We start from the raw sequence: 285,528 nt of genomic DNA, 5'->3' as shown, positions 1-285,528 counted from the left end.
GAAGGGCCTAAAAGAGTTTTCTTTCCTACCAGCTCATTAACATTCAAGTGACAAGGAACTTCCTTGACACTTGAAAAGTGACAACCTTTCCCTCAGAGAGGTGTCTACCGAAATCATTTTGTAAACGTGCTTGAAAACATCAGAAATCCCAGGTCCCATAATGCACTGCATGTTCACTTGTTTAACATATCTGCTCTCAAGTCATCTCTCATTTCCAGAGTTAAACTTCCCACCCAAGGCCCTTTCCTGAACACTGATCTCTGAAGGCCCAACAGGGACCCTCAGGACATCCAACCTTGTAGCAGTCAGCCTGGGAAATCTCCAGAGAGGAACTGGCCCCTTCCTCTAACCCTTAAAATGTGAAGTCTTGGGTTTATACTCCCAACTGTGCACACCTGCCTAATTCCCTCCCTATGTCAGTCTGGCCCAGGTGAGTGTTGGAGCCTGTGTAAGTCTACAACCTTCAAAAATTAAGAGCAGGGACTTCCCTGGCGGTCCAGTGGTTGGAAATCCACCTACTGGTGTGTGGGGGGAGTCAGGTTTGATCCCTGGTCCCGGAAGATTCCACATGCCACACGGAAGGCTGGGCCCAGGTGCTGCAACCACTGAAACCCGTGTGCCTAAAGCCCGTGCTCCGCAAGGAGAGAAGCCCCTACACTGCAGCTAGAGAAATCCCTCACACAGCAGCCAAGACCCAGTGAAGCCATACATAAATAAACAAAGATTTTTAAAAATGAAGCAAATTTGCACATAAACACAAAAATTCATTTGGAGATGATTCCTTAACCTCTTTGAAAGTGTCCCTATTTTCTTTTCTCTTTAAACATGCATATTTAAATATGAGTCAATGACCTAAAACCCACTGAGAAGTAGTTCTCCAGGATGTGTTTATTATGGGTTGTAGGACCCTGAACCAACTACTTCACCTCCCCTGCCTAGGTTTCCTCGTTTGTAAAAGGAAGCTATAACATCAACGTATACCTTCACTGGGTGGTTAAGAGGATTAAAGGACTGATGTGGAAAGAGCCTGGAACAGTACTTGGCTCTGCAAAGCACTACTTAATGTGTGGGGACTGGGAATGTGAAGGACAGGGATGCCTGGCGTGCTAGAGTCCATAGGATCACAAAGAGTTGGACACAACTGAGTGACTGGACAACAACAACAGATGTGTGTGGGGTAAGTAAAATGAGATCAAGCCTGGTCATAGGTGACACATCCCCCACCCCAGCCCTGTGCTGGAGTCACCCACTTCCCTCCTCTGGCCATGCCCCAGGTGGTACTCAGGTGAACAGAATCCAAGCTTTGCAGTTCTAGCTTTTATCGATGGACCATTATACCTGTGTAAGAGCTGGTTCTCTAACAGTTCCCTGGAGAATTCACTTCCTATAAACTTTCTGTGCAGAAGCAGTGGGTGTAAAATTTTTGGACAGCAGGGAAGTCACAAGGAGAACTAACATCCCAGGACTAAGGCTGGCAGCCTTTCCCATGAAGTACCTGGCCATGGCCAACATCCCAGGGAGCAGAGGGGGAGCTGTCCAGGTTGTCCTGAGGCACCAAAGCTGCTAGTTTCGGGGTCTGTCCACTGAGGTGTCTTGTAGGGCCTCAGTGCCCTCCAGGAGCAGTGCTTCAACCTTCCTGCTGGTCATCTCACCATCCAGACAAGGACAGGTGTATCCTCTGCCAGCTGAGCCAGTGCACAAGACATAATTCATAACACGGCCCTGTTCACAAGGTTGCATCCTCTAGGAATCAAAGGTAATTGAAGCTAAAAACTAATATACAACTTCGAGCTGTTTATTTTTTAATGTCATTAAAATTACATTCCCACAGTAGGACATTATGGAAGTGTCCTAAGCCACCAGGGGCCCTAAATTTAGACCTGCATCCCCTCCTGTACCCATAGGCTAAGCACAGGCCCTGGGAGCACTTTGTTGCTTTAAAAAATATTCAGCTTTCACAGAAGGATTTCTGACCTCGAGGCTCACTCCTGAGGGGAAGTGGCGGTGGGGAGCACTGGAGTGGGGGACCTTTGCTAAGGGGATGTCTAGTTAGGACTATGTCAGTAAGCACATACGCCAAATGAGATAAAGCAAAAGCAAAAAAAAAAAAAGAGGAATGTAGATAGACACAGGTATGGCTCTTGGGTTCCCAGTAGAGCAGGGACTGGAAGAGGCATCTGCTTCTTTGTTCTCTCCCCAACAAGGCAGGAGGACAGAGAACCGGAAGCCACCAGTCTCAAACCCAAGTTCTTAAGGAAGGGATTCTGATGACCCCACTCTGGAGAGGTGCACTGAGCAATCCTCTCAAGACAGGGACTAGGGTTGAGGGAGGCAGGTCAAGTTGTACAAGCCTGCCGGAGCCAGCAGAAGAGTGGAAATTCCAAAACTTACCCCAAAAGCAGGGGCGAGTGGGCAACCCAGGAAGGATGATCAGGGGTCAAATTTAGGCTTTATTCAGGAATGCCCAGAAGGAAGATTTTGACTTTACTTCTGAAATCACTCAAAGTTGCCAATCTGATTCACTGTCATTGTTCTTTGTCCTATTAACCGTGTGTGTGTGTGTGCGTGTATGTAAACATGCCTGTTGACACTATTGAAATGTTTCACTTTGTATATTGTATAATAATAACTGCAGTGAGAGGTAAGATCACTTGCTAATATAAATTCTCACATAAACTGAGCGTCTCAGCCAAACACTGTATGATTTTGTGATAGTGAAAGGGTTCCTGGGACAAGTAAGTGTGACAAGCGTTCATGACCCCATCTCTTGGCAGGGAGGGATCCTGAGATTAGGAGAATCACCCGTTTATTATTATCTTCAAATCACATCATGGCTGTTTGCTTTTATTTTGGTTCTATTGTCTCTACTTCGATCCTATAGCTGATGCTTAGAAATTCTTGGGACTGGTAGTGCGCTGAGCTTTGATGTTTATACATGTACAGTTTTACTGAAAAATATGGAAATAAGCACATAAAGTGAAGAGACCACAAACTTTGGATATATTTCTTAAAGCTTTCAGGAAATATCATAACTACAAATCTTCTGAAATGACATCAAAAATAGACTCCAGCCAGGAATTTTCTGATACTGTGATAGCATGGCAACAGCAAGAAGCATCTTTCTATGTTATGCATGAATCAGTATTTCTAGGACTTCCCTGGTGGTACAGTGGATAAGAATCTGCCTGCCAATGCAAGGGACACATGTTCAATCCCTGGTCTGGGAAGATTCCACATGCCAAGGGGCAACTAAGCCGATGTGCCACAACGACTGAAGCCCACATGTGCCCATGCACTGCAACAAGAGAAGCCACTTCAATGAGAAGCCCGCACACCACTACGAAGAGTAGTCCCTACTTGCCACAACTAGAGAAAGACCACGCTCAGGAGACTGAGCACACCCAAAAATAAAATAAAATAAATGATTTAAAAATTTCATTTCTAACATGAAAAACAATTTGATTATTTCAGCCAAAAATAGAGTAGCTAATTTTCACTATTGCCATAACTGTTCAACCCAAAGAGCACTTAAAACTTGAATCATTAAAAGTTAAAATGCTAAGCATATATTTCACAGGAGTGGCCATAATGTTCTGTTAATGGTAATGGCTGAAATAAAGCGAAGAATATTTTCAGGGAATGCCTTGGCAGTCCAATGGTTAGGACTCAGTGCTTTCACTGCTGAGGGCGCAGGCTCAATCTTTGGTTAGGGAACTAAGATTCTACAAGCCGTGTGGCATGGCCAAAAAAAAAAAAAGGTTTTTTTAAATTAAAAAAATTTTAAAGAATATATTTGTATGTCACAAGGATAAATTTCAGGGGATATCATGACTCCATTGTCAGATAAAGCATCTGAAATATTAAACTCCTAAGGGAAATATTTGATTGATGTGATGACATAGAAAAAGAAAATATTTTAGTTTTAAAACAATTTTATTCAAAAACTTAAACAGAATCTATTGAGTGGTTTTAAAAGAATAGTACATCTTCGACCATGATGGATTTACTAAAACTTTAGACAAGAAGATCAATATCAGTGTGTCATTACAGCCTAGTTTTTTGCTCCCTGTTGTAAACCACATGCCTACTGAAATGAGAAAACAGCTGACTCAGCTGGGTTCTCCAGAAACAGACTCTGATCTGGGGTTGGGATGGAGATGCTCATTAGGGAGGGACACCAGTGACAGGAGGGGCAGGAACAGGTAGGATACCAGTGACCATTGGCACAGGGAGAACTATCATGCTGGCTTGACCACGCCTGGGCCACCCCAGCTGAATGCTCTGGAGTTGAGCCCAAATGCCCAGCTCGCTCTTCACCTTCTGGAGCTGCCCTGGAGGGCATGACCCTGGGTGGCTGGGCTGCTCTGGCTGAGGCCCTGGACTAGCAGGGGAGAGATGGGGACCAACTGTCCTTCCCCAGCAGGGCAGGTCCTTCCTCCCAGAGGAGGCTGGGCATCGTGTCTCAGGTGACCACAGGCTACACTTGTAGTATCAAGTAGTAACTTGGAACACTTGTGAGTCAGGCTGTAAGACCTCCACCATTAACGACTACAAAGTCTATTGTTGCACAGACAAGCATTTTTCTGCTTTTTCTGTTTTTAAAAGTACAGTTTTTCTTGGAAATGTTAAGAGCTCACTGCTGTGCTCCCATTCATCCATCTGCCTGTCCACATGCCCCCAGCTTCTGGGGTGGGCCCTGGGCAGGCTTCCCTACTGATCTTCCAGAGGTTGATTGCAGAGCTACTCCCAGGTCCAGCCACAGATTAAGCAATAAGATACTATTTACTAAGTCCTTCAGCCTCATTCCTGAACTTGGGCGGGATGAAGAGAGGGTTGGAGGGTTGGAGGAGACAGAAAACAAAGCCAGGTCCCCCGAGCCCACCACGTGGCCGAGATCTCCTGAGGGAATCCAGGGCTGGAGGCCAAGCTGCGAGAGGGGGTGCTCCTGGAAGGTTCCCCGTCCTGGGCAGGGTGAAAGCTGTGCTGTGTGTGTATTTACGGGAGCAGGGCTGGGAGCTGGGGGTCCCACTGCTACTTTGGTTCATTCACATCTTCAAGGAGTCTTTCTTCCCTCTGCGGGGTCATCTCGCTGGAGTTTGGTTCCGCAGAGCTGAGTACTGGTCCTCTGCTGGACCACTCCCCTCAGGAACGCCCCTGCACGCAGTCAATCGTGGTTAGCTCCTCCTTCGGCCAAGCCCACGCCATCCGTCCCCCACCGCACAGACTGTACCCAAGGGGCCTCTTCGCTCAGTAACTTAAGGCCCCACCCCAAGGCCAGGCCCTTCCTCCCCTGGAGGGAGCCAGACAGGGATGGGAAAGGTTGGGGGCAGGGTGAACAGGCCAGAGGCCTGCAATCCTCAAAAACACTGACTTCAAAGAAGTCTGAAACAACCAGCCAGCGAGGGCCCAGACCATTCTCAGCCACCTCATTTGTCTCTCTGGACAATGGGCCGGCCATCCTCCACCATCTCCTGTTCCTTAACAGTCCAGGAGTGTGCCTCCGAGGGTGGGCTCAGGCTGGGTACAGCCGGCATCTGAAGCGGTGACTCCATCTCTGCCTTCAACCTCATCAGGCCAAAAAAAAAAAAATTAGAAAAAGAAAAAAGGATGAAGATTGTTCTGAAAGCCAGTTGCTGTCTTGCAAAGTGGAATGACTCCAAACAAGGACCTTTTTTTTTTTTCTTTTAATTGTTGCGGGTTTTGTGGGTCAGCCACAAAACCTGATTGGGGCGGGCCAATCAGGAAAAGCTCACCCTGCCCCTTGTGGTATCAGTATCACCGGGGCTGGAGGACCTGGAACAGCCCAACTGGAAAGGAGGTCTGGTAGGTTTCTTGGATCCCAGCTTGACAGGCAGGGGTGGGCTGGATTCACTCAGAGTCCCCCTCATGCCCCATCCCGTCACTGCTCCCAAAAGAGTGACACTTTCCCAGTTGGGTATTGAGTTCTGTCTGGTTTACATCTAGCTTCTCTCCTTGGCGTTATGTCCATATGTGGGCATTGTTCTGTTTGTCGTCTGCAGTCACCGCTCCTTCTGGCCTCTTCTCAGGGTCTACCACGTGAAGAAACCTTGAGTTACCGACCCATTCCTCTCTCAACAAACATCCAGGGATGTCCAGTGTCCATGAACTTTGGTGACCATGTGTGTTTGTTTCTGTTGGGTTCACACCCAGCAGTGGGGTCGCTGGGCTGCAGGACACATCTCAACACTGACCGATACTATCAAGTGAACTCCAGGCTTGTCACACATTCCCCCGGCGGAGTATGAGTTTGCCACTCTGCATTCTCACCCATACTCAGTGGTGTCAGCCTTCCTATCCGTTTGGCAAGTGTGACAGGCTGGCCTTACCCTCTTCCTCCCAGCAGTTCATTCTCTGGCCCAGGGATACCCCTGGGGCTAGTGTCACTGGTGGCGGACCCGTTGCCTCACCTCTGCAGCTTCGAGGAGCAGTCCTCGGCGACCACAGCTTCCTGGCAGTGGGTTGGACAGCTGGTGATGTGAAAATCAGTGAAAGTCCACTGGGGGATGTGAGTGGTGGCTGTGTCTTCTTCATTCCCTCATCGGCTGCGGTAGCCCCAGGCCCTGAGTCAGGGGACCTGACTCACCATGGTAACCCACCATGAACCAGATGTGCTGAGGACCAGTCGTTTACCCAATCCACTGCCCCTTCACACCACTGCCGTAACTCTTCTTCAGTGTGACTATTCTCCACCAAGAGGCCCAGCTCAGATGCTCCCTCCGGGAAGGCACCCAGGAGTCTCCAGGCCCTCCTGGGCCTCCTCCATGTCTCCCATCCAGGCCTTTGCATCTGTTCGCTCTGCCTGGAGCCCTCTTCCTTCATCATGGCCCCTCACCACCTTCTCGCCATGTGACCCATTTGTCTCCTCCACCTGGAATGTAAAGATGCAATGTTCTAGCCCCCAGGCCTGGAAGACGCCCTGACACACAGATTCTGTTGACTGACTACATCCCGTCTCCCCATGTACCGCCCTGGGCTGGCTGGGCTCCACACAGCTGGGTGACCTGTCCAGAGCAGAACCAGGGAGGAGAGCAGTTCCTCATGTCCGGACGGAGTCAGGTGAGGCCGCGGTGGGGTCTCAAGTGAATTGGAAAGGTGAGTCAGTGCACGTGAGGAAGGAGGGGTTCCCAGGTCCAGCAACCGTGACTAACCTGGAGATGCTGGTCCAGGGAGTGGGCAGAGGATGAAAGAGATGGAGCCAGGAGATGAAAGAGACACCCAGAAGGGCTTCATTCAACAAACCTTTATTTAACACCTGAGTTGGGGGATGGGTATGGGGACTGTGAGGGGACAGGGCAGGAGGTGAAGCAGTGAAAGGGGCTGAGATGGACAGAGGAGGGTGGACTTGGGGCAGCAAAACAGACCAGGAGACGAAGCCAGCGGGTGTTAGGAAACCCCCCAGATTTTCTTGTTTCTAATATTATCTTTACTTACAATAAGCACGAGAGTGAGTTATTGTAGAAAAGACGTTCAGTCTTGGCAGAAATACTTGTAGTCTCTTGCTCGATCTGTTTACGAGTTTTAGAAAGGTGACAGGGATATTGGTAATGTGTATTTTAAGCCATTTTAAAGTTTTTGTGTTTACTTATGTAGTTTTTCTTTTTTTTTCATTTTCAAAAATAGTATAAATGATATTGTACTGTACATGCCCAGGGCCAGCTTTCATACTCTTTTTAAAATTTAAAAAACATTTATTTAGTTGGCAGTGCTGGGTCTTGGAGAAGGCAATGGCACCCCACTCCAGTACTCTTGCCTGGAAAATCCCATGGATGGAGGAGCCTGGTGGGCTGCAGCCCATGGGGTCGATAAGAGTCGGACATGACTGAATGACTTCACTTTCACTTTTTCACTTTCATGCATTGGAGAAGGAAATGGCAACCCACTCCAGTGTTCTTGCCTGGAGAATCCCAGGGGCAGGAGAGCCTGGTGGGCTGACGTCTATGGGGTCACACAGAGTCGGACACGACTGAAGTGACTTAGCAGCAGCAGCAGCAGCAGCTGGGTCTTAGTTGCAGCATGCAGTACCTAGTTCCCCAACCAAGGACTGAATCCAGACCCCCTGCATAGGGAGCACGGAGTCTTGCCCACCGGACCACCGGGGAAGTCCCTGTTTGCTTTCTTTTATTTGTGACCACCCTCCCTTCCCTCCTCTCCCATGAGACTTATGTCAACAGTCTATTACAGATTTTCCCCACACAAAGATGATCATATACAAATATATGTAAACTGCTGCTTATAAACAGGTATGTGGAAAACATCCTTCCTGTATGTCAGTTTGACAAACAGGGGATAATATGATACCCTTTTGGATTTTGCTCTTCTCAGGTATTACCTGATGGGATTCCTTTAAGTTACTTGGTGCAAAACTAATTAACCCTTTTTCAAAGCTGCATAACATTCCATGGTATGGAAGCATCAGAATGTATTCAGGCATTCTCTGTGGTTGGACATTCACTCTTTCCTGCTGTGTGTGTGTGTGTGTGTGTGTGTGTGTGTGTTGGCCAGTATGAACACTGTTGTGTTACATTAATTTTTTATGTATTAGTGCTTCTATTTCTTGAGCTAGATTCTCAGGCGTGGGATTGCTTGGTGTAAGTGTATGGATTTTTAAATGTAGGTGCCTATCTCGAGGAGCTTATTCTCAGTGAGGGAAGCAGACCATGTGAAGAACAAATAACATATCTGGGAGTCTCACTAGCAACAGGTACCAAAGTGAAGTGAAAGTGAAAGTTGCTTAGTCATGTCTGACTCTTTGTGACCCCATGGATTATACAGTCTGTGGAATTCTCCAGGCCAGAATAGTGGAGTGGGTAACCTTTCCCTTCTCCAGGGGATCTTCCCAACCCAGGGATCAAACCCAGGTCTCCTGCATTGCAGGCAGATTCTTTATCAGCTGAGCCACAAGGGAAGCCCAAGAATACTGGAGTGGGTAGCCGTTCCCTTCTCCAGGGGCTCTTTCCAACCCAGGAATCAAACCAGGGTCTCCTGAATTGCAGGCGGATTCTTTACCAACTGAGCTATCAGAGAAGCCCAACAGGTACCAATAAGAAAACTAAACCTGGGAGGGAGAGAGGAAGCATGGGGGAAGGGGCCCAATTTAAGAAAAAGTGACCCAGAATGACCTCACTGAGGTGACATCAGAGTCAAGACTTGAAGGAAGCGAGGCTGTGATCCATGCAGAGGGGAGGAATTCCAGGTGCAGAAGCCCCGAGGCAGAAGCCCCGTAGCCCTGTGTGACTGGGACTAAGTGGATCAGGGGGTGGTGATTGGAGATGATGTCACAGAGAAAACAGGCCAGAGGCTGTAGAGTCTCAGAGGTCATTGGAAGGACTTTGACTTTCCCCTGGGTCAGATGAGAAGCCTTTGTAAGGTTCTTAAGGAAAGAACAACATCATGGCAGTAAAACTGAACAGGAAGTAGTTCTCACAACTGGAAGAAATGTTGATGGGGACTTCCCTGGTGATCCAGTGGCTAAGACTCTGTGCTCTCAATGAGGGGTCCTGAGTTCCATCCCTGGTCAGGGAACTAGACCTCGTATGCCGCAATTAAGAGTCCACATGCCACAACTAAAGATATCAAGTGCTGTAACTAAGACCCAGTGAAGCCACATAAATAAATAAAAATAAATACATTTTTTAAAAGGAAGAAATGATAATGATTATGTGATGCAACGGAGGTGTTAGCCAATGCTATGGTGGCCATCATGTTGCAATATAAATGGATCACATCGACATGGCCGGCCCCTTGAACTCACACAAGGCTCAGTGTCAACTCTATCTCAATGAAAGAAGTGGGCAGAAAGCAGAGTGCTTTCCCAAATGCCCCTGCTCCCACACAATGTCAGCATCCTCTCCCCCAGCAACATCCCCACCGGATGGTACACGTGTTACAACTGGTGAACCTGCATGGAGACATCCTCACCATGCAGAGTCACTGTTTACGTGAGAGTCATTCCTGCTGTGTGCGTTCTGTGGGTCCAGAAAAACATCAAAATGGAGAGAAGTTTCCCTCTCTTCTTACCTTCTGAGAGTTTTTTCTTTTTTTAATTTAAGTATAGTTGATGTACATGCAGAGTACATCATGATAAACATTGGACTGGAAGAAACACAAGCTGGAATCAAGATTGCCGGGAGAAATATCAATAACCTCAGACATGCAGATGACACCACCCTTATGGCAGAAAGTGAAGAGGAACTCAAAAGCCTCTTGATGAAGGTAAAAGAGGAGAGTGAAAAAGTTGGCTTAAAGCTCAACATTCAGAAAACGAAGATCATGGCATCTGGTCCCATCACTTCATGGCAAATTGATGGGGAAACAGTGGAAACAGTGTCAGACTTTATTTTTCTGGGCTCCAAAATCACTACAGATGGTGACTGCAGCCATGAAATTAAAAGACGCTTACTCCTTGGAAGGAAAGTTATGACCAACCTAGATAGCATATTCAAAAGCAGAGACATTACTTTGCCAACAAAGGTCCATCTAGTCAAGGCTATGGTTTTTCCTGTGGTCATGTATGGATGTGAGAGTTGGACTGTGAAGAAGGCTGAGCACCGAAGAATTGATGCTTTTGAACTGTGGTGTTGGAGAAGACTCTTGAGAGTCCCTTGGACTGCAAGGAGATCCAACCAGTCCATTCTGAAGGAGATCAGCCCTGGAATTTCTTTGGAAGGAATGATGCTAAAGCTGAAACTCCAGTACTTTGGCCACCTCATGTGAAGAGTTGACTCACTGGAAAAGACTGATGCTGGGAGGGGTTGGGGGCAGGAGGAGAAGGGGACGACAGAGGATGAGATGGCTGGATGGCATCACTGACTTGATGGACGTGAGTCTGAGTGAACTCTGGGGGTTGGTGATGGACAGGGAGGCCTGGCGTGCTGCGATTCATGGGGTCACAAAGATTTGGACACGACGGAGTGACTGAACTGAACTGAACTGAACTGATGTACAATACTATATAAGTTATAACTGTACCACGTGATGATTCACAACTTTTAAATGATATCCTCCATTTATAGTTACTACAAAATATTGGCTATATTCACTGTGCTGTACAGTGGGCCCTTGTAGCTTATTTTGCTAACAGTTTATCATGAAGTAGAGTTAGGTTGTGTCAAATGCTCTTTCTGCTTTGTTTTTTGACAGTAGAACTTTCCCTCAGAAATCAATAAGTGGGTCTCTCTGGTGTGGATTTGTGTGTCACGGCTGTGGGAACTTGATTAACATGAACTGTTCCTGAATCTGACGCCTTGACCCTGGGGGCTCATGAGACCAAGTTCGGTGACCTCCTGGGCGGGGGGTGCAGCAAGGTCGACAACTCCCCCAGTCCCTGCCTGCTAACACCCCCCACTGCCCACCCACTGCGCTGGGCTGACTTCGCCTGTGTCTTGGGCTTTCCCTCAGGTTTTGCTGACCTCTGCTCTTCTGCTCTGAAAGCCCGTGCACAGTCTTGTTCTTGCAGCCCTTGGTTCTGCTTCTTGCTTCCTTTGAGGAAGGCCCCCAGCCTCCCCAGGCTTCCTTCTCTGAGAGGCTGACCCACCAGCTGTGCTGCTGACCTCAGACAGGCCACAGGCTGGGCCCCCAGAGGCAGAGGAGGTGGCTTGGGGTCCTGCGGTCAGGACAGGACGTTCACTTCCTCTCGTGCTGGTTGAAGACCTCGGCTCAGCAGTTCTCCCCACGGTGGGGAGAGGAGGAGGAAGGCTTGTTTCCCAGGGCTGGCTCCACTATAAACAAACTCTGTGATTAGAGTCGCCTCGAAGGAGGAATCGAGCCTGCACACAAAGCCCTGAGTCTGCACTGTGAGGGCGGCCTTGGGAAGGAGAGTATTAGAGTAGGTCTGTCCTCATAATAAAGCAAAGAAATCCAACTCCACCCTTCTCTTCATCACCCAAACCTTCCGATTGCACTGCCAGACATTTCCCAAACCAGTGAACACTCTCTGCCACCACCTGGTGCTGAAGAACCATTATCTCCATTTCTGCAGAAGACACAGAGGTCCAGGGAGGTGAGGGAAAGGCTGACGACCCACAGCAAGGGTGCAGCACCAAGTGGAATGGAAGCTGTGTGTGTTAAGTCGCTTAGTTGTGTCTGACTCTTTGCAACCCCATGGATTGTAGCCCGCCAGGCTTCTCTGTCCATGGGATTCTCTAGGCAAGTATACCAGAGTGGGTTGCCATCCCCTTCTCTGGGGGATCTTCTCGACCCAGGTTTCCCTTTCATGCAAACAGCACAGTGCAAGTAAGCTCTGATCTCCTGCGTGTGGCTTCCTACACTGGCCTGAGGGTGGACCATTGGGGCAGTTCTCAGACTTTCTCATCTCACAACCCTTCATAGCCTATCCATGGGTCTCACTTTGAACCAGTCTTTCACCTACTCATGGTTTGGTGAATCACATATCGGTCATTTGGACAATATTTGTTCACTGGATTATGCACATCTTCCAAATATGACAAATTTCATCATACAATATTTTTTTGAATCACATTTATAAGTTAGAGCTCATCAGAAATGGCTTTCAGGATAGGAAGCTATCAAGGCCACCATGGTGAATATCAGTTTTCCAAAATTCTAGTTTTTGCTTTAAGTCGAATTTCATCCTGGGCAATAAATACTGACAGTGTTTTCTTCTCAAAGGGAAGACAGGCTCACTTCCTTCATTTTCAAGAAAATGTCTTTGTAAGACCCAGGCCTGAGTAGCCAGTTGGTCAGGTGTGCCCTCGTGGGGGTCCCACATGATAGCCAGGGCCAGAGCCTCTCCTAAGCAAGTTGCCCCTCGATGTACAGAGGGCTCCTTGGGTCCTCCCATGAGGTCCCACATGACATTAAAAATATGCACTTAAGGGTCGAGATTTAATAAAATTAATAATTGTTACTTCTTCAGAACTTTCCTGGGGGTTCAATGGTTAAGACCTTGAGCTTCCAATGCAGGGGGCACAGGTTTGATCCCTAGTCTGGGAACTAAGATCCTGCATGCTGAGTGTTGTGGCCAAAAAATTAAAAAATAATCATTACCGCTTTACTCTTATAGGAAACTGGCTCTTTTTTCTTTTAATGGCAAGTGAATGGCGGGAAAGAATACAAGGACCTCCGGCACAGTGTGTCCAGGTTCCTGCTAAGGGGCCACGATCACTTTTGCATCATCAATACAAATATTCACACAGTGCAAAGACAGTTCACATCTCAGTGTTATTATGAAAATGGTTCTAACCGTGCAGACCTTCTGAAAGGGTCTCGGGACACTGGGCCCCTTGAGAGCTGCTGGACCCGTATGAGTGAAAGCCGCTTGTGTGAACAGGTACGGAGCTTTCTGACTCAAAGGCATGGGAAGCCTTGGTTCTGATCCTGGGCAGACGGTGCCCAGGAAGACCATGAGCTGGGCCTGGTTCATTTAAAGTAAACTTTTTCTTTTTTTCCTCCAGCATCTCCCAGGCCATGATCCTCAATGTCAGAACCAGGCCTTCCCTAGGAACAGCTCACTGACATCAGGTCGGGCAGAAAGGCCCTGACCCACTCGAGTTGGATGCTGTATGAGGATGTGCTCGGTGGGGATAAGGGAGAGGACTCAGGTGGACTGGATATCAGGGAGGGTCTTGGAGGAGGCTGGAGGAGTGAGACTTCAAAGTGGAAGGACTTCCCTGGGGACAGTGGTGGGGAGGTCATCTGCAGAGCAGTGGAGGACGAGCGTGAGATTGAAGGTCAAGGATTGCAAGGTCTCGTAGGCTAGGTCACCCAGGGCATTCAATGCTAAATACGAAATCTGGACTTTCTTCAGTAGACTACAGGGAGTTCATGAATCATATAAGTGATCCTACATTGAAGGCAAATCTTGGATTTTTATAAAGGAAAAAAAAATTTTTTTAAATTAAGGTATCAGAGTGTAAATCTTTTGGAATGTTGATGAGACAGTCAGATGTCTAGTTGTAACATCTAATTTATTTAGTTACATGTGCATATTTAAAATAACAGTATATACAAGAATACATTAGTACAAAATATTGCTTTTTTCCCATCTCACATTTCAAGTAACAACTTTATTCCCACTCTCCATGTGCACCTTGGACACTGAAGTCTTCATCCCGATAGAGCCACGGTTTCTGGAGGCACTCCTCCTAGGTTGTCTGAGATGCAGCATAAGACACGTGCCTGACACTGGCCTTGGGAAGCCTGACCCAAGCGGCAGGACAGTCCTCCGCAGCCTTCCCTTGTCATGTCATGCAGGCTTATCAACCGTAGAACAAAACCACTTGCTTATTGCTTCTGAATTTGCTCTTAGAAGCTGGTTTACAAAACCCACCACTAGTGACAGGGAGGGAACCCCCCTACAATCATTCACACCCTTCCCACGCACTTCCTTTAACCCATTCCCATGGGAGGGCCTGATTTGAGGTTGTTTGGGACTGAAATGTGAGGGGAAACCAGAGGTAGAGCAGTTGTAGGAGATGACAGTCTGATTGTGGGGGTGACTGGGAAGTAGTTCTTGGGGACAGGGCCAAAGAGTCCCAGATGGGGTCAGCATCCCAGGTGCCCTCGGCTTGGACAGCCGTCTAATGCTGATAAGGGATTTATGTGCTTGAGTGAGTAACGGGTCTCAAGTTACACTTCTGAGTAGTGTGGGCACTCTCGATCAGAGGGCATGAAAACATTCATTTCCCAATTTACAGGAAAGCTTCTGAGATTCTCAGCAGCAGCAATTGGGAATTCGCTAAAATGCAAAATCTCAGCACCCTCCCCTTCTGCCCCCCGCCACATGCATTAACCCAGAAATTCTGGGGTGGATCAGGGTAGGGGAAGCAATCCAATTGAACGTGTTCTCTAGGGGGCCCTGACGCACATGAAGTGTAAGATCACGGCTTTTCAGGTAATGGGCGGGATGTCTCGAATGGCTGCCTGGACTTGACTTGCGGCTCTGGAGGGGCCGCTTTCCTCCAAAGCCTGTCTCCCTGTTAATAACAAGAAAAAGGTGCGTGCTTAGAGTATTACATGGATTTCTTGGGAGAGCACCTGGCACGGGGCATTCCCAGTGCTGGTTAGTATGAAACCATCTCTAGAGGGGACCTCACAAGGGGCTGACCACCTCAGTGTCAGCCCAACAGTGAGACTTGCCAAGATCGGGGTTTTCATATCACGTTTGTAGTAACTTTACACTAGGGTCCTCATTTCTAGTTTATAAGGTTCACATCTCCCAGAGTTCTGCAGAGAGCCCCATGGGGCTGAGGATGCTCCTAGGTCTACCCCAACAGGGCCTAACCTGGGGAGCCCCAGGGGTCAAGGTGCCTGACCCCTTGCTGTTAGCCAGGTGCTCAACACTTGAGAAACAATGGTGATGAGGGAACAGAGTTGCACACAGACAGCCCTCTGGGGGCTAGGAAGGGGGTTCAAAGGCGGGGGGGGGGGGGGACACACGTGAGGTCATGAACCCTGGTGACCTCTGCCAGGGCTCTGGGAGGAACCGGGGTTAAATCATCAGCTCAAAGGGCTGTCCTGGCTCTAAAACTCCAGCACCCGCTTCAAATGCACTTCTCACCTGTCTCCTTGTTGGAGTGGAAGCTCCAGTGGCCCAGAGGGTTTCACCCTACTCTGTGTCCCTGCACCGTCAACACTTGGTAGGCATTAAAGTACTTCTGCATGGGTGACCAGCAGCTCTGTCATTAAAAAAAACAAAGGGCTCTTTGCTAAGATGAGGGGCCCATGGGCTCAGGGCAGAGCTACACCTCATCTGGAGGCCTAGCTCCCACTGGCCCACGGGGTGCCAGCATGTGGGTTCTCATTGGGATGGAAGGAGAGGTCAGCTCAGGTCATTTTGGAGTGACCCATTTTGGAGTGAGCTGGAAAGCCACTTATCATGGACCCGGGTGTCAGGAAACACCACTACCACAACCCTCACTAGCTCCTTGGCAAATGCCAGTTCCCTCTGGCTGAATGCAAGCCACTCTTTCCTGGCACCTGCCCACCCACCGCTGAGGCTCAGTTGCTCTGCCTGGGCTCAAGAGCAACCCCCAGGGGCCAGCTGAGGAGGGCCCCGAGGCTGCACTGTCGTGCCCAGGGTGGTTTGCCAGCCACAGACTGGGTGGAGGGAGCTGATGAGGAGACACCTGGTGGCGTCAAGCTGAAGGCAGAAGAGGTCCAACCCTGAGTGACAGGCATCAGGCAGGCTTCCCTCCGTGCACAGGGACATCCTCTAGGCCTTTGCTCTCAAGGGTCCCTCAAGCCATTTCCTTGCCCCCTCACCCAACTCCGTGCAGGACGCAGCTCCCTACTCTGAGCCCAAGCAGAGCCCCCCTCAGCAGATGGCCCCGTAGGGCAACTATTCAGTCGGGCTCCTAAGCTGTAACCCTGAACATGCTGCTGGAATTAACCCCCATGTCCGGCTCCAACCAAAGGCCAGACTCTGTGCCCAGTACCAAGTGGTCAGCACTCACAAATTCTGTGATCAATCACTGCCCTCCCTCATTTGAAGCTTTTATTAGCTACTCACTAAACGGGCACTATTTTATGCCCTCTATTTCTGGGTTTTACTGTTCGTTGGTGCCAAAGAGGAAACGGAGTTTATCTTTCAGAAGGAGGTTTGGAAAGTGTCCAAGGACCCTAGTGTAGGTGACCGTCCCTCAACAGGCAAAGCCCTGCCCTTTTCCAGGCCAGAGTAGCTTCTCCCTGGAAAAATACAGGGAGTGTCTTTTAGTTCTCTGAGTTTAGGATTCCACTTTAAGAGAATATACAAAATGACCAAGAAAGGTTTGCTGAAGAAAAATTCCCCAGAATTTAGTGGTATTTTGCAAACATGCTGATCACACACAATCATTAGTGATTAGAGCTATCTGGTAGTATTTTAGTCAAGGTCCTTTTGGTTGTGCATAAGAAAAACTCACTTCAGATTGATTTTTAAAAAGCCAAAATGCATTCTAAGGATACCTGAGGGATTGACGCAGTCCATGGCAAGGATGCAGGAAACCTTCACTGGCTTGATGGCTACAAGGCAGCAGCTCTCTCCCACGTGCTCTCATGTCTCTGTATTTTCTGCTTGTTCACATGGCGCCGGCTCAGGGTTCCTGACTTGTAAGTGCCCTGTGTGCACTATCACCCAGACAGAGAGACTGGGACTTCTCCTTCCCCTTGCAAAATTTTTAGGATAAAGCATTTTCCTGGGCCTCTGTGGATCAGAAGATCAACCCTAGTCCAATAAACTGGTGTGTGGGGGAGGGGAGGCGAGCGGTCATTGTATATAAACACGGCCCCACAGCAGTGTCCTGAAAAGAGGTGCCCAGGATATCAGCAGGTTGCTTAGCTGTCAGTACTTAAATACAACAACAAAAACAAAGAAGTCTGTACTTGTCTGTGCCAAGTGACTCTCCCCTCCCAATTCTTACTGAACTAGCCAGAGCTTCAGAAATGTAAATACACTTTGTAATGTTCTACTGAATAATGAAACCCAAGCAAAAGAGGTTAAAACAGCTGCTCCCTGTTTTACTGCTCTCACTGGGCTTGGCTCATGCTTTTTATTTTTGTCACATCTTACACGAGTGATGAAAACGCATCCGATCAAAAAGGTACCCTTTCATAACGTCTTTTTTTCTTTTTAACAATGTGTATGGGTGTCAGCATGACATTAAAGCTGGATGTTCAGGGAAGCCTGTTTTGTGGGCACGCTGTACACAGCCTGGCTCTCAAGGCCAGACGACCCCTCCCATTCTGAGGAGTGCAGGAGCCTCAAGAGACAGAGCTTCAGGCCACACTTTCTATGTCCTACAGCAGGCGGGGCAGGAAAAGGCAGCCAGTCTCCAGCCTGCTATCCTTCTCTTTATAAGGGCCTCACAGCTACCGGCATCCCTACCGAGAAAGCACAGCACACACAGGTATAGGACTGGACAGCATCTTAATGGAAAGCACGCATGTCAACAGCCTAAAGCCTGACAGACATTGTTATTCCAAAACATGCAGAGGCGGCATGTCACCCAAAACCACAGTTTATTCTATGAACTTTATATTGCTTTTCTGTTATTTAAAGACTGAAGCAAAGTGACATGGATGGAAATATTCTGTTAAAAGAACAAAGTGAGTCAATCACAGCACAGGCAACTAATAATACTCGGGTCTATGCCACACGCTCCAAACACAGGGCTGAGTCCAGGAGTGGCTCTGTTCTGGGTTCTTGTAAAGCAAATGGAAATACTGGGAAGAATCAACACATTTCAATAGAGGAGCCATAAATGCCCTGAAAGCAGAAAGCTGACACAATTTTAAATATAATTCATATATATATATATTTTAAAATCAAACACAATTAAATAGAATATGGTTTAAGTACATGAACACTTGGCTTTAGAGGAATAACAGAGGTGGTACACAGTACCAAAACCCACACACAGCCTTTCTGCTTCATCTGTTGATGAAATGGCGTGCCTCTTGCACAGTCAGGTATTGCAGTGGAAGGAACTCTATTCATTCAAGACTTTCTCAAGGACAGAGGTGATTAATAATTATATATTTATATGTATTTATATATATATATATATTTTTTTTTTTTTTGCAAAGTCTGAGCAAAAGCAGTTAACACCTAAGAGAACGTTCTTCCCCCAACAGTCCAGGCGGCGAGGCTGTACTGGCAGCGCCCGCCATGGAGTGTGCTTACCACCAGGGTGGCTCCGCTGAAGGCAGTGTGGCCCAGACCCTGAGGCCAATGGAGTGGAACTGCAGCGAGGGGCCTCTCATGACCATGGACGAATGAGAAAGGCCACGAGCTGCACACTGCCGGCGCAGCAAAGATGGGCGGCGGGGGTCAGAGATGAGGGCCTTTCTCCCCCACCCCTGCCCGCCCGCACCCCTGCCCACCACCTGCTTTAAAAAAGTGTACAACTGGGAAAACTGGAGTGACAGTTGTTGCAAATTCCTTTCCTTGTGTGCTGTGAGGGGAGGGATGTCTCCAGAGCACAGAAGTTGGAGGAGTAGGGCCTGATGCTCACAGTGCAGAGGGTGGCCCCTCCGGCAGAGGAGCTGATTTACATGTACTGCATCCCGGGAGCAATTAAAATGTGAAAATGGCAAACTGCCACCAAAGGGAAGGACAATGTCACAACTTGACCCGTGACCTCTCATCTTCCTTCCAGATGAACACCTGTGTGCAGGCCCTATTCCCAGGAAGGAAAGCCATCTGCTGGCACTGCTCTGCCTGGCTGGGGCCAGGCTGACTCACCTGTTTGTGTAGGAGATAGAGCAAAGCACCCCAGGCATCCGCCTCATGCTGCTGCTGGGGTGGGAGATCGCCACAGCGGCGCATCAAACACCAGCTCCACGCCCACCCGCCTCCCATGGCACCTGGCCCTGAAGATCCCCATGGGCTAAATTCTTCTGTGGATGGGTTATTGCCATTGGAAAACGATTAATCTCTAGTAGTGTAAACAGTGCCCTTTGGTCTCTCTGACTGTCACTGTGCGATCATCTGGGTGGCAGGGCGTCTACGAGCCGCTCTCCGTGGTGGAAGTCTGGGATTGTCTGCCCTTCTTTCCTGGGAACGACAGTGAGAAGAAATACAGTGCTGTTTTCATTGGCTGCGGTGAGGAATCCACCAAAGGAAAAAAGTTTTCTTATTTTCCAAAAGCAGATTTCCTTGATCTCAGGTCTTAGTCATATCTGAAAAAAGGAAGGAAAAGACAAAGGTAAGGTACATTTCTACAACCAGGGACACACTACTGTCACAAGGCAGAAGGGGACGCAGCGCTGAGTGAGTGCCTCCCGCATACCAGGTACTGTGCTCCACCTCAGGACCCTACTACAATCACCTCCATTTACAGCAGAGCCAGTGGAAGGCTGAAGATGCCAAGTGGCCCACCCGAAGGTGACGTGATGAGGACTGAGAACCAGACTTGCTTTTTTATCTTTCCTTCTAGATAACTCCGATATTAGAGTGAAATATCTACTTTTTGACAAATAATTCTGTTTCTAGGAACTAACTCCACAGCACACTCTTAAGAGGCGACAAAGACTTTCATACACTATTCATTAAAGCATTGTTTTGTGACAGGGAACAATCCCAGACAACCAAATGACCATCTGCTGGGGATTCACGAGATGGAGACAGAGCCATAACATGGAATTCTCCAGAGCTTCTAGCAAGAAAACAGAGACTTGTGATATTCTGGCTGCCTGAGACCGAGCTTCTGAAGCTGAGTCCACCTTCTCACTGCACTGACAAGGAAACAAACATCACAGAAGACATGGTCCTCACTATCTGTGAGATGGGACACACACACACGAAATAAGTCAGTAATGCTGTGAGTTTAAATGCTCAAGTGCTTTCTACAGACAAATGCAGGGCAGCCGATTCAAAGCAGGGAGATACCCACACGGGTTAAGGAGAAGCTGTGACCTCGTCTGTCAGGGCAGGACTTTCACATTCACATAGTCATGGACTGAGAATTACAGGGGATCTGAGGAGATTTTGTCCAACTTCTCTGATCTGCTGATAAAGAAATGAAGGGACCAGAAAGCAGCAACTCGCACAAGGTCACACATACTGACCGAGAATGGACGGTGCTAGGTCTGCTGGCCCAGTGCTTTGACCACACCAATACGCTGCAGGATTGTCATCTCGGCCAACCAAAAAGAAGGCCAAGTAAGGTTAAAAGCAAAGTATACCTGCAGATTTAGACATGAAAAGCACACATGGTAATACAATCTGAACACACAACAATGAAAAGCCTTAAGTTGAAAATCTGCTTTCCAAAATGGTTTCTAAAGAACAGTTTCATACTGTGGAATATTTGATCATCAACATGGTAATGGGGGATCACAGAAACAATCATCTTGCACTTCTTTCTACACCTTTATCTTGCTCTTTGCTATTTTGGGTTTGACTAAGCCGGTGAGGATAAATATAGGTACAAATTATCACCCTTACACAGAAAAGAGGACAGTCTGCAAAAGTGAGCAGAGCTTTGGTCCGAATCAGCTCAGTGAAAAGTTCAAAATTACAACAAGCTCTGATAACAACAGTTCTTAGAGTAAAAAGCTGCAAGGAACGGGTGATGCTGGATCCACATCTCAATTCCTGCCTCCAAACTATGGAGGGTTACAGGGGACATCACGTGAACAGAGGTAGCTTGGGTTCCTAACTCCTGCTAACGTGGGTGACGCAGAGCAGTTTAATGCCATCATCAGGAGTCTGAGCAGAAGTTCTCCTGTCACGTGAAGTCCTCCTGAGTCAACTCAGGTTACAGAATGCAAAGCTAGAAGAACACTGGGAGTCTTTTCTTGAAGAAAACACCAAGGGGCTAAGCGGCTCTCTCCAACTTGCTGGGTTATCTGTGGGGCTCTTGCAGGGACAGCTGGTGAAGCTATAGAAAGACAGGTTGAGGCAAGTCAGAATCTCCTAAGGATTACTGTTGGTGACATCCAGGTAAAGATGGGCAAAGAGATCACACCCATTCTATTCACACCTTCCTAAAACAGTGCTTGAGAGAACCCAAAGTACAAAACCAAATTCACATGAATGGGGAAAGTGAGAGAAGAGGCAACAGCAGTAAAATGGAAGGAAATGGATGCATGTACATGACTGAGCAGACCCCCTCCCCTCAAAGTAACTGATACTCACTTTTATTTCCTTCTTTCTGCTTTCTCTGGGTTTCATTTACTCATTTTCTAGTTTAAGACAGAAGACTGACTTTTCCTCATCTAGTATCAACATTTAATGCTACAAATCTGCCTGTAAGAATGGCTTCAGCAGTTCCCCACAAGCTTGGCCATCCCCCAAGAATGGTGAGGCACTATTTCCAGGGCCCCTGCAGATACCAGCAAGCTGAGAATGCTCGAGCCCCTGACATAGTGTGGGGTGTAGTATTTCCATATAACCCAAACACCTCATCCTGAGTACCTGAAATCACCTCTCGCTTACTTATAATTACCTAATACAATGTAAATACCACATAAATAGTTGCTGGACACGGCAAATCAAGTTCTGCTTTTTGGAGCTTTCTGGAAAATTTTTTTTTAGAAATATATTTTTGATTCATGATTGGCTGAACCATGGATGTGAACCTTTAGATGTGGAGCCCATGAATAGGGAGGGCAGACTCCACTATGCTGTATTTTCAGCCCAAAGCATTTTCTAATTTCCCTTTGGATTTCTTCATTGGCTACTCCTAGCCCCAGGTTCCAGAACTGTCCAGCCTACTGATTTCTAGCAGTTCTTTCCTACAATGGGCATTTTTACCCTACTGTGTAGAGACCAGTACTTGGCCAAGGCCTTGTAAGGACCTCTCTAAATATCTCTGGAGCCTCTTTTCTGTGCAGGCCTTTCTTTTTCCAATACCTTGTCCTATGAGTTCCAGTCACCTTGGGCTCTCTGAACTTCAATTTCTGACTCTTCAACTCAGTTAAGACTATGAACTCGCTAGGCTTCCTCCTCCCTGCACGTTGAAAACTGCTTTGGGGAAGTGAACCAGGTATTACCTCAGTGTTACCCTTCTTGCAGGGGCTACAGCTGTCTACTGCCCGTTGCCTAGTATCTGGAAATAGTCATTTCATTCAGTTAGCCAGTTTTCCGGTTGTTTATCATGAGAGGGCAATTCCTAAAGGCAGGAGCAGAAGTCCCCCTATGTCCTGCACCCTTGTATCTAGATCTAATTCTCTTTTGTTTCATGCAGGCTGGGTCCTTACCTTTGTGGACTTCTCTAACGGCTGATCACACTGGGCCTGCTGCATCACATCACTGACTATCATTTTAGCAATCTTCCAAGCTAGCTCCTCCTGGGCCTAAAAAAGTAATTAAATTGTTGAAAACAGTTATTTGCTAGAAGAATCAACAAACATTAGTGTTCTAAACACAACTGCATATACATATCATTTCTATGTATTTGGAAAGAAGCACATTCCTATTTATCACAGGACCCAGGCCACCCTCTGGTTTTGGTATATTTACATATGATTCACTGGCCCCTCAGAGTCAGCTACAGGCTAGCCAACAGCATGACTAGTTTCATGTTAGATGGTCAAAATCAAACATTTTTCTTCTTCCACTCTCGTCTTTCAATATACCTAACTATCCAAAAAAGCAAACCTCTATTTCTGAAAGTGTACCTGACAGTGAGGAAGGAAACGTTTGAGTTCTGTTGTGGCACTGATCACTGATGTCTGCTGACTGATAGGAACCTGACTGCTTGACTGTTTTCCGTGGTCAGAGTCTTTGGACAGAGGACCACCGCCCCCAGGCAACTGTGAGATCTTGGAAGGGCCACCCCTTCCTGTCACCTCTGAGACAAGGAAACAATAAGGTGCCGTGCTGCTTAAGCAAGAAATAAGGAGAGAGAAAGCCTGAAACCTTACTTGGAATAAATGCCCCCGATAAGACAGAATCTTTTTACACTAAAAGCAGAATTTACCTCATCAGTATTTCCTTGCACCCATTTCTTCATAGCTTGAGAGAACATGGATCCTAGTAAACAAAGCCAAAGTTGAATGCAGACCTCATGCATAATTTTGCATTAAAAAAGATTATTAAAAGCCATTTCCCAGTTTTTAAAAGATAAACTTTAAAATTTTTAAAAAAAATCATTTATTTTTGGCTGCGCTGGGCCTTCGTTGCTGCATGGGCTTTTCTCTAGTTGCAGCGAGTGGGGGCTACTCGCTAGTTGTAGCGCTTCTCACTGTGGCGGCTTCTCTTGTTGCAGAGCACGGGGTCTAGGGTATGCGTGCTTCAGTAGTTATGGCACATGGGCTCAACAGTTGTGGCTCCTGGGCTCCAGAGCACAGGCTCAGCAGTTGTGGCACACAGGCTCAGTTGCTCCGCAGCATATGGGGTCTTCCCAAACTAGGGATCAAACCCACGTCTCCTACATTGGCAGGCAGATTCTTTACCACGGAGCTACCAGGGAAGCCCCAAAAGATTTTTTTTTAAAAAGAGAGAGAGAGAGAGAGATATATATATATATATATATATATATTTTTTTTTTTTTGTACAACCTCACTCCCAAATTAAGGCATATAACCATTAACAAAAACTGATTATATTGTTCCCATAAGAGAATATTTAACTTGCAAATATTATGGCTTGAAAAAACTTGGAAAAGCTATTTTAGAGCTTGAGGTTTTTCTTCTGTTCTCAACTAAAGAACTAAAGAAACTATCAACCAGTGTTAAAATTTGCAGTAAACATTCAAAGATCAAATAAAACCAGGACCAGGATCTGGCCTTGAGGGCAGAATCTAGCAATACATCAGGAGGTACAATCCACTGACAGGTGGATGGACATAAATCTTTCAAGACCAGCTCCTCTACAAAAGGGTTTCCAGTGCAGATGCCGCTGCTACATGTTGGATCTCTGGTCTGCGAATTCGCTGGTAAGATCAGCGTTTTAAACAGCCAGGCTCTGTCCAGGCTGTAACAACTTCCTAGGAGACACACAGCCTCTTCACACTGCTACTGCTACTGCTAAGTCACTTCAGTTGTGTCCGACTCTGTGCGACCCCATAGACAGCAGCCCACCAGGCTCTGCCGTCCCTGGGATTCTCCAGGCAAGAATAGTGGAGTGGGTTGCCATTTCCTTCTCCAATGCAGGAAAGTGAAAAGTGAAAGTGAAGTCGCTCAGTCGTGTCCGACTCTTAGCGACCCCATGGACTGCAGCCCACCAGGCTCCTCCATCCGTGGAATTTTCCAGGCAAGAGTACTGCAGTGGGGTGCCATTGCCTTCTCCGACATCTGTACTTAATACGCTGAGGCACCACCGAGGAAGGAGGCTAGCTTCTATTTCCATGAGTTAAACACACAGCTTATCCTTTCATGAATACAAACGGGCTCACATTCTAACTCTGCCTTAAACCAAGTGGCTGGCAGACTGTTTCTCAGGCAAGATCCTGATTAGTTCAATGACTGGGTAGTCTATAGTAAACTGTAGCATTCATGAAAAATACAAAACCTGGACCACTTCCCCTTAATACTTTGTATTACTAGCCAGAAGTCGAAATACTGGTCTTGTTAAACTTTATGGCCAGGCACAGTCAATATTACATGGCCACAACATTACATGTTCTGCCTAAAGTCTCAAACGGCTGTTGAACCCACTGAATTTCTTGGCGCTCAGCTCTTTCTCCAGGCTATTGACAGCCTCTACTTGCTAAGGTGTCCCCCTCTTCTAGCAGCACCTCCCCCGCTCCATAGGAGCTTCTTCAGGATCCCGTTGTTTCCTCACCACTTTCTCTGGGGTATCTCATCCCCTCCTTGGCTTCAACTTCCTTCAAAATGCAAATAACTCAAAAATTTGTTCTTGGGTGTCATACCAATACTTAACTTAAAAATTGTCCTAAGACATTTCAAACTTAACCTGCTCCAAGTCGAGCTCTTCTCTCATATACTCTTTTTTTTGTAGCCTTCATCTCAGACATTAATTTAATCTTCCATTGAAAATCAACATCATAATGTTTTATCTAGAGAATCCATGTTAAAACCTCATCTGCCTTCCTCATTTACTCTCCCCGTGAATCTGTAACCAAATTCCACGGTGGATGTAGTCTCCTGAATTTCCTCTGTAAGTGTTATAAATCTGACCTAATTCCTGCTACCACTACCTACCCTGAAATCCTCCTTTCCTTCTACCTATGTTACCAGTGAATCCTACTCCCTGAGTAGCCTCTCTGACACCAGACTCTCCCCAACTGCACTTTATTCCCAGACTATGGCAGAAAGAAGCATCTCACTGCACTCTGCTAGAAATCCCTGCGGCCCAGAAGACAGGACCACAGGCTTCCTAAGAAACACACGAGGGCACTCACAGGGCACACACAGCTCCATCTTCCGCCAGTGCACCGCCACTGCAGGGACCACCCGCTCACAACATCCCTTACAATTCCTTCTTGTTATACTTTCTCCTAGATGGTGTGAAGGTGACTATTAAAATTACCTTGCTTGACCTGAAAGTAAGGTTCCCACATTCTCAGAAGCTTCTGAGATACAGCCACCTTAAAATGTGGCCCTTCCTTCTGTGCTCTATCATCAGGGCTTTAAAATCCAAAATAAAACTATAGGTTGGCAAATGACAAACACTCTCTGCAGCTACCCTCGGCAAGGAGAGGAAGGGAGAGGAAGCAGAGCTGAACTGCAAACAACTGCTGTCAGCACAGTATTCTGAGCCATTGTTTCATGCAGATGTGCCTTCTGTAATGGGAAAGCAAGTTCAGTAACTTCTGATTCAGAGACAGAGACTGTGTGGAGACCTGACTACACCAAGCCCCTGGACTCACTCCTGACTATAAACACAAGGTTAAAGACATGATAGCTATTTTGTAAAATAAACAGTTTAAATCTTCAACAACCCTTCACTTATAGGCAATGACTAACCTGAGTAAAGGCGCGATACAATGTATAAAAACACCACAAACCTTTTGATTTCTTTACATCAGGTTCAGGCTCAGATTCTCGGATGAACTGACCCAAGTCACTAACTCTTCCAAACGTCATCTTCCTAAATAAGTATGAAAAGAACACAATGTCTAACAGTCCATTTGAAATTAAGAAAAAAAATTAAATTTAAACATCTTATCTAGATCTAGAGAACGAGAAATACAATTTATACCTATCCATTTTACTTAGAGTGGGACTTATCTCAAAAAGAATTGTCCCCCACAGAAAGCAAACTTTCTCTAACCTATTAATACCAAAACCCAGTTAATACCAATAACCCCTTAATACCAATAACCATCAATGCCAAATAGTAACATAACACACTATGAAATATTTAGCAACAGTTATGAGCTATAATTAACATTATTTATGGAATAGCACAACACAGTTAAGATGAGGTAAATATGTGTAGACTAACATAGAAAAATCTCCAAACTCACTATTAATGAAAGTACAAGACAGAAATGGAGTGTAATTTCAATCACTTAAACATAAGCCAACAAAAAGATACACTATAACGTAACAGTGATTATCCTGAGAAGGGGAGAAAACAGGCACTGGTTTGTAATCAAAGGGCACAGAAGCCTTATTTGTAAATTTCACTTTTGGAAGAAGAGATCAATATATTTGTATTAGTTAAACTTATTTAAAAGAAGAAAATTTTGTAATGCCTATATATTATTTCATCTCAGGTAAAGCGGATCTTATTCTAGAAACAGCCTTCCTAATAAGTCAGTTAATATATGGGTGCCAATACACCGACTGCTACAGATTTGTTTGCCTTTAGAAAAACTTCAGGAAGATGCTAGAACCATTAAACTAAAACAAACACTAAAATCTATCTCTAAAGATAGAGGAAAAAAATCATTATTTCTCTCACACAAAGAAGACCTTCACAACCCAGATAATCACAATGGTGTGATCACTGACCTAGAGCCAGACATCCTGGAATGTGAAGTCAAGTGGGCCTTAGAAAGCATCACTACAAACAAAGCTAGTGGAGGTGATGGAATTCCAGTTGAGCTATTCCAAATCCTGAAAGATGATGCTGTGTAAGTGCTGCACTCAATATGCCAGCAATTTTGGAAAACTCAGCAGTGGCCACAGGACTAGAAAAGGTCAGTTTTCATTCCAATCCCAAAGAAAGGCAATGCCAAAGAATGCTCAAACTACTGCACAATTGCACTCATCTCACACGACAGTAAAGTAATGCTCAAAATTCTCCAAGCCAGGCTTCAGCAATATGTGAACTGTGAACTTCCTGATGTTCAAGTTGGTTTTAGAAAAGGCAGAGGAACCAGAGATCAAATTGCCAACATCCGCTGGATCATGGAAAAAGCAAGAGAGTTCCAGAAAAGCATCTATTTCTGCTTTATTGACTATGCCAAAGCCTTTGACTGTGTGGATCACAATAAACTGTGGAAAATTCTGAAAGAGATGGGAATACCAGACCACCTGATCTGCCTCTTGAGAAATTTGTATGCAGGTCAGGAAGCAACAGTTAGAACTGGACATGGAACAACAGACTGGTTCCAAATAGGAAAAGGAGTTCGTCAAGGCTGTATACTGTCACCGTGTTTATTTAACTTATATGCAGAGTACATCATGAGAAACGCTGGACTGGAAGAAACACAAGCTGGAATCAAGACTGCCGGGAGAAATATCAATAACCTCAGATATGCAGATGACACCACCCTTATGGCAGAAAGTGAAGAGGAACTCAAAAGCCTCTTGATGAAAGTGAAGTGGAGAGTGAAAAAGTTGGCTTAAAGCTCAACATTCAGAAAATGAAGATCATGGCACCGGTCCCAGCACTTCACGGGAAATCGATGGGGAAACAGTGGAAACAGTGTCAGACTTTATTTTTCTGGGCTACAGAAAATCACTACACTGTAAAAATCACTACAGATGGTGACTGCAGCCATGAAATTAAAAGACGCTTACTCCTTGGAAGGAAAGTTATGACCAACCTAGATAGCATATTCAAAAGCAGAGACATTACTTTGCCAACAAAGGTCCGTCTAGTCAAGGCTATGGTTTTTCCTGTGGTCATGTATGGATGTGAGAGTTGGACTGTGAAGAAGGCTGAGCACCGAAGAATTGATGCTTTTGAACTGTGGTGTTGGAGAAGACTCTTGAGAGTCCCTTGGACTGCAAGGAGATCTACCAGTCCACTCTGAAGGAGATCAGCCCTGGGATTTCTTTGGAAGGAATGATGCTAAAGCTGAAACTCCAGTACTTTGGCCACCTCATGTGAAGAGTTGACTCATTGGAAAAGACTGATGATGGGAGGGATTGGGGGCAGGAGGAGAAGGGGACGACAGAGGATGAGATGGCTGGATGGCATCACTGACTTGATGGACCTGAGTCTGAGTGAACTCCGGGGGTTGGTGATGGGCAGGGAGGCATGGTGTGCTGTGATTCATGGTGTCACAAAGAGTTGGACATGACTGAGCGACTGATTTGATCTGATCTGATACATATATTTATTTTACAAATTTAAATTTTATAAATTAACATATTTATTTTACATACAAGAAACACTATAGAAATAAAACATCTTGCAATTGACAGTCTTTCTTAAGGTCTGAAATAAATGAACCAATCATTCCTTAAGAATAAACAGCATCTTTGGGAATTAACTCATTTAGCATTATTCTCTACCATTTCCTGAAAGAAGAAATAAAGATTGCTACAACACTGACGCAGCTGAAGACTGAGTCGCCAAAATAACCTTCTATTTACTTCAAAGCATTTTCGGGACTCCTTGGTCTCCCAACTATCACTTTACTTTCTGGAAAAAGCAATTAAGCATGTTGAAATCCCCTTTCATGGTACTGCCAGGACTGGGGTGGGGTAATCATCCATGCCTTTACACAGGTTTCTGTGTTTTCAATCCATCTTTAGGGAAGAGGAAGTGATATTATGATTTGATCTGTGGTAAAGATTGAGATCACTGCCTTTCTGTTTTAGGATAAAATAAACAACCAAGTTAACTGCAAAATACAAAGGAATCATTCTATTCCGTTTCCCCAAATACAGCTGGTTCCCCATATCTGCAGGTTCCAGATCTACAGACTCAATCAACGACCGATTGAAAATATTCAGAGAAAAAAAAATCTAGAAAGTTTCAAATAGCAAGACTTGAATTTCCTGTGCACTGGCAACTATTTACACAGCATTTACATTGTATTTACAACTACTTACAAAAAATTGACGTTCTGTTAGATATTATAAGTAATCAAGAGATGATTTATACGGGTTTAAAATATCAGGCCATTTCATACAAGGCACTCGAGCATCCTCAGACTCTGGTGTCTGAGGGGGTCCTGCAATCCCCTTCAGTTACTGACGGCCAATGGTACAGTATGTACCAATGGACAATGGTATAGTCCATGATAAATGCTTCAGCGTCTTTGTAGTTTAAAACAGAGACTTCAAAATAGCTAACATAGGAATCAAATGAAACATGGACAAGACAGCCTAGCACACATTATGTAAACATGACATGCATCAGTGTCATACACAGCGGTGGAATGAGGATGGCAATGGAATCCACTGAGCGCTCACTGCTATCAGGCAATGTTTTCAATGCTTTTCACGTACTATCTCATTTAACCCCCTCACCAACCCAACGAAGCAGGACTCATTCTCGTTTCACGGATGAAAAACTGGAGAGCATTAGGCAGCTTGCCATCAGCAGTTGAGCCAAGATTAAGCCCAGGAAGTCACTCCTGAGCCTTCACCCTCAACTGCACTCTACTGCACTACATGTAAAAGGGGAGGGCATAGATGAGACAGTGGAAACAACTTTACATTTTAAATTAAAAAAAATTTTTTTAAAAGATGCTTACCCTGCATATGTCCGTTGATACAAAGATTCTGGATCCAGACTTGCAGCATCTACAATTATCGCTTCATCAAAATTTTTCAGAATCTTAACACTGGCTTTTTTCACACTGGACTACAACAGAAATTGTGAAATTAGTGTATGTTATTCAGGAGTCCAGTCAGTCCTGGGTTTGGAATGACAGATTTATACAATATCTTCAGTGTTTAAAACACACACACTTTCCACTAAATCCTGTCACGAATGAGATGCTTAAAAGCAATGATCCTAAGACTCAAACATAAGTGCAGGAGCTAAGCACAATACCGATGCATATGACGTGTGCATCCATAGGCCACATGTGTTTTCCCTAAGGAATCGAGTTCCAGCAACTGAGCTTATGTTCTCAACTGTGTAAAGCTCCTTTCTTTCATGCAGATGTATCTTGGCTGATAAATCTAAAGTCCAACTTTCATGGGATCAAAATGAATGCTTTTGATTCTTAGTGTGGCCATGTGACAAAACAGATGGAGGAAACTTGCTAAGATGATAGTATTTTACCTCCCACTCCTCATGCCCACAAAGAAAGCAAGAGAGAACTGGTACTTCTATGAAATAGAGGCATGGGTTGACCCAGTGACTCCACTTCTAAAATTCAATCATAAATAATTTATACAAAATGACTTATACACAAGATTATTTGTTGCAGCATTGTTTAAAGTAACAACAGATTGATCTGTGGAGTTAAAGTCCTCCTTCCCTATCAGAATCCTGACTAGCTTCTTCGTAGACATGGACAAGCTAATCCTAAAATTCATATGGAACTGCAAGAGACCTCAAACCATCAAAACAATCTTGAGAAAGAAGAACTAAGTTGGAGGACTCTGATTTCCCAATTTCACAACTTATTACAAAGGAACAGTAATCAAGACTGAGTTAAACAGTCATCATTTGACCCAGCCATCCTACTCCTAGGTATGTACACCAGAGAAATGAAAACATACATCCACACAAAAGCTGTACAGCAGCGTGATTCCTAACAGCCAAAACAATAACCCCGACGTCCACAAGCTGAGGAGTGAACAAAACGTGGTGTCTCTACGATGGAGCAGCACTTGGCCATAAGAAGAACAAAGTTCTAACACATGCTAAAACCACAGATGAACCTCGAAAAAGAAGCCAGCCACAAAGACAACGTATCACAAGGTTCCACTTACATGAGACATCTGGAACAGGCAAATCTATAGGGACAGAAAGTCAACTAGCAGTCACCTAGGGCTGGAGGAACGAGGACTTGGAGGGCGAGAGTTAAAGGGTACAGGCCTCCTTTCTTGGGTGAAAAAATGTTCTATAACTAATTGTGGTCAGAGTTAAGCAACTCTATAAATATACTACAAAACCACTGAATTATACAGTGTAAATGGATAAACTGTACGGAATGTGAAGTATATCTCAATAAGGTTGTACGAAAAAAGAAAGAAAAGAGGAGGACAGTGGCAGGAAGGGGACAAGAGTGTCTGACAACCTGGTAAGGTGCTCTCTTTCTTGATCTAGATGCTGGTCACATGGGTTAGGTTTGCTTATCTAAATTCTTCGAGCTCTACATGATTATGAAATGTAGACTCTTCTGAAACATATTATTATACTTCAACCAAAAATGTAAAAATACTTTTTATGGTTAGCACCTAGACCTTTGTGTCTAAACAAAAACAGCATTCAAACTATTAGCAAGGTGAAAAGACAGCCTTCAGAATGGGAGAAAATAATAGCAAATGAAGCAACCGACAAACAACTAATCTCAAAAATATACAAGCAACTCCTACAGCTCAACTCCAGAAAAATAAATGACCCAATCAAAAAATGGGCCAAAGATCTAAATAGACATTTCTCCAAAGAAGACATACAGATGGCTAACAAACACATGAAAAGATGCTCAACATCACTCATTATCAGAGAAATGCAAATCAAAACCACTATGAGGTACCATTTCACACCAGTCAGAATGGCTGCAATCTAAAAGTCTACAAATAATAAATGCTGGAGAGGGTGTGGAGAAAAGGGAACCCTCTTACACTGTTGGTGGGAATGCAAACTAGTACAGCCACTATGGAGAACAGTGTGGAGATTCCTTAAAAAACTGGAAATAGAACTGCCTTATGATCCAGCAATCCCACTGCTGGGCATACACACTGAGGAAACCAGAAGGGAAAGAGACACGTGTACCCCAATGTTCATCGCAGCACTGTTTATAATAGCCAGGACATGGAAGCAACCTAGATGTCCATCAGCAGATGAATGGATAAGAAAGCTGTGGTACATATACACAATGGAGTATTACTCAGCCATTAAAAAGAATACATTTGAATCAGTTCTAATGAGGTGGATGAAACTGGAGCCTATTATACAGAGTGAAGTAAGCCAGAAGGAAAAACATAAATACAGTATACTAACGCATATATATGGAATTTAGAAAGATGATAACGATAACCCTGTATACGAGACAGCAGAAGAGACACTGATGTATAGAACAGTCTTATGGACTCTGTGGGAGAGGGAGAGGGTGGGAAGATTTGGGAGAATGGCATTGAAACATGTGAAATGTCATGTATGAAACGAGATGCCAGTCCAGGTTCAGTGCACGATGCTGGATGCTTGGGGCTGGTGCGCTGGGACGGCCCAGGGGGATGGTATGGGGAGGGCAGAGGGAGGAGGGTTCAGAAATTAATAATTAAAAAAAAATAAATAAATAAAAAACAAACAAACAAAAAAAAAAACCAGCATTCTACTGGCTTGGCCAAAAAGTTAATTCGGGTTTGTCAATCGTCAGAAAGATTTTGGTTAGAATATCTAGTAAGTAGGCTAATTTTATCTCTCCTTGTTTCTTCCACAACCTAAAGCATATAAACGGGGTCTATAATGCTAGAATCTGAGTGAAAAGGTCCTAATGGCTGGGCACACGGGTTACTACCTGAGAGGTGGCGCTGTCGGCAGCCCCAGGGTGGGAGTCGTCAGGAGGACCCATAGAGCCTGGAGCCGTCAGCGAGCCACTCCCTCCCAGGAACTCGTCTCCTCGAACCGAGTGGATGAGATCGTTCAAGTATTTATAATACAGATTGCTGGACAAAAAGCCAGGCAAAAAGACCTGAAAGAGAAGACACCTTGTTAATGCTATCAGTTTATAGGCCCCCCCCCCGGAAAACTAGCCGTGAAACTACTGAATCTGGACTTCCTAGTGACCAGGGAGCGAATGTAATTTGAAATTAGATTTTTCTGGTTTGTTACAAATACTGAAGTCTTCGTGTATATGTTGATTTTGACTTCTGGACGTATTTCTTTAAGATAATTTACCAGGAGTGTGACTACTGAGTTCAACTCATGAAAACTTCAGCTTTGATAAATCCTAAGGATAATCACTAGCAGTATTATCAAGGCATCTATTCTGACACAGGCTTTCCAACACTGGCATCTGTTTTTTCATATCACCGTTATATAAACATCTAATGTACACAGATGTTTACATTTGCATTTAAAAATTATTAATGATCCTAAGCTCCCATTATTATTACTGGCATTTCCTATGTTCAACTTTTCCTTTACTGTATTCAGCACAACTATAAATATTGATGTCTGTGTTTCACATATGCCTTCCTCCTAGACAGAGCTGCAGGAGGGCAGAAACCATGTTTTTTCTTCTGTTTACCCCTGTAACAACATCCAGCATAGAAATACTCGAAGTATTAGTGAAGAAGGCACATGTTGTTCTCCCCATTTACCTACTTGATAGTACTGTATGTACTCTGATACTCTATTTTTCTCTTTTATTATCCAGTAAGTTTACATTCTTTGTATGATATAGATCTTGAAGTTTCCCTGTAAGATTAGACAATGTTTATTTTAATCATGAAAAAATGATCAGCCCTGGACAAGAGCTATCCAGTTTCCCAGCAGCGCCCTGCCACACTCCTGACACTCAGGTTTGAGGGGTGGTCATGCAGCAGTGTAATTAATCCCTTTCCACCTGATGCACCAGCCAGACAGGAGAGGAACCACCTCATGGGCTTATCCTGGGCTCTGTGCCATTCCCAGTAAAAACTGCTCTAGTTCATCAGAGAATAACTGAGGCATAAGTTCCAACTCTTTATCAATAATAAGCAGCTATTAGCACTTACCTTGTAAGTGACACCGATACAAAAAACTAACATTCCAACCCTGTTGGAGGGTTTGGTGAAAAATTTGGATCATCCCTAAGCTAACTTTGCTCAGTACTATCAGTTATCTAAAAGCTATAATACAGTAATAACAGCAGTTAACATTCTTTAACGCTTACGATGTGTCAGGGGCTACGTTACTAGTAAGCACTCTACATGTCTTACCTCACTTTCATCCTCAAAACACTTCTGAGGTTAAGTACCTGTATGAGCCCCACCTCAGAGAGGAGGAAAATGGCATTAAAGGACTTCGGGAGCTGCCTGGGTCCCTCGGCCTATAGGGTTGAGATTAATACACACCAAGCCAGACTCAAAGCCTTTGCTCTTAATCATCATCGCACTATTTCAGTTGTCTACTATTGTGTTTCTCCGCATTTCATTTTCTGACTTACACCAGGAAAAACTTACTATAGTTTAACACTTCTGGGGTTTTGGTTACCTTCTCCATGGTCGTCCAGGCCTGACGTAATGGAGTTGTGAAACAGTTAGGGAGTGGCCCACCTTCCCGGCAGATGTTGGATTCAATTTCTAGTCGCACAACATCGTCGAACCCAAGAGGGTGTGTGGCCTGGAGGGAGAAGTACCTATAGCAGAAAGACGGCCAAAGTCAACCCATATCCCAGCAACCACAGTGCCTTCTGGCACCGACTCCAGAGACCCTCCTACGAGGCTCATGCAGACCTAGGCCTACAGAGCTGGGTGGAGGGCAGCCCTGCAGCGACCTTTCCTCCCACCACATCTGAGCATTCTGCGGCTTCCAGCTCCTCTTTACAACAAAAATACAGAAAGGCTAATGAAACAGGATATTAGGAAAAAAAAGAAAAGTGGAAGAGTAGGAACGGGTAAAGTCAACTTTGGCATAATGACCTTGATAAAACAATAGTGCTGGTGGGCGTCTTCATTTGAAGACGGCTCCCGGTTTGGACTCGGGACCCAGGGCAGACGGCGCCCCTGCGAGGGGTGCACTGTGCTCCGCCAGGTCCTCACTGCGGCCACTCTTCTGCTCCAGCACAGAAAACCCCGCTTTCTCGTTATCAGTATTTTCTTAACAAAAAGTGAGCTTCCTCCCACCTTGCAACAAGTAAGTTGGCAAATATTCCTCCATGCTTTTAATTGTGGGACAAGACATAACAAAAATTTCTTTTGGCCACACTATGTGGCTTGCGGGATCTTAGATCTTAGACCTGGGCTTGAACCTAGGCCCCAGATTCAATCCCTGAAATCGCAGAATTCTAACCACTGGATCATGAGGGAACTACCCCGAATTTCTAAACGTACACATCGGCCATGTTAATGTCCATATAACAATGTTTCTTGTACAGTATTTTCCCACAAATATATTATACTAAAATAAACACTGGACAAACATTAGAACCGCATCCAAGTCCTGTCACTAATCTGTCCTGTGACTTTGAGACATTCATCACCCGTGTGGGCCCTGGTGTTCTCATCAGCAAACTGGGAAAATCAGACCAGACTCTCACCGGGCTATTCATCAGGATCACCAGATGTCTTTACAGAGAAAGATTCCTGGGTCATACTTCAAACCCGCCGAGTCAGAATATCTTCCACCAGAGGGCAGGAAATCTATTTTTGGCAAGTTCCTAGGTGACACTTGCACTGACAGGAGCACGAGCATGCCTGGCACGCGGAAACCCCTGACCCAGATGCTCTCAGCTCTCTGCCAACCCTAAGGTCCCAGTGATTTTTTCTTTACCCTCAAGCTGTCTTCTTAGCAAGTGCTTGTGGATACAAACATCACACTGCTTTTCTTCACAGAAGGAGAAAAGTTGGATGAAAATGAGGAGCAGACACAGTTTCCAATTCCATTCCCTGTCAGACTGTGCTGCCATCTCATCTTCAGGGAAAGCTAATGAAAAAGTGCTCTCTGCTAAGCGGTCAGTCTGGCTGAGTAGCCACTGAGCCCTCTACAATATATTCCTGTTGGTTTCATCTTCTTTCATGTCCCAACCCAAGTTTTCAATCACCCAAAGCGCCAATGAGTCTGCTCATGCCAGTGCCTCCTCCAAGAACATTCTTTCCCACCTTCTTTGGCGACAGAATCCAATTCACTCTTCAGGATGCAATCAAATCTTCCTTCTGTGAAGCCCTCAGTGACCTCCACGCTCCCCACACACCCCACTTTCCCACCAGCACCTTGTGTTCTAGGAACCCCCACTTTGCACACACCAGTAAGCAGCTCCTCCGTGGCTCCCTGCGAGCTCCCTGATGGCAGAGACCCAGGTGACCCACCTTTACTACCCAAGAGCACATGAAACGCTCAGTATCTGCTAAGTGCCGAAGTCCTCCACCAACTGACTCACTTGTCGTATAAGATCATGGCGTCATTCTGCGCCTCCTGTCCGTCATACTGCCCTTTTTTGGCAGCGAGCTGAGACTGGAAGTTGTCTGCTGCCAACCAGAATTGTAGGATATTCACTGCATCCTCTTTCTCCATGTACTGGGAAGTAAACATACAAAAGAGGAAAATCAGACTGAAAATCTGTAAACAGATTTCTCTCACCATTTCTCATCTATATATAAACACCAACTATTAAAATACAGGACACCAAGAGAAGAAATCCCCACAAAACCACCCACTCCCCAAAGATCCACTTGCTCAGTTAATGCCAGTCAGCAACTTACAGTCATTTGAGATTGAAAAATATTAAAATGTTGTTTTAGGGGGGAAAAAAACCAAGAAACAAACCCCCCCGCCAATCAAAACAAACAAACAACTCTAAGCAACAACAGAAACTCTACCACCACACAGCTGAAAGCAAATTTCAGTGAACAGGAGTTAAAATTAAAGGTGGATTAGTGGTTCCTTGCTGCCAAGCATACAAAAAATAAACCAATTGGACCCAATCTCGAACACCTGATTGTTTCCACCATTCCACGCAGCCACAGCAACCTGAACAAATGCTCAATTAAACTTAAGGTAAAGAGAGGGGGTGAGAACTTGAATCAGCTAAGTAACTGTACCCTGGTGAGGAGGTAGGATGCAGGTATGGGTCTAAGTGACCACTCTGTGAGACTAGGAACCCTCTACCCCGACTTCAAAGTCACTTGCTTTGCAACAATTTCATTAGCTGAAGCCTAACGCACCCCATCACACTAAACTGCATGCCTCAAGGAGATGAGTTTACTCACTGCTCCTTGCAAATGCTTCGCTGGGTAATCCTATCACATGGCTCAAGTAAAATGATGACACAGCAGAAAAAAATTCACTACTTTCCCTTCTCTCTTCTTAAGTCTGGTCTGCAAACATTTATGCATTGAAATCAAGTATCAAATTCTGTGGTTTTAAAACAGCTCTAAGTAGTTAAAAATCTGCATTCTTTTATAAGCAGTTTAATTAGGTTTTTCAAAATTATAGTTATTTTACACTGAATTTTCAAGTTCTCTTTAATGCCATTCAAGTATTCTTGCCATTAGATACAACACAGTAATTGAGGTATTTAAACCCAACTGATGTGTTTACAAATAACTTGTCTCCTCTATGTTAGTTTCCACAGGCAGGGCCCCAGCATTTACAGCTTAGAGGCTGGAATCTAACAGAGTGTGAAAGGAAATGCAGAATTTACCTCTGAGAAATAAAAGAGGGCTGACTCACAGAAGAGAATGTCAGCCAGGTAAACAGTTCCACTGGTCAGCACTTCAATCTGGTATTTACAGAAATGGTGACTTCGTAGAAACTCACTAAAGTGCCTGCATGTGGACAAAAAGGTAAAATTTGAGGGACCAACCGAGGAAAGAGCTCTGCTGGGAAGCACACACTCTTTCCGCGCTGTGCCCGCTGTGCCTCACAGCCTGGGTCAGCACACCCTCCCTTCCCACGGTGTCTCCCTGACTCCTCTCCCTGCAGCAACCTCTCCCCTCTCTTACTGGCTTGCAGCTCCCCTCTAGCATTGAACACATGCTACCTCCTACTGCAGTAACCAAGCAACATGCCCTGTTACTCTCAGGCTGTAATCTCCTTCAGCAGGTACTACAGCTAACTGTGCGCAGCACCCTTTCCACAAATCTTAAATGAAAGAATGAATACGGAGATTTTTTTGAGGGCATGTGGATTTAGTGCTACGGCATCCATTAAGGTTACAGCATGTACTAACAATCAGGATATCCACCTGAAGACACATGTTGTTTAAGCAGATACACTACAGTCACAATCTCCCCCAGTGACTTCAGAATTAAAAACAAATTCTTTTAACTTAAGAAATATCAAAATTAAAAATACAAATCTGTTTTACTTTTACTAGGACTTACATAATTTGTATTTAAAAGAAACCATTGCCCAAGATAGTTTGAGAGGATGCCTATAAGATCCTGTAAACATTCAAAGTATTTAAACCCTCAAAGATAACTTGGTTTTCTCCTGAGACTGAACCGAAATTCCCAAGACCATAGAATGTGGGTGTGTGAAACCGACGTACTCGTGCTCCATTGCACTGAAGACTATGGACTGTGCAGAAACGAAACAGTTGGGATCCACCTGCCCGTCTTCTCCACAAATCTTTGCTGTAAAAGAAATGGTAAATAACTTTTTCTCTAAATCCAAACTATACACATCTGCAAATCAAAGCAGGCAATAACTGTAAAGGCATCAAGATTAGCAGGTTTTAATGCAATTAAAAGAAAATACAGGTAAACAGCTGATCATGATGTAAGGAATGTCTTTCTAAGCATACATGCAAAAGCAAAAATCAAAAGATTCAATATGAAATTAATTTCTTTAAAACACTCCTAAAACAAAAGGGCAGACTGAGAGAAAAGAGTTGCAGCATATATGACAGTTTAAGAATGATAGATTATTTTCATTCATGTATTAAGAGCTCTTACAAACTTACAAGAAAGTCTCAAAAGAAAAATGAACAAAGGACAGGAAAAGAAAATTCACTGAAGGACAAATATAAAATGGCCAATTAAAAACATATTCATGCTCACTAGTAACCAAGGAAATATAATAATGGATTACAATAATGAAGCACATCACCTTTTGTCTAGTAAACTGGCACAAAATCGTTTTAACAATCCATTTGCTTAACTGTTTAATGATACACACACTTGAGCACGGACATGGGAAAACTGACCCTTGTGTTAGTGGGCATATAAACTGATGTATTTAACTGGGCATATAAACTGGCAGTTTCTAGCACAAGCTTTAAAAATGAACATATCCCCATTCCTCAAAATATGAACATACCCTTTCAATCAGCAATTCTATTTCTAGGATGGTAACCTAAGGAACTATAGATTTATGAAAAATAGTTACCTCTTTATCAAAAGCTCTCTCCTTTTCTCAGCTACCCCAGACAGGTTAGTTATCAATTGGTACAAACACCTAAAGGAATTGCTAGCGAACGATTTCCAACATTCTAATCTGTTCAGACACCTAACAGTTATCATTAGGCACAGGTGGTCTTGGGAAGTCTAGAAGATGGTAGCAACAAATTTTCACATAGAAACAACATAGAAAACCCCAAATTCCATGACGACACTTGGAATGAAACTGGTTGAAAATTCCAAAATACAAGCAGATGGGGACAAGCCACCAACAGCCACAAGGCCCGTGTGTTACAGGCGTCTGTGTGGGAGAGGAAAAGGGAAACACATGGACAGCACCTGTTAGCCTGACACAGACAGAAGGAATGCACTGGGAGTGGGGCGACTGACAGAAGCAGCTTAGCTGAGACCGGGAGGGGATCTGCTATTCCCAAATAATGAGTAAAGACCCAGAGAGCCCCACGCTGGGAAGAACCTGCTTGGAGAGGAATAACAGGCTATACTTCATAAATCAAAACACTTAATTTTTGCAATCAAAAACTCAAAACTGAGTAATGGGACTTAATAGGAATATCAGTTTAGTTCAGTTCAAACGCTCAGTCTTGTCCAACTCTTTGCGACCCTATGTATCGCAGCATGCCAGGCCTCCCTGTCCATCACCAACTCCCTGAGTTCACTCAGACTCACGTCCATTGAGTCAGTGATGCCATCCAGCCATCTTATCCTCTGTCGTCCCCTTCTCCTCCTGCCCCCAATCCCTCCCAACATCAGAGTCTTTTCCAATGAGTCAACTCTTCGCAGGAGGTGGCCAAAGTATTGAAGTTTCAGCTTCATCATCATTCCTTCCAAAGAAATCCCAGGGCTGATCTTCAGAATGGACTGGTTGGATCTCCCTGCAGTCCAAGGGACTCTCAAGAGTCTTCTCCAACACCACAGTTTAAAAGCACTTCGGCGCTCAGCTTTCTTCACAGTCCAACTCTCACATCCATACATGACCACTGGAAAAACCATAGCCTTGACTAGACGGACCTTTGTTGGCAAAGTAATATCTCTGCTTTTGAATATGCTATCTAGGTTGGTCATAACTTTTCTTCCAAGGAGTAAGCAACTTTTAATTTCATGGCTGCAGTCACCATCTGCAGTGATTTTGGAGCCCAAAAATATTATTTGCAACCCCGTGAATCACAGCACGCCAGGCCTGACACTGTTTCCACTCTTTCCCCATCTATTTCCCATGAAGTGATGGGACCACATGCCATGATCTTCGTTTTCTGATAATAAATATCTATTCAATGTATAATGAACCACTTCTATCTGTGACTATAGGCATACGAGGTCTTTCTGATACAACATAGTAAAAGCTTTCAAAACATTTAAAAAATTACGACAGAAAAATTTATATACCTATGCATGATGGAAAAAAGAAACAATTTTCAGAAGTGCTGTTTGTTTGCCCTTACTACTGTGAAGCACTTTGATTTTTCTAGTCTTTTTTTGCAAGGGAGGTGGGGATGGTGGCGAAGACCTAAGAGGAGACTGGTCCTAATCTGCAGCATGAAAAACACTGCCAAATAGCCTACCAGGTAGGGTCTGGTTTCAAAGCCTAACTCTGCCATGTCTGAGCCTTATCGAGGGCAAATGTTATAGACAGCAGGTGTGCACTGGGAGCTGTTACCTTCTCTGTGGTTCCTCACTTATAAAATAATAACTGTATTTATGCTAAAACGTTCTTTAGAAGATTATATGAGTTTGTCCAGGGGAAGTGCTTAGAATATTGTCTGGGACACAGTAAGTACTCAAGTAAACATGTGCTACTATTTTTCAAGTCAAAAACTAATAATAATGAATAAGAGGGAAACTTTTTAAGTGAGCAACAGTCAGATATAATAAAGTACACTGAAAACAAGACACGGAAGGGAGATGCTGAATTTCATATTCATGAAGAATTCTCTTAATAACCAAAAAGAGGCTTTCTTTTTTTTGGCCATAGCTTCAAGCACTGCTTACCTATGATGTCATTTCTCATTGCTTCTGTAATTGGTATCGGTTTAGCAGCATCTGGAGATATGTATTTGGTAAAAGTATTCACTGCATCTTGCTCTATACCTGCAAGGGAAGACAGGGACAATTTCAAAACCAAAAAGCAACTTGCACCAGTAACAGAACATATTCACCAACAGCAGGGCTTTGCTGTGGACCCAAGCACACACACAAATACAGAGATAGTTTATTACAAATAAATATATTTATAAATAAACTTAGGACAAAACAAGCCTCTATCACAAAGTTGCTTTTACACCCTTTGGTTGGTGGAGCAGAGGAGTTATGAGGAAGCCCCCTGCCCTCCCCACAGCTAACAAGCTCACAAGAAACAGCAAATACTTATTCTCCCACACCCTCTTTCCGTATCTCCTCTCCAAAGTTGGAACCTGAAGGATTTACACAGCGAGGGCTCAAGTTATTTACAAATCCATGTTGAAAATATTTTACCAAATTTCACATTCACGAATACATTCATCTGACCTTCAACAACCCTGGAAGGTTAAAATAGTGAATCTCAAACTTTCTGTCTTGGGACTTTGAAATCTTAAAAATTACTGAGCTTCCATTTATCTGAGTTTTACCTATAGATAGTAAGGTATTGAAAATTAAGATGAAAAATTATCCAGTTTAAATGAACAATATTAAATCTGTTAAAAGTTAACATAAACACCATTTTTTAAAAATAACTATTTTCCAAACTGAAAAAATAAGAGGATGCCATTTTACATTTTTGCAACTCTATTTTTCTTGATAGAAAACTGTTAAGATTCTTATATCTGCTTTGGCATTCAATCTGTTGTGCTTTTTTATTTGGGTCAAATATATATAGTGCTATCAGGATATGAGAAGAAATGTATGTATATTATATATATTAGTGTATGTGTGTATGTGTGTATATATATACACAGTGTGTGTGTGTGTGTGTGTGTGTTGTTGTGTTAGTTGTGCAGTTATGACCCTATGGACTGTAGCCTGCCAGGCTCCTCTGTCCACGGGATTCTACAGGCAAGAATAGTGGAGTAGGTTGCTACTTCTTTCTCCAGGGGATCATCCCAATCCAGGTCTCCTGCATTGCAGGCAGATGCTTTACCATCCAAGCCACAAGGGAAGCCTACGTGTATACATGTGTGTATGTACAGTTTCTGTCCTGGTTCCTGGCACAGAGTTCCTAAAACCCTTGCAGCTTCCTGAGTTACAGTAGGGCCAGAGGAGCATCATTTGTTAATCATAATAAAGCTCTTTCAAGCACAGGAAAAGTTTATGGACACCAAGTGACTTGTGCAGAGGGAGCTGGTTGCCAGAGAAGGAACCAGAACTCCAGCCCCACTCTCCAACCTCCAGGGAGGGTGGAGGGGGTTGTGGACCATCAAGCCAATCACCAACAGCTAATGATTTAATCAATCGTGCCTACGTGATGACACCATAAAACCCTAAATGAAGCAGCTCAGAGAGCTTCTGGGTTCATGAATGTGTCCATGTGCCAGAGGGGAGATCGCCCCAACCCCACAGAGACAGAAGCTCCTGCACTTGGGATCCTTCTGGACTTCACCCCGTGGACCTCTTCATCTGGAAGCTCATTTCCCTCCTTTATAATATCCTTTTACATCACTAAACATATATAACGTGTTTCCCTAAGTTCTTTGAGCCTTGACAGCAAATTACCGAAAGAGGAAGAGGTAGTGGGAATCTGACCTGCAACCCATGACCGGCATCTGAAGTGGGGGACACTGCTGTGCAACTGAGCCTTTAACCTGCAGGGTCAGTACTAATTCCAGGTAGTGCGAGAATGAACACTAGGTTACAATCCAATGAGACGGGAGAACTGCTTAATTTTGGACAGACATTGCTTTGCTCTGAACAGATAAATGGTTTTCTTTATATCAAGAATATCTGGCCTCAGAGCTGTGAAAAGGAGTATTTTAATAGCTTTCTGAAATAACTGTGGTTATATTCTTCTTTGATCCTCCTTTTGCATACTCAGTCATAACCCCAAGGACTGTGGCCCACCAGGCTCTTCTGTCCATGGGATTTTCCAGGCAAGAATACTGGGTGGGTTGCCATTTCCTCCTTCAGAGGGATCTTCTGGACTCAGGGATTGAACCCATGTCTCCTGTATTGGCAGGCAGATTCTTTACCACTGCGCCACCTGGGAAGCATTCTTCTTTGATACTATATCCAAAACTTGAAAAGTGGTAGTTTCTTAAAAGTTAATCAGAATGTAGAATCAGAAACCAAATTAATAAACTGGTTATAATCTGTTACATTAGAATCTACTGGTCTATGTACCATGTTTAACGAGTTTTTTTTTTAACTAATGAGTGCTTTTATAGTCTCATATATTTTCAAATATTTAAAAAAATATTGGTTCACTAACTTATGAAGATCTTACAAATGTTGATAAATTGCATCATATAGTATAAAAAAAGAAATCACATCATTAATATCACCAATGATCTTTTCAGAACACTCTTTAAACCTGTCAAAGCATGTGGTAGTGAACGGAAGTTTTCCAAATTCGAAGTTTCACTTGAAAACTTACATTTTATCACTGGGCAACAACACTGCCAGCTGTTTTCCATGAAATGACAACTCATTTTACATGGCCAGAATTACTAATAACAAAACTGGACAAAAGCAGTGTAAGAAGACTATAGACCAATATCCATCATAAACACAGGTGCAGAAATGCTCGACAAAATATTAGAAAATCAAGTCCAGCAGCATAAACAGACTGATACACCACAAGCAAATGAGGCTTACTCTGGGAATGCACGCTTATTCAGTATTTTTTTTTTTTAATCGATATAATCCCTCAGACAAAAGAAGGAAAACCACATGGTCATATTAAATGACAGAAAAAACATTTGAGAAAATTCAACACCATTCATGATTTAAACAATTATCTGTAATCTTTTAAACAACTCTCAGTAAACTTTGAAGAGAAGGGCGCTTTATCAACCTGATAAAGGGCATTTACAAAATCCCATAGCTAACCTCACACTTTATGATGAAAGCCTGAGTGCTTTCTAAGATCAGGGAGAAGACAAGAATCTCAGGCAATCTACACAAAAGCTCTAAAAAATAACGAGTGAGTAAATTAAGGCCACAGAACAGAAGGTCAACATATAAAAGTCAATCATATTTCTATATACTAGCAATAAAAAAACTATAGAAACAAAAACTTTCTAAACATACTATTTGTAATAGTACCAGAAAAGAGGGAGTAACAAAACATTAAGGATCTGTACATTGAAAACCATACAATGCAAAAGAGAGCAATCAAAGAGGTAGGTAAATGGAGCAGATTCAATCTACGGCGTTTAAGACTCAATACAGTTAAAAACGTAAATTCTCTCCAAACGGACTACAATGACTACTACTACTTCAGTCGTGTCCGACTCTGTGCGACCCCATAGATGGCAGCCCACCAGGCTCCCCTGTCCCTGGGATTCTCCAGGCAAGAACACTGGAGTGGGTTGCCATTTCCTTCTCCAATGCATGAAAGTGGAAAGTGAAAGTGAAGTCACTCAGTCATGTCCGACTCTTAGCGACCCCATGGACTGCAGCCTACCAGGCTCCTCCACCCACGGGATTTTCCGGGCAACAGTACTAGAGTGGGGTGCCATTGCCTTCTCCCAACGGACCCATAGGTTGAATGCAATTCCAATAAAAATCTCAGCAGGTGTAAAGTTAAGTAGTTTATTTGATGTTTCTCTTGTTTCTTGAGGTAGGCTTCTATTGCTATGAACCTCCCTCTTAGCACTGCTTTTACTGAATCCCATAGGTTTTGGGTTGTTGTGTTTTCATTTTCATTTGTTTCTATGCATATTTTGATTTCCTGTTTGATTTCTTCTGTGATCTGCTGGTTATTCAGAAGCGTGCTGTTTAGCCTCCATATGTTTGTGTTTTTTATAGTTTTTTCCCTGTAGCTGACATCAAATCTTACCGCATTGTGAGTGAAAGAGAAACACCAATACAGTATATTAATGCATACATATGGAATTTGAAAGATGGTAATGATGATCCTATATGTAAGGCAGCAAAAGAGACACAGATGTAGGAACAGACTTTTGGACTATGTGGGAGAAGGCGAGGGTGGGATGCTATGAGAGAATAGCATTTAAACATGTATATCACCATATGTAAAATAGATGACCATTGCAAGTTTGATACATGAAGCAGAGCACTCAAAGCCGGTGCTCTGGGACAACCCAGAGGGATGGGGTGGGGAGCGGGGTGGGAGGGGGGTTCAGGACAGGGGAACATTATGTGCACCCATGGCTGATTCATGTTGATGTATGGCCAAAACCACAATATTATAATTACCCTCCAATTAATTAATTAAAATCTCAGCAGGGTTTCTTGTAGACATAGACAAGCTTATTCTAAAATTTATATAAAACATACAAGAACCTAGAACAGAAAAAACAAGTTTGAAAAAGAACAAACTTGGAGGACTCAAACTACCCAATTTTAAGACTCACTACAAAGCTACACCACTTTAATTCCCCAGCAGCATGTGAGACAACCATGTTCATGATGCTGTTCATGATGCTATTCATATCAACTATAAGCTATGAAAAGCTTACACCCCTTCAGGTCAACTTCTGTTCATTTAAAAAATAACTTGTGATAGGCAAAGCTTTCTGGATTTCTCGACTGCAGATAAGGAACTGTGGACTGTAGGAGCCAGTCCAAATCAAGATGGGCAAAAGCACAAGAGAGAGAGGACATTTACCCGAGAAAGCCCTCCACCCCCATGAGACACGAGGCTTGCACTTTCAAGGGCAGCTGCCCGGGACCCAAACAGGGTAGAAATTAGACCCAAACCAGGCAGAAGGCCCTAAGAGTGTACAGTCCATGGTGTCTCAAAGAGCTGGACAAGACTGAGCGACACACACAGACACAAGGCCCTAAGAGGGCAGGGCCTGAAACACACACACACACAGACACACACACACGGAAGGCCCTAAGAGGCAGGGCCTGAAGAAACCAAATACACACACAAAAGGCCCTAAGAGGGCGTGCGCGTGTGTGTGCACGCGCACACACACACACACACACACACACGGCCGTTAAGAGGGCAGGAGGCCCTAAGAGGGCAGACACATACACATACACACAGCCCTAAGAAGGAAGAGACACACACACACACACACACACACACACACACACACAGCCCTAAGAGGGCAGACACACACACACACACACACACAGCCCTAAGAGGGAAGACACACACACACACACAGCCCTAAGAGGGCAGACACACACACACACACATACACACACACAGCCTTAAGAGGGCAGACACACACACACACACACAGCCCTAAGAGGGCAGGAACACACCCGACCCCAAGACAGAAACGTAGACACACACCCCCACCCGTCCCCCCGCAAGATAGAAACTTAGTTTTCAGTGGTACCAGGGTAGCAATGAAGCGGGTCCTGGATGCTTGGCAAAAGCAAATGCAAAAACACTCACAAAGAACCCAATCTAATTAGAGTCCCTGAAGAATTACCAAAGATAAAATTCAAAGACATATCTATTCACAGCCAAAACCCACTAAAACCACAGCCTACCAGAAGTGTGAACTTGCAGAAACAAACCCTGAATCAGATATACAAAAGCTGTAGGCACTGGGGTTATGAGATACTGAATACATGTTTAATAAATTTAAATAAATAAAAAATGGGGTCAAAAGTAGGACAGAGGGATAAAGGAACAAGAAACTAAAAAATGACCAGGCAAACCTGAAGAAAAATATTTCTAGAAATGGAAGAATTTGCTAACTTTTAGATTAAAATAACACTTTAAAAGACTGATTCAATAGCAGTTTAGATCCATTTTAAGAATCAATGAACTAAAAGATCTGAAGATGTTACTACCAATCTGAAAAAGCTACATACTACACGATTCTATGTGACATTCCAGAAAATGCAAAACTATGGAAACAGGAAAAAGATTAGTGGTGGCCAGAGTGAAATGAGTGGGTATATAGAGATAAACTGGTAGAGCACACAGGTTTTTAGGGCAGTGAAAATGCTCTGCCTGGTATCACAATGGTGGTTACAAGTGGTTATACACTTTCCCAAATTCACAGAACATGTAACACCAGGCGTGAACCTGAAAGTAAACTTTAGGTAATTATGATGCCCCCAGGTAAGTTCACTGGTTGTAACAAGTGTTTCCCTCTGGTGGGGATGTTGATAGTGGGGAAGGCGATGCATGTTCAGGGGGCAAAGGGTGTACAGGAAACACCTGTAGCTTCCCCTCAATTTTGCTGTGAACCTTAAAAAAAAAAAAAACTGCCTTAATAAAGGCTTAGTAGGAAAAAAAAAAAGAAAAAAGCACACAAGGAAAAATAAAAAAAGGAATGTAGACTTGGACCTTTGAAAAACAAAGAGAAGAGAAAAGAGAAGATCATGAGCATGGGTTGGAAGCTGTCTAATCAGAATTTCAGATAACTGAAAAATGAAGTGTGTAGCTTTCAAGCTAATAGAGAAGAAAAAGGAAAAGAGGAGCCGCAGTCCAGACTCCAAGACTTGAAGCGCAGGTCCTGCCTGATGTATGACCTGGCAGGCTCCTCGACCTTCCCAAGCCATGGCTTCCTCACATGTAAAACGGGGTGACTGCCTACCTCACAGGGCTGCTGTGACTACTCCGTGAAATTGAAGTACAGCCCCTGACACAGAACCCGATTAATGCTGCCTGCTGTCAATTAACAAATAACTTTACCTGAAAAGTTCAGTAAAAGAGCAAGAAAACTAAGACTGAGGCTGACATTAGCCTTTCTGGATAAGGATTTGATTTCAAAATCTGTGATGACCTTGGCCCCTTCTTCATTTGTAATTCTTATTTTTTTTTCTTAGGGGGTCGGCCCTTCTGTTCTTTTTTCATACACAATCCTATTCTAAAACTCCCAAATTTGGGAGAAAGTTACTCTAACCCTTTTAATCCCCATTCAAGTTCCACTTTGTAAGTAGATTTTAAAAAATATATTTATTTTTATCTATTTGGCTGCAACAGATCTTATTGTGGCATGTGAAATCTTTAGCTCCTCAACCAGGGATCGGACCCAGGCCCCCTGCATTTGGTTTCTGCAATCTTAGCCACTGGACCACCAGGGAAGCCCATAAATAGATTGTAAAAACAAACAAAAACAGGATAAAGAGAGACAACACCACACACTTACTTTTCATTAATTTTCCTGATAATTCCTTCAGTGGAGAAGATGGACTACTTCTACTGGCTACCATGAGCCTGGAGGACTCCTGGGTTTCCAGGGAGCCCCAGTGAGTTCCTGTCCTGGCTGTCTCCAGGTGGAGCAAATGGGCACTGTCACTCTCCTGGGAAAGCAAGTGGTTCTGGGAGTTGCTAGTTCTATTATTTAAGTCAATTCCTTCCAGGTGGGCTGAGCCAGAATCCTCCAACCTCCTGTTAAGAGACTCGGTTACAAAAGCTGCTGTGGTTTCGGGCTTTTTAGATGGAGAGACAGGTTCAGCCAATGAGCTCTGCTTCACCGTGTTCAGACTGTGTGCTCTTATTCGGGACCAAGTTGTGGAGTGAAAACTTTCAGCCTCCAACCAAAACTTAACCAAATGCTCCATTCTCCGAAGTTCCATAAATTGAATGAAATAAGGGAGGACCATAGTGTCATGCAAGACTTGCTCAAGGGTCTTTGAAAGACTTGATTTGGCCTCCTGAGTCTGGTAGTCCAGACAAGATCTGCCTAAAAGAAGAAAAGAGTTAGCAGTTCAGTAACAGATAACAACCGCTAAAGCTTATTTAAATTACTAGAAGGGTCTTCGTTACTCGATTAATCCTCTCATCTCTTTTCATGGCAATTCAAATCATGTAAATTCTTAAGGGAAAAAAATCTTATGATACAGGTTCCAAAGGAAAAAAAGACCAATAAAAATATCTTAAAAGTTCAATCTCATTAAAAATCTCAGAAAAGCAAATTAATACATACCATTTGTGGCTATCAAACTGAAAGATGGGTTTAAAAAAAAGAACAAGAACTAACAAAGGCATAGCAAAACAGATGATGAAAAATGTAAAATGACAAAATCTTTTTGGAGGATTCAGTAACAGACAGCAAAGCCTTAGCCATCAGGGTCATTTTCAATCCAGTAACTCTTTCTAGAACCTTATCCTGAGGAAAAATTGTGGATATAGCTAGAAAGTTATTATGAACTCTTAGCCTTATTTATAACAGAATAGTTAGATCTGGGATTTTATCTTGAAAAATAAAACCAAACTTAATAAAACAAAGTTTATTTCACATTTAACTAAATTTAGGTTATGACTATAAACACAAGCTAATTATTAGAAGAAAGAAAAAACTAAGAAAATATTAACTTTCACAGCACAACACAGAGAGACTCATTTTTATAAAATTAACTGAGGGCCTCATCCGCTTTTCAAAAGGGCTTTTCTTCACCGGTTGTTGTTTCTTCTGAAGCACTTCATGTACCACCCCTGCTGACTGTCCTGACTGCAGTGTTAACCAGTCCACTGTTGTCAACACCTCTTTAATGAACTTCAGGGAACCTCGAGCCTCTTGGAGAAGGAAATGGCAACCCACTCCAGTATTCTTGCCTGGAGAATTCCATGGACAGAGAAGCCTGGCGGGCTGCAGTCCGCGGGGTCACAGAGTCGGACACGACTGAGCAACTAACATACACATGCCCAGTCTCCTCTGCGGTATCAAGATCACACTAAGACACTGACACAATTCATCCGTCTTATCCAGACTTCCCCAGTTTCACCAGTACCCACTGTATGTGCATTTAGTTCTCCGTGTTTCTATCATGCGAGTAGACTTGTATAAACATTAAGACAGAGAACAGCTCCAGTGACGCAAGGATCCCTTCGTGAGGCCTTTTATAACCAGCTGCCATCCCTAACCATTGGCCAACACTCATCTACCTGTTCTTCATGTCCATCATTTTGTCATTTCAAGAACTGTCTCAAATATGTTGTCTCTCAATATATATTGTCTCTCAATATAATTCCCTTGAGATTCATCCAAGCTGCTATGTGTAAACAGGAGCGGCTATTTCTCTGCATCTACATTAACATTCCAATTATCAAGCTTTAAATATTTGCTAACGTGTTGGGAGAACATAAACTCATTATTTTAATTCGCACTGCACTCAGTATTAGTGCAGTGAGGCATCCTTTTCACACATTCAGTGGCCAAATGTATTTCTTCTTCTGGAAATGGCCCATTATTCTAATGGGCATGTTTTTTATATTTACAGAAGGACAATATGGAGCCATCCATTACACTAGCTGTTAATCCAGTTTAAACATTTTATTTCAAAGCCCCAGCCAATGATACGGGTCAGTATCCTCTGGCAGGAACTTCACACTTTATACTCAAATCCCTTTTCCTAGAAGTTAACAAAAACTGAGAGTCACTCACCCAGGTCCCCAAAGTGAGCGGCCTCCATGTGGCTGGGCTGTTTCTTAAGTGTTGCGGTCCTGCTACTTGAAAAGGAGTCCATGTTGGCAGAAATGGCATTGATTGCAACGTGACTTGGTCCCGCAGCCTCCAGCAAGGCATGATTTTTAGTGCTTTTTTGTGGGGAATGTACGGATATTGAAGCTATAATTTTTCAAAAAATTGTTAAAAATTAAACACAATTTGATAGTCTAAAACTGTCTCCTAAAAGGGCTTTAAGGAACTTTAAAAATTAGATTTTGTAACACCTCTCTTGAGTAAGCATATACACTCAACAAAAAATTCTTATGGAACAATATTGTAAAGTAATTAACCTCCAATTAAAATAAATTTATATTTTAAAAAATTATTACGGAAAAGGTCAATTAACCAAGCAGCAGAAAACTGGAAAGAAATTCCCTATTACTTATATATAACTCTCAAAATACTGTGCCAAAAGTAGAACTTAGAAGAGAGATCTTTCTTTGAGAAAGTTCTTTTTGAGAACCTCTAGTGTACCAAAGGCAGCAAACATCCCGAAATATGGACCCTTTTCAATTTCTTAATCCTAGCATGCTGGCAAGTGACAAATTCCAAAATAAAATTTTAGATTATCAAAAGAATTAGAACAATACTCTTCAGTATTGCTTATTTTATTTTTTAACTGAGTAACACAATTCTGTTTATTTTACTTTTTACTTTTTAACTGAGTAACAAAATATAGAACAGTCTTTTGGACTCTGGGGGAGGGGGGGATGATTTGGGAGAATGGTATTAAAACATATATAATATCATATAAGAAACAAATCGCCAGTCCAGGTTCGATGCCGGATACAGGATGCTTAGGGCTGGTGCACTGGGATGACCCAGAGGGATGGTATGGGGAGGGAGGTGGGAGGGGTGTTCAGGATGGGGAACACGTGTATACCCGTGGTGGATGCATGTTGATGTATGGCAAAACCAATACAATATTGTAAAGTAAAAAAAAAAAGAAAAGAAACAAAAAAAAGTATGCTTATTTTACTTTTTAACTGAGTAACAAAATTTCACCATCTAATAAAAACTGATCAAAGTTCAAGCTGCTTAAAGATAAAGCACACTTAAAAATTCACAAAATATATTTTCTTTAAAGAAATATTAATATCCTGTTGACTTCAGGATAAAGAGGAACTCATCAAATTCACATGGTCAAAGTAACCCTATGAATTCATTGCTACAGCTGAATTAAATTCCACTCATCCCACTTATTCCACACAAATATCAAAAGACTCTCATGAAAGGTCTTTAAGAGGTTTTGGTTTATTGCACTGAACCAACACGGAATCCACCTGACTTTAAATTATCAGAAACAAGCAGAAAATAAGGGTGTGAGGTACCCTACTTATTCCCTAATCTACAAATCTCTTGTTATAATCAGTGTCCCTCTCACAAATTAAGCTTGTGGAGTTAATACTCAATGCTAGCCACACAACACGCAAACATTTAAAAGAAAAATCTAAAGAATAGCAATCTACAGTATTTGTGTAAATAAATTACATCTATGAAAATTCCATGGACATGGACGTAATTTTCATTACAATTTTCCCATTCCAAAATTTTAGTACATTGACATAATGAAATTCGTCAAAACTACATCTGAGATTACAGTCTAAAAAAAAGCAGGCTCTTACCTACAAATAAGGACAATATATTAATTCCAATAAAGAACTCTGAATAAATTTTAAGTTAGGGCCATTCGTTCAAAGTAATAAAGTGAAAACAGTAAGCATCCAGATCCCAGATAAACCTCAGAAAACCAGGCTTTATAAGTCAGTGGTCAGACTGCTCAGTAAAGAGTATTTTCTGCTTTTAGTTTTTTAAAATAAAGTCAACCAATCGCTTTTAGGGAATCACTGAAATGTGTGATTAGCAGGGAGGACACTGGTTTCCTGGAATCACCAGGAGAGCCAATGAATGCTCAGTAAAAGCCTAGCATATGCTGGGTGTTGAAAGATACATCAATTAACAGGGAAATAAGTCACAATCATGAGTAATTATAAAAGAAGGCAGAGAGGACCAACAAGAAGGGAGAACGAAACAGGATTAAAGAGCTCATAACTGCGAAGCACTGACTCACCTTTGACTGACTTGACATCTGGGGTCTTCTCCTGCTCTTTGCTTTTCACTGGAAGAGAGGAGGGCAGCATGATCAACTTCTTCAGCCAAATGCCCCCTCCACTAAAACTCAGGCCAGCTCTATTCCAATAGGCAAATGTGTTCAAAGTTCTACACAAAAGGACGAGCTGCCCTGCAGCAGGGCGGGACAGCTGTCAGGGGAAGTTTCTCTTAGAAGCGACCTCTGAATGGCACTTGATCAAGAAGGCTGAGTGCTTAAGGAGAGATGAGGTCAGGACACCTAGGTTCAAATTTGGGCTCTCCCATGTGATCCTGGACCAGTTACTTTAATTCTTGGGGTCTCAATTTCCTTGATTTACAAAACCTGGTCATTCTTATGAGCTAGTAAAGAGTTATTTCAACAGGCAGGATTTCAACTTTGGTCTGTGGGACCAGAGAAATCACTCTTCTACCCTTGGTTAGGGCGTCCCTTGTAGCTCAGTCAGTAAAGAATCTGCCTGCAGTGCAGGAGACCTGGGTTAGATCCCTGGGTCGGGAAGATCCCCTGGAGAAGGAAATGGCAACCCACTCCAGCATTCTTGCCCGGAAAATCCCACAGACAGAGGAGCCTGGTGGGCTGCAGTCCATGGAGCTGCAAAGAGTTGGGCACGACTGAGCGACTAACACTTACCCTTGGTTAAAAGCCTGCAGAATGACTGTGTGATTAAGGTAATGTGTGTAAATGAATGTCTCAGAGGCACCTCCCACCCCATACACCAGAACTCAACATGTACATTCCCAGCGACCTCTCTCAGTACCCATCCCCGTGCTGGAGTGACTGGTGTTTGCAGCTGCCTCAGCTGCATCTGCCAACTGACTCCATCTCCCTGTTGAAACATGAAACTTGGCATGGCTTCCGTGAAACCCCACTCCTCGTTTTCCAGGGGCTCCTTCTCAGCTTATCCCTGGCCGACTTCTCCTCCGCTAGCTGGGAGTTTCTCAGGGACAAGATTGGTCCCCCTTCTCTCCACTCTACTTATGTATGTACTTCCTTGCTGATCTCAGCTATTCTTCAGGCTTTCAATACCACAGACATGCTGTAACTCCCAAAGTACTCTCTCTAGTCTGAGTACGTTTTGATCTCAAATTCATAGTTAACTACCTTTCTGCCATCTTCCATAATTCCACTGCCTAAATGGGACATACCATCTTTCCCCAAACCTGCTCCTAAATCAATCTTTTTCTCCTCTCATAAATGATTCCACTGCCCACTAGCTTCTCAGGCCAAAACTCTGGGAGTCATCTTCCACAGTGTCTCTCGATCACCTCTAAACCACTTCTAAGAACAACTGGTTCCACCACCAAGTACCTTAGAGGTATATTTTATTATATGCAAACTTTAAATTTTGATGTAGTCAAACTTATATTATGTGGATTGAATTTTCCTAAGTCTTATTTCTTACCCCTATATTTTCTTCTATATGATTTCAAACTTTGCTTTTTCAAATTCTGGGCTCCAACTCACCCGGCATTTATTTCTGTATTATCAGGGATAGCAAACTACAGCCCAAGGGCCAAGTCCAGCCCACCACCAGTTTTTCATAGTGTTTCTGTATAGTCTATGGCTACAAGGATAGAGGAGAGTGAGGCCAACCAAATAGCCCTCAAAGCCTAAAATATTTACTATGTGTTTTTTTACAGAAAAAGTTTGCTGACCCCCTGATGTACATAATGAGGAAGTCTTAATTTTTCTTTTCTTTTTTTTTTTGGGCCAGCGAGATAATAAACACAATTTATTGATTAGTCCAATCTTTCCCAAATGAATAGGAACTCTTTACATACTACATTCCCATACATATGTGGGTCTGTTTCTGGGCCTACTGCTGTAATTACTAACTATGTAATAGGCTCTGGCAGAGCCAAGCCCTCTATCATATTCTTTTTTCAAAACTATCTTTCATATTAATTGTAGGACCAACTTGTCCTGATCCTAAAACCCTCATGGTAATTTCTTTTTAAACATTAAGCACTGACTTGATCAATCTGGGAGAGGGTTCACATCTTTCTGGTACTGAGTCTTTCTGTTCATGAACATAGTATACCTCTACTTATTTGAGTCTCCTTTTAGGTCCACTTATATTTTGTAAACTCCATAGAGATTTTGGTCTTTTATTTTTACTGGCTACAGGGATACAACTGAGTTTCAAATACTTATTCTAATGATATATGTGTAAATTTTCTTAAACTTTCTCTGTACAGAATCATATTATCTATGAATAATGACTCTTGTTCCCTTTCCCTCACAAAACTTTTCCATTTTTTTCATGTGTGTGCTATTGTGAAGACAATGTTAGTTTTCTTTTTGTTTGTATAACCCTGATCTATATTCTCATCCTTTTAACTTTCCTATGCTCTGTTAACATTTAAACAGTATAGGTTAGGAAACCAATCTGAAGATAACCATCCCTTTATTGTCCAGGTCACTCATTTCTGTTTATTGTGATTACTCTTCTTTATTTCCAAAAAAGAATGTTCTTAAAACTCAATTACAACTACACACCTGTTGACTTCTCCTAGTAATTGTTTATTTTACTTTATGCATTTTGAGACTGATTTTAGGTGCAAACCAGTTCAGAATTTTATCTTCCTAGTATTCTATTCATTTTACCATAGTTTACAGGCTTTTTTTTAGCCCTAATAGTATTTTATGCTTTAAAGTATTTCAACTACTTCACAAGCTTTCTTCTCTTTGAATCCATTTATTTTCAATTTCTCTATGTCTTTATGTTTTTGTTGTGTTTCTGGTAAATAGCTGGATTTTCGATTATTATCCAACCCAAGTCATTACTTTTTAGTCCACCTTTCAATGGACTTTTACTAGATTTTTAGCCATTGAGACTTTATTTACATTTATTGTCGTTTATTTCTACCACCTTATTTTGCACTACTGACTCTTCCTGTATTTTTTTAAATTATTATGAAGCATTTAAAACAGAGGCAAGACAGGTTTAACAAATCTTAACATTACACCATATATGCTTCAGAAAATTTTTTAAAGGAAATAAAACATTGCAGGTACAACTAAAGTCCCTCTGTGACCTCATTCCCTTTCTCCCTAGAGAAACAATTTCAGAAAGTGAGTGTTCAAGGTTTCCATCCACACTTTTACTATTTAACATATTTATGTTAAGCAATATATAGCATTGTTTGAAGGTTTTAAACAAGTGGTTGTACCAATTGCCATTTCCAGCAGCAGCATATCCTAATTAAATTTTGATACAGTCAGGCTTTAATCTCAACTCCTAAATCTTTTCAAGAACTCCACTCCTGCAAGTAACATTTCTTTTCTGTATCATTTTCTCTCTTTCTACTGAGTTCTTTCTATCAGCCGACAAACAAGCTTAGCATCTTTTATTTTAAAAATAACAACAAAAAACACCCCTTACCCTAAAGACCCCTTTCAGTTATTGGCCTTGTTTTTCCCTCTTAACTGCAAATTTCTTGGTTATTCTTTTTACTTTCCCCACTTCACATTCTCCCCAAAACCCGTTCCACTGACACTACATTTATAAAAGTCATCAATTACTTCCATGTTATCAAAATTAACAGCTATTTCTATTTACCTCAACCTTGTAAGTGTCATTAAATACAATACTCCCTACTTTTTGAAATACTATCTTCTCTTAGCTTTCAAGACACTCCAATCCTGTATCACTTGGCATTTTCTTTTGAGTCTCCTTTGCCAACGGCTCATGCTCCTCAACTTAACTTCTAAAAGCTCAATTAACTCCAGTGTTCTCTCCTGGTCTACAGTATGGCAGGAAATGCTACCTCCCACTGAACTCATTCTCCCCTTCTTAGCAAGAGGGCTGTAGCCTGGCACACAGCTGGCTAGCTTCTCTCCATTTCCCAAAGCCCTTAAGTTAGCTGGGACCACATGACTAGGTTCTCAGCAATTAAATGAGAACAGGAGCAGTATGTGCCATTTCTGGCCAAAGCTTCTCTTTTCCCTTATCATGGGTCAGAAAGCTAACAGAAAGGGCTATGACCTGGCTTTATAACATGGAATATACCTTAAGAGAAAGAGGAATAAGACAATAGTAGGAAAATGATCCCTGAATGGTCAGGAAGGAAAGCCACCTGATGACAAGGGAACTGGACTGTTACGCAAGAGAGAAATAAAGGCCTATCTTGTTTGAGCCATTGTACTCTGTGTCTCTGTCATGGAAGCTTAGCCTTTCAATGTAACTAATTCATATACTGTATGTCTTCCCTAGATAATCTCACCCAGTCCTATGTCTTTAATCATTATTTATGCCAAATACTTTTAAATTCAGATAGAGAACTCAAGTTCTGAGCCTTTCCAGAACTACAGACTAGTACATCCAACTGCCTCCTTGACAGATCCACATGGACTCACAACAACTGAAGGAGAACTCTGGATTCTTCCTATCCCAAACTCTGAGTTTTCCACAGCTTTCCCAGTTTTCCCTCACTCCAGTCACTTACTCAAGCCATGCTTTCTCTATCTCCAAGACAACCCCATTGCCCTCTTCTCTCGGTCCTTAAACTGCAGCCTTCTGTCTGTCCTTGAACAAAGCCAGCTCATTCCTACCTCAGGACATTTGTACTACCAGTTCCCTCCAGCAAGAATACAGTTCCTTTCACCTTTGCAAGGCTGGCTCTTTCCTCATTGAGACTCAGTTTAAATACCATCTTCCCAGACAAGCCTTCCCTCTCTATCCAAATACAAACTGCCATCTGGTAAGCTGCCCTATATCATTGTTTAAATTCCCTGCACAGCATTTATTACCTTCTGGAATTTTTCTTATTTTCATTCACTTACTCAACAGATATTTACTAAATTCCTAACTTTATCCCAAGCACTGGTCTAGACTTGAGGGTACAGCCATGAACAAAAGTAAGCTTCCTTCCTAATAAAACACATGAGTCAGCAGATGGTGATAAACGCTACAGAAAAAAAAAAGCAGGGCCACAGGAAGGGACTGTAGGGGCTGGGGGCTGCAATCTTCAGCAGGCTGGTCAGAGAACCCTTCACTAAGATGTCAATTAATCAAAACCCTGCAGGAAAAGGGGGAAGAAAATAGGCTTGCATCTGTAGGAAGAGGTTTCCAGTCAGAGGGAACAAGTGCAAAGGCCCTGAGGTGGGAATGTATATGACAACAAGGTGGCCAACATACATGGAAGGGTGCTGGAGAAAGGGAGCAGATGAACACAGAGGAGAAACAGGACCTAGATTATGTAGGGCCATGTACAGGAAACCACCGAGGGCATCTGAACAGAGGTGTGGTATAATGCAGTTTGAAAACACACCAGGGGGATCAAAAATGGAGGAAGGGAAACCAAATTGAAGCCTAAAGCAAAATAACGCTGTTTCCTTGATCTTCATAAAATCGGCTTCCTCTTGACATTTAACCTGAGATCTGAATGACATCCCCTCAGAGGACTTCACTAACCACCCAAATTAAACAGAAATGCCAGGGTGTTCACGGTCAGGGATGGTGAGAAGTGACTGGATTTGGGCTATATTCTGGGGATGACCTAAAAGATTTGCTGATGGATCAGATATAGAGTAGGAGAGACAGAGGTTGAAGAAAGTACTAAAGTTTTAGCCTGAGCAACTAAAAGGCCAGAAATGCAATTTACCCAGATACTGAAAAACAGATGAAGGAAGGCTAAATCTAAAGTGAAATTTTAGATACAGTAAGTTGTTTATCAGTTGACCTCTTAGACATCTATTGTTGTTTAGTCACTCAGTTGTGTCTGACTCTTTGCAACCCCAAGGACTGTAGCCCACCAGGCTCCCCTGACCATGAGATTTCCCAGGCAAGAATACTGGCGTAGGCTGCCATTTCCTCCTCCAGGGGATATTCCTGACCCAGGGATTGAATCCATATCTCCTGCACTGCAGGTGGATTCTTTACTGCTGAGCCACCTGGGAAGCCCAGACATCTATTGTGTAGAGGTAAAAAGTGGACCAACAGCTGGATATGGAGTCCGGATTCAGGAAAGAGAATCCAAGCTGGAGATGTAAATCTGGGAGTCATCGGCAGATAGGTGGTATTTAAAAATGGTATTTAGAAACTGGATGGGAGCCCTAAATAGGACCCTTTCCAGTTTCTATTCTTGCTATATCCAGTCTCCAAAAAACATCTAGAATGATCTTTACAAAGCAAAATGAGATCAAATCACTCCTCTTTAAAATTTTAAAATATTGTCTCTGCACTTGGCATAACACCTTGCCGTGACCTACAAAGCTCTGAATCATCTGATCCTTGTGTACCTCTCTGAACTGCAGTCACAGTGGGCTTCTTTTCTCTCTTGAAGGACATCAAACTTTTGCCATCCAGCCTTTGAACACTATTCCCTGTGCCTGGAATGCTCTTCCCTGGCCTCTATACATTACCTCTTGCTGTTCTGTCAGCTCTAAGTTTCAAGGTTGTCTGCTGAGGCCTTTGACTAACATCAAATTGAAATATGTCTCTTCTCTCAACCTCTCTCTTTCATAACTCTTTACTCAATTTGTAAACAGAGAGAGGGAGAGGTTTATTGTCTACCCCAGCAGACAACAAGCTCCTTGGAAATACGGATTTTTGTCTTGTGCAGTGCTCAAGACTGAGGGCCTAGCACAGTACCTGGCAAAGAGCAGACATTCAAAAGTATCTGCTGAATAAATAGACAACAGGCTATGTGCAACCTGCAATTTGCCTCATTATATCATTGTACATAGAACACTCCTTACCCTAAAAAAAAAACCAAAAACCAACCATTTCAACACTGTCAAACAAATTAGAGAGCTATCAACCATACCAAAGTACCTTACCAACACAGCTTCCTTGTACCATTTTACCACTTTCATTCATTCAGAGTGGTTTTCATTCATTCATCATGGGTTCATTCACTGATCACATGGCATCAGTTACTAAAACTCCGTGTGTACTTAAAAGGAATTCTTTATAGAGTTCAATGGGGTCTTTAGGAATCATCGAATTCTCAGCTGAGAGGAAAGTGGGTCAACATTTTTCTGTTCCAGATGACAAGAGTTAGTAGCAGAGCTGTCACATAAACCCAAGTCTGATTTAGTTTAGTGTTTTCCCCAAACCTGTATTTGTCTGGGAAATTTTCCCTGAAGCAACAAGAATCGATACAAGAATCACTATCATCCCAAAAGACTCACATTCGTCCACCCTGGATACGTACCCGTAACGAAATGCCAATAACCTTACCCAGACTCAAAACGAAGTTGCCTCTACTCAAAAAACTGGGCAGCTACTACTACTAAAAACCAGAAATATCAATATAAGCAGTTTGTCTATAAAGTTAGGATTCCAGCAGCAAGTAAACTTGCTAAGTCATCAAAAGGACTCTTCTTTATTAGGGAACTTCTAGCCGTAAGTTATGTCATGTCATTTTACGAACAGCAGAACCCCCCCTCCCCCCCATAAAGGGGAAACTGGAAAAGAGCACTCGTTGAGAAAACAATTTTTTCACGTGTTGCTTTTAGACACAAACCCCTCGATATTCTGAAAAGTCCGAGACTTCCGTAATACTGAAAAAATTTCCATTTTCTGGTATAAATGCACCACCTCCACCCCACCCCCCGCGAAAAGCTGTGTGTCTGCAGAAGGCATGCCCCAAGCGGGTCCCGGTACACACTTCGGGACCGGCCGGCGTTCGCCCGCGAGGAGGCCCAGCTCCTTCCCACAAGCCCGCCGGCCCGGCGCGCAGGCCGTCCGATCGCGCGGAAGCCAAGGCCTGGCTGCCCGAGGGCCCGCCACCCGCCGCCCCAAGCCCGGCCCCGCGCCCCTCGCTACCTTTCCGCCGGAAGAAGGACATGGCGGGGCCCGGGTCGGGGCGGAGGGCGCGGGGGGACTGCCGCGGGGAGGGCCCGGCTCCCCTCATTCAGTAACTGGCCCGGACTTCCGGGTCCGCAGCGGCCGCCGCGCTAGCCCGAAAGGAGACTCGTCTTCCGGGTGTGGGCCCCGCCGCCTCCTCGAGACGCGCGGGCAGCTCCTGCCGCCATGTTACCAAGCCGCCCGCCCGGAGTTCCGGTCCTTCGCCGCGCGGGGCTTCACGGGAGGCCGCGCGCCGGCCCCGCCCCCCGCCACGCCTCCTCGCCTCCTCCCGCGGCTGGGCCTCCTCCAGCCGCTGGGCCAGGGCCAGCGCCCGCGCTGCCCGCGCGACGCGCGCGCTGCCTGCACCCGGCCGTGAACCCCGCGGCTCTCCTGTTTCTGGGCTGTGCGAGGGTGGCCCCTGGCGAGCCCCTGACCCAGCCGAGTGTGGCCCGCACCGCGCTCCTAGGGATCGGACCCTGGCGTGGATCTCGGGATGCGGACTGGGTCCCGGGATGCGGACTCGAGGCACCACCTGTCGCCGCGTCTTCGGCCGTGGAGGAGGTGCGTTGGGCTTATTATAAGACGCGATCGCTGAGAACGCTCAGCTCTGAAAGGACAGCAACATAAAAACCTCTCCAGTATTTACCGGGAGGACTCCAAGGATCATCCTTCTAGCCTCCTTCAAATGCCATTTTCCTAGGAACCTCTGACCTCCCTCGACGCTAGAAGCAGAGACGAACCTCCCACCCGTGGGGCCTCTTCCACAGGACTGGGAATCCCTGTAGCCTCGCTCGTGTGCGGTGGAGGAGCCTGGAAAAAAGTGGCAAATCAATAAATGGGTTTTTTAGTCAGTGAAGTCCATCAAGTGATGGACAGAGCAACGGAGGTCCAGAGAGAAGAGGCAACTGGTCCAAAGTTATTCAGGGTGTCGGTGTTGAGACTAGAACCCGGGGTCTAGTCACGATATAATCAGAGCAGGTTAATAGATTTGTTTGAGTTTGGTCCCTGAGTGGGTAAAATCCCCTGGAGGAGGGCATGGCAACCCACTCCAGTATTCTTGCCTGGAGAATCCCATGGACAGAGGAGCCAGGCGGGATACAGTGCGTGGGGTCGCAAAGTCGGACACGACTGAGCGACCAAACCACAGGGGCATGTGCGGTAACGACAGCGGACATGTATGGAAAGGTCACTGTGCGCAGGTGCCAAGCCCTCCGGACACATGACGACCCTTGGGGAGTCTTGGTGGGAGAACCAAGCGCAAAGAGATAACCTGCCCAAGGTCACGGCCTCACCAGAGGCGAAGTGTGTGGGACCTCAGACCTAGAGAGTCGGCTTCAGAGCCAAGGTCAAGCCTCTTCCTGGGTAAGGACAGTGTCGGGGCAGGAGCAAGAGGCTGCCCCGTCTCCGGGCGTCCGAATGTGTCCTCCCTGACCTGAGCAGGTGCTAGGAATGGACCTCTGTCTGACCGCGGAGTCTTCAAGGGGTCCGAGCGGCTCCCCCACTGATCAGAAGGGCGCTGACCCCAGCCTGGCGCAGGGGAACCACTCTCTAAGGTCTGTGGTGGATGAAACCCGGGGTCCTGCCCCCTTTTCCGGGAAGGGGAGTTCGGCTGACGTCCAGGGCCACCCCAGTGGGGCGGGGGTGAGTCTCTGGGTTCCCGGCTTGGTCGGTGTAAGCGGTGAGGGACTTCCAGCAGGAGTCTGAGGGCGAGGCGGCTGCACTCCAAGCACAAGAAGTGCGGCGCCCTCTCTCGGGAGTACAAATCGAGGAGTGCAAGGCATGCCTCCAGCATCTCTGGGAGGGGAGCATGAGGGATGTGGGGGCAGCGCTCCGGTCCCTCTAAATCTCCTTCCTCTTTTCTCCAACATAGAATCAACGTAGAGAGCTGAGTCCTATCGCGCCTTCCAGTGTGATATCTGCTCTGGAGGCCAAAATTCTGCCACTTTAATTCCCGGGACCAGAAAGCATCCCAGTCAGTTAATAATACCCGTCGTTATTTATAAAGTGCTTATCATGTGCTCTCAAGGGTCTAAGTGATGTATAATCACAGTCTCACCAATCCTTCTCCTTCTCCCCTACCAAAGACCCTGTGAGGTGGCTACCATCATTACCCCCAATTTACAGATGATAACTCAGAGGCTCAGTGAAACCCACCCAGGATCACAAGGCTAGTAAGGGTTAGGGGCAGTATTTCAGTCACTGTCCCTCTGACTCCAAAACTATCTGCTTGTAGCACTTCCTCCTGTCTCCCCCACACCCATAACCTGCTGCTAATTCCTATTTATCCCATGTTCTAGTTAAGATGTCTATTTATTGGGCAAGCATAAGGGGATGAGTGCTATTTAGCAGAGCAGATGCCTTCTGAATCATCATCCCTTAAAGTGTTTATAGGCTTAGGGAAGCTTTAAGAGTATTATCATTTAATCTTCTGGAATGTGATGATCCACACAGGAACAGAGTTAAAATAAAACAAGAATATAGAAATAAACAAGAAAATTCCATTGGCCCAAATGCCCAGTTGTGACAAATTGATACTTTGCATTGCATTTCTAAATTAATTTGTTAGAGCCACTTTAATTTACACATAAAACAAATTTAATTTTTGTGAAACAAAATTGAGTTTTACCAGAAGGAATTTCTTTCATTATGTTCCTAATTTTAAGAGAACCCTCACAGGCTTTTTATACCAGTTATATTAATTATAACAAGCCAGTGAGGTAAAATCAGCAAGTTAATTATCACAAAGCCAGTGCATAAAATCAATCTTCTATGACAAATACTATTTACAGAGGACTTCCCTGGTGGTCCAGTGGTTAAGAATTCGCCTTCCAACGCAGGGTACGTGGGTCCAATCCTGGTTGGGGAACTAAGATCCCACTTTCCGCAGGGATCTTCTCACACCAGGGAAGACCCAGCAAAGTCAAGCAAATACTCTTTACAAATCGAGTGAACTGTGTTCTACAACAAATATTCAAATGCATGTAACTAAAAAAAAAAAAAAAAAATGCATGTAACTGTCTATATCAAGCATTTATAACATCAAGGACACTAATCAAATGAAGTGTTTGCTCTTACAGGAAAAGAAAACTCCCTGTACCTTTTAAAGAAGCAGAAATTCAGAACATATACTGATATAACTTAAAATACTCGGGTTTCGCTGGTGGCACTGTGGATTCGAGTTTGCCTGCCAATGCAGGGGACACATGTTGGATCCCAACTACTGAACTCTCGGGCTGCAGCTACTGAAGACCTTGGGCCTAGAGCCTGTGCTCTGGAACAAGAGAAGCCACCACAGTGAGAAGCCCGAACACCACATCTAGAGAGTAGCCCCCACTGGCTGCAACTTAGAAGTGCATGTACAGCAATGAAGACCCAGTGCAGCCAAAAATAAATAAATAAAAATACAGTCATAATAATAATGAAAGAATACTCTAAAGAATTTGCATCAGGCCAAAAGAAAGTGATATCAGATGGAAAGTCTGAGATGTAAGACAGTAATAAAGAGCAAAAAAAGTGGTAAATATATGCACAAATGTAAATAAACATATAATGATAACATTATGAAAGTAATGTGAAGCCAGGGGGCAGAGTCCACATCAGCTCACCCTACCTTATGACACCAAATATAAGTTTGGGGGTCTCCAAGACCACCCTTCGGTTTGATAACTTGCTAGAAGGACTTGCAAAACTCACTGAGAGCTGTTACATACTGACGGTTGTAGCTTATTACTGCTAAAGGATGCAGACTAGAATCAACCAAGGAAAGAAATACCAAGGGCAGAATCCAGGAAGGTACCAAACACAGAGCTCCAGTTTGTCCTCTCCCCATGGGGTCGGACAGCATGACTTTCCAGCTTTGAATTATAATGATATTCATGGAGGACTGCCAATGAGGGGAGCTTACCCAAGGCTTAGTGTTGAAAGCTTTTTGGGGGGGTTCCATCACATAAGCATGGTTATCGCCCTTGTGGCTGATCTCAGTCTTCAGATCCTCAAGAGATCACACTGATATCACATGACCCAAAGTCCCTACGTCAAATCACGTTGTTTTTATATGGCTGGCCGAAGGCCAAACAAAACAGAACACTCCTATCAGACGTGATATTCCAAGGGCAAGAGATGACTTCCCAGCAGCCCAGGGTTAAGGTCAGACTTTCCTTTGGGCAAGTTAAATTATTTTCAATACAAATGTCTAACAGGTTTAAAATTTTCACCAGTGTGGCAGGCCCCTGAAACTTTGTAGGGCTTAGATCTCACCTTCTAGCGTGTATGTGTCTTACCAGGGCATCTTAGAATACCTGTGATTTCTTTCTCACTGGGTTTAGATAGCATGATATCATCAACAGTGGCCCGATGGGATGTTCTGCAGAACATCCAGACAATGAAGGGTTCTTTGGACCTGTACTGTCCAACATGGTAGCCACTAGCTACGTGGAGCTTTTCTGCTGCTGCTAAGTCGCTTCAGTCGTGTCCGACTGTGCAACCCCATAGACAGCAGCCCACTAGGCTCCTCTGTCCCTGGGATTCTCCAGGCAAGAATCTGGAGTGGGTTGCCATTTCCTTCTCCAATGCATGAAAGTGTAAAGTGAAAGTGAAGTTGCTCAGTCGTGCCTGACTCTTAGCGACCCCATGGACTGCAGCCTACCAGGCTCCTCCATCCATGGGATTTTCCAGGCAGGAGTACTGGAGTGGGTTGCCATTACCTTCTCCGACGTGGAGCTTTACAGCACTGGAAATGTGAGTCGTTGAATTAAGATGTGATGTGCTCTAAGTGTAAATTATACACCAGATCCCAAAACTTGGAATGAAAAAATAATGTAAAATAGCTCATTAACATTATATATTGATTCCATGTTGAAAAGATAATATTTTAGATATATAGGGCTAAGTAAATACAGGTATTATTAATTTTACTTGTTACTTTTTAATTTTTATTATTATTTTTAGTGTGGTAACTGTGAAAATTAATAATAAAAGGAAACCTCAACTAAAATTGGAGTTAGGAAGGCCTGCAGAGCGAGCTCTCCCACCCTGCCCCTCACAATTAACTACCCCAACAAGAAGACATCAATTCTTAACTGGGAGATGGAGAGAAGTACTCCCAAACGGGAAGTGTAACTACCTAACTACCCCAGCAGGAGGAAGGAAGACTTTCTTCTCACCCAGCAACAACCCCAGACAATGGAAAACACAGCTGAGCAACAAGCTCAGCCAATGAGAAGCTGTCATCCTCTGAATTTTTGTTTGCTCCAGTGAACTTTTTCACTGCAGATTTGGTGTCTGCTGAGGGCCAGGTTCCTGGTTCCTAGATGGCTGTTTTCTCCTCTGTGTCCTCACAAGGCAGAAGGCACAAGAGAGCTCTCTAGGATTTTCTTTACTTATTTTTTAAAAATATTTTATTATTTAAGTAATTTATTTGTTTGGCTGCATTAAGTCTTGTGGCACTCGGGATATTTGTTGCTGTGTACAGTGTCTTTAGCTACAGCATAAAAACTCTTAGTTCTTTAGTTGTGGCATGCAAATTCTCAGTTGCAGCATGAGGGATCTAGTTCCCTGACTAGTGATTGAACCCAGGCCCCCTGCTTTGTGCAGAAGTCTTAGCCACTGGACCACCAGGGAAATCCCTGGGATCTCCTTTATCTGGGCACTGATCCAAATCATAGGGGCTCTCAGATGACCTAATCACATTTTAAAAGTATCTTTTCCATGATGGCTTATCTCAGCATGTTGAATATAGTCCCCTGTGCTATACAGTAGGACCTCACTGTTTGTAATAGTGCTTGTATTGCTGTTATACTAGTGAATAATCTAACTCCCACATTTCAACCACAGAAAGTGAAGCTTGCGGCAGAGGGCAGAGGGCTGCGTAAAGGGCCCCTTCCTAGGGGAGGAGTGAGGGGTGGGGAAGTCAGGTAGGAAAGGAGGCAGAGCCAGTGGGGAACAGTGTTCCTGAGTGGGCTCCCTGTGATCAGGAGGACCTGCTGGGTCTGTGGGGCTGCACCCTGAGAAGTGTATGAATTGCACCCACGGGTCCCAGTCCTCATAGGTCAGGGGTTCACTCCACAGGGCATGGAGTCTCCTGCACTTCAGGGCATGGAGTCTCCTGCACTTCAGGGCTGTGGGGACAGACCCCAGGGCATGGTCAATATGGGAGCCCAGAGCAGGGGGTTGCACAGTTGGGCCAGGAGGTGAGGTGCTGTCAATTACCCCTGCATGAAGCTGTCCAGAACCCATGTGGAACTGACATGGGAGCCAGTGGAGATGAGAAAGGTCCAGAATGGCCCAAGTCAGGGATCAGAGGAAACTGGGCAAACACCATATGCGCCACTCGACTCCCCATACCCGACCAGCCAGTTCAGAGTGACCAAGAATGCAGCCAGGGGAATGGGTCTGTACGGTCTCACCGATGCACAGATTCTGGGGATCTGTAGGGCCTGGAGATTTGACTGCTTGTTTCTTTAACAAGCTAATTTAAGGTGATCATTTCAGTTCTCATCTTTGAGCACCTACCAGACCTACTTTAAAAAAATTTAATTCCCATAGGAGCTCTTATTTTGCAGATGAAAAAAATTTCAGGGACTTCTCTGGTGGTTCAGTGGTTAAGAATCCATCTTGCAATGCCAGGGACAGGGGTTTGATCCCTGATCTACAAAAATTACACATGCTGCTGGGCAGCTAAGCCCAAGTGCCACAACTACTGAAGCCTGTGAGCCCTAGTGCCTTTGCTCTGCAACAAGAGAAGCCACTGCAGTGAGAAGACTGCAGACCTCAAGCAGAGAAAGCCTGAGCACAGAATGAAGACCCAGTGAAGCCAAAATAATAATAGTAATAATAAAAACAAATTTTTAAAAAAGACAAAGTCTTAGGTAGGCTCTAATTTAACCAGTCTGAATGATTCTAAGGACTAGAATGTAGACTGGACACTTAATTCCAAATTGTTTGTCTCCCTCCCACCAAAGGGCTTCCCTTGTCGCTCAGCAGGTAAAGAATCTGCCTGCAATGCAGGAGAACCCAGTTCAATTCCTGGGTCAGGAAGATCCCCTGGCGAAGGGATAGGCTACCCACTCCATTATTTGTGGGCTTCCCTGGAGGTTCAGCTGGAAAGAAGCTGCCTGCAATGTGGGTAGACCTGGGTTCGATCCCTGGATTGGGACGATCCCTTGGAGAAGGGAATGATTACTCACTCCAGTATTCTGGCCTGGAGAATTCATGTATATCCATGGGGTTGCAAAGAGTCGGACATGACTGAGAAACTTTCGCTTTCACTTTCTCCCACCAAAAGAGACTAGTGAGCCCAAACCTTTAATTGTCCTCCTTTTGTCCCCCTCCTTTAATTTCCTGTGTACCATCAAACTTATTCATTTAAAATGAATTTGAGTGGCATCTCTCTCATATACTGCTGCTATGAGGATCCATCCTCAGAGGCTCAGGATCTAGATGGAAGGATGGAGATGAGACTGCAACATGTGCTGAGTGTGTACTGAATGCCAGATATTGTCCAAGGGACTTTTTATTCCGATAAAGTAATGTTGCATTTAATTCTCACAGCAGCTTGAGATTATTATTGAGGTGTTATTATTTGCCTCATTTTGCAAATGAGTGAATGAGTCTTCAGAGAGGGTAAATGAATTGCCTAAAATCTTTCAGCTCTAAATGCAGAACGAAGGAGTGGAACACAGTTTCGCTGCCTCTAATGCCTCCTTTCTTCTTACCATGCTGTGTAAAGTTTTCATTTGTCAAATCTGATGATTCACTTGACTCGAAAACAATAACCAAAATTTGCATGGGTGTCTTTTTAAGAATGGGAAGTGACTGAATGGCTTTTCAGTTCCCCATTCTCTTTGCCCTGACTTGAGAGAGTCAGAAAGTAAGCATAAACCCTGGGTCTGTAGCAGATATGCAAGCCACCCTCAGACAGCTTTCATTTCCAAGTCAGGCAGAGCCACAAGTGGAGGATGAAAGCTGCCCGATCTGGGATTCCTCAGACCAAGCTCACGGGTGGGCTTTGCATCCGAAGACTCTTCAAGCCTGCACCTGCTTTTGGGCACAGATGTTTGTAAGAATTTTTTCTTTCTTTTTGGCCACACTGCATGGCGTGTGGGATCTTAGTTCCCTAACCAGGGATAGAACCTGAGCCCCCTGCAGTAGAAGTGTGAAGTCCTAACTACCAGGCAGCCAGGGGAAGTCCCTATGAGAATATTTTCTATAACGGGTTGAATGTGCAGAGAAGCTGAGACTTACCCTCGCTGTGTCAGACAAGTCAACCACACAGCCTACTAGAGAAAACAGCTAGCAGCATGGTCTTGTGCAAACCTGCTGTGTGCAGGCTTTTGGAACCCAGATGGCTAACTGTGCCACCCGTGAGCTGGGAGGTTTGAGGACCAGTGCTGTCCTGCTCCTGATGCAAGGGGAGAAAAGGGGTGGTGAGGCCAGGTCCTTGAAAAAGGAAGGCCCTGTTTGGGAAATGATGCTGGGAAAGATTGAAGGCAGAAGGAGAAGGGGATGACAGAAGACAAGATGGTTGGATGGTATCACCGACTCAACGAACGTGAGTTTGAGCAAGCTCCGGGAGATGGGGAAGGACAGGGAAGCCTGGCATGCTTCAGTCCATGGGGTCACAAAGAGTAGGACACGACTGAACAACTGAACAACAAGGGGCTACTGGCAGCTGCCGGGCAAGGTGAGTCCATCTCTTAACTATTGGTTTTATAGTGACAGCCATCAGATTATGAAGGAAGACTGACTCCACCAGTTCCTAAATGTTTCCTGAGGGTCTCTTTTGTCTGTTACATCATACCAGAAAGAACGTAAGTCTGGGAAGTGATCTGGACGTCTACCCCAGCCCTATATTTGTCCTCAGGTCAATTATTTACCCTTGATGAGTGGCATCTGTAAAATGGAGATATCACTGACCTCATGGGTGGTTGTGCATTTAAAGAAATATATTAGAAGTGCCCGGGCTTCCCAGGTGGCACAGAATAAAGAATTCCCTGCCAATCCAGGTGACACAAGAGATGCAGGTTCGATCCCTGGGTTAGGAAGATCCCCTGGAGGAGGAAATGGTGACTCACACCAGTATTCTTGTCTGGGAAATCCCATGGATAGAGGAACCTGCCAGGCTACAGTCCATGGGGTTGCAAAGACTGAGTGACTGAGCAGACATTAGAAGTACTTAGAGCAGAGTTGGGCCCATTGCAGTCAACTGGTAGTAGCTGCTGCTGCTGTTACTATTGCAATGATTCAATTGCTTTTGTTCTCTGTTTATGTTGAAGGTCCTCTAGGCCTGGGGGCGTGACAGGGAGCTCATCCTGACATTCACGGGGATTCAGGGCAACTGGGGGCAGAGACTGTGGCCCCAAGAAGGAACCAGCAATACAGGGGGCCCTGTTTTGGAGGAAGGTCATAGAGGTCTGGGGGCTTAACTCTACTAACCATTGGCTGCCTGCTTGAGCACCATCCCTGACCCCCTATTGCTTTGGCTCCAGGAATGTCATCATGTTCTCTGAAGGTGTCAGTAGCTCGTCCATTGCACAAATCCAGAGGGAGTCAGCTGCCTGCTCCATGTGCTGCCCAGGGCTGTGATCACCCAGAGAAGAGTCTGCAGGGGCGGGGAGAGAGGGGCATAGCTGCTCTTGGGAGCGCAGAGACTCTGAGAGGAGCCTGTGGCCGTGGGGTGTGAGGCGGGAGCTGGCACCCGCAGAGCTGCAGGACTTGAGGAAGCCGAGGAGGAAATCCTGGGCAGGTTTCAGAAGACTGTCCTGAGAAGGGAGCACAAACCCACACACTCCCAACACCATGTGATATAAATACACAAAGTCTGCTGGAGACCAGGGCTTCCCTGGTGGCTCATATGGTAATCTGCTTGCAGTGTGAGACACACAGATTCAATCTCTGGGTCAGGAAGCTCCCCTGGAGAAGGGAATGGCTACCCACTCCAGTATCCTTGCCTGGAGAATCCCATGTAATCTGCCTGGCAGATTACAGTCCAGGGGGTCGCAAAGAGGCAGACACAATTTAGCGACGAAACAACAACAACATACAAACATCCAATGTGACATGCAAGAATGTGTCTCCACGTGAAAAAATTCTGAGGTTGTAGTCAATTCCCACGTAACACAGAGATTCTTAACTGGACACTGAACCTGACTATGGTCTTGGTGGGGGGCATGGGATGTCCCAGGATCCCTGGAATTATACAGGATTGGTTTGTACATTTATCCAAGAGTGTTTATTATTTCATCACATCTTAACATGAGCCTGTGACCCAAAGTGTTATGAATTCCTGCATAAAACATCTATAAGTTCATATTAAAAATTCCAAATAATTCTTTTTTGTTCCTTTAAAAGCAGCCACCGCTTTGGGGCCCTGAGTTTTAGAGTACTTGTGTGTGTGTGCCTATATTAGTGGCTCAGTCCCATTCTTTGTGATCTCCTGCTTCAGAATCAGATCAATCCTCTAGGTGGCAGCAAAACCCTCAAATGAACTTTGTGCTCCGCAGCTCTGCCATGTCTGACCAGTTGCAACCCAAAGGGCTGCAGCCTGCCAGGCCCCTGTCCATGGAATTTCCCAGGCAAGAATACTGGAGCAAGTTGCCATTTCCTTCTCCTGATTTTTGAATTATATCACTTTTTTTTTCACACCAAGGATTGAATCCAAATCCTGAACTTGTTTCAGCTATTTCAGTGGTTCATCTTACCAAAAGCTAAATATACTGAGGTGCCTACTATTGCGATTGTTGGACCCAAGTTCTGACTGCTGGATTAAAAAAAAATTTTTTATCTGACTGTGCCGGCTCTTAGTTGCAGCATGGGGCATCTAGTTTCCTGACCAGTAAAGTAAATCTAGTCCCCTGAGCCCCCTGCATTGGGAGTGCAGAGGCTTAGCCACTGGACCACCAGAGAAGTCCCCCGACCACTGGATTGATTAGGTGACTTGATAGTACAGATGTGGAAATTCAAAGTACAGATTTTCCTCCAGTTAACGAGAAGCACCCTTACTATGTCTTTGATATTTGTATTCTCAGTCCCTGGAGCAGAGCTAGTTGAACAAATGAGTGAGGGTATGTTAGGCATTGCCTGGCTAGGAGACTCCCTTGTACCAGCCAAGGTCTGCTGGTAAGCAACAGAGGTCATTTCTGGCTGTCTTAAGTAGAAAAGGAATTTACTGGGACAATATGGGAATAGATCACAGAGTCACGAGAGAGCAGTCAAAATCCAGACTGTTGCCTCACTTTGCATCACGTGCTCCATACTTCTGGCGGATGCTCCTTTGATAGACCCGCTGCCAAAGGGGGAAGATAGGAAGGATGCTCTGACACAGCTTCTCAGGAAAGCAGGGCCTGTGTCCCCTCATAACATGCCCGGCACCCCAGCCTCACCCAGCAGAGTGTCTCAGGGCCTTTGCCAGCTTCTGCCCCATCTCAAGTGTTTTTACTACTACTCATTTCTTCTCGACTTCTTGGAATAACAGTGAAGACTGCAGACACTCTCGACTTGATTTTTCCTGGGAATGCTTTGAATGTTTCACCATGGAGTGAACATTTAATGAGGGGCTCAGGTAGCTAGATTCTCTATCTGGCTTAGGAATTTCCCTGTGTTCCCAGTTTACTAGGAGTTTTTGAAGACTGAAACTGGTCCTGTATTTTGTCAAAGAATTTCTCGGCACAAAATCCTTCTCTCAGGTGTCTCTACAGCGAAGGACACCCACAGATCTTTCAGTGTTGAATCAACCTCCTCGCCTTGGGGAGATTAACTCATGCTACCATCCATCCATTCTGCAAGTCCTGCACACCTGCCGTGAAAAGCAGTGTCCTCAGCACTGGGTGTGGACAAAAACGACAACAAAGTGCCTGCCTGCAGGGAGCATGCACTGCAGCTGGAGGGAGGCAGACAAGTTTTTGAAAAACACAAAATGTAAAGTATGTCTGAGAGTGATGAGTGTCCCACGACCTGCAAATCCCTCTTTATCCTCATGTTCTCTGGGCAGCTCCACATCTCCACCTCTGCCTGGTTGGAAACACTGCCTGGCCTGAGAACCTCTGAGGACACCTGACTGAATCTATTCTTCTCCAGAGACCCATCCTGTGCCTCCCCTGCACTCTTATCCAACCTTTCAACTGTTTACCTTGACCACTCACCCCTCTCCTCTTCCTGATGTCTCTCTACTTTGTTATTCACTGGAGATGTCATACACAGCGGCGCATGTGCAAGGTGTGCAGGTGGTTTGAACATCCAAGTGCATGACCCTGGTCTCTGGTTTACTCCACTCCTCCCCCTGGCTGTGCAATTGATATAAGGATACTCAGTGGTCCTGCCTCCACCCCATCCATCCTCACATCATCTGCGACCATCATATTTCCTTACCAAAAACTCCTCTCTACCTTGGTTTTTCAATTACTCCAATAAGATAAATAAATCACTGACCCCTTCTCAAAACATCCAGTCTGTCTGACTCACTGCGTAATCCCAATCATCCAGCTTTCTTCTTCCTACTTCTTTTTTCTGAGTATGATTTGCTTTATTTCTCTTTGACTATGTTTAAAAAAACCCGAAAAAGCTACTGTGTTAACTGATTTCAAGTAAAAAAGTATCCAGAAGGAAAGATAGTACTTGAGCTCTTATATTTATCAAATGAAGAAAAGTGCAGAGAAGAAACTGAATGTAAATGTGCCTAGTCACTGTATAAGTCACATTTAAATTTGATTTTTTTAAAGAAAATTACCCTAACCCTTGGACTGCAAGGAGGTCCAACCAACCAGTCCATCCTAAAGGAGATCAGTCCTGGGTGTTCATTGTAAGGACTGATGCTAAAGCTGAAACTCCAATACTTTGGCCACCTCATGCAAAGAGTTGACTCACTGGAAAAGACCCTGATGCTGGGAGGGATTGGGGGCAGGAGGAGAAGGGGATAACAGAGGCTGAGATGGCTGGATGGCATCACTGACTCGATGGACATGAGTTTGAGTAAACTCCAGGAGTTGGTGATGGACAGGGAGGCCTGGCGTGCTGTGATTCATGGGATCTCAAAGAGTTGGACACAACTGAGCGACTGAACTGAATACTAAATTTATGAATATTAACAAAGTTTTAAATCTGAACAATTTTATAAATATGGGCGGTAATTAATATTTGCTATGTAAAGTGTTGACTTTTAACTATTTGAAAGTAAAACATCAGGGCAGAAGCCATAATGACATGGCAAAAGAAAAGGACATCTTTTAAACATATTTTCCTTAATAATACTGTTGTTATTCAGTTGCTAAGTTGTGCACTAGTCTTTGTGACCCCATGAACTGAAGCACGCCAGGCTTCCCTGTCCTTCCCTATCTCCCGGGGTTTGCTCAAACTTATGTCCACTGAGTCAGTGATGCCATCCAACCATCTCATCTTCTGTCACCCGCTTCTCCTCCTGCTCTCAAGCTTTCCCAGTGTCAGGGTCTTTTCCACTGAGTCAGCTCTTCGCATGAGGTGGCCAAAGGATTGGAGTTTCAGCTTCAGCACCAGTCCTTCCAGTGAATATTCATAATTGATTTCCCTTAGGATTCACTGGTTTGATCTCCTTGCAGCCCAAGGAACTCTCAAGCATCCTCTCAGCACCACAGTTGGAAAGCACTGTACATGTACAATATGAAGCACATTTTGGGAAAAAGAGAAAGGAGAGGAAGAACTTCCTCCTACTTCTCATCTTGCTCAGTTTAGATTTGGCATCACACATACACACACACAGACACACACACACACACATACCTGTCTCTTCTCATAAACAACTTCCTCTCTTCCTTTCTTAGGGCTTCTCAGCTTCCACACTTTTGGCGCTTGGGTCAGATCATTCTTGGTAGTGGGCCCATCCTGTGCCAACATTATATGTTGCAGCATCAGGGGCCTCTACCCACTAGATGGCGGTGGCACCCCCCAGTATGAAAACCATGATGTGTCCAGCCATCTCCAAGTTCTCCTGGGTAGGGAGGTGGGGGGTGGGGGACATACGGCCCCTGAGAACCTCTAGTCCCGGCTCATTTCCCTACTGATGCTGAGACTCCACCTGCTCCATCGCATACATACAACTTCTTAGGCATCATATGTGTGAGATCTCTTTTTCTTTCTTGTGTAGCCCACAGCTCCATCTTAACTGGATTCTTTTCATAAATACTTAAACATCTTCAAACAACCCTCCCTCAACAACACTTCCAGGGAACCCCTAAGGCAGCACCTGTCCTTCTGTTCCCTCCACATGTTGAGGGGTTGGTATTTTCCGGGCTTCATTTCTTTCTCCTCTTTCCCTCTTCCCTCCCTCAAGTATGATTCAGGGACCTGCCATTCTGCTCCTGAAGCTTCCACTAAGGTCTTAGATGACTCCCCAGTGGACAAATGCAATGTACATGAGGCTCACTGGAGCAGAACCAGATGAGGCAGTGTGAGTGTGGTGTTGACCCTGTTGAGTTTTGACTTTTCAGAGGCATTCTCGAAGAGACGTTGGGTGGACTCTGATAGTTGAGGGCTGGAGTGAGAGGGGTGGCCTGGGCCACCAGTGCCCCTGGGGATGGACTGGTGTGTGTGTACATATATATATACCTGATGCCACAGGTGAGCTGAGGTCCCTTGGAGAAGAGTGGGTGCGTGGGACTTAGAGCAGATGTTCTCAAACTTAAGGGAACTTAAGAATCAATTGAAGGGCTTGCAAAAGGCAGATTGCTGGGCCCCACCCCCAGAGTTTTTAATGCAGCAAACGCTGCGGAGCCGCGGCGAGGGGGCGTTTGAGTTTCCAACCAGGTCCTCCCGAGCTGGTCGGCTACCACGCTTGGCGGTTCAGGTACCAGCTGGGCGGTTCCGGTACCGCGCTGAACGGTCCTAGTACCGAGCTCTGCGGTTCGGCTATCGAGCTTTGAGGTCCAGGTACCGCGCTGGTCGGCCGGGTACCGAGCTCTGTGGTTCAGGCACCGCGCTTTGCGGTCCGAGTGCCGAGCTCTGCGGATCAGGTACCACGCTTAGCGGTCTAGGCACCGAGCTTTGCGGTCTGGGCACCGCGTGGGCGGGAGACGGCGCAGGGCCGCGAGACTACATCTCCCAGGCTGCCCCGCGCCGCTCGCGCGCGCCCCCTGCAGGCGGCTCGGGGCGTCGCTCGGCGGCGGGGGCCCCTCGGGAAGTCCGTGAGGGAGCGCGGGAGCCGCGGCGGCTGCTGGCTGCGGAGGGGAGCTGGCGGGTGAGTGGGGTCGGCGCTGAACATTCTCGCCTCGCGTCTGAGCCGCGTGGTCATCTCGGGCTGCGGGTCCCGGTCTAGGTCCGGAATGGGGGTCCAGGGTGCGGGGTCCGGGATGCGGGGTCCGGCGCGGGTTGCGGGGCTGCCCCTCGCTGAGGCGGCGTCCGGCCCGTCCAACCCGGGCGGCCGGACCCGTGTCGCAGGTGGCGCGGCAGGAGACTGGCCTCCCCTCCGGGCCAGGAGTGTCCGGGAGCGCTGGACGGAGGCCGGCGCCGCGGACACGGGGCCCCAGAGGCGCCCCCGGAGCGGCCCCGCGGGAGCTGTCCTGGGTGCTGCGAGGCGGGGCGGGCCGTGGGGTCCGGGCCCCTGCGAACCGTGGGCCCCGCTTCGCTAGCCCGGCCGGCGTGGCGCACCTGGACCCGGGCGCCGTTGGGATGCCCGGTGGCCCGGGATGCGCAGCCTGTCAGGAGCGCAGGGGGACGCCTCCTCCTCGCGCATCCGGGGAACGCCGTTAGTTTTAGAATTCTTTTTAAAAAAGGGAATTCGGACCCTGAATATCTCATTTTTGAGGTGTGGGCGCTGCGTTTGCCAGCAGGTAAGTTTATATAATGAGCGCTGCTTGCTTGGAGAGACGCGTTCCCGGAGGCTGCTCGCCCTTGCCCTCTATCGGGAGCATTTCGCCCGCCGTGACGCGCTTATCCATCAGCAGCTGCGGGCGCTGCAGGCAGCAGATAAAGCGCCGCTGAGTCGTCACAAGTCAAATTTTGGTTTCAGAAGATTTCTGTCATCTAGTTTCAAACAAGATGCTGTTTCATTTAAGATGGGAGACTAGGTTGGGGGTGGGGGCAAGCCTGTCATCCCCGATGCCTTACTCTACAGAAAACAGCTTTGCAGGACGAAGTCAGGAAGCAAACTAACTTTGATTTGTGCCCCAAACTAGACCTGGAGCGTCCTCTCTGAGGTCTCTTCGTTTTAATCCTTTTTCCAGTTGATTTGTCTGCTTGTTGTACGTGGACAATCTTCTTTTCTGTTAAACAACAGAGGTCTCTTTCTGATGTTTGTACTCATTTCTTGTTTTCTATGGACCACCTCTCCAGAGCCTTGACTATTAAATAGGACATTTTTGTCCTGGGCTTGGTTTTAGGGGAATGTTGCCAGTTTCCTCACTAAGGATCTTCTTTATCAGATTAAGTCAGTTTCTGTTTTGTGGCTTTCAACCCCCTCCCTGTATGCTTCTGTATAGCATGTACTGATATGACCATGTAGTGTTCTTCTTGACATTGTTAACATCACAGGAGATTATTTTGCTAGTTTTTCTGTCGCCAAAATCCTGGGATAATTTAAAATGCATGTATGGGTTGTTTGATAGAGTCAGTTGGCTGACATTTTATTTAGGATTTTGGGATCTGTATTGATAAGAGATTGGTGTTATGTTTTTTCACCCTCCTCCCATGTATGAGTTCATAATCAAGGTTATACTGTCCTCAGTGGTGGAGAGGGGAAAGTTTTCTTCATGCTCTGAAGCAGAATGATCTGGTCCCGAAGTCTGGCAGAATCTGACTGCAGACTGCCTGGACTGCTGGTGGTGGTTTTTTTTTTTTTTTTTTTTTTTTAAAGAAGTTGGTATTAGAATTTAACTCCCTTTCAATTTTTTCCATGATTGGCTTTTCTAAGATTTTCTGCCTCTTCAACCTAATACTTTATGTCCTCCTAGAAAATCATCAGCACAGTTGAAATTTAACATATGTTTAAAAAAAAAGAAATTTAACTTATGTTAACATAATGTTATGTATAGTAGTCTGTTGTAAGAGAATAAGTCTTCCATGTCTGCAGTGCGCTGTTTCCTGTTTATATTTACTTGTGTGTGTGTATGCGTGCGTGTGTGTCCACCTTTTCTCTTTTTTAATTGGCCAGGCTTGCTTACTTCTTTTCAAATAACCAGCTTTTGGATTTATTGATTAAACTAGCTTTTGGATTTATTGATTAATCCTATTGATTTTTTCTGTCATTAATTTCTGTTCTTTTTCTTTCTCCTTAACTTGGGTTTATTTTACTCAAATTTTAGCCTTTTGAGTCGAAAGATTCGATCATATAATCAATCAGTCCTCCTGATGGAGACAAGAACTTATAATTCCTGTCACCTCTTGTTTGGTGTTGGCTCTATTCTTACTTTAACTCTTCAAATTAGACATTATTGCTGTTATTATTTTCTAGGTTAGCTAGATAATTGTTTAGATTATTTATTAGCTAGATTTGTTTATTAGCTATTATTTGTTAGCTAGATGTATTAAATGTATCTACCTGTTTACCGTCGTCCTCCCTCTTCATTCCTTCCTGACCACAGATTCTCTTTTTTGGATCACCCGCCTTCTCCCTGAAGTACCCTCTTTGCGAGTTCTATCAGTGTTGAATTTTGGCTTCAACTGTTTTTTCTAGTCCATTGAGTCCAAAGTTTCATATAAAAAGTGTGTGTGTGTGTGTATTTAGCATTTTTAAAAGATAGTTTGTAGGTGGAAGGTTTGGGGACTTCAATTCTGCCATAGTGCTGAAAGATGAAAAATAGAAATTAATCTGTAGTCTAACAAGCTGTCAGTTTTAGTGACTTTTCCCTGTACAAAATTAAATGTTCATCTCACATTTACTAAGTATAATTTATATTCTCCGGACCCTTATTTTTTGCTTGACCTATTGATTCTGAGAATTGTGTTAAGGACTTCCACTGTGATCCCTAATGGTTTTCTTTTGTTCTATTCGTTTTTGTAATATTATTAAATATATACATTTATGAGCCAGCCACAGCAATGTTGTTGCTTAGTCACTATGTCGTGTCTGACTCTTTTGTGACCCCATGGACTGTAGCCCACCAGGCTTCTCTGTCCATAGGATTTCCCAGGCAAGAAGACTGGAGTGGGTTGCCATTTCCTTTTCCAGGGGATTCTGCATTGACGGGTGGATTCTTTACCACTGAGCCATCTGGGAACCCTATAAGCAATGTGTATGCATGCCTTCGTGCTAAATTACTTCAGTTGTGTCTACCTCTTTGCGACCCCGTGGACTGTAGCCCTCCAGGCTCTTCTGTCCATGGGATTCTCCTGGCTAGAATGGGTTCCCATCCCATCGCTCCCAGAAGGGATCTTCCTGACCCAGGGATCAAACCCACATCTGCAGTTCCTGCTTTGCAGGCAGATTCTTTACTGCTGAGCCACCAGGGAAGCCCTTTATCTGGCATATCTTCTAGTAATATTAATTTATTTTTGATTTTCTGTGTTTTGTTTTAGGTGTTACTCTTGTGATTACCTAACAGGAAGATTTTGTTTTATTCCTTAATGTTTGTCTTTTTTGAAAAGTTAGGGTAAATACACATATCATAAAATTTACCATTTTAGTCATTTTTAAGTGTATAGTTCATTGCTGCTGCTGCTGCTGCTAAGTCGCTTCAGTCGTGTCTGACTCTGTGTGACCCCATAGACGGCCTCCCACCAGGCTCCCCCGTCCCTGGGATTCTCCAGGCAAGAACACTGGAGTGGGTTGCCATTTCCTTCTCCAGTGCATGAAACTGAAAAGTGAAAGGGAAGTTGCCCAGTCGAGTCCGATTCTTGGCGACTCCATGGACTGCAGCCTACCAGGCTCCTCCGTCCATGGGATTTTCCAGGCAAGATTCCTGGAGTGGGGTGCCATTGCCTTCTCCGGTACAGTTCACTAGTAGTAAGTATATTCATGTTGCTGTGCAGCCAACCTGCAGAACTTTATCATCTGCAATATCTAAACTGTTCCCATTAAACAATACACACCCCACCCTGCCCCCAGCTCCTGGTAACCGCCACTGTACTTTCTGTCTCTGTGAAATTGACTGTTCTAGGTACCTCATATAGAATTTGTCTTTCTGTGACTGGTTTTTTTCTCTTACTGTTGTGTTCTCAAGGTCAGTCCATGTTGTAGCAGGTGTCCTTTCTTTCTTTATGAGACTGAATAGCATTCCATTGTGCATACAGACCACATTTTGCATGTTATTTCATCTGGGTTGCTTCCACATGCAGCTGTTGTTAGTAATGTTGGTCTGAACATGGGTGTACAAACACCTCTTCAAGACCCTGCTCTCTGTGCTTTTGGGTATTTACCCAGACATCACATTTCAAGATTGTATGATCATTTTGTTTTTAATTTTTGGAGGTATCGCTTTATTATTTCCCCAGCAGCTGTACCTTTTTACATTCCTGAAACAGTGTGCAAGAGTTCCAGTTTTTCCTTATCTTTTCCAATGCTTGTTATTTTCTGTTTGTTTTTTTTTTTGAAAGTAGCCATCTTAATGGGCGTGAAATCTTTATCTTTCAATCAATGACTTTAACCTATTTATATTTTATTAATGTTATTTTGGGTCCTATTCCTGCTGTCTTGTTTTATGTTTTCAATGTCTTGTGCTTATTTCCTGACAGCCTCCACCCTTTTCCTATTTTTTGTTGGGTTGACTGAGGATTTCTTTTTTTTTTTTTTCGTTTTGTTCTATTTTATTTCTCTCAAGACATGGAAGTTACAAAGAACAAAGTTACATGTTCTTACTCTGCTTGTGTTTGGCACCCTTGAATTTGGAGACACCATTTTATTGAGGTATAACATGAACATGTAAAGGTATACACATCTTAACAGCTTGATGAATTTTGACTAACTAAATACATGTTTAACCAGCAGGCAAAACAAGAAACAAACAAAAATAAGACCAACCTTTCCCACATTCCAGATTCTGTCATCCTGCTGCTCACTGCCAAGGATAACCCCTGCCATTTCTGACAATAGACTGGTTTTCCCGTTTCTGTACTTGATAGCAATAGAATTGTACAGTACGTGCTCCTTTGTATTTAGCTGCTTTCTGTCAACATTGCATTTGTGTAATTTGTAGGATTCTGGAGTGTGGTTGTGGTTTGTTCATTCCATTGCTGTATACGTTCCACTGTTTGTATGTATCACAATGTGGATATCCATTCTGCCTTGGCTGGCTTTAGGTGGTTTGGGGTTATCATGAATAGTGCGCCGTGAACATCCTAGTACACGTCTTTGCTGGCTGGATGGATGCGTTTCTGTTGAGTGTATATCTAGAAGTGAAACTGCTTGGTCATAGAGTGTGCATATGCTCAGTCTTTACGGATGCTGCCAAACAGTTTGCGATAGTGGTTGCGTCAGCTTATGTACCCGAGAAGCATGTGTGGTTGCCTCACATCCTTGCCAACTCTTGGTAATTTCTTTTTTATTTTCGTCATTCTGGTGGGTATGACATTGCGGTTTTAACTTGGATTTCCCTGATGATAGATGAATTTGAGCTCTTTTGGTATCCTTAAGTTTTCACACATACCTAAGCATTTTTTCTCTTGATGTTTAAAGATAATTTGTATATATGAGATTTGGGGGTTTTGTACATTATGTGTCAACAGTTATATGTTTAACTGATTATTTGTTCATCACTGACTGTTTTATCTTGTTTTTCTCATTTTTGGATTCATTAGTTGTTTTGATCGCATGAGTCCTTCAGTAAATTTTTTTCCCCTAAAGATTCTATGGGTGGTAAACTTTCTGAGCCTTCATAAGTTTTAAAAATATTAAAAAACTTTGCTTTTCCACGTGAATACCATTGACTGGGTATAGGATTCTAGGTTAAAAATCTCTGAGTTTTGAAGATAATTCTTTATTCTCTGCTGGCCTCTAGTGTGGTTAATGAGAAGTCTTTGTAATCTGATTCTCACTTTTTTGTTTGTTTTTTTTGTTAACCTGTTTATTTCTCTGAAGCTCTACAATTTTTTCTTTTTTCCTTATATTCTAAAATCTCACCACTATTTGCCTTGGGGTGGATTTCTCTTGTTCTTCCTGCTTAGTTCTCAGTGGTCCCTTTCATTCTGTGGATAAATATTTCTTTGGCCCTGGGGAAGTTTGAATGTTTCCCTACCTCCTCCATTCTCTTCATTTTCTGCTTCTGGAATTACTGTTAAATGGGTATTAGAATTTCTTGGGACTCTCGGGCAGTCCAGTGGTTAAGACTCTGTGTTTCCGGTACAGGGGGCGCGGGTTTGATCCCTGGTTGGAGAACTAAGATCCCACATGCTGTGTGGCCAAAACATAAAATAAAATAGTATGAAAATGGATATTAAGATTTCTTAATTTATCCTTCATGTTTCTTGACTTTTCTGTCAAATGTTCTATCATTTTCAGGCTGCATTCTAGAAGATTCTACAAATCTAGTTTAGCTTTGTCCCATCAACTCGTTAGCCCATCTATGGAGTGTTTTTTTTTTAAATCATGTATTCAATTTTCAAGGTTTCTACTTTTTTAAAATTTAATTTTTGAAATAAATAAGATATTCAGTGTTCAAAAATTATACTGTATTAAAAGCTGTAAGTAAAAGGTGCCCCTCCGTCTCCCCACCAAGTTCTCTGTCACCTCAAAAGCAGGTAACCAGTGTTATTAGTTTCTTATATATCCTTTCAGGGACACTTTATGAAAATACAAGTAAGTATGAATTATGTTCTTAAGTCCTCCTTTTTTTTTTTTTTTTTGCACAAATAGTACTTCCCTTGACCCTGCTTTTTTTTTTTTTTGCTACACCTCCATTAGTTCCCTGACCAGGGATCAAACCCGGACCCAAGCAGTGAAAGCGTCGAGCCCTAACCGCTGGACCACCAGGTAATTCCCTTGACAGGGTTTTATTTTTCTTTTTTAATCTTTTTTTGATGTGGACCGTTTGTAAAGTCTTTATTGAATTTGTTACAATATTGCTTCTGTTGTTTATGTTGTTTTTTTTTTTTTTGATCTTAGCTCCCCAACCAGGGATTAAACCCTCACCCTCTACATTGGAAGGCAAAGCCCTAACCACTGGACTGCCAGGGATGTCCCCTGTGTGCACTTTTTAATTTCACCATGTAGAGATTTTAACCAACAGTTGGCTCTTGCTTTTCATAGTCATGCCTCCCTTCCATCTTTCCAAAGACATTTAATAATTTCTTCTACATGCTTCATTGGGCTTCCTAGGTGGCTCTGCGGTAAAGAACCCACCTGCAAGGCAGCAGGCTCACTGGTTCTGTCCCTGGGTCAGAAAGATCCCCTGGAGAAGGAAGTGGCAACCCACTCCAGTATTCTTGCCTGGATAATTCCATGGACAGAGGAGCTGGGCAGACTGCAATCCATGGGGTCACAAAAGAGTCGGACACGACAGCGACTAAACAACAACAATGTGCTCCATTAACTCCCCTCTCAGGCATACGTCTTCCTGTTAACTTGGTGTTCCCATTTCATGACGCTGAGTAAGAACCTGGGGCATCTGCCTTCAGATGCTCATACTTGAGCATGAGGGTTCTTGTTTGCCTGCTTGCCTCTTTGCTGCCTCTCGTGATTGCTGGAGACTGTGACGTGCTGCTTCGTGGACTCTGTGGTCCAGGGCAGGGGCTCGTGTCATGGCCGCTCAGTGTGCAGGGAGGAGTCCCAGGGGCTTGGCCATCCCGGCTGCCGTGCCCCAGTTCATCTCCTTGTCAGATCCCACCCCTGCCCCTCATTCCCTCTGCTGATCTGGAACCTGAAACCCTGCATGACGGGCTCCTCCCAGGCTGGTGCCGGGTTGTGGTTCAATCGGGCAGTCTGACCCTGAGTATGCTGTGCCTCTCAGAAGTGTCTTAGGTGCTTTCGTTGGCCACTGGTCTTGTTTCTTGTTCTCCAGATCTCTTATTGATTTAGTGGTTTAAAAATATTTCTGTCGTTCCAAAGAATTTTAGGGTAGGAAAGCAGAAGTATGTATTTAGTCCAGTTTCCCCCACTATGTCCACAAGTCTGTTCTTCAATATTACCTTTTATCTTGAATCAATTTCTGTTGTTGAGGGGGTCCCAGAGACCACACCCAGGTTCAGAGATTTCCTAGGAGGTCTCACGGGACTCCTCACATTCTCACATTGTCATCCCCATGGCTGTGACTTATCACTGTGAAGGATACAAAGCAAGACCAGCAAAGGGAAGAGCCCAGAGGGGCCAAGCCCTGTGGACCAGGCACAGGTTTCTGAGAGTCCTCTCCTGGGGAGTCACCCGGCGACAAGCTGTGCAAACACAGCTGAAGCACATTCCTCCAGGAAGCTCTCCTGAGACTGGGCCCCAAGGTCTTTTCTGGGTGCTGGTCACACCGGGCACCCTCTGCCTAGTATCCACCCAAACTCCAGGCTCCTGGAAGGGAAGCAGGTGTTGAGCATAAAACAGTGTTTGCACAAACAGTTTAGGGGCAATAAGAGCCTCTCTTATCAGTCCTGCAAACATCAGGAAGCAAAATCCAAGTTCCCAGGTGCCAGCCAAGGGCCGACTGGCTCAGGCCTGTCTCAGGCCTGCCCTGTTAACCCTTTGTTGTAAAATGGCCCTCCTGTTTTCCACAGGAAAAAAATGGAAACCATACCTGGAAATGACTTCTCCCAGCCAAATTACCAAGTGCCCTTTGCCCTCTCTCGGGAGAAAGCAGCATTTCTGGAGTATTACGGGTAAAGCACTATTTCCTGACTTTGGAATAAGCTGAAGTTTGTTGCGTGGCTAGCAGCCTTGAGGGGCAGAGCATGGGGTGACCACTGGGCTGTTAAGTGATCGGTTCTCTTGCTGGTCTTCGGTCACCAGTGGCAGAGCACTGGTGCAAGGCACGTGACCATCCCCAGTGTCATGTGTATCTTTTCCTGGATCATTCAGGTCACCTCTTCCACCACAGGCTCTGCTCCCCAAACTCTGGCCATGGCTCCACCCATGGGGCATTTTATCCCTTACTTCTCTTCTGTGACTGTGTTCAGTGGCTTTTGTTGCTTCACTTTGTGTCTAAGTTTAATCTCCCACAAGACTGAGAATTCTCTGAGGACCAAACAGCAAACCACATGTAGCTATAGACCCAGAGCCTCCCCGGCAGGGTGAAGCGCTTACGCTGGTATCTGTTAGTGCTTCTGGAAGGAGCAGCTACAAGAACATGGAAAGGCATCTCTTCTCCATCCTTGATCCACATGTCGCTGACTTGTATTCTGTGATGAGGATGGTGATGTAAACCTGTGTGTGTGTGCATGCTCAGTCATGTCTGACTCTTAGCGACCCATGGACTGTAGCCCACCAGGCTCCTCTGTCCATGGGATTTCCCAGACAAGAATACTGGAGTGGGTTGCCAGTTCCTTCTCCAAAGGAACAGCTTCTCCATCTGAGCCCCTCACGTCTTTTGTGTTTTTCGTGCTTTCATTGGTTTATAGTTTATAAATTTATAATTTATTCCTTTTTCTTCTGTGTAGCCCACTGTCTCATTCTCTTCCCCACCCCCACCATGGCCGACTATTCTGTTTAATACACATGCTCTTATTGTATGTATTCTTTTTTTTTTTTTTTTGAGCATCATTGTGGTTTTATTTGTAGGTATTTCCCCAAATGTAACTGTTACGTATTCAGTCTCTTGATGCCATCATGATATAATGTGCTCAAATCTTCCCCAAATACTTGGATTTGAGTGGAGATCTCTACCCTACCCAATACATCCACATCTTGTGTGTATGTATTCTCAAGAATGTGTATTGTTTTGTGTGCATGTTTTTTCTTATTTTTTCTCTTTTAAAAAATTTAGTTTGTTATCTCCTTTGTTTCTTCTCTCTTTGTCTGTGTGGACTCCTAGTCGCAGTACACAGGATCTTTCACTGTGGCACTTGGGCTTAGTTGCCTCGAGACATGTGGGATCTTCATTCCTGACCAGGGATCAAACCTGTGTCCCCTGCATTGGAAGGCCGGTTCTTAACCACCAGACTGCCAGGGACGTCCCCATGGGAGGGTATTTTTAATTTACATAAGTAGTGTCATGTTAGACTCTTCTAGTGTTATCACTCACCGCCATGTTTCTATGACTCATTCCTGTCGCTATGGTGACTGTCCAGTTTGTGTATCCACCAACTGTGCCTCTCTCCCTCCTGGTGATGGATGCCCACATTGATTTCTATGCCCAGACACTACAAGCAGTGCTGAGGGAAGCTCTCATACATGTCCCATATGGACTTCTGGGAGAGTCTCTCTGGACGTGGGCCAGGAGCGGGACTGCCTGCTCACAGTGTGTGCCAGTCAGTATCACTGATTGCTTCTGAGCGAGGCCACGCCATTCTGCATCTCCCCAGAGTGCACTGGATTCCAAAGACCTTTTTCTCTGCAAACACTTGGCATTGTCCAGCTTTCTAATCTTTTGCAGTCTTACTCTATTTTACATTTCTCTGGTTACTACTGAGTATATACACTTGAGAATGTGTATGCTTGCTACCTTGTTGTATTTTCTTTAATGTAAATTGCCTGTTCATGCTGTTTCCCCATTTTTGTTTTTTTGGCTTCGCCACATGGCTTACAGGATCTTATTTCCCTGACCAGGGATCAAACCCTGACCCATAGCAGTGAAAGCCCCAGTCTTAACCACTGCACCATCAGGGAATATCCTCCCCTCCATTTTCCAGTTGAGATTTCTGACTAGAATATTTTTTAGACATTAACCACTTACTGATTTTTAGAAGATACAAATGGTTTCTCCTGATACATGATGTCCACTTTGTTGTTAGTATCTTAAGGAAATCCTTAATTCTGTAGTCAAAATAACCAATTCCGGGGGAGATAGAAGGCGATGGCACCCCACTCCAGTACTCTTGCCTGGAAAATCCCATGGATGGAGGAGCCTGGTGGGCTGCAGTCCATGGGGTCACTCAGAGTCGGACAGGACTAAGCGACTTCACTTTCACTTTTCACCTTCATGCATTGGAGAAGGAAATGGCAACCCACTCCGGTGTTCTTGCCTGGAGAATCCCAGGGATGGGGGAGCCTGGTGGGCTGCCGTCTATGGGGTCGCACAGAGTCGGACACAACGGAAGCGACTTAGAAGAAGAAGAAGAAGGGGAGGGAAGGATTATGAGTTCGGGATTAGCAGATGTAAACTATTACATACAGTATGGATAAACAATAAGATTATATTATAGAGCACAGGGAACTATATTCAGTATCTTGTGATAAACCATAATGGAAAAGAAATATGAAAAGAATATACATATATATATATTGTGTTTCTGCTGTACAGCAAAGTGACTCAGTTATATATAACTGAGTTTTTTTTATTTGCCCCCAGATACCAAGATAAATGTCTGTGCTTGTTAATTGACAACATGTTAATAATCAAGATATTTCACATAAAAATCCAGATTTCTAGCCTCTGTTGAATCAGCTGTGTTTTAGTGTCAGCTATAGTAACCGAGTGGTAGACTATCTGCCACCCAGCAGGCTTCACTTGTTCCCGTGACCTCCTGGTCATGTGGTCTTCTGAGTTTATGATCAGCCCCTGCTGTGTGTGGAGCAAAACCTTGAAAATAAACAAGCGTGATGATAGTTAGTGTCCATGAAGGTGCTACCTGAATGTGATTCTGGGGTGAAGTGGGCTTGGACCTCAGAGCATGGTGCGGTGGCTGTTCTGATGGCAGTGAGTGTCAGCACAGGAAAGAAAACCAGCTGCACTAATAAATATTCTAGGCTTTTTAGGAGTCATAGTGTCTCACAATCACTCCTCTCCCGCTCTTATAGCTCAAGGGGCGTGCATGCATGATCAGTCACTTAATCGTGTTCAACTCTTTTGCCATGCACTGTAGCCCGCCAGGCTTCTCTGTCCGTCGGATTCTGCAGGCATGAATACTGGAATGGGTAACCATGACCTCTTCAAAAGAGGGTTCGGTCTTCCTGACCCAGGAATAGAACTTGTGTGTCCTGCATTGGCAGGCAGATTCTTTACCATCTGAACCACCTGGGAAGCCCATAGCTTGAAGGCAGGCAATGACAGTATGTCAGTGAATGTGATCCATTCGTTTGGTCCAGACTTGCCCCGCAGACTGTCATTTTCTGACAACATTTTCTCCTGTTGTTTCTCAGGCGCAGGCTCACAGCATTTGCCTGATCACTGGGAAGCAAGTACCTGCTTGTACCAGTGCCTAGGTGGTGCTGGTGATGAAGCACACTTTCAGTCTTCAAGCTCTAGCTCTGGGTGGGGAGACAGACAAGTGAGGAGAACAGGCCAGGATGGGTCTAGGGTGGAACGTATCAGGGAAGACTTTCTGTAAGACGGAGGCATGGAAAATGAGCGGGGAGGGGAATTAGGCAAGACAGGGGCAGGGCCTTTTTGTGCTTCGTCTGTAAAACCCATGAGGTGACAGTTTCGCTCACTATGGCTGGAAAGCAGAGACCTGGTTTTGTGGTGGCGAGGAGTGGGGGCTTGGGGTGGAGGCAATGGGGGTGGTAACCAGCCCCAGAGTGGGTAGCAGGAATGACAGGACAGAGACTGGGTAAAAATTCCACACAAAATCCTGAGTCCTTCAGTTATCAGAGGTTGATGATGACAACCCCCATGCTATCAAAATGTGTCAGAAAATAAGAAATCACAGAACTTTAAATTCACAGTCAAAATAATCCTGATGGAGAAGAGTACAAGCCCACAAAAGTAAACCATAGACAAAGATGACATATGGATATATGCAACTATCCTAAATAAAACAGCAAGATGAATTCAGCAGAATTTCAAGTAGATTTTCTTCATGGAATTGAAGATTGCTTTGATATTAGGACATAGTTTAATCCATTGTGTAAGTAATGAAAGGGGAAAGCTATGTAATCACCTTAAGAGAAACTGAAAAAGCACTTGATGGAATCTGACTCTGAACCTTTTATGTTTCCTTGAAAAGTATTCATAGTCTTGCCTTCAGGCGTGCAGGCTCCCTGCCTGCCCAACTTCCTCACCTTTTTGTTTCACTGGCAAACCTTGGCTGATTATTCTTTTTTCTTTCTTAACTTTTAGCTGCACTATGTGAGGCATGTAGAATATTAGTTCCCCAACCTGGGATCGAACCCATACCTCCTGCCTTGGAAGGCAGAGTCTTAATCACTGGACCGCTGGGGAAGTCCCTGTTTCTTTTTTTCCTTTAAAAATATTTATATTTATTTGGCGGTGCCGGGTCTTAGTTGCAGCACGTGGGATTAAGCTCCCTGACCACGGATTGAATGTAGGCCTGCTGCATGGGGAGCGTGGAGTCTTAGCCACTGAACTTCCAGGGAAGCTCCTCTGCTCATTATTTCTTCACCTTTTCCTTCCCCATGTCCTTTGTGACCCTTTCCTGTGTCCTCAGTGTGGAGTAAGTTACCTCTTCTCTCCAGTCTAGGGAGTACTATTCAGACCTCGTGTCTTGCATTTTGGTAGTAATTCTGTTTCTCTCTATATTTAGTTGATTTCCTTCTATCAGAACCTTGTCCCGGTATGGGCCCTGGAGATACAGAGACGAGTAAGATGATACTGGTCACTTGGCTCTTCACCCCCAAACTCATCCCCTTGCTCCCCTGGCCACTGCCTCCAGCTAAAGGTACAGGTGGAGGCCCCAGGGGAGACCAGGATGTGAGAGGAGGGGGAGCCAGGGGATTTATCACCCCTGTTTTCTGCCTTGGACAGTGTCTCAGGGGTGGTCCCAGCTCCAGCTGAGGGATACTTGCCTCTGGCCTTCGTCCCACTGAGACAGGCCAGGACGGGAGCCTTTGCTGCAATGCTTGCACCTGGACACACCTCTCTTCCAGCAACAAAGTACAAAGAAACTATATGGAGCTAAAAATAATTGTGTCTGTGCAGTTGGGATAAATTCTGGACAAAAGATACAAAGAGACCAAAAAACCCAGCAGCCACTTTTGAAGAGCCTTGAGCAAAAGCAGAGTGTTGGGAACAAAAGCAGGGTATTGAGCATGCCCCCTGCACTCAACACCACCCTCACCTAACATGAGAAACAAGCTCACCCCCACTCAGGGAGCGAGCAAGGGAACCTATTACTTGCTCTCAGTATCCCCTGCTGCAGCAGTTCATTTCAGTTCAGTCGCTCAGTCGTGTGACCCTTTGTGCTCAGTCGTGTGACTCTTTGTGACCCCATGGACTGCAGCACACCAGGCCTCCCTGTCCATCACCAACTCCCGGAGTTTACTCAAACTCATGTCCATTGAGTTGGTGATGCCATCCAACCGTCTCATCCTCTGTCATCCCCTTCTCCTCCTGCCTTCAATCTTTCCCAGCATCAGGGTCTTTTTAAATGAGTCAGTTCTTTGCATCAGGTGGCCAAAGTGTTGGAGTTTCAGCTTCAGCATCAGTCCTTTCAGTAAATATTTAGGACTGATTTCCTTTAGAATAGACTGGTTGGATCTTCTTGCAGTCCAAGGGACTCTCAAGAGTCTTCTCCAACACTGCAGTTCAAAAGCATCAATTCTTTGGCGCTCAGCTGTCTTTATAGTCCAACTCTCAGTCCATACACCACTACTGGAAAAACCGTAGCCTTGACTAGATGGACCTTTGTTGACAAAGTAATGTCTCTGTTTTTTAATATGCTGTCTAGGTTGGTCATACTTTTCTTCCAAGCAGCAAGTGTCTTTTAATTTCATGGCTGCAGTCACCATCTGTGGTGATTTTGGGGCCCCCCAAAATAAAGTCTGTCACTGTTTCCCCTGTTTCCCCATCTATTTGCCATGAAGTGATGGGACCAGATGCCATGATCTTAGTTTTCTGAATGTTGAGCTTTAAGTCAACTTTTTCACTCTCCTCTTTCACTTTCATCAAGAGGCTCTTTAGTTCTTCTTCTCTTTCTGCCTTAAGGGTGATATCATCTGCATACCTGAGGTTATTGATATTTCTCCTGGCAATCTTGGTATCAGTTTGTGCTTCATCCAGCCCAGCTGCAGCAGGGGCTCTAACAAAGCCTTGCCTGAATTTCTTGTCTGGCCTCTGGTCAATTTCTATGGACTGGAGAAGTCAAGAACCCTGATTGGTATCACCACCTCCTTTCTTTGCTCCTCCAGTCTTATTAAACATGCTGGAGGGCTCCTGCTGAGGCTCTGGTTTGCTCTCCACCACCACTTAGTGTTTTGGTCATTCTCCAAACCTTTTGGGGCTTCCTTTGTGGCGCAGTGGTAAAGTATCTCCAATGCAGGAGATACAGGTTTGATCCCTGGGTTGGGAAGATACCCTGGAGTAGGAAATGCAACCCACTCCTGTATTCTTGCCTGGAGAATCCCATGGATAGAGGAGCCTGGTGGGCTACAGTCCATGGGGTTGCAAAGAGTCAGACATGATTGAGCATGCATCACTTGCTTCACTTGCAAACCTTGTGACCAGTTCCCATGTTAATTCCCTCTGCTGAGCTTTGTTGTTGCTGTTGGTCACTTGCTAAGTCATGTCTCTTTGTGACCCCATGGACTGCAGCACTCCAGTTTGCCTCTCCTCCACTATGTCCTGGAGTTTGCTTGGACTCATGTCCTTTGAGTCGGTGATGCTATCCAACCATCTCATCCTCTGCCGCCCCCTCCTGCTTTTGCCCTCAATGTTTCTCAGCATCAGGGTCTTTTCCAGTGAGTCAGCTCTTTGCACACAGGTGGCCAGAGTATTGGAGCTTCAACTTCTGCTGAGCTACAGCTCTTGAATTCTGTTTTCCAGATTGGACTCTGTCCAATATAGAACAAGAACCCCACTTCTAGATGCCCACAGTCTTTCAGGACAGACATGGAAACGACTGTGATTTTTGTCTGTTTCATGCTGCTTTCTGTCTTCTTCCGGAAGTAGACCTCACCTCGAGCACAAGGATTGGCCATCACCCAGACTGACACCATCATAGGACTTAACACTCCCTGTTCACAGAGGCTTTTCCAGGGGTCATATCATGTCCCCAGACCAGGCTAATCACTTTCCTCTGAGTTGTTTGAAATGGGTGTGGTGCAGCCAGAGCCACCTACCCTCTTGGGAGTCATTGGAGGTGTGAGTTCTGTGGAAACTTGGTCTTTGGTGGGTTTTTTTTGTTTTTTAAATTTATAAGCTTGATCTTTGTTTGGCTAAGTGTATGTCTCCAGTGCACAGTGAGTGCTCTGTCAACACAATTTCATAAAATCTAAGGTGCCATCCATTTTCAAACAATTACTTTGTGTTCCACTAAGAAAGAAAAAAATACTGTTAATTAAACCATAACATATTTTTTATGTGCACCTTTTATTTTAGATGTATGAAAAGATCTTTTGGACATATTTAAGACAGTTTATATCATATAGTTTATATCATACAGTGTTTTTATTTGTATGTAAACAGGAAAGTGTAAGTGCTGTTAGCTGCTTAAAGTGAAAGTGAAGTCGCTCAGTCGTGTCCGACTCTTTGCGACCCCATGAGGACCAGGCTCCTCCGTCCATGGGATTTTCTAGGCAAGAGTACTGGAGTGGGTTGCCTTTTCCTTCTCCAGGGAACTTATCTCTTCTTTTTTAAAATAATTTTTTCATGCTAAAAATTTATTAACTTTTACTACCAGCAAATATCTAGTTATCAAATTCCTATTAAAACCTCCTCTTTTTAAAAACTTCATTCATCCATTCTTTTATTTTTGGCTGCACTGGGTCTTCGTTGCTGTGTGCACGCTTTCTCTAGTTGTGGGAGCCGGGCTGCCCTTTGTTGCAATGTTCAGGCTTCTCAGGTGGAGCACGGGCTCTAGAACACGCAGGCTTAATAGTTGTGGTGACTACCGGTTGCCCTGTGGTGTGTGGGATCTTTCTAGACCAAGGATAAGAACTGGTGACCCCTGCTTTGGCAGGCAGATTCTTAACCTCTGGAACACCAGGGAAGCCCTAAAACCTTCTCTTCTAAGTCACTTTTGACTCCAGGTCGTTTGTGATTTTTCACAGATGAAGTCCCCTCTGCCACCAAGAACCCTGGTAACATGTTGTGTGTGGTTGTGGAAGTGTTCCAGGTTGTCTCCAGGGTTTTCTTTTGGGCTTGTGACACCCATTCTGTGAATTTGATGCTGGCCCTTCCTTATCTCACCTAAAGGGATCTGCAGACTGTGTTGATAAAGCAGCCAGGACTCACACCGCTCCTTCGATGGTCCTCTGGTGTGAAGCCTGGAATAGTGTAGGACTGCGGTCAGCTCTGAGGCCACCTGGAGTGAAAGCCAAGTTACTGTGCTTTTCAGGGAGCTTATTCTGTCACGTCCTGAGCAGCATTGACCATCCAGCGGCGACCATAGGAGGTGTGCTGACCTCAGGGATATTGGGTGTGTTAGCATTGATGGATTGTGATATTTGCACAATTAATTAATCAATGAATCTGGTGGGGCCTGAACCCACCCTCACTGAGAGACAGGCAGAAAGATGTGCAGAGAGAGTCTCCCTTGGTCCAGTGGTTCCTTGGGCCACATCCACCCCTGCACTTTCCAGGGTTTATTTATGAAATCTGGTCCTCCTTCCCTCTTGCTTTGTGAAACTAGTTCAGATTAGTTTCATGTCACTTGCAACCTAGCAAATCCTGACTAATCCAGAAGCTTATAAAATGATTATAAACAGTGTGATGTGTGCAGGAATTAAAGTGTATTCAGGCTCTGAAGTAGTATCAAGGAGAGAGAGACCTGCTCCGTTCGAGGTCAGGCTGCAACTCTAGACTCTCCGAGGTGAGGCAGGGCCTACCTCCTGGGTGCCTCCCAAGGACCCCGTGTATACTCCAACTACTTGCTCCCACTGTCTTTCTCACCACATAATTTAAAATAATCAGTTCAGAGGAGGATGGACCCTGTGTTTACTCCCATTTATAATCGCATAATTACCTTTACTGGTGCTCCTTGAATTTTTGTGTGTGTGAATTTGAATTTCCTTCTGGGCTCACTTGCTCTCACCTTGAAGAACTCCCTCCAGCATTTCTTGTAAGGCTAACAACAAGTTCTCTGCAGGATGGCAGACATTTTATTGGCTTCTGCGTGCCACCATGGCTATAATAAGATCTGAGGCTGGTCTTACAGGTAATTAATAGTAAGGCAGTAGGACATGACTCGCCTGGAATGAATCATTCCATTGCTGAAGGTGACTTTTGAAACAGCTCACCCTAAAGGTGACAGTACACCGCTGGTGTGTCTAGCCACCAAGTTATAGGTGAACTAGGGTTTTCTTTTCTGCCAGGCACTCTTTGTGTATTGCTTTGACTCCCCACGCACCCCCACCACTTGCCCTGTTTCAAATGTTTATCTTTACCATCTTTATTTATGTGTTTCTGGCTACACTGGGTCTTCATTGCTGCGAGCGGGCTTTCTCTAGTTTTAGTACTCGGTCTTCTTATTACGGTGGCTTCTCTTGTGAGCAGGGCTCTCGGATGCAAGGGGCTTCAGTAGTTGTGGTGCATGGGTTTAGTTCCTTTGTGGCTGGTGGGATCTTCCTGGACCAGGGATCAAACCCATGTCCCCTGCATTGGCAAGTGGATTCTTAACAGCTGGACCATCAGGGAAGTCTCTGCTTTGTGACTTTTAAGTCATTTGTTCAATTTCTTTTATTTTTTCTTTAAACTTATAGTGCAGAAAATTTCAAACATTCACAAAAATACACAGCCTCATATGGTACATTTTCATGTACCTGTGACCTGGGTTCAGTGATGATTTAACTCACAGCCAAATTTGTTTTATAAACTTCCACCTGATCATCCTCAATATTATTTTGTAAGTTGCTCAGTTTATTTTCCTCATTTTTATCTGGGAAAGAGTGACAGTATCCTGAACAAACTGAATTAAGGTGTAAAGAGAAAACCCTGTAAAACCCTTTGATGTGTAGTAAGTAGATGAAAGCTGTATTAGAAGCGTGGGACTTAGTCACTATAAGCAGCAACAAAGGATGCCTGACACCATGCGCCGGGTTTGTTTTTCTTTAAAGGAGCTGTAGTCTGGCATTTTAACAAGAGTTACAAATGACAGGGTGGTGTAGGCTAAGTCTAGCTTTGAGACTGTAATGATACAGGACTGTAAGCTTATAGCTTTTTCAGTTGACTGTAAGCGTCAGACATTTTAAAATTTAGGGCTTCCCTGGTGGGCGAGTGGTTAAGAGTCACCTGCCAATGCAGAGGATGTGGGTTCGATCCCTGGTCTGGGAAGAGCTCACATGCCTCAGAACAACTTCACAAGCCCCTGCGCTGCACCTGCTGAGCCCCTGCGCTGCACCCGACTGAAACCGTGGGCCGCGACTACTGAAGGCTGCGCGCCCTAGAGCCTGGGTCCTCAGTGAGAGATGCCGCCTCGGTGAGAGCCCTCAGGCCGCAGCTAGAGAAAGCCCACGTGCACCAATAAAGCCCCAGCACAGCCAAAAATCAATAAAGTAAAATATTTTTAAAATGTAGTCTTATAATTAAAAAAAAATACTAATTCAATAAAATTATTTTGGAGAGAAATCATGTTGAAAGATTTTAGTAGTATTCTCAGAGTAAGATGTTTTAAATAGTTCTTCTGGACATAACCTGCTATTCATTGTGAGGACATATGTTTACTTACTAGCTTCAAATTGATTTTGCTGAGAGAAATGAGGCCTTTGGTTGGTCATTCTACATTCTCTCACCTGTCTCCCCAGTGATATAGGGAATGCATTTGCAGGGTTGGCAGAGGAAATTAAGATTTTTTGTTGTTGTTGTTCTGGAATATATTAACACTTAGGCTCATACTTGATAGCTTCACTTCAGTGAGCATCCTCCTTTAGTTAAACTGGCCTTGGGTATTCTCCAGGGAAAAATAGATTGTTATGTTTTTTAACACAAATGTGTGCATGAACTGGTGAAGAAGAACTTCCTTTAGTCACAATTTCAGAGTTACAGAAGCACATGTTTGTTATTATGATCTTTCAAGTTTGCTAACTGCTTTACTGAAAATAGTACATGGAAAAATACAGCACAGTATGTCCCGAATAAGCCCGTGGGTATTTCTTTTTAAAAGTTATAATTTAAATTCTGTCTTGAACTTGTCAAATGCTTTCTTTTAAAATACATGTTTATATAAGCATTTGCTTTAGTGCTTTTGTGATTGAACCAAAAGGGCTTCCCTGGTGGTAAAGAATCCGCCTGCCTATGCAGGAGACTCAGGTTTGATTCCTGGGTTGGGAAGAGTCTCCTGGTGGAGGAAATGGCAACCCACTCCAGTATTCTTGCTTGGAGAATCCTGTGGACAGAGAGCCTGAGGTGCTGAAGTCCATGGGGTTGCAAAAGAGTTGGATATGACTTAGAGACTGAACAACAATTGAGCCAAACAGCAGGGAGAATGGGCAGCTTCTGCTCAAAAGACCGAAACTCCCCCAGGTCTCTCAGGGAGGGGTTTTTAAAGACAGTGTTAGCGGTGGGTATTGTAGGGGGTGTGATCAGCTTGTACACAATTCTCTGACGGTTGGTGGTGAGGTGATCAGGAGTCTACATCCACTTCTGGTTACAGGGGGTCTGAGGTACGTGCTGGTGGGCTGCATGCACTTAACTCCAGCTGGTGGGGGTGTCAGTCTCTATACCACTCAGGACGTGGCTTAGACTGCTATCTAGAGCCCTTGAGGAGGAACTGAAGGTCCAGCACCTGTGTTGTGGCTTAACTATTATTATTTTGTCTTACTTAACTGTTTTCCTTTGTTTCTGTATTTTCTCACTGCTCTGATTAACTTTGGAACTCAGGCAAGGCCTGGGAAGCTAAAGCTTTTCTACAAGCAAGAGGCAGGGGACATGGTGGGATGGGGTGGGGTTTCTATCCCTGAGAAGCCTCTCCAGGGTCCTGCTTAATTTAACTTTTCCTTTGAATTTGCCTTATTTGTCTGTTAATTCAACAAATATTTACTGATTCCCTGATCCATGCTAGATAATGTTCTAGCTACTGATGATGGGTGGGAAGTGAAACAGACAAGGACCCTGCTCTCAGTGAGTTTGTAATCTAGTGGGAAGATAGGCAGCTAATAAGAAAACTTCAGGCTGTGGTCAGCCTGTGTGGAGGACATTGAGCCGCTGGTAGTGTGAGAGGGAATGAGCTTGGGGGCAATACCTGGTCATCGTATTTATACTTTAATTTAGTTACTGTTATCAGAACAGCAATATGGGAGAATGGAAAAACCATGAACTTTTTCTGTATAAACCTTAGGTTTTCTAACACACGTTGTGTGGATATCAGAAAATTATACAATCTGTCTGATTCCCAGTTTCCTCAACTACTCTAAGGGTAAAAGAATACTACCTAGCTCATAGGGACTTTCTGAGGAATAAATGTGACAATTTAAGCAAAAACCCTAGGAAAGTGTATGGTCTCTAACAGTTGCTTTATAAATAGTAGCTAACATATTTCTAGAGGCTTCCCTGGTAGCTCAGCTGGTAAAGAATCCACCTACAATGCAGGAGATCCTGATTTGATTCCTGGGTCAGGAAGATCTACTGGAGAAGGGATAGGCTACCCACTCCAGTATTCTTAGGTTCCCTGATGGCTCTGCTGGCAAAATGAATCTGCCTGCAATGTGGGAGATCTGGGTTCAATCCCTGGGTTGGGAAGATCCCCTGGAGCTTAAATTCTTTCTTCATTAAAATTAAAAAACAAAGTTCCCCCATGATTTCATCAGTTTTTCTATCCGGTGCCTAATGAGATGTTTTAAAGAGAGCACCTTAAATAGCCATTCATGCCCATGGTCACCATGGTAACTGCTAGCATGGAAACTTGCTGCTATGGGCTTATTCATTTCCATGAATCGTCACAGTTTAACGTATATCTTCTGTTGGCCAGCTTTTGTTGAGGTCATAATTCACAGGAAGGGAACTATATTTGTATTTAATGCAGCAAAGTTTTATAGAACTGAAGGATAATAAATTCATCAAGAATCTGGACACCAAAGCAGGGTTCTAGGGCAGAAACAGCAGTGCCACTGCAGTTTCTTCTGTGGGAAACAGCACACTGTGGTTCAGAGGGGCTTTACTACCGCACCCAGCTCGGGGTGCGAGCCACAGCCTGGGAGCAGGCAGAGACCCCAAGATACCAAGTCCCTCAGGGCTGCTGATGGGGACTTCCCATAGAGGAGATTCCAAGGTCAAGGTGGTCATCTTCCTAGATAGACAGCCAATCAAACACCTTAGAAGAGCACAGGGCACAGGGAAGCAGGTACGTCAGAACAATGAAGCCGACAGCCGGCCCCAGAGACCTGGCAGGGTCTGCGGTAGGACGGCTTGGGGAGATACTAAGCTGACTTGAGAGTTTCCCAACCTGCGGGCACATCTGTGTTCTTAACAACACACTTTGTCCTGGATCTACTTGTCCTGGAGACGGGACCAAGCTAAACAGCACCCTTTCTTCCTTTCCTTCTCTCTGGGGTAAGGAGGTCTCTCCTCTGTCCCGGATCAGTGGCCAAGAGGTCCTACCAAGACCTTCGTCAACTACCCCCTCCTCATTGACACTCTGACTTCTCTCTAATGATTTTTTTTTTTTAAGTATTTATTTATTCGGCCGTGTTGGATCTTATTTGTGTCACTCGGGATCTGTAGTTGCAGTATGGGGGATCCAATTCTCTGACCCGGGATCGAACCCACGCCCCCTGCATTGGGAGCATGGTGTCTTGGCCACTGGACCACCAGGAAGTCCTTGTACTGATTTCTTCTCTCTCTACCTATAAACATGCTCAAAAGTTTCCTATCTTAAAAAGGAGTCCACCCAAACCCTCTACTCTGACCTTTAACTGTTGACTTCCTTTCATGGCTAAGTTTTCAGGAATCGCTTGACTTTGTCTCTCATTTCCTCCTTAACTCTGTGACTTTGCTTCTTTTTGAAGAAAATTAATTAATTTTGGCCACAATGAGTCTTCACTGCTGCATGTAGGCTTTGCTTTAGTTGTGGTGAGTGGGGACTAGTTGCGGTGCACGGCTTCTCCTCCTGGGGGCTTCCCTTGCTGCAGAGCACGGCCCTGAGCGCAGGCTCAGTAGTTGTGGTGCACAGGCTTAGTTGTCCCACAGCATGCGGACTCTTCCTGAATCAGGGATTGAACCGGTGTCCCCTGCATTGGCAGGTGGATTCTTAACCACTGAGCCCCGAGGAAAGTCCTGTGACCTCGCTTCTAGCTCTGTCTTCTGTAGACTTTGTTCCCACTACGTTCATCAATGGGTATGTCCATCCGTCCTCTGTACTCTTCCAGCTGAGTGTCTCTGCATTTCAAATTCAGCAAGAAATGAACTCATTATCTGCTTCAGTGCTATAATGGTTTGAAAACATACCTGTAAACTCTTTGATACTTTTCCTTTCAAGAGGTGGGGCTTAATGCCCTGTCCATGAATGTGGGCTGGAATTAATCACTCCCTCCTAATGAGTGGAATAGGGCAGAAAGGATGTGTGAGACTTGAGGGTCATTAAAAGCATTGTGGCCTCGTCCTTGCTCTCTCTCGGGTCATCTGGTGCAGGGGAAGACGTGTACCATAACTGAAGGATATTCAAGCCACCTATAGAGAGGTTCACTGGGCAAGATACAGAGGTCTGTCAGCAGCCAGTGGTTACTTGCCAGCCATGTGATTTGAACTCCTCGGAGCTCCCATCCCAGTCAAGTCTTCAGATGGTGCAGCCCCAGCTTAAGTATAATCCAGCAAAGCTTCTCCTTGATTCCTCACCCACAGAAACTGTGAGATGATAAATGATAAATATAATAAAATTTAGCAAGCTGCTAAATGTTACGGGTATTTGTTACACGGCAGTAGATGAACAATGCACATGGCAAACCTTGTCTTTTCACAATCTCAACAAGTTGTTTTCAAACCAGAAACACCTCCTTCCTCCTCAAAATTCAACTGACACTCAAGTTCTATTATTTATATTTAGGAATCTGTAATGTCATGGCATCTGGTCCTATCACATCATGGCAAATAGAATAGAAAAAAGTGGAAACAGATTTTAATTTCTTGGGCTTCAAAATTACCATAGATGCTGACTACAGCCATGAAATTAAAGGACATTTGCTGCTTGGAAGAAAAGCTATGACAAACCTAGACAGTGTATTAAGAAGCAGAGACGTCACCTTGCCTACAAAGGTCCAACTAGTCAAAGCTGTGGTTTTCCCAGTAGTCATGTATGGATGTGTGAGTTGGACCATAAAGAAGGCTGAGTGCCAAAGAATTGATGCTTTTGAACTGTGGTGTTGGAGAAGACAATTGAGAGTCCCTTGGACTGCAAGGAGATCAAACCAGTCAGTCCTAAAGGAAATCAACCCTGAATATTCATTGGAAGGACTGATGCTGAAGTTGAAGCTTCAATACTTTGGCCAGCTGATGTGAAGAGCTAACTCACTGGAAGAGACTCTGGTGCTGGGAAAGATTGAGGGCAAAAGGAGAAGAGGGTGGCAGAGGATGAGATAGTTAAATGGCATCAGTGACTCAATGGATATGAATGTGAGCAAACTCTAGGTGAGAGGGGAGGACAGAGGAGCCTGGCATGCTGCAGTCCATGGGGCGCAAAGAGTTGCATACGGCTTCACGACTGAACAACAGCAACAATTTGTTGATTCAGCCTCTTATGAATTTCTCTTTCACTCTCTGTGTATGGTATCTCATCTAGACTGTTTAAGTTGCCTGGAAATGGGTTTCTTGCTTCCAGCTTTACTCCCTTATAATCTGTCGTCCATGCTGCCATCAGAACAGTTGTTCTAAAGTATGAGTTTTATCTCCTTGCTTCTTTGCTTAAATCATCCTCATTGACTAGGGCTTATCAAGTCCAGACACCCTAGCAGTACAGGTAAAGCCATTTGAGGTTTGAGTGCTTCTTCCTCTTCGCTGTGGCACGCCATACGTATTCCTTGAAATTCAGAGCATGATTTGAGAGAGGGATTCTGCTAACATCTTGTTCTGTTTTCTCTCCAAAACATGTATCATTAACCTTGGGGCAGTTCTAAAAACACGTTCCATTAGTGTGTGTGCTGTACCAGTGAGGAGTGTAGCAGTAAATGAGGCCTCTGTTGTATTCCTGTGAAACTCACAGGATTTTGCACAGAGAAACGTTATTGTCCCCTTGAGGAAGAACTTGGTTGGTTTACCAAAGAGGCCATGGTGCTTTGTCTGAAAGTCATGTGGGAAGCATGCGTGGTTTTCTGCCACTATTTCAGGAGCTTCATAAAAACTATGAAGTGTTCTAACCCTTGGAAGCAAATGCATCAGGGGGCCAATGAATTCCAGTTTTTCAGGATACACTACTGTGCTTCCTGCCTGCACATCCCTGTTTAAGTGGCTGGCTGGCCACATAAAGGACATACACCTCTCCAGCTTACACATCAGTCCTGTTCAATATGACCCTTCCAGTCAACTATACAACAACCAAAAAGCTGATTAAAAATAGTGACCCTTTCTAACTGTTGAGTCATATTTATACTGTCAGCATGACCTTTATATTTCCTTGAACCACTCTCTCTGGGCTTCCCTGGTAGCTCACACGGTAAGGAATCTTCCTGCAATGAGGGAGACCTGGGTTCGATACCTGAGTCGGGAAGCTCTCCTGGAGGAGGGCATGACAACCCACTCCAGTATTCTTGCGTGGAGAATCCCGTGGAAGGAGGAGCCTTGGTGGGCTACAATCCATAGGGTTGCAAAGAGTCAGATATGACTGAATGATTAACACTTCACTCTGCTCTATCAATTTTTCTAAACTGATGTAATGCCACAAAATAGAAAAAGAGGAAAACTGTGAATTTTAACAAATATGAACACCAGCGTACAATATTATTAAAATATTTGGTGAAAATATAGTAACAGACTAACCAAGATGAACCACATCCCTTAAAAAAAATATTTATTTACTTACTGGGGCTTCCCAGGTGACACTAGTGGTAAAGAACCTACCTGCCAACGCAGGAGACCCTGGAGATGCAGGTTAATAAAAAAAAATTATTATTTTGGACTGTGCTAGGTCTTCATTGCTGTGTGGGCTTTCTCTAGTTTCAGTGCGCTGGCTTCTGTTGTGGAGCATGGGCTCTAGGGTGCGTGGGCTTCAGTCGTTTCAGCTCCTAGACTCTAGAGCACAGGCTTAATAGTCATGGCGCATGGGCTTAGTTGCTCTCAGGCATGTGAGATCTTCCCAGACCAGGGATCAAACCTGAGTCTCCTGTATCGGCTGGTGGATTCTCTACCACTGAGCCACCAGGGAAGCCTGAACTACATCCCTGTAACTGAAGGTTGGATGCAGAAAAATAACCAAAGTATAAATTTCAAACTTAATGGTTATGTGAAGAGTGTAACAGGATTTCAGGGAAAAGAATAATCTTGCATTTCAAGATAATATTAATAAAATACTTGGGGCTTCCCTCATAGCCCAGTTGGTAAAGAATCTGCTGGCAATTCAGGAGACCCAGGTCTGATTCCTGGGTCGGGAAGATCCCCTGGAGAAGGAAATGGCAACCTAGTCCAGTATTCTTGCCTGGAGAATCCCATGACAGAGAAGTCTAGCAGCCCATGGGGTCACAAGAGTTGGACATGACTTAGCGGCTAACCCACCACCACAATTAGTAAAATACACTTGAGTAAAACTGTTGCACTTTTTTCTTTTGAAGTTGAAATTCCCAAAGTAGCTCTGGATATGTGAATCCCATTTTTCTTTCATGTATTCAGCAAACACTTACTCAGTGCCCTGTGCTGGGCTCTCAGCAAGGGGCAGAAGGAAGAGCACAGGAGCTGGTGCTTGGTTTTCTTCTGCATCATATCCAGTCTGTACTCTGCTGCTTAGTTTTCTGTTTCTCTTTTTTCTTGCCTCTTATGTTTCAGATCCATAAACTGTTTTAAGTCTACATTCTCATTTCAAAGCTTTGTTCTCCAATCTAAACAGATAGTAACAGTTGTGTATTAGTCCTTGTGTATACAGGCTTAGAAATTCCATTTTTAAAGCACATTCTTATAAAAACTCATAGAAGTGCAGAGAGTAAAATGTGAAAGGCCTCCCTTTATTCTTTTAATTAAAAATAGATATATTTATTTGACTGAGCCACATCTTAGTTGTGGCATGCAGGATCTTTGGTTGCATCGTGCAGACTCTTAGCTGTGGCAGGTGGGATCTAATTCCCCGACCAGGGATGGAACCTGGGCACCCTGCATTGAGAGCGTGCAGTCTTAGCCACTGGACCAGCAGGGAAGTCCCGAAAGTCCCCTTTTACAATCTCCTCTCCAGCTGCTTCCCAAAATCCATGCATACAAGTGTGTGAAAGTCCTGTTTCCCACATTTTTGGTGACACTGTTATCCCTTTAAAAAATATTAACCCATATGATGGCTTTAAAAGTATCTTATTGCTCAGTTCATATTGCTCAGTGCTGGGCACTGGGTAGATGAAGCCTCTTGTCATGTGTTTATTAGTCTTTAGTATTTCTCTGAATTGCCTTTTCCTGCCCTTTGCTTTTTTTCCTCTGGAACTGTTTGTTTCTTCTTGAGTTAATTTTGGTAATCTGTGTTTTCCTAGAAAATTATCTGTTTCGCCAGTTTACAAATCCATATATATAATTATGTCCTCTTTCTTGTTTCTAATTTGGATGCCTTCTTTTTTTCTTGTTTGATTAAATTTGCGTGAAGTTCTATCTTGTTAGTCCTTTCAAAACACCAGCTTTTACTTTTATTAGTCCTCGGGACTGTTAAAAATGTTTTTGGTTTCATTAATTGCTGCTTTTTCTTTATTCATTTCCTATTTGTACCTTCTTTTTTATAGTTTATTTAATTTTGGTTGCAGTGGGCCTTCACTGCTGCATGAGGGGCTTTCTCTGGTTGCAGCAAGTGGTCTTCTCATTGCAGTGGCTTCTCTTGTTAAAAAGCAGACTCCAGGCACACAGGCTTCAGTAGTTGTGGCATGTGGGGTTGTTAGTTGCCCTGTGGCATATGGAATCTTCCTGGACCAGGGATTGAACCCGTGTGCCCTGCGCTGGCAGGTGGATTCCTAACAGCTGGACCACCAGGGAAGTCCTCTTCCTTGCATCTTTTGTACCTTTTTGGGAGCAGAGGTTCAAAAGTTGTTGCTGAGGGTTGGGAGAGGGACATCAGCCCTGTTCCCTGCCCGCCGCGCCCCCCCTCCCCCCCCGCCCCTCTCCCCCCTCCGCCCCTCTCCCCCCCCCCGCCGCCATCACCAATAAAGAAAGTTCAGAATCAGGAAGAAACAAGTCAGGCATCAGGTGGAGATCATGTAGGCTTTGATAGTAGTAAGGATGGCTTGAAGAATAATGCTCAACCTGCGATTAGTCAGGCTAATGACCTTTCCCCTCTGAGTTAACAAGAAATTCTTAGAATAAATGCTTTTGGGGAGGTTCAACATGAAAATAGAGTTGAATAAATCAATTGCTAAGTAGCAATGAAGGCTTTCCTGGTGAGGTGGTTCAGATGGTAAAGAAATGCAGGAGACCTGGGTTTGATTCCTGGATTGGGAAGATCCCCTGCGGAAAGAAGTGGCAACCCACTCCTGTATTTTTGCCTGGAGAATTCCATGGACAGAAGAGCCTAGTGGGCTAGAGTCCATGGTGTTGCAGAGTCAGACATGACTGAATGACTAACACTTTCACTTCTTTCAGGGGCAATGAAGGCCATGTTCCCTCGGGGGAGTTCAGTCTTCATAATTCCATCCGGAGACCCAGATTGGGAACAGAAAGATGGTGATGTGGCAGATCCCAGTTGGTGGCTGGCTGATCAGGGAGCTGATGGGGAGCCTGGTGGAAGGAGGTGGTCTTGGGATTCAGACTGGGCAGGGAGGCCTTTGGGAACCCGAGTCTGGGAAGGGTGCAGGGGTTTCAGCTTAACCAGCAAACCAGGCTGGGAAGGAGGAGGTGAAGGGTTGCTGGACGTCAGAGAGGGCCTTTCAGTGTCAGAATCCCTGTAGTAGGAAAGTCAGGTGGACAGGTACATCCCCAAAGATGCTGGGACCTGTGGGGGACCGGGGCTGAGTCATCTTGCAGGCTCTGGGGCTCTTGTCCTTCCTACTTAGCTCAACATCTGCTTTGAAGCCGAAAGAATCGCTGCTTTCCTATTCCTGGCTAATTAAACAGTTCAAACATATGCATCGCCTCCCTCAGCATCCTCACACAGGAGGTGCTGTGTGGGTGGCAGGTGTGTGGCCCTGGCAGCAAGGGGTGCGTTGGGGTGGAGTGGGAGGAGAGTGGGGAGGGGCCAGCCCTGGAGCCACACTTGCCTCATGGCGACCTGACCTGTCAAGGCTCCTTTGGGCCTGTGAGTTCATCTGGCCCTCCAGGGGTGTTTTTATGACAGTATATCAAGGCATAAACTGTAAGCCAACAGGCCTATGTTCCTAGCCATGTGTTCGCAGAATGAGTTTGGTCTTCTTGTTTCCTCAGGGAGGGCGCAGTGACCCCTGTCCAGAGCTCGTACAAAGGGCAACCTCACTAAACATCTCTCTCCCTGTGCGGTGTGTCTCCCTCTGTAATTTCTTCTCTCTCTGTAATTTCCTACAGTGAAATTTGATGCTTTAGAACTAAATTAAAACGTCATCTAAAGAGATGGTTGGGTTAACATAAAAGTCAAGTTCCTTTAAGGAGGAATGATTTTTTACAGTCAGGTCACACAGATATTTACAAAGAAGAGCAGTGTATTGGGTTGGACAAAATGTTCATTCGGATTTTTCCAAAAGATCTTAGGAAAATCCCAAATGAACATTTTGGCCAACCTAGTACTGTCTTACATGCTGATGTCAGGTTTCAGAGTCTTATGTATGCAGGTAAGGCTTCCCGGGTGGCTCAGGGGTAAAGATTCTGCCTGCCAAAGCAGGAGACACAGGTTCAGTCCCTGGGTCGGGAAGATCCCCCGGAGGAGGAAATGGCAATCTACTCTAGTATTTTTGCCTGGTTAATGCCATGGACAGAGGAGCCTGTCAGGCTGCAGTTCACAAGGTTGCAAAAGAGTTGGACATGACTGAGTGACTAAACCACCACCATCAGCACATCACGTAAACAGTTTCTGTTTATACTCATTTTCCAGTAATAGGCACAGGGTCTGTTCTGGCTGCATGAAAGGTAGAGACTGTGAAGAGTTTTCAGCTGTTGTTGCCCCTGGGAGGGTGTCCTTTCATGTACTTCATCACAGGTCCTTGAGGGCATGTCTCCACTATAATGCAAGGGTCCTAAGGACTCTTACTCTGACAGTCTTTGCAAAGATTCATCAAACATCTCTTTGAAACCCACTCAGAGTCATTTTCATCTTTTGGCTTTGTCCTAGATATTTTTAGGGTTGATAGATTTATTTTTTCCAAGAGCAAACAGAACATTTTAAGGCTTTGATTTTTGGCTAAGGCTTAGTAAATTCTGTTCCATGGAGAGTAGGCAGGTTTCCTGCTGAGGCACTTAGGAACTTGGCTGGCACAGAGATTTCCTCTCAGTGTTAGCTTGGAGTCATGAACCCAGCCCAGAAGGTAGACCACCCTTGTCCTGTGCAGCTTCTGCGTCAGTGGACACCTGGACACACTGTCATGGTCCATCACCTCCCTCTGTTCTGAGTTCCCTGTCCCCACAGAGGACATCTTGTTCAGGGTTTAGTTGCTTCTACACTTAAGAAAGCCTGCCTGGGATCATGTTGAACTTAGTCTCTGCAGAATAAGCCATCAAGTCATAGAGTCTGCTGCTCTCAGAATGCCTAATGGTTATTGTGCTTAAATAGTATTATTAAAATGATAAAACAAGCCATGTTCATCTCAGCTAGTGTCAAAAAAATCTTAAGAACATAATGACAATTAGAACCTTCCATCATTTCAGCACCTAGAGGTAACATCCTCTTTTTGTCATTTATTTTCTAAACTTTTATTTTACCATGGTGAGAACACTTAACTTGAGATCTACTCTCTCTCGCTTTAAAAAAATATATATTTATTTGGCTATACCAGGTCTTGGTTGCAGCATATGGGATCTAGTTCCCTGACCAGGGATTGAACCCAGGCCCCTGCTTCAGAAGAGTGGAGTCTTAGCCACTAGACCACCAGGGAAGTCCCAAGACCTACTCTCTTAAATGTTTAAGCATACAATAAATGATTGGTGATTAGAGGTACAGCACTGTACAGCAAATCTCTAGACCTTACTCATCTTGTTTGACTGAAACTTTATGCCAGTTGATTAATTAATTAAACTTTATGCCCCATTCCCCCTCCTCCAGCCCCTAGGAACTACCATTCTATTCTTTGATTCTGTGAATTTGACTATTTTAGAGTTCCTCAGATATGTGGAGTCAGGAAGGGTTTGTTCTTTCGTGACTGGTTTATTTCACTCAGCATAATGTCCTCAGCTTCGTTCATGTTGTCACATACTGTGGACTCTCCTTACTTTTTTTAAGGCTGAATCACATTCCATTGTATATATGTACCATCTTTATCCATTTGTCTGCTGATGGACACTTCGGTTGATTCCACATCCTGGATATGGTGAATAACACTGCCATGAACAAAGGAGTGTTAATGTCTCTTAGAGATCCTGATTTCAATTCCTTTGGGTAAATACCCAGAGGTGGGATCATATGATATTTGTACAGTTGACCCTTCAACAGCTGGGCTTGTACTGCATGGGTCCACTTACACACAGATTTTTAAAAATAAAATATACAGTTGACCCTTTGTAGCCATAGGTTTAGCGTCTTCAGTTCAGTGCTGATGCAAACTTAATACATAACCATGCTAAGTCGCTTCAGTCGTGTCCAACTCTGTGCGATCCAATGGACAGCAGCCCACTAGGCTCCCCCGTCCCTCGGATTCTCCAGGTAAGAACACTGGAGTGGGTTGCCATTTCCTTCTCCAATGCATGAAAGTGAAAAGTGAAAGGGAAGTCGCTCAGTCGTATCCGACTCTTAGCGACCCCATGGACTGCAGCCTACCAGGCTCCTCCACCCATGGGATTTTCCAGGCAAGAGTACTGGAGTGGGGTGCCATTGCCTTCTCCGATACATAACCATATATTCCACTAAATACATTGTCATCTTTGTTCCACATCATCAAATATTTTACAGTGTCACTTGTGAAATTTATATAAATCACATCATAAAATTCACTATTTTGAGATATACAATACAGTAATTTTCTTGTGTATTGACAAAGTTGTGCAACAGTCACCACTGTCAAATTCCAGAACATTTTTATCACCCCAAAAGGGAGTCCTGGAGCGATTATCAGTCACTGCCCATTCTAACTCCCCCCTTCATCCCACGGCAACCACTAATCTACTTTCTGTATTTATGGATTTGCTATTCTGGAAATTTCATATGAATGTATTCATACAATTGTGACCTCTTTGATGTGGCTTCTTTCACTCAACATAATGTTTTCAAGGTTCATCTATATTGTATCACGTCCCACTACTTCGCTCCTTTTTTTAAAACTTCATTCGTTTTTACTGATGAATAGTATTCCATCGTATGGATCTCACATTATGTTTATCCATGCATCACTTGATGAGGATTTTTTTCCTACTTTTTAGCTATTGTGAATAGTACTTCTGTGAGCATTCGTATACAGATTTTTATTTGAGCTCCTGTTTTCAGTTCTTTGGGGGTACATACCTAGGAGTGGAATTACTAGATCACAATGGTGACTGTCTTTATCTTTGAGGAAATGCCAATTTTTTTTTCACAGATGCCATGGCATTTTACTGGAGAAAGAAATGGCAACACACTCCAGTATTCTTGCCTGGAGAATTCCATGAACAGAAGAGCCTGGCGGGCTACAGTCCATGGAGTCGCAAAGAGTCAACATGACCGAGCAACTAAACAAACAACAATACCATTTTACATTCTCACAAACAATGTATGGAGGTTCGATTTCTCCATATCTTTGCCAAAACTTACTATTGTCTTTTTTAGCTGTAGTCATTCTAGTAGATGTGAGATGCTATCTCATTGTAGCTTTGATTTTCGTACTGCTATTGCCTAATAATTGCAAATATCTTTCCATGTGCTTATTGGCCATTTGTATGTTTCATATTTTCCTTGAAGAATTGTCTGTTTGGCTCCTTTGCCCATTTTTCAGTTGGGTTACTTGTCCTTTATATTCTGGATAATAGGCCCTTATTAGATATGTGATTTGTAAATATTTTCTCCCATCATGTGGATTATCTCTTCACTTTCTTTTTTTTTTTGTAATTTTATATTTATTTTTGGCTATGCTAAGTCTTTGTTGCCATGCAGGCTTTTTCTCTAGCTGCGGTGTGTGGGGGCTATTCTCCAGTGGCGGCGTGTGGACTTCTCATTTGATGGTTCCTCTTGTTGTGGAGTACAGGCTCTAGAGCACATGGGCTTCAGTAGTTGGGACCCTAGGGCTCAGTAGTTATAGCTCCCAGGCACTAGAGCACAGGCTCAATAGTTGTGACACACAGACTTAATTGCTTTGTGGCATGTGGGATCTTCCTGGATCAAGGATCAAACCCGAGTCTTCTGCATTGACAGGTGGATTTTTTTTTTTTTTAACCACTGAGCCACCAGGGAAGCCCTCACTTCTTGATAGTGTACTTTGAAGCACAAACGTTTCTGATTTTTACGAAGTCCAACATATCTAGTTTTTCTTTGGTTGCTTGTGTCTCGTGTGTGATATCTAAGAAAACGTGGCCTAGTCCGAGGTCACAAAGTTTTATACTTATATTTTCTTCTAAGAGTTTTCTATTTTTCAGCTCTTACATTTTGAGGTATTTTTTGCATGTGGTGGGAGGAAGGAGTCTAACTTCATACTTCTGCATGTGGATGTCCAGTTGTCCCAACACTGCTTGTTGAAAGACTGTTCTTTCCCTGTCTAATGGTTTTGGTGTCCTTGTCCAAAACAACTGCCCATAAACGTAAGAGTTCAGTTTTGAACTCTGAGTTCTGTTCTATTTATCTGCGTATGTCTAGCCCTGTGCCAAATATCACATGGTCTAGATTGCTGTAGCTTTGTAGTAAGTTTTGAAATTGGGAAGTGTAAGTCCTACCTTGTTCCTCTTTTTCGAAATTGTTTTGACTATTCTGGGTCCCTTGCATTTCCATATGAGTTGTAGAATTAAGAGTCACTGTCAGGAGCCACAGACTTTGGCAGGGGAGGGGCCCTGAGGCCTTGCTGACAGAGGTCCGTATAGTCAAAGTTATGGTTTTCCCAACAGTCATGTACAGATGTGAGAGTTGGTCTGTAAAGAAGACATGACGCTGAAGAATTGATGTTTTTGAACTGTGGTGCTGGAGAAGATGCTTGAGGGTCCCTTGGACTGCAAGGAGATCAAACCAGTAAATCCTAAAATCAACCCTGAATATTCATTGGAAGAACTGATGCTGAAGCTGCAGTCCTTTGGCCACCTGATGCGAAGAGCCGACTCATTGGAAAAGACCCTGATGCTGGGAAAGATTGAGGACAGGAGGAGAAGGGGGCAACAGAGAATGAGATGGCTGGATGGCATCAGTAATTCAATGAACATGAGTTTGAGCAAACTCTGGGAGACGGTGAAGGACAGGGAAGCCTGGAGTGCTGCAGTCCATGGGGTTGCAAAGAGTCGAACTCAACTTAGTGACTGAACAACACCTCTGCAGAGTAGACTGGCTTTTTTCCCCTTCTTCTGTTTGATATCTCAGGGAGCAATCAGAAAGAAAGCAGTCAGCCTACGTCTTTAAATCCTATGTTTCAGAGACATTCAAAGGAAGCGCTCAGGCACCAGTAGGGTAGAAGTGATTTTGCAGTTTATGGGAGGGAGAAGAAGGGAGGGAGAGGCAGGGGGTGAGGCCCTGGAGAGCAGAGCCCGCCTGCTTCCTGAGCAAAGCGTTGCTCCAATGCTCGGCGCCCGGCCCCTCAAGTGTGGTTTTCCTCCCGCCAGCACCAAACCCTAAAATAGTACCACTGGCTTGCTGATCGAGTTCAGCCGCTCCCAAGAAGCAGGAGGTTTTGGAGTAAGTACCTAGCTGGTTATTATTTAAGGTGGGGATGGAAACTCTCAGAACAACAGCACTATCTGGGGAAAGAGGTTCTTCTGCTGTGGGTGTAACACCTCAAGTCTCCGGTGACTCCTGACATTATTAACACATCCTCATGGGCTGGGCAAGTGCGTGCTACATGCTTGTTTGGGGGCTGACGATGGATTTCAAACATCTTCTGGCAGCCTGAAAACATTGTCTTTTCTCACTGCCTGTCACTTTTCTTGTCTTGCCAAGTAAGGATAATTAATACTGCTGCTGCTGCTGTCTAGTTGCTCAGTCGTGTCCAACTCTGCAGCCCCATGGACTGTAGCCCACCAGGCTCCTCTGTCCACGGGATTTCCCAGGCATGAATATTGGAGTGGATTGCCATTTCCTCCTCCAGGGGATCTAACTTGAGGTTCAAGTCTAAAGGTCTTTGGAAACGCAGTTCTCCCCCTGGGTACTAGTTACTGGCAGCGTGGAGATGTGTTCACAGCCGTGGTGCAGAGCCTGCTTATGTGCGTGTTGTTGCCAGGCATGGGAAATCTGAAGTCCCATGGCGGGTACTGCCCACTGGACCAGTTCTAAGCCTTCTCCCCTGGAATCCAGCTCTGGGGAGCACCCCCTCCCTTCCTTGCAGAGGGCCGGATAACGTCCCTGTGCACAGTATCTGGACCAAACGCTGTGCTTGTGAGGCCTAGATGGCAGTCTCAAAGATATGACAGAGATAGAGGCTTTTCTAGGAAGTTACTTGTTACGTGGTTTCTGTTTAGACGTCTTTTGCCCCCACCCCCTGGGCAAGGGGCTCAAGTTACTCTGCAGCGTCTCCACCACTCTGGTGGCTGGAAATTCAGTTCTGGGGGATTCCCCCTTTCTTCCACTGAGTCTAATCTCTTATTAGAATCAGACCATTAGCTCAGTTTCGCAGGACGTTCATCCTTCAAGTTGACTCAGAAACGGGCTTGCCCCTCTGGTTTGGATGCAGAGATAGGCACACATGTGCTCCTCTGATCCGGTTCTGTCCCTCTGGCTCAGCCCCACAGACTACGTCTTCCGTGGCTGTGCTCAGAGCGGCTGTTTCACTTCTCTTCATCTCTTCTCTCTCCTCTGCCACATGAGTTTCCGTGTGTCCGTGTCGTCTCAGCAGGAGACACCCACGAAAAGTCTTGCAAAACAGGCAGGACTGTACCTTCACTGGGGAAAACCAGTGCATGGGAAGTGTCTTTTCCCCTGGCTTCAGTTTTCTTGTTCAAACACATCGATGTTTTTTAAAATGATGAACATGAGACTTTGGCATGCCGACTGCGTGGCAAATGAAGCAGTCCAGTTCTCCTAGAGGGTTGTTTCCTCTGATTCCCATGAGGCGCCCATATGTACGGCCCTCTCTTTCAAGGTGGGGAAACCGAGGCATGGAAAGGTGAGCAGGAGTTGCCAGTGGAGGCTCTTGGGAGAATGTTGGGGCCAGAGAGGTGGTGAGCACGCCGGCCTGGAGCTGTGATGGTGCTTTGGGGAGCCGTGCACAGTCCAGCCAGGAGCAGGTCTGAGTGGTGGGTCAGAGAGAACCCAGAGAGGCACGTGGCACTTTGTCTTACCCTGGAAGGGGTGCAGGTGGGTGGTCTGTAATCAGAGGGATCTAAATGGGGGTTCGAGGTGGGGCATGATCGGTTCTGCATCTGAAAAGCCTGTTGGCAGAGGGGGCCGTGGCCCTGAACTCTGGGCAGGAAGACCAGCAGCAGTTCTACCCCTGGCAATGTTGCCAGGCTTTGGAAGTAACGAGTGGGAGGAGGATCCAGGAGAGATTTCCGAATCAGAAGGCAGAACATGGTGACGGGCTAGCCACGCGGGTTGGAGGACAGTGGCAGGATTCCCATTAGGGTCCTGGGTTCTGAGTCTCAGCAGATGCCCTCTTGTTGAACGCATGTAACTCAATGACTTTTGATAACTGTACACACCCACAGAACCGCCACTGCCATTGAGACACTAAGCATCTCCTTCACCCCCAAATTTTCCTCAGTGTCCCTCTAGTCCCGTTCCCAGCCCACCAGCCCCAACCCCACCACCATCCCCAGGCAAACACTGATCAGCTTCCTGTCACTGTGTTTTGCCTCTTCTAGAACTTCCTATCAATGGAACCATACACTCGTAGTATTTTGTGTCTGGTTTCTTGTCAGATTCATCCATGTTGTTCTGTGTGTCAGTACTTTATTTCTTTGTATTGCCAGGCATGGATGTATCACAGTTTGATGATCTAGTCACATTTCTGTCATATGTATGTGTGGCTTCTGTACAGATTCTCAGAGCTGCCCTTTTTAAAAAAATCATTACCTGTCAATGAGTCTTCAGCTTTCTGGCTGTTTAGGCAGCTAAGTCTCAAGCTTGGTTGCTCAGAGACACCCTGGGAGTTTTATTAAAAATATTGGAAGCAAGGGACTTCCGTGGCAGTCCAATGGTTTGGACTCTGAGCTTTTCACTGCCAAGGACCTGGGTTCAATCTCTGTCTGGGAACTAAGATCCCACAAGTCACACAGTGTGGACCCCTGCCAAAAAAAAAAAAAGGAATATATATATATATGAAGCAAGACTTACCCTTGATGGGACCGAGTCAGAGTTGCAGGGAGTGAACCCCAGGCCTGCATGTTTTTAATCAGTCTGGCAGGTGGTTTTGATCTGCTAGGTTGGGGAACTACAAGTGACTACTAGGAGAACAGTAGGTGTGGAGTTTTAACCCCCATAGTCCTGTTTGCTTATCACCAAAAAACCGTCTCTCTGAACTCCTAGGTGATGTTCTATTTCCCAAGTGCTGACCACACCCACTTCATTGGCCATGGGTCACTGTGCCTGCTCATTTCATCATTAATTCATCAAACAGAATTCTGAGCTCTTACCACACGTAACGTATCCCTCGAGATGCTGTGTCTATATGCAAAACCAGATTTTCTGCTTTCAATCCCTTTGAGAGACATGGTCTCCCCATACCCAGTCACACAAGAGAAGGCAGTACTGTGAGAGCACGTAGACCAAGTGTTGGGCTTCAGAGGTGCATCCAGTAATTTCCAGCTTCTTATGGATGTGGGGAGTTGGCAGTCAGATAAGGTTCCAGGGAAGAAGTCACATTTGATCTGGGGCTGGCAGGATGGGTGCAATTGGTGCAAAAGGAGTGAGGGTAGGAAAGGTAGCTGAGGAGGAAGGACTAAGAAAAAAGTGGGAGCTGGACATCCTGGCTGCTGGCGGCCAGGGCGGCCCAGTCTGAGGTGGGCAAGGAAGTGAGGTTGGGGGTGGGCCTAGGTAAGAGCAAGGAGCCCACGTGAACTCACCCAGCGCATGCTCAGTGTGATCCCACCACGATCTCCCCCAAGTCTCTGGTTCGTGCTTATACTCAGCCCCTCCGACGTGTCTTCCAACCACCACTGAACCATGAACTCAGTCCGGGTGCTGTCTGCCTGCACAGAGTGTAAGGCATAGTCCCATAGGACTGGCCCCCAAGGATTGCAACATGGGAGATGGCCTCTCAGGTAACTCTGAGGACTGTTCCCAAGAGGTAAGCAGGGGAGGCTAGTACATGTGTGGTTTTGGTAAAGGGGGTACATGCAATGAGCACCCATCTTGGTAGGAGGTTGCTGCTGGTCACGAAGAGCAGACACCTCATTTAATGGTTTTTTTTTTTAAGTGCTTTTCTAAGTATGGGAAGATGCAAGAATCCAGGTTCATAAAAATTTCTCCTGAAAATATCTAACTGTCTGAGGGCTGGTTCTGCCAGTTTTCCCAGAGCACAGAGTGCTTCATCCTGGTCTTCACTCAGAACATTCTTCAGGGTGTCCTGTGGGTCATCATCAGCAGTGGGTGATGACTTGGTTCTTATGGAACTGGATGGTGGGCAACATTCTTTATTTGACAAGCCTCTCCCTTTTGGTCTTAGTTTTGACCAAGGTTTGGGAGGCATTTAGTGACCAGTTTGTCTTATGGCAGTAGGAATGCTTGTTCCCAAGTCAGGCAAGGATTTCATTGATGGGCCACTCAGTGTGCTGTTAGTGGACCAGGCCCTGTTAACAGTAGCCCAACGCCTCTGGATCCCTGTCTTACAGTCTGTTATGTCCAGGAAACGATTTCCTCTTGTTGCTCCCTCCCACATCTAGAGTTACACTTGATCTTACAGGACTGTATATTTGATCAATTGTTTCAGACCACCTAATCATCATTTATTTTATGTGAATCTCAGTCACACATCATTTGGTGATGTAAGAAACAGTAATTTTGTAAAATAGGCAGAATATAAGTAATATAGCTAGTGATACTAATATAAGGTCATAAGTAAGTACTTAAGCTGAGGACTTTCTCCATGTGGGGCCCGTTATCTCCCTAGGTCATCTGACCAATCTTTCCTGCACCAGTTGCTATCTGGTGCAGGAAAGGGAAGTACTGTAGTGGCCTTGTCCATGAAGTCTGCCAAAGATGTCTGCACAAACAAGGTGAGTGGTGGTCATTGTGAGTGGTGGTCATTGTGTCCCCAGCAGGACTGAGAACTTCTTCTAGAGTTACATGACTGGTACCAGAAGGAGAGCGGCTTCCCAGGTGGCTCAGTAGTAAAGAACCTGCCTGCCAATACAGGAGACGTGGGTTTGATCCCTGGGTTGGGAAGATCTCCTGGAGAGGGAAATGGCAACCTCTTCAGTATTCCTGCCTGGGAAATGCCATGGACAAAGAAGCCTGGTGGGCTACAGTCTGTGAGGTCACAGATTTGGACACAGCTGAGCAACTAAACCCAAAACAACAACCAGAAGTAGATAAATTTTGTTTTGTTTTTAAATTTTTTTTAGGTGAAGCCCTAATGGCTCAGTAGGTAAAGAATCCACCTGCAATGCAGGAGACACAGGAGACACAAGTTCAATCCCTGGGTTGGGACGATCCCCTGGAGAAGGAAATGGCTACCCACTTCTGCATTCTTGCCTGAAAAATCCCATGGATGAAGGAGCCTGACAGGCTACAGTCCATGGGTTGCAGAGTCAGACACGACTGAGCAACTAAGCACATAATTGATTTGCAATATTATGTTAGTTTCAGGTATACAGCAAAGTGATTCAATTATACATATACATTCTTTTTGAGATTCTTCTCCCTTATAGGTTATGACCAAATGTTGAGTATAGTTCCCTGTGCTACACAATAGGTCCTTGTTGTAGGAGGAGAAAAGTTGATTTTATGATTGAGCAGATATTTCCGCCATTGGGGGTGGGGAGTGCAGGGGTCTGGTTAGTGCAGACGCACATGTACACTAGTGGGGAGGGAGGAGGCCAAAAGCAGAGTAAAATTATGTTTAAATTTTTCTTATCTTGCTTTAAAACATGAATTTTATTTCATCAGGACCAAGCCTATGAATTACTTCCCACTCAGACACCCTTTCATTTCTCTTGGGCAAATACCCAGGAGTGGGATTACTGGACTATATGATCAGTGCAGGTGTAATTTTATACTGTTAAAGACAAGGGGCCCCAAATGGAGTCACTGATGCTGAGCCCCCCATCACCAAACCAAGACTTCACTATAGTTTCATCTTATCCCCAAAACAGGTTCTTAAAACCAGTGAATCAGGAATTCCCTGATCAGCCCTGGCTGAGTTCACTGGCCTGGTGGACCCCCACCTCCCCTAAAGGGAAGTGACTTCACAATAATCATGCCGATTTTCTGCTGAGCATGGCTTCCTGTTCCTGCCCATTCTCCCTGTGAAGGTCTTGTCCTCTGTACACCTCCTCGGAGCTCCTTTCTCACTGCTGGATGGGCTTCTACCCCATTCATGAATCATTGAATAAAGCCAGTGAGATCTTTAAAGTTCACACAGTTACCTTTTGTGTTGTTGTTTTTTTTAAAACAATAAGAAATGACTGAATTGATTTGCAAAGCCACTGTGCATTTTGTATTTGCACCAGCAATGAATGGGAGTTCCAGTTGCTCCATATCTTTGCCAGCACTCGTTTTTATGTTTCTAAATTTCAAGCCATTCTAATTAGACATATAGTAATATCTCCCTGTGGTTTCAATTTGCATTTACTTAATGACTCAGGATGAGATGGTTAGATGGCATCATGGACTCAATGGCAATGAATTTGAGCCAACTCTGGGAGGTAGTGAAGGACAGGGAAGCCTGACATGCTGCAGTCCATGGGGTCGCGAAGAGTCAGACATGACTTAGTGACCAAGCAACAACAATGACTCTTACATTGAGCATCTTTCCAGGTGTTTATTTGCCATCCAATTATCTTCTTTGGTGAAGTGTTTGAATCTTTGATCATTTTTTATTGAGTTATGTGTTCAGTCGTTGTTGAGTTTTGTGAGTTTCTTCATAAATTCAGGAATCAGGTCCTTGGTTAGTTTTGTGTTTTGTGGATGCCTCCCTTCCAGCCAGTGCCTTGGCTCTGCACTTTCTTGACAATGTCTTCTGAAGAGCAGAAGTTTAAAATTTTGATGAATTCCAGTTTATCTATCACTTTAAAGAATTTTTATTTACGAATCATACTTTTGGTGTTGATGCTGAGAAATCGTTGCCTAACTGAAGGTCACAAAGATTTTCTCCTGCATTCTTCTAGCAGTTTGTTGGTTTTCCTGAAGTTTCTATCTGTCTTTAGCCAACATTGATGACAGACGGGACAGTGGGGCCAGAGCTGTGGAGCCAGAGGAATGAGGCAGTCCTTTGCTTTAGGTTGCTCTGGGTTGAAGAGCTGGGGTAGGGAGTGAGTCAGCAGGGAGTCAGCCTGGTTAGGGAGCTGTGGACACTTCTTGCGGTGGGAAGACAGGACAGGACTGTAGGGGTCAGGTTGAAAGTAGGAATGGGGGTGGTAAGCCGTTGTCCTGGGTGTAGAGTGGCCGTGGGGAGGCCTGGAGGCTGGTGACAGAGCAGCTGCCTGTCTTTTCAGGTCTGAGTGCAGGGCACCTGGCAGTCGTGGGCAGGGCTCTGGGCGGGCCTCACCGCAGAACAAAAACTAGGTGGAGACAGCTTGGTGAGGGCGGGGGACTGTTGCTTTGCTCTGAACCACACCAGTCAGACACATCTGTGTCACAAAGAACCCATCCTCGGGGAGGCCACAGTGCTGTATCATCAGTGTGCCTGGGTCCCACCCTGGGGACCGGTCACAAGCCCGCTACTGTCCTGCTGTTCCTTGTAGACCTTCTCCTGAGGTCCCAGCAAGGCCCTGCAATGACAGGACCATCCTGGGAGTAGCCTGGACATGATCCCTCATGTGTGCGGCTATTGTGTGTGTGTTTAAAACACAATCCGAGAGCATTGTGTGCTGGAGAGAGATAGGGGCCTGTTCCAGGCACTGAATAAATTAACCCTGCCAAGTGCAGCAGTTGCTTTCATGAGCCAGCTGGTGCTCCAGGAAAAGAGCTGAAGCCTGTGGGTTAGCAAAGAACATTTCAGGAATGTGAAAACAAAAAAGAAATCAGCACATTCAGTGTTTTCACCTAATCTGGTAACAATAAGAAAATCCAGAGCGATGGCCGACTTGGCAGCTGGGTGGAAGGCTGGGCTCTGCCCGCTACCCAGAAGGGGTGTCTGCCAGGCCCTGAGGCGGCTAGGGTGCTGGTGCGGCCCTGCGGCTGGCCCCGCACACTCCGTACCTGTGGAAGTTCCAGGAAAGTTCTCTCTCCCCCTCATTTCCTCCAGTGGTCTAGGAGCCAACACAAATGCTGACAGGCTCGATGGCTGTGCGGTCCTCTCCTCTGTCCCTCTGTCCCTCCCCCACCCTGGGGTGGCTGCTGCTGTCATGTCCATGCACTGGAGGCCTCATTGCCCACTGTCCTCAGACCCGGCTCCTGGGCCCGCAGATGGGGGCCTGGCCCGCCGCCGGCCCTCCTCCATCACCGCCAGGTCCCCCAAGGCTTCCATCTGCCCCAAAAACAGCATGCAATGAAAGGGCCCTTTCAGTGTTTCTTCTTGGTCCAGTCCCTGCCTTCCCCCAGCCCAAAGAATCAGAGTTCTCCCAGGAGGATCTGTACTGCCTTGGATAGACCTACAGACAGACTGCCAGGGGCCATCCTGCCAGCCTCCAGACTCCTGGGCCACAGTGCCCAGCATGGCTATGATCCAGCTGAGACCCTGCTTCTCTGACCCTTCAACCAGACTCAGGGCTGCCTTTTCAGAATGCTGTCATCATTACAGAAAACCCACAGCCACTGCTGGGGTCCTTGGTGGGTCTATCAGGGACTGCAGGCTTCTGAAGGTGCCCATCGGGGGAGAAGTCTGCCTGCTGAGCAAAAAGCAAGAAGGAACCAGAGTCCATCATGGTTTCTTCCCTCCACAAGGTCTTTATTTTGTTGAGCTCAAGATTTATTTTGGTTTTTAAATTGAGTGTTCCCAAACTCCTATGTTCACAAACTCAATGGACATGAATTTGAGCAAACTCCAAGAGATGGTAAAGGACAGGGAAGCCTGGCGTGCTGCAGTCCATGGGGTCACAGAGCGGATATGACTTAGCAATTGAACAACAGCAACAACAAAACTCCTAATTTAGGAGCTTGGGGCTAACATATACACACTGCTGCTGCTGCTGCTAAGTCACGTCAGTCGTGTCCAGCTCTGTGTGACCACACAGATGGCAGCCCACCAGGCTCTACCCGTCCCTGGGATTCTCCAGGCAAGAATACTGGAGTGGGTTGCCATTTCCTTCTCCAGTGCATGAAAGTGAAAAGTGAAAGTGAAGTCACCCAGTTGTGTCCGACTCTTCACAACCCCATGGACTGTAGCCTACCAGGCTCCTCCATCCAAGGGATTTCCCAGGCAAGAGTACTGGAGTGGGTTGCCATTGCCTTCTCCACATATACACACTACTATATATAAAATAGGGCTTCCCTGATGGCTCAGCGGTAAAGAATCCACCTGCAATGTAGGAGATGCAGGAGACTTGTGTTTGATCCCTGGGTCAGGGAGATCCCCTGGAGGAGGAAATGGCAACCCTCTCCAGTATTCTTGCCTGAAAAATCCCATGGACAGAGGAGCCTGGCAGGCTACAGTCCATGAGGTCACAAAAAGTCAGACATGACCGAGGATGCATATGTAAAATAGAGAAACAACAAAGTCCTACTGTATAACACTATATTCAGTATCTTGTAATAACCTATAAGGGAAAAGAATCTGATAAAGAATATATATATGTGTATATAACTGAATCACTTTGCTGTACACCTGAAACTAACACAACATTGTAAATCAACTAGACTTCTGTTTATAAAATCCTAAAACAGATTGGTTGTTCCCACCACCACACACAACACAGACACACAGACATGCACACAGAGAGATACACACAGACGCACTCACAGTCAGAAACTGGCCAGACAGCTTGGGGTCCGCCCGGTGAGTGCCCTGCCTCCTGGCGTCATAAAGGCGCCTGCCTCTGACATCTGCAGACAGGAGGACCCTGTGGGGAGGAGCACGTCCTTTTAGGGGAAGAGAAACTTAACTTGTGATTAATGTATCAGAGGGGACGAGAACATGGCCGAGGAGGCCTGGCTTGTGATATGGTGCAGCAGAGCCTGTGATGGGGCAATAGGGACCATGCCCACGCTCCTACCCTGAGTCAGAGTGGGGGGAGTGCTAGCATCTCCCACCACAGCTCGTGGATCGTTGAGCCACCTTCTCAGCGAAGGGCCATGGAAGGTGAGCCTCGTGGATTCTTGGGAGCCTGTGCAGTGTGGAGCATGGGAGCCGCCTCTCCTGTGTCTGCAGACAGCTGCCTCCTCCTGGCTTCTGTTTGCTGTTGGCCTGAGGCCTTGTGGCTGAAGTTTAGTGAGCCTGGGGGCGAGGCAGGCAGGCAGTGGGTGTGGGAGGGGCCCCACCTCTGCATTCGTGGATGGAGGGTCCCTGTTTGCATCTTCGCCCAGCAGTGCTGGGGGAGGGGACTTGTGCATCCCCCGTCTCTGTAGGGCAAGTGCATTGAAGTGAGTGGGTGGAGGGCATGGGGTTTTGCTGGGGGGCTGGGGGTGGAGTGGTATGCTCTGTAGTGCTTGCATTGTTTCTGGCGGAAACAGAACAGAATGAGTCAGAAGTGGCCGCTGGTTTCCTTGGAAGCTGTGCCACTGACATACAGGATTTGCCCCTTGTCCCACCTGGCTGAGAGGGGGCCCCCAGAGGAACAAAGAAAACAGAACAGGTTGCACAAAAGGTACTTAGACTTGATACTTTAAATTCTTGCGCCCCTAACCCTGTGGTTGCCATTGGCTACTGCTTAACAAAGCATTGAACGTAAGTTCCTATATTGTGATGTTTTGGTTAAGACGTCTGAAATCTTAAAGCATAAAATTGTAAAATATTGTTGACCATTACTGTGATACTGGGATTATAGCACACATTTTTTTAAAGCCATCCTTTGGGAATAAAGTCAGGAATGGAGATGAATCAGTAGATGGTTTTAGAGATGTGTTGTTGAATGACTTCAAGAACTATTTCCCCATATGTTACAAGTTAGTGAGATTAATCTCATAAGGCTGATGCTGACACATCCACATGAACTCCGTTTTCAATATACCAGTGCTGGAAGGCTCTGCATCAATATCCATGGGGTTCTCGTCCTGAGAGCCGTTTGGTAATTGTTTAGAGGCATCTATAGGTCTTAGGGAGGAGGACTATCATGGCTTTGTGGCTCCATTTTGTTGTTGTTACTGTTTAGTCACTCAGTTGTGTCTGACTCTTTATGACTCTATGGTCTATAGCCCGCCAGGCTTCTCTGTCCATGGGATTTCCCAGCTAAGAGTAGTGGAGTGGGGAGTATTTCCTTCTCCAGGGGATCGTCCCAACCCAGGGATCAAACCCGAGTCTCCTGCATTGGCAGGCAGATCCTTTACCACTGAGCCACCTGGGAAGCCTGGCTCCATTTTGTATTCTCCGATTAATTCAGCACTGATTTTGTGAATCTAGGCACCTGGCTAAGAGAGCAAGTGCAAGGAGACACTTGCACATGTTTCTTCAGTGAAAGAAGGGCTCTAGTGTTCATTCACCAGTGTTTGCCGAGCAGCTGCTCTGTGCACCGGGAACACCGCAGTGAACTGGGAGGCGAGCTGCGTGGGGTGGGTGAGGCAGATGATCAGCGAAGGATGGCCAGTGGCAGCCAGAGTCTCCGTCTAGTGGTAAATCTCTGAAGAAATGAGTGGGAAGCTCATGCAGAGATTGGAGGGAAAAGGCCTTTTGGAGGAAGACCGCCCCCCACCCGACCCCGTGTGAAGAGCTGGGGGACCTTCCAGGTGTGACGTTCCTCCAGGGGATCCAGCTGGGCACGTCTGACGCGGGGCCCTCTGACAGCACAGATGGGGTCTCTGGACAGAGGCCTCGGACCTGGGGGTTGTGACAAAGGTCTTGGATTTTTACTCTAAGTGTAGTGAGAAGAAGCCACAGGAAGGTTCTCCACAGGGAGGGACATGGCCTGACTTGTATATTTTTAAAAATAATTTTTAAAATTTAAATTGTACACGTACCATAAAGGTTACCATCTTAGCCATTTACATGCTTTGTGTTTTTAAAAAGCCCTCTGGCAGCTGAGTAGCCTTAACTGTCCTGGGCAGGATGGGCAGGAGCAGAGCTGAGACCATTGGCAGCGGGAGGAGGGAGTGGGCTGGGGCAAGGGAGTGTGGGGAGAGACACTTGGTGTGGGGCGGTGAGTATTGGAAGGCCTTGTTGGCAGAGCCTCACAGGAGGGACTGGAACATTCATAGAGGGAGGTGTCTGAGGAGGGTCGTGGGGACAGCAGGTGCATCAGTGGGGCCTGACTGCCCCTTGGCCGGTGGCTGGCCTGGCTGGTGGAGCCCAGCTGGGCTGTCCCTTGATTGGGAACAAGGTCTAGCCCGGGTCCATCTCGGGAAGCGCTCAGGCTCTGGCACATCAGCAGAACTAGGGTTTGTGCGGGAGCAGCGGCACTGGCCAAAAGCTGAGGCTGAGTCGGGCAGGAGTTTGGGGAAGGGAAAGCCAGGGCTGCGCCCAGTCCACCAAGAAGGAGAGGGGAGCACGGGGATCCACACAGGAGCTGGACCCCCAGGCAGCTGAGGATCTGAGGGGCAGCCCCGGGCCCTGGGGGAGGGAGAGCGCGGGAGGAGGCACAGCTGACAGTAGATACAGGAAGTCAGGAGAAGCTGCTGACTCAGGCCGGTCTGTGCTGGGGCTGGCGACTCCCCGGAAGGCGACAGGCCAGCTGCCCAGCAAGTCAAAGGACAGATGAGGGTGGGGCCCTGAGGAGGCCCTCCTGGGCTGGGGAGGCTTCTACTGGGAGACCCCTGAGCTCACTCCATTTGTCCCTCCACATCACCAGTCTCTTGCAGATGCTGCATCTGTACCCACCCCCCCCACCCCCCACACATACACTTCTCGGTGAGCCCCGAGCACCAGTGGAGGTCAGGAGTTGGGAGAAAGCACTTGAGGCCCTTCTGTCCCCAGCTCCTCCCCCATCCCAATCCTCCTGAGTGGTTGGGTTGGCTGCACTTCTCTGCCAGGGGCTCAGCTTCTGCTCTTGGTCCATCTCCCTCAGGGGCTCGGCTGCTCCATCCCTGACCTGGCAGTCTGGGGGTGATCCTGTCCTGGCCTGGCTTCTGCACCTCCCCTATGCTACTTTTCAGACAAGCCACTCCCTCGTAAAGGGTCCTTTCTGAGCTCTCCTGTTTTCCAGCTGATGTCCCAGACAAGGCAGGGGCATGTGACTGAACAAAGATTATGACTCAAGATGTGTGTGTGCGTGTGCGTGCGTGTGCACACACACACACACGCAAGTGTGCTTGCGTGCTCAGTCGTGTCTGACTCTTTGGGACCCCATGGACTGTAGCCTGCCAGGCTCCTCTGCCCATGGGATTTCCCAGGCAAAAAGACCAGAGTGGGTTGCCATTCCCTCTTCTAGGGGATCTTCCCAACCCAGGGATCGAACCATTGTCTCCTGAATCTCCTGCTTTGCAGGCAAATTCTTTATTGCTGAGCCATGATTCAAGATGCTTCTGCCTAAATTGAGATGAATCCAGTTCCCTCCTCCACTATAATTTTTGCTTTGTTTTGTCTTTATCACATTTTTAAAACTTGTGGTGGTGAAATACACGTAATATAAAGTTTACTGTCTTCACCATTATGAAGTGTTCAGCTCAGTAGCATTAAGTCCATTCATGCTGTATTGTAACCATCACCACCATCTATCCACAGAACTGTTTCTTCTTCAAAACAGAAACTCTGTCCCCATCAAACAATAACTCCTGTTCACCCCCCGACCCGCGACAGCCCCTTGAAACCACTGTTTTACTTTCTGTTCCTATGAATCTGACTACTCTAAGTACCTCACATAAGTGTAATCATACAAGTTTTTCTGTCTTTTTCTGCCGGTTTATTTCACTTAACACAATTTCCTCGATATTCATCCATGCTTTTTCTTCCTTTTGAAGACTGAGTAATATTTCATTGCATGTATAAACCACACTTTGTGTGTCTACTCATCCATCAGTGGACATTTGGTTTGCTTCCACCTTTTGGCTGTTGTGAATAATGCTGCTGTGAACATGGGTGTGCAGTAATCTCTTTGAGACCCTGCTTTCAGTTTTGGGGGGAATGTACACAGAAGTGGAATTGCTGGATCATATAATAAAATCTGTTTTTAATTTTTTTCAGGAACCCCCATACTGTTTTCCATAGCAGTTGCACCATTTTATATTCCCAGCAACAATTCACAAGAGTTCCACATTTGTCCACATCCTTGCCAATACTTGTCATTTTCTGGTTGGGCTTGGTTTGGTTTGGGTTGGTAGTAGCTATCCTAATGAGTGTGATATGGTATCTCAGTGTGGTTCTGATTTGCATCTCCATGATGTTGAGCATCTTTTAATGTACTTTTGACCATGGGTATATCTTGTTTGGGTTTCCCAGGTGGCACAGTAGTAAAGAATCTGTCTCCCAATGCAGGAGACACAGGAGACTGGGGTTCAGTCCCTCAGTCGGGAAGATCCCCTGGAGAAGGAAACAGCAACCCACTCCAGTATTCTTGCCTGGGAAATCCCATGGACAGAGGAAACTGGCGGGTTGGAGTCCATGGGGTCGTAAAAAGTCCGATATGACTGAGCACACATGCATATCACCTTTGGAGAAGTATGTATTCATGTCCTTTGTCCATTTTAAAATCAGGTTAGTTTTTGTCATTGAGTTGCAGGAGTTCTTCGTATATTCCAGATGATAACTCTGCTTTAGTCTGCCTGGGCGCTCATAACAGAATACCATAGACTGAATGCCTTAAACAACAGAAATTGATTCTCACAGTTCTGGAGGCTGGGAAGTCCAAGGACAAGGTGTGGCCATTGGGTTCTTGGTGAGGGGTCTCCTCCTGCCCTCGCGTGGCTTTTCATCAGTGTGTGTGCAGCAGAGAGGTCTCTCTCCCCGCCTCTCCTAATGCACCAATTCTACAGGATTAGGACCCACCCTTATCACTTCATTAACCTTAATCCACCCCCTGAAAGCCCTATCTCCAAATGAAATCACTTTGAGAATTAGGGCTTCAACATATAAATGTGGTGGGGGAGGGGCTCAATTCAGTCCACAGCAAACCCTTGCCAATGTTTTCTTCAATTCTGTGAGTTGCCATTTCACTCTGCTGATTGTGGGTTCTCTGATGCATGGAAGTGTTTAATTTTTTAAAAAATTATTTTCTATTTGCTTGACTTTTTGTCTGCATTGGGTCTTCACTGCTGTGCATAGGCTTTCTCTAGTTGCAGTGAGCGGGGACTACTCTCTTGCAGTATATGGGCTTCTCATTGCAGTGGTTTCCATGCTGTGGAGCTAGGCTGTAGAGCGTGGGCTCAGCAGTTGTGGCTTATGAGCTTATTTGCTCCATGGCATGTGGGATCTTCCCGGACCAGGGATTGAACCTGTGTCCCCTGCATTGGCAGGAGAATTCTTAACCACTGGTCACCAGGGAGTCCCAAGTGTTTAATTTTGTTGTCATCCAGCACATCTTGTTGCCTGTGCTTTTGGTGTCATATTTAAGAATCCATTGCCAAATCCAGTGTCGTGAAGCTTTTCCCCTGTGTTTTCTTCTGAGGGTTTTACAGTTTTGGCTCTTACATTTAGGTCTTTCTTCCACTCTGAGTTAACTTTTGCCTGTGGTGTAAGCTAAGGGTTCTACTTCATCCTTTTGGTGTGGATGCCCAGTTTTCTTAGCACCATTTGTTGAAAAGACTGTCCTTCCCTCTGAATGCTCTTGGCACTAGACAATAGTTTATATTCCTACTCTTTCAATAGACCTTTTGAAACTGTGCCTATAGAAAGAGCTCTTGAAGTACCTTATTTCCATCTCCTTTTGTATGCCCTTGACTCTTTCCTATAGTTCTTTGATGTGAATCCACATGCTAGGTAAGGAAACAACCACTGGTTAGTGGCCACCAGCTCTGTGGGACGCTGGCTTCTTGGTTCAGCTTTGGGGACAGAAGGATGGCCCAGGGCAGTATTTCTGAGGGTTTGATCTCAATATAGCTCCCAGATTACAGCCTCTCTCCAGGATCTGCATTTCATATTTAAAGGCCAGCGCCTCCTGTTTTTTTGTTTTTGTTTTTTTAAATTCCAGATTAAACCCTATTCGTTATGGTCTCCACCTTGTGGCAGTCAGTCATAGCTTCTGCAAGTCCCTTTTCCATTTCCAGACTGTGGTTTCAGCTTGAGATGGTGGGGCTGGTGCTGTGCAGTTGTCCTTTTCTGTTTAGTTTTGTTTCATCCCTTCTTGGTTCTCATTTTCTTCCGATGACTTCTGCTGATGGGATCAATTAATTTTTGTTAAAGTTTTATGTATGTATTTATTTTTGGCTGAGCTGGGTCTTTATTGCTGTAGACTTTGTCTAGTTGCAGTGAGCGGGGGCTGCTGTTGATTGCGGTGCTTGGGCTTCTCTTTGTGGTGGTGTCTCCTGTTGGGGAGCACAGGTACTAAGCTCACAGACTTCAGCAGTTGTGGCTCAAGGGCTCTAGAACTTGGGCTCAGAAGTTGTGGCTCGAAGGCTTAGTTGCCCCGTGGCCTGTGGAATCTTTCCAGACCAGGGATTGAACCCGTGTCCCCTGCATGGGCAGGTGGATTCCTATCCTGCCTCTGTACCACCAGGGAAGTCCTCCATATGAATTTGCCTTTTCCCTTCTGATGCTGTGTAGAATCTTGTTCTTTACAAACTAGGAAGGATTGAATCTAAACAAAATGGGATGACTTTTCATCTCGAGACCAACAGGAAATAATAAGCTTTGAAGAGCTTCCTTTGGCCTCCAGCCGGAGTCCGGGATTCCCTTGGCTGCTCCCGGGCCAGGTTTTCAGCGTAAACATTCCCAGGTTGGGTGGGAACCGAACCAGGTGCCGGTTGAGGAGCCTGGCTCTTCCTCTGGAACTGAGTTTCGCAACCTGGGGTCCCGACAGTTTAGGCAGGACCATTCTTCATTGTGGGGCTGCTCTTCGGGTACTGGGGTGTCCAGCAGCATCTCTGGCTCCACCCCCAGCACCACCCCGCCAAGTTGTGACAGCCCAGAACAGCTGCATACACTGTCAGATGTCCCCTGGGGGCAGAATCCTCCGCCCACCCCACTGCAGAGGTCAAGAGCAAGCCCAGCTTGGGTTCTAGAAAGCTCTTGCTGGATATTTTCAGCGTGCCATTCACTTGCCTTCTGTTTCCTGCCGAGTCCCCTGGTAGTTGAGCTATGTGAACATGCTTATTTTGTTTGTTCTCAGACTTGAATGCCTCCGCTCTCGGCTTCCTGGGGCTTATTGTACTTGGAGTGCAAAGCTGAATGCCCTCTCCCACCCCCAGACACTCCTTATTATTTGCGATGGTCCAGAATAGTTTCCTGGCTGCCTTTCTCGCCTTAAAAGGATAACCAGTCTGAGGCCCGAGACTGAAGCAGCTGAGCTGCATGCTGTCTGACCCTCCTGCTGCATGGACCGTGTCGTGTTCCTAACTGTTCTCTCCCTCTCCTTCTCGTCCACCTTTTTTACTTAACTCCACTCAATTTATGAGTTATGGTTTAAATAGAAGTCTTACACCATTCTAGAGAGGAAAGAAGCTTGATAAGAATATAAAATGAACAATTTAAGGAAAACAGCCCTGGCAAGACCCTCTCCCTGCCCTTGTGGAGTGAGTTCCTAAGTTTTAAGCGTACCTTGGATCCTCAGATAATACAGGTTTGAACTGCGTGGATCTACCTACAAGTAGGTTTTTTCCTACAGTGGATCCTTCAGTACATCTTGGTCCATAGTTGGTTGAATCCGTGGATACCAAGGAACCACAGACTCGGAGGGACCACATATGTGGAAGGACCACAGACATGGAGGGACCCAGACATGGAGGGCCGACTATAAATGATGGATAAATCAAGCTCCACTTTGTTCAAAAGTCAACTGTAATTTCTTGATCAGTTTGATCCTCTTCAGTTGGTTAGAAGAATTTTTAGGAATCAGGGAATTACTCATAGAAATCTTTTTTTTTTTTCCCATCATCTTGTGCTTGGCTAGAACCCATCTGTCTATTTTCTGTTATGAACTCATAAACCTAAGAGAAGTGTCGTTCATCAGCATGCACACGGTGTTGCCTTTCAGCCACTGGGGCCAGTCCTAGTGACTGTGGCGTGTCTGCTCGTTGTTCACCCTCCTCTGCACTTTCCCTCTGTTGGGTTTCCAGGTGAACACAGGCTGCTCTGTGAGCAAGGAGAGACTTGGCTTACGTCTGGAGTGTCTGTCTGGTTCCGGCCACTGGACATTGAGTCCGTGGATTCATTGCTGGGTGTTGCTGAATCGATAAAGCCAAGCAGCTCTTGGCTGAACACCGTGAGCATTTGTGAGTAGGCAGCTGGTGCTCACTGAGTGTCTTCTGTTGTGTGATGCAGGCACCAAAAACTCCATTTATCAGGTGAAGATGTTGGGAATCGTAGTGTTTTGAAAAGCATGCCTGAGCCTGGGCGGTGAGCAGTGGAGGTGGAATCCGACCAGGAGCTCTGGATCCGGAAGCCTGTGTGCTTTCCTCAGAACACTGTCCAGGGAGGCCGTACCCATCCCTGGTGTGTAAGAGCCAATTAAAACTGGATTTGAATCCTGGCTGTATCGTAAACTCTGTGGTTTGGGCAAGTTCCTTAACCTCCTAAACAGAACCAAGTGTCCCCATCTTAGACTGAGGGTGATGCTACCTTGTAGGGTTATGATAAGGTTATGACACGTGAAGAGGGCTGAGCAGCGCCAGGCCACGTGTGAGGGGCAAGAGGAGGGTCAGAGAGGAGGCAGTGGGAAGTAGATTGGGTGAAAGTCTGCAGAAGCTGGGAGTAGGCCTGGTGCCCTGCCCAATTCCAGCAGGAGGATCCTGGGGAGTGGACAGTGAGCAGGGCCAAGAGCGGGCCAAGCACTGTGGGTGGATGGCTCCAAGGATGTTCCTTTTGGGGTCCATTCCTGGAAAGCCCAGGGCTGGGTGTGGGCAGAACAAAGGAAAGAGGAGGCCTCGGAAGATTTGAGGGACACGAGGAAGACCCGGTCCTGCTGGAAAGGGCAGGCGATGCTTAACGAAGTCCTAGACATGGAGAGTGGGGAGCAGGGCGCCGAGCTGGCCTTCAGCCCGGCTGGAGGCTGAAGCACCCCCACCCAGCACCCTTGTCCTCTCCTCGTCCCAGGAAGTGGCACTGCTCTGGTGGAGCCTACTACCCCTCAGGGCGTATTCCCCCCAACACAGCACCCACCCCAGCACCCCTCCCCCGGCACTCTCCCTACCAATAGGACTCTCTTCCTGGTTCAAGGGGAGATGTTACTTATTTCATTTCTGTATATTTTGAATTCTGGAAGAAGATGGAATTTGAAGAGTCTGGCTGGTGCATGAATACAAGATAGATGTCTCCATCTGGGAAAATGAAGGAAAGACAAGGATGAAGAGTCAGGCAGTGTGGAGGGGCCCAGGGGAGGAAGGTCCTCTGTATATCTGGATCTGGGAATAATCAGATTGGGCTCAAGGTTCTAGGAGAATAAAGATGTGATGATACAAATAAAGTAACCCTGAGAATTTTGCCTCAGAGCAAGTAACCGAAGCCTTCGAGAAGTGGCTGCGGGTCTTTCAGGTGACTGTCTGGAAGGTTGTCAGGTTTGTTGCCAGAGACTAAGAGTTTAGATCTGGAATTTTGACTGAGATGCATTTTCCCCCTTTCCTTTCTCTTCTTTCTCCCTCCCCCCTCCCTTTTTTCCTCCCTTCCTTTTTTTTTTTAAAGATGTATTTTTGGCTGCTCTGGGCCTTCATTGTGGTGCACCGGCTTCTCATTGCTATGGCTTTTTTTGCTGTGGAGCGCGAGCTCAGTAGTCGTGGCTCATGGGCTTAGTTGCGCTGTGGTGTGTGGGATCTTCCTGAGCCAGGGACTGAACCTGTGTCCCCAGCACTGGCAGACTAGGCCACCAGGGAAGCCCCCTTCCTTTCTTTTTCTTTCTTTTTTTATGCCAAGGGCTTAGGGAAACATTGGGAAGATTTTCTACCACCTTCCTTCTGCTTTTCCTCTTCAAGGTCTTATCTTTCTTCTGGGGAATGAGTACGATGCATTTCATTTCTAGGTTGATGGGTAGATTTTGGAAAGCACAGATGCAGTATAGAATCACCTATGTTTTCACCAAGTAAGTCCTGCAACAGTCATCTCTAAGTAGTTGCAATCATCACCTGAAAGGGTGCCTTGATTAAACAGATACTTTATTTGTTGTCGCCATTAGTCAGACTGACATGTCACCAGTTAGTTCTGCAGTCATGGGTAAAATTCATCAGCAGTTCTCTCCAAGAATCACTCAGGCTATGTTCATTCATTTTATATTGAGAGTCCTAATAAAATGAGTTGCTATATAGGTCTTAACCTAGGAATTCTTCCTTGTTGCTGTGGAAACAAGCATTAAAAATTGTGGGCCGAGAAAGAAAAATAGCTGGTGCTAAACATCTGTGAAATACACAAGAAGTGGTTGTTTAAATACAGAATCTTAAAAATCGTGATACCTGGAATCAAGCTGAGACTAATAAACTATTGAATTAGTCATATGACTAAAATCGTGAGTAATTTTTCTCAGAAATGCTTTAGAAAACAAATTGCTGTGTTAAAATACTATTTTCAGCTGCCAGGACAGCAGTGCTCAGAACGAGTGCCAGGTATGGTCCTGGACAGTGGCCACCAGTTAAGCTGTTTAAGTAGGAGCAGGGGCTGGGTGGCCCCAGCTGGGAGACCATTGGTTGAAATGATGTCCCCGGGAAAGGAGACAAGAACAGGAGGACATCCCCGCTGCGCCAGGCTGGGGGAGGCAGCCTGTTCATTTTCTTGGGGGCAGAGAGGGGTGTCCTGGGATGCGGTGAGGGGAGAGGTAGCCCAGGGCTGCTGAGCACCAGCTACTATCCAGGAGGCGAGCAGTTAATTAGACCCGGCTCTGGGGTCTGGGGCTTCCCGAGTGGCGCAGTGGTAAGGAATCTGCCTGCCAACACAGGAGCCACAGGAGATGAGGGTTCAGTCCTTGAGTTGGGAAGATCCCCTGGAGGAGGGCATGGCAACCCACTCCAGTATTCTTGACTGGGAAATCCCATGGACATAGGAGTCTGGTGGGCTACAGTCCATGTAACAGTCCATGGGGTCACAAAAGGGGTGGACATGATTGAATACCTGGGAGCGCAGCCACTGGCATCACTGTCACCTGGTGGTTGGTGGTGGTTCAGTCGCTCAGTCGTGTCCGACTCTGCGACCCCTGTCTGTGGGATTCTCCAGGCAACAATACTGGAGTGGGTTGCCATTTCCTCCTCCAGGAGATCTTCCTGACTCAGGGATCAAACCCAGGTCTCCTGCATTGCAGGTGGATTCTTTACCAACTGTGCCACTAGGGAAGTCCAGTGGTGGTGTTTTTAAAGTGCATTTTCCAGTTTGTTTCTTATCTGCGGTTTTTGTCCTTGACCTCACATCCCTGGTCGTGAGCATCCACAAGGACAGGCAGAGCCGGAGTCCCATTGTGCTGCTGAGAGGGAAATGGGCTCAGAGGTTCATGGCCAGCCGGCCCACATCCTCAGCAGTGATGGCAGGACCCAGGCCACCTTCCTTGCCTTTGGACGTGGGTTTCCCCCAGGTTTTTAACCACATCCTGCTCCTTTGCACAAGCTGTCTTTCCTAGAATATTTTAATTGAGTAACTCTACCCTATAATGGCAGGTCTGCCTGATCAAAATCTTCCCAATTAATTTTTAATTGATACCATTTTTGTCCAAAAGAATAAAAAAAAAGCTGTGCTTCTGTGAAATTGAATTTTCAAGTAATTCATTTATGTCTATTTGGAAATTATGGAAGTTGCTCGACTGTCAACCCTAAAATGGCAAGGCTTACAGACACAGTATGTCTCAACTCCAGCTGACCTGTTTTATGTGGGGAGATACATGTATTTCCACATTGCTGAAGAGTAATGTCATAACGTTTCCCTTGTAGCTCAGTCAGTAATGAATCTGCCTGCAGTGCAGGAGACCTGGGTTTGATCCCTGGGTTGGGAATATCCCCTGGAGAAGGAAATGGCAAGCCACTCCAGTATTCTTGCTTGGAGAATCCCATGGACAGAAGAGCCTAGTGGTCAGCCCACGGGGTTGCAAGAGTCAGACATGACTTAGTGACTAAACCACCACAACCCATGTCAGAACATGGGTAATGGTGCACGTGTTTTCAGTAGTTCAGTGAGAGCTGTTGTGAAGCTGTAGAAAGGAACCTGGTGGGAAGGTACCATCTCAGGAGGAAGGTGCTCTCTGTGCATCCTCATCTGGAGGCTTGTTCTCCATGACAGTGGTGATGCCCATGGTGCATGGGGGTGAAGCTCTGTCAAGTGTGGACACATGGGTTTTCTTTTCTACTCTTTGTACAGAAGGACTCCCTGGGACAAACATGAGGAGCGCAGCCAAGCCCTGGAGTCCAGTGACCAGGGCAGGGAGCCATGGGGTGGACCGCCCCCGGCCCCTCCCCGTCCCCTCTCCCGGCATGAAGAGCTCCAAGTCTTCCACCTCGCTGGCTTTTGAGTCCCGACTCAGCAAGGTATGGATGGGACACCGGGCAGGGCTGCTGGGTGCCCCGAGACAGTGAGCAGGCCCTAGGAGGGCCCCAGCATAGCTTGACCTGAAGGCACAGAGCAAAGAGGGTGCAGTTGAGGTGCCCTGGGCTCAAGAGGAAATCTGTAGTTGAGCAGAGACAGGGACCCCCTGCATGGACCATGTGGACTCTCCAGCCAGCATCTGACCCCGGCGTCCACTGGACGGGCTCAGGGTCACCAGGGTCCTCATAATCCGGGTGTCACTGCCCCACTGGCCTGCATCTGGGCTTCTCCTCTCAGGGTTCCCCTCCCCCAACCAGGGCAGCCCCTGGGGGTCTCCCTTGCTGGCTCCTCCTCACCCTCTGGGGTTCCTAACATAAGTGGACTGGGGCACCTCCTTACACCCTGAGATGAAACTCAGAGACCTTGTCACTGGCCTACACATACACACACTCTGGAGAAATCAGTGTGGCATCCTAACTATAGAAGGAACATCATTTATAATTAAATCATCACGTTTCCACCTGCAACTGCCTGTGTGTGGCTTCACTGAAGGACCTGTGATGCTTCTTGGGGCCCCATGGATGTGGCCACTCCGAGCAGACAGATTCAAGGTTATCGTGTTGATGACTTGGGCACCGGGAAGGCTGGGGTAATGGTTTGAATGCTGAGCACTCTTGGTGAAATTGTGAACCCAAGTGCAGTCTTCCCTTGTTCTTCTTAGAAAGTCGAGTGTATCTTAAAGTCTTACAAGAAGCACATTGTCTTTATATGTAAAACAAAGGGGTGCTCTCCACTTGGATAACAGTCAAAGACGCTCCAGCTCTACAAGTGTCTAAGGGATCTGTGAAGCGTGTGGATGCAGACAGTTCCTTGTGCCAGGCTCTCGGAAGGACATCTGGGGTCTCCATCTTCCCACCCGGTAGACACCAGTACCGCCTCCAATCACGGTGGCAGCTAAAGCTGCACCCACAGAATTCTGACACACTCCCTGAGGAATGGCACTGTTCCTGGTAAGGACAGTTCTTGTAGGAGACAGCGTTCACTCATGAATTCTGACACCGTATGGGGGTGACACATGGATCTGTGTCTCCAGCCAGCGCTCCTCCGGCTGCCTTTGTGACCCACCTCCTGGGCATCTGGAGGCCCCTTGAGGGTGACATACTCCACATTGACTGGTCTCCTTCCCCTCTGTCTCTCCCGCCTGCAAACCTGCTCCTCTGTACTCTCCCTGTTCCAGTAAATAGCAGCTTCCTCCTGTCGTCGCTCAGGCAGAGCCCTGACATCATCCCCAGACCCTCCTTTTCTCACATTCCATGGTCCACCTGCCTGCTCTTGACTTTGCAGCCTATGTTCCATTCTCAACAGAAGCCAGGTGGTCCTGTCAACACAAGTCGCTCCTCTGCTTAAAATCCTCCAGGCTGTCCCCACCCATTCAGAGGGGAGTAAAGTGTCCTCCCACCCCGCCAAGCCTGGCTCCCCGGGCTGCGTGCACACAGCTTCTGGGCTCCCCCTTGCTGTCCTGTTGCTCCCTGGCAGTGCTCAGTGTGGGCTGAATGCCCGGCAGGGGCGGTGGGTGTAGGAACAGCTCGCTGAGGAGGGGGTCAGACAGGCCACATCAGGACCCCAGCTCTACCCGCTCCTGGCTGTGGAACCTCAGGCAGTCTGCGTAGGTGCTCCGAGATGGGGTGAGGACTGTATCTGCCCTGAGACATAAGTGTGGATAGTGTCCTGCACATAATTTTGTTTATCATTATTCTGTTATCCTGGCCCTGACCATTATTTTCATCGTTTTAATTTTTATTGTCTTTGACCTATTGGGAGACATCTTCAATGTGGATTTTAAATGAATACATACATTTCCCCCATAACCGACCCTGAGAACTTCTGGAATATATTAAAATATTTTCAAGCAGTGTTTAATCACAGGTGAAGCTCAGGTGTGTTTCCTACTGATGATGAACCAGTAAAATGGTAGCCATTTCTGCCTTTGATGGATGTGTGTTTTGGAAACTGGTTCCAGTGGGAGGACGTCGGGGGAGACACAGACACTCCTCTGGAGGCTCTCGGCTCTTGTCCTGGTCCTTGGGGTCGCCAGGCCTGAACCTGTGAAAGAGGGTGATGGTGTTGGGGGAAGGAATAGCTGAGAGCTGCACCCCACTGCTCTCTGACCCTCCTCTCCTCTCTGCCTCTGTGGGCAGAGGAAGAAGACAAAACCCAGAGCACAGAAGAGAAAGAGGTGACAGACACTGACAGAAAAGCAAGTGGCTTCCCCCTCGAGTATTTTACTGCCAAAATCTGAGCACTCAGAGAAGCTAAATTATACACTGAACATGACATCCCACCAGCTGGACGCCACATCTCACTACGGCTGCTTTACAGGACTTCCGGGTGGCTCAGTGGTAAAGAATCACCTGCCAGCGCAGGAGACGCGGGTTCAACCCCTGGGTCAGGAAGATCCCCTAGAGGAGGAAGTGGCAACCCACTCCAGTATTCTTGCCTGGGAAATCGCATGGACAGAGGAGCCTGGTGGGCTACAGTCCATGGGGTCACAAAGAGTCAGACTCGACTGAGCACGCACACATTACCTACGACTGCTTTGCAGGAGATGGACACATATAAGTGTAGACAGATATGTTTTCACTGGCCCAAAATAGGCAAACTAAAACACATGCACTGAAGTAGAATGAAAGACCCTGCTTCAGATGCTGGCCTGAGCTGTGGAGCCGTGGAGGAGCAGATGTGTGTGGGGAGGAGCAGGAGCCTGGATGGGATGGCGAGGGTAGAGGGGCTGCTGTGAGTCCTCCTCATGTCACTGAGCCCAGCACAGGGAGGCAAACCCCCCGGACTCCCTGATGCAGACAGGCCACTAGAAGGCCCATGTCTGTTAGTCAGGACTCTCTTGGTCACAAATGACAGAACATTGACTTGAACAGAAGAGAAATCTATGGAAGACATCTGAGGTTCTGGGTCACTGTGTGCAGGACAAAGGTGCAAGACGTAGAGAGACCAGGACCATGGACGGGACTCCCCGGGACGTCACGTCACCTTTCTCTGCTTCTTTGTCATCTTCTTTGTTACGTGGTATGAAGTCTGGCTGTCAGTCCTGCCCATGCCTCCCCAATTCCTTGGAGGGCCCAGCTAATGCTTGCTTCTGGTTGGTTAAAAGAAAGCAACAAGCAAAGTATTGGGAAAGGTCTCTGCTTGGTGGGCATGAGTCATGTGTTAACCCCATCCAGTCCTGTGGCCGGGGCTCAGGGTCCCCGTAAAGCTGTCTCATGGTTTATGTTCTCCTTGAGTCTTGGGGACTGGGTCAGTCCTGTTGTTGTCCTTCAGGAAAGAATGCTCCACAGTTGCACTGCCCGAAGCAGGAACTACCAGCCCGTGTGGCGGTGATGATCCCTGAAGTGTGTTGTGAGTGCAAGACACACATCAGGTTTTGAAGACCGAGTGCAAAAAAAGGAAAAGACCTCATCGGTGTGTTCTACATTAATTTATAATATTTTGAATGTATTGTGTCCAGAAAATATATCACTAAATTTAAGGTTGCCTGTTTCATTTATGTTTTTTAATGTTCCTCCTAGACCATGTAAACTTAGGTCCATGGCTTGTATAATATTTCCACTGACAGTGCTACTCTAAAACCTTTTGGTTTTCAAAGTGTGGAACCCACAGCAGCAGTACCAGCATCCCCTGGGAACTCATCTGAAATGCAGATCCTCAGGCCCCACCCAGAGCTAGGGGATCAGAAACTTGGCAGGGGCACTGGGGCTGGGGTGCAGGCATCCGTCTGCGTTTTAACAGGCCCTTAGGATTCTGACAGACCCTGAAGTTTGAGAACCACTGCTCCAATCATTAACATGTTTTGCACCTTGAAAGACCAGATTGTGTTTTGTGCGATTATTTGAGAACTTTAACATCCCCCATCCCCTTTTTGTGGAATTGAAGGAATATCTTAGCTACATGAATCTGTGAGCTGTTCAGACATTTTCCTTTTGTAAGCTTTCATGTACAGGTGCTCAGCAGCTTAAATATCAGTGGAAGTGTTGGTGAAAATACTTATTAAACACATCAAAGCAAGACCAATGCTTTCGTAGGGATCTTGTATAACAAACCAGAGATCTCAGGTGGTGCCGAAGCTGCATTCGATGACCAGGAAACAAAGCCAAGAATGCAGCCGTGAACAGAGAAAGATGAATTAGTAACCTCACTCCAGCCATGTGGCTGGCGTCTCCTGGCTCCTCTTAGGCTCTGGCCCAGTGGAAATGTTCTGTGTCTGATATTGCCTCCAAGAAATATTAAGAGAGGCTTCGGCTGTTTGCCTCAGAGGACAGGAAGGATCAATCTAGGGTCTGTATATCCTGCCTCTGGGGAAAGTGCTAAGCAGTGAATCTTTCTCCAAAGGAATTCCTCGTGGAAGGTGCAGGAGAAATGAAGGGCTCCCTGTAAAAGCTTTGCTGCCACCCAAACGGGCCATGCTGCACTAGGGAGACAGCACGACACTGGCCTGGAGCACGTCTGTCTTATCCTTTTGCCAGTGAAGGATGGGATCAGATCTTTTTATAATACAGGTTGGGACCCCAAGTCCAAGAAGAGGCCGAGGAAGCTGGGTACAGTTGGTAAAATGGAACTCAGAAGTGGGCTTCGGAGTTCACTCAGATGCGTACCATGGCTTGATCTGTTTATCAGGTGAAGAAACAAAAGCACAGAAAAAAAAACAAAAGCACAGAGATAAAGTGATTTGCCCTGGGTCACACAGCCAGTAAGAGGCAGAGCCAAGATTCCAACCCAGGATTCCAAGTCTGGACTTAGAGCTGGTGCCCTAAGCTGCCACCCTGTGCCGCCCATGTGACATGGCTTTCCTTCAGCCCTGTCCACAAGCCCCGGTGGTGTCCCCAGCGTCTCCTGGCTCCTCTTGGGCTCCAGCCCAGTGGAAATCATGCAGGCCTTGGAAACACAGTCCCGGGCCTGCTTCCCAGTCCTGCCTCACCCATGCAGCCTCGAGCGAGTTAGTTAATGCGCTTTGTCAAGTCCAGTGTAGTCGAGTTATGTTTTGAATTGGAAGTAACATGTGAGTCAAGGACGTAGAAGGACCCAGGCTGCCGCATGTCATCAGCTCCTATCTGTTCCCTTAATTCTACCTCTGACCCTCCAAACAGGCTTACCACCCAATCTTCACAGCAAGAACTTGACTTTGCCTTCCTTCCACCTCCCCAGGTGCTCTCTCTGTTTCCCCACCCCTGCCTGCCCTCCCAGCTGCCTCCTCTCTCCCCTCCCCCAACCTGCCCGAGCCCTCCTTCGCTTCTGCTCACAGAGGGGTCTCTCCAGCAGACTCAACTGGATGGCTCGCCTGGCTGGAACACATGGGTTTCCCTGTTGTCTGCTCATCACGTCCGAATCCTTGTCACTGCTTCTCCTCATCCTTATTTCTCCAGGAGCCGGGAGGGTCCTGCCCTGGCCCCATGTGCTCCCCCTTCCTTCCCCACCCTGCTCCCTGCCCCCAGCTCTTAGCATACACCTGCAGCCTCAGGGACACCCCATCCACTTGGTCCTCCAGGCCTGGTCCAGGGCACCTGCTCCGTGAGGATGCCCACACCTCCCGTTTTTGTTTTCTTCACTGTTCATGAGTCACCACACAGGAACTAGCCCCTTTGCTGGTTGTTGACCCTGAGAGCAGGCCGCCCACTCCGCTGTGACCCGTGTGCACCCTGGCCCATGGATTCGGCACATTGCATGCACTGAGGGTGGACGCCCAGCTGGCAGTAGGCCTTCGGAGCACAGTGTCCAGGATGGTGGGAGCAGCTCTGGGGGCTGTGGTGAGAGGAGAGGGGGCCCAGGCTCTCTGTTCCACCCCCTCCCCGTTCTCCCTCTCTGGGCTCCTTAACCTTCAGGAAATGGCCCTAGAGCAGGATGGGGCCCTTGACCAGTGTGGTGGCCCGGGCTTCCTGCTCCAGGTCTCCCGTTGATTCGAGGGAATTTTCATGCTGTTTCTTGGAGTGTCATGTGTGTTTGCGGAGGCTCCAGACACCTGCCTGCCTTGTCTTTTAGAAGGATCCCCTCCACAGCCATCTTTAACCAAGACTCTGTAGTTGGGAGAACTTATTTGTGGTTTTTCTCCTTCAGCTCAGGTATTGTTTACCTGGGCCAGAGTGTGAGCTCATTTAGGGCCACCCCTCCCCGCACCCCCCCCACACACACACTTCAATACCCTTCAGCAAATGTTTGTTCTCTGCCTTCCCTGCCGGGGAAGGAGGCAGACAAGGAGCAGGGGTCCTGCTGTCTTTCTGCCATCCCTAACCATTCTTCTGGCTCCACAGCAGTCCCTCTCCTCCATCTGAACATGGTGTGTATGAGGTTGCCTGCCAGCGCTTGGGGTGGGCACCTGTGGATGTTCACCTGTTTGTATCTCTTCCCTCTGAGAAGGGAAGAACCTCCAGAGGTTTTTGTGCTACTTTTTATTGTCTTTGAATTTCTTGTGTGTCGCTCTCTCCTGACTTCTGTGTGCCATCTAGTTCTTTTTTCATTGGTTCCCAGTCTTTTAACTTAAGAAAAAAACAATAATACATCAGGACCATCCTGGTGGTCCAGTGGTTGACTCCCTGCTTCCAATGCATGGGGCATGGGTTCCATCCCTGCTTGGCCTGCACGCTGGGGGCAGGAGGTGGGGGTGTCTCAGCCAAATAATACATAAAAATACACATCATATTTTTAAAACTTCATTATTTGAATGTGATTGATGGGTGGTGACTGCCCACGACCTTACAGGGATCTCTGAAGCAGTGCTGGAGGATCGCGCTAGGACCAGAGGGCATCTGGGTTTGTCCACTCTGCGCTGTTCCCTCCGGCCCACTGCTGCCCGAGGAACGGGGTGGGCAGGTGGGGCCCGCTCTGTGGTTTGCTGGTTTTTGGCGCTCCTTCCCGAAAAAGCATCTCTTCACCCTTTCTCCTCCACCTCTCAGCTCAAGCGCGCCAGCAGCGAGGACACCCTCAACAAGCCCGGGGCGGCCGTCGCTTCCGGGGCAGCAGCTCGGCTGAAAAAGACGTCCACGTCCGGGGCCATCTCCGAGCTCACGGAGAGCCGCTTGAGGGGCCCCTCAGGTAGGCGGGAGTGGGGACAAGGAGAGAGTCAGGCGGTGGGGGCGGGCAGGTGGGAGGGTCTCAGGGAGGTGGGGGTAGGTGGGCGGGGTCTGGGGAGGGGCGGGACACGTAGGGGGAGCCCGGGCGGAGGAGCCCTGGAGGCCCTTTCTTGTCCATTTGAAAGCATCTCAGGGCTTCACTCCCCCTTTCCCCGTAAGGTCTGTCAGGACCACTTTGAGTCAGGAGCTTTTAGGCAACATTCCACAACGGGGGGGTTTCTATGTCTCGGGGAAACAGACACAAGGGGACATGGAGGCGGTGGGGAGCCCACTGTGTCCCTCCGCCCCTCTGCTTGTCCGTCACTTTGCACGTGTGGCCTTCGTGGGGATCCAGGCAGGGTGGTACAACCGTGGGGCTGTCTTGGGATCTTTGTGCCGAAGTGTAGATGAGTGCGTGGGCCCGCAGGTCCCTGGCGGAGTTGCCCAGCCTGCATCCTGGGTCTTGTGGAGACCAGGAAGATCTCAAGACTGCTTACAGTCGCTCAGACGCCGGTGGCTGCTGAAAGCCGTGGGCATTCTCTGCGTTAGCAGTTTCTTGAGAAACAGAAAAGGTTTTTTTTTTTAAATCCATTATTCAGAGCATTGCAAACTTAAAACATCAAAGAATATATTTCATTTTCTTTTGCAGCATGTAGATAAGAAAACTGAGCTTTCCGTGGTCCAACTCACAATGCAGGCCCATAAATAATAGTAATGTGTTGCTTAGTCATCCAAGATGGGAACAGCTAAAATGTTCATTTATGATAGGGGTTTAATGGTAGCTTGCTTGTGACTTTTTCACTTTTATGTAAAATATTACAGATTAGCTTTCAAAGGCACATTTTAATTTACTCAGTTTTCAAAAAGTTGAATCTGTAAAGAATATATGTGACTTTTTTTATGATGTGGGAATGGCCTCATGTTTATCTACAACCAGTTTTACTTTTCAAAAGACTGGTTTCATACTAAATATATACACATTTGGTTTTTCTAAATAATTATATTTATTGATGTGCAGGCTTTACTCCACTTGTGGTGAGCAGGGGCGACTCTAGTTGCTGTACTCAGGCTTCTCCCTGCAGTGGCTTCTCTTGTTGCAGAGCACAGGCTCTAGAATGGGCTTCAGTAATTGTGGCTCCCAGGCTCTAGAGCGCAGGGTCAATAGTTGTGGCTCACAGGCTTAGTTGCTCTGCGGCATGTGGGATCCTCCCATATCAGGGCTGGAACCTGTGTCTCCTGCATTGGCATGTGGATTCTTTACCACTGAACCACCAGGGACGCCCTCACACATTTTGTTTTTAAAATACAGCATATGAAAGTACAATATATTTTTATCAAGCCAGCCTAAGACAGTTTTTACAAGTTAACAAAGCACCACTAAAAAACTAACCGACTGACCTCGCTCTCAAATATTGGTGTAAAAACGTGAGGTGAAAATTTTAGCAAGTAGAATTCAACAAATTAACAGCAATAGTGCATATCAAAACCAAGTGGATTTATGCTATCCAAGATTGGCTTACCAGGAAATTCAGGAATATAATCCATCACACAATATTGACAGGCTAAAGAAGAAAAACCGTGAGGTCATCCCGATAGAGATGGAACATGCCTTGGACAAAGAGAGCACTCTTTGATTTTACTTTCACTTCTTTCTGATTAAAAAAAAAAAAACAACTCTTGGTAGATTACAAGTGTATGGGTACTTTAGTGATACAAAATATATGTATCTCCAGTCAAAACCAGCATTATGCTGTATGGTAAAATCTTAGAAGTATTTCCATTAAAATCAAGAATGACTTAAGGTTCAGTTCAGTCACTCAGTTGTGGCCGACTCTTTGCGACCCCATGAATCGCAGCACGCCAGGCCTCCCTGTCCATCACCAGCTTCCGGAGTTCACTCAAACTCACGTCGGTTTTTCTGCAAGTATTAAGCTAGGCAGTGAGACAGGAGAGCTATAGGAGGGTGTTCATGTTAGAATATAATGGTGATTTTATGCAGACAATAACATTTTATGCTTAGAATTTCCTGAAAGTTGTATCATTAGAAAAACCTTATCATGTCCTGAAAATGTGTTAGATACGGTAAGAGTTCAGTGTGTGGCTGATTATAGAATGTGAAATATCAATAGCTTTCTCATCAGTAACTAGTTAGGAAAGATAATAACATAAGAAATAATCCCGTTTATAAAGGAATGAAAAAGGTAAAATACCAGTAGTAAGCTTAATACTGGGACTTCCCAGGTAGCACAGTGGGTGAAGAATCCACCTCCAAAGCAGGAGATGCGGGTTTGATCCCCAGGTAGGGAAGATCCCCTGGAGAAGGGAATGGCAGCCCACTCCAGTATTATTGCCTTGAGAATTCCGTGGAGAGAGGAGCCACAGTCCACAGGGTTGCAAAGAGTTGGACACAGCTGAGCATGCATGAACACAAACAATATGACCAGGGCCTATATTTTAAAAATCCTAAAGCTCTTTTTAAAGGACATAAATGAAGGTATACATAAGTGGAAGGATATATATACCTGGTTCTTGGATAAGACTAAATATAACAAAGATTAAATTTAGTAGATATGTTAAATAAAACAAATGTCTGAAGTATCTTATGAATTTGTCTTCATCTCAGTTATAGTATCAGTGGGAATTCGAGAGCAGAAACACTGATAAAATGAGACCGATTTATATGAAACAGGAGTTCTCAACCCCAGGCAATTTTGCCCTTCACCCCAACCCAGGGAACCACTGGCAAAGTCTGCAGACAGGTTTGGTTGGCATCATTGGGGGTGATACTGCCATCTAGTGGGCAGAGGTCAGTGGTGCTGCTAAACTTCCTGCAAGGCACGGGATAGCCCCTCACAGAAAGGAAGGGTCCTGCCAGAAATGTCAGTAGTGCGCTGTTGATAAACCCTAATCTAGAAGAATAAATCCTCTCAGATAACCAGGAAGTTTCTGAAACATCAGCGATTGGGGAGGACTATTCAGTGGAGCAGAAAGTCCACAGGATTGGAGGATTTCGTGTAGGATTACAGTAGTATTTTCTATCAAGATGGATAATTCACTCACAAGTAACGACTGATTGGGTCTTCAGGAAAAAATAAAGCTGGATCCCTATCTCATGCCTCTCATCAGAGTAAATTCCAAGTGGATTAAAATTTAAACCTTAAAAAGTGAAACCATGAACGTGCAGAGAGAAAACATCAGAGAATGAACTTGTGGTCTCGGCCTTGGAAAGAACAAGCACAAAAGTCAACTGGTGAAAAAAAAATCACATAAATATTACACACTGCTTTGTAAATAAGGGGAAATTATTTGCAAGACATGTAACAAAGGGGGCTTATTTACAATGAGTTTGTATAAATCAATAAGAAAAATAGTACAAAAAAAAATGGGTAGTTCATATAAAAAGGAAATACAGATAGCCACTAGAAAGATGCTGGGACTTCCCTGGTGGTCTAATGGTTAAGAATCTGCCTGCCAATGTACGGGCACAGATTCAATCCCTGGTGGAGGATCCCACATGCTGCAGGGCAACTAAGCCTGTGCACCATGACTACTGAGTCTGTTAGCCCTAGAGATTGCGCTCCACAACAAGACAACAGCAATGAAGACCCAGCACAGCCAACAGAAAAAAGAGACTAAGTCCCACTTAGAGGTAAAAAGATATAATTCAGAGCAATAATTACAGTATGTGATTTCCCCTAACAGATTAATAAAAATTAACATGATTGAGGAACTTTCTTGGTGGTCCAGTTAGGACTTTGTGCTTCCACAGCAGGGGACACAGGTTCAACCCCTGGCCAGGCAAATACGATTCCACATACTATGCAGCACAGCCAAAATAAATTTTAAAAAAAGAACTACAAAATGATTGATAATTTTTTATTTAATTAAGGGTGAGGGGAGCCACACCACATATTGCTGATGACAAGGACAATCTGGTAAAATCTCTCTACATTTGAAACATGTATGATCTTTCACCAAGGATTTCTACCACTTAGCATTTAGCATTATGTTGGACTGTGAAGAAAGCTGAGAGCCAAAGAATTGATGCTTTTGAACTGTGGTGTTGGAGAAGACTCTTGAGAGTCCCTTGAACTGTGAGGAGATCCAACCAGTCCATTCTAAAGGAGATCAGTCCTGGATGTTCTTTGGAAGGACTGATGCTAAAGCTGAAACTCCAATACTCTGGCCACCTCATGCGAAGAGTTGACTCATTGGAAAAGACTGTGATGCTGGGAGGGATTGGGGGCAGGAGGAGAAGGGGACGACAGAGGATGAGATGGCTGGATGGCATCACTGACTTGATGGACCTGAGTTTGGGTGAACTCCAGGAGTTGGTGATGGACAGGGAGGCCTGGCATGCTGCACTTCATGGGATCGCAAAGAGTCGGACATGACTGAGTGACTGAACTGAACTGATATACTTGAAAAAGAATGCCTATATACATGAACAAGATGTTTGGTTGTGGCATTATTATAACAGTAAAACACTGGAAATACCCAAGTGTGTATCAGTCCAGGGCTGGTTGCATAATGAGATTTTGGTATGGCAGAATAGTATGCAGCCATGAAAATGGACATGGTAGATTTATATGTACCGACAGGGAAAGATTATTACTAAGTGGGGAAAATAAGATGGTGTGTATAGTCTGACCTCATGTGTTTTGATTTTTAAATACATGATTTAATTTTTGAAATCATAACTGTTTTCCTGGAAGGATATAGGGATGTTACTTTGAGGAGAGTATTGAAAGTGGTGGGGGAAGGAGACCTTCCATATTAGATCTATCTATACTGTTTCAAAATGTTAAAAACACATACAGACATTGCTTTAAAAATTAAAAACAGAATCAATTCAGTTCAGTTGCTAAGTCGTGTCTGACTCTTCACGACCCCATGGACCGCAGCACACCAGGCCTCCCTGTCCATCACCAACTCCCGGAGTTTACCCAAACTCATGTCCATTGAGTCGGTGATGCCATCCAACCATCTCATCCTCTATCATCCCCTTCTCCCGCCTTCAATCTTTCCCAGCATCAGGGTCTTCTCCAATGAGTCAGTTCTTCACATCAGGTGGCCAAAGTATTGGAGTTTCAGCCTCAACATCAGTCCTTCCAATGAACACTCAGGACTGATTTCCTTTGGGATAGACTGGTTGGATCTCCTTGGAGTCCAAGGGACTCTCAAAAGTCTTCTCCAACACCATAGTTCAAAATCATCAATTCTTTGGTGCTAAGCTTTCTTTATAGTCCAACTCTCACATCCATACATGACTACTGGAAAAGCCATAGCCTGGACAAGACGGACTATAACCTAAATTTTTTTTTTGCTTTAGCCCAATCCTTACTCTTCTACTTGCCTTTTAGTGTGTGTCTTAACCATTTGTTAGTCAGTAGTTTAACTGCTTAATCATAGCACATGTTCCCTTTATTCAGGATCCTAAAGAAAGACTTTGTAAAACCAGTTTTACTGGTTTTCTCACTCCATGGACTTTAGTTTTCTTATTCTCATATTGAGGAAATATGCACAGATCTTCAGCTCAGTGATGTCATAGCAAAGGTCTGTGAATGCTTCATAAGCTCTGATGGGCTATTTGGAAAGTATTCCAACAGTTATCATTCAAATTCCTGAATGTAATGAGATTACCTTGATTGTAATGAAATTACATCCTTTGACTTAATCAAGTTGGATTAAAAAATTGCACTTGTCTGTGGAACTTTTGGGTTTTAAGTGCGGGCAGTCCTCAATATTTTCCTATCAGCTTTTGTACAGCTGGCACTTTTGTACATGGTCACATATCCCCAATCTGCCCCATTCCTGTGAGTTAGACCCATGCATCAGCTGACAAACCGGCCATTAGGAGCACTGGCCGGCAGGTCGCCCATCAGAGGTCTGTCTCGGCTGCAGGTGCCAGCACCCCTGCCACTGTGCAGTCGTGTTAGGTGGTTCTGTGAATATCAGCTCACACTTTGTCTTTATTTTACGTGCATGAAAACCAGGGGAATGAGAGCACTGGCACTAGTAATAAGTGTGGGTTTTAATATCTCAGGACCATTGAGACAAAGAAGGAGGTGACTCACTGTTAGAAAGGGCACCCCCATCAGGAGCTCACTGGAGTCACCACCACTCTGTAGATTCAGCTGTAAAGACAAAAATAAAACTAAAGAAAAGAAGGAAAATACTAGCAGTACGTGATTGATTTCCTCCTAAAGGAAAGATGTAATTATAAATTGTATGTAAATACTTAGGGGACAGAATTCTTTTTATGGCCCTCAACATTTGGCTTTGGGACATGTTTTCGGTAATGGCGTGGGATGGTATAATCTGTTTTCTTTCAAGTATATTAATTTTGGAAGGGATCCTGTCATGAAACAATTATACAGTGTTGTGGTTTTAAACTCATAGCAGTTAAACCTGTGATCAGCCTATATTGTACCCTTTGCTGGAAATTGATCTGTCCTTGGGGAGGAGCCCTCAAACCTAGCACAGAAGGAAATGCTCACTCTTTAGGTAGTACTGATCATATGATGGCAACTGCTGCTAATGCGCTGTCTAACCTGGGTGCTTGGGGAGCTTGGTGAAGGGGCTGGACTGTCTCCGGGTTCTGATGTCCAGGCCCGAGCATCCCCAGGGCCCTGTCACCATCTGCAGTACCCAGAGCAACCACTGGAAGGCAGGAAGGGGTGTGGACGGGGCAGGTGATCCAGCCCTACCTGGCACCTTCCTCCACCCCACCCTGCACCAGGTGCTGGCCTCGCTCAACCTCACCACAGCCTCCAGGAGAAGGCAGTGTTTCGTCCAGGTCATGACACTTCAGGGAGGTCACACGAGCGTTACTTTGTCTTCTGATGCCTGCCCATTTCCACACTGAACACCTGCTCTTCCCAACTGATTTTGAATCAATATTATAACATCTCTGTGGTAGAGCCCAGCCCAGACACCTGCTTCTTCCTTTTCTCCCTCCAGTGTCTGTGATGCAGATCTGGTCTTAACTGATGGGCATGGGCTTAGAGAATGGGGTAGCCCCTAGTGGTAGATGGCTGTCCTCCCTGATACCCCCTAACTGCACATCCCAGGGCCCCAAGAGATGCTGAGCCTTTTAGGTACCCCCCCTGCCAAAGCTGCAAGGGGGCCCCACCAGTAGATGGCAGCCTCGTCCACACACTGACTCATGTTCTGGGAGCCCCCACTCTGACTAGAGGTCCTTTTGACATTCATGCAATTAGGTCAACAAACATTTTTGAGTGCCTACTGTGTGTCTGACACTGTTTTAGGCAACAGGGCAACCTCAGGGGGCAGGACGGAGATCCCCCATCCATGGAGCTCCATGAACAAACATTGATGAGAACAGTGCAGGCACATGGCTGCAGCCAAGATGGGAGGGGCGCAGGGCAGAGGGCTGGGGTTGGGGGCTGAGGGAAGGAGTGACTCACCTGACCTCGTTTTATTTACTTTTTATTTTTATATTGCAGTATAGCCAGTTAACGGTAGCTATACTGGTGGCTCAGATGGTAAAGAATCTGCCTGCAATGCGGGAGCTCTGGGTTTGATCCCTGGACCAGGAAGATCCACTGGAGGAGGAAATGACTAGCCACTCCAGTATTCTTGCCTGGAGAATTCCATGGACAGCAGCCTGGCAGGCTACAGTCCATGGGATTGCAAAAGAGTTGGATACCACTGCTACTAGTCAATTAACAATGTTGTGTTAGTTTCAGATGGGCAGCAAAGGGACTCAGTCTGTTATACATGTATCCACTCTCCCCCAAACTCTCCTCCCATCCAGGCTGCCACAGAACATTGAGCAGAGTTCCCTGTGCTATACATTTTAAATATAGCAGTGTGTACATATCGATCCCAGAGTCCCTAATTATCCCTTCTCCTGACCCTGGCAACCATAAGTTCGTTCTCTAAGTCTGTGAGTCTGTTTCTGTTTTGTATCATGTGTTAAGATTCTACATATAAGGGATGTAATATGATATTTCTCCTTCTCTGTCTGACTTATTTCACTCAGTATGACACTAAATCCATCCATGTCTCTGCAAATGGCGTTATTTCATTCTTTTAAATGTCTGAGTAGTATTCTATTGTATATGTGTACCACATCTTCTTTATCCATTCTTCTGGACTTGACCTCATTTTAGAAGGAGCATTTTGGTTGCCTGTGCAGACTGGACTAATGGATGGGGGAAGACCCAATCAGAGGCTATGGCCAGGCCCTAGGAGAGAGCCTTTTCAAGGCTGAATAATATTGCCTTGTATGTAAACCACATTTTCTTTATCCCTCCATCACTGACTAACCAGGAAATAGCTTTAACTTCTGCAGGGTCCAGGGTGACACCACTGTGAGGAGGTTTTGAACTTGGTACTGCTATTATAAAGTCTTGGATTCTTTGAGGGTACCTGGCAGTTTCATGACCCTATACTTCCCAGAGGTACATGGTCATCAGGGTTTGGTGGCTTTCAGGGTTCCTCTCTGGGAACCTGTGGTTCAGAGGAGGGCACTCTCCCTACTTGTCCCTCCAGAAATACTGACTTTTTTGCGGTCTTTCCGTCCAGAAGTGTGGCCGCCTCTCTGAGCCTTCCTTTTTGTCTTTCTCTATAGTTCATGTATTTCTTCTCCTTTTTCTTCTGTTTGTTGAGTTTACGCCCAGGTTTATACTTTTATTACTTTTGTGAGTGGGATTGCTTTTTCTTCTTTTTTAATGTGGAAAACTTCATGAACGTGCATGTTATCCTCCACACTAATCTTCTCTGTGTCCTTCCAATTTTAGGATGTGTGTTGCTGAGGTGAACATTCACTGTATTTTTTTAATTAGATATTTTTTAAACTATCTAATTTGTAACTGACTCCTTCCCTCACTGGTACTGATGGTTTTCAGTTGATTCTCCCATGATCTCCAAGTGGATGATTCTATCAGCTGCAGATAACAAAGCCCTTTGTCTCCTTCATCCCTATGGCTGTGTCTTTTCTTTCTCATTCCTGCTGTGTCGTGTGTGTGACACTTGGGTTGTGTTAAATGCTAGTGATGTCCTTGTTCTCATTTTACTGTGATTGCTTTTGATCTTTCCCCGTTAAATCAGATGCAGAAAGTTGGCTTGAGATATTGATTTGCAGGTTCAGTTCTTCCTTTCCTCTTTTGCTTAAGAGTTTCTAGATTGGGTGGTAGATTTATTAAATGCCCTCAAGGCATTCTGTTATGACTTTAATTATTGGTTTTCTCTTTACCCTGGAGCCTACTTCAGGGAATTCAAATATGTGTATATTCTGTCTCCTGAGTATATCTTCCCCATCACGTATTAATATTTTCTTTAATCCTTTTGATTACTTTCGTGCATCCTCTGATTTTTTTTAAAGTTTATCATCTAATGTGCTTTGCTTTTTTTCCTTACTTCAGCTATTGTGTGTTTCATCTTTTGTCTGATTTATCTGATCTCAGATTGTTTCTTCTTCATAACCTCTTGCTGTAGCTTCACAGCTGTAAAAGCTCCTTGAATTTCAATGTGGATACACATTAGAGATTTTCTAAAATTTCCTATTTCTTCCAGTGACTGTTTCATAGGTGCTTATTTATTTGGATTTCTCAGTTGGTTCCCCTCTTATGAATGGCCAAGACTTTCCAGATAGATCTAGTGATTTTCTAGAATCATCCATCTTCGCAGAGGAAAGTCTGTTGTATGACGTTCTGGGGGCTGTGTCCACACAGGTGACTTTCTCTCACGCTGAGACTCAGGGTAAACTTCTGAACAGTGACTCAATTTTCTCCCATCGTGTCTTTACTCATTGGGGGATCAGAGCCTCCCCCTTGGAGAAGCTTCTCCAGTTTCCTCACCTATAAGATGAGGTTGACCACACCCATCTCAGGAAGTGGTGAGAAGGAAGTGCAGTGGCCTCTGTGAGGAAGCAAGAGTGGAGCCTAACATGGAGCTGTCTTTATGAAATGTGCTTTTGTCCTTGAAAACCACCCTGTGCGACAGGACCTCAGAGTCAGGAATTATGGCGATTAGATAAACCCACCTGCCGTGGGCTCTGTCTGGCACATCTTGCCCAGGAGCTCCCAGCTCTGCATTACAGTGTGCTTTTTTTTCCTTCCAAAGCTACCATCCCTTGCACTTGGTCAACAATTCCTTTTTCAGTCAAAATTAAAGTTATCCTTTTTGGTTCGAAGCAGTAAAATTCGGGTCAGGTTTTGACTGAATATATGAAAGAATGGGCTTCCCAGGTGGCACTAGTGGTAAAGAACCTGCCTGCCAGTGTAGGTAGATGTAAGAGACACAGGTTCAGTCCCTGGGTCAGGAAGATTCCCCTGGAGGAAGGCACGGCAACCCACTCCAGTATTCTTGCCTGGAGGATCCCATGGACAGAGGAGCCTGGTGGGCTGCAGGCCATGGAGTCACAGAGAGGACATGACTGAAATGACAGCACACACACACACACACACACATGCATGGAAGAATGTTCCAGCAGCCACAGCACATCGGAAGTGCTCAGCCCCAGGAAATGAAGAACTCCGGTTACTGGAGTGAAGGTTTGATGGGGATGTTGGAGGGTGATTGAATCAGATCCTTACTGACCTCCTTCCTGACTTCAGGGGGTTGCTGTTAAGCTCAAAGACCTCCTCCTGCATGTCTTCTCTTGTCCCCTCCCACATGGGAGACACTCTTCTGGGCCCTCAGGCCAAACCTGCGTTTCCACCCCAAAGTGAACCTGCCTTCCGGAAACGCTACCCCAACAGCTGACACTGTCTATCCATTTGTTCCTTCACCAAGTATTTGTGTCTACTGAGTCCCAGGCATCTTTCCAGGTGCCAGGGAGGCAGCCATGAGCAACACACAGAAAGCCCCAGCTCTTCTGGGTCTTCCGCTGTGTTCTCGTTCTCGTGGGATTTTTCTGAATGGTGCTCACCTCTCACTGCATGGGCTTCCAGCTTCCTCTAGCGCCTGACTCCTCCGACTGCAGTCACCCAGATCAGCTGTCCTGTTTTCTGTCAGCCTCCTTTCTTGAGTGTGTGACTGTCTTTGTCACCACATTTGCCCACTTTTCATTTCCTCTGGGTTCCCCTGACCCAACCTGGCCTGGCATCTCTCACCTGAAAAACACAGAGGCTTCTTGATTTGGGTTGGGTTGCAAAGGGTTTCCTCATCATTTATAGCAACTTTGAACATTTTTTAAAATTGAGGTTTCTTGGGCTCCAGTAACACTGTGGGTGGTGACTACTGCCATGAAATTAAAGACACTTGCTCCTTTGAAAAGAAAGCTACGACAAACCTTTTTAGGCAGTGCATTAAAAGCAGAGACATCATTTTGCTGACAAAAGTCAGTATAGTCAAAGCTATGGTTTTTCCAGTAGTCATCTACAGATGTGAGAGTTGGACCATAAAGAAGGCTGAATGCCGAAGAATTGATGCTTTCGAATTGTGGTGCTGGAGCAGACTCTTGAGAGTCCCTTGGACTGCAGGGAGATCAAACCAGTCAATCCTAAAGGAAATCAACCCTGAATATTCATTGGAAGGGCAGATGCTGAAGCTGAAGTTCCAATACTTTGGCTACCTGATGCGAAGAGCTGACTCACTGGAAAAGACCCTGATACTGGGAAAGATTGAGGGCAGGAGGAGAAGAGGGCAACAGAGGATGAAATGGTGGAATGACATCATCAACTCAATGGACATGAATTTGAGCAAACTCTGGGAGGTGGCAAAAGACAGGGAAGCCTGACATGCTGCAGTCCATGGGGTCACAAAGAGTTGGACACGACTGAGTGACTGAACAATACCTCCTGTCTTAACAGGTCGCTTTCATCCAGTCTTTTCAGACTATTCAGAGTGGGTTTTGAGGAAGCAATGTCTCTCTCTCTCTCTGCACTCCTGTTTCATTGGTTTACAGAATAATTAAGTAATGTAAATAAGATTGGTGGTATGACTAGCATGAACAGGGTTGAAACAATCCACCTACTCTCAGTATGCGGACGTCCTAGGTGGAGGGGCCGAAGTGCATGCTTGTTCTGGGAAGAGCCTCCCAGCTGTCAGTGCCCAGGACACTGGTCAGTGCACCCTGTTCAGATGGGTGCCTCAGTGATCTTGGCAGGTTGGCTGTGGGTCAGTGCTGGAGGAGGGTGGATGAGAGGGCAGGTTTTGCAGCAGCAGGGCCCTTGTCCTGAGCTGCAGCTTTGGCTGGCCCAGCCCCATGCTGAGACACCTCAGACAAGATCTCTGGGATCTCTGCCTCGGCAGCAGAAGGGACTGGGGCAGAGCTCCTGCCTGGACCCAGCGCAGTCCCGCTATAGCCACGTCCCAGTCCTTTTCTTGCCTTGACTCCAGTCCTGGGCTAAGCGGGGCTGGTTCACCAAACACACTCAGGACTTTGCCACAATCAGGTCTTTGTTTGTCCTGATGAGCCAGACCTGGCCCAGGCCTGCACCTCCAGGATGCTCGTCCATGCCTGGAGCCCCTGCCCTCTCTGCTGCCACCCTCCTGCCACACTGGATGTTGACAGCAGTTCTGATCACCAGGAACAGACCAGCTCGTAAGCATCAGGAAGCCTTTCTGGATCCCTCGGTGGGCTGTGCTTTTTTCCCTTTTAAGGACACACTGCTTGTGTCCTTCTGTCCAGCCCTCCTGAGTCCTACCTGGTGCTGCTGCTCTGTCCTTCCTCCTCATTCTCTTCTCCTGGGACCATGTGTTGGACCTGCTGGCAGCACACTCAGGAAGAAGGCCCATCCTGCTCGGGGGTGAGGCCTCTCTCTTCCCTTTTATCTCATCTTCTTCAAAGCGTGTATCTTTCTAGCCTTGATTCTTGGTAGTGAGGTACCCCTGGACTTCAGTCACGCTAATTGACTCACAGTGAGGACGGGGCTCTTTTTAGTTCAGAAATAATTCATAGAGCCCTGAAGGCTCATCTATGTATCTCCCTTGACTTAAAACCCAGCTTTATGGAAGGGTAATTTACATATTCTCAAATTCACCCATTTAAGATGTGCAGGCTGATGATTTTTACGCAATTTTCTGGGTTACAACCATCCACCACGACTGGGCTTTAGAACGTTCCCATCACACCAGAAGGATGCTCGCGTTGTTTCCAGTCAATTCCTGTTTCACTCCAGCTGCAGGCAACTGCTTTCTGTCCCTATAGGTCCACCCTCAACTTTGCTTGCTGCCTTCTGGAGCATTCATCAGACCAACACTAACGGTGTTTGCCTGAGGAATTTCTTCTGATTCAATTACTACACTTCATTCGTCACCCTCTCTTTGACTCTCCCCGTGTTTAAGTTTCTCTTGGTTTCTCTTTGTATGAACCTTGTTGGCCTTTGACTTATTGGGAAACCTGAGTTTCCCCTTTTCCTTTAGAAAATGGAAAACTTGGAGTGTCATGTACAAAACATGTATTGGGTAGTATTGACTGAGTAAAGCAGCCTTAGGCCCTCACTCTTGGGACTTCAAGAAACCATTGAGGGGAAGTTTGAAGTGGGGCGAAGTCAAGTTATAGTAATAAGTGAGCCGTGATACCCTGTGATCTACCTAGTCTTCCTCACCTTTCTTTCAAACATTGGCAAGCACTGATCTTTTTATTGTCTTCATAGTTTTGCCTTCTCCAGAATGTCATATGGGGTTTCCCAGGTGACTCAGTGGCAAAAAATACGCCTGCCAATGCAGGAGACGCAGGAGACTCCGGTTTGATTCTGGAGATGGGTATGGCAACCCACGCCAGTATCCTCGCCTGGAGAATCCCATGGACTGAAGAACCTAGTGGGCTATAATCTATGGGGTCTAAAAGAGTCTGACGTGACACAGAGAATCAGCATGCACACAGAATGTCATATGACTGGTATCATACAGGATGTAACCTTTTCAGACTGTCTTCTTACACTTTGCAATCTACATTTAAGGTTCCTCCATGTCCTTCTGTGGTTTGACAGCTCATTTCTTTTTAATTCTGAATAATGATATGTATGGACCACAGTTTGTGTGTCCATTTATCTATTCACCACCTTGCCTTTGGATAAATATCAAGGAGCATGATGGATGTTATGTGGTGAGGATTTGTTTACTTTTGTAACAGACTGCCAGGTTGTCTTCCCAAGGGGCTGCACCATTTTGCATCCTCACAAACAATGAATTAGAGTTCCTGTTGCTCTTTATCATTGCCAACATTTGGTGTTGTCGGTGTTTGGGATTTTCACCATTCTAATACATGTGTTGTGGTATGGATTAAGATTTTTTAAAATCTTGGTACAAGCAGAAATTTGAAGTTTGATTAGGTATTTGCTAAGAGATTATTGTCAGTTTTTTTCAGTTGGGATAATGGAACTGTGGTTTTATTTTGTTTTTCTAAAGCATCCTTACCTTTGGAACACAAATTGAAACATTTGCCAATGAAATAGGATGTCTGGGATTGCTTCACATTACTTGGGAATGGGGGGGGGGGAATGGATGATGGTATTTGAAACAAGGTTGACAATGAATTGATGTGTTGAAACTGGGTTGATAGAGGATCATTACAACATTGCTTTCTATTTTTTGTATATGTTAGAATTTTTAATAATAAATATTTAAAATTAGAGTAGCTCATGTTATTAAAAAATGGTGGGCTCTTTGGTGTTTAGTAAGAATTTCAGCCTGTCTTCTAGCACCACCTTTAGAGTAAGCTCAGTCCTTAATGGCATCATGGAGAAGGAAGGGATATATGTTCAACAATTGTACATGTACTGGGTTAATATTTAAAGGATCCTCCTAGAAACTAAAGAATCTTCTAGTAATATACACAGTTTTACCTGACATTATTTAAAGAATATATGTGATTTTTTTCAAAGTGAATTTTTTAAATTGCAAAAGCAGTACAATGTGCACTACAGCCAAATAAAAAACATATGGAGAAGCAAAACAACAATAAAAGAACATAAAGGACATAAAATCTCACCCACTGCATTCAAAGAGAGCCACTCATTCTTTATCAGAACTTTGAGGTATAACTTTCCATCTGTGTCTTTGTGTCCAGATGTTTTTTGTTTGTTTGTTTATAAACAAGAAATAAGATTTATGTCCTTGATATATGTACCCTTCTGCTTTCTAGGGTAGCAAGTCTGATACATTGTTCAGGGGCTGCATAGGCACCATTTTATGACTGTGTCATCATTTATTTAACCATCATTTATTAGCCCCAGTGTAGGACTTCCTTGGTGTCTCAGACAGTAAAGAATCTGCCTGCAATGCAGGAGACCCAGGTTCTGATCGCTGGGTCGGGAAGACCAGACTGAGCGGCTTTCCTCTTTCCATGTTAAACACTGAAGATTTTTCCCAACTTTTTGCTGTTACAAACAGAAGGGGTCCTTATATTCAATCAGTTCAGTTCAGTTCAGTCGCTCAGTCCTGTCCGACTCTTTGCGATCTCATGAATCGCCACACGCCAGGCCTCCGTGTCCATCACCAACTCCCGGAGTTCACCCAAACTCATGTCCATTAAGTCGGTGATGCCATCCAGCCATCTCATCCTCTGTCGTCCCCTTCTCCTCCTACCCTCAATTCCTCGCAGTATCAGAGTCTTTTCCAATGAGTCAACTCTTCTCATGACGTGGCCAAAATACTGGAGTTTCAGCTTCATCATCATTCCTTCCAATGAACACCCAGGACTGACCTCCTTTAGGATGGACTGGTTGGATCTCCTTGCAGTCCAAGGGACTCTCAAGAGTCTTCTCCAACACCACAGTTCAAAAGCATCAATTCTTTGGCGCTCAGCTTTCTTCACAGTCCAACTCTCACATCCATACATGACCACTGGAAAAACCATAGCCTTGACTAGACGGACCGTTGTTGGCAAAGTAATGTCTCTGCTTTTGAATATGCTCTCTAGGTTGGTCATAACTTTCCTTCCAAGGAGTAAGCGTCTTTTAATTTCATGGCTGCAGTCACCATCTGCAGTGATTTTGGAGCCCCCAAAAATAAAGTCTGACACTGTTTCCACTGTTTCTCCATCGATTTCCCATGAAGTGATGGGACCAGATGCCGTGATCTTCGTTTTCTGAATGTTGAGCTTTAAGCCAACTTTTTCACTCTCCACTTTCACTTTCATCAAGAGGCTTTTTAGTTCCTCTTCACTTTCTGCCATAAGGGTGGTGTCATCTGCATATCTGAGGTTACTGATATTTCTCCCGGCAATCTTGATTCCAGCTTGTGCTTCTTCCAGCCCAGCGTTTCTCATGATGTGCTCTGCATATAAGTTAAATAAGCAGGGTGACAGTATACAGCCTTGACGTACTCCTTTTCCTATTTGGAACCAGTCTGTTGTTCCATGTCCAGTTCTAACTGTTGCTTCCTGACCTGCATATAGGTTTCTCAAGAGGCAGGTCAGGGGATCTGGTATTCCCATCTCTTTCACAATTTTCCACAGTTTATTGTGATCCACACAGTCAAAGGCTTTGGCATAGTCTATAAAGCAGAGATAGATGTTTTTTCTGGAACTCTCTTGCTTTTTTGATAATCCAGCGGATGTTGGCAACTTGATCTCTGGTTCCTCTGCCTTTTCCAAAACCAGCTTGAACATCTGGAAGTTCACGGTTCACGTACTGCTGAAGCCTGCCTTGGAGAATTTTGAGTATTACTTTACTAGCGTGTGAGATGAGTGCAATTGTGCGGTAGTTTGAGCATTCTTTGGCATTGCCTTTCTTTCAATGAAGATTCCTAAAAAGCCTTCCCCGCCCCCCCCACCGGTCTTCCTTAAATAACCATTTCAAATAGAGATAAAATAGAAAATACATAATTCCAGGGTTTTTTTTTTTTTTTTGGAGACAATCCAGGAAATTTTAATATGGACTGTGTTGTTTACTCGGGTTCAAACCAGAGCTGACAGGCGGATTCTTTACCACTGAGCCACCAGGGAAGCCCACGGACTGTATACTATACACTATTTTGAAAGTACTGTTTTTCGTAGGTTTGATTGTGGTATGGTAGGAGAGTTCAGGAGATTGTGCTGGAACTAGTTGGAGGGGAAATGTAATGATGTCATGTTGTCTGCTGCTGCTGGCTGCTGCTAAGTCGCTTCAGTCATGTCCGACTCTGTGTGACCCCACGAACGGCAGCCCACCAGGCTCCCCCGTCCCTGGGATTCTCCAGGCAACACTGGAATGGGTTGCCATTTCCTTCTCCAATGCATGAAAGTGAAAAGTGAAAGGGAAGTCGCTCAGTCGTGTCTGACTCTAGTGACCCCATGGACTGCAGCCCACCAGGCTCCTCCGTCCATGGGATTTTCCAGGCAAGAGTACTGGAGTGGGGTGCCATTGCCTTCTCCGATGTTGTCTGCAACATACTTCAAATGAGTCAATGAAGAATAAAATGGAGAGGGATCAAGATAGAGGCAAATGTGGTAAAATGTTTCTAGTTTGTAAACAAGGTGATGGATATCGAAGGTGTTGACTGTAGTATTCCCTTTAGTGTTCACTGTAGTGTTCTGGCCGAACTTTTCTATGAATCTGAAAATGTTCACAGTGAAAGTTCGGACAAAAAAGAAGGCTTTCCCCCTTTTAATTTTATAAAATATTCATCCATGTTTACTTCCAGAACTTTTATATTTTCATCTTTTACAGTTAAATTTATATTGAATTGGAATTTATTTGGGGCATAAAGAGGGAGATATGGCTGTCACTTAATTTGAAGTGTTACTTTATGTTTAATCCTTTTGGGAATTTCCATTCTGTTGTAACCACACTGTTTTTCTGATGGAATTTTATGGCATATTTTTCCTTTTTTTAAAAAAAATTATGTCTTTATTTTTAGCTGCACTGGGTCTCCATTGCTGCAAAGACTTTCTCTAGTTGCCGTGAGCAGGGGTCACTGTTTGTTGTGATGCTTGGGCTTCTCATTGCAGTGGCTTCTCTTGTTGCAGAGCACAAACTCTAGGCGAGTGGGCTTTAGTAGTGGTGGCGCATGGGCTTCATTGCTCCATGGCATGTGGAATGTTCCCTGACCAGGGATTGAACCTGTGTCCCCTGCATTGGCAGGTGGACTCTCAATCACTGGACTACCAGAGAAGCCTGCATGTTTTTATTTCTAATAAGGCAAATCTCTTCTCGTTATTCTTCCTCTTGCAAACTTTCTTAGGCTTTCTGATACTTTATTCCTCCAGGTGAGTCTTGGAATAAACACATCAAGTTCATGATTCATTTGAATTTTGATAAAATTATATATTATAACTATTTGGGCAGACATGATGTCTTTATAATGTTTACTCTTTTCATTTCAGTGACATAGTATTTCTGTGGAGAGCAAAGAATCCTTCAGAAGCTAAGTGACCATCACAGAACTATTTTGTTTGTTTGAGAAATTAGTGGCATATTATAGAGTAAGTAAATATGTTATTTACTTTAGTATTTATTAGATGTGGATGCAAAAAGGAGTAAGACAGCATCCTTGCCACTCGTGGAGTTCACAGTGTATAAAGAATAGTTTAAGTAACATGGTTCTGTGGGAAAACACAAGCATTTCCAAGGACAGCAGCACTGAAAAGGAGTATTTGATGCTGGCTGGGGTGAGCAGGCCCCCAGAGGAAGTGATGCCTGACCACGAATTTAGAGCAGAAAACCCGCATTTTCCAGGTAGCCAGGTTACAGCAGAGTTAAACCAGAGTGAAGACAGCAGATAGGAAAGCGTAGGGGCTGAGACCAGGAGGGTGTGTGCAGGTTACCACAGCTGGCTTCATGTTGCTGGGAGGTACAGGGAGGCTGTACTATTATTTTAATATTTATTTATTTGGCTACCCCGGGTCTTAGTTGCAGCATGAGGGATCTTTAGTTGTGGCACGTGGGATCTAGTTCCCTGGGGACTAAGGCCAGGCCCCTTGCATTGGGAACGAGGAGTCTCAGCTACTGGAGCACCAGGTAAGTCCCAAGGGATGGTGTACTTTTGAAAGTGGTTTTGAGGCCAGAGTAACACGGTGGGAGGGTGCAAGATGATACCATGCAGGAGAACTGGGGACTTTATGCTACCAGTAGAGGAGAGCCCCAGATGGCTCGAGTGGTAAAGAAACCTCCTGCCAATGCAGGAAACGTAAGAGCGGTGGGTTTGATCCCTGGGTTGGGAAGATCCCCTGGAGAATGAAATGGCACCCCACTCTAGTATTCTTACGTAGGAAACCCCATGGGCAGAGGAGCCTAAGTGAGCTATAGTCCATGGGGTTAAAAGAGTCAGACACGACTGAAGCGACTTAGCAGAGCCTATAAACTCACTCATCCATTCCATTCGCTGTTCTTGTGATGTTTTCACTCTGCTGGAGAGACAAGTAAACAAGTCCACTAAACAGTGGAAAGTGTCACAAGGTCCACAAAGCCAGGAAGTGTGTGTGTTGAGGGTCTGATTTACTCTTTCATGTGATAAGACAAGAGAAACTCCTTTTAAGCGAACAAATGGTATTTGACCAGAGATCTGGGAAGTGAGAGGTCTGTTGGAATGTGGGGGAAAGCATTTGGGTCAGAGGGAACAGTGAGTGCAAAAGCCCTGGAGTCGGAGCACCTTGGCTGATCTGGGGAACAGTGAGGAGGTGCTGCAGCAAGACCGGTGGCTGGGGAGGTGGGGGCAAGTCCACAGTGGAGCGATGGGAGGGAATTCAGGGCCTTGGAGGCCATGGTGAGGGCTTGGCTTTTCCTCTGAGAGACAGAAAGAGCGTGTAAGTCGGGGGACTTGACCTGGGTCTTAGAAACGTCGCTCTGTCATGTGAAGGTCAGACCGTAAAGAGCCAGGGGCAGAAGAAGGGAGGCTGGATCGGAGGCGGTGGCAGAGATACTGGTGGGAGGTGACTATGGGCTGGTCCAGGTGGCAGCGGTGGAAGCCGTGAGCGGTGCTGAGAGATGGTGGCATTGACCACATACATCCTGACACATCCTGTTTACAGAGATGAGGGAGACTGTGTGAGACACTGATGGTATAAAACCTAGAATTGGGTTTTGTTCCCATTAAACTGAGGAACCTAAGTTGGAGGCATCAAGACGGTAGTTGGGTAGATGAATCCAGAGTTCAGAAGGCAGGACCAAGCTCAAGACACACAGGCAGGACTTAAAAGCTACAGCTTGGCTGCAAAGGCCAAGTTAGAGGCCTGAGCAAATTGGACAGAGGTGACCAGCCATGAGGGTACGCAGTGTCCAGAGGTCAGGGGATGAGGAGAAAGAAAGGAAGGGGACGGAGAGGAGGATGCCAGAGGAGGCAGGAAGCGAAGTATGCCGTCCAGGAAGCGGAGGGAATAAACACAGTGAGCACCCAAGTGCCCTGGGCGGCCTGAAACACTGAATGAAAGCTGAGGTGAACCAGTGTTCAGGGGACGCAGAGCTGGAAACCGCCGTCCTGCTTATGATTTTTTTCCTATTATGTATTTTCACTGCAAGAATTAGCAAGTTCGACCTTTTCCAGTCCTGTGGCCACTGCTGAGTTTTCCAAATTTGCTGGCATATGGAGTGCAGCACTTTCACAGCCTCATCTTTCAGGATTTGAAATAACTCGACTGGAATTCCATCACCTCCACTAGCTTTGTTTGTAGTGATGCTTTCTAAGGCTCACTTGACTTCACATTCCAGGATGTCTGGTTCTAGGTCAGTGATCACAGCATCATGATTATCTTGGTCGTGAGATCTTTTTTGTACAGTTCTTCTGTGTATTCTTGCCACCTCTTCTTAATATCTTCTGCTTCATGGAAAAGAAATGCAAAAAAGCAAAATGGCTGTCTGGGGAGGCCTTACAAATAGCTGTGAAAAGAAGAGAAGCGAAAAGCAAAGGAGAAAAGGAAAGATATAAGCATCTGAATGCAGAGTTCCAAAGAATAGCAAGGAGAGATGAGAAAGCCTTCCTCAGCGATCAATGCAAAGAAATAGAGGAAAACAACAGAATGGGAAAGACTAGAGATCTCTTCAAGAAAATTAGAGATACCAAGGGAATATTTCATGCAAAGATGGGCTCGATAAAGGACAGAAATGGTATGGACCTAACAGAAGCAGAAGATATTAAGAAGAAGTGGCAAGAAAACATAGAAGAACTGTACAAAAAAGATCTTCACGACCAAGATAATCACGATGGTGTGATCACTGACCTAGAGTCAGACATCCTGGAATGTGAAGTCAAGTGGGCCTTAGAAAGCATCACTACGAGCAAAGCTAGTGGAGGTGATGGAATTCCAGTTGAGCTATTTCAAATCCTGAAAGATGAGGCTGTGTAAGTGCTGCACTCCATATGCCAGCAAATTTGGAAAACTCAGCAGTGGCCACAGGACTGGAAAAGGTCAGTTTTTCATTCCAATCCCAAAGAAAGGCAATGCCAAAGAATGCTCAAACTACCGCACAATTGCACTCATCTCACATGCTAGTAAAGTAATGCTCAAAATTCTCCAAGCCAGGCTTCAGCAGTACGTGAACTGTGAACTTCCAGATGTTCAAGCTGGTTTTAGAAAAGGCAGAGGAACCAGAGATCAAGTTGCCAACATCCGCTGGATTATCAAAAAAGCAAGAGAGTTCCAGAAAAAACATCTATCTCTGCTTTATAGACTATGCCAAAGCCTTTGACTGTGTGGATCACAATAAACTGTGGAAAATTGTGAAAGAGATGGGAATACCAGACCCCCTGACCTGCCTCTTGAGAAACCTATATGCAGGTCAGGAAGCAACAGTTAGAACTGGACATGGAACAACAGACTGGTTCCAAATAGGAAAAGGAGTACGTCAAGGCTGTATATTGTCACCCGGCTTATTTAACTTATATGCAGAGCACATCATGAGAAACGCTGGGCTGGAAGAAGCACAAGCTGGAATCAAGATTGCCGGGAGAAATATCAGTAACCTCAGATATGCAGATGACACCACCCTTATGGCAGAAAGTGAAGAGGAACTAAAAAGCCTCTTGATGAAAGTGAAAGTGGAGAGTGAAAAAGTTGGCTTAAAGCTCAACATTCAGAAAACGAAGATCATGGCATCTGGTCCCATCACTTCATGGGAAATCGATGGGGAAACAGTGGAAACAGTGTCAGACTTTATTTTTGGGGGCTCCAAAATCACTGCAGATGGTGACTGCAGCCATGAAATTAAAAGACGCTTACTCCTTGGAAGGAAAGTTATGACCAACCTAGAGAGCATATTCAAAAGCAGAGACATTACTTTGCCAACAACGGTCCGTCTAGTCAAGGCTATGGTTTTTCCAGTGGTCATGTATGGATGTGAGAGTTGGACTGTGAAGAAAGCTGAGCGCCAAAGAATTGATGCTTTTGAACTGTGGTGTTGGAGAAGACTCTTGAGAGTCCCTTGGACTGCAAGGAGATCCAACCAGTCCATTCTGAAGGAGATTGGTCCTGGGTGTTCATTGGAAGGAATGATGATGAAGCTGAAACTCCAGTACTTTGGCCACGTCATGAGAAGAGTTGACTCATTGGAAAAGACTCTGATGCTGGGAGGGATTGGGGGCAGGAGGAGAAGAGGACGACAGAGGATGAGATGGCTGGATGGCATCACCGACTTGATGGACATGAGTTTGGGTGAACTCCGGGAGTTGGTGATGGACAGGGAGGCCTGGCGTGCTGCAATTCATGGGGTCGCAAAGAGTCGGACAGGACTGAGCGACTGAACTGAACTGAAGCGTTTTCACTGCAAGGCTGACTATGAAAGTCGTTCAGGGTGGAAAGTCGTTTAGGGTGATTTCCGTAACTCAGTCATTTCAGAGAGCAGATCCTGCTCGTGACTGGCATGCATTTTTATTTTTAGTGGCAGCATTCATCGTGGAGAATGTTGTTAAAGCGTCTTCCTCACCACCTCCGCCTCAAAACTTGCTTGTTGGTCTATTCATTTATCTCAAAACTTAACTCTAAACTTACCCAGAAAATACTTAGGAAGCGCCTGTCGTATGCAACCCCAGGTTTTTCCCGATGGTGTGATATCTCATGCGCAGGACTGTGCCTTCCTCGTGACACCTGGCCTCGGCCTCCCCGCAGTGGGGTTTTTCCAGCCCGCAGTGTCCAGCTGCAGTTCCCAGCGGCCGCCCCTAGAGGCCGGAAGTCGGGCGGCGGGCGCGTCCCTCCCCCACCGGGGAGGAAGAGTCTGGGAGCCCCAGAGAGATATGCAGATAAGGGGGCGGGGCAGCCCGAGTCGAGGCAGACGGCCTGCCGAGGGAGGGGCGGCATGCAGATAAGGTGGGCAGGGCCTTCGGGTGCGCGGGCCGCGGGAGTCGAGGTGGGCGGGCTGCATGCAGATGAGCGAGCGCGGAGTGGCCGGCGGCCGCTGGGACTGAAGCGACGGCCCTTTCTTTGACTGGAGCGGACCCGCCAGACGCAGCCGCTTCGTCAGCCCGAGCCGGTGTGAGCGGCCGCGCGGTGGACGCGCCGTCTGAGGCGGCCGGCCGGCCGCTGCCCTAGGCGGCCGAGCCATGGGCAACCACTCGGGGCGGCCCGAGGATCCCGAAGCAGGTCTGTGCGGCGTGCCGGGGGTCGCCGCGCCCCCTCGCGGCTGGGAGCCCTTCCCCCACCACCCCGGGCCGGGCCGCGCTGCCCGCGGGCGCCGGGGGGCGAAAAGGCGAAGTTCCCGGGTGTGAGTCCCGCCTCTGGAATGCGCGGCGGGGGTGGCAGGCTCACCTGTGCCCGCGCCGCGACCGGGGAGCGCCGCCGGCTCACCTGGCGGCCAGACGGGCGGAGGAGGGCCCGGGGCGACCCCGGGCTGGGAGAGGTCCGTGCGGACATGTGGGCCCCGGCCGCGCCCGTGTCACACACTTTCCAGAGCCCAGTGGACAGTGCGAGAGGTCAGCAGGTCTGTTACTCACCCTCAGACGGTGGGCCGGACGGTGACTGTTGCTCACTCAGAATAGCGGGGACCGATCCCAGGACCCGTGCTTCCGGTCCTCACACGGGTCCTCAGAGACGGCTGGCTTCGTCCTCAGCCCTGAGGGTCAGCCTGGCCTCCCGCAGACGTAGACTCTGCTGGCCACGGGGTCGCGTTTGCGGATGAATAGGATGTTTCTGCCCAGTCACACACGCAAACGGTTTACTTCAATGTCCCCAAGTGCGTGCTTGCCAGGAAAGGAGATTGTCCATCTCGGGCTGGAGTCCGGGGCCGGCAGGTGACTGGTCTGTGAATCTGGGACAGAGTCAGAACTCAAAACTCTTTTCCAGGGGGTGATTTTTAAATTTGAATTTGAATAAGGAAATTGCCCCAGCTTGTCCAAGTGACTTGTCCCCAAATCCGAGGCAGGGCTATCATTAAGATCTGGGTCTCTTAGCCTCGGTTCACTGGTCTCCACTCACCTGGGCAGGGAGGCTAGGCAGGGGCAGGCAGTGTCCTTGAGGCTGGGAGGCGGCGGCTATGGTACATTGGACTGGTACAATCAGGATGGGAAACTTGGCCACAAGTGGAGACCATGGAGGAAAAACTAGAGATGGGGTTACTGCATTGATTATGAAGGGGTGACTTTCTAAACTGCACAGCACTCATCCAGCCTTCTTTGGGCAAAATAGCCAATATTTGCAAATTAACGCACGTTTGTCTGTGTCCTAAACAGCCCTGCAATAAGCTATTAGGTAAGGGCTTCCCTCGGAGAAGGCGATGGCACCCCACTCCAGTACTTTTCCCTGGAAAATCCCATGGACGGAGGGGCCTGGTGGGCTGCAGTCCATGGGGTCGCTAGGAGTCGGACACGACTGAGCAACTTCACTTTCACTTTTCACTTTCATGCATTGGAGAAGGAAATGGCAACCCACTCCAGTGTTCTTGCCTGGAGAATCCCAGGGACGGGGGAGCCTGGTGGGCTGCCGTCTATGGGGTCTCACAGAGTCCGACACGACTGAAGCGACTTAGCAGCAGCAGCAGCAGCAGCAGCAGCAGCAGCAGCAGCAAGGGCTTCCCTGGTGGCTCAGCAGTAAAGAATCCACCTTCCAGTGCAGGCAACTCAGGTTTAATCCCTGGGTCTGGAAGATCCCCTGGAGGAAGAAATGGCAACCCATTCCAGTATTCTTGCCTGGGAAATCCCATGGACAGAGGAACCTGGTGGGCCATAGTCCATGGGGTCGCAGAGTCGGACATGACGAAACAAGAAAAGAATATGTAAGATTTTAAACACATCTCATTAATATCCACTTGCCCTGTGTATTATTTTGTTGGTGTCAAAACTATGAAGAGACTGTGCCCCTTGTTAGTTTTTAAGTGTTATTTGGGTGCTTGTGTTCCAGTTTCTAAGTGACCTTGCTTTTCAAAGCAATCTAATGAATAGCGGATGAAAAAGACATTTTTATGGCAGTGACTTATTTTATCGCACTTTTCTGAGTGCATACAATTTCAGTATAGGAACTCAAGTCTGATTTACTGCAAGTAAAGATACCCAGTTAGAAAGTCTTAGGAAAGACTGTCTTGCTAGACTATTGTCAGCTGAAAATGTGCATATAACTTTAAGTGATCTCTGTGCTGTGATGAAATGCTATAGAATGCACCAATGAGATCCCGGAAATGAGAGTTTTGTTAAAGATTAACACATCCTCAATCTGCTTTACCACCTTGCATGAGGCTGGGAGGGCAGGGCCTCCCATTGGCAGGTGTGGTGCATTGGACTAGACTCAGAGCAAGTGCTTTGAGGGTCCTCAGAGCAGGGGGCCCAAAGGTAAGCAGTGGAGGTGAGGAGGAGACAGGCACAGCAACACCCACGCCTGATTTCTACACCAGTCCTATGTCAGCTTTGTCCTCTGAGGCGCAGACTCTTAAACAGAATTGGGAATGAAGGAGGGTTATTAGAGGGTAAAATGCCTGAGAAAGAAGAGGTGGGAACCTGAATCAGGCCAGGAGAGCCATTGGAGCAGCACCCCAAAAAGGAAAAGGCAGCAGCAATTTTGGGCAGAGAACCTGCAAGTCTGACCAGGTCCCGGCCAGCTGCCAGGGAGCCCCTGAGAAGACTGCCTGGTAGAGGAGACCTGCTCGGGCAGTGAGAGCCAGGCCCTCATCCTCTCACTGGGTCAGGCCTTGCTGAGGCTTCCTGGAGAAATGTGCCTTCAGCTCAAAAGCCAGGCTGAGTTCCAGTGGCACTGGCTGCTGGAGTGTCAGTTCATACCTGTCCTTGCAGCTGAAGCCACAGTCTTTCTCGGAGGGAGATCCAAGCGGCACACCTCCTGGCTGACCCCCTTGAGACCTCAGTTGCTCCAACAGGGAGGGGCTGTTAGAGGGTAAATGAGGCAGAATCCCCATTCCACCCCATGAACCTCTACAGGCAGGCCTGAGGCAGAAGGCAGGTTCTCAGCTGCGGCTACCTTTCCAGCCTTGAAACTGTCTGCCATGGTAGCAAGAATTCTTTTGTGTGGGGATGCAGTCCTTAGAGTTGAGTCACTGTGACTGACTGTGGCATTATGGGACGGACGAGAGAAATGAATCAAGCAAAAGACATGAGAGTCTGCGTGAATAAGGGCAGCTGGAATCTGAACCTGTCAAGGACCACATCCCTTACTTCCTCAAAGGTCTCAGTTAACAGTCCTTCAGTTTCCAGCCAGGTTTTCAGTGCCTGCAGATCAGAGAGGGATGCTGGGTATAGTCACGCAGGTTGTGCACGGCTCAAAGGCAGCTGGGAATAAAGAGTGGGCCAGGGTGGGATTGTATCGCTCCAGAGGAATGGTGCCATTTTATATTCACACATAGGTGCCCAATATGCTAAAGAAACCTTATTTTCTACTTAGAGTTAAAACCTTAGAAGGCCATTCCCAGTGTCACCATGAACTGACAGCTTCTTACTCTCTGCTTTAAATCTGCGTGTGTTTTTAAACAGTGGATACCAGTGATAGGACACAAAAGTCAAAGCTTCAACCCCCACTCCCTCAGATTCCACTCCCTGTTGGTTAAGCTAACTGTGGTTAAAGACAGATCCCAGAATAGCCCCTTAAGACATTAAAAGTTGATTTCCCCTCACGCCCCGGTCCAGGGTGAGGTGGGGCCCTTTGAGAGTCATATGGTTGTTAGAGGCTCAGGCTAGTGAATGTGTCTTCTGGGTCCAGCTCCCGGGTTCTGCTGACTCTGATGGTGGTCAGGAGAGGGGAGAGGACATGAGGGTCCTGTGGGGGCTAGTGGGGCTGGGCCTGGACGGGGTGCCCGTCATCCCTATGGCATTCTCCCTCCCTACCTCCACCAGGCTCCAGCACCCAGCTCCACCCGGTGTGGAGCGGCTAGAAGGAGGCTCAGCCAGTGCCATGAAGAGGCCAGCAGGGATGTGAGGTCCACTCTCTACCACATCTGTGTCAATATTTTCTTAGGAAATTTTAGTCAGAAAAATTGAAAGGTATGTATAGCTAGCACCCGTAGACCCACCACAGAGTCTACAGTTAACATTCTGTTTCCGTTGCTTTATCCTGTTCATCCAGCTGTCCTTTCGTCAGTCCCTCTTATTTTTGATGCATTTCAAGGAAATGGTGGTTATCTCTATAGTTCTACATAATTTTGTATGTCTGTACTATTTCTTGATTTATTAGTTTTGAAGGTTGTATAGAGTGAGGAATTCAGTGCATTTTTAGTACTGTATTTCTCTCTTCCTCTGTTCCTGCAAGCCATACTAAAATTTTCTGAATTTATTGTTAGTAAAGTGTTAATGGTGGGGTACAGTTGTGGGTGTCTAGTTGTTGACTGTAAAACTTTGCTATATGAAATTTTCATTCAAAAAACAAAAATACTAAGGAAATCTTTTATTATTTATCACATGTATTTCTTGACTAACCAGCTTTAAATGGTGTCCTTGGCTCAGTAAAGAAGGATATGCTATCTCTACATTTCTTCTGCCATTTCCCCTACAGGCTCCATACCCTCTTCCCAGCCTTTTACATAGCAAGAACATTCTGTCTCCTAATTAGTATCATTAAATCTCTGTGTGTTTGTAGGTTAATTCTTAAAGTTGAAAACCAGTCAGCATTTAAAATACTAGGCTCGAATATTTATCATGTACTGGAAAACCAGGTAGTGCATCTAGAGGTAGAAGAGAAGGAAATTCAGGCTTACATGATTTAATTTATAATCTGTGACAGGCAATATTACTTTAAAAGAAAAAAAAAAAATAGGGATTTCCCAGGTGGGCCAGTGGTTAATTAAGACTCTGCTCTTCCAATGCAAGGGACTTGGATTTGATCCCTGGTCAGGGAATTAAGATCCCACATGCCATGTGGTGTGACAAAAAAAAAATTAAAGGAAATCTAGAAGGAGTAAGTTGGCGCAGTGGTAAAGAATCCACCTGCCAGTGCAGGAGACGGAAGAGACGTGGGTTTGATCCCTGGGTCGGGAAAATCCTATGGAGAAGGAAATGGCAACTCACTTCAGTATTCTTGCCTGGAAAATTCCATGGACAGAGGAGACTGGCAGGCTATAGTCCATGGGGTCGAATAGAGTCAGATACGACTGACTGAGCACACAGTCACTATAGTTTTTTACTCCTAAAATGATCTTAACTTGCTTTTATCCTCTAATCCGGCTTCTCAAGTCTACAGATTGTTGTAGAGAATTCATTTTCTTCTTAAAGACAGAAGGCATGGCGGTTAAGAGTTTTGGCTCTGGAGCCACACTGTGTTCACATTCCCAGTTTTGTCCCTTAGCAGCTCTGAGGCTTTGGGCACATGAGTTAAGCTCCAAGAAAGAGGACAGTAGTACAGCCTGCCTCAGAAGGTTGTCGCAGTCGTTAATAGCTTGAAGCACATGATGGATTAGAATAGGCTCACACATCACAGAAAGTGCCCGGTAAGCTTTAGTCATGACTATTCCTGTCCTTCTGACTTAACATTTCCCGTTCAGACTTGGTTGCCTTCTGGTCTGGCTTTACTCTCAGGTGAGCTCCCTGCTTCTTGAAGCCTTTTTCTCGTTTCGTACGTTCCCTTTTCTCTGGCTGGAGCATTTCCTGTGATTCTGTCTGGCGCTGAAGTTTTATATATTCTATCATCTCCATGCTCACCTTTTTCTTCCAGCTTTTCTTATTGACTTTGAAATTTTCATCAATTATATTTTCTATTTCCAAAATATCTTTTTGTGCTTTGTTTTATCTTACTCATAGCAGTTCAGAGTTTTGAGTTACGGGGAAAGGAAGTGGAGTTGGTTGGTGGGCTTGAGCAAATTAATGGGCTGCCTTGTCCTTAGTTTTAGATTTCAGGGATTCATCAGAGTTTTGACAGCATTCACAAAGAGGAGAATATAGCATGTATTTTTCTCAGATGTATTTTGTTCCATAGAAGAATTTTAGAGTGAAACTAGTGTCCTGAGAGACATACTTGGAAAATGCAGCCTTTTAGAATTAAAAAAAAAAAAAAGATGTATATGTTAAAGATCAGTGATAACACATAATAAAAAAAGGTGAGAATATTAGATATATCTGTTAGTATAATAAATGGGTTAAACTTACTTAGAAAAAGAGCCTCCTCTGGATTAACACAGAAAACAAAATATATAAGCTGCATAAAAGCATAATATTCAGATGGTAGTTTGATTTTTAAAATTAAGTTGGTTAAAGTTGTGAATAATAAAAATCTAGTTCTAAAGAAAGCTTTCAAGTTCAACATCAAGTCCAGTTCTTATAAGTCTTTGTGTGTGCTGTGCTCATGTGTAATTATTCTTAAAAATATAGTGATTCTTAAGTCCTTATATACATCCCTAAACATTCACACAGTCTCTCTTGTGTGTGTGTGTGTGTAAATGCACACTGTCAATTACACACTTTAAATTAGAATCATGAGGCTGCTCTGTAATTCTTGGAAGATTCAGTTCTCTTAAACATTAAAATAGCTCCAAAATACAGGTATTTCTTAATTTATAATTCTATTGCTACTTGTTCATTTATACTACTTCTCTACTTGATTCTAAACCTTTCTTGAATTAAAAGATGTTTACTTACATGCTTTATTCCAAATAATAACTGGTATTGGAATTTTATCCCATATAATTTTGGGGTTGCGTTCTCAGTTTGATGAGGTTTTTTAACCAACAGAGATTTCCGGCAGGAACAGGATTCTTACCTGACACCGTACCAGCTGAGCACCTTTTGCTGCGATTGGGGCACAGTCTGGAGCAGCTGGATTTGCACCCATACAAAGATCATCCATGCGTGATGCTGTGTCTCACCCTTGATGTGATGATCTCTCTCTTTTGCCTTCAGCCTTACTGATAGTTTCCCTGGGCAAAGAATTCTAGGTTCAAAATCCTGGTAATCTCTTTGTGACACCGACTCCAGAACTTGAAGAAGAAAGTGGTCATGATGCCCATGTCCCTTAAATTCAAACTACATTTGCTCTTGGAGCTCCTGATAGGTGTCTGAGACCTCTGTTCTAACAGCCATATCACTTGATGAGGGTTTGCACTTCTTTGGCACTTAAAATATGTAACCATTTTCCTGTATGACTCAGAAGACCTTTGACTTGATAGAACACTGCCTGCTATTCTTAAACTTTCTGTGTAGTAAAGCAGTATCTGTCTTGATAGTGAAGAAAATGTGATTTAATTGCGGCTATCTGTCTCTCATGCCTTTGACTACTGAAACAATCGTATCAGTTAAAGATACACACCACAAAGCACCTTAAATCAGACTGGACTTTCAGTATTGATAAGAATACAATTCAAGAAGAAAAAGTAGCAGTTACAAAATGAGTACACTAACTAGACAAACCGTGGAAGTAATTAAATGCAAAAGCTATTAAAACTGCCTGAAAAAACTCACATGTGAAATGAGAGACTTCAGTGTGTGTGTTCGTGAAATGGTTAAAACATTGATCTCTTCTAGACCAGAAAGAAAACCTTATTACAGTCTCTTAAGGGAAATTTTACCGGTCACAATGCAGTAAAACTGTAGGAGTAGAAATTGAAATTTTAAACAGTTAACCCATCTTGATACAGCATGGTGTGGCTGTAGCTAACTGTACTGTATTGCATGTTTGAAAGTGGCTGGGGGTGAATCATTTTATAACTGCACTGTGACCGATGGTAACCATGCTTATTGTGGTGATCGCTTTACAGTGTATACAAATATCCATACATCGTTATGTTGTAAACCTGAAACGAGTGTAATGTTATCTATCAATTATATATAAAGAAAGCTGTTTGGAAATTTTGACCCAAATAGCATCTGAAAACTATGATTATGGATCATTTAGAAAAATAATAGTGAAATACTTTATATAGTTACAAATAGCAAGCTAGTTTAGTTCTCTAAAAGCTTTTATCATAAATGCAGTAAGTACTAGACATAGAAAATTAGAAAGTAAAGGACAAAAGAAATCTGGGAAAACAGGAGGGAATTTTATGTATATATGTTAATTTATTTAGTTTTGGCTGCGCTGGGTCTTTGTTGCTACGCGCGGACTTTCTCTAGTTGTGGAGAGTGGGGGCTGCTCTTTGCTGCGGTGCTCGGGCTCCTCGTTGCGGTGGCCTCTCGTGGTGGAGCACGGGCTCTAGGCTCGAGGGCTTCAGTAGATGCAGTGCACGGGCTCAGTAGTCGTGGTGCACGGGCTTAGTTGCTCCTTGGCCTGTGAGATCTTCCTAGACCAGGGATCAAACCCCTGTGTCCTACATTGGCAGGCGGATTCTTGTCCACTGTACCACCAGGGAAGTCCAGGAGGGAGTTTTTTAAAAAGGGGCGGAAATAATGAAGTCAATTTTGACAGCATCTGTTTCCTTGCTTCTATCCTCATCACCTGGCCCGTGACCTGGCACATGGTTCACACTCAGTATTTGTTAAATGAATATATGAAAGAACAAAAAAAAAGAAAAAAAAATCACTAGAATTGAAACATATAAGAATAGACCCTTTGTTAAAACAAGGAACTAGATAAAGCTGTAGTTAAACTAAGAAAAAAAAAACAAAACCCACAAGTACTCCAAATAAGCAATACAAGAATGTATGTAATCAGAGATGTGGTGGTTTAAAAAAATAGAATAAAAATAAAAAATTTTGATGAAATTTCCTAGGAGAAAGAAACTGCTAAATTCACGAAGTAGTGAAACACTTGGGCAGAATATTGGAAGACATCACAAAGTGACTTAAGGAAAAAACTTCAGAAAGAATCCTGAACTCAGATGATGTTAATATGCAGAGTTTTTCAAAGATCAGAAAAATAGATTTCTGTGCTATTTAAAGTCGTCAAATGCATCGTTTCCTAAAGATTATTAATGCATTATCAGCCCTGGGATTTCTTTGGAAGGAATGATGCTAAAGCTGAAACTCCAGTACTTTGGCCACCTCATGCGAAGAGTTGACTCATTGGAAAAGACTCTGATGCGGGGAGGGATTGGGGGCAAGAGGAGAAGGGGACAACAGAGGATAAGATGGCTGGATGGCATCACTGACTCGATGGATGTGAGTCTCAGTGAACTCCGGGAGTTGGTGATGGACAAGGAGGCCTGGCGTGCTGCGATTCATGGGGTCGCAAAGAGTCGGACACGACTGAGCGACTGATCTGATCTGATCTAATCTGATCTGACAGAGGGTGCATATAATGGTTTAGGGTATATACTGATGGCTAGTTCTTATTTTAGTAATTAAATTAAGCTGTGCTAGAAAAATTGTAAGTAGTTCATTGAGTCTATGTTGCTTAGGACAAGATTAGGTTTTTTAAAAAATGAGTTAACATTTAGTTTATGCACAAAAATATTAAAGATGTAATAGGACGTGCGTGCTCAGTGGCTCAGTCATGTCTGATTCTGCGACCCCATGGACTGTAGCCCACCAGGCTCCTCTGTCTGGGATTTCCCAGGCAAGAATACTAGAGTGGGTTGCCAGTTCCCTCTCCAGAGGATCTTCCTGATTCAGGGATCAAACCCAGGTGTCCTGCATTGGCAGGTGGGTTCTTTACTGCTGAGCTACCAGGGAAGCCCCAGGTAATAGGACAGGTAAATACAAATATAGCCAAAATTGTAAAGTGTTAGTCACCCAGTCATGTCCGACTCTTTGTGATCCCATGGACTGTAGCCCACCAAGGTCCTCTTGTCCAGTCAAGAATACTGGAGAGGGTTGACATTTCCGTCTCCAAAAATTGTAAAGGTGATACTCAAATAATAGAAACTTGAAAAACACTCCAGAAGACAAAAGATGGAGGACTCTGCAGTTTATTTTAACAGAGGCAGAGCTAATACTATTAACACTGTTCCTGATACTAAAGCCTTTCAGAGACAGAGGGGAAAGAAAGCCAGGGGACAGTGTGGCAGTGCACACGTCCTGACTGAAAGATAAGCTACATTTACTCCAGTGAGGCCTTTTCAAAATATTACACTCACTGGTTACAAAAAAAATGGTTTATTCCAAAATGCAATAATATTATTATATAAATTTACAACATCGGTACATTTAAAGAGAAGAAATTCATCTTACTGTATATATCAGTAGTGCATTTAATAACACTTAACATCTACCTCATAAACAGTTAATAGGAATGAATGGATTCTTTCAAAGATAATAAAATGGTCTGAAAGCCGCATACACCACGTTTAACAGGAAACTAAAAACACTCCTGCAGAGGTCAGGAAAAAACAGGTGCCCACAGAGGATATTGTTTTCAGATAGACTAGCCAAGGCAGTAAGATTTTTTTTTAATGTTTATTTTAAAAATGAGTCAAAATTAGCATTATTTATAGACTGTGGCCTTCCTAGGTGGCAATAGTGGTAGAACCCACTTGCCAGTGCAGGAGACATAAGAGACCTGGATTCAATCCCTGGGTTGGGAAGATCCCCTGGAGGAGGGAATGACAACCCACTCCAGTATTTTTGCCTGGAGAATCCCAAGGACATGGGAGCCTGGCTGGCTATAGTCCATGGGGTCGCAAAGAGTTGGATGTGACTGAGGCGATTTGGCATGCACGTGTAGAGACTGTAAATCTCCTGTTAGAATAGTTAAGAAGATCAACTGAAAAACTGTTAGAACTAGTGAGAATGCAGTAACCGGCTTGGCAATACATATGTGTATTCCTATATGTTTGAACGTGCATATATATGCATGCATGTGTGTTTGTAGATGTGTGTAGAACAGTAGCTTTAATTGATCACCAGAAACAAGGGTTAGTTTATTAAAAGGTCACATTCTCAGCGTGACCACAGTGGATGAAGCCTGGGGAAAATGGGGTGTGTGAGGCCGTCTTTGATTAGCTGTGAGCTTCCCATGCAGAGCTAGACGCCCGAGATCACGAGATGGATGTACCCTGTTATACAGAGGAATTATCCTTTGTATGTTTTGGATTTTTAAAGTCAGAAATAGTTGCTGAATTTTGTAAAATGCCTCTTAGGCCTCCCTCTCGAGATTATGATTTCTCTTTTAAGGCATAGTGATGTGATGGATTTGAAATGTTTCACTGTATAATGGAATTTTCAATCAGGTTTTTCTAAATCCTCCTTTTGGAAAATAATTTTTTAACATGAAAGGTGAACTTTCAGTTACAGTTTTTCTTGGTCTCTTGTTGCTTTGTATGTAAAAACGAAAAAAAGGAGGTGTGTGTGCAAGGTTTATACTACCTTTAACATTCTGTGACTTTGGTAGACTTTTAAATAACTTTCTCATTCAGAGAAGAGTTTGGGCGCAGAGGAGACTGGGCTTTCACGTGGGGAGTGTGTTACCTGAATGTGCTTTAGATATAAGAGTTCTAGTCTGTTGAATCTTATTTTACTTTCTCTAAGTGTTGATATGGCTCCAGTTAGCTGAGACCAGCCTGAATAGTGTTATCATAGAAGCAGCATTAAAACAACGGAGAATTTCGAAGGTTTCAGCATGTCCTTACGAAGACCTTGATGGCAGCTGTCCCTTGTATTACCAGGGAATTTTTGAATTCTTGAGAGACAGTAGGTTTGATATTTCAAAATTAATGTGGTTGGCCAAATATTTAAAAGTGAGATTAAAACAATCATTTAATGTTATGAAATTCAGAAAAGCTTGTTTCACAGAGTTTTCCGCATTCCAGGCCACTAGAGAGATAACCCCGATATCCTGGGCTGGGGACTCCCTGCAGGAGCTGAGGTCATCACCCCTCACCCACGCTCTCCTTCTCTGCCTGTCACCAGACCACCCCCAGGTCATAACTCTGATCTATTCATAAAAGCTTTCTTTCCAGTGCCCTTCTGCTTCTGCTCATTTAAAAAACCCTTGCTCTGTTTCTCTAGAAAAACTAGTCTTTTCTTCTTCACTCTTTGTCCTCCCTCATCTCCAGCTGCTTGTTCCAAATTAAACCTAATTACAGATGAGCGTTAAGATTAGGGGTTACGATCAACCTGGAAAGTAAAGTTTTAAGTTTTGACCTGAAACTCCATTCAGCAAGAAACCAGTGCCAGCCACCTCCAGAGCCCTTGAAAATCCCCTTTGTTTTATCTGCCAGAGAATTCATCTCCTTCCTCTAATTGGTCCTGCTTTTCTCTCTGGCCGCGGCAGCCACGTTAAAAACAAAATGAAAAAACTTGGAAGGTTAAATTATCAGCAGTCTAACCTTCTCTTCTGATTTATAAACAGATAAACAGAGAGCCTATTCACAGGCTCATGTGGGCATTGAACTGTTAGGAAAATTATCTGTTTATAGTTATATTTTGGTCTCTTCTGCTCTCATTTCAATCTGAGAACATTACAGTGTGCCACAGTTGTTTGGAATGACATGCTTGCAAGCTGGACCAGAGATGTGGTAGAATGGTGTCTTTGTGCAGGTTAACAACGTGGGGGGACTGTGTGCCTTTGTGTGTGTTGTGTTTGTGTGTGCCCCTCACAACTTCCCTGACATCTAATCTTCTGTGGCTTTCTGCTTTTGTGCTTTATGCCTTGGTGGGGACTTTCAATCAGTCATTGTAGGTGATTAAAAAAAGAAAAAATGCAAATGAATGGATAACAGTGATTCCATTTTAATGTAATCTGTACATTAAAATGGAGAAGGAAATGGCAACCCACTCCAGTGTTCTTCCCTGGAGAATCCCGTGTACAGAGGAGCCTGGTGGGCTGCTGTCCATGGGGTCGCACAGAGTCGGACACAACTGAAGCGACTTAACAGCACCAGCAGTATATTAAAATGACCTCTTCCTTGTAATAAATTCTGGAATACAGAGCCTTACACTAACCATTTCAGATACAAAATCATCCTGAAAGTCTGACCAGCATGCTGTTTTTGTTTACTCAGGTCATCACTGTCCTTGTCAAATCTGTCACCAGCCTTGACTCTGGGGGGTGCCCTGGGGCTTCTCAAAAGTTGTGGTCAGTCTACATGGGGTCATATGCTGCTCACATTACAGACCGCCCTCCCCCCCACTTATCTGTTGCCGCCTATCTGTGCCCACGCGCCTGGAAACCAGTAACCAGAACTGCCAGGTGTGTCTAAACCAGAGGTGCTTCTTTTAAAAGTGGAAGAGTGTGACGTTTGGAGCACAGCTATGTGTATTAGCATCTCTGGGCATCTCTTCCTGTTAATGACACCATCTCATGAGGCTGAAGGGCTGGCAGGTGAGCTTAGCCAGCTATCAGGGCGCCCCTGTGTGTCACATGCCCTTCCTGAGTCAGGTGTGTCTTCTGTGTCCCATGACCCTCCTCCCTCTTGTCCTTGCCCTGTTCCTGGAGTGCTCCTCTAAAGGGTTCACAGCCATCCCACTGCGGTTGTGCTGTAAATCTGTCTGCCATCGCCCCTTTCACTCCTGTCACCAGCTGGTTTATTCCTGTTACCTAACTCTCAAAAGTGCCACCATGTGGAAGATAAACAATACCTTCAACCCACTCCTCATCCTCCCAGGCCCCAGCTCCTTCCCAGGGATGGGATGTCACTTCCCCAGAGGGACCTTTCCCCTCCAGCCCGGGCAGGTTCCCTTCTCCCTGGGGGTGAGATTCTTTGTCTGGCTGCTGAACGCCTCCCACGGCCAGGCTTTCGGAGAAGTAGAGAAATTTGGGCTTCTTTCCATGACAGGACGAGAGGACGGAGCAGGGCCAACCTTGGAGGAGGTGAGAGAGGAGAGGTTTAGGTGGCTGGGCGCCAGGGGGCGGGGTGAGACGGAGGAGCAGAAAGGGCAGACGGAACATGGGGACATGGTCTGTGGGGGCCACTGATGTCATGTGAGTTGTCCCTCTATGAGAGGATTCTAATCCCCTCTCCCCGGTGAGGCTGTTGGATCAGATGTGAGGGTTTAGAAATGAGACTGGAGTGGGCACGAGGCAGGGAGAGACTTCCCAGAGGTTGGTTACACACAGATCAAGTGAAATAAACTGCATCTTTTCTCAGTCATCAGTCAGGATGAGAGACAAAGCCCTGGATTCAGAGACAGACACCGGAGGTCCATTGGTCCTCGCTTGACCTCAGTGGGTTTTCACGTTGGTGAAATGAGGGCCTGGACTGTCTCCATGATGTCCCTTCCACCTTTTAAGAGTGCAGGATTCCATGGAAAGCTTGCATTTTGTGTTTCTAGGGTACTTTTTTTGTCCCCATTTGCAGGCCAGAAAGGGAAACTTCCAAATAAGGGTGTATGAGCTACTCTGGGAAACAATAAGTAAAATACAAGTCTAGCCTTTGCCCTGGCATGAAAAGAATGCAGACTGCCGACTGACCTAGAGGTTTCTGTTTCATTTCATATTTAGGTGAAGTGGTCAGCTTTGACCATTACTCCCAAAGAAGTTTCTTTTCTTTTTTTTTTTCCAAAGAAGTTTCTATTTAGACTCTAGGGATGTTTGTGTAGCATGGAGTGGGTTATGTTATCCTCAAGAGCCGTGTGGTCACTTTTATCTGTGAAGCTGCCCCACTCCATTGTATATGTACCAGGAGCAGTGCCTGGAAACCAAATTTAGAAAAATTAGTCTAGGCCCACAAATGTTGACAGTAGACATTTAGTCAACACCCCTATCTGATTCTGTCACAGGTGTCACTGGGTCACGTCCTCACAGTGCCGGCGTCTAAACAGAAGGAGTGGTTCAGTAATCGTGGTGATTGAATTCACTGGATAGCGCCTGACATCGCTCAGACAGACGGGTCAGGATCACATCCAAGGTGGAGAAGCCTGCCATGTAGAGGGGATGAACAAAGCTGAGTGCAGAGCTGTGTGTGTGCTGATCTCGTCTGTGTGGAAGTGCTGACTGGAGGACCAGCCTCCTTCTCTCACGGCACATCTGGATGTTACAGGCTGGGGCCTGAGCACTACACGTGCTGTTTCCCTCGCTCACTCTGGCTCCTTTCTGACATCTTTTTATCTGTGTGGATCTCTTGGCAGTTGAGTTTTTGATTTCAGTTTTTTTTTGATAAAATAGACTTATTGAAATAAGATAAATAAGAAAGATTATTTTAAGATACAATAATCTTAATGGAGTGGGTTGCCATTTCCTCCTTCAGGGGATCTTCCCAATCCTCGGATTGAACCCGCCTCTCCTGTATTGGCAGGCAGATTCTTTGCCATTAAGATACCTGGGATGCCCTAAGAAAGATTATTTTAAGATAAAATAATTAAACGAATATACTACACATGTATCATGAGGTTATGGATTATTCTGGTTGCTTCCTGGGGAAACTGGCCTTGATCTGGTCAGAGATTTGTGGGCAGCAGGTTTCTGGGGTGGGTCCCTGTGAGAACAGTACCTGTGAGGGAGTGCATGGGGTGTGATGCAGTCACAGCCGCTATCCATCTGTCCATCAGTCCCGAGGGAGCTGGAGCTGGGACATCCTCGCACAAGTCCTGCATTGAGATGGGGGGCAGACCTTTGTGTATCCTTCCTCAGCCAGGGATGACCTCAGGGAGACTGTTTCCTGGGTTCTCCAGCAGTCTTTCATTTCCTTTACAAATGCTGCCCTGAGGCAGCACGCTTATGTCCTGAAAGCAGCCCAAGAGTCACCCAGTGTTTTCTTCCATAAAGAGTTCCCTTTCAGGGAGTTGGCTCCACACTGACCACAGGTCCTGCCCGCACAGGGCCTGGCTGACTCGGGTGGTGAGTGCAGGGCCTGACTCACTCTGTTCCCCTGGGACATGTGTGCCTGCAGCCAGCTGGGGAGGCAGGTCATTGCTTGTCCTGTAGAGTGACAGGCCTGGTGACGTCCCAAGAGAGTAAAAAACGGACAGCTGGCCCCCGTTTCCAGCGCAGAGGTCCCAAAATGCATGCCTGGGATTTCTGAGTGATAGGTTGAGGAGGTCTTTTCTTATTCGTGATGAGCTGTTTCTACTGCACCAGAGTTTAGGGTGATATGGTGACTTGGGGGCTGGGCTGGTGGCAGAGGAAACAACTAGGAGTCAGAGGGACCCTCAGTCCCAGCGGGATCCCTGGGGTGGAGGGGCTTGAGGGGGTTTCACCACCAGTAGCCAGTGATTCTCAGAACCTCCATAGACTCCTCACCCTGGGATGCGGAGCTGCTGGGTCTCCAGGGGCATCAAGGTGCTAGAGGGTGTGGCCTGGATGGGGTGTCTCTCCCATGCAACTGTTGTGAGTTGTGTCGTCCACAATAAACTAGTGATCTCGGCAGGAAACTGCTGAGTGTGTGAGCCATCTTAGAAGTTAGTTATCAGAGCTGGGATGGGGGCTGTGGGACCCCCCAGGGCTTATACCCAGTTGGTCAGAAGTACAGGTGACAACCTGGGACTTGTGACAGCGCCTTGGGAGTGGGGGTGATCTTGGGGACAGAGTCCTTAACCTGTGGATCCTGGGTTAAGTCCAGGTAGGTAGGGCAGAATTGAGCTGTCTGCACCCAGATGGCTGAGAGAACCAGCTGGAGTGGAGGACCCATCCACGGGGGTGGCAGTGAGGAAGCAGGGTTGGTTTGTTCTGGCCCAGGGCCTCCCCTCCTCCCCATCTCGTGGCCCCCACCCCGTCCTCCAGGTCAGCCTGGCACCTTTGCTGTGGACGCTGCACCCCTGCCTGGAGCCCCTGAGAAGATGAGGGAGCTCCCAGATCAGCCTGTTCATTCCTGGGCACCTACCTCCACCTCTGCTCTTGCCATGGGTCTGCAGCACTTGGCGGCACACCGGTGGTCCTTGTAGCTGGTGATGCCTGAGGCTGGCTCACCCTGTTCATATCTCAGGGTAAACTTCTTCTTGGCTGTCTTCTGCCATCTGGCTTTAACTACCACACCTATGTTGGGTCTTTCTGATCTTCCTCCATATCTCTTAATTTTAAAACACTTGTGTTCACATCATCCCCCTTTTCTCAGAATTCTGAGTTAGTTTCCTTATTTGGTCTTCTGACTTGTGGACTGACTGCCGTGCATCCATGTTTAGCATCTGAAAGCAGTCTTTCCTGATGCCGAGTTTTCCCCTTTGATGAAGGTGTTTTTCTTTCACGTCTTACTGAAAACATGAATGGGAGACTTTGCAAAGCTGTGTTTACTCCACTGGCCTTGCCTCCTGTCTAGGAACCATGACCGATTTGCTCCTGGAAGGTCAGTGCTGTGTCAGTGCTGCCTCTGGCCTCTGGTCACCTACCTCCCTTCCACCAGTTTTCCTCACCAAGAAGAATGCTTCTTACAGGTCCTGGGACTTGTCTGACCACTGTCAGCACAGGTCCTTGTGTAGAGAGTGTACTCTCGACTGATGGACATGGCATACAGACAGGGCAGGGCTGAGAGAAAGGGTCGGAGGCTAGGAAGGATAGACCCCAGGCAGTGTCCCCACAGCCTTCAGATGCCCCTTCTGCATCTGGCCATCGGGTGTTTGTGCAGGTGTGAATCAGACCGTGCAGAAACAGAAGCCCCAAGCTTGGCACATCGAATAGTGAATAGTCCTTTAATAAGTTCAGCCCTATTTAAACTATTTTTAGTCCTTGTGGCTCATGCAAATGTACAGATTCCTACAGGTCTCTCAGTGTATCCGCTGTTTCTTCTTAATATTTACCAGCACTGGCTCTGGAGGAGAATTCCTGCATTCTTATCCTGGCTTCCCTGTTCACCAGCTGGGCAGTCCTGCGCCACTTGCTTCATTTTTTGTTTTCCTTCTCTATGAAATGGGGATAATATAATAGCACTCCTTAAAGGAATTCTTGGGCTTCCCACGTGGCCCTAGTGATAAATAACCTGCCTGCTAATGCAGGAGACATAATAGACTCGGGTTTGATCCCTGGATTAGGAAGATCCCCTGGAGGAGGGCATGGCAATCCACTCCAGTATTCTTGCCTGGGAAGTCCCACGGACAGAGGAGCCTAGCAGGCTACAGTCCATGGGGTCTCAAAGAGTCGGACAGGACTGAAGCAACTTAGCACACACGCACACACAAAGGAATTCTCAGAACAAGGTAATGTTCTTACAACAATGCCTGGAAGGGAATGAGTTCTCAAAAAATGTTAATGACTGTATAATTAGCAATAACCGTTAATGTTGTGGTGAATGTTGACCCCTTCTCCTTCTCTTTCTCCTCCTGCCTCTCATTTTTCTAGCTTTTTTTTCTGTCATTTTCCTTGAGGTAGACAACGTTTCATTTATCTTCAGGTGTTGTCACAGTGCGTGCTCTGCCTTCCTGACCCCACCTCCCATCCCCTCCTGAGCCTGCCCTGAGGTGCTTTCAGTGTAGTCAGGTGTGTATTAGTTTCGTGTTGCTGCTCTAACAAATCCACACACTTACTGGCTTGAAAGAGCACAGCTTTACTTCCCTACAGTTCTAGAGTTAGACTTTTAAAATCGAGGTGCTGGCCAGGCTCCTTTCCTTCTGGTGTTTTCAGGGCAAATCTATTTCCTTGCCTTTTCTAGCTTCTAAAGGTCGCCTGCAGTTTTCCTCCATCTTCAGTGTTCATCCTCCAACCTCTGGCTCTTTGGTCACATCATCCTTTTCCTGTCTTTGACTCTCCTGCCTCCCTCTTATGAGACCTTTGTGATTATATTGAGCCCCCTAGACATTGGGCTTCCCGTGTGGCTCAGCTGGTATTGGGTTCAATCCCTGGGTTGGGAAGATCCCCTGGAGAAGGGAAAGGCTACCTACTCCAATATTCAGGCCTGGAGAATTCCATGGACTGTATAGTTCACGGGGTTGCAGAGAGTTAGACACGACTGAGTGACTCTCGTTTTCACTTCACTCTCAGACCATCCATGATAATCTCAAGTCAGGACCCTTAATTCAATCACTTCCGCAGAGCCCCTTTGCCAGGTAACATGTTCCCACGTCCCAGGGCATCACTCAGGCTGCCACAGAGAGGAGGTTGACATGTGGTCAGCCTGATGCTAACGTGCTTCCTCCACAGGGCTGCCCTGAGCCAAGGGGTGCGGAACCCACACCAGGAGGCAGCATTTCTCCTGGGAGCTCTGGGGAAGGGTTTGAAGAGGGTCCTTCAAGGGAGTCTTACAGGTTGAAGAGGCCTTTGCTGGGGGCGGAGAGGGCTTTTCGGCAGAAGAAAAAGCACCTGCCAAGAGGTGGAGCTGTGCGAGAATTCAGCAGCAGTTGAGGACTAGTTAGATCTTTGATGTTGCTGGAGCGTTAAGAAGGGCTGGTGGACAAATATGTGTGAAAGGACAGTGCACTTCCTGTGACAACAGGTCTAGAAGGTGTCTGGGGAGGAGAGGGGAGTCAGTGCGGCTGTCGCGGTGGTTTCTTTACTATAAGTATTTTGTCTGATTGCATAAGTAATATGTGCTCATTTTATAGAAATGAAAAAACTAAAGAAACACACCCAGAAAATAAAAATGACTCATAATCCTGCCACTTGGAGATCACAACGCTTGACATTTCTGTGAGGCGTGGTTACTGAGCCTTTTTTACACGGACTTTCACATAGTTAAACCATATTGTGTATTCAGGTTCATATCATGATTTCTTTAAGAGTATCATAGGGCTTCTTTAGATCACTGAATATTCCTGAATTTTCTTAACATCTCTGTAGTAGTCTATTGTATGTATTACTATAGTATTTTTGGTCTTCCTATTGTTGAATCCAGTATTTTTCTTTCTCTATTTTAAACAATTCAAATACATAAGTCTGTGTTTAAGTTTCTGAATATGTCCTTAGGCCAAATTCTAGATAGATATTTCTCAGTCGCTCAGTCATGTCCGACTCTTTGTGACCCCCATGGACTGTAGCGCACCAGGCTTCCCTGTCCATCACCAACTCCCAGACCTTGCTCAAACTCATGTCCATCGAGTTGGTGATGCCATCCAACCATCTCATTCTCTGTCGTCCCCTTCTCCTCCTGCCTTCAATCTTGTCCAACATCAGGGTCTTTTCCAGTGAGTCAGTTCTTCGCATCAGGTGGCCAAAACATTGGAGCTTCAGCTTCAGCATCAGTCCTTCCAGTGAATATTCAAGATTTACTTGGCCAAAATATAAGATCATTTGTAAACCTCTTGATTTGTAAGCGTCTTCTGTGTTCTTTTTGGAAGAGTTATAAAATACAGTTGTGTCAGAAAGTATTGTTCTCATGGTAGCCTTGCCAGTGTCAATATGATCCTAAATGATTTTCCCTAACTAGGCAAAAAAAGTATTTCATTGTTTTAATTTGCATATCTATTGAATTTCATATATTTATTGGTCATTTTTTTCCTGTGATTTGTCTGTTCCTCTCTTTTCTCAATTTTCTATTAGAGTTTTAAATAGTTTTTTGTTTCTTTTCTGGTATGTTAACACTACCAATCCATTTCCCTTACAGATAGTTTGTCCATTTTTTTTCGTAGAGTATTCAGTTATTCAGGGTTTTTTTTGAAATATAGAAGTCTAAGACTGTTAGGAAGCAGATTTATTTTTTCTGTTGTGATTTCTTACATTGTTTCTAGTCTTAGAAGTATTTTTCCTTCCCAAAGGTCAGATGTTTTGGGGTTTCATGTTCCCACTTTTTAATATTTATGTCTTTAATCCATTTGGAATGTACTTTAACATATGACATAGGAAAATGTATTTAGAATACTTGCCAATTATTCCAACAGCATTTACTGAACAAGATTTCTTTTCCTCACTGGTCTGGATTTGCCTTTTTTTGTCTCATGTTAGATGCAGTGTATCTCGGATGTATTTGCTGCTCTCAGTATTCTGTTCATTGATTGTATGACTTAAATTGTTGTAGCCCTACAGTACTTAATATCTGGCAAATCAAGTTTTCTTCATTGTAATTTTTAAAATTTTTCTTGTTTATTCTTTCAAATGAGTATTTGAGTTACTTTTTTTTGGTTTTCAAAAGTCCAATTTGAATTTCAGTGAAATTGCAGTCCTCTGGGAGGGAATTAGCACATTTTCCAGGGTAGAGATTTTCCTTCTAGAAATGTGATAAATGTCTTCATTAATTATTTTTTGGACTATCTAGTAAAAAATTTAACTTCCTTCCTGTAAAGGGAGAAATAAATTCAAGGCGCTATATGAAGAGAGTGATTGGGAAAATGGTGCTGTCGAGAAAGAGAGAGAGATGCCAAAACCAGAGGAGTTAGGAGGAGGGTGTGAGAGACACAGGAATAATTCACTTTTGGGGATTTTGAGGTTTAGCCCATAGGCACATCTGAATGGATCTGCTGTCTTCTGTGGAGCTTCCATTGATGTGTGGTGGGGAAGTGGTTGCTGGGTCAAAGGAGAAGGTCTAAATACTTCCCACCCAACCCCCTAGGACACTTCCTTTCCACCGGGTGGTGGTGGACACCGTAATAGCATCTTCCACAGTTCGTTGTACAAAGAGTGCGTTCGCTGTCATCTCTGTGTCACTGCCCCCTGGCATCATAGAGTCCTTTCTCCTCTTCACAGCTCTCTCAGGATGATACTTTTCAAGATGACTGGTGAGTCAAGCTCTCCCTTGATTCTGAAATGCTGGTGTCTTCTTTGCTGATTTCTTACATGCTGCTGATTTCACTGGGCTTGTAGCTTCATCTGTCTGCTCCACTTCTTCATCTATAAGTCCAGCTCTCAGTCGAGATGACCTGCCTCTGAGCTCTCACTGGTCTGCCCTTAGCACCCCACCTAGTTGTGATCCCTTCCTTGACCGCCTTCCTGACCCCCTGGGCTGGACACAGTGTCCATCCGTGTTCCCAGGGCTCTGTTTGCTGCACTGTATCGAAACCACCTCCTTGGCTGTCTGTCACATAAGTTCCTACATCAGTACCTTGTACCATAGTGCTTGGCACATACATGTTCTTCGGGAAAGCTTTGTTAAATGCAAGTACAGATCTGAGCTGCATTCATGCCAGGATGTAGATGTGGAGAAATTACACAGGTGGTGGAGATATTAGAACTGGGGATTAATATTTGGGAATCATTATGTGGCATGTCTGCTGGAAGCTTCAGAGGCAGTTATGGAAAAAGTGCTGAAAGGGAGGAGTGGAGTCTGCACTGCCCCCGCCCACCTTCCCCCACTCCCGGCCCCGCCCATCTCCAGGTGAACCTTATTTACCTCTGAAGGTGGAGACGGTGTGGCCCAGGCCTGGTCGAGTCCTCTCCCAATGGTCAGGACAGAAGCAGTTTTCAGCACAAGGAAATGTGTCAGGTGGAACAGCTTCCCCCACCACTTCAGTCTTGAAGGGCCCTAGTCCCACAGATCCCAGGAGCCTGGAACAGGAGGAGCTGGCAGTTGGGAAGGACTGCGTCTCCTCTGTTTATTTTCAGAGACCTGTGCTCAGACAGAAATGTTCCCCGAGGCTGGGTGGAGGGCATCTTGGTATGCCAGGCCATTCACAGCTCTGTGTGATGATATCCACTGCCCAAGAAATGTGGCTGTGTTTGGGTGTTGGGGGGCCAAACCCTTATTTTACAGAAAACAGTTTTGATCCGCTTTCAGAGAGATTTAATAACTTGAGCTGGAGAACTCTAGCTGAATGTTTAGAATAAACAGACAGAAGAAAACGTTCACCAAAAATGACAGCTCTCGAAGAGTTAGTATTTCTAATGAACCTTTTACAAGATGAAATACAAAGGATTGCAGCCCCTACTGAGAGCTGAGTTAGTTTTCTGGGAGGAGTATCTTGTAAACACAAAGATGTTGACATCATGAGCTTAAGAAGGGAAGATGCTTGAGGTCCATCCAGGAAATCTAATTACTGGACACTAGGATTTCTAACAGGAAAAAAGAACAGGTGGAGGAGACCTCACTAAATAAAAGGAGGAGGCCTTTGGAGCTGAAGATGATCTTAGACGTCAGAGGAAGGGGGCTCACAGAAATCTGGAAGAAGACATAGCTCAGTGGCTAGGCTGCAGCAATAAAGATAAAAATGCTCCAGGCTTCTCGACAGGAAGACCAGTCCACCTTTGAGGAGTGAGGAGGTGACACTGGGAAGCTAGTCAGAGTCACATCTGTAGGGACCGTTGACTCTGAAGAGCTCTGAGTCTCTGTACCAGCCCTGTCCACCTGGGCTCAGCCTTGTAGGCCCTGGAAGGTGCTTTTGGTAGCTTGAGAAAGAAGATGAGTTCTTAAAGGCTATTGAGTTGTTATGGAATAGTCCCAAGGGCTGATGAGCAAGGCTTGGGGATGCTGCAGCTAGGAACAGTGCCTGTAATCGCAGGCAGGGGTGGCTCAAGCTGGACACGCCACTGTGTGTGTGCAGGAGCGTGGTCAGTGCACCTGCCCACCAGACACTGCAGCCACCAGACACCCTGGCGCAGGGGTCACAGCGTGCACCCAAGCCACACCTGCCAGGACCTGGGTCTTGCTGCAGCCACCACAGCTGTGTAGTCCTGGCTGTGCAGCAGGAGTTCCCAAGTCAGGGTCCAGAGCAGGCGCACACAGTGGCAGGTCAGGGGGCCTCCCCGGCTACAAAAGGAAGGGTGGCAGCTGAGAAAGCAAACGTGATGTTCTCAGCTTATTTAAGGGTAGGTAGGCCCTACCTTCACTTGAACAAGAGTCATCAAGTGTGGATATCCCCAAGCATACAAGAGAAACGTTGACAAGCTGGTGGTCGGAAAGGATGCCAGGTCAGTTCCTGCCAAGATGACTCATCCCAATGACTCTGGGCCAAAGAAGGATGTTTGCAGACGTGAAGGATTTATGTCCCCTATTTGAGCAAATGCTCACATGTCCAATGAGACATGGGCATTGGATCAGTAGGAAAAGCAAGGAGGAAAGTGAAGAATTTAGGAAACAGTAGTGAGCCTGTGGAGAAGGCAATGGCACCCCACTCCAGTACTCTTGCCTGGAAAATCCCATGGACAGAGGATCCTGGTAGGCTGCAGTCCATGGGGTCGCTAGAGTCGGACACGACTGAGCGACTTCCCTTTCACTTTTCACTTTCATGCATTGGAGAAGGAAATGGCAACCCACTCCAGTGTTCTTGCCTGGAGAATCCCAGAGACGGGGCAGCCTAGTGGGCTGCCGCCATCTATGAGGTCACACAGAGTCGGACACGACTGAAGCGACTTAGCAGCAGCAGCAGTAGCAGCAGTGAGCCTGACTGTGTGGATCACAGTAAACTGTGGAAAATTCTGAAAGAGATGGGAATACCAGACCACTTGACCTGCCTCTTGAGAAACCTATATGCAGGTCAGGAAGCAACAGTTAGAACTGGACATGGAACAACAGACTGGTTCCAAATAGGAAAAGGAGTACATCAAGGCTGTATATTGTCACCCTGCTTATTTAACTTATATGCAGAGTACATCATGAGAAACGCTGGGCTGGAAGAAGCAGAAGCTGGGAATCAAGACTGCCGGGAGAAATATCAGTAACCTCAGATATGCAGATGACACCACCCTTACGGCAGAAAGTGAAGAGGAACTAAAAAGCCTCTTGATGAAAGTGAAAGAGTGAGAGTGAAAAAGTTGGCTTAAAGCTCAACATTCAGAAAACGAAGATCATGGCATCTGGTCCCATCACTTCATGGGAAATCGGTGGGGAAACAGTGGAAACAGTGTCAGACTTTATTTTTGGGGGCTCCAAAATCACTGCAGATGGTGACTGCAGCCATGAAATTAAAATACGCTTACTCCTTGGAAGGAAAATTATGACCAACCTAGATAGCATATTCAAAAGCAGAGACATTACTTTGCCAACAAAGGTCCGTCTAGTCAAGGCTATGGTTTTTCCAGTGGTCATGTATGGATGTGAGAGTTGGACTGTGAAGAAAGCTGAGCACCAAAGAATTGATGCTTTTGAACTGTGGTGTTGGAGAAGACTCTTGAGAGTCCCTTGGACTGCAAGGAGATCCAACCAGTGCATCCTAAAGGAGATCTGTCCTGGGTGTTAATTGGAAGGACTGATGTTAAAGTTGAAACTCCAGTACTTTGGCTGCCTCATGTGAAGAGTTGACTCATTGGAAAAGACCCTGATGCTGGGAGTGACTGGGGGCAGGAGGAGAAGGGGACGACAGAGGATGAGATGGTTGGGTGGCATCACCGACTCGATAGACATGAGTTTGAGTGAACTCCGGGAGTTGGTGATGGACAGGGAGCCCTGGCGTGCTGCGATTCATGGGGTTGCAGAGTCGGATACGACTGACCGACCGAACTGAGCTGAAGTGAGCGTGAATCTGGCAGCAGGAAACACAAGTAGAGTATACTAACACGGCTGAAAATGCATGAAGTGTAAAGTAGGATTCTTGAAAAGAGGGATTATTCTCTCAGGGAGAATCTAGGTAACAGCTCAGAAGTAAAAACTCTAGCCTACCTCCGCAAAATCCAGGATTGCGGCTGGGGGCGTTCAAGACGTTCAGATGTAAAACTACTGTGAAATGAATTTTGTCTTTGTTGGCATGTGATTGGGTTCATAGTTACTTAATTTTGATGAAGGTGTGGTTAGGACTGTTAACGATGGCTGGTAATCACGAACACAATAGAAAAGCTAGTATTCCCCCAATAACAGGGATTGAGTATGATAATGAGAGGTGAGCAGGCCACAGAGGAATAGCAGTATTGGAAACAATGAAACCACAGAAACAGCCTCGGTAAGTATTCTTAAGCCAAATCCATCTATTAAAAAGAGAGAGAGAGCAATATTAGTGTCAGACATAGAGGAATGCAAGAACAAAAGGGTTGAACAGGACAAAGAGTGATATTATACGATAAAAACCGTGAATACGTGACCATCTTTAATCTTTAAGCAACAAAATAGGTAGAACAAATACTGGGGATAAAAGAAGAACATAGTTTAAAAAAAAAAAAAAACATGTTATGCCAGGAGATGTTAATTATGTGTCTTTTCTAACATGAAGGGCCAGGGGGATGAGGTTGTTGATTTGGATGCCCACGGGAATAGCTCGGCAGCGTGAATATATGAGTTCCTGGTGTAAGACAGCAGAGATGACAGTATTGCAGAGGAACTGGAGAATGCATGCCTTGCCTGAAGGCATTGAGAGTCATACATTTTAAAGCACTTTGCCAGCCAAGCAAAACGTATCTGTACCTTGCAGGCTGCCAGTTTTCAAGCTCTGAAACAAAAAAAGCAAAGCATATAGGTTATAAATAACACACTGAGAAAGTGTATACATTCTTCTAGACCTGGGATTGTTTACAGAAGTTGATGATGTGCTTTCTCACAGAAAACAAATAGTCGAATATAAACATTGTGATTGTATTTGCAATAATCTGTCATCTTAACCCAATGCAATTAGTGGTTAAAAAAAAAAAGGTGATTGTTTTAAAAACTGCCTTGGAATTCAGAGACACTTTAAAAATATTCTCTGTGCCAAAAGGAAGTCAAGCCAGAAATGACAAATCATCTAGAGACAAATGGAGGGAGGAGAGTATTGTAGCAAAAAGCAGGGATTAGAACTAATGCCATACTCAGAGGAAAATGTATAATCATAGATGCTTTTATTAGTATATAAGGAGGACTGAAATTGTGTGAGTGAAATATTCAACTTATAAATGGGAAAAAATAAAAGAGAAATAAGTTAATAATGATAAAGGTTAATAATGAATGAAATAGAAAGCATAAAATGGTAAAGAAGATAAGGCCAAACACTAATTCTTTGAAAAGGCAAATAGTGGAAATATCTCTGATTAAACAAAAAAAGAGGAAAAATATTTAAAATGAGTAAAGGTCTACTGCTGTAAGTATAAAAATGAAAATTTCAGTCTACATTTGAAAAACTGAAGGAAAAAGATGAATTTCCCTCAAAATATAAATTCACAAACCTATTTCTCAAAAAAAAAAAAAAAGAAAACTTGAAGTGTTATCACTAGTGTTTAACATTGTTTTGGTATTAATGCAATTAAACAAAAACATCTTTTGGTTTAAATATTAAAAAGAAACAAATTAGAACTAAGAATAAGGGAATTTGTGATTGTATGTAAGATAAATATGAAAAGAATAATAGGTTTTTTCTATATTAGCAGTAACTGATTAACCCTGGAAATTGAAAAAAATAAATCACAGGTGCCATAAAATATCTAGGAATGATTTTATCTAGAATATTATAGGCCATAAAGTAAAAAGTATTCAGTCTCATTGTTAGTTCATAAAACAAGACTTGATATAGGAACTATACTGTGTTCCAGGGTAGACAGATTTAAATATTATGAAATTATTAATCTTTCAAGCCTGGATATGAGAGTAATTTCTCCCCAGAATTATTTCTAAGGAAAAAAGGAAGCTCCTTACACTCAAACCTTACAAAACATAACATTTTTAACTGGGCATATCCTTAATTACTTTGTTCTGAATAATTAGGTACTATTTGGGGAAGACAGACTAAAATAACCTCAATCTGATTTAATTCTAAATTTATAATTATAGAGGTGGCTTAGAAAAAAGGGAGACAGATTTAGTATTTATGCCATGAGATATGATCTCAGAGTTACATGTGTTATAGATTGTTGAGGCCTTGAAAAATTGTATGACAGCACAGTAGGCGGTTAGGTTGTAGACATAAACATACTCACAGGAAGAATTGTTTTTTAAGAATTGACCTGAGGGTCTTCTCTGATGATCTTCGGGCTAAGACTCTGAACTCCCTTTACAGGAGGTCTCAGTTGAATCCCTGGTCGGGGAAGTAGATCCCATATGCCACAACTAAAGATCCTGCATGCCACAACCAAGACTGGCACAGCCAGGTGTTATTTTAAAAGAATCGACCTGATATCATGCAAATATGTATTAGTATAAAATTTTCAGTGGCAGCATGGTACTGTCACTGGATTCAAAAAGCACTGAATCTCACACGGCTTTGATGGTTCTCTTGCAGATTGGAATAGATGGTTGAAAAGTAGCTCTAGTTGTGATGGAGACAGTGATACAGAACATGCTTGTGACAAATCTGGACAACCTTTTTCTTGAAATGTGAATATGGGGTCAGTTTTTCTGGATGAATATATTTTTTTTGGGATTTTCATTTCTTTGGCTGGGCAGTACAGCATGTGGGATCTTAGTTCCCCGACCAAGGATCAAACTGCTTGTCCTGTATTGGAAGCACAGAGTCTTAACCACTGGACTGCAAGGAAAGTCCCTGAATGAATATATTTTATATAATATGGTTTTAAATATGAACATAAAATAGAAGTTTAATGTATCATATGTATTATATAATTCAATTAGGCATTATATATAATTATAATACAGTATTAGAGGGTTGGGCTTCCCTGGTGGCTCAGTGCTAAAGTGAATCCCTGCCAATGCAGGAGACATGGGTTCGATCCCTGGGTCAAGAAGATCCTCTGGAGAAGGAAATGGCAACCCACTCCAGTATTGTTGCCTGGGAAATCCCATGGACAAAGGAGCCTGGCAGGCTACATTCATAGGGTCTCAAGGAGTTGGACACGACTGAGTGACTAAACAACAACATAATGCAGTAACACATATAAATATGTAAAGGACATTTTATATAGATATATGGAATAAATACTATATATTAAATATTTATAATATATGAATTAAAGGTAGGGATCTGCCTCCTTTGTCTGCAGCAATAAAAAGCTTACTCAAGTTGGTCAAGGAGCTTGTATTCTGTCTTTTTTTTTTTTTTGCTCTTTGGGACGTGGGTTTCTGTCACCTTATATTCAGAGTCACTCTACATTAGAATTAAATTTGGCTGCAAGGACAAAAGACCAGCCCCCCAAATAATAGAGGTTGATACAGTCCTGAGTTTATTTCTCATGTAACAGTCTGGGAGGGGGGATCCAGGCTGCCATGGAACGTAGGGTGCTGGGCCTTGACCCACTGTGTGAAACCCTAACCTCATGATCCCAGATTTGACACTCACATTTCAGACATAAGGATGGAGGAAAGGGGCTTAGTTAAGGAGAGCTTCCAGAAAATACTTCGTCCATTGTCCAGAACCCAGTCACCCAGCCACACCCAGCTGCAAAGAGGTTGGAAAGCCCTACTTCTGAAGCCATGTGCCCAGTAGAAAGTCGAGTAACTGAGGAGGAGAAAGGGAGGGAATTCTGGGGCACAGCCAGCCTCTGCTTACAGATATGTTATAATCTGGGGGGATAATGCAGGATGCCCTGTGTACCTGAGGTCAGCCTAGAAACGAACAAGGAAGAGCCAGATGCCAAAGAAGGTAGTGGTCCAGATCAACCGAAAACAGCATGATCAGCAATTAAAGGACAAAAAGGAAAGAAAAGAAAAAAGATACTGAACATCAGTTACACCGGAGAATGGACGTCAAACGCAACTGTTTTTCACCCATCCAGAAGAGTAATAGCTTCCTGTGCTACTCAGGGACTAGAGAAACAGTTACTCCCGTGCATTGGCAGTGGCAGCGTGAATGATGGCAGTTTTTTTTGGAAAGCAGTCTGGCAGTAGCTGTTGAGATTGAAAAATACACGTTTCTTCTGACAAAGCAGCTCCATTTGGGGGGTTTTGTCCTCTAGATGTAAAAGCAGCACTACTCAAGTATGCAGTGAATGTAGAAAAAGTTTGTCAATTTCAGTACTCTTTTTTATAGTGGCCCAAATCTAGAAACAGTGAATAAATTGCAAGACATCATTCTTAGGATGTATTATATTATTAAATAGAGCAGCAAAATGTCTTCCCACTGTTCTGGAAGGCTATAAATGCTTGTATTCTAATGAGATGAAATAGAATTCACAGAAGAGTGTTTGCAGCTTTATGTCGTGTGTGTGTATATCATGATCCCAAACAAGAGACTAAGCTCTTTTGTCTCCACATGAAAGAATGCATTCTTTCCATGTCTCATATTTCATGTCAATGGCTCAGGAAAGTAGGGGGTTTTGGTTATTTCAGTTTTAGAAAGAGCGTTGTTATCTCTGTATGCCCTTGCATGTGTTAATAGTGAGGAAGTGGGACCATCTTGTCCAGGAAAGTGCAAGCCACCCAGAGTTGTGTGCCTAGCAGAATGGACTTTACCAGTGTCTTCGTTGTGCCTTAGGGACTACCAGACCGTCAGGAAGCTGGTTGTTGGCTTCACGTCTAGGTGGCACAGTGAACAGTTTAGGGAACAGGCGCACAGTTGGTGTGTTCCTCTTCATAAGATGCAGCTCTGTTTCGTCTACCTGCTGGGGTGCTCCGACCACTAGATACAACAGAGGTGATGCCGTGTGACCTCTGTGGCTGGGCTACAAGAAGTAGTGAAGGTCCCTTGTTTTCAGAAACAGGGATGCTGGGAAACCTGAGCCCACCATGCTGAGAGGCTATACCCTATCGGGACTCCCACCAGACCCAGCCGAGCTCCCCACTGCTGGGCCATGGGATTGAGCCAGCCCAGCCTCAGCCACCACCCCTCCTGAGTTCCTGCCCCACAGAACCACAAAGTATAACGGTTGTCTAAAGCATTGAAGTTATGGGAGACTTGTCCTGAAACAGTGGCACAAGCTAGAATCAAGATGCTGGGAGAAATACCAACAACCTCAGATATGCAGTCAGATATGCAGATGATACCACCCTAATGGCAGAAAGTGAGGAGGACCTAAAGAGCCTCTTGATGAGAGTGAGAGAGGAGAATGAAAAAACTCAACATTAAAAAACTAAGATCATGGCATTCAGTCCCATCACTTCATGGCAAATAGATGGAGAAAAAGTGGAAATGGTGAATTTGTATTTTCTTGGACTCCAAAATCACTTTGAACAGTGACTACAGCCATGAAATTAAAATACTTGCTCCTTGGAAGGAAAGCTATGACAAACCTAGACAGTGTATTAAAAAGCAGAGACATCCCTTTGCTGACACATGTCTGATAGTCAAAGCTATGATTTTTCCAGTAGTCATGTATGAATGTGAGAGTTGGACCATAAAGAAGGCTGAAGACTGAAGAATTGATGCTTTTGAACTGTGGTGCTGGAGAAGACTCTTGAGAGTCCCTTGGACTGCACGGAGATCAACCAGTCCATTCTAAAGGAAATCGACCCTGAATATTCATTGGAAGGACTGATGCTGAAGCTGAATCTCCAGTACTTTGGCCACCTGATAGCCAAAGAATTGACTCCTTGGAAAAGACTCTGATGCTGGGAAAGATTGAAAGCAGGAGGAGAAGGAGGGGACAGAGAATGAGATGGTTGGATGGCATCACTGACTCAGTGGACATGAGTTTGAGCAAGCTCCAGGAGTTGGTGATGGACAGGGAAGCCTGGCCTTCTGCAGTCCATGGGGTTGCAAAGAGTCAGACACAACTTAGTGACTGAACAACAACAAAGTATTAAAGTTATGGGAAGACTGGTCCTGAAACAGCAGTAACTGCAGCATGAGGGTTTGGTAAATAATAGCATAACTGTGACAGTGGTCATACTCTCAGGGCACATGAACCATCCTGGATCTGATCCCAGCTATGTGTTGGATGCAGGTAAGTGAAATCGCTCAGTTGTGTCTGATTCTTTGTGACCCCATGGACTGTAGCCCACCAGGCTCCTAAGTCCATGGAATTCTCTAGGCAGGACTACTAGAGTAAATTGCCATTTCCTTCTCCAGGGAATCTTCCCGACTCTGAGATCGAACCTGGGTCTCCTGTATTGCAGGCAGATTCTTTACCATCTGAGCCACAGGGGAAGCCTGCATGTAGGTAAACCATTAGTAAACAAGAAAGGTTTGCCTAGTTATAATCAGAACTCTTAACTATCCCATTTGGTCTTTTTTTATTTAACATTTTATTTTTAAGTATTATGTATGCATAATACTTAAAAATACTCATGCATATGTGCTGAGTTGTTTCAGTCATGTCCATCTCTTTGTGATTCCATAGACTGTACCCCTCCAGGCCCTTCTGTCCATGGGGTTTCCCAGGCAAGAATACTGGGGTGGGTTGCCATCTCCTCCTCCAGGGGATCTTCCCAACCCAGGGATTGAACCCTGATCTTCTGCATTGGCAGGTGTATTCTTTAGCACTGCATCACCTGAGAAACCCAGTGTTATGTATATGTATTATATATTACACATTATATGCACTAAAGTGTATGGCAAACAGTATACATTTTAAAAAGTTTTATTGAAGTATAGTTGATTTACAGTTTTGTTAATTTCTGCTATACTGCAAACTGACTTAGTTATACATATATATATTCTTTTCATATTCTTTTCCACTATGACTTATCCCAGGATATTAACTATATTAATAATAGTTTCCTGTGCTATACAGTAGGACTTTGTTGCTTATCCACCCTATATGTAGTAGTTTGCCTCTGCCAGTCCCAAACTTCCCCTCTCCCCACACCTCCCTCCCCCTTGACAACCACAAGCCTGTCGTCTGTGTCTATGGGTCTGTTTCTGTTTTGTAGGTATGTTAACTTGTGTTGTATTTTGGATTCCACATGTATGTGACACCGTATAATATTTGTCTTCCTCTGTCTGATTTACTTCACTCAATATGACAATCTCTAGGTCCATCCATGTTGCTTCATATGGGATTATATCCTTCTTTTTATGGCTGAGTAATATTCCATTCTGTGTGTGTATATATCTCTCTCTCAATCTTCTTTATCCATTCATCTGTTGATTCACAATTTCCATTCTTAATTGATGCCTACTGTCCCCTGCTGATAGATGTGAGAGTTGGATTGTGAAGAAGGCTGAGCGCCGAAGAACTGATGCTTTTGAACTGTGGTGTTGGAGAAGACTCTTGAGTCCCTTGGACTGCAAGGAGATCCACCCAGTCCATTCTGAAGGAGATCAGCCCTGGGATTTTTTTGGAAGGAATGATGCTAAAGCTGAAACTCCAGTACTTTGGCCACTCTTCATGTGAAGAGTTGACTCATTGGAAAAGACTCTGATGCTAGGAGGGATTGGGGGCAGGAGGAGAAGGGGATGACAGAGGATGAGATGGCTGGATGGCATCACTGACTTGATGGATGTGAGTCTGAGTGAACTCCGGGAGTTGGTGATGGACAGGGAGGCCTGGCGTGCTGCGATTCACGGGGTCGTAAAGAGTCGGACACGAGTGAGCGACTGATCTGATCTGATCCCCTGCTGGGATCTGAAGCCTTTTTTGTTTATTTGCTTTGAGCTGGAATAAACTGTGCCATTTTCTCTGTGTTGCACTCCAACACTGATGTACTCTACCAGGAAACTTACCCAGCTCTGCTCAGACCACAATACGAACACTTTCTGAAACTTTGGTGTCTGCGCCCAGCATCTCCTTCCCTCTTCTTTGAGGCATTCTCCTTGCCTGATTCACCATTTCTCCACTTCCAGCAGGTCAGCTGATCCCTTGGCCTCAGTGAGTCAAGGATGGTTCAGACCCTCAGATCGAGATTTGAAGAGACATTGTCGGGGCTTCTGGGAGAGAGAGTTCTCTTCATTGGATTTGGGATGTGCAGACATGAGGCCTGGAGCTGCCTGAGGCATACTGTGGCCACAAGGCCACTGTGCCTATCCAGGAAGCAGATGTGAAGGCTGGAGAGAAACAGGCCCCAGGGACATCTTACCGCTGAGCTGACCTGAAGTCAGGCTGTGCCTGGACTTCCAGTTCTGCAAGCATTTCCTCTCTTCTTATGAATGCAAGCTTGAGTTGGGTTTTCTGCTGTGAAAACTCTGAGTGACCACATCTGCAGCATTTTGAGATTTTTGAAACAGCAGAGGGACTTTGCTCTCTTAGAGGCAGAACTCAGTCACTAGGCCGTTCATCCAGTGACTGGCCCCAGGACCTGGGAGGCTGGGCCAGAAGGGTTAAGGATGTCCTGCTTCAAGAATAGAAGGCCAAGGGGGATGAAAGTGGGTCTCAGATGTTCAGACATCATGGGGGACAGGAAAGCCGTTTGTTCTTCATGGTTCCAGATTGTTTCAGAACTGGAACCCACGTGTGTCATGTGAACCAAGACTGCGTTCAGCCAGTTGGAAAGAAAGAAGGATTGTCTGGCTCTTTGAGCTGCTCAGCAGTGGAAACAGCTGATGCCGTGTTCAATGTAAGAGTTTAAAATAGCAACGGAAGCTGGATGCTGTCGATACTACTTTGCATGAAAGATCAGGCCACATGATTTCTGTGTCTTACAGTTCTGAAATAACACTGTTTGGTGCCTCCTTAGGGCTTCCCACATGGCTTGGCTCATAAAGAATCTGCCTCACAATGCAGGAGACATAGGTCCGTTTCCTGGATCAGGAAGATCCCCTGGAGGAGGGCATGACAACCCACTCCAGTATTCTTGCCTGGGAATCCCATGAACAGAGGAGCCTGACAGGGTACAATCCATGGGGTCGCAAAGAGTTGGACATGACTGGGCAACAAGAATAGCTATCAGAAGACATACTTATTTTATGACCCTTGGGCAAAATGTGAGGCCTGTCAGACTCATTTTCCTTGTCCAAAAAGTGAAGATAGCAATGTGTTGCCAGCTGACTTTTGTGAACCTCATATATTATGTAGAAAATGCTTTGAGAACCAAAGTGCCCCACAATGTAAAGAACTGTTGTAACCGCCTACGTGGTGAACTCCAGTTTAAAGAATGTGGACAGCGCCTTAAAGTTCTTTGTATGTTTTGACCTATGGGTGGTTTAAAAAAAAAGAAAAGAAAAGAAAAAAGTGATGCTAATTCAAGTAAATAGGATTCAGCTTGCCCAGTTGACCTAATTCTCTTGTTGCTCCACTCGCAAATTCAGGTAAATTTAATCCCTTATAATGCTGGAACTTGGAAGTTTCTCAGTGACCACTGTGAGATAAAGCCACGTGTCTCATTTCAGAGAAGTATTAGTGTTTAGTCACTCAATCATGTCAGACTCTTTGTGACCCCCTGCAAGGACTGCAGCCCACCAGGCTCTTCTGTCCATGGGATTCCCAGGCAAGAATACAGGAGTGGGTTGCCATTCCCTCCTCCAGGGGATCTTCCCGACCTAGGGGTCGAACCTAGATCTTCTGCATTGGCAGACAGATTCTTTACTGTCTGAGCCACCAGGGAAACCCCATTTTAGAGAATTAGAGTTAAATAGTGATCCAGGATGGGTCATTCTGCTCTGCGTCAGGCCTCATAGAGTCCATCTTTTCCCATCTCTGCTGCCCAGGGAGGGGCAAGTCTTTGCTTTCACCACAGCTCCACCACCCCCATCCCCCCTCACTCAGCGTTTGCTGCCTGGAGACACCGAGGGTGCTGGGGGATTCCTGTGTGGAGGTGCCAGCCCTCGGGTCAGGTGGGAAGGCTGGCATTTGACCTGCACAGTGGAGCCGAAGGCCCACGTGGCCTGCAGAGCAAATCCCAGGCCACTTGGGTCTCAGTGGAAACCAGCTGCCTCTGCCCCTTTCAGCCAGCCTGCTGGAGCAGCCCATCCAGCGGTGGTTTGCATTCTGGCTCCTCCTGGAGATGACGAACTGAGCGCCATGTGGGCCGCCTGCAAGAAGCTCTTCTCCAAACACTGCTGCTTTGTCTCCTGCCCCATCTTGCTTTGAACCCAACACAGAGCGGCCACTGTGTCCTCCCTCAGGCCAGAGCCCCCTCTTAATGTTAGGGGTCTTTTGTTTAGAAGCCCCCTGGTTCTAGAGCTCTGTGCGTGGTGGCCGAGGTCCAGAGTAGGTCTTTGGGAAGGAGAAGAACACAGATTTACGGGTGTTTTTTAGACTCTACCCGAGTTGCTGACCAAGGGGACCATGAGCAAAATTAATTCTGTGTTCTGGAAAAAGAAAAAGGAAGATGAGACAAAACATGTATCTGGTTGCAGAAGTCGTCTCTGAATGTGGGCTGTACTGGTTGCCTTTAGTGAAGGAAGCAAGATGAGCAAGTAGTTTGGCTCACTTGTGTGTATTTTTTTCCTCTGTTTGCTTTGCAAAGGGAGTTTCCGTGAACTTTAATGTGAGGAATGTGTGAATCTTTAGGAAAAACTATTGAGACTCTGCAAAAGGCAGCCCATGGAAATACTTCCTACCACAGGTGAGGTGGAGCTGGAGATGCGATAAGAGACCCAGTTCCTTATGGCAGAGCTTGAGTTGCCTCAGGCTTTCCTGTTTTATCTCATTTGTTCTAAGTCCAAAGGACCAGCACTGCCTATAAAACCAGCTGCAGATTACTGGCTTCCACAGCGTCCACAAACACTCGCATTTCTTTTCCTTAAATCTTATTAACAAAGTAGGAGATGCACTGGTTAAATAGTGAAATAGGGCAAGACCTTTACTATGAAAGGGCTTCCCTAGTGGCTCAGTGGTAAAGAATCCACCTGCAATGCAGGAGATGCGGGTTTGATCCCTGGGTCAGGAAGATCCCCTGGAGGAAGAAATGGCAACCCACTTCAGTATTCTTGACAGAGAAATCCCTTGGACAGGATCCTGGCGGGCTACAGTCCATTGGGATCACAAAGAATTAGACACGACTTAGCAACTGAACAACAGGGAACTTTAGATCCTGCATGCTGCAACTAGATACAACTAGAGCCAAATAAATAAAAATCCTCCCCTGCCTATTCCCATCCCCTTCCTTTAAAATCCTGGCAATCACTGATCTTTTCAGTATCTCCATAGTTTTGTTTTTTCCAGAGTGTCATATGTTAGTGATTGGAATCACAGAATGTAGCCTTTTCAAATTCGCCTCATTCACTTAATCATATGCATTTAAGGTTCTTCGGTGTCTTTTCACAGCTTGACAGCTCATTTCTTTTTAGTGCTGATTAATGTTCCACTGGCTGATGTACCACAGTTTAGCCATTCACCCACTGAAGGACATCTTGACTGCTTCCAAGTTTTGGCATCTATGACTAAAGCTGCTATCAGTATCCACTTAGAGGTTTTTGTGTGGACGTTAGTTTTCAACTCATTTGGGGAAATACCAGGAAGTACAATTGCTGAATCCCCTTCATGGATTACAGCCTTGTTATGTTGAAGGGGCTTGTGTAACTCCATGAAACTATGAGCCGTGCTGTGCAGGGCCACCCAAGATGGACAGGTCATAGTGAAGAGTTCTGACAACATGTGGTCCTCTGAAGAAGGAAATGGCAACCCGCTCCAGTATTCTTGCCTGGAGAACCCCATGGATGGTAAGAAAAGGCAATAAGATATGATGTCAGAAGATGAGCCCCCTAGGTCAACAACAACAAAGAAACCACCTATCTGTCTTCACAAGTGGCTGTACAATTCTGTGTTCCCACCAGTAGAAGTACGACTTCCTGTTGCTCCACATCCAGACCAGCATTTGGTGTTGTGTTTTGGGCTTTCGCAACTCTAAAATTGGTGTGCAGTGGTATGTCCTTGTTTTAATTTTCAATTCCCTGATGATGTATGAGCATCTCTTCACCTGCTTATTTGCCATCTGTTTATCTTCCTTGGTGAGGTTTCTGTTCAGATATTTTGCCCATTAATTAGGTTGTTCATTTTCTTATTGTTGAGTTCTTTGTGTGTTTTGGCTAACGGTCCTTTATCAGATACGTCTATTGCAGATTTTTTTCCTCCTAGTCTGTGGCCTGTCTAATCATTCCGTTGACATTGCTGTTTTTTAGTTTTTCACATGTAGACACTTTGTTGACCCTCACAATGATAGGTGAGAATTTAACTCATAACCTTTTGCCTCCTCCCAGTGTCATATCACTGTTTTTAATTCCTTTCCTGGTTACCTCTTTTATTTTAATAATGTAGTTCATCTTTTTTTCTTGTTTTGCCAACTATATTTAGTCTCTTTGACTCTCCATTTATGAGATCAGGTTGGAAATTGTCACAACCCTTTCTTCCAGCTTTCTTCACCTGGTCTTCTACCTCTCAATTTCTTCTATTGGTACTTTAATTTTTTTTTTTTTTGCTAACAAGGATGATAGTATTCAAATGTTCTATAAAACAGTCTTTCCTACTTTGGTATAGGTAAATTTAAGTAGTACTAATGTTATTATGACTACAAAGATAGGCTTCTGAGAAAGACTGAGGATAAAAGGAGAGAAGAGGCGGCAGAGGATGAGATGGGTGGATAGCATCACTGATTCAATGGACATGAACTTGGGCAAACTCCGGGAGATAGTGAGGGACAGGGAGGCCTGCGTGCTGTAGTCTATAGGGTTGCAAACAGCTGGACATGACTTAGGGCCTGAACAACAGCAAGATAGGCTTCCCTGCAGAGTGCAGTCATGTGCTATGATTTTGTTACCTTTATGCAGTTTCTTGTTTTTGTGAGGTTTCTGTTTTTTCACTATTTTTATTATATCCTCACTCCCCCCGCCCCCCGACTCTTCTTCCAATGAGGTGTTCTATTAAAGAAACCTCCCTTCTTAGACACTTCATCCTCTCAACCCAGCATGGACTTGTTCTCCAGACTTGCTCCATGGACACCATCCGAGACTTCCCTTGACTGCTTTCTTCTGATAAGGCCAGGCTTCCTGGATGACTCATCCTCTTCTGTTTGGTTTGCTTCATTGTTTTCCTGGAGCACATCCTTGAATAACTTCCTCAGAAAAGGTGTTGGCAGTTTTAATTTTCTGAGTCTGTGCATGTTTTGACATGTGTTTTCTGCCTCTCTAATTGATTTGCAGTTAGGTTGGGTATAGAAATCTAGGTTAAAAATCATTTTCCCACAGAACTCTGTAGGCATTTGCTTTGTTGCCTTCTAGAATTCAGTATTGCTAATACTGGGTTGGCCAAAAACTTCATTCAGGTTTTTCTGTAACATCTTATGGAAAACCTGAACAAACTCTTTGGCCAACCCAATACATGATGATGGCCAGGCTCATTCTCAGTTCACACCCCTTCCCCAAACTTTTACACATTCTTGGTGTTCTGAAACTTTAAAAATATTTATCTATCTCCTTGTGGATCTATTTTTTGTTTTGCCTGACATAAATTCTATCGACACCTTCCTCAAATTTGGGGAATTGCTCTTTGATTACTTCCTTTGCTCTGTTTCCACTCATCTATAGTTCTGGAATTTCTATTAATTGATTATTTGATTGCCTGGTTTGGCCCTCTATGTTTATCCTTTCGATTTTCATCTTGTTTCCATTTTCTCGTACACATTGAGAGAATTCCTTCATTTTGCATTGTATTCCTTCCATTGAATCTTTTGATTTGACAAACATATTTAAACTTTCTGAGAGCTAGAGCTTTTTCTATTACTTTTTCATAGCATCCTGGCCTTGTTTTAGCGAATGTGTGTAACCTTGAATTTCAATGGTGAGACCTGCCCTGAGCACCCTATGGCCATTAGCCTTCTTTCTCATCAGCCCCTCCATGTACTCCAGGGCCTTTACACATTGTTCACACTTTACTAGCTTTTCTTTCTCCCTTTTATCTAGTTTGAAATACTTTTGTGATAATTCAATTATGCTTATCAAGTGAGTAGTTTGATGTTCATATGTTGTCAGAGGAGAGATCCATATAAGAGAGTTGATGTGAGAGTCATCAGAATACAGGTGGTGTTTAAGCTCATGGGATTGAGTAGAAGCACCAGGAAAATACTTGTAATAAGAGAAGAGGAATGGCCCAGGACCTGGATCTGAAGACTTCCAGCATGCAGAGAGTGGGAGGTGGGGGGCCACATGGGGTGGCTGCTGAGGTCAGAGAGAACTAGGTCAGTATGACATCAGAGACCCATGTCAAAAAGTCCAGCCCTGCTGAGAGGATTGAAAACACCCACTGCATTGGATGTTGCAGTGGAAGCCACTGATAAGCTCAGCAGACACTGTTTGATTGAGTAATGGGAGTGGGCAGAGGAGGGGATGAGGGGGAAGAAATGCAAACAACCTGGAAGTGCATTGCGGGGCCGGATTCTGCTGGGACACGTAGGGACAGATCAGAGACTAGCTGAAGGAAGGTGTGGACTCAGATACTCTTTTTTTTAAATTCTTAAAAACTTTTATTAGAGTCTAGTTGATTTACAATGTTAGTTTCAGGTGTAAGCAAAGTGATTCAGTTGTATGTATAAATATATCTATTCTTTTTCAGATTCTTTTCCATTATAGGTTATTATTAATACAAGATAGTAACTACAGTTCCTGTGCTATACAGTAGATCCTTGCTATTTATCTATTTTATGTATAGTGGTATGTTTCTGTTAAGCTCCTAATTTATCCTTCTGCCCCACTCCCTTGCTTCCCCCTGGTAACCATAAGTTTGTTTTCTATGTCTGTGAGTCTATTTCTGTTTTGTAAATAAATTCATTTGTAATTTTTTTTAGATTCCACATATAAGTGATATTACATGATATTTGTCTTTTTCTGTCTGACTGACTTCACTCAGTATGACAATCTCTAGGTCCATCCATGTTACTTGTTGTTTCTCAGTTGCTAAGTCATGTTTGACTCTTTGTGACCCCATGGACTACAGCACACCAGGCTTCCCTGTCCTTCACTGTCTCCCAGAATTTGCTCAGATTCATGTCAATTGAGTCAGTGATGCTATCCAAGCATCTTATCCTCTGCCACCCGCTGGTCCTTTTGCCTTCAGTCTTTCCCATGTTGCTACAAATGGCATTATTTTGTTCTTTTTTATGGCCAAGTAATATTCCATTGTATATATACACATGGGGCTTCCCTGATAGCTCAGTTGGTGAAGAATCCACCTGCAATGCAGGAGACCCCTGTTCGATTCCTGTGTCGGGAAGATCTGCTGGAGAAGGGATAGGCTACCCACTCCAGTATTCTTGGGTTTCCCTTGTGGGTCAGGTGGTAAAGAATCCACCTGCAATGTGGAGACCTGGGTTTGATCCCTGGGTTAGGAAGATCCCCTGGAGAAGGGAACGGTTACCCATTCCATTATTCTGGCCTGGAGAATTCCATGGACTGTATAGTCCGTGGGGTCGCAAAGAGTTGGACACGCTGAGTCACTTTCACTTTCATATATGCTATTCTTTATCCAGTCATCTATTGATGGACATTTAGGTTGTTTCCATGCCTTGGCTCTTGTGAATAGTGCTGCAGTGAACACTGGGTGCATGTGTCTTTTAATTGAAGAGAATTGAGTATGTTTAAATGCTGGTTAGAAGGATCCAGTGGGAAGCGAATGACATTTCCACAAGTCACAGGTGTATTGGGGACCCTGGGGACACTGGCAAGAGCTCAGTGAGGGTTGTGGGGAGCAGAAAGGTGCAAATGATGAATACGGTTGGCTGTGGCTGGTATGCGTGACCTTGAAACCACAGGAAGAAGTTTGACGGGAAATACATACAGAGTCTGGAATAGAAAATGAGGCTTACTTAAGGGATATGGATCCAGAACATCTTACAGGTGGGGGAGGCTGGAACCAGAAAGACCTGTGAGAATGTTTCAGAAATTTCAATGGAACGTTCCAAGGACCTGGACTAGAGTCAGACTGAAAGGAAAGGAAAAACATGGAGACCCTCTCAAAGCTAATTAATACATCTGGGTGACTGCCTGGCTGGTTACAAAAAGAAAGGAGGAAGGAGGCTTTAAATATGTTCTTCTCTGATGGGGGAAACTGAAAGATGGCTGGTACCACTGTCAGAATATTTTGTGACTGCAGAGAGCAAAGATTCTCAAAAGTGAGCCACCAGCCAAGAGCGGAAATGGATGAGGAGTCCGGGGAGATTAGATTTGACAGTAAAGAAATTACTGGAATTTTCCAAGAAAAAGGTTACAAAAGGACTTCCCTGGTGGCTAAGACTCTGTGCTCCCAGTGCAGGGTGCCTGGGGTCCATCCCTGGTCAGGGAACTAAGACCCCCACATGCCGCAACCAAGACCTGGCACAGCCAAGTAAATAAAAATAAATATTTTTTTAAAGTGTATTATCTTATTTTTTAAAAAAGCTTATAAAGAGTTATAATACAGAGTAACCTGGTAGTTTTAGATTTTTAGAGATAGAATGAGCGAGTCTGCTTGTGTTAGGAGACCAGGCAGGCAGCATGCAATCTTGTGAATTGTGTGTCTCTGTAGAGCAGGACTCGAATCCTTGGTGAATAAACGAAAGGTTAATGGTTTACTTCAGAATGCCACTCTTTCCCCCAACCTGACACACATCACACAGAGCAGCCCCAGAAACACATTCTTTGGGTAAGATGAGGAAATCAGAAAGAGACTGAAAGTGTTTTATCTTCAGCTCATGAGAACCACTGCTTAAAACCTTATCAATAATTTAAATGACTGCACTGTTGTTTATTTTAAACATGCTTTGTTCTATGGAAAGATTTTTTTCCCACCCCATTTTCTCTCTGTGTATTGTTATGATAGGATTTTTCCCTTTTTTTTTTTTAAGTTTTATTGGAGTATAGTTGCTTTACAGTGTTGTGTCAGTTTCTGCTGTACAGCAAACTGAATCAGCCATTTGTATACATATATCCTATCTTTTTCAGATTTCCTTTGCACTTAGGTCACCACAGAGTAGTTCCCTGTGTTCCCTCTTTCTTACTTTATGGCATAAATATAACGTAAAAAAGAATCAGGAGAACTACTCACTGTCGACCAGCTCAGCACTCCCTATCCTACGCGTCCTCTCCCCTCCTTGTGCGTGTGTCTGTGACACACACTTTGATGCACCTGTGATCAGCCACAAGATAATACAGTTTCTCCTCTGGTGTTGTGAAATGTAACATGTCAAATATGGTTTAAAAATATTATTGTATTAGGCAGAGCTTGCTTTTAACTTCTTGTAGCCAGACAGCTGTCCTTGGCACAAATAAACAGTGATCAGAAGAGGAAAGACGCAAGGGTGCCTACCACGCCGGGCCCTGCCCATCAGCCTAGGCTGTAGCCACCCCAGCTGTCTCCCTGCTCAGCTTTCCTGGGCTGGGGAACCTGCCCAGGCTGAATGGCTCTGAGCTGACGCCTCTGAACTCAGTTCTTGAAGGAGACTGGGAGGAAGAACCCTTCTGGTTTATGACGTGGTAAGCTGGGGGACTGCACCCCCAACCCTGCCAGTGGCCGTGATGGGATGTCTTGATGCAGAGGGGGAAGTATTACCACTTTAGTTTGGTCCAGTGATGAGTTTTAGCAGCACTCTCAACTTATGCTCAGCTAATGATAGTTTCTGAAAAGATGTGTCCAGAGATGGGAAGAGCCTTTTAAAGAAGGTCAGGAGGCAAGTACACTGATTGTCAAGTGATGACGAAGCAGCGAGAACCAAAAAAAGAACAGATGTTATGAAAGTACAGCTGGGTTGCGTGCTTTGTAATCCACAACTGGATATAATTCATAAATGGACTTGGGTTTGATGTCAACAAATTCCTAGTAGTTTAGATAAGGCATAAGTAACACCCAAGTGGCGGACAGACTGAGACTGTCAGCAAGAGGAAGCAGTGAAGCTGCTGCTGCCACGATGGCAGAGGTGGGCTGCTGCTGTCCACATCATTCTTCCCAGTCAACAGACAGCTGAAAGGAGCCTTGCTTTAGTGGCGTTATCAGGAATGCAGATACCGTGACAGTTGGTCCTGGATATTCAGTGTTGCATGTCCTCACTATCATTAAGTTGAAACTTTAGTTATCCCTCAGTTTTCATTCCGGTCCTTGCCAAGGTTACTTCACTCCAGAAGACTGGTGTGATGAAAAGGTTTATTGCTTAGTGATTTCAGTCTTCACTTTACAAGGGCATTTAAACACATCTTTTCTTTACTGAGCATTTATTGTGGTGTACCGGAGGCACCAGGACACAGCCATGCATCACACGTGTGTTACCGTGCTCTTAGCTTTCTAGTAACTTGATTTGGAAAGTGAAGTGAAGTTGCTCAGTCGTGTCCAACTCTTTGCAACCCCAAGGACTATAGCCTGCCAGGCTCCTCTGTCCATGGGATTTTCCAGGCAAGAGTGCTAGAGTGGGTTGCCATTGCCTTCTCCAGGGGATCTTCCTGATCCAGGGATTGAACCTGGGTCTCCAGCATTGTGGGCAGATGCTTTACCCTCTGAGCTACCAGGGAAGCCCTGGTAATTTGGAAAGGTTAACTTAAAAACCTGAGTCTTATTCTGTGTGGCTACGACAGCTTAGCCTTCATCATGTCAATGTTTTAGAGGCATCTGCCGTCAGACACTCAGCAGTGTCCACTGTCTGCCTCCACATCACCCCCCGGATTCCAGGGCACTGGGAGACACAGTTACTCATGACTTAGTGGCTGTCTTGGCAGTGGGTTCAGAGCTGTTTCACCACAGTGGTTCCTGCTTCTGCCTCGGCTGGCTGGGGCCTCTGCCAGGCTGTGGATATGTCCCTGCCCCCCACCCTCCCTACACAGCAGAGGCCTCCGGTCCACGGTCCATTGTAGTGTAACTTGCTGCAGTCGGCCTTGATTCATCACACATCTTTGAGTTTGTAAGACGTCCAGATTTTTCATTTTATACTTTAACCTCCAAGGTGGGTTTCAATTTGGAGCATTTAGGAGATTGATGTCTGAGTTTTCACCCCTAGATTTTTTTTTTTTTTTTCCTTAACATTTTCCATAGTAAACAGTATAAGTGAAAATTTAAAATGTAGTATAGGTGAAGGTTAAAAAATAACTGGTAGTATAGATGAAAATAAATTCCTTACCTTACATTTTCTATTGTAAGTTCTAAATTCTGTATCATTTCCACATTATGTAAATCTGTTTGGCATTGAAAACTGTACTGCAGATGAATGTGCTGGGCCCTCATCGTGTTGGTTCTTGTTTCTTTGTGAATACAAATGAGCACAGTATTCCCACTTTGTTAAAAACAATAGGTCATTGAATCAGATCAGCCTGTGCCTAGTACAATATTATTTGGGTCTTCTGATTTCTTCATGAAATTTGTTCAGTCAGAATGCAAATGATACATTTTTTGAGTGTTTGTTTAAGAATTCACAGCAATCCTGTATTTTGCTTAGTTGCCAGAACTGTCAATTCAGTTGTGTTACGTTTCAAGTTACAGAAAACCTAGTTTAAGGTGACTTATGAAAGGTGACTGTTGGCTTGTGTGGTTGGAGGGCCAGCCTCAGGGTGACTGACCCACAGCTCCGCAGCGCCACTAAGAGCTTGGTTCCTTCTTTCTTCTCTGCATCCTCACCTTCCTCTTGCCGTGATGGTTGCCAGCCGTCCCCAGACTCACCCGCAACCAGTATGTTTAGACGCTCACCCAGGAACCTCTCTCCTGGTGTCTCGTTGACCTTGACTGTGGGGCTGGTGTGTGCTTTGAGGCAGCAGCTGTCCCTGGGGACGGGGTGATGCTGAGTAGCTCAGCGTGGCCTCAGCTCTGCTGAAGCACAGGGCTGGGGGCAGGGGTGCAGAAGCCCCAGTTGGAGCTGGGTAGGTACTTCAGGGAGGATGCAATGAAGGAAGAGTGGCAGCCATGCTGCCCACGTGCCCTGAGAGCTGAAGTTACTGGGTTTCCTTCATAAAAGTGCTCGCTTTGTTTCACTGGTTTCTTCTCTCTTCAGGGTCCGTGACAGCTACCAAGAGGACAGGCATTCCTGCCCCTCGAGAACTTGCCGTCACTGTCTCAAGAGACAGAACTGTGCCACGCGGTCCCTCCAACTCAAGGAAAGTGACGACCAGCCCCACCTCTTCCAGCACGCCCACCCCCACCAAGCACGTGCGGGCTGCTCCCCCAAGACCCCGGCCGGAGCATGAAGGTGCAGAGAAGGCTGTGCTCGAGTCCCAGGTCCGGGAGCTCTTGGCAGAAGCTAAAGAGAAAGACAGTGAGATCAACAGGCTCCGAAGTGAACTCAAGAAATGGATGGAGAAACGGACTCAGGACAGTGAAGGCGGGGATGCTTTGGACTCCAGTGTGGACGGAGCATCAGTCTTGCCAGGTGACTCGGAACCTTTGATCCGAGCCCTTGAGGAGAAGAACAAGAGCTTCCAGAAAGAGCTCGCAGAGCTCGAGGAAGAAAACCGGGCCTTGAAAGAGAAACTGACTTATTTTGAGCATTCCCCAGATTCAGAGGGGGGAGCAAGTCACACCGGGGACAGCAGCTGCCCGACGTCCGTAACTCAGGAGTCCAGCTTCGGGAGCCCGACGGGGAATGAGGCGTTGAGTGAAATTGATGTGTACAGAAAAAACCCACATGAGGGTGCCCTGCGGACATCAGGCTCTTCCAGCAGTGATGTCACCAAGGCCTCCTTGTCCCCGGATGCCTCTGACTTCGAACACATCCCAGCAGACACCCTGGGGCCCCTGTCCCCTGCTGGGAGCCTTGTCAAGAGCTCCAAGTGCTCGGCAGCCGGCAGCTCCCCAAACACAGCGAGCGAGCTGTCCTTGGCGTCCCTGGCAGAGAAGATCCACAGGATGGAGGAGAACCAGCACAGCACGGCTGAGGAGCTGCAGGCCACGCTGCAGGAGCTGTCTGACCAGCAGCAGATGGTGCAGGAGCTGACGGCTGAAAATGAGAAGCTGGCGGATGAGAAGACGCTCCTGGAAACGTCCTTCCATCAGCACCGGGAGAGGGCGGAGCAGCTGAGCCAGGAGAATGAGAAGCTTATGACCCTCCTGCAGGAGCGTGTCAAGGGCGAGGAGCCTGGCGCCCAGGAAGGCAAGATCCTGGAGCTGGAACAGAAGTGCACAGAGATCCTGGAGCAGGGCCGCTTCGAGCGCGAGAAGCTGCTGAGCATCCAACAGCAGCTGACGTGCCGCCTGCGCGCCGTCGAGGAGGAGCACCGCAGTGCTCTGGAGCTGGTCCGGCACCTGCAGGAGGTGAATGGGGAGCTGACCACCCGCCTGGAGCTGGAGCAGCACAGCGGCGGCCCCACAGCCGAGATCCCAGCAGCGCGTCAGCTTCCCGTGGAAGGGCTCCAGGTAGAGAACGGGTCTTTGCAGGCCTCCCTGGAGAACGAGGAGCAGAAAACTGGAGGGGCCAGCCCCCTGGGGCCCATGGCTGAGGGCTGCGACGTCCAGGAAATGCTGACCGTGGCTCGAGCCGAGAAGGACCAGCTGGAACAGTCCTGCTCAGAGCTCAGGCAGGAGCTGCTGAAGGCACATGGAGAGGTGAAGCGCGTTTCAAGCCTGCTGGCCAAGGTAAGAAGCTTTCTCTCCGCTGTGGTTTGCTCACCCTTGTCTGCTTGGCCCTCCTCGGCTTGAGAGGCACAGGGCACAGAGGACCAGGTACTCAATTACATTCACAATCCAGCACTCTAGCCTGAAGATCTGTCAGAGTCCACACAGACCAGGCATGCAGCAATGAGACACCCCAATTTCTGGCTACAGTAGCAGAATGTGTCACGGGGATACAGTGAGTCTGATGATGCAGGAATAAAGAATGTTGCAGAGGTCAGTCCGGAGTCCAGTCCCAGGGGAGCACCTAGAATAACATGGGTAAGGGAGGGTAGTGCAGGAGGACTGCCTGGAAGAGGTGGCAGTAAGCCAAGTGTTGAAGAGTGAGTGATAGACATCCAGTTTCCTGGTTACCATGCTTTGGGCACCTAGGAACAGAAAACTAAAATCATCCTAAGTTTCCCCACCAAGTAATACAATTATATAACCACTATTTTGGCGTTTTCTTCCAGATGTACTAATGTATGTGTGTATATGTTTATGTCACAAGTTAAAAAATCATTCTATACCTACTAACTTTTTAAAAATCTGATGTTTTGTGAGCACAGTCTCATTGTTCACTATTCTTTGAAACATGATTTTGAAGGCCAGATAGTATGCTGTTCTAGAAATATTTCCTAAGTACTTTACTGCTCACCTGTTGTTGAACATTCATGTTTTTTTCCCAGTCTTTTGATAGTGTAAGTCATTTTTTATCTCTCTCTGATTATTTCCTTAGGAAAAATTCCTAGACATTGACTCACTATGTCAAGAGTGTGACCGTTTTAAAGACTTTGCATGCCTTGGCCAGATTGGCTGCCAGCAGCAAGACATAGGTGTAATCACCAATGGCGTGGGGGGTTCTGGACCCCTTGCTGACATTTGGTACCTAGCTTTTGGGTCATTCAGATCTGGTCTCCGTTTCCTCTTTTCCCCTCCCCATTTCCACTCAGAAAGATCTTCCCCAACCCAAGATCAAGTAAATGATCACTATTTTCGTTTTTTAAAAATAATGCTTTAATCAGCCTGGACTTTGTTCTCTGGTAAAGATTGCTGGTGATTGTATAATATTCTGCCCATCCTCAGAGCAGAACAGCAGGTATAGACAGATGGCTTCTGATTTCCCAATTCCTCTGAGCTCTGGGTCTGATTTTGGGGTCCCTTGCTGAGAGGGACTGAAAACATCCTTCCACCTCATTTCAGGGGCTGTCACTCTCTTGATACAAATTACACCCTGAAATCCCAGAGGGTTTGTCTCTCCTGCTTCATCTGCCTTAAGAATGGTCCATTGCAACCTGATTCTCTGGTCATTAATGGTGTGGACGTCTTACAGGCTTTCTCTTCCTCTCATTTATTCATTTTCAGCTGGGTTTGAGTATCTTCAGGCTTCCAGCTTCTCTGACCTCCACCTTATAATTTTGCTGGCAGCTGACTGTGTGATCGTACAAGCTGCCTGTGCACAGCTTTGTGGGGCCGGGGCAGGGGGGATCTTATTTCCACAGAATCTTCAAGCCTTAGCCTCCCGCCACTGCACACATGCCTTCCCTAGCTGGCCAGCACTGTGGAGTTGGACCACATCTTTGTTTTTCCAGATTATAATGCAGCCTAGGTCTACTCGTCAAGATTCCAGTCATTTGGGATCTTGATTTCAAGCTGGAGAATTTTTATAAGTCTTGGAACCTAGAAGTTTCAAAAGAAGACACTGATTTTTCTCTTCCCCTAAGGTTGACAACATGTAGGTAGAAATTCAGTTCCTCCTGCAAAACTCAGGCATTTCCTGCAATGGAGTAAGGGTGTTGTAAAGAAGCACTTGCCTGAGTGGCCAAGGAAAATGAGAGGTGACATGATTATTGTGTGACCAGCGTTGTCACCAAGACAAAATGATTAGGGCAGTGACTGGCCACAAATGGCCAGAGCAGAATTTGAGAGACGATGTGGCAGGTCAATGGCCCCGGTCACTGTGACTGAAGACAGGACCCTACAGGGATGGAGAGACCTGGACCCTGGCTGAAATGACAGGTGGTCTGTGAGCATGACCAGCTGGTGCTTTGGACAGTGAGAACAAACCCTGGTGTCGGGGCCCCAGTCAGCGGATGTGCACTCTGCTCCATAACCTGGAGTCTGGGGGTCGAGGCTGGTGGTGGGGTCCAGGTAGTGCAATGTCACCGCTCCAGGCTGGCAGCTCTGAGACCCTCTCTGCCTTCCTGCTGGAGGTGCAGGCGAGCACGGTGCTTTCAGCATCTGGTCCCCACGGTCCCTACAGTCCTGTGGGAGAACCTTCCCTGGGTTCCCCCCCTTACACCTGGGCAGGACTGGGTCACACCCAGTGACCTGGTGACCCTCCCTCAGGTCACCTTCCCTGAGACTGCAGGATCACAGCCTGATTCCTGAACAAGTTAGAGGGTCTTAGTAAGAAGAGAAAGGGGAGTGGCCTCTGGGCAGGTGAGAGCACCATTGGCCACAGCCAGCAGGACTCTGCTTGGTCGGTCACTTCCCCACCCCATCTACTTTCCCCTCCAGCCCCTTCACTGCCCTCTGCCCCTTCTGCCAGGCCCAACCAGGCCCAGTTCTTGCCCTCAGGTATCTGGGGGGCCATGCCTGTCCCCCTTTCCCCCCCACAGGTCCTTTCTGAAGCTTTAGGTCTCAACCTCGGTGTTCCTTTTTCAGAGACGCTGACCCTCAGCTCCAGGAGGGCTGTGGGCTTGTGGACCCAGGAGGCCACATCCTGGATGGGCTGGGACTTCTTGGCTAGCCCAGTGCCTTGATGGTGCTGAGTTGGGCCTGAGCTCCATTCAGTTTCTTAAACTTGACCGCAGGACTGATTTCTGAAGCCTCTGGCCACCCCAGCATTTGTCTCCTTGTTGAGACCTTGGAAAGCACCTCAGGGAGCATTGCAGCCCCACCCTGAAAGTGTCCCAGAGGGCCTCAGTGAGATACAGATGTTTGCCCTCTTCCTTGAATTTTCTGACCCCATCTTTCTTTTTCCATAACAAAAGTGTAAACTGAATTAGCATATTCCCTCCCCTTTGGCAGAATAGCATTGTAAAAAAGATAGTGCAGACGGAAGCTGGCATGAATGAATCATGGCTCCATCAGAACAGGGGCAAGGATTCAGCAGAAGGGAATAACCAAGTTAGATGTAAAACAAACATAACAGAGACTTCCCTGGTGGTCCACTGGGTGAGAATCTGCCTGCCAGTGCAGGGGACACAGGTTTGATCCCTGGTCCAGGAAGATCCCACATGCCTTGGAGCAGCTGAGCCCTGACTCTAGGGACTGAAAGTCATGACTACTGAAGCCCATGTACCCTAGAGCCTATGCTCTGCAACAAAAGAAGCCACTGCAATGAGAAGCCTGCATACCACAACTAGAGAGTAGCCCCTGCTTGCTGCAACGAAAGCCTGAGCAAAGCAACGAAGACCTAGCACAGTCAATTAAAAAAAATTTTAAAACATCCGCTGTCCAATGCAGGAGATACAGGTTCAATACCTGATTGGGGAACTAAGGTCCCACATACCGAAGGGCAACTAAGTCCACATGCTGCAACTAGAGAGAGCCCCTGGGCAACAGCAAAGACCCAGCACAGCCAAAATTTTTAAAAATGAAATTAAACACACACAGCAAGATAACGCATACTCACTCATGTTACAGTTACCTAAGCCATCACAGTATGTACAGTCTTAACATGTGACAAATAGCTATGAAAAGAAGAGAAGCGAAAAGCAAAGGAGAAAAGGAAAGATATACCCATCTGAATGCAGAGTTCCAAAGAATAGCAAGGAGAGATAAGAAAACCTTCCTCAGTGATCAGTGCAGAGAAATAAAGGAAAACAATAGATGGGAAAGACTTGTGATCTCTTCAAGAAAATTAGAGATATCAAGGAAACATTTCATGCAAAGATGGGCTCAATAAAGGACAGAAATGGTATGGACCTAACAGAAGCAGAAGATATTAAGAAGAGGTGGCAAGAAAACACAAAAGAATTGTACAAAAAAGATCTTCACAACCCAGATAATCACAATGGTGTGATCACTCACCTAGAGCCAGACATCCTGGAATGTGAAGTCAAGTGGGCCTTCGGAAGCATCACTATGAACAAAGTTAATGGAGGTGATGGAATTTCAGTTGAGCTGTTTCAAATCCTAAAAGATGATGCTGTGAAAGTGCTGCACTCCATATGCCAGCAAACTTGGAAAACTCAGCAGTGGCCACAGGACTGGAAAAGGTCAGTTTTCATCCCAGTCCCAAAGAAAGGCAATGCCAAAGAATGCTCAAACTACCGCACAATTGCACTCATCTCACATGCTAGTAAAGTAATGCTCAAAATTCTCCAAGCCAGGCTTCAATAATACGTGAACCATGAACTTCCAGATGTTCAAACTGGTTTTAGAAAAGGCAGAGGAACCAGAGATCAAATTGCCAACATCCGCTGGATCATTGAAAAAGCAAGAGAGTTCCAGAAAAAACATCTATTTCTGCTTTATTGACTATGCCAAAGACTTTGACTGTGTGGATCACAATAAACTGTGGAAAATTCTAAAAGAGATGGGAATACCAGACCACCTGACCTCCCTCTTGAGAAATCTATATGCAGGTCAGGAAGCAACAGTTAGAACTGGACACGGAACAACAGACAAGTTCCAAATCGGGAAAGGAGTACATCAAGGCTGTATATTGTCATCCTGCGTATTTAACTTATATGCAGAAGTACATCATGAGAAATGCTGGGCTGGAGGAAGTACAAGCTGGAATCAAGATTGCCAGGAGAAATATCAATAACCTCAGATATGCAGATGACACCACCCTTATGGCAGAAAGTGAGGAAGAACTAAAGAGCCTCTTGATGAAAGTGAAAGAGGAGAGTGAAAAAGTTGGCTTAAAGCTCAACATTCAGAAAACTTAAGATCATGGCATCTGGCCCCATCACTTCATGGCAAATAGATGGGGAAACAGTGGAAACAGTGTCAGACTTTATTTTTGGGGCTCCAAAATCACTTCAGATGGTGATGGCAGGCATGAAATTAAAAGATCCTTACTCCTTGGCAGGAAAGTTATGACCAGCCTAGACAGCATATTCAAAAGCAGAGACATTACTTTGCCAACCAAGGTCCGTATAGTCAAGGCTATCATTTCTCCAGTATTCATGTATGGATGTGAGAGTTGGACTATAAAGAAAGCTGAGCGCTGAAGAATTGATGCTTTTGAACTGTGGTGTTGGAGAAGACTCTTGAGAGTCCCTTGGACTGCAAGGAGATCCAACTAGTCCATCCTAAAGATGATCAGTCCTGAATGTTCATTGGAAGGACTGATGTTAAAGCTGAAACTCCAATACTTTGGCCACCTCATGCGAAGAGCTGACTCATTTGAAAAGACTCTGATGCTGGGAAAGACTGAAGGCAGGAGAAGAAGGGGACAACAGAGGATGAGATTGTTGGATGGTGTCACCGACTCAATGGACATGAGTTTGGGCGAACTCCGGGAGTTGTTGATGGACAGGGAGGACTGGAGTGCTGCGATTCATGGGGTTGCAAAGAGTCGGACACAACTGAGTGACTGAACTGAACTGAACACGTGACTTCTTCTATGTGTTAAGCATCTGGTAAATGCTTGTTGAATAAATTGAATGAAGGAATGAATGTCAGAGAAACTTGCAGTGAATTAGGAGAGAAGGGCTGCTAAAATTATATCAATATGTTAAATAAAAGTTTATCATATTTTAATCATAACAACTACTATTCTAGTGCTTTATATGTGCCAGACACTCTTGGTGCCTTTACGTCATTTAATCTTACTTAATTGTCATAATTTTAGGGTACAGATACTGTTTTTATCTAGTTTTTTTTCCTTTTGACCCATCTCAGGGTTTGTTGAGGAAACTGAGGCAGGGAATGGTTAAGTTACTAGGCTTAGTTCATTAACTAATGAAGGCCAGAGGCTGACCCCAGAACTCTTCTTGGTTGGTTGTTCGTTTGTTTTGGAAGAGGCAAATTTTGTTGGACTTAATTTTCATCACCCTGTTTGCAGGGTTTTTTTTTGTTTTGTTTTGTTTTTTTTTTTTGCTTGTACTATGCAGTGTGCAGGAATCTTAGTTCCCTGACCGGGGATCTAACCTGTGCCCCCTGTGGTGGAAGCACAGAGTCTTAACCACTGGACCACTAGGGAAGTCCCATAATGGTTATTCTTCATCCCTGATTCATGCTGCTTCCTGGTTACATGAAAATAAAAAAGAGAGAGAAAACCATCTAAAGCAGACACATGGGCTTGAATACACAGCAGTCTTACAGCCAGAGCCTTTAGATTTGATAGAAAGCAACCTGCCACATCTCGATGAACTAGGAAAGATGTTTTTGCTTGTCTACAGAGCAGAGAAATCAAGACCCATCCTCTTGTTTGATTTAGAACCTGAATCTTGAGGGGAGTCTGGGTTCACCAGATGTGTTGGTGGGGCAGGACAGCAGGAATGTCATGGAAAGACAATTTTAAGTTCTCACCCATCAAAGAAGTGACCAGTGGTTTGCAGTTTCTGGAGTGCACAGCAGCTGCTTGCAGTTGGGCTGGAGGAGATCCCATTAAAAGCTTTAATTGTACCCTCAAGCCAGTGGGAGCCTCTGGAGAATTTTTTCACTACCAGCTTTATTGACATAGAATTCATTTAAAGTGTACAGGTAAGTAGTTTTTAGTATATCCACAGAGTTGTGCAGCCATCACCACAATCAGTTTTAGAACATTTTTATCATCTTGTACCCAGAAGAAAGGGTTTCCCAGGTGGCTCAGTGGTAAAGAAAACACCTGCCAATGCAGGAGACTCAGGTTTGATCCCTGATTCAGGAAGATGTCCTGGAGAAGGAAAAGGCAACCCACCCCAGTATTCTTGCCTGGAAGATTCCATGGACAGACTGTAGTCTGGCAGGCTACAGTCCATGCAGGGTCTGTTTTCCTGGGGACAGGCGAATGACGATACCATTCCTCAGATTCAGTGTCTGACCAGCCAGAGGAAAGGCAGTGACTTTGTTGAGATCCCAGCCCCTGTCAGCTCAGGCCAGCCCTGCAGGACAGTCCCTCCCAAGTGGTCTCTGCTGCCACCTGCCTTTCGTGCTTGCCTGAGCATCAGGACTGGCTTAAAGCACCCCCTCTCTGGGGAGGACTGGGGCTCCCAGGAATCATTTGACCGATTTGTGATGCAGTTCTGCATGCCCCATTTCTAGAGAAAGTTGACTTCTGAAGAGGAGATGTGCTTGATATACGTGAGAGTGATTTCTGTCTTTAAAGGGAAGCCTTGGAAACCACGTCGCTGCATGTCAGTTCTGTCCTTGAACCAGAGGAGCTGGACCCCGGTGACCTGGCCCAGGGAACGAAGAGCCAGGGGTGCAGGGGTCAGCCAGCACCCAGTAGTCATCAAGGGCAGGTGCTGGGCTGAGCTGCTGGCTGAGCTGCTCTTTTCTAATGATCTAATTTCTCTCTCCATTAGTTACTCTCTGAGATGAGTCTAAAAATACCTCCCCAGCCCCTACCGGAAGCATGATAAAGCTACCTTTTTTTTTTTTTTTTTAATAAAAGAGCTTTCCAGAGTACATTGCTAAACTTGAGAGAATGTTCCAAAATCAAGAAGGAAGAACGTCGTGTGTAAGTGGACCCACGTGCACTGGTCTGTACGTTTACCCACTCAGCCATGCACGGCACCCAGCACAGGCCCTCCCGTAGCCGCACTTGTGCTCACGACCCCAACATGAAAGATGTAACGGAGGCCAGAGCTCCTGAGAGGCCGGCAGCCTGAGCTGCACGTGGAGACCCCCAAGTCCTCAGCCATTCCTCACCTGCTCACATCCTCCTGTTTTAGTCCCAGTCAAGCAAAGGACATGTTTCTAGACCTCAGGGGAGTGGCCCTTAACCTGAGGATCTGTGAGGCGGAGCCTGGTTGCTCTGCAGAAAGCCAGGATCTTCTGGAGGCAAGGCCCACAGGTGCCTCCTGTGGCTGCTTGTTAAAGGCTGTCAGATACCAGCCTTCCAGGAGCTAAAATGCAGTGGCTTTTTCTCCTTAAGAGTTGTCTGTCTTCTGTTTATTAAAGTAGCTATCCTAGGACATAAGACTTTCGGTGTTTTGCATGTGTTGTAATTTTCTTGAACTTACATACTCGGAGACAGAAGGCAGTTAGGAAAGAATAGCTACTGTTGCGTGCTTACCTGCACCAGGGATAGTGATAAACTAAGTATTAAGTTCCATTTAATTGTTCAGATGAGGACACCAGGGCAGGGAGATGGATGGATGCAGGCTCAGTCTGGTAGAACTGACATTTACATGCCGCAGTCTGGTCCAGGCCGTGGCCCCACCCCCAAGTGCGGCTCCTCCCCTTCCCCCGCCCCCCAAAGACACCTGCACCCTTTCCCCTCCCCAACACAGGCACTCACTCTTTTTCTCCCTCAGTCCCTTCCTTTTTTATCTTGATCAAAACCTCCCAATTGACAAACAGTGCACAGCTTCCCTGGTGGTTCAGTGGGAAAGAATCAGCCTGACAGTGAAGGTGACAAAGGATCAGCCCCTGGCCCAGGAAGATCTCACATGCCTCAGGGCAACTAAGCCTGTTCACCACAATTACTGAGCATGTACTCCAGAGCCCAGAAACCGCAACTACTGAGCCCACGTGCCACAGCTACTGAAGCCCCCTCACCCTAGAGCTCGTGCTCTGCAACGAGAGAAAAGCCACTGCAATGAGAAGGCCTTGCACCGCAACCAGAGAGTAGCCCCTGCTTGCCGCAACTGGAGAAAAGCCTGCACAGCAATGAAGACCCAATCCAGCCAAAAATGAAATAATAAAACTGTAAAAAACAAAATAAGAATGTTATACCCAGAGTAGATATTTTAATAAAATGCAGTACTGTCCTCAAATACCCACAGATTCTGCACATGAAATGCAATTGGGAAAAAAAATTGTATTTGGAGACTTCCCCTTCCAAATCTGGGAAGAAACCTACTAGGTGTCAAGCTTACATAACCTGCTAAATATACAGCTATTAACAACAAAGGACTGTAGAACCAGGATACAGCTTAAAATAGTAAAGTGATTTGTGTATTCAGGCAGTAGGATATTATGCAGTATTTAAAGTAATGACCTAGGGAATTCCCTGTCAATCCAGTGCTTAGCACTCAATGCTTTCACTGCCAGGGGCTTAGGTTCAATTCCTAGTTGAAGAACTAACAGCTCACAAACATCACGGTGCATTAAAAAAAATAATAAAGCTTTTCTTTTTTTAAAAAAAAGTACTGACTAGAACAGTGTGTATCATGAATATATCTCAAAAACATAGTTGAAAGCAAGTTACAGAAGCGTAATCAGCACAGTATATACAGGACACAAAATAATAATACAGGACGAGAACATCTTACATAAGATACAATGCAGTATATCGTACAGTGCCCTGCAGAAGCCTAAGATAGTGTGATATCATTTGTGTAAAAGTTTTAGAGCATCCAGAACAACACTGTGTATTGTCACGGGCACATCCACACACAGTAAATGTGGGAAACTCTTCAAGGAACAACCACATGCCAATTTCTGGACACTCTGGTGTGAGAAGGAAGGTTGAGGCTTTAACAAACCTTGTTAGCTTAAGAGAAGATTTAGCAAACATGGCAAAAATTAACAGTTGGTTTGCCCGTTTTGGCACACAGTAGTTATCTTGTCCCCTTTGGTGCTTTTCTGTGTGTTGAGAACATTATTGATTAAACTTGAACAGGTGAAGTGAGTGTGCTGTGCACATGTCTGTGTCTGGTGTGTGCACATTTCTGCTGTTGCTGTCCCATTCAGATCAGATCAGATCAGATCAGTCGCTCAGTCGTGTCCGACTCTTTGCGACCCCATGAATCGCAGCACACCAGGCCTCCCTGTCCATCACCAACTCCCGGAGTTCACTCAGACTCACGTCCATCAAGTCAGTGATGCCATTCAGCCATCTCATCCTCTGTCGTCCCCTTCTCCTGCCTCCAATCCCTCCTAGCATCAGAGTCTTTTCCAATGAGTCAACTCTTCGCATGACGTGGCCAAAGTACTGGAGTTTCAGCTTTAGTATCATTCCTTCCAAAGAAATCCCAGGGCTGATCTCCTTCAGAATGGACTGGTTGGATCTCCTTGCAGTCCAAGGGACTCTCAAGAGTCTTCTCCAACACCACAGTTCAAAAGCATCAATTCTTCGGCGCTCAGCCTTCTTCACATCCCATTAGTGTTCCTCTAAAGAAACACTAGCCCCAGGTACTTGACTGAAGTTTGGGGCATGTTGCAGGGGTTAGCTTTCTGGCTTCCCAGCAGAGGGCGCTGCTCCATTGTTGCTGTGAGGCGAGTGGCCGCTGTCCTGGGACAGCTCCAAGGAAGGGTCAGGAAAGGGGTACTTAAGCAGCTGCAGCTTTCTTTAGGGGCTTCTCAGGTGGTGCTAGTGGTAAAGAACCTTCCTCCCAGTGCAGGAGACATGAGAGACTCAGGTTTGATCCCTGGATTGGGAAAATCCCCTGGAGAATGAAATGGCAACCCACTCCAGTACTCTTGTCTGGGAAGTTCCACGGACAGAATGAGCCTGGCGGGCCACAGTCCATGGGGTCACAAAAGAGTCGTACTCGACTTAGCGACTGAGCAAGAACAACAAGCTTTCTTGGACGCCACAGGAAGGGGCCCAGAATCCATCCATTCGGCCACTGACATCCATCACACTTCTCTGCCTTGGCTGTTTTTGAAGCCCAGAACATAGAGATGGTGCTGGGCACACACGTGCCCAAGGTCTCCTTTGCTGTTGTATCAGTGGGCCCAGCGTGGACATGGGGGGAGCTCTTTCCTGTTCAGGTGACCATGGCACCTTGATTTCTTTCTAGGTGGAAAAGGATTACTCTTACCTAAAGGAGATCTGCGATCACCAGGCAGAGCAGCTGAGCAGAACCAGCCTGAAGCTACAAGAGAAAGCATCAGAGAGTGACGCAGAGATCAAAGACATGAAGGAGACCATATTCGAGCTGGAGGACCAGGTGGAGCAGCATCGCGCTGTCAAGTTGCACAACAACCAGCTCATCAGTGAGCTGGAAAGTAAGTGGACCCAAGTCCTTTATGGGCATGGGTCAGGATGGAGGTGGGGACACTGGTTGCCAGGTCTTCCTTCTGAGAGCACTGTGGTCTCCCAGGAAGAAAGGCCAGTAGAAGAGACAGAATCATCTGTCTCTTGAACTGAGCCACAGAACAACTGATAAAGAAGAAAGGCTGTTGGTCGTGGGTGGATCATGTGGGGCTTTAGGCACACACGGCAGGTGCCAACAGCTGTTACCAGTGGGATCTGCCAGGTAGAAGGATGGGGGCCTGGGGTAGGCCTCAGGAGAAAACATCCCCAGCATGGGTCCCCTGGACAGTAGGATCAGCTGACTTTGAGACATCACCCACGTGTTCCTGAAGAGGCGCTTGTGTGTGGCTTATTTAGGAACTGGTTCCTACCTCTGAGTAGGTAGGGATGTTTTTCAGAGATTAGGTAAACACTGCCTGCTTTGTCCAAATAAGCCTTATCAAATGATCCCATCTAATGTGTTTTCCTTTAGCAACAAAAGACTTAGTGTGCAAGCTTTTAGCAGCACCCGCCTTGTTGAACATAGCACAGTTGGTGGCCTGAAAGGTTCCCCAGTGGGTAAAGTCCCTCCATCTATTCTTGGAACTCTTACAGGTGGTGAATCTACCTGCTTGCCAAAACTTTCTCGTAAACCCCATCCCCCTACCTCCACCCCCCTGCCCAAATCAACACGGTGCTGCCATAGCTGCTGGCGCCCTGCAGACAGGGAAAAAGTCTGAGTCTCCCAGAGGGCCTCCCCAGCTTGGGTGGGACAGAGTGACCCCGCCTTCCGGTTTTAGCTTGGACCATCCACAGGTGTCTTTCACAGCTGATTCAGTGCTATGTGGTTTGCATTTTTGTGCTTGGATGTTGGTGATGCCTCTCTTTAAAATGGACCCCAAGGGACTTCCCTGGTGGTCCAGTAGTTAAGAATCCACCTGCTAAGGCAGGGGACATAGGTTTGAGTCCTGGTCGGGGAAGATCCCACATGTCAGGGAGCAACTAAATCTGTGTGCCACAACCACTGAGTCTGTGCTCTAGAACCCGAGCACCCCCACAGCAAGAGACGCCACTGCAGTGAGAAGCCTTCACTTCACAACAAGTTAAAATGGCCCCAAGTGTAGTTCTGAAATCCCATCCACTGTCCCTGGCGCAGGAGAGCCAGGACGCATCACGTGCAGGAAATCCAAGCCATGGGGGAGCTTCATGCCTACCAGAAATGCAGTGCCCTCATGTGGACCAAACCTCCAGAGACCAGGAGGGGACCTTCCCAGTCTGCCCCCTAGCCGCTTGGGAAAGTGCTGAGTGGAGCAGATGGGAAAGTAGTGACATTGGTAGATTCATGAGATTTAAAAAAGAACCAAAACATTGAACAATGTGGTTGTGAACCCAAATCAAAGAAACGTGTGGTCAGATTCCCAGGAAGGTCTGAAGCTCTCTCGTCCAGCGCTGGTACCCACAGGAGGGAAGTTCCAGCTCGACAGATGAGGCACTTCTGAGTGCCCTGGGCTGCAGAAGTGTCTTTCAGATGCCTGCCAAGTGTTACATGGGAGAAGGATGCTGTGGGTGAACAAGTTCCAGAACCCATGGGACGGGCTTTTTTCCACAAAGATATCGACCAGCAAGCCAATTTGATGCAAACAGCATTAAACTTTGATGAAAACATTGGGATCAGAGGCTCAAGGGAGCATAACCCGACTTTGCTCTAGGAGCTGATCCTGTGTGCCTGGCAGCTGTCTGTACCTGCCTGGACCATAGACACACCCAGACCCTGTCTCTCTGGGAGACCAGATTCCATGGGTCAGGGTCTGGAGCTTGAACATCTGTGCTTCTGAAAAATTTCCCTGGGTGATTTAGAGTTTTAGCTGCAAGTCAGTTCCAGACTCTGGAAGCTGGTCTAAATATCACAGTAGTAATAACCATCCATTCCTGCTGTTGCTCAGAACTCCACCCTCAGGGAGGCTGAAGAGGGAGGAAACACATGTACACTTGTGTCTGATTCACATTGTTGTATGGCGGAAACTGACACAGCATTGCAAAGCAGCTATCCTCCAGTTAAATAAATTTAAAGAAAAGCCGTTCTTCCACATCACAGCAGCGAAGGATGTTCAGGTTGCTGTGCTGCTTCCAGGCACTCAGCGTGTGAGCGTGAGCAACTGTTGGCTCTCTTCCCATAGCGCTGTGAGTTTGTGCAGCCTTTCTCTGAGGCTGAACCCTAACCTCACATCACTTAGGTTCCCACTCATCCTGTTTCTCTTGGAGGAACCCTCTGCCTCTGGCTCCCATGCTCTGGGCACTGAGCTGGGAAGCCTAGCCACTGAGCTGGGAAACCTGGCCACAGAGGCAGGTCTCAGAGCCCGTGGCAGGACCTGAGGTTGCCTGGCTCCTGAGCTCAGCTCCCCAGAGGCTCAAGACATTTCTGACTCCAGTCTGCCTGTTCCTTTCTAGGCAGCGTGATGAAGCTGGAGGAACAGAAGTCAGACCTGGAGAGGCAGCTGAAGACTCTGACGAAGCAGATAAAGGTGAGACGTGGTCAGAGCCAGAGCATCATTCTACCTTAAATATCCCCATCAACTGAGGCGTAGACACCTTTGAGATACACTCTGACGACTCTCCGGCCCTGCTTTGTGTAGTAAACTTGGGGGGCCTGGAACCACAGTGTGGCCAGGAGGGAGGTTCAGGCGGCCTCAATTTCAGGGCTGGGACTCCCGCACCTGCAGGTGCAGCCCCCCTGCACCTTTTCCCAGCACAAGATCCCAAAGCCCGTCTTTCCTATGGACACCCCTCGGCCCTGCAACCGTGGCTGGGGCGTCAGTCTGATGTGGGCGCCAACTTGGCTCTTCCAGGACGAGACGGAAGAGTGGCGGCGCTTCCAGGCTGACCTGCAGACGGCGGTAGTGGTGGCCAATGACATCAAGGTTGAGGCCCAGCAGGAGCTGCGCGCTGTCAAGCGGAGGCTGCTGGAGGAGGAAGAGAAGAACGCCCGGCTGCAGAAGGCACTGGGGGACGCACAGGCCCGCGGAAGGTGGGTCCTGGCTGCTCTCCTCACCCAGGCTGCGGGGGTGTCTCTGCCCTCACCGAGCCTTTTCCTTCGTTCCAGGTCCCTCTGCTGCTCTGTCCCTGCCCATGGCCAGGTTATAACTAGCTCTGTGGCCAGGTTATAACAAATCCCCTGGCGAAGTTACAACTAACCATGGCTGTTGAATAGCTAACCCATGGCCAAGTTATAACAAGCTCCATGGTAGGAACAGTCCACCTAGCACCATGACTGCCGTTCCTGGTGATGAGGAAGCTGGTTACCATGAGGACAGAGCTCCAGCCAAGTCCTCTCTGGGGTCTGGAGGAGAGGCTGGTGTTCCATCTCAGTGTTGGTTCAGCACCCCGTGTGGGTCATCCTCACTCAGTGGGAGAAGCTGGCCCGCTACCCAGCCTGGCTGGTGGGTGCAGACCCCAGCCACTGTCCTGGTGCAGGGTGTGTCCTTTCTTAGCAGCTCCTGTATACTCCCTGCAGAAGAGCATGAAATAACTTACTTTATTTCAAAGGGTCAGCATGGAGAACACACATTGGGCCAATATGAAAGATTGCCTTCTTTCGGGGGGACAATCGGGGAGGACATCACAGGCCGCATTTTCCCAACAAGCCTGTCCTAACAGTGAGCTTTCAGAGGAAGCTGTTCCCAAAGTGAGCTCAGAGTTGCTTATTGTTTAAAGTTTAAATGGTTTCCGGGCAAGATTGTCACAGTATTTTAGGCTTCAGCTCATGCATTGCTGTCTTTCCCCTGTCAGGAATAGATGTCCTTAACATTGAGGTTCTTGGTTATTAGAAGTTATTTTGAATTTTAAGATGTCTCTCAATGTAAAGCATAGTAGAATTTAAAAACCCTTAGTAGGTTCTGGATATAGATTTGTACAGCTTGCAATTTATAACTTTTCCAGGGTTGCTGGAGGCTGGATTCCCAGCCTCTGGGTCTGATGTAGTGTCATGAATTTCATGGCAGTGGAAGGGATAGATTTCTGCTCAGAATTTTGTTTTGATTCTCTTACCAAACTTGCTTTGGTCAATCTTGTGGCCCTTTGTTTATGAAAATCAAGATCATGACTGTGCAGTGAAACCTATACTTTCTGGCCACCAAAGTACATGAATTTTCAGTTCAGGGAGCAGCCAAGTAGGAAAGCAGATTTCGTGGTGTTCCCTGTTGAAATGACTGTGGGTCGTTCTGGTTTACTGTGGTGTCTGCTTTTGTTTGCTTGTCCACGTGTCTTGGTTTTCTACTGTGTGTCTTTGGAAGAAGAACCACATCATAACTTGTGTTGCTTCATATATACATCATCTCACAGATAAACAGTGAAAGACAAGCCCTTGAGTGTAAGATGTGGCCCTCAATAAGTTATTGTATAGATTCTAAGAAACAGATTATATATACAAACCTGATGTCACAGGATGCCTACATGTAGCTTGACAACGTAGGGCCCCCCATTTGCTATACCCAACATTTTCTAACTTAGGGGCACTTTTTTTTAAAAACGCAGTACATTTCTCTTTTGATTTTCCAGTGATTTGCAAACCTACCTCCTAAATACAGCAGTTTAATCCCTTATCACACAATATTTCAAAATTTGAGAACTGACACATTACTGAACCTGTGCCATCAGTGGGTTTCTTGGCTGTCATTGCCTCAGGCCACCCTCCAGACACTTGCCAGAGTGGTTTCTTACCAGGCTTTGGCCGCCCTGACCAGCTGCCTCTTGTAAGTGTTGGCCTTGGAGAAGTTACTTGCCGGCGGCCCCGCCTCTCCCTGAACACACCACCTGAGCCAGACCTGGAACCAGCTCCCACCCTCCGAGGTCCCGGATCAGCATAGTGCTTCCATTTTGGCTGCCTGAGTTCTTGACTTTGACAGTCACCTAACGAGAACTCAGAAGTCATCCTTGGCTCAGCCACAGCCAAAGAATGTGCAGAAAATTCTAACGAGGTCCTCCAAGTATTAGTACAACCAAAGAATGTGCAGAAAATTCTAACGAGGTCCTCCAAGTATTAGTACAACAAGAGAAGGTAAGAGTGTTGTAGGAGAAGCACCTCCATCGTGACTCCAGGTGGACCGATTCGCCTTCTCATCAGCTGGCTGTCAAGAGAACACAGGCCAGCAGGCGGGTGGGCAGCGGGCCTGGGTGTGCAGACGAGTTAGCGTTTGTTCCCAAGAACTTAGTACCTAAAACAGTGGAACGTTATTTAGCATACTATTTTTAGATGACTCTAAAACTTAGCTCATTAGCTATCTTCAGCCCTGTGAAGTTTTCAGAGGTATTTTTATTTTGGAGTCAGAATAATTGATGTTAAGATACATGGCACAGTTAGGCTCTGATCTCACCTTTGCAGGTTTTCTTCCCAGACCAAGCGCTTTCGTCTCTTAAATAAGAAGGTAAGAGTAGGTCGGATTTTAGGGCACCACCCCAACAGGCTCCGCTGTTTTCTGAGACGAGTTGATGGGCTGACCTTTCTCTGATGGAGAGTCGTGGACTTGCATGCCCACTGAACCATCTTCCTGACAGAAGCCTGGGGTCTCCCTTACATATGGCACCTCCACACGAGGTTGTGGACCTCATCTTTCTCTTCCAGAAGTCTGAACAAGCTTGTGTAGTTTTTGTGGACCTGAAAGTGGGCAGTTTTGCCAGACACATAAATTATTGGATGAAAGGATCATGAATAACTTTTTAAACTCTGGCTGTTTCTTGTTTTGAACCATTAAGGGAAATATAATGAAATTAAAACTTTCATTGAAATTGAAACATCAGATATTCTTCCTGAAAAGTTGAGTCCTTGGGCCTGGCAGTTTCAGAGGACACACATGCAACTCAGCTTACTGCCTCGATGGGCCACACGCAGCCTCTCTAACAAAAGACCCTGTTAGTGAGACATGCATGACGTGGGTGTCTCAGACCAAAGCAGGGACAGACCTCTGTGTGTCTGCTCTTACCGTAAAACTGTTAAAACCATTGTTTACAGGGGACTTACTCTATGTCTGCTGTAGTTATTGTGTGACACCAATGAGCAGCCATGGGAAACATCTTAAAGAGCTAAACATGCTGAATGTCTGTGCATAATTAGCTGTGCCAGCTTCCAAACTAGGACATTTCAGGTGCACAATGTGTCAGCCTGTGCTTCTGGTTCTTGCATTGCCACCCCTGAAGCTAGCAGCATGCAGCCTGTCACTGCCAGCCTCCCTGGGGTCGGCTGTTAATTCTGTGTGTGCTCCTGCATTCTGACGTCGGTTGTGTGCCTCTATGCGCCCTGTTTTGTTCTCACAGCTGTAACATGTCACACCGCTCGCTGGGTGTCTGGGGCTGTCACTGGAAGGGAGGTGGGGCATTGGAGGTGTAGCTTCCTGGGTCCCTGGGATTGTCGACATGTCCAACCCCCTCCCCATCCCTGCCTTGGGGAGAGGCCAGTTCTCAAGGGCATTCCCGCACACTTTCTGAGCAGACCTCACATACATATCTCCAACTGTTGGGCTGCTGGCATTTTATTTGGCTCTCAGGGCAGAAACTGGTCCTCCAGTATCCCGGCAAGCATCACCCGTTCACTCGCACAGACGTGCATTTTCATAGCTTAGCTTCGCACCTGTGGCATCAGAGAAGGCACCTGTAGTTCTGCAGAGCTGCGTCTGCTGGATGCTGCCCGCCCCGTCTACAGATTCACTTTGAAAAGTGGGCTGAAGACGTGTGCCTCCCTGAAGCCTTTAACAGTGTGCCAAGTCACTCAGTTGTGTCCGACTCTTTGCGACCCCATGAACTATAGCTCACCAGGCTCTTCTCTCTGTCCATGGGGTTCTCCAGGCAACAGTACTGGAGTGGGTTGCTCTTTGCTTCTCCAGCACGTGTGTACACAGCACTTGTGTATCATAAAAGAAGTCCTTTTTCTTTTTTATTCTTAACTGTAGGACAGTAGAGGGACCCACAGGCCATTCTGTCAGTCACAGAGGCCTGATGTGATTGGTCTCCGTCATCTCTGCCGACACCCTTGTCTATCAGCGAAGGTCTAGTGGGAGGAGCCTGTTCATGGCGTTCTTTCTGTCTGAAGATCTCTTGACTCCCGCAAGGGATGGGAAAAGTCAAAATCTAGGCGTGCTGATCCTGATCTGGATCTGAGCTGTGCCCCCGGACACTGCCAGCTGTCAGTTCTTGTGTGTAGACTGCGGTCATGTTACATGGAGTAACCCCTTTACCAGCCTGTGCCTCCTGTTTCTATCTTCCAGCTCCATGGTCTCTGTCAGCTAGCAGAGCAGGTGGAGGAGGAGAGGCCGCCCAGCCCTGCCGCGATGGGGAGCCACAGCCATTTCTGTGTGAGAGGGTGCATGTGTAGAGGAGGAATGCCCTTTTCATAAAGAACCAAACGGTCTCCTTAGAACAGCCATTGTCTTGAACAGTCATTGCCAGCAAGTCTCTCTGCCCTTTTTTTTTTCTTGTTTTTTTGCATTTTGGAATCAACTCTGCACAGAGATGATCCTTCCCTCTTATTTGCCCCCTCTTTCTTCTCAGAAGATTCAGCAGTCTTTGAAGCCCAAAATGAAATTGTTCTGAAAACAAAAGACAAAAAACACAAAGTACGAGCCTGTCATGAAAACATTTTTTAGAGGCAGCCAGAGTGCTGAGTGAGGTCTGTGGCTTTCCATGTGCAGAGAGAACACAAACCAGGCCGTGCTTTACTTTTTGGACTTTATTTTTATGCTTCCTTTTGAATACGGTATCCGATAAGCTTGAAATTAACACTAGTTTAGGTGAAATAGGAAGCTGTCCACGTGACGTCTCTGAAGAAGTTAGAAAGCCCTACTTCTCCCATGTCAAGCCTTGATTTCGCCTCTTCAAGCTGAGGTCTGACTTCCTCACCTAGTCCAGAACAAGCCACTGCCACGTGTTGGGCTGACTTCCAAAATCTCTTTGGGGTTCTGTTATATGTTTGCTTCATCATAAAGGCTGTGGTTGAATCAGACACTTCCACGTGGTGACAGTGCTGATCAGAACTGCATTGAGAACTCATGCGCATTGGCAAAAGCCTTGTGAATATGCTCACCTTGGAAACTAAAAGACTTTTCCAGTCCAGAATTGTGTAACTCAGAGGGATCCAAGGTTCAAAGTGAAACTGTAAACTGTTGGAAGTGCATCCATTTGTGAAGATCTAAGTCCAGGTCACCAGCCTCTGCCAGACAGAGATCACTGCATCCCTCGTGTGAGGAGCATCTGGACCATCAGCTACTGTATAGGAGACGAGACGAGATAGGACTTCCTGTCTGCTCCACAGAAACTTAGGCAAACTGATCATCTCAGGAAAATGTTGTGGGGGGTCACTAGAAGACTCAACTTGAGAGGTCACTGTCCTCTCTGTAAGAATAGTTTCAATACCTGCTGGAATTGTCCTTGTGGGATAGCAATTTATATATCTGTAAGTTTATCTCGGACTGAAAGTCCTTACGATGATACAAAATTCACTTGGCCTGGTGTTTTCAAATATAAACAAGAAAAACACAACCTCAGCTTCAAATGCACAGCTGTCTCTGCCCCACATATTTTGATCTATCTTTCTTGGGAGACTGTTGACTATTTTTATATACAAGTGTTTATGAAGTGCTAAATAAATATGTAATTATTTAGAAGAGTCTGTTGCCTGGTTTTTCACCCCTGGCAGGACCTCCAGGTCACTTTGTTCCCAGTTTTCTGGCATGTGTAGTTTCAGAACTTAAAAGCCACATCAGATGACTAGAACCAAGGCAGAAGCAAAGCTGCATTTTCAGTACCCTTTGTAGACAGGAGGTTGACTTTTAAGTGCAAATGTTATTTTTTAATGATTTCATTATTGGAAATAAGAGGGCACAGATCGAAGATACTAATTTTGCATAAATGAGATTTTAATTAAAAATTCTGAAGTATTGGAAAATACAGTACATGGAATTTGAGGTCCAGAGTTGTTTTGTTGAAATCTAAAAACATTGTTTGGTGATTGACTGTATTGGATTTCTTCTTAATTGTGAAGTATTATTTAGGTGAACTCATAATAAAATGGAAGTGTTAAACCCCTCTGGTAGCATTCTGGAAGGCAGTCTGTGTCAGCAGCATTCTCCGCCCACGAAACTGAAATCCCACATTGACATCGTTCATTTCATCCATTTTCAGAAAAACTTTCCCAATATGCCCTTGTTCCTTTTCTCTTAAGCTGGTTCCCCTTGAAAATATTTTCCTGCCCTTACGAGATTGCTAATAACACTTAGCCTTTCATTTTACATTGTCACCTTCAGTTTATTCTCTTGGTTTTATTGCATTCTCAAGGTTGAGGCTTTTCAGTGTCTGAGTCTATTTCTTTTCCTTTATTTACACATCTGTTCTCCCTCACGTGCAGTGAGTCTCTTCATCTTATGCCATGAGATCTGTCCGTGCATCAGGGCCTGTTTTTGCCCATCACTTATTCTTGCTTCAGTGGATCCAAGTGTGTCAGGACCTGTTCTCTGCCCAGGATCAGTGTCTGGATTCTGCCTTCATCTGTGCTCACTCTGCCCAACCACTCTTGAAATCTTGTATCTTAAGCTAGAGGAGAGGCTCTTTAAGGTAAATCTCTGCTGAATGTCAGAAATACAGGCACTGAAAGAAATGCAGCAGGAAAGGTGCCAGCAAGGAAATTCACCAGTGTCCAGTTTTTTCTCTGTTTGGCACAGGTGGCATTGGGAGCCGGCTTTGGGGGTCTGTCTTGCTTGGTCATTATCCATTTTAGGCGTGTCCTGTGGCTTTTTGCTGCCATCCTTTGTGCCTCGGATCAACCACCCTGGCCTCCTCAGATGGTCATGTCTCAGTGTTCCTGACCTTTTGTGGGAGGAGTGCTCTGCATGTCCTCCAGGTGCCGCTCCCCAGCTGGCCCTCCCTCCAGGACCAGGGCTGGGAGGGAGTCGGTGGGCTGTCCTGCACCTTCGCTCTCCTTGCAGAAGAATTAGGGTGAACTGGTAGTATTTTCTCTTCTTTCCCCACTCATTCTCTGTGTAGCTGAAATTCTTCACAGTCTGAGGCCTGTGCATGCCGTGTTTCAGTAGCTTCAGGGGTCGATGCAGGATTTTTATGAAATATTCCTGTGGTTCTTAAATCGCCATGTTACCCTGGTGGTTTTTATTGTCCTAGAAATGCTTACGTTGCCATTCAGAAGTGAAATTCAGAGGACACTTGACACCTGAGACAGAGTGCTTCCCAATTCCTGTCTCATGTGGATCTGCAGACTTCTTTCAGAGTGTCTTGTGTATAACTGAAGACACAGTTTGGGAAGAGTGCCTTACAGGTGGAGATGTGGGAGAGCAAAGACCTGGAGGAAGGACAAAGAGGAACAGAGTTCCAGACATCCAGGCTTTGGTCCGGAAACCAGGCAGGGTGCAGGGAGTCTGTGCAGCACTGGGAGGGCCTGGGCTGGGCTCCGTTCAGTAGCTGAGAAAGAGCCATCATGAGCAGATCATCAGTGTGCCCGGTTGGTGGTCTTTACAAACCTTGATCTGGTGATTGTGAAGACAGCAGTGGTATAATGTGATGTTTCCCAAAAGTCAGTCATATTTGAATATTTTAGAACTAATTGCACACAGGAACTCACGTGTCCTTGGAGCAAAACTGACAGCAACGCCAAGCAGTGTCCTGTGTGATGACACAAGAGCTGTAGAAAACCAACAGTGCTCAAAGATCCTGTTCTGTAACCTAACGAGGAAAGTAGTGCATTAGGGAGGTTGCTCAGTCCTCAGTCATGTCTGACTCTTTGTGATCCTGTGGTTTGTAGCCCATCAGGCGCCTCTGTCCATGGGATTTCCCAGGCAAGAATACTTCCCAGGTGGTTCAGCAGTGAAAATATCTGCCTGCCTCTGTAGATTACAGAGTTCTTACTCTTCCTCTGAACAGAGGAGAGGTCATATTTTATTGCTGGACTTGTTGCTGGTTGATCCAAAGCCATCTGAAGACAGGCTGGTGTCCCTGCTTAGGATTAAAGTGCTGATGAGATCAACAGCATTCTTAATGACTGTGTTGTGTAGTTCTTCATTTCAGGCTTTATTTTGTGGCTCCCAAGACACACTCACACATGCACATACCCACACGCATGCACACACGTACACACATAACGGTTACATAATGGGGTGGGTCTTTATCTCTACTTAAACTCCTTGCAGGGTTTCTTCACCCTACTTCTTGCTGGCCCAGCCCAGCAGACAGAAGGTGTGGAGCATTACACATCGTACCTGCAGGCAGGCGAGGTGGGAGTGGTTCCAGCATCCTTGCTACTCTCTTAGGCTTTGGAACAAGTCCTGTATCATCTGATGTGAATCACATAGAAGCTTAAGTAGTTGAAGGGAACACCTCAACAGAATGTAGGATTCTCCATTTTATTCTTATTAAATTATCAAGGAGTGAAATGAACATGGGCTTTTTTAAAATGACCTTCATTTTGTTGGGTGCCCTAAATCTCCCCAGTCCCTGAGAAGGTAGATTATGTACCTGGATAGCTAAGAAGGTGCCCACTTTCTCACATTCCTGAGAATGGCCAGGACAGAAATGAGAGGTTTTCCTCTGCCTGTACCTAAACTGATTCCACTCTTTCTGCATATTCACCATCTGATTTTGTCCTATGTGACATAACAGGGAAGGTAACCAAAACCAACCCTGTTTGATGTAAAAAAAAAACAAAAAAACTTACCAATTTCTGAAACACCTGATATTGTTGTTCAGTTGCTCAGTCGTATCCAACTCTTTGCGACCCCATGGACTGCAGCACTCCAGGCTGCCCTGTCCTTCACCATCTGCCAGAGCTTGCTCAAACTCATGTCCATTGAGTTGGTGATGCCATCCAACCGTCTCATTCCCTGTTGCCCCCTTCTCCTCCTGCCCTCAATCTTTCCCAGCATCAGGGTCTTTTCCATTGAGTCGGCTCTTCACATCAGGTGGCCAAAGTATTGGAGCTTCAGCACCAGTCCCTCTAATGAATATTCAGGACTGATTTCCTTTAGGACTGACTGGTTTGATCTCCTCGCAGTCCAAGGGACTCTCAAGATCCAACACTACAATACGAAAGCATCAATTCTTCGGCACTCAGCCTTCTTTATGGTCCAGATCTCACGTCCGTACATGACTCCCTGATACTAACTTCCCAGAAAAGTCATTCGTTAACTGATTTTTTTTTTTACCTCAAAAGAAGGTAAATACAAAAGTGTAGGGCAGTGTGATTTAAAGTGTGTTTTAAGTTGTGTTTTTCCTAAATTTATCCTACTCACATTGATTATAGAGCAACAGGAGAAAGCTTTGAGAATCAAAGACAAGTCAGTTCAATCATGGAAGCTTCTGAGTGGCCAGATTTCTTCCAAAAAAGATCAGTAAATAAATATTTTAAACTTCCATTGACCTTTTTAAAATATGCTGCCAGAAGTATTCCGAGCTATTCTCATAAATTAGTCATCTTCTTGCAAAACAGCTGTAGCAATTTGATATAATAAAAAGAGCAGTGATTTAGAAATCGGAAGTTGGGCGATGTCTTGGCTCACGCACAGGGAGATTAAGTGACAAGCTAACGTTCCCCTGGATGAGGAAGGTTGACCCAGACGGTCTGTCTTTAAGAGGCTCTTCCATGAGTCTGGGGGCTTCCCTGGTAGCTCAGCAGTAAAGAGTTTGCCTGCAATGCAGGAGACCTGGGTTTGATCCCTGGGTCAGGAAGATCCCCTGGAGGAGGAAATGGCAACCCACTCCAAGATTCTTACGTGGGAAATCCCATGGACAGGGAAGCCTGGCGGGCTACAGTCCATGGGGTCACAAAGAGTCGGACACGACTGAGCAACTAAACAACAGTCCATGAGTCTGTGCTCCAGCTTGGTGACCACAGGGAAGACTGACCACGATTGTGCAGGAGAGCTCAGGAGAACCACTGCCTCACAGGGAGTTGCAGTATTGTTCCAGAGCATGGTTACCATTCCTGTTCCTAAGGGTGGGAGGGTTCATGTGTGAGTCAGGACTCTGATGTTCCTGGAGATGGCAGCCTTGTAGATTTAAGCAGAAGGGGCTTTCAGGATTGCTGGGGGCCCCTCTGGAGAAACAGACCCAGGCCTAGCCTCCAGGAACAACTCTGGAAGTAACCACACACACAGCTGGGTTTCTAGGAGAGTGGCTGCCTCTGCCCTGAATGGGAACCTGACACTAGGAAGCTGCCAGCCCAGTTTGAAGCTGCCACCAGTTTCCAGCAGCGGGAGCACCTTGTCTCTGCTTTTGTCCATCTCAGCGTAGTGAATGCCCTGTGCCCTGCCTCTCCTCCCCAACTCAGGAGTCTACATCTGGCCCAGTCTTCCTGGCCGGTAGTGTCTAAGCCCTATCTGAGATCTTCCCTGCAGCGGGTGGGCTCCTGAGGTGTCATCTTTCCAGCCTCTGTGCGCCAGGTGGGGGTTGGAATTCACACTAACTCACCAACCTGTTGTATCCATCGTGGACAGTAAGATAACTATTTCATGATAAATAACAGTTGTTTTTTTAATATATTTATAGTTTACAGAGTAGACATACATTTAGAGCTCACATCAAGTCACTCCACATATAAAAATGCTGTCTCTGGCCATTCCCAAGAAAATGTCTCTGATAAAAATTGAGAGGTTATTTCCTGGAGATGCAAAGCTAATACAGAGAGCAGGATTTTCAGTTTGGGTTTCTCCTTCCAGACTCATTCTTCTCCGTGTTGGCTGTTTTCATCTGTGTCCTTCCCTGAATGGGTACGTCCTCCAGCTTTTCAACCTGATTTGCTCTTTGCCATGCAGACCAGTGAAGGAAGAGCCCGAGCCCTCAGAGGCGGACGCTCCTGGCCGGTGGCCCAGCGCCTATGTGAACAGGACTCCTCCAACACCTTCAGAGTCTGTGACCACTGTAAAGTCCCTCATCAAGTCATTTGACTTGGGACGACCAGGTATTGTGTCATTTTGTTTGATAAGTAAAACTCAAATTCAGACCATAGCCTCATGAATCCAGCCTGTCTCTGCTGCCCTGGCCCCATGTTGGTACAACCAGGGGGCCCTTCTCAGACTATCCACGTGCAGACATGTGCAGTGCTCGCTGGGGCTGCATGAGACGGCAGAGGGGAGTTGGCTCTTCTCTCCTCCCAAACTTCCCTTCAGCTCCTGCTGCACCCCTTTCCTTTTCTTCCTCTCTGTCCGTTAAATCCAGGTCACCACTGTTTGCCTTTTTACCGTCACATGAGTATTAGCAGGGTTGGCCAGAGGCTTGTCTCCTGGGAAAGGAGGCGCTGGTTCCATGCATTGGGCTGTCTGGCTGGCACCTAATATAATCTGTCATTCCTGATTGTGGGACATTCCCAGCTTTTCCTGGAAATGTCTCCCTGACCCACAGCTCACTTTTGTTTGTCATTATCTGTGTATGAGAAAAATGGATCTCTACCTTGTCTACCCTGAACTTTCATGAGCACTCTTCTTAGAAGGAACCTGTATCCAAAACACGATGTATGTCTTCCCTTGATTGCATCAAATATGCTCATTGTACCAGGGGCCAGAGTAACAGCCAGTCCTAGGACATTGTCTCTGCTGAAACAGTTTGCGACTGAATTGGATTAAGATGAGCCTGCAGAGACAGGATAATATGAAGGCCCAGTGACAATATTTGGTTGTGAAGGTGGAAAAGGAAAGAACAGTGTGGTTTGTCTAAGAGTGTCTTCTTGCTGTGGCTGTCTCAGTACCTGTACGTTCTCCTGCTCCTTGTGTGTCCTTGACTTAAGACCAGCCCCCATCTAGTTAACCCCTGACTCACTCCCCAGTTCAGCATGAGTCCAGACCAGAAGAGGGTGAAAGAGCATCAACAAGGCAGGAAGTATTATTTGCTATTTGAAACTGGAACAGCATAGAAACATCCTGTCTCTTTTCTTGGCAGGTGGAGCTGGGCAGAATATTTCTGTCCACAAGACCCCCCGGAGTCCCCTGAGTGGGATCCCTGTGAGGACGCCCCCAGCTGCTGCTGTTTCTCCAATGCAGGTATTGGTGCCCATAAGGTGTGGGTGGGAGCCTGTGTCATGTGGTTACCCAGGCAACAAAAGGGATGTGGAAACCAGTTCGTATATTTTTTGAGGTACATTGATCATCTTTTTTGTTTATTTATTTATTAATTTTTGCCATGCCATGTGGCATGTGGGATCTTAGTTCCCTGACCAGGGATCAAACCCAGGCCCCCTGCAGTGGAAGTGATGAGTCTTAGCCACTGGACTGCCAGGGAAGTTTCTAAATATTGTTTTTAATAGACCTAAAATAATAATATGAAGCTTTCATCAAAAATTCCACTCCAGTGCCTGGTGAGGGTCTGAGAGAGACGCTGAAAGCATCATACAGTTTTGTTGATGCCTCTTTCTTGGTTTTCCATAGGATGACACTGTCAAAGTTTTCAGTTAAATGAAGATTGTATTTTTTATACTAGAGTGGGCACTGATCTTTTTCTCAAAGAATTTTTTTTTTGATGCCCAGAGAGAGTGCTTGCAATTTATGAATTCTTAAGGGTTCACTGCATTAACCCTGTGTTGTGTTTGCCATCTCCTAAAGGTCTTAGACCAAAACCCCCTGGCATTTCTAAGACCAGGGCTTTTGATGGCACTAGCAGCACTCAGCGTTCTGTCTGTACAGAGCTGAGGTTGATGTACTTGTCAACAAGCTCTATTATCTGACATTCTTGGTAGTTACATGTATTATTTGGGATCTCTTATGCTTTAAAAGAAAAATTTTATTCTTTTTTTTACTCTTTCATCTTTGAAGGTAATTTCTACCACCTTTTATGTAAAACCAAATACAAGTTATTTATTTTTTATGATAATCATTGTTTATTTAATACAAGTAAAAAAGGTCATGCTTCATTTTCACCTATTTGTATTGAGCTATAACACAAGTTTGCTTGCAGATGTTTAACAACTGGCTGTTTAGGAGAAAGAGCCCTGATTTGTGGGGTTTGCCAGTTTCTCTGATGTCAGTGTTCCCATCATTGCCAATTTCTTTATCCACTCATCTGTTAATAGACATTAAGGTTGTTGCCACATCTTGGCTAATGTGAATAATGTTACAGTGAACATGGGTGTGCAAATATCCCTTCAAGACCCTGTTTTGTGTTCCTTGGGTAACCACCCAGAAGTGATATTGCTGGATCACATGGTAGTTCTGTTTTTATGTTTTTGAGGAACCTTCCTGCTGTTTTCCATATCACCTGCATGGTTTTACATTCCCAGCAACAGTACACAAGTGTTCTAATTTCTCACATCCTCACCAATTCTTATTTTTCCTATGGTTGTTTTCTGCAATGACCATTCTCACAGGGGTGAGGTGATACCTCATTGTGGTTTTGATTTGCATTTTCCTAATGACTAGTGATATGGAACATCTTTGCATGTGCCTGTTGACCATTAAAAAAACAGTATGTTTACACATGTCCTTGAATATACCTAGAATATTCCAGGAAGATGTTCACAGATGTGATGAGTAATAGTTGCCCTGGGGAGAAGGGGGTGATGGGAGCGAAAGGGAGACTGTGCTTTCACTCCGTGTCCTTTCTGTTCCTTTTGAGGATCCTGCCAATTGAGTCTCAGCCCACTCCCATATTCTTGCCTGGAGAATCTCAAGGACAGAGGAGCCTGTCAGGCTATCGTCAATGGGGTTGCAAAGATTCAGACATGACTGAGCAACTGAGCAAGCTTGCATGCATGCACACCAATTGCATTTATTACCTGTCCAGTTAAAGCAGTTGTTTTAAAAGGTACCCCCTGGTGATTCTAATGAGCTTGAGAGCTGTTGTATGTACACACACAAGCACATACACACACCACTTGTTCCTGGTGTGACCTGTGTGATGCCCTTTGGTTTCAGAGGCATTCTGCCTTCAGCAGTGCTCGGCCGGCCAGCAAAGGAGAGATTCAACGCTTGGATCTCCCAGACCTTCCCCTCTCAGGTAAATCACTGTTAACACATTATTGGCCAGAGACATATTAATACATCTTTTGTTACCCAAATGTTATTGACCGGAGTGTTTCAGTATTCACTTACATAACAAATTGCCCACCACAGGCATTCAGTTCAGTCAGTTCAGTCGCTCAGTCGTGTCTGACTCTTTTCAACCCCATGAATCGCAGCATGCCAGGCCTCCCTGTCCATCACCAACTCCCGGAGTTCACTCAGACTCACGTCCATTGAGTCAGTGATGCGATCCAGCCATCTCATTCTCTGTCGTCCCCTTCTCCTCCTGCCCCCAATCCCTCCCAGCATCAGAGTCTTTTCCAATGAGTCAACTCTTCACATGAGGTGGCCAAAGTACTGGAGTTTCAGCTTTAGCATCATTCCTTCCAAAGAAATCCCAGGGCTGATCTCCTTCAGAATGGACTGGTTGGATCTCCTTGCAGTCCAAGGGACTCTCAAGAGTCTTCTCCAACACCACAGTTCAAAAGCATCAATTCTTTGGCGCTCAGCCTTCTTCACAGTCCAACTCTCACATCCATACATGACCACAGGAAAAACCATAGCCTTGACTAGACGGACCTTTGTTGGCAAAGTAATATCTCTGCTTTTGAATATGCTATCTAGGTTGGTCATAACTTTCCTTCCGAGGAGTAAGCGTCTTTTAATTTCATGGCTGCAGTCACCATCTGCAGTGATTTTGGAGCCCCCAAAAATAAAGTCTGACACTGTTTCCACTGTTTCCCCATCGATTTCCCATGAAGTGATGGGACCGGATGCCGTGATCTTCATTTTCTGAATGTAGAGCTTTAAGCCAACTTTTTCACTCTCCACTTTCACTTTCATCAAGAGGCTTTTTAGTTCCTCTTCACTTTCTGCCATAAGGGTGGTGTCATCTGCATATCTGAGGTTACTGATATTTCTCCCGGCAATCTTGATTCCAGCTTGTGTTTCTTCCAGTCCAGCATGGCATTAGTTTCTGTGAAAAATCCCCCGGTCACTAAAGAGTTAAATAGAAAGTGCTTTTGACTTATGTGTTGTAAGGTTAACTTTTCTTCTCTCCTTTGCATGAAACTGAGCTTAGAAAAAGAATCAGGGGCATTTGTTGCAGATGATTCAAACTCTGAAACTGTGTATTATGGCCGTGAGGTCCCAGCTGTGTCCTGCTGCTACAGGGTGCCTGAGTCTGAGAGAAATGTCAGGCTCTGGAGGTCTTTTGCTTGTTTTACTAAATCTCAAGAGCATATCTCATCTTTAAAAGTAACTATTTTGAGAAAAAACTATTATCTGATTCTGAAGGTCTATTGCTCCCACAATTCCTAATATATGCCTGAGATCTTTGTCTTTGAGTATAGACCTTTTCCTGTTGCTATGCCTTGTTTTTAAAAATTTAAATCCCCATGACGAAGCACGGCTGTATCGGCAGGCCTCACGTGTCCCATTTTTGCTCCTTCTGCACCTGCCATGCTAATGGCTGATGTGAGGGAGCTGTGGAGGGGGGACTGGGGCAGACGGCATGGACTTGAACCTTGGCCCTGCCACTTACAACCTGGCTCTGGCCTGGTAATCCCAGCCCCCGGTGCTGTGGTTCCCTCGTCTCTGAGACAGAAATCCTGTGGTCCGCCTCTGGGATGGCTTGGAGGATTGAGTGAACCCAGACGGGCTGGTGCCAGAGCCTCGGAGGGACTGACTTTTGCCACCTGCCAGAGCCCCAAGGCCTTGGCCGGGGTTGCCATCGTCTAGAATGTGCACTGGGAGACGGATACATGTGTGTGAGGTCACGCTGTGAGGAAACACAGAAAGAACACTGACTACCTGGTTCTTCGTGCCTGGAAGAAGGAGTTGTTGTTCAGTCGCTAAGTCGTGTCCGGCTCTTTTGACCCCATGGACTGCAGCATGCCAGGCTTCCCTGTCCTTCACCATCTCCCAGAGTTTGCTCAAACTCGTGTCCATTGAGTCGATGATGTCATCCAACCATCTCGTCCTCTGTCGCCCCCTTCTCCTCCTGCCCTCAATCTTTCCCAGCATCAGGATCTTTTTCAGTGAGTCGGATCTTCACATCAGCTGGTCAAAGTATGCCTCAGCTTCAGCACCAGTCCTTCCAATGAATATTCAGGGTTGATTTCCTTTAGGATTGACTGGTTTGATCTCCTTGCAATCCAGGGAAGAAGGAGAGAAAGCCAGAAACCTAGACCACATAGAGAGAAATCCTTTATTTCTAAGTGTAAAACAGTTTCTGTGACACTGAATAAAAAAGGAAACCCCACTCTTCTCATTTTTGATCATGGTCGAGCACAGATTTATCTGTAAAATGGTTGTTTTTGTGACTGTAAACTCTTTCACCTCACCAGCTTATTTTTTTCCCTTCTGAATTTTGTTTTCTTTTCTCTTGGACTTAATAAGATTTTATTTTAGCCTTAGATAAACACTGACATTGAGAATTTAAAGATGACCTTGGCCCGTTCCTTGCATTTTACAAGCTCAGGTCCTAAAGAGCTTAATCAGTTTACAAGAGCCACATTCCTTGTGAGGAGCTCAGGGATAGGAAGGACTTTCCCTGACTCTTTGCCATGTTACCTTCTGGTGACGAGGCTGGTGATCACTCCTATTAGCAACTTCATAAAGAAGTGTGCATGGTTCATATAGGACTTTGGGTTGTCGAAATGACTCCCAGGAAGAGAGAAGTGGTGACCAGAGACCATGGGTAGTCCAGGGTCAGAGGAGTAAGGAATCCAGAGGGGGCATCCATGTTGAGTTCTTCACACTTGCTACATAATATGAAGTAGGAATAACTTGGTTATAAGTGCAGTGCTGCCTGTGTTGTTTTTTAAAATTGTGATAAAATGGCTTCTCAGATGGCTCAGTGGTACAGAATCCACCTGCCAGTGCAGGAAACGTGGATTCAATCCCTGGGTCAGCAAGATCTCCGGAGGAGGGCATGGTAACCCACTCTAGTATTCTTGCTGGGAAATCCCATGGACAGAGGAGCCTGGTGGGCTACCATCCCCGAGGTTGCAAAGAGTGGGACACTACCGAGGGACTACACACACACATAAACACACACAAAATACCTGTAACATGAGGTTTACCATCTGAACTGTTTTTAAGTGCGTTAGGTGATCTTTAATTGTTAGTATTGACATCTCTGTTCCTCCAGCTTTAGAATTTCCCTTTTGTAGAGAAACTGTTCTTTTCATTGACAAGATAAATACTGACACTGAGATTGCCCGGAAGTAGTAACTCATCCTCAGCTCCCCTCTTTCTCTCCTCCCTCCCCCCACCCCGCAGGCACCTGTCCACCTGCAAGGTTGTTTACTTGGCTTGGAAAGGCCTGCACCCTGGAAATTGCCAGCTTTCCAGCCAGCTGTGCAGCATCATGTCCCTAGAAGCTGCAGGAACCAGGGTTAATGAACTGTTTTTTGTTGTTCCCTTTAGTGATGTAAATGCTGTGATTCTCTGCTCTTCCCAGCTCATTAGCCACACTCCCAACCTGACCACCATAATTGATGCTAATAGCTATACAAGTGTTGTTTTCCCCACTGTTTATGGCATCGAGCAAGTGACCAGCTTCCCACTCCCAAGTCGTCTGTACGTCCAGCTAGACAGTTGCAGGAGTCTTCTCCCAATCTGTACCTCAGGGGTCCTCTAGGAAATAGCCTCAAGGGGGTTCAGCCTGTTTCCTTAGCTATTTTGCCTCAGACTACAGTGACAGCAGAGATGGGCCTCGGAAGAAATGTTCTCACTGATTCCTAGAGAGCCGGGACCTGTGGCTGGCATGGCGTCCTGTCCTGTGAAGTGGGCCTCATTCCTGGTGCCCAGCGTTTCCACCTGATGACCTACCAGGCGTCTTCCTGCCACGCCCTCCCCCAGTGCCCATCAATAGAACATGGGCTTTTCCTGGGGACAGGCTGGTCTGGTGGCCCTGACCCTGTGCACCTGCGGAGGCTCTTAGGAGCAGGGCCTCTGGTCAGTGTGCTGCTGGTGGCATCCTGAAGCTCAGAGTAACTGTTGAACCAGGGCAGCTTGTCATTGGTCCCTGTGGATCATGGAGCTGGTCCTGCCTGGAGAGTCCTTTCTAGAGAACACCACATCCCTATTCACATTTTCATCACCCAGCCCAGAACATGTTATGTGTGTATCTCTATCCGAATCTGGGATGTGGTAAAGAACCAGCCCACCAACAATGCAAGAGACAAGAGACGTGGGTTCAATCCCTGGGTCAGGAAGATCCCCTGGAGGAGAGCATGCAACCCATGCAACCCACTCCCGTATTATTGCCTGGAGAATCCCTTGGGCAGAGGAGCCTGGTGGGCTACAGTCCATGGGGTTGTGAAGAGTCGGACACGGCTGACGTGACCCAGCACAGAGATGATTTACAGTGTTGTCTTGGTTTCAGGTGTGCCGCACAGGGATTCAGTATCTGTTGTGTGTTCCTTTATACAGTTTTAGTGGAGTGTAGCGGGTGTGCAATGTGTGCTGGTTTCAGGTGTGCTGCAGAGTGACTCGGTACCTGTTGTGTGCTTGTACACGACACTGACATGAGGACTGAGTGTACTGGACAGTGTGACCTTTCGGGTCTCTCCTCCTCCAGGACAGTAATCATATTGTTGTCCCCACAGATCTCCTGAAGGGAAGAGCTGAGGACCTGAAGCCAAACCCTTATCTCCGTAAGAGCCCCTCTCTCGAGTCCCTGAGCAGACCCCCTTCTCTGGGCTTCGGGGGCTCCAGGCTGCTGGGCACCTCCCCTGCGGGCTGGAAGCCGCAGAGCAAACTCAGGTACCCATCAGAGCCTGTACCTCCCACCTTTGCAGCACCACACTAGCTATTTTGACGATTTACAAGGCTCCGGCCAGAAGGATCTTCCTTCTGTCCTTTCACGCTTCTCCTCCTCAGTCCACCCTCCCCTGAGGTTGCAGCCCGCCCCCGGTAGCACGGACACCCCCTTTTCGGCCTGTGCTGTCTGACCTCCATTTGTATTTAATTCCCTGCTGCACACTGTGTGTGCTTTTGTCCTCACTTGGGCTGTAATTTAGTGGACAGCAAATACTTCATCCTGACGCTTGGATCGCTCTCAGCCCCTTGTGTTATGCTGCACAGAGCCGCTCACTCAGTAAATATTTACGAATAGGCAGGTGGATAAATGCACAAAATTGGCTACTTGAGGAGTAATGGCTTTTTAACAAACATTAGAACTACCATTATGAGTATTAGAAAAGGGTTTTATAAAAGTCTGAACACCTCAGTTCAGCCATTGTCAAATCTTTGGGTGTGGTCTGTTTCTGGACCCAAATAGATGAAGTCATATCTTTCAGAGGTTTAATTTAAAGCCCCAGTTGTTACATTTCTGTCTTGTTTATGTGCAGAGGATTTAAATAATCAAAACAGGTTTTCAGGACCAGAATTAGTGCTATCCCAAAATTATTCTTTTTTTTGTACCAGAAATGCATACAAACAGACTATGTGTATTTTTCCATGCTATTCATATTATACCTTCATCGTAAAAGGTTAGATTAGTGAGGTTAGTTTATTATTTCATTTTTATATTCATGTCATTGAGACAAGCCGATTAATAGAATAGAAATTTACTTTGGTAATTTTTGTATTATTATTATTGCAGTCATGTCTATTTTCTTTTTTTTTTTTAAAGAAAACTGGTAAATGTTTCGTTTATTGAGAAACTCTTTTCCAAGCCTTCATTTTAGTCTTCCCTAATTTGTCATGCCTAGAAATTTGGCTCTCAGTGATGAATTAAGACCAGGCATAGTGAACACTTGCAAAGTCACAGTAACTTCATTGTTAATGGTGACACTGACCATATAAACTCCATTCCCATTACCTCCCATAAGCAACTAGTCTGGGGTTTTTAAAATGCTCTTCCAGTATTCCTTGTATATGTTATCGTAGAAATAGGTGTAGCTTTGGAACATGTACTGTTTTCTATAGGTGTCTTTAAATGATGCTGTACTTAATAAATAAAAGGCTAGAAGGATAGAGCAGCAGATGGATTAAAAAAAAAAACCCTCACCAGACTCCTGAAAGCCAGGAAGCACAGTTCCCTTTCTGCTTCATACCGTGAAATGTAATAAAAATGTGCTGTTAATGGGTCTGGTGGGCGATTTTTTTAGAGTCTCGTTGGACAGACACTGACTTTTGCTTTTCTCATTTAGTTAATTATTTTCTGTGTATTTGTGGACTCTAAACGTCAGCATCTCTGCTTTCTAACTAGTGTGGAAAGAAGAGACCCCCTGGCGGCCCTGGCCCGGGAATACGGCGGCTCCAAGCGCAACGCTCTCCTCAGGTGGTGTCAGAGGAAGACAGAGGGCTACGCGGTAAGGCCGGGGGCCGTCAGCATCCAGCAGGCTTGGACGGGCGGCGGCCTGTGTCCTGCATGTGTACTGGCCTGGGCGGGCCTGTGTGCCTGTTGGTGTCAGCTCTGTTCTCCCAGGCAGGGCTGCTGGCGGGTGGGGGTGGGGGCAGGGTAGGACCCCGAGGACCCATCACAACTTCCAGCAGACGTGACCTCACTGTGAGCCTGCGTCCCCTAGGACGGCGTCTTTATTTGCTCAGAGGCCGAATAAACCCCTAGCAGTGCCCCCAACTGGCTGATCTGCCCAAGGAGGCAGCTTTCACTAAATCATCTTCAAAAGATGGTGCCTTTTTCTGATTGACACATAGGCCCCACATGGTGGGCCTTCAGTCTCTTCTGAAGTTAAGAGTTGCTCATATTTAGTTGGAGAGTTTCCATTTTTGTTTTCTGTGGAGGTTGAACACAGAAGGAATACTTGATATAAGTTTGGTTTTTTATAATAAAATGTCATACACAAAGATGAAAGTGTGTAAATCATAGTTTATCAAATGACTGTGGACGTGAAAACCCATAGAGTCACGTCTAGGAGCAGAGCATGGCTGAGCCCACACCACTCATGTGACTTTCCCGTCGTAGCCCCCATGACCTCCACAAGTGACTCTGTCCCTAGTTCTGTTTCTGCTCTGGTTTTCCATAAAACTTAGCGTCCCTAAATACCATATCCATTTTGTCTGCATTTGAACCTTATATAAATGGAATTAAAACCTGTAGTATTTCCATCTGTGTTTTTAAATTGTTGAGATTTACCTGTGTTGTTGCCTGTGAGTATGATTTATTCATTTCCTTCTCCGATAGTAAGCTATGGTATGATCACATCATTGTTTACTTACCCGTTCTGTTGTCAATGGGCAGGTGAGTGACTTCTAGTCTGGGGCTCTTACAAATCTGGTATGTTCTGTTGGTATGTTCTTGTAACGCCTCTCAGAACCCACGTGTCCATTCTTTCTGGGTCTGCACCTAGAAATGGACCAGGTGGGCCACAGGATGTATGTGTGTTCCGTGTGGTAGATCGTGCCGGACAGATTTCCCAAGCAATTGTATGGTGTTATTGCCCACCAATGACTTGGGTGATTTATGTTTTCTCTACTTTCTCCACAGCACTTGCTGCTGTTGGTTTTGTTGCTCCCAGTCACTGGGGCATGTGTGACAAGAGGTCTCACTCAGGCTGTGGCTTATTTTCCCTGCTGGCAGGTGAGGTCGAGCTCCTCTCTTGTGTTCCTTGGACGTTCTCGCTGTCTTTCCTTGGATGCCTGCTCAAGCCTTTGCCCATTTTTAGAATCAGATTATCTTTCTTTGTTTGTTGCTTTCATAGATTCTTTATACATTCTGCACACAGGTCCTTAGTCAAATAGACGATATCATCTCCCAGGGTGGTTGAATTTTCACTCTTCCTTTAAACACAGTTCTTCATTTTAATTAAGTCCAATTTATTAGTCTCTTCTCTGATGATTAGTGCATTTTGTTTCTGTTTAAGAAATCTTTGTTCCACGGTCATTACACATCGTTCTGTGTTTTCTTCTGTAAGTTGGACTGTTTTACCTTCCTGTTAATTAGGTGTCCTCTTTAAAACTGCCACCTCCTTCACTCTCCTTATTCAGGCCCAGCCCCCTCCCCCACATCTTGACCCTATTTTTCTACAAATCCTGAAACTGTTGGCACCATGACACTCCTTTCCCAACGTCCAGCTTTGAGGGGCAAGAAGACTGGGCCTTGGCTGAGAGTCAGCCCAGAGGGCCAGGCAGAACCAGGTTCTCTGTGCAGCAGCAGTCAAGTGTCTCCAATTCAGACTGTACCCAAGAAAAAAGTGGCCCATATCTGAGTCTCTTCATTTTCTGTTTTTTAAAAATGTAAAGAAAAAATCAGGGTCATGACCAACAACAGAGGCCCCCCGGGTACAAACGTGTTTCTGGCCCGTCGTGCTCTTGGCTCCTCTGTCACTCTCTGCGTCTGCCTTTTCTCAAGGTTCAGACACCCTGCAAAGGCAGGCGGCTGAGTGACAGCATCCCCGTCAGGACAGGAGTCGGGGATGAAAGCTGGTTACGGGAGGTTTCAGGGTGAGGGAAATGGGCTGGTGACCAAAAAGGAAGACGAGTAGGACTCATCGGCCAGGCACGAGGTCTGACGGCAGTGAGCCCCGCGAAGTCATGGTGGTCAGCGGCACTGTCATTTCTCGTTTTCCAGAAATAGGTGAGGGATGTGCTGGAATGGTTATGAAAAGAATGTTAAAAGTTTCAGAAGGAATCAGCCCTTAAACGCAGAAGGTCATTGTAATTAGGTCACAAGAGGGTTAGACAATGAATTTCCAGTCATGAGAATGAGAATGATGTTTCTTGCTGTCTTGCTTTCTTTCACTTTGTTTTCTTTTGTGAACATCTTGAACTTGTTTTCAAAGCATCTCACATTGGATGAAGCCCAAACTTATTTTGCCTGAAGAGTATCTTTCATTCATTGTTAAATCTCTGTAAACTTAGAGAGAAATACAAATCATATGTGCCTGATTTATCTACTCTTCAAAAACTATCCTCTGTCTAGACCTGTTTGTCTAAGACAGCCCTCTAAAGCTTGTTCTCTCCTACTTGGGAAGCCAGAAATAAACTGTAGAAAACTCAAAATGGTTCAAAAAACATCTTTTGAAAAACCAATAACCATGTAATTTTGACTGAAAATGGTTTCTTTTTACCAAAGTGTAGTGTGATAGGTTAGATCAGAATCCTCCTTATATTAATTCAGTGGGTTTTTATCGAGATGCCAGGTTCATGCCACATAATATTTAACTGCTGGGAAGTCATCCGTGAATGAAACAGGTGGCACCTCTGCTCCTGTGGAAACTATGTTCTCGTGGGGATGACAATTAATTAAAATTTAAATATGAAATATGTACCAGATTGGAAGATGGAGTGTGCTAGGGAGAAACATAATGCCAGGAAAGAGGATTGGGAATGTCAGGTGTGGGGGTGCAGTCTTAACAGGAAGGTGGGAGAGGTGATGGTTCAGCTCACCTGGAGAAGGTGAGGACTCGTGTTTATCTCACACCAGGCTCAAAAGGGCATGGCCTTAGGGATGTCTCAGTTGGAGTTGAAGTAACGCCAGGTGGCTGCTCTGTACAGCAGCACCGAGGATTAGATGAGCAGGCACGGGTCATCCCACATGAAGTCGGCCTGCACTGTGGGGAGGGGTCTGCACGGAGCCACTCTTAAAAGGAGACCCTTCCAGACGGTCCACTCACCTCAGATTCCTTTGGGCCTTTTTGGAAAAAGCCAAACTCCAGGAAGGCTCCACAGGCTCCTCCCCACGGGTCTGGTGCTGGCCGTGCCTTCAGCTGCATCCCCACCCCACCCCTACCCACGGAACTCCCAGACTCTCTCTCTTCATCTGCTTTCCCTTCCTTCTCTGGGGTATGACATAGAGGTTTCCGTCTCTAAGGTCATTACCAGGAAGCCTTCTAAAGGAGCAGAAACTGAGATGGTGGATAAAAGAGCAGACTTCTAAGAATGACGCCCAGTGCCCCTCACCCTATGGACTTGCCCCCAAGTGTGGCAAAGGGGCGATCACCCAGGTAGACCTAATAAATAAACCCATAAAAGTCAAGTCTCCTCTGAAGCATAATGACCCACACACTTGGTGGATTTAAAGGTGAAAGCGACGTGTGAGGAGGAGCTGATGGCTAGAGAGGAAACTGGGACTTCCCAGCATGAAAGCCTTGGAGCACCGAGGTCCTATGACACCCAGGAAGCACTGTGGGGGCCCCAGCAGTTGTGAAGTGAACAGGCTAGTCCTTCTCTGCCTGTCCTGATGCCCTCAGACCTCAGCCAGGCTGAGGGTGTGCAGCTTGCTGGGCCTTCTGCTGGGCCTCAGCCAAGGGCCCTTGACCTGAAACAACGATGAGTGCGTGGTCCTGGGGCACCCCTTCAACCCACCGGGAAGCATGATGAGGCCCAGCCGCCCTGCCCTCCGGAGGCAGCACCTTGGCTGTGCTCCCAGGCCCTGGACTGTGTGGCCCACACTGGCGAGTCAATCCGGGTCATACAGCAACACCACGAATCCACCTGTGAGTGGATTCCCTCCCATGGCCTCCAGGGCGGAGTCTAGCCAGACTGACACCTGGACGTCTGACGTGAACAACCGGGCAGGGCTCCCCGGACTTCTGACCCACCAGACACCAGCCGACAATTAGTGGGTGTCGTGCACACTGCCGGATTTACAGCAACAGAATTCCAGTCAAGCGAAGTTAGTGGGATCTGGAGGTAACAGAGAGAGTCCCCAATTCTCCCTTAGGTCAGATTGTTTGCTTTTCCTATGATCAACCAGGGACAGACTTTGCTTCTTTGGGTCATTAGTGTACCACTCATTGTTACTGTTCCTGTGTTTCTGTCTACAGCACACTGGTTCCCTGAGGCTCAGGCGTGACTTTCCCATTCAAGGTTTCTCATTGCTGCCGGGGCCCCTACCTGTGGGGTCCCGAGTCTTTAGGTCTGGTCGGGGTCAGGCACAGCACTTTATAAATGCTCCTGGTGATGAATGTGTAGTTGGCACTGAGCACCCAGGCGGGGTGGCAGAATTCTAAGATGCCCTGTGATCTCTGCTCCCTGGCATTTCTCCCACAATCACCCTGTGTTCATGGCAAAAGGCATTCGACAGCATAGTTAAAAGTTGCTGGTGAATTGGCCCTAGAATAGGAAGGGAGATTACCTGTGTGGGCCTAACCCCATCACACGATGGCCGCTGCTGGGTTGGAGATGGGAGGGGAACCTGGGGAAAGGAGCTGAGAACAGCCTCCAGTTGCTGACGGCCAACAAGGAAATGGGGAACTTGGTCTTACAGATGCAGAAACCTGTCTCCAACCTGGACAGGCCTGCAGGCAGGTTCATCCCAGAGCTGCCAGGCGACACTCAGCTGACAGTGGATTTCAGCCTTGGGGAACCCTAAGCTGAGAACCGGCTACACTGGCCGACCTCTGACCGTCAGGAACCGTGAGGTCACAAACAGGTCACAGGGCCCCAGAATTTGTTACACAGGAAAAGAAAACTAATACAATGACTTAGAAAGCAGTAAAAATGCCTGGGCATTCCTGGCCAGACTGTTTTCAAATTGTGTTTCCCATAAGGGTGAACTTGGGTATCGTTTTACATATTTCCTTCTACGTCAATATTGCTCTAATGTTTTGACACTTGAAGTCTGAGGCCTTTAAAACTTTAAAACTCAGCCTGTTAAAACTTGCCGTGTCCTGCCTCTGTCCTTGACCATATAAATCACCAGTGTCGGCCTCCCAGTCAAGGTGCCACCCATGGAATATACCCTTTAACACAGAAACTGTGTTTATTGGTATTTATTTCAAGGAAATAGTCATGGATGCCTATGAAGATACCATTTCAAGCAAGTTTATCATGTTTTATTCATTTAAAATTATTTTTAAAGAACTGGAAGTGATACAAATATCTAATAATAGGTTAATCAAATAAATTTCGGTATGTGTGTACAGTGTAATATAATATAACCCTTAAAAGTCATACTTTGAACAAATATATTTAAAAACAGTGGGGAAAAATATACCCAGTGCATTAAGTCAAAAATCAAATTTTAAAACACTGTCTGGTATGATTCCAATTCTGTAAAAAGAAGTTTATACAAATGTTAACAGTGGTTATCTCTAGGAGAATACTTAAAATTTATTCATCCTTTCTTATAATATTTTCATTTTCTGCTATGAATGTGTAAATTTTTAAAAGAAAAAGTTATTTTTAAAATTGCATCATTTTAAAGAAAGAAGGGCTTCCCAGGTGGCTCAGTGGTAAAGAACCTGCCTGCCAATGTAGGAGACCCAGGAGAAGCATGTTTGATCCCTGGGTCAGGTAGATCCCCTGGAAAAGGAAATGGCAACCCACTGCAGTGTTCCTGCCTGGAAAAATCCCATGGACAGAGGAGCCTAGCAGGCCACAGGCCATGGAGTCACAAAGAGTTGGACACAACTGTGCACACACGCATCAAAGGAAAGAAGCCAGATGCAAAAATCTACTTATTATATGTATGAAATGTCCAGAGTAGGGAAATTCATAGAGTCAGAAAGTAGAGTATGGTTCCCAGGGAGTTGGGGGAGGAGTTACTGAACCGAACTTGGTTCCACTTGCCTGTAGAGGCAGACAGTCTGCTGACACCGGGTTGTGGTGAAGGAAAGTCCAATGTTTATTTGTAGGGCACCAGGCAGGGAGAAGGGCTTCCCTGATAGCTCAGTTGGTAAACAACCCACCTACAATGCAGGAGACCCCAGTTCAATTCCTGGGTTGGGAAGATCCACTGAAGAAGGGATAGGCTACCCACTCCAGCATTCTTGGGCTTCCCTTGTGGCTCAGCTGGTAAAGAATCCTCCTGCAATTCGGGAGACCTGGGTTCAATCCTTGAGTTGGAAAGATCCTCTGGAGAAGGGAAAGGCTATGCACTCCAGTGTTCTGGCCTGGAGAATTCCATGGACTCTGTAGTCCATGGGGCCACAAAGAGTCGGACACAGCTGAGAAACTTTCACTTTCAAGCAGAGAGAACAGGCATTTCATGCTCAAAAGACCCAAACTCCTTCCCATGACTTTCAGGGAAGAATTTTTAAAGATGAAGAGAGGGGAAGGGTTAGGGGTGTGTATCAGCTCCTGCACATCCTTCCTGTGGGCAGGAGATGAGGTAACAGGGGGTATTTCAGGAATCTTAATCGTCCACCTTCTGGTTCCAACCAGTCTAGGGTCTAGTGCTTGGGGTTAGCCTGTCGTCACCGTCCTCCACCTGGGCCAGGGTCTTATTTCTGCAGAACAACTCAAAGATACACGTCAGAGTGTTCTGTATGCCCCTTGGGACGAGCTTGCACTCCGTTTTATTGTTGAACTGTTGTTTCTTGACCCTTTGTCTTTTCTTTCCACATTCTCTCACTTCCCTAATAAATAACTGCTTGAATCTGCTCTTTGGAACTCAGGAAAAGCCTGGGAGACTAAAGCCTTTTTCTACAAATAAGCAGGGGACAAACAGAAGGACTTTTGTGCCCAGGAAGTCTCCATGGGGTCCTGCTTGGTTTCAGTCCCCCTTCTTCTTCCATCCTGAGGGGAACCGGGCGGGACAGGGAAGAGAATAGAGTTTTAGATAGAAGGGTTGATGATAAACTCTGCAGGGGAGCTTGATCTTAGGGGGAGTCCAGTTTCAGAGGGAGTGACAGAGTTTCTTTTGCAGGTGATGAAAATGTTCTGGAATTAGGCAGTGGTTATACAACCATGTAAGTGAATGAATAAGCTTCCGAATCACATTTTATAAAGGCAGACTTTATGGTGTGTGAGTTATATCCCAATAAAGCTCTTATTTGTTTTTAGAAAAGGCAGTTAGGAGAGCTTCCGTAGAGAGATCAAGGAGATTACGGATGAAGGGTTAGTGGGGGTGGTAGAAAATAGTACCTAGATGATAAATCTTATCAAACTATAACTTTAAACGATATAATTTTAATACACCATGTATTACTGCGTATGCTAAGAAATAGTTGGAAAGTAAAATGGAGAGATGTAAGGTATTGGTCTTCTGGTTTTATTTAGGAGGTGGGATTCAAGGTGTTTACTTCATTATGATGATTCATAACTCAAATGTGTCTTTTGTATGATTGTTGTGTTGTGACATACAATTTGGGGGTGAAGTCTGAGGAAGAATGCCATAAAAATGTTTTATAGTCAGTGATTAAACCAGATCCTTTCTGAGAAAAACACAATGTGGAAGGACAGAGCACCTAAGAAATGGTCGTACAGAGAATGGGCTGGAGGGCCTTCAGGGTTGGCTTCTGTTCTTATTTCTCAGTGCCATTTCAGAGCTGTGTGACGGTTAACAATTTGATTAAAAAAAAAAAGCAAAAAACCTGCATCTTTTAAAAACCAACGTAAACTTGAAAGATTGATAAAACCATTTTTCAGAAAAATGGCTGCTTCTCTCTAACCCTGAATTGCACATACTATAACTCAGAATTTACTCATTTTGGCGTGGCCTGTCTTGTTTTTTCATATTTTGTCTAATCAAAGCCCTTGCCATCTGGAATGGTGATAATGTAGTAGGTCTAATCCTATTACGCTGAGTAACATGTAAGTCTTGATCATATAAGTCTAAATCAGTGTTCGGCCAACCATGGCCCAGGGGCCAACTCAGGCCCACCATGGGGTTTTGTGGATAAAGATTTACAGGCACAGGATCACAATCATTCATTTACATGTGGCTGCTTCTGTGCTGTAACTGCAGTAAAAAGCCCTTCACAAGAAAGGTCGGCTGACCCCTCCCTTAGATACAGGTGTACATTTAGATACTTAGATAAAGAGTATCCCCCATTATTCAAATCATACTTGGCTCTTGCATTTCAGATAGCAAGAAGCCCATGTTCAGATGGCAAGAGGCTTACTTGAAGATGTGTCTGAATCTGTGGAGTTTCTGGTTTTGTACTGCAGGAATTGAGACAGCAAGGAGACAGCTGTGCTGTCACGAAGGCACAGACACCTTTGAACCTGGTGTTTTATTGTTTTTTTAATTGGAAAGTGGAAGTGAAAGTGTTAAGTTGCTGAGTTATGTCTGACTCTTTGCAACCCAATGGACTGTAGCCCACCAGGCTTCTCTGTCCATGGGATTTTCCAGGCAAGAGTACTGGAGTTGCCATTTCCTTCTCCAGGGGATCTTCCTGACCCGGGGATTGAACCCATGTCTCCCACATTGCAGGCAGATTCTTCGCTGTTCAAGCCATCAAGAAAACCCATTTTTAATTGAAGGATAATTGCTTTACAATATTGTGCTGGTTTTCTGCCACACATCAACATGAATCAGCCATAGATATACATATATCCCCTCTGTTTTGAACCTCTCTCCTTCCTCCCCTGCAATCCCACCCCTCTAGGTTATCACAGAGCACCGGGTTGAGCTCCCTGAGTCATATAGCAAATTCCCACCAGCTATCTGTTTTACATATGATAATGTATATGTTTCAGTGCTATTCTCTCAGTTTGTCCCACCATCCTCTTCCCCTGCGGTGTCCACAAGTCCGTTTTCTACATCTGCATCTCTATTCCTTCCCTGCAAATAGGTTCAAATTTTCGAGATTCCATTTATACGTGTTAATATACAGTATTTGTTTTGCTCTTTCTGACTTACTCCATTCTGTGTAACAGGCTCTAGGTTCAATCCACCTCACTAGAACAGATTCAAATTAGTTAACCTCTTAGCCAGCAACTACGTATTCTTCTATGTTAAAGAAAAAAGCAGTCTTCCTGTTGTCCTAAACAAACCTTAATTTGTCTTTGGAAAGAACACCCACGTTGCTGGCAAAATGTTTTTCTGTCTCTGGTTCCCAGACAAGCACCAGCGCATGCCTGACCAATAGCAAGCAGTCTGCGATCCATCAGGCCATTTGGAGCTCTGCTGGTTATTTTCTTTTTTGAGACAGGTCTCTTGAGAGCTACAGGCACGATTCAGAGAATGTATGATGCTTTGACTTATTTATGTCGTTAAAGTGGCTCCTTTCCTGATCTCATTATAAAGATCAATCCCCAGTAGAAAACCAGTGCCATTATTGGCCTGTGCTCTGTGGAGGCCCTTTTCACCTGCTGTCTCACTTCTGCTGCTGTTTATGAAACACTGTGGTTTGTGAAGACACTTTTTTACGTTTTCAAAAATCTAACTACAGTTGGTTTACAATAGTGTGTTAGTTTCAGGTGTAGAGCTTCAGATTCCTTGCCATTACAGGTCATGCTGCTGCTGCTGCTGCTAAGTCACTTCAGTCGTGTCCGACTCTGTGCAACCCCATAGACAGCAGCCCACCAGGCTCCCCCGTCCCTGGGATTCTCCAGGCAAGAACACTGGAGTGGGTTGCCATTTCCTTCTCCAATGCATGAAAGTGAAAAGTGAAAGTGAAGTCACTCAGTCGTGTCCGACTCCTAGCGACCCCATGGACTGCAGCCCACCAGGCTCCTCCACCCATGGGATTTTCCAGGCAAGAGTACTAGAATGGGTTGCCATTGCCTTCTCCGATTACAGGTCATACAAGATATTAAATATAGTTGCATTGCTATACAGTAAATCTTCATTGTTTATTTTATATATAGTGTTGTGTATCTATTAATCCCAAACTCCTAATTTATCACCCCCACTTTCCCCTTCAGTAATCCTAAATTTGTTTGTCTATGAGTCTCTTTCTGTTTTGTAAAGAAGATCATTTGTATAATTATTTTTAGGTCCCACATATATATGATACTTATTTGTTTTTGTCTCTCTGACTCACTTCACTTAGTATGATAATCTCTAGTTTCATCCATGTTGCTACAAGTGGCATTATTTCATTATTTTTTATGGCTGAGTAGTATTCCATTGTGGGATTTCTCCGGTGGTTCAGCAGTAAAAAAAAAATCTGCCTGCAATGCAGGAGACGTGGGTTAGATCTCTGAGTCAGAAAGATCCCCTGGAGGAGGGCATGGCAACCCACTCCAGTGTTCTTGCCTGGAGAATCCGAGGACAGAGGAGCCTGGCAGGCTGCAGTCCATGGGGACACAAAGATTTGGATACAGCTAAAGTGACTGAGCACACACTCAAAAGTATTCCATTGTGTGTGTATACACACACAATGAAGTACCATACATAGATAGATGTAATATGTATATATATATATTTATATATAAATATAAACAAGTAAAATATATACATTTATATATATTTATATGTATATGTAATATATATATATAGAGAGAGAGATTTAGGTTGCTTCCTTGTCTTGGCAATTGTAAATAATACTGCTATGAACGTTAGGGTGCATATGTCTTTTTGAATTAGAGGTTTCATCTTTTCCGGGTGTGTGCCCAGGAGTGGGATTGCTGGATCATGTGGTAAATCTATTTTTAGTTTTTTAAGGGCCTCTGTACTGTTTTCCATAGTGGCTGCACCAGTTTTCATTCCCACCAGCTGTGTAGAAGAGCTCCCATTTCTCCACACCCTCTCTAGCATTTGTTGTTTGTAGACTTCTGATAATGGCCACTGACCAGTGTGAGGTGGAACTCTATTGTGGATTTGACTTGCATTACTCTAATAATTTAGCATCTTTTCATGGCCTGTTGACCATCTGTATGTCTCTGTGTCTCTTTCAGTTTCTATATGGTCATCACTAATTCAGTCCCAACCCTTGTGGAGATCCCCTTAGGTCCTACTTGTGAGGGGTTCCACCCATTTCCCACTGAGGGGTCTCCCCTGAGTCCTTGGCCACCTCCGTCCTGGCTTGTCCTCACTCCTGTGTCAGACGCTTGACTGTTATATTTCTGTCTCTCCTTTTACTCTTGCCTGGAAAATCCCATGGACAGAGGAGCCTGGTAGGCTGCAGTCCATGGGGTTGCTGAGGGTCAGACACGACTGAGCGACTTCACTTTCCCTTTTCACTTTCATGCATTGGAGAGGGAAATGGCAACCCACTCCAATGTTCTTGCCTGGAGAATCCCAGGGACAGGGGAGCCTGGTGGGCTGCCGTCTATGGGGTCGCACAGAGTTGGACACGACTGAAGTGACTTAGCAGCAGCAGCTCCTTTTTTTATTTTTTTGACCTTCAGGTTCCCATATCTGTTTTTTTTCTTGTTTTGGTTCCTCCAGTATCTTCTGAGCAGGAGTTCGTGGGAGGTAAAATTTCGTCACCTTGATTCTGCACATTACTCTGACACTTGGTGATTTCATTGGGTATAAAATTTTAGTTCTGGGCATAAGTGGAGATTCAGCATCTGGAATTCCCAGCCTCTTCTGCCGGTCTGGTTCTCTCTGCCACCAACAGCTGCTGTGCAGAAAGGTGGAAAGGTGATGGGGAAGCACTTACCATGTGTGGGGCCATGGGAAGGGAATGTCCACTGCCTTGTTATTGGTCACAATGTTGGCATCTCGACATTTTTCATTATTTGGTGGTATTAGTTGATTTTCTAGAGTTTTGAGGCAGACCATTGCAAGAAAATGATATTTTTTCTTTCTTTTTAATATTCATACCTTTTGTACTTTTTTGGTTTTATTCACTTGTAGAAGTTCAGGAAATGTTGACTAATAGTGTTAATGGTGGATAGTCTTGTTTTCCCTGCAAAATGAGTAGTATCTCGCCTTTAAATATGACTTTTGTGTTATTTCCTGATAAACACCATCCATTAAAGGAAGCCTAGTCCCAAGGTTATTACCGAGAGGTTTTTCTTTCTTTAATCCAGAAAAAGATAAGAATTGTTTCAAATTCCTTTTTGGCATTTGTTGAGCAATAAATACATCAGATGTTTTTCTCTTTCAACCCATTTATGTAATTCACATAAATATATTATGTAACAGGTGTCCTAGTGGGGACACATTCTTGTATTCCTGGGGGTAAAACTCCAGCGTGGCCAAGGGTGTCTGGTATTTTTTCATATGGTATATTCCTGGGGGAAGTTTCTGCCTGATGATGGCTGTTTTCTAATATGAAGCATATTGTGTTCTGTACTCTATTCATAATAAAGGACATTTGTCTTGTTGCTTAGTTTAGGGATAGATAAAGTTTTGCGTTAATAAGACCTGGTTTAAAATGTTAACAGGCACTTACATGTACAAGTCACAAATGCAGTAGACCAGCTCAGCATCCTTAGAGGCCACAGGCTGAGGGACCCACATCGTGCCCGTTCCAACCTTCTGCATTCCTACAAAATGCAGGAGAAAGAGAGGGGACAGAAGGAGGTGGGCTTTGGGGGATAGCGTTCGAGGACGCTTAGAACCTCTCCCTGTGAGTTAGCAGAGTCTTATGGCTTTACAGGATCACTGGAACGAAAGGCCTGTGTTCATACATCACCAGGGCGTACTCTTCTCCATACGTGTAGAAATGTCAGGAGTCCTACCAGCTTCAGGAAGCAAGAGCAGGATTTTCAGAATGGTGCGAAAATGTTTCTTCCTTTCTTCTCCCCGGGGGCCATCATCCTGCTAGGTGGGGAAAGGAGGTGCTTCTCAGGATCCGATATACCAGCAGCCGGTGTGGCCACACGGCACCACCAGACATCAAAAGCCATTAACCTGCCTTCAGTGAGAGCTGAGGCCCGGATGCCTGGATGTTGCTGCTCTTTGCTCTCTGTCCCCCAGGGCTGCTCGTAAGTCTGTTTAGACAATAGCAGTCCCCAGTGACTCTGTGCTGAGTATTTTTTCCGTTCTTTTATTCATGAAATGTTCATCTGGGAAAGAAACACTCTAGCCACAAGAAGATTATGATTTCGGAGACTGAATTCAGTCTTCTTGGGGGTGGGAGGTTAAGATGCGGTTCAAGATTGTTTGTCGAGCATAAATTAAACTTGGTCTTAGAATGAAATTCCTCAGAACAAGTTGTTTAGTTATTATGTTGTGGTTTTTTTTGGGTAAGCATATCCAAAAATACATAAGTTCCATTTTCCCTTTAAAAAACAATGGTTTTCTTTTTCTCCTTACTAAAAATATTCTGTTTAGAGTACTAGAGCATTATAGGATGGACAGAATCACATTGTTCCCTGAAACCTTGTGGATTCTTTTATGGATGTGTGGAGAAGTCACTCATATGTTATGGGGTAGGTATGGGAGGGAATAAGATAGAGAAGGTCTCAGAGGGCAGATTGGCAGAATCCATCGTGGTTTATTCCATGTGTGTGCAGAGTGATAGCAAAAGGCTGGAAACAGCCTCAGCATCTGTTGTGTTCATCCACATAGTAGGAAAGAACAGAGCTGAGAATGAGCTGGTGTATAGTGAGTATTGCACGTGTGGTGGACATTGTTCTGCTGGCTTACGTGTCTCGACTGCAATCCCATGAGATATCTCTTCCAAATCCTTTTTGAGAATTTGGAAACCAACGTGCAGAGAAGTTGCCTAATTGCTTACAATCATGCCACTAGTAAGTGACGGGCTTCTGGCTTCAGAATGCACTGTTAGTTTCTACACTGTAGCTGTTTCTCCCTATGTGGTGTAAGAACCTGTCTCTGGACCCTGGTGAGTAGGGAAAAAATCAGGATTCGGAACTGTCCACAGCATGCTATACTTGCATAAAAGGAGGGGGAATAAACCTTCACATTTGTTTTGTACAGGGCAGTGCTGTCCAGGAAAACTCTTGAGTTGGTGGGAATGTTCTAGATCTATGCCAATGAGCACCTTACCCACTCACCAGACATGGTTCCTGAGCAGTTAAAAGGTGGCTACTGTGGCTGAGAACCTGAATCTTAGACTTTATTTAATTTTAAATAATTTAAGTGGCTACCTGTGGCTACTGCCTATCTTGTCAGATAATGCAGGACAGAACAGACATGGGAGCTGGTGAGAGATCATTTCATCTTATGGTTTTCAATCTCTAAAAAGAGCTTCTGCATAAACTTTTGTTGGAAGAGCAGATTCCATAGCCAGTCATTTCAAAACCATGAATATAGGGACTTCCCCTTGTGGCTCAGTGGTAAAGAATCCGCAGGCCAATGCAGGCGACTTGGGTTCAATCCCTGATCCAGGAAGATCCCACATGCCACAGAGCAGCTAGGACCATGCACCCCAACTAACTGAGCTTGTGCCCTAGGGCCTGTTCTCCGTAACAAGAGAAGCCACCACCATGAGAAACCCATGCACCGCAACCAGAGAGCAGCCCCTGCTCACTGTAGTTAGAGAAAGCCTGTGCACAGCAATGAAGACCCAGCACAGCCAAAAATAAATTACGAAATAAACAAAATAAATATAATCTAACCTAATCTGAGCTAGTTATTTGGAAGGTGGGGAAACTGAAAGACAGAGAAGTTGAGTCATTTGTCTCAAGTCCCAGTCACACAGCTGCTATAGTGACAAAGACCTGGGCCTCAGAGCTGCTCGCAACTTGGGTTCGTTTTTCCTCCTTGGAGTCTTTTATGTTTTGGTTTGCCAAGGTCCCTGTTCAGTCTGATTTTCAGTCACAAAAGAAAACAAGAGCCAGACTTTTGTCTCCAGTGTTCCCGGAACCACAGGGGGATCCTGTCCATGACTTGCTGGTTCTCTGTAGCCCAGCCACCAGGGGCCACCCCCATGTGACCCCAGATCACGGCACGTCTGCCCCGCTTGCTCTACTGAACGTGGTGAACCTTTTGAGCTGGGGACCACGCTTCGTTGTGTGTGTGTCCTGTGGCACCCAACACACAAAGGGGCTCAGTGAGCATTTGCTGTCATTAGACTTCAGACTGAGGGCTGAGCTCCCCTTCCAGTCTGGAAACTTGACCCGTGAGTGCAGATGGTTCATGATGGGAACACATGCAGTGAAGCATACAGCTTATTGAAATGACAGAGTTTGCCTCCAAACCCAGAATCAGGCTCCAGAGCCTGGTCTCTGAAACACTGTACTATTCTGCTTCTCTTTGTTGAGGGTTGGAAGGACATATAAGATTTTGAGCAGTATCCTAGGCACCAAGAAACCATTTCTGTAACTTGTCCTTTGTGGATACAGATAAGCTCTCAGCTAGAGGCATGGGGTTTCGGGGTACAGACAGATGACAGAGCCTAGAAAAGGGGCAATTGGACCATTCTAGGATGAATGGAGCCACCAGAGCTACAAGTAACCATCTCCCTTAGAAAGAGTAGGTCAAGATGAGTGAAATTAATGAAAATGAGGTGATCTACTCAGGAGAGAGTCACTAGAGGACTGGAAAGGAAAAGTGCCTTTACAGAGACCCTGAGCATGGGCTGGGCCTGGGGATGGGACACGGCAGGGAATTGTTTCAGAGCCAAGCTGAGGGGTAGAGGGAAGACCTGGCAGGAACTAGAGGCAGAGGAACTAGTGCCTCGTGATGCGCTGGGGGTGTGGCGAGAGGGGCCACTGTCTTGGGGGGCGGAATGGGGCCATCTGTCATGATGCCATGGTCAGAGAACCTCAGGGAGGGAAGTCATGGGTGGGGACACTCTAGCACTTGTTCAGTGAGAAAGGAAGAAGCAAGAAAGATAGGCTCCAACCATGCTTCTGATGTGTCAGTATCCTTTCAGCACTGTCTCCAGGGGGAGGTGGTGCATATCTGCCTACACATCCCTGGAGACAAAGCAGCCCTCTTGTCATCAGAAAGCCCTCATCCTCAGATGGTCCTGTTCTCTTTCCCCTGTAACTTACCCTTGGTTCTTGCCATGTAAGTCAAAGAGCGTTCTTCCTAGACCTGCTGCTCTGAGCTACTCTGTCCCAGGTCTTAAGCCCTCAGTTCCTTATGAATCTATCTGCTTGTTATTCACTGATGACATAGAGAAGTCCAGGGCCAACCTTCTAGGTTGACGTTTATCTAGTAATCGGTGAAAAGTATGATTATCTAGAACTTATTGAGTGTAGCAGACATATTGAAAACCAGAATGGCTGTGTTTTCCCACAAGCTTCCTAGGAATGTATTCAGGTCAGAAGACTGAGTTATAGATTTTTTATTAAGGTTTTCAAAAGGAAAGTTTATTTAGCTTAATTGGTAGGCAACTGGGGTATCACCAGTTCCCCATTCTGAACAGTAATATTGCAGTAAACATTCTTGTAGGTGTGTCTTTGAGCAGATAGATGTGTGACTATTTCCCCTAGAAAAGTTGCCTAGAAGTGAAGTGACTTGATCAAATCATATTTGCATTTAGCAAAGTGCTTCTGGTTGCCTTCCTGAAAGTCTGTACCAGTTTATATTCCTGTCAGCCCACGTGGGCTTCCCTGGTGGCTCAGATGGTAAAGAATCCGCCTGCAATGCAGGAGATCCCGGTTTGATTCCTGGGTTAGGAAGATCCCTAGAGAAGGGATGAGCTTCAGTATTCATGGGCTTCTCTGGTGGCTCAGACAGTAAAGAATCCACCTGCAATGTGGGAGACCTGAGTTTGATCCCTGGGTCGGGAAGATCCTCTGTTGGAGGGCATGGCAACCCACTCCAGTATTCTGGCCTGGAGAATCCCATGAACAGAGAGGAGCCTGGCGGGCTACAGTCCATGGGGTCTCAAAGAGTCAGACATGACTGAGTGACTAAGCACACACATCAGCCCATCACCCACTTCCCCACATCTTTGTTGACTCTGTGAATTAACCATTTATTTCACTTTTGCCAATTTGATGAACAAAGTTTCTATTTTCTGGTGAGACTGAAGCCCTCCTCATGTATTTCTGACTGGTTGTATCTCCGGGTATTAGTCACTTACTGTGTGTACGCAAGTATCTTTTTTTTTAATGTGTGTCACACAGAAACTTAACTTTATGTAGCCAGTTCTTTTATACTCTTTGCATTTTGTGCCTTGGATGGCTCTGTTTCCCCAGGATGATAAACCTGTTCATCTGTATCCTCATGTTTGATGTTGGCTTATAAATTTAGCCATCTGATTAAATATACTTATCTCCAGGCAGCTGATCCCCGAAAGAAGGGACATTCATGAGGTGATCCATGGTCACAGCTCTCTGTGGGGAACAGTTTCTGTCATGGTGCAGAGCTGGTTTTGGGTGGGGAGGGGTCACAGCCGCCCTCCCGAGATGAGGACACACTGATCAGAGTGGGCACCCGAGACAGCAACCTTCAGTGAGATGGGGCCTCAGAAAGGAAGGGTGTACAGAGAGTGTCCCGTGGTCCACAGGCGGGTCTGCGTAAGTCCATGGCCAAGGACTGCACATGTGCAGGGCCAGGCCACTTGAGGGTCACCGGGTAGCCTGGGATTGGACTGGCTCCTGGAATGGGAGGCGTGGGTAGGTGCAGACGTGCGTCCAGGCAGGGATCGAGGTCACGTTCAGAGAGGGCGTGCAGGCCGCCTTTGTGGTGATTTCCCCTCCCCTCCCCTTGCATGTGCACATGCTCTTCTGTACTTTTCTCACCAGATCTTCAAAGGAAGCTCTGTCTCCCCAGGGCTCTTCCTACCCAAGCTGCGCCTTGCTGAGGAATGAGCTACTTTTATCCTCAATGATCTATAAATTGTTACACGCCCCCCTCCCCCCTCCAAAAAAAAATCTCAGTCTGATTCTCCAGCTGTGACAATAAGACATCTTCGAGAAAGGCCCAGGAAGCCCCAGGGCGACGGTGCTAAGGCTGCCCGGCGCCCAGGACAGCTGATCCCTGAAGCGGGGGACTGACGGCGATTTCTAAACGGTCTGCCGTCTCCTTCCCAGAAACTTTCTTTTTTTTTTTTTTTTTAACTTTTTAAAAATCTTGTGCATTTAGTGCACACAGAGTCGATCCATTCGTTGAAATCCATTGGAACAGCCTACAGAGACCCTGAGGGATGATGGAGTTTCAGTGGGAACAGGTCACAGCCATGTCCTTGGTGGGTGCCTGCTCTGCAGAGCAGTTCATGTTTTCACCAGATGTCAGCATTTCCAGGCAACAGAAGGCAAATGAAATGAACCTTCTAGAAGCAAATGCTGTGGTTGTTGGGTTTGCTCTGCTCTGTCAGCCGTGTTGTTTGTGAGCTGCATCCCCACTCACCCTCCTGGAACTTATCTACAACCTCAGCCTCTCTGATCATGTTCTCAGATGTTCACCAGTGTTGTTTTAGCTTCTTCTGTGCACGTCAGTTTGTGTGTGTCTCAAATGACTTCTGCGGCCCTAGGGACAGAAATCTGTTATCTTACAAAATTTTCTCCTAAGCACTCCTTTTTGGAAATGCTCAGAATGTTACCTTTTTTATATCTGAGCCTTCCTCTCCCTGGAACTTTCTCTCACTTGGGAATGTCTCTGAAGTATTTATAGCCCAGAGAAAGTTGAGGGTAATTTGCAGTGAGTAATTACCATTCCCCTTGGGGAAATAGTCAGCAAGTTTCTTTTTGGTTGTAGCTCTGCTTTTCCCCCAGTAAATCTATGTGAATTCCAAAATGCTGACATTCTTTTGGACAGCCATGGTTCAGCCCCTTAAGAAGATCAGGGTCCCTGTTTGTCTTCCCTTTCTCCTTCTTAATCAGTCCTCTTCCCTGACTGCCCCCCTCCCTCACCCACCCCTCTTCCTGCTCATCTCCCTCCCCGGCCTCCCTTCATTTCTTTCCTCTTTATTGATGTAGCTCTTATTGCACGTACATGTGTACAGCTCAGTGAATTTTCATGAAGCACATACATCCATGTCACCAGCATCCAGTTCTGGACACACAGCCTCCCGACATGCTCCCTTCCATCTACTGACTTGCAGTCAAGGCTAACAGTGATCTCAGGCAGTTTTATTCGGGAATAACTCTACCATCTTGTAGAGTGCCTGGTTGGCTGATTCCCACTGCTCTGTACATTATTCTCTTGATGCGGCCCTAAGATTCAGTGGGATGGTCTCTGGGGAAAGGAAGGTACCGTATTTACACCCCTTGGGTGCCATGTTCTTGTCCTTGGTCAGTGCAGCTGTGAGCACTGAGTATTGATGCTCACAGGCTACACAGGCCTCACCCACACCGAGGCCCAGCTGATGCTGACGGTCCCCAGCTGAGGAAAAGGCTTTTCATCCGTCCTAGGGTGGGGCCTGGAGTCAGGACTCGCCTTGTTCTTTGGCTCAGCCACCCGGCCCAGGACACTGTCTTCTCTCTGCCCTCACCCGGCAGCCCATTCCCGCCCAGGAGTACCTGCTGCCTACCCTATCTACAAGCCTTCTGCACAGTTCACTCTTCAGGGCCTCTGGGAAGACTCTTCCGCCACTCCCTGCTCAGCAAGGCCATCCCCATGCATCCTCCATGTCCCCTGCGCCCACTCTGTCCGCTGACCAGAAACTCGAGGAGTACTCGACTACGGTGATCTGCAGACGGGTCCACAGTTGAACAGGATTCAAGTGAGAGACCTCAGAGAGCATTGGTCAGCTCACCCCTTTGGTGTGATTCTTGTGAAAAACACGAGCATATCAAGCTGTGCCATTCTCAGCTCACCTTTTTCTCATCCAGATGTATCTTGGGGAGCAGTAAGGAAGCCCTTGGGGGTGACAGCCACAGGGTGACCACTGGAACCCAGTGCCTCTGCCCTCTGACTCCCACCTCTGACCTGAGGGACCAAGATGCACACATGTGCTTAGTTGTCTGCCAGCGGTGCTGAGGGGAGATAGTTGATACTCTCATTGTTCACATAGAACCAAGGACAGTTTCGGTGGCATTGAGGAAACTAGAGCTGTTGTTCCCCCCCAGAGAAGTGAAGGGTAAGATTTTATTTGAGCACATCATGTTCTTGGAATGAATGTAATCTTGACAGGTCACAGCTGGATGCCCTCCATCTCTGCCGGAGACAGAACAATTCTAAGACCTAGGAACTTCCCTGGTTGTCCAGTGGTTACGAACCTGCCTTCCAGTGCAGGGGACACAGGTTTGATCCCTGGTCCGGGAAGATCCCACATGCTGCAGAGCAACTAAGCACTCTAGGGCCTGAGCTGGAGCCCTTTTCTGAGCTCTGCAACAAGAAGACTACCACAAGAAGAAGCTTGTGCACTGAAGCTAGAGAAAGCCCTTGCGCAGCAATGAAGACCTAGTGCAGCCAAATAAATAATAATAATAAATTTTCTTTAAAAAAAATTAAAAGACAAAAACAAAGTCTGTAAACTGGGAAATAAGTGACACAAAAGACAAGCCCTTCCTGACCCACATGTTGGATCTGGTGAGCCAGCTGGATTTAGGATTTACATAATTCCTTGTTTTAAAAGCTGCCTCCTTGGTCTGAGGCAGTGTTTAAGTCCTGCTGCTGAAGCGTGAGGGTCCATGTGTGTCTCATGATGCCTGATGGCCAGAGAGTGGCCGTCCATCCGGAAGTGACTTGGCTTCTGATCTATCCTGAGGGCCTGAGTCATTCTGATTAACTCTTCACTCCTGGCTTTGGTGGCACCAGATTTTTACCCTCCACACTGGCTCAATAAATGAGGATGTTTGCACTTTAGATCAAAAGTTGTTCCTAAGTGGTGTTCAGTGAGCTGAAACAGAGGGCAGCATCTCAGTTTGTTAGGTGGTGGCATTGTCCCCCTTCCGGGTCCCCTTTGGCCTCTCAAATGCCTCTGAAGATAGTATAGATGGAGAAAAATGATGTTTTGTGTCATAAATGGTATAACAGTGCAGTGTAAAAAAATGTTTTCATGTTTCAGAAAAAGAAAGATCTACCAAGTGTTAAAGGCTTTTGGTGTAAAGTGAATTTATACAGGAAGGAAGTCAGGGAGGGAGGGAGAAAAGGGAAGGAGGAAGGAAACCCAACAAGAGGACGGGGGCAGTGGCCAGCGGGTGGAGCTGGACCAGCAGGGTTTGGTTTCACTTCAGCTTTCTTACCTGTCAGATGGGCATGACGCTGCTTACTTACGGGTGTGGGTGTCCTGGGAATTAAATGAGAAAATGCACAGTGACAGGCACCGTGTAGACACTCCGCCAACCGTCCTCCCTTCTCACCCCTCAAGTCCGGAAACCCTCCGCTCTTGCTAATGCCTGGTTTCTCTGCAGCTGCCCCGCCTCCCAGGGTCTCCCAGCCCAGCATCAGGTTTGAAAGCTGAAACTGAGTGAACTGGATGGGTCGTGGCCACCCACTCCAGCTCTTCCTTCTGCTTTTTTCATGAGCAAGCCTTTTCAGAAGGCATAAAATCAAAGTGCCTTCATTTCCAGCACAGCCCCCAAGTCCCATCAGGTAGCTGCAGGGTCGTCACAGAGACTTTTGAGACGAGATCCAGATGATCTGCTTCTCGGGGGTCCAGCCTGAGCACAGACAGACCTTGCAGCCGGGCCTCTCAGACTTGTATGTCACACTAGTGCCTGTCTGAGAGCTTAAGGACACACTGCTTAAGGTGGCTCTCTGAGGGGAAGTCCCCGGGTCTTCCCTAGGAGATGGTGGTGATGATGGTGATGGAGACGGTGATGTGATGATGGTGGTGGTAGTGATGGTGATGATGACGGTGGTGGTGGTGATGGTGGTGATTCTTCTTTGGCCAAATAAGGCTGGGAGGTACTAGGATGTACAAAGCTAACCAAGTGGTTAATCTGAGAATACAGTGTCTGAGAACCTTTGACCTACCAGCAGGCCACCAGAAATTCCCCACTGTTTCTCACTCCAGAGTCTTTTTTTGTGCATTTCTGTGAATGGATTTGGGCAACACCAGGCCACCATTCCTGGCAGCAAAATTATTAATGAATGTACTCCCAGCAGACGTGGGTAGTATCTGGTCTCATCTTCCAGCAAACCCAGAGATGCACACATGCATCGCAGCATAGCCCTGTTTAGTCATGACTCAGCAGTCTGGTGATTAATGCCACTCTCCCCACAGAACATTGATATCACCAATTTCAGCAGCAGCTGGAGTGATGGCTTGGCCTTTTGTGCTCTCCTCCACACCTACCTGCCCGCCCACATCCCATACCAGGAGCTGAACAGCCAGGAGAAAGTAAGTCCTGCATCCCCACCCCGGTCACTCTCCAGAACACAGGGGAATTTCTCACACCGTTGATACATCCCAGGGAGTGTGGGGTTTGTGGACTTGAAGAGGAAACTGGGGTAAGATTCCAGCACAGATCACAATGGAGGGCAGGTCCCACCCTCAGTAATGTCCTCAACTTCCCTTGTTACCTAGGAAAATGCAGCAGAGACCAGTTGACTGTGTCTGCTGAGAACTTCCTATCACTCAGTTTTCAGAGGAGGCCTTCATGGTTTCAAGACCTTAGGCCAGCATTTTCAAAATCTTTTCCAAAGAACCAGAAATCCCTGGCTCAGATAAACTGGGGAAGCTATCTATCATAGCACACTTCCGGAGATTCTTGATGCCATAAATACTCTAGGAAGTCCTTCATTAGAGAAACCTGTGTGACTCATTTTAGGCCAGTGTACATCAGAGCCACAAAACCTTTTTAACGTTTAATATAATCACCCATAACAGGAGTTGGCAGACTTCCCCTGTTGGGGGTCAGTGGTAGGCTTTGTTGGTCTGTGGTCTTTGTCAAAGCTACTCAGCTCTCCCATCAAAGCACCCAAGTGGCCATAGATGTTTGTCAATAATAGGCTTGCTGTGTTCTAATAAAACTTTATTAGCAAAAACAGGCTGAGGGCTGAGTTTGGCCTGTGGGCTTTGATTTAGCAAACCCTGCCCAAGAACATCCTTAAAATCATATTCCACAGAGTTATTCCAGGAAACACTGTCCCTGGCCCTGGACTCATTTACTCAACAGATGTTTCTTGGTAGCTGTCATGCCCAGTAATAAAGGCAGCAGTGGTGGTGTAGACAGGTCCTTTGTCCTTGGGAGGTGGGTGGTCAGCAAACAAGTGAGTAAACTTGTAACAAGTAGCACTGTAAGTAAATAACTGTAAACTATGACTTCCCTGGTGGCTAAGACGGTAAAGCATCTGTCTACAATGCGGAAGACCTGGGTTCAATCCCTGGGTTGGGAAGATTCCCTGGAGAAGGAAATGGCAACCCACTCCAGTACCCTTGTCTAGAAAATCCCATGGATGGAGGAGCCTGGTGTCCATGGGGTTGCAAAGAGTCAGACACGACTGAGCGACTTCACTCACTCACTCATGAAAGACCATGAGAGAAGCATAGGGTGTGGGGTGAACATGGGGACCTAACTTTCACCAGGAAGGTTGTGGACGTCTCTGAGGTGGAATTCCAGTGAAGAGACCACATGAGGGAACCAGTGATGCACAGAGCCGGGGGGCCTTCCAGAGCCAGGGAGCATGCCAAAGGCACACCCAGGGGAGCAGAGACCAGAGACATGGGGAGGCCGGTGGGCCATATGAGGAAGTCCATAGGACAGGGTGTGGGGGAGGGGTCCCGAGCATGGGAGCGTCTGTCCCCTTGGAGTCTGTGGTGTGCCACCCTCCCAGCACATGGATGCTTCACTAAAACCCATCCTTTGGGGTTTTACTGGCAGCTTCATTATACAGACATAACTAATTAAATCATTGGTCATTGGTGACTGGTTCAGCCTCCAGCCCCTCCCCGCTCCCTGCAGGTCAAGGGGTGGGACTGAATGTTATAACCTCTAATCCCACACTGTCTTTCCAGGGGTTTTCAAAAATTGAGTTATTAACATACACCCAGGTGTTGTTGGAAAGGGTTTGTTATGAGTAACAAAAGACACCTGTTTTGGAACTTCCCTGGCAGTCCAGTGGCTAGAACTCTGCGCTCCCAATGCAGGGGATCCAGGCTCAATCCCTAGTCAGGGAACCAGATTCCACACGCCGCAATTCAGAGTTGGCATGCCTCCAGTAAAGACCCCACATGCTGCAACTGAGACCCATCATAGCCAGATAAACAAACGAATAAAAACAAATATTATTACAAAAGATGCCTCCATGACTCCTACATCGAAAATTACAAAGGCTTTAGGAGCTCTGTGCAGGAACCAGGACAAAGACCAAAGGTGTATTTCTTATCATAAATCAAACTTCACAGAGGCACCAAGAGAAGACAAGGAACAGGCCTTGAGGACTCCATCCTTGTTGCCAGGGCAGGGCAGAGTGGCCCAGCGAAGGTACCAGGTACCAGGAGGAGCAGCCACAAAGGAGACCAGCAGGGGCATGTGGGGTCCCAGGATCCACAAAGCCTTGGCACTGTCGACAAAAAAAAAAATCCATCAGTCGATCAAGGAAGAAAAAGAAAGTTTTTATTCAAACCAAACTGAGGCTTATAACCCTCTGAGGAAGCCTCTGAGGAAGCTCCCAGAACTGTTCTGCCTGTTAGAGGTCTAAGCACAGTCGTACAAGGTTTAGAGATAAGAGTGCTGTGCATCAAGGGATGTGACCGGTTTACACATTCCAGGGCTGCTAGTACAGAGTGAGCAGCAGGTCATGGGTCATCAGGGCCCAGGGAAGGTCAAGAAGGAAGGTTGTCTCCTAGGGGAGTCTGCTGGTGCCGGCAGAGTGTCACTCCTCATGGTTGAGCAGGTATTGAATGTTTCTGCCGACGGGAAGGTTGGTCGAAGCCTGCTGCAGATAGGTCCTCAGGGTGTGAAGTGTTTGACTGCAGCCATGGCACTTTGTCCTCCCATCAATGGACATGTTGGAAAAGAATGGAAAGTGTTTGCTTTCACCCTTCAGATCATCTCATTGCTTCCAGATGACGGAAACCGCATCATGTCCCCTGGAGGCCGGTGATCCCTGAGATTCACGGCCAGCTGCCCAGATCTGGAAATGCACAGAATAGCCGAGCATCACAGCTTGGTCTCTCTGTTGTCCTCGAGATACGGGAGCGCATGGTTCCAGCACGCAGGTTGCCTTTCTTCTCCCTGCTCCTGGATGTTGTCCTGGGGAGGAGGCAGGTCAGGCTTTGAGATGCTGCAGGTTCATGAGGGGTGAAGGACTTAGCTCCAGGTGCATCCCTTGATGCACAGCCCTCTGTCTCAATATCCTGTACGACTGTGCTTTGACCTCTTACAGGCAGAACAGTTCTGGGAGCTTCCTCAGAGGCTGTTCCCGGGTTATAATCCTCAACTTGGCTTGAATCCTCAACTTGGTGTGGAGTTTTCATTCCAGATCGTGCAGCGTCACAGCCTCCCCTGATGACCGCTGGCCTCCTGCTTCCTAACTGCCCCATGTGGACGTGCTCTGGCTTTGGCCCCTGCACTGGGAGACCTTGTGTTCATGTTTGGGGAAAGAAACTCGTATCTCAGAGTTACCAATGAGGGTTCTCAGAACAATGTGTCAACACAGGCAAATCAAACCGGCACAGTTTAAAGCTGAGCACGTGTGTGAGACTCAGCCTGGAGGGGCTCTTGCTGGAGGAGAGAGGGAGAAATAGGGAAGGCTTCCTGGAAGGGATGACTTTGAAGTTGAGTTTCAAAGGGAAGGAGCTAATTTGAATGAAACGATGCCTTTGACCTTCAGGATGAGTGAAGTTCAGCCCTCCTCAGTTGGAGCCTGGGTCTGGGGAGCTCTCAGTGCAGTATATTTCTTGGGTTTTTTGGTGAACAGCAGACATTGAAAAGGGCACCAAGAGAGGCCTGTAATGTTTATATGCATGTTAAGTTACTTCAGTTATGTCCAACTCTGTGCAACCCTCTGGACTGTAGCCCACCAGGCTCCTCTGTTCATGGGATTCTCCAGGCAAGGATACTGGAGTGTGTTGCCATGCCCTCCTCCAGGGTATCTTCCTGACCCAGAGATCGAACCCACGAATCTTGAATTTTTGGGCAGGTTCTTTTATCAGTAGTGCCACCTGTAAAAACCTATCAAAATCAGAATCTGAAAAGTCACTTTAGTATAAAGAGAATATCATGGATTATAAGCCATAGGAAGATAAGAAACCAGAAGTAGAGAAGGAGACACAGTTCTCCCAGCAAGAAAAGTCCCAGACAAGCAGAACTGAAAACAGACTTGAAGAAAGGCAAGGTCCAGGTCTGGAGCACACCGAAATGTGGTGTGGTTCTGAGCTGTTGGTTGTTACAAAGAGGAAAACCCTTTGGAAAGAATGTGTTGAGTGGCACAGCATCGGGACTCTGGAACCTGGGGCGAGGAATGTGATCCCAGCTGCTGTGCCAATACCCCTTGTTGTTTTCAGCCTTCAGAGTCGTCCTGTTAAGAGGGTGCCGGACACTTCAGTGTGGTTGAGGAGAAGGAAGCCAAATGTATCAGCTTGAGCAGTTCAGAACATGACTAGGTGGAGGAAAGGCAAGGGAAAGTCCTACTCATCACACCAAGTGAAGTCGGGAACTGTCATTCGTAACCGATGGGACAAGAAATGATGGTTTGAGGATACTGGTTAAAGTCACAAACATAACTAATAAGGGAGCGAACGTGAGCTGTGTGACTAGAATGAAGGGAAGAGAGAGGTGCATGATTCCTGAGTCATTTAACTTAGGAGGAAGTTAGAAGGTCATGCCACTATTTTAGAAATCAAGAAAATGGTGGGACTTCCCTGGTGGTCCAGTGGCTAAGATTCCAAGCTCCAAAAGCAGGGGTCCCCAGGCTCAATCCCTGGTCAGGGAACTAGATCCTACCTGCTGCGACTAAAGATCCCAAGTGCTGCAACTAAGCCAAATAAATAAATATTTAGAAGGAAGGAAGAAACAGTGATGTCAGCAGGTACAGAGAAATGAAGGAAGTCGCTGAAATTAAAGAGAGAAGCGAAAAATCATTCTCCCAAGGTCCAGGATTGAGGCAAGGAAGTCTTTCATGTGATTATATTTAACTATGTGTATATTACTTTGATAATTTTTGATACAGCACCATGATTAAACAAATTGATATACAACAGAATGTGTATGTCCTAAATATTGACAAAGTAAAAAATAACTAACAAAAATGTATCTTTGATGGTCAGGAATCAATCAATAATGTTATTTTTTAGTGACAGTGGTAATCTGTTAATCTTCTTTTTTCCCCCTTAAACTGAGACCACTGTCTGCATACTTGACTTCAACACTAGTGTTTTATAAATAGTAGATAATCTATATGGGAGTGTCAGTTGGTGTTTATTGCTAACAAAAGCTATATATTCTTGGCTGATAATTTCATTCTGTTTGACTTTTAACCTAGAAAAGAAATCTCTTGTTGGCATTTGAAGCAGCTGAAAGTGTAGGCATCAAACCCAGCCTGGTGAGTGTCCCCCTTTGTATCCATGTGATATTTTAATCCCATGAGAAAGAACTTTATGCCGTCTACTAAATAATCTTCACAGCAATGAAGTCCATTACTCATGATTCCTGATATAAAAGTGTACAGTTGGTCTGACCACATGTGATTTAGAGTGTTTTCAGTGAAGATTTCGCTGTGCATAAATTTCAGTTCTAGACTGAATTATCATTAAAGCCCTGGAAATATGAATACGATGTAATTTTTAAAATATCAATACACAGCCAATCTCTGAAGAAGGAACGGGAAATAACTAGATGCCAGAAATTAAAAGAGGAGTGAAGACCAGAGTCCTGAGGCATGTGCTGGACTCTGGCCACCCCAGGGTGGGACTGGGGCAGTGGGAAAGGGCCTCCAATGTGTGTAGGCTGTGGTTTGTGCTCATGAAGGGGCAGGAGACCTGGCACTGAGCTCCTGTAACCAGAGCATTGGGCCTGAGACCCCTGGACAGAACCAAGGCTCCCCAAACGCTGATCTTCTTAGTGAAGGGGAGATAAAAATTGCTACCTGCCAGTCCAGGGAGGTGATAAGGAAGCTCAGTCTCTACCTTGGATTTCTTAGTGGCCAAAACCCACAAAATCTCTTGGAGGGAAGGAAGGAAAAGCTGGGCCAGATGAGGTTTTGAGTCCAAATTTATAAGATCTGCTGCAAGCAGTGACTAGTTTATAGTGTCTCTGATGCCAGAAGCTCTGTGGCCTGGAGTACAGAGGCTACTGAAAATACATTCACAATTCAAAATTACAAAGCAGTCGGGAAAATGATCTACTTGACAATAGGACCTGCTGTACAGTACAGGGAACTGTACTTAGTATTCTGTGATAACCTATATGTGAAAAGACTCTGAAAAAGAATGACTATATGTGCATGTATAACTGAATCACTTTGCTGTACACTTGAAACTAACACAACATTGTAAACCAACTAGACTCCAATAAAATTTAAACAAAGAAAAGAAAATTATCTAGTCAGCAGGCACCACGAACAATAGGACCATCTACCAGAATTTGAGATAATAAAACAATAAGAAAGAGACCTCAAAAGACTATGTTTAAACATATTGGAGATCAGAGAAGGAATAAAAATCATAAGGAAGGAACATGGTTTTATTTTTTTTTTTAAGATTTTGAAAAAAGCCAAGTAGAAATTTAAAATTTGAAAGTAAAAACCACAGCTGGATTGAAACCTGATTGGATACAGCAGAAAAGAGAACTGCTGAACCAGAAAATACATCACAGGAAATTACCCAGGACATATAACAGAGATTTTAAGATGAAAATGTGATAGGGGTTTTATTAATAGGTTTTCAACTTTAAGAAATGGAAAACCCAACTAACGGTTGCTTCAACCATAAAGATTTTTTTTTGTAGTTTCAGGAATGGTTCACTGCTTAATGTAATCAAGGCCCACAGAGTGTCTTTACTTTCTTGGTTCTTTGTCCTCTTATTTGTCTCTCTATAGCTGAACATGGCTGCCAAGCTCCAGACATCACTCCCATCTGTAGGGCCAAAAGTGGGGAGGAAGGGGTACAGTGAGTGCCTGACATCCCCCTTTGATAAGGAAACCAAAAGGCTTCCGAGAGGCCCTCCAGCTCTGTGGCAGTTCTCTGTTGCGTGGCCACCCCAGCTGCAAAGGGATTTGAGAGGGCAAACATACAACGTTTCTCATCCTCTTTAGTGGGACGCCTGCAAAGGAAACAGAGGTTGGGACCAACTGATAGTGTCTGTCACAGAGCTTAAGAGGCATGGAAGATAAAATCAGACCGTGTCCAACTCCCATGGCCAGTGGGAATTCCAGAAGTAGAGGAAAGAAAACATGGAGAGAGAATATTTGAAAAAGTGGCGCCTGAAATTTTTCCACAATGATGAAAGACCACAGATTCTTAATGGAATCTCAAACAGGATAAATAATACAAAACATCCATCCAGACACATTGTAACGTAATTGCAGAAAAAGCAAAGTGATCATCTACAAATAATTTGCACTAACCAATAATAAAAGAAACCTAGTAGAAAACTTGGAGAAGTCAATGGCACCCCACTCCAGTACTCTTGCCTGGAAAATCCCACGGACAGAGGAGCCTGGTAGGCTGCAGTCCATGGGGTCGCTAAGAGTCGGACACTACTGAGCGACTTCACTTTCACTTTTCACTTTCATGCATTGGAGAAGGAAATGGCAACCCACTCCAGTGTTCTTGCCTGGAGAATCCCAGGGACTGGGGAGCCTGGTGGGCTGCTGTCTATGGGGTCGCACAGAGTCGGACACGACTGAAGCAACTCAGCAGCAGCAGCAGTAGAAAACTATCAAAGTCTGGAATAGGCAACTCACAAAGGGCCAATAAACGTTTAAAAACATGTTCAGTGATTAGGAAAATCTCAGCTGCAGTACAGTGAGAGATATACTTGTGTAACCCTCAGAGGGTGAAATGAAAAGGGAAAAAGACCAGGGGCTTCCCTGGTGGCTCATCGGTAAAGAATCCACCTGCCAATGCAGGAGACATCGGCTTGATTCCTAGGCCAGGAAGATTCCAGTACTGTGGGACAGCTAAGCCCATGCACCACAGTAACCTCAGCTACTGAGGCCCACACTCCCTAGAGCCCATACTCCAGAGCAAGAGAGGCCGCTACAATGAGAAGCCTGCTTATGGCAACGAAAAGGAGCGCTTACTCACCACTAGAGAAGAGCCCGCATGACAACGAAGACCCAGCACAGCCCAAAATAAAAAATAAATAAAATTTTGGGGGAAAAAAGGAAAAAGACAACTATCGTAGGAATTTTAATACTATAGTTATAACAGTGTTATCCTAACATGTTTGACAGAATAGACAGTTTTTAAAATATATACATAAGTATATTTCTTCAAATAGTAAATGTAACTATTTCTCCAAAACGCACAGAGAAAGAACTAGAACTTTAGCCATTAAAGAAGTGCAATTCATTGTTTTAAATATAGTCACACACACACATAAACAAAAAAATACGAGTCCGCCCAAATTCCACTGAACCTTTGAGAAACAGATGTCCCTATTGTGCAAACTCGAGTCTAGAGAATTTAAAAAGAAGTGGGGGGACTTAATGTCTGGCGAGGATGGAGTAGCAGGAACCTGATTTATCTTCTGAAACACTAAACAGCCAGGGAGTTGTCGTTGTTCAGTCCCTAAGTTATGTCGGACTCTTTTAAACCCCATATACTGCAGCACATCAGGCCCCTTTACCCTCCACAGTCTCTGAGAGCTTGTTCAGATTCATGTCCACTGAGTCAGTGATCCCTTGCAACCGTCTCATCCTGTCATCCCCTTCTTTTGCCCTCAATCTTTCCTAGCATCAGGGTCTTTTCCAATGACTCAGCCCTTTGCATCAGGTGGCCAAAGTATTGGAGCTTCAACTTCAGCTTTAGTCCTTCCAATGAATATTCAGGGTTGATTTCCTTTTGGAATGACTGGTTTAATCTCTTTGCTGTTCAGGGGACTCTCAAGAGTCTTCTCCAGCAGCACAAATCGAAAGCAGCTAACAAGTAACCACAGATCATTTGCTTAAGGAAAGATATTGAATATAATGAGAACTTGTTGGAAGATGATATTCTACACAGAATATGGTTTTCTTTGTATGCTTGCGTGCTAAGTCACTTCAGTCGTGTCTGACTCTTTGTGACCTTGTAGACTGTACCCCGACAAGCTCCTGTGTCCATGGGATTTCCCAGGCAAGAATACCGGACTGGGTTGCCATGCCCTTTTCCAGAGGATCTTCCCAACCCAGGGATCGAACCCCCGTCTCCTGTGTCACCTACAAGGGCAGGCAGGTTCTTTACCACTAGAGCCACCTGGGAAATGTTACTGTTAATATTTGCTTTTTTAAATTAATGTTTTTTCCTGTTTTTTTGTCTCATGTACTACTGAAGTTAGTGAATGCTGGGAAGCAAATGAGATCATCTTGTTGAGCTAATCATCAGAGCCAGAGATTTTATTTGTACAGAAGTCTCTGAGGAGCTACTGACGAACATCATCGTGGATCTCACAAACATTTAGGAATGTTTGTGAGCAGTTTAACCAGTTCATGCCATCAAGAAAATAGAAGCTTCCTACATTATTAAGTTTACTTTTGTATCATGAGATGCAGTGAAAAATAATATATTTAATTACATGTGACATTTTAAAATTGCAACTAATCAGAATTGGCAGCAGTAACAATCCCAAGTCTTTGGTCAAGTTCTATTATTAGATTAGTCAGGAAAAAAATTCCCTTATATGTTTATATTCTAGCAAATATAGGCTTTTACATTTAGAGGATTAACAAGGATAAGAGTTTTTCCAAGTGAAAACACCACAGTGTTCCCCCGAGTTGAGAATGCATTTCTTCCCTGCCACGTTGGGAATGCATTTCTTCCCTGCCACAGTGTGAGACAGAAATTTCACCCACTGCATCAATCACAGGAAGGGTGGAGAGAGAAGAGGCGTGGCCTTGTTGCCGCTGCTGTCAGAGCAGCCAGAACGGGTGCCCTCCAAGGGTGGATGTGTTTGCACTGGTGAGGCAGACATGCCCATACCCGGCCGTGTGGTCTGTGAGGGTGTCACTTGCTTGCTGAGCCTGTGTGTCCCCCAGAATGGTCACTCCTCACACAGACTAAGGTCTTCAGGTCACCTAGGAAGGTAGGTCTTCACAGCTCAGGGTTTTATAGGGAGGTTAGAATGATTCCTTAGGTGAGGCTGAGCCTGCGCTGTCGCATAAACTTTATAGAGACTACTCTGTACCAGGCACTTTCTGTGAGTTGAGTCATGGTCCCTCTCAGAAGTCCTATGACATAGATGCTCCTTACATGAGGAACACTGCAATTTCGTGGAAGGGCACATAGCTTGTGAGTAGCCAAGACAAGGGTCAAGGAGGCTATTTGACTCCAGAGCCCACATCTCACCCCTCCATGACCCTGCATCTGAGCAGCCATGCCAACCTGGGCTCTTAAAGCACAATTTACTCATAGTCTATCAAGCGCATATGTGTTATATTGTAATTTATCTGATTATAGGGCTTATCTCTGGGCCTCTCTGGTGGCTCAGACAGTGAAGAATCCACCTGCAACATGGGAGACCTGAGTTTGATCCCTGGGTTGGGCAGATCCCCTGGAGAAGGGCATGAGAACCCACTCCATTGTTCTTGCCTAGACTCCTGAGGGAAAGAAGCCCTATCTTTTTTTTTTTCAATTACTTTTATTGCAATGAAATACACATAACATGGCTTCCCTGGTGGTAAAGAATCTGCCTGCCAATGCAGGAGACATAAGAAATGAGGGTTCAATCCCACTGTGGGAAGGTCTCCTGGAGGAGGGCATGACGACCCACTCCAATATTCTTGCCTGGGAAATCCCAGGACAGAGGAGCCTAGCAGGGTGCAGTCTATAGGGTCAAAAAGAGTCGGACACACTTAGCGACTAAACAACAACAACTATGAATAAATTTTATTGATTGATGGCTGTCCAGCCAGCCTTGCATTCCTGAGATGAACCCACTTGATCATGATTCAATTTGCTAATATTTATTAAGGATCATTGTGTTTACATTTTAGTGAGAAATTGGTATTCTTGTAATGTTTTTGTCCTGCTTTTGGTATCGAGGTAGTTCTAGCTTCACAGAATGAATGAGGAAGTGTCCCCTCCTCTTCTGTTTCCTGGAAGAGATTGCATAGAACTGGTATTATTTCTTCCTGGACTGTTTGATAGAATTAACCAGTGAAACCATCTGGGTCTGGTGTTTTCTTTTTTTGGAAGGTTTTTAGCTACTGAATCAAGTGTCTTACACTATCGGATTTTTATTGATCCAACATACCCTGTCTTCTCCTGAAAGGTGTTAACTGATTTCTTCAAACATGTTCAAACGTGATGTTGACAATGCACTAAAATAGTTTAAAATTTAATTATTGTCGGGTTCAAGCATGTAGGACAGTCTGAGTAAAACTGTGAATATTGATCAGACTTCAGAATCCTCTCTGAGCAGGAAGACGTGTCCTTGTCCCCAGAGGGGGTTTGCCATCCCTCCAGCCTCTCAGGCCATCCCTGTCTTCTCAGAGCTCATCTGCCTCCCGAGAGCACAATTCCTTATCGCTTCTGTCTGTGTCATCATGTTAGCAACCCTCGTGTTATAAGAACTTCGGCTGTTTGTGCATCTGTCTGTGCACACAGAAGGAGGCTTTTCCTCCTTGTCTTCTGTGAATGCATTGTTTCTCTTTTCACATAGCTGTAGGTTCCTGTGTGGGATGTTCCACGTGCTCCTTTTTCACCCTTCCCTCAGACCGATGATACGCTGATTTCTCAGCCTCACCAGGGAGAAAAATCAGTTAAATATATTTAGATGCTGAAACAGAAGCTAAGTGGCTGGTTCCAGGCCTCAGCCAGTTCTGTCCCTGCCCAGGAACAGATGTTCTGAGCTCAGCCTGCTTTTCCACTGTGTCTCTGCTTCCATCTTCATGCCAGGACCTTCCCTACTATTCTCTCATGACCACAGAAGAATCCGCAGTCAGCCCCAAGATGAATTGTTGAGTAGTGTGGTGACACAAATTTCAGGAAAGCCTGGCTGAGCAGTGGATGGAGCACCATCCTGCCGCCGTCAGTCCCCGGCCTCTGCCTGTGCTTGCTTATGGTCAATGAAATGAGGGAAAATAAAACGTGACTAGTGACCCTTTTGCCACTAGTGACCCTCTGGTCAAATAGCTTTTAGCTGGTGTAGGGCTTTTGTGGCGCAAGTAGCAGAAACAGTACTGCACAGATGCTCACTACAAAGAAGTGACCACAGTCACACCCTGTGCTATTTGGATGGGACAGCTGTTCTCCTGGACAGTGTATGTCCGCTAAATGACGTAGCACAGCTGTGTGGGAAATTGAGTATGAAAAATGTTCAGTGACCAAGCACAGGGTACGCAGTGACAGTGTGGGAGGACATGGGTGTGTATTCAAATGTAGCTGGGAGAAGTGGGAATCCTTTCGCAACAATGGAATCATAGTGACTCTTTTTGAAACTTTTGTTTTATTGATTGAAGTAGAGCCAATTTAGAATGTCCTTTTAGTTTCTCCTGTATAACAGAGTGATTCAGTTACACGCACACACATTCTTTTCCATGTTCTTTCCCATTTTTGTTTATCCCAGGATGCTGAATATAGTTCCCTGTGCTGCACAGCAGGACCTTGTTGTTTATCCATCCTGTATGTAACGGTTTACATCTGCTAATCCCAAACTCCCAGTCCTCTCTCCCCAACCCCTTGGCAACCACAAGTCTTCTCTATGTCTGTGAGTCTGTTTCATAGATAAATTCAGTTGTGTCATTTTTTAGATTCCACATATAAGTGATATCATATGCTATTTGCCTTTCTCTGTCTGATTTAGTGTAATAATCTCTAGTTGCATCCATGTTGCTACAAATGGCATTATTTCATTCTTTTTAATGGCTGAGTAATACTCCATTGTATATATGTAACACATCTTCTTTATCCATTGCTCTGTCGATGGACATTGAAGTTGTTTCCTTATCTTGGCTACTGTGATTAGTGCTGCCTAGACCATTGGGGTGATGTATATTTTTGAGTTAGAGTTTTATCCAGATATGTGCCCAGGAGTGGGATTGCTGGATCATGTGACAACTCTTAGTTTTTGTTCAGAACTTTTCTTTTTTCAGAACTTTCTTTTAATGCTCATTGTTAAAATATGAGAGGGGCAGCAGATCATGTCTAATGTTCCTAAAAGTATAGCATCTCCTGAATAAGCGGGAAGGAAAAGCTTTTCTTTTCCCCACTGAGCACCTTTAGCACTGGCTGGGTGTTGCCTGCACCTGCTGGCCACGAGGGAAGGTCCGGCGGCACCCAGTGACCTCTGCCCTCTCCCACAGGAGCTCAGTGAGTTGCTGCACACAGACCGGCCTGACTGGCAGAGCGTGATGCAGTATGTGGCCCAGATCTACAAGTACTTCGAGACGTAGGTCCTGCGTGTCCCACACCCACTGTGCGCCCTGGACGCACCTGGTCTGTGCTGTCAGCCGCCCACTGTCTGGATTTCCAAGGCAGGTTCCACGCGAGTCCAACACACAAACAAGAAACAGCGGGGTCCACCGCACCTACCCTGAACCCTGGCACATATGGACTGTAAGTTGGGGGTCGTGCTCCCAGGGGCCCCCTTCTCCTGTGGGAGCCCTGCCATGTGTTCACTGGAGCTGCCCTGAGTCTCACGACAAACATCTAAACCCATCATCTTTCTACTAAGAATCCTGGCTTCTGCCTTCTAAAAATTCTGCACTTGCCAGTCCAGCCCCTCCAGAAACACCGAGCAGGACACAAAAGGACAAAGTCAGCTCTCAAGCAGCTCTGAGTCACGTGAGCCCTGCCTTTTGGGGACAGACTTGGTTCCCAGAGAGGATTTCACCACCGTTAGGTCTCCTGTCCCTTCATTCTCTGGGTGGGAGACCAAATGTTTGAGATGAAAGGAGCCCCTGGGTGTGTGCTCGGTGCCCCTGGGAGGGACAGGAGGGGGTGTGTCTGGGGCGTGGTCACACCAGGACTGGTGCTTGGCAGTGGACAGAAAGCCTCTGTGACCTCACCGGCTCCTTGCGTCCTGCACATGTTCATGCCCGTCCACACCCACATGCTTGCACACGCAAAACTTGACAAGAGTCCCTCAGACAGAAGGGACAGGCCTGTGTTGGCCAAGGTCCTCCTGCTTTTGCACAAGCAGGCTGAAGATGTGTCTTTTGGGTGTGCTGGGCAGACAGCATCTCAGCTCTGGCTTTGGCTTAGTCCTTCCCCAGGCCTCTTAAATTTGCATGGACAGGAGGCCCGAACAAGGCAGGGAGGGCTCGGGGTAGGACTGGATGAAGGGCATCGGCTTTCCCAGCACGTGCAGTCACCCCATGTGGCTGCAGAGCACCCCCACCCCAGAGCAGTCCCTCCCCTGGGTCGTGCAGGCATGGGTGCAGGTCATCACCTGGGCAAATACATGCACATTTCATGGCAAATGAGGCCCCCCTGGCCCAGGGGGCTCCCACAGCTGCTGGCATCAGTGCCCTCTGACCCAGGTCCATTGACACTCCCTGAGCCCAGGGCTGCCCACCCTGCCCAGTACACCCTATGAGCCCGGGGGGGCAGGCGGGCCCTTCTGCACACCCGGGCCCTGTTGATCCCTGTCCTGGGAGGTGTGAGCTCAGCCCCCCTGCCCAGTTGCCTTGGAGGAGACACTGGCCCCGCCAGGGTCCATCCGTCCCCCTCAGGCTGCAGAGGTGACCCACTGGGGTTCTTGTCTGGGGGCTCCCCGACAGCATACACCCCCTCACCTGCCCCGGCCTGGGGTCAGAATGTCAGGAAGGGACACCAGCGTCATGTTGTGTGTATTTTCAAAGTCCCCGAGAAGCGCCGGAAGGGGAGTCTGGTGACAGTAACCATGTGGGGTGTCTTCACGTGGAAGGTGGAGCCACCTTCCTGGACAGTCTGCTGGAAGTTACCCGGTGTCTCCTCCCAGGTGTCTGCCTCCTCCTCGCCCCCTGCTCCTGCCTTGCTCACCCCACAAGGGGGTGTCACACCCAAGAGGGCTTCGTTGGTGGCTGTGTTTACTCTGGGTTCGCTGCAGGCTCTGCGGGAGGGGTTGCCGATGCCTGGTGCTGCTCCTGGTGCCCTGTGGTTCCTGAGAGGGTCTAGGATCGGCTCCTGCGGCAGTCTCTCGGTGGGGGGCTCACTTCAGGTTAAAAAGAAGAGAGGGGGCCATGTGCAGTTTATTTTTATAACTCGGAGAGGTTGCCCAATTCCCCTTGCTGCCCAGCGGGCAGGCTAGAGCACAGCGTGCCTGTGTCCTGCCCAAGGGACCAGGTGGTGCAGGGCAGTCTGGCCCTGGGCATCCTGGTGTGGGGTCAGGTCTTCCAGTACTGAAGAGGCGGGGGGTCACCTTGGTCTGATTTTAATTGAGGAGCTCAGAGCACAAGTTGAGTGTGGAATGTTTTTAAAGTTGAGAACACATGGTGTTTACCATAAGCGCACCCCACCCTCCCCAGTTCCCTGTCCTGAGGTTTTCACAGGCCACTGTATCTATGTTTCTTCCCATCTTCCTCCACCCAGCACTTCGTCATTTAAAATATTTGGTGGTTCTGCAGATCCTTTTTCCAAAAAAAATGCATTATTTTTATACGCAAGATAGACACAAAATGCAAGATCCCCAAGAGGGGCGGAGTTGTTTTAAGACACAAAGAGAAGCCCTTGGCTCTTTGTGTGCTGAGTTGTTTCCTGGCTGATGGTGGTGCCACAGCCCCTGCCCACTGGGCTGGCCATCTGGGAACCCACACCTCTCCTGGCCCGTCCCTCCTCACCTCAGAAACGACGGTGGTCTTTGGTTTTTGCTCTTCACTCAGCTGTTGTATAGCTTTTATTGAGACCACCCAAGGACCCCAGGGGACCCACACCTGGTGTCACGGTATCCGTGGGTCTCAGCCCCAGAATGGTGGGCTGCTTTCCCAGCCCCCTGCTGTCCCCACCAAGGGACAGGCCCCTCTCTGTGCCCTGCCTGGGATGGAGGACTCGATCATCAGATACGAGCTCCTTTGAACATCCAGCCCCAGTCCTCCCCAGCCCAGAGCCTGAGGGTCATTTGAGAGGAAGTGAGAGTGGCATGCAGCAATGGACAGGACTCAGAAGCCCTTTTATAAAGGATATTTAATATCGTGGCCCCAGCTTCGTGGCAGGTTTCACTTTTCTGGCCAGGTTAAAGTTTGGCTGGGCCTACGCTGCCCTGAGCAGCTCTCTGACTAACCACACGAGCTGAGTGCAGTGGATGAATGCGGCCTCGTTTCTGCCAGGAGTGCAGAGTGCCAAGCGTGGTCCAGACACGACAGATGCGTGTGCAAATGTGGACACGACCAAGTATGACATATGACTCTGTAATATTTCTAATAAATATATTTTGTTTCTGTCTGATTGTGAATTTGTCCCAGCGACATTTATTGTTACTGTTTTCTCAAAATGCCAGACTTCCATTCAGTCCATTCCAAACTGGCACCTCCAGGCCCCTGTTCCTTGCTGGGCGTGGTCTCCACCGCAGCTGCCATGGGTCACCGGAGAGGTCTGGGCCCTGACGCCCCTCAGCCTCCTTCCCTGCATGGCCCCCTTGTGGAGCCCACCCTCCAAGGCTACACAGGATGCTGTAGGCTGCATGGACGGGCCCGCCAGGGATGGGGAGCAAGCAGGAGGGGGTCATACCAAGATCGTGGGGGCAGGGTGAACATGAACTTGAATGGACATGGTGCAGTGTTCTGACACCAGGATGCCATGCGAGCGATTCGTCAGGTGGTTTGTGGTCTTCAGGCACTTCTCGGAGGCCACTGTTCACAGATGTCTGGGGACCAGCCCAGCCCACAGGAGAGGAGAGAGGACACAGGAGGAGCCTCATGACTTCCTCCTCCTTCCAGGGAAGCCCCTGCCTCACTTCCCACCCTGACAGGTTCTGGCCTTTCCCTCCTGGGGGCCTCTGATGCAAGTGGAACAGACCCTGAGCCAGGATGGCAGCCACCACCCACTTCCTCTGGACAGTCAGGTGCCAGGCAACTGTACCCAGAAGACACCAGGGTCCTCGTGTGATAACCTGCCATTGTCCTAGCTGCTCAACCTGTGTACAGGTGTGTGCGTGCACACACGGGCACATGGACATTTGGTGGATGGCCAGTGTCGCAGCCAAGGCCAATTGACCCCCTTCCATGGTTTGGGGTCCAGCAGGGAGGTTCCTGATCTATGGGCCTGGACCCCTCTGTGAATGAAGTTCGGTCCAGGCATACTGAGTTCCGTCTGAGGCATGAGCTGCCCAGCGAGGCCTGACCCACAGCCCATGCCCCAGTGGTACTTTGCGTCTGTGGTCAGTGGCTCTGTGCTGCGTTGAAGGCCTGGGGACTCTGGCCGCGGGGTCTCGGCCAGCTGTGGGCACCTTCGCCAGTTCTTCTGTTCCTCCTGCCACTAAGCGCACGGCTTCCCAGGGCAGAGCCAACAAGGTCAGATGTGTACAGGGCCAGGGATGTTTTCAGTCTGAACTTGCAGTCCTGGAGGCCGGGGTTTTAGACCTTACCTCCTATAGACCAGCACACCCAAATGGCCCCTCAGGGTCTCAGGACAGGGTTGAAGCTGTGCACTGTGACTCTTTAGAAGTCTTTTATTTTGAGGGCCTAAAATTTGTATTTGAAGTTTTTAAAATGTCGAGAATTCTACATTCCCTTCCTAACAGGTCATATAAAAATGTTGACTTTTCCCCTAAAAAATGTTTGAGTACTATCAGGACGTTGGTTGGGAAGATTCAGCACCTCCTTGTAGAGCTACGTCCCCTGGCATGAAGAACTCATAGGCATGCCTGATCCTCAGGGCATGAGTCCAGCTGGAGAAGTACAAAACTGGCCAGAAAGGTGAGTCACAAATTGTGTAACTTCAAGTTGCCTGGGAAAAGAAAACCAGGGAGCACAGTGGTAACGAGCTTCATCGGAGCCCCTTATGATTCGTTTCTGGACAGGTTCGGCTCTGGAGCTGTTTGCACAGGGTGGGGTGGGGAGCCAGGCTGGATTCCAAGAACATTTGCTGGCCTGCGCATCCTCCAGGTTGAGTCAGCTGGAACCCACAGCATCTCATTGTCCGTGTCCCCAGGCCATGGAGAATTCCTCCCCTGCCTCAGACAATGGAAACCTGTCTCCCAGCTAAGAGCAGACACGTGGAGCCTGGGGATTTGGCAGATCCGGACCAGACCTGGCCCCAGGCATCTTCTCCAACTTGTTTACAGTTTAAAGCAACGGGCCTCTTCCCTGAGCCTGCCTTGAGAGAGCAGAGATGCTGTGGGATCTCTGCTGCTGGGAGGGGCCACTGTGAGTGATGTGAAAGATGGCACCTCAGCAGCAGCCTTGCCTCCTTTGAAAATGAAATTCTCTGACCATGAAACCAGAAGCCGGAAGATGCATTTCCTGTGATTAGTTGTAAATGTCATTGTTCTAAAGTGACAATTGTTACTAAAATATATGTTCTGTCCAGAGAATACCCAAAAGTACAAAGATGAAAAAAGTCCTTGGCATCACACCAAAAATGGGTTACCACAATTAACCTCCATTCAGTATTTTATCAGATCACTTAGGATTGGGCTAAACTTCAAGGAATAGAGACTCCAGCAATACTGTCTTAGATATGAAACTTATTTCTCACCAAAAAGAGAAGTCCAGAGGTGGAAAACCCAAGAATGGTATGTTGGAGCCCTCAAATCCTCAGGGACCCAGACCCCTTTCCACTCTGACATTTCCCAAGGGAGTGCAGTTTGTCCTCATGAGCTAAGATGGCTGCCAGAGTTCCAGTCATCACAATTGTATACCAGGTGGCAGCATAGAGGAAGAGTGCCCTGTCCTTTTTAAATCTTCCTAGAAGACCCATTTAACATGTTCACTTTTATTTCATTGAGCAGTGTACCTAGCTTCAATTTTCAAAGTGAAACTTAGTTGCTCAATCATATCCAACTCTTTGTGACCCCATGGACTGTAGCTTACCAGGCTCCTCTGTCCATGGGATTCTCCAGGCAAGCATACTGGGTTGGGTTGCCATTTCCTTCTCCAGGGGATCTTCCCCAACCAGGGATCAAACCTGGG

General features: G+C 45.8%; 2 protein-coding genes across 19 annotated transcripts; one reads left to right on the top strand and one right to left on the bottom strand.

Annotated features, from left to right (window-relative positions):
* Window positions 1-13,927: 13,927 nt before the first annotated feature.
* AKAP10 (A-kinase anchoring protein 10) lies at window positions 13,928-61,380 on the bottom strand. Of its 4 annotated transcripts, XR_009491525.1 has the most exons (16): window positions 61,145-61,380; window positions 53,332-53,379; window positions 51,198-51,380; window positions 48,960-49,496; window positions 41,728-41,826; window positions 38,871-38,955; window positions 38,022-38,145; window positions 36,759-36,895; window positions 34,874-35,018; window positions 33,195-33,368; window positions 30,252-30,361; window positions 26,376-26,458; window positions 23,385-23,437; window positions 22,663-22,758; window positions 16,924-19,638; window positions 13,928-14,954 (listed from the first exon to the last, which is right to left on the bottom strand). XR_009491525.1 is itself a non-coding variant. In NM_001435037.1 (15 exons), the coding sequence occupies exons 1-15, from the start codon at window positions 61,230-61,232 to the stop codon at window positions 19,633-19,635; spliced, it is 1,968 nt and encodes a 655-aa protein (NP_001421966.1). In that variant the 5' UTR covers window positions 61,233-61,380; the 3' UTR covers window positions 13,928-19,632. The 4 variants fall into 4 exon arrangements, 2 of the variants coding, with proteins under 2 accessions (NP_001421966.1, XP_059733960.1); NM_001435037.1 differs by having other exon boundaries at window positions 13,928-19,638; NR_198890.1 differs by lacking the exon at window positions 23,385-23,437 and having other exon boundaries at window positions 13,928-19,638.
* A 14,923-nt stretch (window positions 61,381-76,303) lies between these two features.
* Window positions 76,304-282,851, top strand: SPECC1 (sperm antigen with calponin homology and coiled-coil domains 1). 15 transcript variants are annotated; one of them, XM_059878318.1, is made up of 17 exons: window positions 76,304-76,364; window positions 82,959-83,027; window positions 108,750-111,016; window positions 132,870-133,036; window positions 139,991-140,129; window positions 208,468-210,044; window positions 220,916-221,123; window positions 223,579-223,652; window positions 223,977-224,155; window positions 234,927-235,072; window positions 236,047-236,147; window positions 238,014-238,095; window positions 242,717-242,873; window positions 244,324-244,426; window positions 266,621-266,737; window positions 271,825-271,884; window positions 279,784-282,851. In XM_059878318.1, the coding sequence occupies exons 4-17, from the start codon at window positions 132,890-132,892 to the stop codon at window positions 279,871-279,873; spliced, it is 3,180 nt and encodes a 1,059-aa protein (XP_059734301.1). In that variant the 5' UTR covers window positions 76,304-76,364; window positions 82,959-83,027; window positions 108,750-111,016; window positions 132,870-132,889; the 3' UTR covers window positions 279,874-282,851. The 15 variants fall into 15 exon arrangements, with proteins under 15 accessions (XP_059734301.1, XP_010814398.1, XP_059734302.1 ...); XM_010816096.3 differs by lacking the exon at window positions 108,750-111,016; XM_059878319.1 differs by lacking the exon at window positions 108,750-111,016 and having other exon boundaries at window positions 76,304-76,956.
* Window positions 282,852-285,528: the final 2,677 nt, after the last annotated feature.

Source organism: Bos taurus, chromosome 19 (assembly GCF_002263795.3).
Source record: "Bos taurus isolate L1 Dominette 01449 registration number 42190680 breed Hereford chromosome 19, ARS-UCD2.0, whole genome shotgun sequence".
NCBI classification, from domain to species: Eukaryota; Metazoa; Chordata; class Mammalia; order Artiodactyla; family Bovidae; genus Bos; species Bos taurus.
This window is presented reverse-complemented; position numbering and strand designations above follow the sequence as displayed.

Coding starts and splice junctions, on each gene's coding strand:
- AKAP10 (NM_001435037.1), bottom strand. CDS start 61,232: ATGAGGGGAGCCGGGCCCTCCCCGCGGCAGTCCCCCCGCGCCCTCCGC. Junction 49,497..51,197: donor CGCTCACTTTGGGGACCTGG/GTGAGTGACTCT, acceptor TTCTTCTTTTAG/GCAGATCTTGTCTGGACTAC. Junction 22,759..23,384: donor TGCAAGGAAATACTGATGAG/GTAAATTCTGCT, acceptor TTACTTTTTTAG/GCCCAGGAGGAGCTAGCTTG.
- SPECC1 (XM_002695819.5), top strand. Junction 133,037..139,990: donor TTGAGTCCCGACTCAGCAAG/GTATGGATGGGA, acceptor TCCACCTCTCAG/CTCAAGCGCGCCAGCAGCGA. Junction 221,124..223,578: donor GCTCATCAGTGAGCTGGAAA/GTAAGTGGACCC, acceptor GTTCCTTTCTAG/GCAGCGTGATGAAGCTGGAG.